At 40.1% G+C, this 229,172-nt stretch overlaps 1 protein-coding gene across 2 annotated transcripts; it reads left to right on the top strand.

The window, feature by feature from the left end:
• The first annotated feature begins 36,905 nt into the window (after window positions 1-36,905).
• Window positions 36,906-221,777, top strand: STXBP5L (syntaxin binding protein 5L). Of its 2 annotated transcripts, XM_005143026.3 has the most exons (27): window positions 36,906-37,103; window positions 56,200-56,297; window positions 102,251-102,332; window positions 104,387-104,487; window positions 126,161-126,295; window positions 135,001-135,064; window positions 140,805-140,888; window positions 147,028-147,151; window positions 148,691-148,769; window positions 148,949-149,103; window positions 150,282-150,354; window positions 151,669-151,816; window positions 153,439-153,506; window positions 154,174-154,214; window positions 155,062-155,279; window positions 158,320-158,492; window positions 164,895-165,020; window positions 170,744-170,895; window positions 172,516-172,587; window positions 179,214-179,279; window positions 199,276-199,446; window positions 214,678-214,917; window positions 215,882-216,242; window positions 217,112-217,277; window positions 219,548-219,659; window positions 220,243-220,463; window positions 221,440-221,777. In XM_005143026.3, exons 1-27 carry the CDS (start codon window positions 36,906-36,908, stop codon window positions 221,479-221,481), a joined length of 3,570 nt encoding a protein of 1,189 aa, XP_005143083.2. In that variant the 3' UTR covers window positions 221,482-221,777. The 2 variants fall into 2 exon arrangements, with proteins under 2 accessions (XP_005143083.2, XP_012982912.2); XM_013127458.3 differs by lacking the exon at window positions 172,516-172,587.
• Window positions 221,778-229,172: the final 7,395 nt, after the last annotated feature.

The raw sequence follows: 229,172 nt of genomic DNA, 5'->3' as shown, positions 1-229,172 counted from the left end.
CCAGCCAAAAAATGAGGGTAGGTCAAATACACAAGCACTAATGTCTGTGCACTCACGTGGCAAGGAGGAGCAATCACATCTCATACAGATGTAGTCAGAGCCCTGACATACTGCTTCTGCTGTTTCTTTTCTACCTGAATCCATCTCTCTAGTCTCTGCCATCCCATGACTTGCTGAAAGGAGAGTGAGCAGTGGTAATTTTCAGTGCTTAGAGCTGAGGAGCCTGGCTCAGTGCCACCCAGTAAAGGGATCCTCCTGATCCTAATGCCAAACTTGCCAGGCACTGGTAGCAGAGTCCATGTTTTTCCTATGTTCTCTTAACATAGATACAGTAGGGGGAAAAAGCATGCCAAACACCATTTAATGGTTGCAACCAGCTGACCTGGGTACTCTTGGGTTGCAGTGTCTGACCCAGCCTGGTCCCATCTGGGAGACTGACAGGTTGGGTCCTTTTGGTTGGATTCTCCATAGCTGCACTTTCCAAAGGTTGCTGCTCTCTGTCTCCCAGTCTGTGTTGATGGGATCTCATAGACTCAGTCCCTCTGTGATCACACACAGGTCTCAATTTAAGATGACATTTCAGCCCCTTCACCACCACCAAGCAGCTCTGGCTTGTGCCGTGTTCTCTCTGGGCGCATGTGGCACTGTCATGCTGAGGTCTACCAGGTCAGGTCTTGGCTATGACTGCCTTGGACCATACCATGTTCTTGCAAAGAAGTTTAATACCTGGTAAGTCTGTGCCTTCTCCAGATGTGAGGCTTTGGCTGGGCTTGGGGCTTCCTAATTCCCTACAGCAGGAAGGGAAGCAGCATCAGCCCCAGCCTGGTCACTCACAGTCCTTTTGCTTTGAGCTTGGTGTGATTTGGTAGGACTGGATTTGATCATTTGTATTATTTTAACCCTTGTTCTTTTGTCCCTTGTGTCATATGAAAGGGGGGCAGGTATTCTTGACTCCTTGTGTTTGATCTGTCTATCAGCACCCCAGGAAAGCCGAGACCTTTGTGCCCAACCAGTCTGTCAGCATCCCATTACAGGGACCCTTCAGTGAACAGTCCTGCTGGATCAGAGGGTGATTCCACTGAGTGGTTCAGGGAAACATGCCAATAGCATCAGGGGACCCCTCAGTGGCTGTGCCCACTTTATGTTGCTCACTACCAGCTGTTGCTGGCACCCACGAAGGACCAACACGAACAGTTTATGGAATAACACTACTAATATAAAACAGTGACATATTCAGGGTCCTGATTGCTGGTGATAAGCTGCAAAAACAAGCTTGAAGCTATAAACAACAACAGAGGCATGAGTTAGTTACTGAGCACTCATGAGAGAAAGTTCTTACCCGATGGGTGTCCCTGTGGGGGAGAAGATGGGTTCAACCCACTGACTGATCCCAGAAGTTACCGTGGAGTCTTCCCTATCTCACCCCTCATTCACTTTTATGCTGTTCTTTCTTCTCATGTGGAGCTGGAGTGATTCTGGTCACACATTATTATTTTATTATTTATTATTTTATTAGTGTAAAATTCTCTCACCTCTCATTTAAAGATAGAGCCAATACAAAATATAAGGCACTGGATGAGGAGGGGTCATTCCATGGAGGTGGGAGCTTTGGGATGTAGGAGTGTGTTAGGATTATAATGAGCGAGGTTCACCCAAGGGGAGTGATTTCACCACTGGCTCAGCAATGGACATCTCTTCCATGTCCCATTCGACAGCTGCTGCGTGGCTCATCAGCTGCAGGGTACCATCAAGATCCCAGTCTTCAGGGAGTACAGCAGGGACTGGCCACAGTGTGTCTGCTCCACTCTCCCCTCCATCACTCCTGCAGGTTGTGTTACCCAAGGAACCACAATGGAGTGGATTCCATGCATCCCAACTGTATTTTACCTTAAAAAGGCTTCTATAATAACACAACTTGTGTTAGACCCCAGTTTTCTCTAATTTCCCCTCAAACAGTGACTTCCCACACCAAGGGAATATAGTGAGTTGCTGAATTTCTCATGTTTCCCTGCCGTTCCTAACAGAAACCATGCTTTCTTATGAATATGAGGCCTGTAAAGTGCTTTTTAGGGAGGCATCTCTGCTCCCCCTGTGCCTTCATCACAGTGTTCTTCCTTTGCCATGCAATGCTTTCTTCCAAGAAGCAGTGCTTTCAGCATCTCTCAGCCCTTCTGGTGATGTCAGAAGATGAAAAGCATCCCCATTGCAACAGGGAGGAGGAGGAAATGGTGATAAAGGGAAATTTGGCCTTTAGAAAATGATGTGTCTTGAGAGAAATTCCACTTGTGCTCACTCTCCCAGGCCACATGGGTGCTGTATCCAAGCAAAGAAACATACAATGTGCTGAAGAGGGACTTGGCTCATGGAGCGTTTATCCTGGCGTATTCCCTTGCCTCAGAGCCCATTAGGAAGGGTAATATTCTCGGAGTGAGCCAGCCTCTTGGAAGTTATCCAAAGGCATCAGGAAGGTCTCAAGCCAGCAAGTTCAGCAGGAGCCTGCAGATCCATTGGAATGATCTTGGCTCCTGCTTCCACCATGTTGGAAGGTTTGGTGCAAGAACACATCACAGTGATGAACTGCTGAAATGTGTTTGGTGTCACAGCAAAAACTATCTCTTTCTTTAAAGGTTTCATCTGAGCATGTTCTGTTTGTGTCTGAGAAACAAGCAAAGTCATGTAGGGGGCTGCCCACCCCTCCTGAAACATATCTCCCTTTGGAAATGTTAACAGATAAAGGATTTCCTGTGGTTTAGGTAGGAAATACAGCCAAGAGCAGCAAATAATAGTCAAAGTTTTTGTTCTCTAGACATCACCGCAGCCTGTCTAAAGAACAGAAGAGCTTATCTTCATAGATGGCATTCATGGGTTCTTTCACGTGGCCAAAACACCATGTTTTCAGCTCTTTTAATGTGGGTTTGGGGTTTCTAACTCTCTGCATTCCTTTGCTCCTCATGCAGCAGGCAGCACCACCTTTGATGCATCAGCAACCGGGTGCTACTAAAGGCCTCCACCTTGGCACTGTACTAATGAGCTGCCTGTGGGATTGCAGTGCTCATGTCAGTGGAGTGTGCCCCAGGAAAGGTGGGAATCAGCCACCAGAAATCCCCAAAAGAAGCCCAAGGAATCCTGTGTGTGGAAGAACATTTGTTCACGTGGTCAAAACCAATGGGCACAGCAGGAGATGAACGGCTCCCTGCTTGCAGGATGTGTCCAGTGCACTTCAAGTCCACAGTGGCCATCAAACCAGCTTCATATCTAGCTCAGTAATAAATAGGACAATTCCCACTGGAGAGCCATGTTGGAAGGGAAATCAGTGAGGCATTACTAAGGCTTTATTTATGATTCTTTTGAGTAGAAAGGGGCAGTGAACCGGAACCTTCCCCTGTCCCCTATGAAACCCCCTTTGGTGAAGCAGGAATGAACCACTCTGACCAATGGATTGCTCTGAACGGGAAACCCAGCATTGTTTAGGGCTAGAAAGGAGCCAAACCTTCAGTGAGACAACAGCTGCAGGAGCCCAGCGAGAGCTGCTCCGATTGAGTCACGCTCATCCTCTCCAGCTTGTACAGGAGCCACGGCCACACTGCAGATGTCATTGAGCACATCAGCAGAGCTGTGTATGGAGCATGGCCTGCTGCAGATGGGTGTTCGCATTCCCTCCTGGCCTGGCACTTCCTCCTCTCCTCTCCCAGCCCTCTCCTTTTATTCTGAAGGGGGGAAAGATGAAAAACACCAAATGTAAACCAGGAGAATGGAGCAGGCGATTCCCAAACCTGGTGGTGAATCCATGCTGGCCACTCCTGATGACACAGATGTCTGCTCAGAGGTATGGATGCCTGGAGCCAGGGTTTTGCTCCCACATCTGCTCCCTTTACTGCCTAGCAGTGCTGCCTGTGAAGCTTCTCTCTCTATGACAAGTGGAGCATCCTCTTCAACCCATGCCAAGGAGACAGAGCAGGGGGAGTCCCATACATGCTTCTGAAGCACTGCAAGGTTATGGGGCAAAAACTGCCCTTGGAAGCAGAAAGGAAAGTGGAAAACCATCAGGAGAGCAATAAACAGGGCACTTACCTCCTCCTTAATCACAGCCCAGCACTCAGGAGGCCTGCAGGGAGAGCTAATGGATTAAACACAGATGTTAAATGAAACCTTGGAAACATTCCTCTCACCTGGCAGAACCAAGAAGCTGGGGATATAAGGAAGTGTTCCCAGTGTATCTGGGCTATAAGAGGCAGCCAAAGGAGCAAGGTGCATGGTTGCTTTTAGCCAGCCATGGGATTTAATAACATGGTTTTGTCCTGTTAGTGCCAAGGCAAATCCTGAAATTCCCTGAGTGTCCCTCAGCAATTCCAGATGGACTCAGCAGGATGCTCCTTCTGGAGTCACTTTAGCCTGAGGGTGTCAGTCTGTGTTGTATTTCACTATGGTACTTGCTGCAGCTCTTGACCATCTCCAGGGCATATGCACAAAGCACACGAGCAAAGAACCACAGCTCTTCTGCAGCCAAAGACAGTCAAGGAGGTGGCTTGACCAGTTACTGACATGACCTGCACAAAACCCTGCAGGGGTGTCCTTAAAGTGTGTGTTTGGGTCTCTGGGTGCCTTTTTATCAGAAGGAAGGCTCCAAAATACATGGCTGAAGACAAGAGGTGATCTCTGTCCTGGTGCCATGAGCAGCTGAGCACAGATGGGCGCCCACCAGGAAGGTTTTGGTGAGTAAAGCACTGTTTACAAGTGGGAAGTGGAGATGGAACAACATATATGATATAATGTTATACCTTAATGGAATGGGTTTTAATGCTGGCTACGTTCCTGGGCCATAGGATCTCACTTTGGTGGTCCTTTCAGCAAGGATGCAATAAGGAAACCACCTGGAAAAGCAGTGATTTTCATTGTGTCAGGAGTTTATCCAGGATGCCTGAGCTGCCCTGTCCCAGGTGACTGCAGTACAGGTGGGTATAATGGGTTTTCTGCTTTCTCTGTCACTAAGGGGAGGGGATGGCTGCACCCCTTCAGTACCAGCTGGTTTGTAGGTGTTAATGAAGGGGGCAGCTCTGCCACAGCTGGAACTAACAGTGTGAACTCAGCTCCAAGCCCTGAGCTTCAGGTGCTGTGGGCAAAGCTAGCGTGTCTGTTGGGAGAAAGCAAATGCCATCCAGAGGGACCTGGATGTGCTTGAGAGGTGGCCAGTGCCAAACTCATGGAGTTCAACCAAGCCAAGTGCAAGGTCCTACACCTGGGTCAGGGCAATCCCAGGCACAGCTACAGGCTGGGCAGAGAAGAGATTCAGAGCAGCCCTATGGGGAAGGACTTGGGGGTGTTGGTTGATGAGGAACTGAGGTCCCTGTTCCTCTTTTTCCTACTAACTCCTGCATTCCCCTGTTCCCTGTGAGCACCACACAGCACAGCTCCCAGGACAGGAAGCTCTTGAGCTGCAGAAGTGCCATTGCACCTGATGCCTCTCGAGTGCACCTGGCTTTATGCGGAGAATTGTATCACAGAGCATCCTCATGTGCATCCTGCAGAGAGCTCACTGTCTCCATGGGTTGATCACTGTGGCTCCATGGCAGGCAAAAGCTGCCAAAGTACTTAGTAATAGCAGCAATGGCTGGGCTTATGAAGTAGGGCATCCAAGCCATAACACCATCATTGAGATGACAGTACAAGAGCCAGCTTCCATGTGTCAATCTGCGGCTCAGCAAACCCACAGCCTGGACAAACGACCTGTGAGAAGCTGAGATTTTGTGCTATTTCCAAGTACATGTGTCTCCATCACAGCAACCTGCTGCCCTGCTTGGGTGAGAGGCACCATGGCACACTCGGTCACCCATCAGGCACTGTCAGTGGAGGAGAAGGCTGCTGCAGGCTGCTCCAAGGGTATGGTGGTGCTGTGAGTGCAGGGGAGAAGCAGGTCCTTAGGGAAGAATGGGAAATCATCACTCAAAGGGATCGCATGAGCTCTGCTATCAATTGAGCCAAACACCTTTCACAGACCTTCTGCATGCAGACACCAGAGGGTCTCAGCTGTGGTTCTTCTAACAGCCTGTGCTGGTGACAGATGCCTGCGGGGAGGCTTTGGACAGAAGGGTTCAGCTGCACCAGTGCGAAATCCCTGCTGCACACAGGGCTGATGTCTGCATCTGCCTTCCATTCCTACAGCATCTCTTTCCCCTCTCTGCCTTCTCCTCTCTAACAAAGACATCCTGGCAAGCACCACGTTTCTCAGTGCTGCACTTGCCCTGGTTCTGGCTTCACACTGGCCTTTTCCTCTGCCCCCATTAATCTGCCTGTAAATCGGATCACAGTGAAAGGGAAGCAGCAGTGTAATTGAATTGTCCTCTGGGCACAGTGAGGTGCAGGGGGATGCTGGCTGGGGGGAGTCCAGCTCATTGAGACGCCTTCTTTATTCCCCTGTACTTTACTTGAGGGGGTGTCTCAGCATCAGCTTCCTCTCTCCAGGTCCCTGCTCATGCTGATCAGGAGTGAATCACTGAAGTTTATTGTGCTGCATCTTCCCCCATCAGGAGAAGGAGAAGATGAGGAGGTCCTCTCTCTGTCCTGCCTGCAGGGGTAGGGAATAGGGATGAATGAGGTGATCACTGTACAGAGCTCTGAGATATGAAGTGTTCCCTCATGGTGGCGAGAGGCTGAGGCACACACAGCAGCCACCTTGGGCAGGAAGGCACCTCTGTGTCACTGTGCTCTTTCCCCCACAGTAACAGGGATTATGGAGCAGTTCTTCCATCAGCAGCTCTGCTGTGTTACCTGCTGTCCTGCACAGAGCAGTAGCAGGCAGATGGACAATTGCTACTCTGCTCTGGCTGATGCAAGGTCATGGGTTTGGCTGTCTCCTTTTTCCTTGAGGTTTTCCTCAAGGTTGACTCTTTTCTTCCCCCTCTTTGCATTCCACTAAATCCTTCTCCAGTTTCTAATCCTCCAGGCAATAGTCACTAACAACTGGGAGATCCCATTAAAACTGCACTTCACAGGGAGCTACAGGCTGGTACGAAGCTCAAGGAAGGTGTTGCGCTGGAGTTAAGGGACATTGGCACTTTTCTGCTTTGATCTCAGGTGAATTTATCCTCAGAGGCTCTGACACATGTGAGCTCATACATGAGAGATCAGAAGCAGGGGCCTCCTGCATGGAGGTGGAGGACACTGCTCAGCTTCCCCTTGCCCAGATGGCTGGGACAAGGTAAGGGGGGGAGTGGAGCAACCTCAACCTTCTCTGCAGGAGGTGGGAAAGGGGGGCTCAGCTCTGTGCTCAGCAATGATCCACTGGGAATGAAGGAAAGGCAGCAGCTGGGGAACAGGGTTGGCAGAGGGAGCCATGGACAATATACTGGAGATCCTGCATGGGTAGATGGGACCAACCCATGTGATGAGCTGGGAGGGAAGGGAGGATAAGCAGTGGTGGTCTGCCATAATGCTGTCAGCCTGCCACTGAGATACAAAAGCCTCCTTCCACTCAGTGTTGGTCTGACTCAAGGGGCTGCTGCTCCATCCTCAGCTCCTGGGGAGATGCCGGGTGAAGAGCAGTGGCAGCTTACCTGGCACAGGAGGGAGGCTTGAGTACATGCCAGCACTGAGAAACTGCTGTGGCAGCTCTGCAGGGAAGGATTGCTGTGCCTGGATGTCTCCTGAAGGAAATCCCAAGCTGCATTCCCCATCTTCCCCCTACTCCCAGCCCCTCTGCATGAGCAGGTATTTATTCCCCTCTTGTTACTTGTCCAGTATCTATGTCCCATCATCTTGCTCAGTCTTCTTGCACTTTAAGTCCTAGCCTTCCTTCCAACACCTCTCAGTGCAGTGGCACAGGGTGGAAGGTGCAGCCTAGGTACTTGTAATGAACTGTGTCTCCTCAGCAGCCACGTGCTCATGGCCTCCAGGTCCCCTGCTCCTTGCCAGCCCTTCTGGAGCAGTTTGTCCAAGTTTGGAGCTGAATATTCGTCTTGCAGCCGGTTCTGCTAATGGGTTAATACCCAACCTGGGTCTGAATCAGATCCCAAGTTCAAACACAGCCATCACCAAGGACACAGCTGCCGAACAGACAGAATAAGAAAGAGGTGCAAACCAGAATGGCAGGCAAAACCACTCAGACTTTGACACCCGAGATATTTATAACCCAGACTGTTTACAGTGAGATGTCAAACATCATTCAAAGATGAACAAATAGTCTTGCAACTAAACAGGCAGGAGAAATAATGTCAGCTGAGAGCATGTGTGAGATGCCTCTGAGCTCGGGCACTTGAAGGGTGGCTTAGAAAGGCTGACATAAGTCTGACGAACCCAGTACCTTCAATTCCCATGTCGCATGATGCATTTACTGGCATTTGATGCTAAAAATGCATGGTGTTGCTCATACTTGCTGGTGGTTCATCTGCTCCACATTGAAATAGGGACATTGTCATTTCTTCTCTTCATTGTTGATTAACAGGCAGCCTCAGAGGGTGGTCAGAGCAGTTCTGCTTGGTGCAGCTCCCTGCCTGCAAAGTCTGATGGTGGAGAAGCAGAAACAAACCTGCAACCATGCTCTTGGCAACAGACTCACAGCCTGGGTACTAGAGCAGCAGCAGGAGCAAAAGTGTGTCTGATTTCTTTACAGGATGTGATTTCCATGCTTATCACACAGTGGAAACTGGAATAAATAGAATTAATGAGCTCTTGGGACCATTGCAAACAGCATCACTAGAAGTTCTTAGCAGGAGCTGCACTTTCCTACTCAAAGTGCTATTAAAGGGGTCACCAAGCATGCAAAGAAGGGAAATCCTGCTGGTATCCCACACTTTCTCCAACCCATTAAATGCTCACAAACAAACTAAGGATGAGATTGGAAGCAAAGGTGGGAAGAAAAGTTCAGCTCTCCCACTGGAGAGAGGATGCTCTGGAAAATATCACTGCTGCCTCTGGAAGACTGAACATAAAGGGACACGGAAGTCTGGCAACTACCCAGAGAGGAGCAAGGTCAGAGCAGAACCATGCCCATATCTTGGAGTACAGGCTGCTGTCCTCCATGTTATATCGTTCTCAAAGGGGATGATAAATCCCACAGGTTTACTGTCACTTCAGTGTCTGATTTCCATGATTCTTACACAGGGACCTGCCTGGTCTGTTTTCAGCCTCTAATACCAGCACATTTTAAGGGAGCGGAATGTGCTGAGGAGCAGTGATGGAGTTGGGAGGACCCAGACCTGAGAGCCCAGCAGCACTGCCAGGTCCTGGTGTTAGACAGAAGGGAGATAGAGAACGGTCCCTCTAGGAGGAGAAGCTAAATTAAGGCAGTTACCCAGCAAAGAAAGCTGGCAAAGCCCCCAGAGGAAGCATTATTCACTTGCTTATGGGATTTCACTGGATGTCTCTAGTTCTTGGTCATGTTGCTGGTCTCAGGATAAGAAGTTTCCATTTCTCTCGCTGGCCCATAACCAGACTGGGGATTTTGCAGGAATTTTGTAAGGAAAAAAAGAGTTTAAGCAGATTGATTAAAAATAAGACCAAGTGCAGGCATCAGATCAACCATGAGTCCAAACTGCACAGACCCAGGCTTTGAATAGCCTTCAAAATGCAAGTGTTTGTGCACACCACAGCAAAGGCAGCAGTTAGGTGTGAGGTTTGAGTGCAGCCTGGTTGTGAGCAGTGATCCCAATCCCTTCCCATGGGATGACCCATGGTGGCAGCAAATCACAGGGTGGGGGAAAAAACAAGGAACAGACTTCACAACAAACCTCAATGCAGGAGGGGGCTGTGGAGGTAAAGCTACCTGGGGAAATGACATCAAATAGGAGCCTAAAGACTATAAACGCACAACCTTTGATGCTCCATGGCTCTTGCAGATGGAGGAGGAAAGTTGGGGATGGACAACCTGGGAGCCATGGGGCAGCCTTTTGTCTCTCTGGGCTGGTCTTTTTCTTGGCATTATGGAAGTTCAGCAGATCCTTTCCCTGGCACAGAATGGGTGGGCAGCAGGGGAAGGAATGATGGAGCTGACATGATGGGGGTTCAGAAGCATCTGCTGAGCAGACCAGCTTTGAGGCAGGCAGGAAGAGAAGGAGAAGTGAGGGACTGCAGAGCCCTCCCTCCCTGTGTGTGCTGCTGGTATTGGCAGGCAGCATGGTAATGTCTGCAGTGGCTTGTTAAATAGCGATAATGGCTTAAAGTTATCAGGGTGATTTGGATTCAAGTACAGACTTGCAGTACTTTCATCATTTCTATTTGAGACTGATGGGTTCCCCCCCTCTGTTATAAGGCTGCGACTTTCTGTGTATTCCTATGATAAATCACTCACCTTAATTATTGTGCCATTTAGAAGCAAGGGGCTGGCAGAAAGTGAGACAAGGGTTTGCTGTATTATGCATATATACATATATATATGTATAATTCTATTTATTCCACTGCAGTGTGAGAGACCCAGGCCACCTGGAGGCAGACTTCAACACAGAAAATGTGTTTTAAAACCAAACCTTGTTGTTAAAGCCAAGCCTCCATGTCCAGAAGGCTGAATTATCAGGAGCAATTCCCATCCCACTGCTCACAACACGTGCACAAGGGATGCTTCTCTTCATAACCACCTCTCATCCTCCAGCATTCACTCACTCAGAGTTACAGCTCTGCCATTCTGGAGCATCAGCAAAGCTGTTTTCAATGCGTATGAGTGGTTTTTAACTGAGCATTTGTTTTCAGAAGCGAACAGGCGGCTGCCTCAAAAGAGGCGGATGAATGAACCTCACACAACTCACACTGGCCTCCCATAACTCATTAATGTTAAAGCCTTTCCACACTGTGGTGTAAATGTCACCTGTTATTTATGCCACCGCAGCCAAACGTTTCATTTTGGACTGCAAATGAGCAGCAAGCTCAAAGAACAAATGAGGATGCTGAGTCCCACTCTGTGTAACCCCTGTCTGCTGCTGCCCCTTGGCACTGTGCTGCCGGCTGCAGCCAAGGATGGGGACACCAGGGCTGGGTTGGCTGCAGGGCTGTGCCTCATGGAAGCCTTCACACTGCTGCCGCAGGCTCCGTTTCATGAAGCTCAGCACTGATTGAAAAGTGCTTACTCCTGGTTAACTCCAGGCTTCGTGGCGCCTGTGTGGTTTCCATAGGAAGGAACAGCCAAGAACCCCAGTGCTAATGAAGCAATGAAGTTCAGGCATAAAGCAGCAATATTCTGCAGGTTGTGTATGAAAAACACCTTTGCCTGCCTGGAGCTGTTGCATTTCTTCAGCACACAGGGGTTTCTCTGACGCTCCTGAAGCTAAGCCATCAGCAGATTATAAACCGAAAACAATTCCATTCAAGCCTGTGTATTCTTCATCAGGGGTGCCTGGGCTTCCTTGCCATGCAAGCCATGCATCATACTCTGTACAGCCAGAAGGTCTGTGCTGCTCTACCTAAAACTGATGAAAAGATCCCTGGGAGCCATTCCCCGGTGAGGAATGATGCATCTGCATACCTTGCCTCACCTTCCAGCACTTCCAGGCTGGGATGCAGCTGGGACGCAGCAGTCCCAGGCTGTTAGACCTGGCAGCTCACCCGCGTAGCTTGGGTGAATGACAAAGTCTCAGCAGAGGAGCTGGATGCTTTGGGTTTGGAGCTGGCACAATCTTGTACTTGCTGGGGGTGACACTTTCTGCTAGAAAGGGTAAAACTGAGTCACTCAGAGAGATAGAAACTGGTGGCTCCCTCCATGGCAATGCTGTGTGCAGCCAGACTACTTCAAGCCTGCAATAGTCCTCTTGGTACTTCCTAAGACAGAGGTCAGCTACAGTCAAGTAATGGTTATGAGGAAAAGTGTTAGCATTAAAATAAGAATATTGGTCTTGAAGAAACCGAATTAGATTCCCACAAACCACAACCTGTCATTCTAGGAGAGGTTCCTTGGTCTCCAATCCATCTTAGGAGAGACAAGAAGTGAAAGTGGCAACCAATGATGATCATTAAAACCCTTATTATACATAACAAATGTGAGGAACAGAAAGGCTGAGAGCTGTGCAAACAAGTCAGCAGCGAGGAAAGAGACAGCTGATGGAGGAAGATAAACCATTAAGGAAAAAAATCCTGGGTTTAAAGATTAAGGGCAAGAAAGCATTATTTAAGTGTACTAAGGACCTAATGAAATCCTTGCTGTCATACAGGAGAATAGGATTCAAAGGGACCTCTCAGATCATCAAATCATCATGCTATTTGCAGTGCCATACCAAATAATCCTCTTCATGGAAATAGCGGTATTATCTTAAAGCAGTTGTTTCTGTCCTGAGATCCCAAGCGTGGAGGGAAGTGCAGAAGCATATTAGAACCTGGTAATTTGGTTGGTTATAACCTCCTTGTGATTTCCTACCTGAATTTGTTTGTCAGCATTCCACACCAGTTTTCTCTGACAAAAACATCACTTATCAAGTTAAGTAACGTCTCTTCCCTTTGTTAGTCCCTGCAGGTCCAGTGTTAAGGAAGGCAAAGTTGCCAACTGTGATACATGAACATGTGAAATAACCATTGAATATTTATTTTCTGCATTTGGAAAGAAATGGGATGTGATATTTCACAGGAAGAAAGAATTACTTTAATCTCATCAGTAGCAATGGAAGATGTCATATAGCAACCATTATAGCAATGTACAGTAGCAGTACTGGAAAACCTGTGTCTGACAGGCTTCCTGAACCACTGGCAGTGATTTGTAACAAAGACTGAAAGACAAGGGAAGCTACAAAGGACCTGAGAAGTGCTGAAGTTACACTATTGATTAAACAGTGTGAACCAAGGCTCTCCTCAGAAATCAGGATGTCCTGGGCACTGCTCCTCTGCGTGTACAGGAGACCTGGGTTTATGTCTATCTGGTCTCTCCTGCAGAGAGACTGAGCACCTATGCAGCTGGTAGAGCCTGTCTGTGGCATGCTAAGCACATGCTAGCCAGCAGCACACCAACCCCTTCAAACCTAGAGTCCACACTTAAAGATGCTATTGAGGTGATCTGGATTTCCCAAGCCAAAGTGGTCTGACACTAGTCCTAGTCAAAACTAGAGCTAAGCAGGTATGGGAGGCAAATAAAGCATTAATGAATGGTAACACAGTCAGTGCCAGCCAATGCCAAAACCTATTTTCTTAAAAGCAATCAATGAAACCTCTTATAAAAATGAGATTTCATATTTAACTGATTAAAGTTACCTTTATAGATCGCTGGAAATCGGAGATGACTATTTGACAGCTTCATGTGCCCTTCTGACTTTAAAAAAAGCAATAAAAAAAATCAGTGCAGCCTCTATTGCACTGATGAGATTAAAGACTGGATCATAGATGTCCAAGTAATTGTCAAAGAGAAAGAGCTCAGTAAGTAGTTTTCATGACAGCCTCAGGTTCAGTCCAGAGAAGATCAAGAACTGACTTTGGTTGTGATCTATAAATACACGCAAGGGCAACAATTCCTGGCAGTAGACACTTCTATCATCTGCCTAAGATAGATGTGTACAGTGGTGTAGCTAAGACCAATGCTACTGGTCCATACAAGTGCCAGGTAGGAAGAAGAAGAGATTTCAAGCAGGGAGCAGCTGACCTTTAGACCAGCTCATTAGGCCAACAGTGGATTCATCACTATTCAAAACCCTGGACTGCTGTTTGCCCAGACAAGCTCTATGCTGGTAGCCCCTGTGAGAGCTGGTGGCCATCACCAGGCAGCAAGTCCGACTCAGGGGCTTGGCCATTTCAGAAAGGGGCATGGGTGTCTTTCCATCTTAACTGCTTGGGTTTAATTCCATAGGGAGCACCAGTGATGCCAGCTCACACCACAGGACATGTATTGGTACGAGCTCCCTAGGTGGTGAGGCCCCTCGGTTCCCAGAGCACCACAGAGCACCAGCAAGAGCTCTGCATCACAGGCTGGTATTTCAGCAACTTCTATGAAGTTACCTCAGGAAGGGACAAATCTGCATAACCTGCTCCTTAAGGATCTCATCTCAAAAGACTGAGAAGCACAAAATGATGGGACAAGGGGAATAAACTAACAGGCAGACGCAGCTGACCAGCAATGCCCACAGGACTTCCGAACAAGAACAAATGCTTTCCTGATAAGATCATCTTGGCCCTGCCAAAACCACCAATGCAACCTGGCATCTCACTGTGCTGCATGGTTGCTGCTTAGTGGATAAGCAGGTTTCTGCTTTTAAAACAAAGAGATGCACAAAGGAGTAGTCATGGTAATGGTATCCCGGCCACTATTTCACCAAGAAGTAGCATCAGAGCAGACCTATGGAGTGAAACAGTTGATGTTTGGGGTGGAGAGGCTGGCTCAGACTACCTTTTGGTTAGGAGTGTTTCTAAAGCATGTCTTTGGCTTCCATTTCACATGAAGGGAATCTGCTTGTGTGCTCCAAGGCTGCTGCACTCTGCCAGCCAAAGCAGGAGATGGAAGGCAACCAGAAAGTCCTCACCACGAGTGCCCACCTAAACTAAATTACTGATGCTGAGACACCCACTGATGCTCACCCTGCAGTGTGCAGGGGACTAATGGAGATGAATATTTAGGGTTATCAAGCTGTGACAAAAATTGCTATCACCATTTTTTCCTTATGGAGAGGTTGCTTAACAGGAAAAAGCTTTTTTTTTCCTTCAAGGCATCACAGACGGTCATTGACTTTGTAAGGGTTGCCAGACTCTTACATCTGCTGTTAAAGTGATGGAGCTTCTGTTCCTAATCACACCATGGCTGATAAGGAAGGATAATCTTGCTCATTCCCTTTTTTTTCTCTTCACTTAAATGGGTAGCTTGAACAAAATGCATATATATACTCCATGGTGTCTTCATGTTGCCACTGGAAGGAAATATAAATGCCAGGAATACATTCTTCCTGTGGAACTGGCCCTCTCTGAAAATGCTGAATCTTAGTGTATAGAAGTATCTGGTTTTAATGCAGAATCAGTGTTGGGTATGTGCTCGCAGAATCTGATCCAAAACTGTGGAAGTTTATGGAAATGTCTTTCATCTGATGGTGCTCTGAACAGACTCACAGAGCTGTTTCCCACTGTGTGAAGCAAACCTGACTTAAATGTACCACGATGATATGTTCTCCTAAAAATGACCACAAAATTAAGGCACACAGAGTGGGAGACTCTGTATGAGCAGTGGGAAGAGAGATCCACGTATCTGTCCCACATAGCTCAGCAAACAAATCACAACATCCCTCAAGGATACAGGGCTCAGTCTACAAAGCTCTAAGCTCTTTGAGGTGATGAAAGCTCCTACCTCTCATTGACCGCTTGGAGAATCAAGCACCATGAAGTGTTAAAATCCCAAGGTTTAGTGAGGCAAGGTCTTTATTCTACTCTTTATCCCTCTGGTCATCAATGGCTTCTTTTTTGCTTTCCTCTATTCTGGTTTTTCTGCAGGCAGGGAAGGAGAATTGACTGCAGTAGCCATGCCCAGACAATTTCAGTTGGCTTATGACATGGCATGAATATGCTGTAATGGCAGGAGTTTGCATTTAACTGCAGAATTTCATTTCAATTCTTGTTCTTTATCTCCCCATCTCTTCTAATATTCACTGGGTGCCAGGAAATGACATGGCATAAGCACTGATATATTAGGGAGGCATGGTTACTGGCAAGGTAGTGATGATAAAAGGATGACATACTTCTCTTTGGCATTTATAAAAAGTCATTTTAGTTATGCAGAAGCAGCACTGAAAACTCTACATCCCCACTAAGGTGCAAACCTTGGGGGCTTACAAGGTGCATGGAAACCTGCAGAGACTGCTTGTGAAATGGCAGCAATGGGTGCTGCAACAGTAGCAGAGGGAGAAAACATCACAAATGTGATGAGAGTAAGTGATACCATCATCACCCATCTGTGTGAGCTTGTCCTGTGGCTGTACTAGTGGCAATAGTAAAAGATCTTAGCTTTTCTGATGCCTTGTGGGCTAACACTCCGTGTGTGCACACCAGGTAGCATGACTATGTCCCCTTGCTGTAACTGGCTCCCCATCTGCTGTGGGGATTTGATCCCCTTCTCGCACTAGAGGGTTTTTTAGCTTACCTAACCCTGGCCAGCAGCTTCATTGGCCTACTCTTCTAGTGGGTCAGTCACAAATGCCCATCTCCACCTCCACCTTTTTCTAATCTTAGCTGAAAACATCACTGGTTTTCCTTTCCTGCAGTCTCTTAACATCCTTTCTTTGTACACTACTATGTAATATTGAAAGCAGTGCCTGTATTATTTACCTTGCTGAGCATTTTGGGGGTTTGTTTTCCATGTGAAAGGGGGTATGCAGCATCACTGTGCTGAACTGTGAAATACCACCACCAAGATGCACCTCTCTTCTCTGCTGGAACAGCCTTCTACTGCCAAACTGTTCACAGGTTATTCTCAGGTGGTTTTGAAGTACCATAAACACACACATATATGCATATGTGTACTTCCATGTGTCCTATGGTATGTGTCAGGAGGATGCAATAACCTGTCCAGATAATCTGAAGAGCCTTTGCTCAGCTGCAGTTTTCTGCCCCCTGTGCTGTTTACCATGCATCCCTGGCTGCTCCATCAGCACACCAGACATCAACACACCCAAAGAGCTTTTGTCTGTAGTGCTGCCTCTCAGACCCCAGCCATGGCTCTTCCCCCCTCCACAGCCAAACTGGCCTCTTTGTCCTGCAGATTAAGCTACAGGTTCTGAGATAGTGCACCTAAGTCCAAAGGATGAAACAAACTGGTTACTTCCTTTCACAAACCCTCACTTTCCCCTTCAGCCCAAAAGACGTTTGGTTTTCTTTATTTTGGGGGGAAGAATGCCTTGTATTTCCACATGATTACCTACTCTTTCTACTCATCCACCACGGACTGCAGAGTGACTCCAGGTGAATTTTAGGTCTCAGGATCAAGGGCTGCTGTATCATTTATTTATTCTTTCGCCTGTGATTTGTTCAGGTCTTTCTCTGAATTCTCCCCATGCCACTCCTCTTCCTCTCATTCAGCCATAGGTTTGCAGAGCCTTGGGCTATGAACTGCTCTGCTGGGATCTGTTTTAGTTCCCTTGTCAATTATTCCTCCTTGTTTACAGTAACAGCTCATATCACATTTTATTACTGGGGCTCGTGTGCCTTTCACATCATTGCTTTCAAAGCACTGAATTTATTCTGCAAGGCACCTGGTTTTCAGTCTAGCTCCTCACTGTTTCCTAAACCCAGGGCATTTGGCTGTTGGTTTTGTGTCTTTTCTCCTGGCTGCAGCAGTGTCCGTGTTCCGGGATCATTGCTCAAGTTTCTGTGAGAAACATAGAATCAGAGAATAGTTAAGGTTGGAAAGGATCTTAAGATCATCCAGCTCCAAGCCCCCTGCAAATGTTTTTCCTTCTCTTCTCTGACTTCCAAGCTTTTTAGCTGCCTCTGCCCCTACGTCCTCCCCTTCCTGAGCTTTAAGTGCTGTGCTCCCTTGCTGGCCATTGTGTTGAACACAAAGATGTAATGACTTGGGGTGTGTGCAAGCACTTGCAACACTTCAGCATTATCTTCCTGTAGGATATCACAGTTAACCCTGCAGTCTCCACTGCCCTTTACAGCCATCTCAGTTTCATTCTGAGAGAACTCAGTGCTTGCAGCAGCACGGGGTAATATCTCAGCTGCTGTTATGTGCAGGCAGAGAGAGCTAGCTTCCCCTGCTATCACATCCCTGAAATGTCTAGCACTTGACCACCTGTATCACTGCATGACTGGGGGCAGCTCCGAGGTGTTTTATCCCTCTTGCAGCTCCTCCATGTCAGTATTCCCTTCTGTGAGGCCTGATTTCATCTGTGCAGCTCAGTTTCTAGAGGATATATGTGGTGATTTTAGAGGCACTCCTGCTACCCCCTCACCAGAAGGAGGGAAAGCTCATGTTCATGATGGGTACTTTTTAAAGACCCACCACAGCTGATCTGTGGGGAGAAGTGGGGAATAGGAGCAATGTACTCCGTTTATAATGTAAACAGGATTTAAGACTTCCCCAGATGCTTATACTTTTGCCAACTCCGAATGATAAAGAAGCATGCGTCAGTTCTCAAAATACAAATGTCTTTAAAATCCATGACATTTGAGAAGATAAAGTTTGAATGTTTATTCACCCTCTGCATTCTGGGCCTGGAAGCGTATTTAATAGAACCTTCTTTTCTCTTTAAGAATAGAAGCTATCACCTCAGATGCTGGAGCATGGAAAATGTGAGCTATCCACACTGGTTATAGCTCAGGAATGGCTCAGTGCTGCAGGGACTTGGGCAAAACTGTATTTTACCATTCCAGGGTTTAGAGTCTTGGGAAAAGGATAGAGGAAAAAGGAGAGGTCTGGGAGGCAGAAGTAGGATAAGCCCCCTGAGAGACGTGTTGCTTGTTGCTAAGAACAGAGGGTGCCTATTTCTACCTCCAAGACTTGCTGTTCCCCACCAGTTCCAAAGACTCAGGCTCTTCTTTCATCAGCACCATGTAACTTGGCTTTCCATGGCTTAGGCAAAGCAGACTGAAAACATGGTTTTGCTACCTCCATTAGTCCCCTGTCCAAGGTGACGTCTTCTCAGTGTCTTCTCTGCAAGTGTGTATCTTCCCCACTCAGGAAAGTGGGAGTTCCATTGAGTGGGATCACAAGCCACAAGATTGGGAAAGATGCTTCAAAACCTCCTTTGTGTTCCTGAAGTTGGAGGGCAGATCTTCATACTCCTATGTTGTGTAAAATGGACAACTAGACACAGACATGGAAAACTAGACACAAGTGCCAACACTCAGGTGGTCTTAAGAAGGGACAAATAAAAACTCTGGGTAACTTGTAAATGTGATGTATCCTCTGCACAACAGCAGGTTAATAGATGCTATCAGCTAACAGCAGATAAGAGACCTCAAAAGGAAGGATCTGTAACACTGAGGAACAGATCTGTGGACCATCCTCAGCTATACTGAAACAACTGATGGCCACAGAACAACCAACGTTTCCCACTTTAATTGATGTAAGGCAACTCTTGTGTAATTTCTGCTGCTGTATAGCTCCACCAAAAGCATGATGCTGGCCTGCAGCCTGGGTTGGAGGGATTTGTAGCACTCCACAGGACCTCACCAGTTGTCAGTGTCTCACAGAACTGAAGAAGCTGACTCTGAACTGCTTTTGTACTATATATGCCAGTGTGGCCACTCTGAGGCAGATACTAGAGGTTTTAATGGCAGCCTGCTGCTCTTAATGCACTTGGAACAATTCTACACCCTTTCTGTGCCACAGTTTGCCTTTTCTAAGAGATAACAATAATGATGCTCACTTATTACATAGGGGCTGTTGAGGACATATTAGTTCATAGCAATAAAGTGGTTTAAGCCCAGTCGGCAACTCAGCCACGCAGCTGCTTGCTCACTCCCCCCACCCCTTCTGCCCCCCTGCTCCTGGAGGGATGGGGAGGAGAATGAAAGAATGTAACTCCCACAGGTTGAGATAAGAGCAGTCCAGTAACTCATGTATAACACAAAACCACCGCTGCTACCACTAATAATGATAATGATAAGGGAAATAACAAGGGAAGAGAATACAACCGCTCACCACCTGCCAACCGATAACCAGCCCGATCCAAGCAGTGATCTAACCCTTCCAGATAACTGCCCCAGTTTATATAGTGGGCATGATGTGCTGTGGTATGGAATACCCCTTTAGCTAGTTTGGGTCAGGTGTCCTGTCTCTGCTTCCTCCTGGCTTCCCCTCCTCCCTGGCAGAGCACGAGACTCAGGAGGTCTGTGGTCAATGTAAGCATTGCTGAGCAGCAACTAAAACCATGGGTGTTATCAGCACTGCTCCCAGGCTGAAAGTCAAAACCACAGCACTGCACCAGCTACTAAGAAGGAGAAAAATGACTGCTACTGCTGAACCCAGGACAGATACCCTTCAGTTACTAAAGGAAAGACAGGCAGAGTATTGTATTTTACTGTGGTCATATGAAGATGAAAGCACATAACTGTTTTCCACCCGAGAGCACAACACCTTGAGAAAGTCTTATCTAGTAGCAGGTAGGAAGCAATGAAACGAGTCACAGAACAAAACTATGAAGCAACCACTTGAACATGAAGACACAGAAAGCTTGAACATAGACCACTACTCAGTGTGGCACAACAGACTGTAAGCTGTGTAGCCAGCTGAATCATGACAACTGCTGACTATTACTTACGAGCATTCCTGAAATACAAGTATGACCCTCAATGTTTTCTGTCAGGAAAGTGTATAAAATAACTTTTCCTTCCAAGAAAAGAGATGTCTTCCTCTCTATACAGGTAATGGAGGACAGGGAACTAGAATGCAAAGGACACTACATCAATAACTAACAAATGGGAATTAATGAAATAGTTGTTGTGTAATCAGCTACGGCAAAATAGGGTGATAAATAGCAAGCAACCGGGGCTTATAATGAACATGGCAAACTGACTTAATTATATTCCTTGACAGGATAACAAGCCTAGTGGACATAAAATACTTCACAGTAGCTTTTTGTATAGTTCCCTGAGATGTCTTTATATGAGGATTACTGAAACCTGAATGGTACTTCTCAAGCTCTTGCTCTTCCCGTGTGTGCTAAATGCAGTGTTTTGCAGCCAACACACAGTCATTTTAAACTACACAACTGTTTTAAGGATGTTTTCTCAATCTACAAGTTTACTAAAGCCACTGAATGAAAAGTGGATTACACCATATCCTTTTTCATAAGAAGGATTTGAATCTTAAATGTCAGTGTTCCAGAGGGGCTCAAAACCACAGCTATGCATGTTTTGCTATTAGAGCAGCCAGTAGAGGTGTGTGCATACTCTTGGGTTATTTTGCCCTTGGATGGTAGTTGGCAGTTTGTGGAAGGTGGAAAAATTGTTGGAGCTGTGAACAGATGCCCTATTCCAAATTCATCAAGAGGCTATTGCCCAAAGGTTCACCCTCCTTGCTTCCTTCCTCCTTGCTGCCCAGAACACCACTTGCCTGCCTGATCGCTCATGCTGGGATGTGACATTGGCCATGCACCCTTACTTCTTTGAGCCAGCATGGGAGGGGATCTTTCCCTGGCCTTCTTTGTAATACACCTTCAAAGAGCTAGCAAGGGGCAGTGTATAGAGAATGGTGTAAATCTAAGTAATGCCATGCCATGTCAGACGGTCTCTGAAGAGGTTACAGAGCTCTGTTTGAAACACTAGTCATGGTCAGTACATTGGCATTACTACAGTAACAGGTAATGTGTTCTGGTTTGAGGTCTATAAACACCATGGGTTTATAGCACAAGGACTTTGCTAGTATCACTGCTAGGAGCTAAAAGCATGAGCCAAGTGTGGCACAGCATGGATCAGATACATGTTAACACAGAGGTACTAGAAAATTCATGAGCCTCACTGTTGCTTGCTACTGGAGGAGGACAAAAAGCCATGGTCTCAGGAGAAGTCACACAAGAACAGTTTGGTCCATTTCACCTGAGAAGGCATGGAGCAAGTAATTGAACTCTATCTCCTACTAGTTTCTGCTTTCAGTTTCATTCTGTATGACTTTGTACTCTGTGAGTCCTCTCTTATCTTTAGGTTGAACAATAAGGAAACAAGCAAAGCTACTCCTACAGGAGATGACAACAGAGAGTCTACTACAAGAATGCCAAGTGGGGGGGCAAAACAGTTGGTACAGCTGCTTTGTATAAAGCCTTGTGAAAAGTAGCCAAACACCCAGGAGAAGTGTTAGAGGTGGAGGATTAAACAAGGTCTCTTGTCATGCCCAGGTAACCCCCCTCAGCTTGAGAACAGACTGTGCAGAGCCTAACCATAGGCATACCATAACCATAGGATAGCAAGATCCTGCAGGTATGTGAGGATAGCAGGATAGTGAGATGGAAGCACGTACATAACTCCAGAGGGTGAGAATACACAAAGTGCAAGCTAGCGGGATGAACTGGAATCGATAAATTGAAGTTCAACCCCAATAAGTATAAAGGAAGAGATGAATAAACATGAATACAGAGAAATAGATCACAGAAAAGAGTCATAGGGTTAGTGAGTACATAGTCAAGGGGGAATTGGTAGATGTGGCTGGCACAGCTGCACAAAATGCTTTATCAAATGGGTATTTATATGACTTCAAGCAAGTGATGTAGCTGGAGAGTATTGAAGCATGTTGTGGTCAGCACAATTCAAAAAATACGTAAGCTAAACAGATAGAAATGCAAGAATCAGCAAATCTGAGCCCATTTTGTTTGTAAAACACTCCCACCCAACACTTAATGTGAGGTATTCTCAGTTCTGCACTGCATCCCCACCTGTGTACATGCCATAAAGGCTGGTGGAGGCATTTTCATTCCCCAGTCCCAGCTCTGCTGGGCCCAGAGAGTGACTCACCTCACATGTTTCATATCAGCTTCTTTTGAGGAGAGAAGGTGTGTCCCACAGCTCTGCAGACAGATGAATCTGTTCTGCTTGCAAGGCAGGCCTTAATTACTAAGTGCAAACTGTTATTTGGTGTTAAAGTGCTGGGAGAAGACAAATGAAAGAGGAAATATTCAGCAACTGCTGAAAAGTACCCAGACACAAGGAGGTATCTCATTAATTACTTGCTTCAGTCCCCTTTGGGCTCAGAAGACAGCAGCAATAGAATTACTTTTGCTTACAGCTGTGGGTTCTGGTTTGACCGAGAGATGTGTTTTCTATTTATACCTTAATGTTTCTTGATGCATTTCTTTTTGGAGTGAGAATTAACTGCCTACAATTTACCTAGGAGCCTTTACTTCGATCCATGTGTCAATCACTCTCATTTCGCAGTGTCTCAAATACAGCAGCAGAAATAAGACTACTAAGAACAGAGCAATCCTTCCAGCATAGATTGAGCCATTCAGGACTACAGCTGTTAAAAGCCAGCACAAGGAGGTATGTGACATTCAGCGTCTGAATTCTACCCTAAAAAGTACACTGAAGTAGCAGTAGCTGTCACTGGACTGAATTCCACAGAAAGATCTCTCCTCCTCAAGAGCAGCTTTGTCATTCTTTGTCATTCACTTGGCCATTATTTTCTATTCTAAATCTTGAAGAAATTGCAGAGAAAAATAATAGAAAATAGTGAGGGTTTAATTTGCTAAGAAGCAAACCAGTATTTTTCCACAGGTAGGTACTTAAGTCTGGCAAGGGGCTGCAATTTGTGCTATCACCTCCTAACCCCAGGTAAAATGCATGACCAGAGCTGTCAGGTGGTGCCTTGTGAGAGAACAGGACTGAAGTCTTAACTTAGGTCTGAACTTTGAAGGATTCTATGAGCCTCGGGACTTGTTTCAGAACTGCTCCTTCTTGGACAGAGTTTGTTATTCTCTTAAAAATAGCTTAGCTCATAGATCCACTTCCATACCTGGAGGGAGGGTCAGGAGGCATCATCGGTAACTGTAGCCTCTGGGTCCTCTTGAGCCAGGACCCAGGATGCAGATCTACCTGTGCTCCTTCCCACATCATCCCCCAGAACAATGGAACACGTGACAGAGTATTTGGTCACCTCTCCATCGTGCTTTGTCACCACTACCCATGATCCTGGCAGTTTATATTTATCCAGGGAGAGAGGAGGCGAAACAATACAACCAGAAGGAAAGATGGAGGAGTGGATGAGAAACAGGCAATTTCTATAACTGTAAAGCCTGGCAGGCTTTGGTTTTATGGCCTCGTGGTGGATGGCTGCATAATGAAGAGCTGGCTTCTGTTGTTAGCAATGCTATCAGCAATTTCCCATCCAGCTGGGAAAGATTTTCTTGTTAATACACATCCTGATTTTAATAGCATGTGTGTAGGTGGTGAAGAATTGGGTTTTTTTAAACTTTATAATCAAGGTGAGAGGAGGCAGGCACAGTACATGAGAGAAACATGCAGTGTCAAAATACTCTCATCTATTATCCCCCAGGTCACACTGGCAGATCCTTCCCACCTCCCACCTACTGACTGGTCTTAAAGTTGAAAACTGCACCCTGCTCTGAGCACTTTGCTTTCCTGGTTTATTTAGTGTACAAATGGAGCTAAAGCTGGAGAGGAAATACTGCTGAGTGCATCTGTTCATCTCGGAGCTTGAACGTGATCGTGCACACTTTGTAGACAAAAAATATCTACAGGCAGACCTCTGTGTAAACTGTGCCTACAGAAGAGAATATAAACAGTGTTTGCTTCATACAAAATGAAGAGGAATGTGCAGAAAAGCACATCAAAGACAAGGCAATTAGTAGTTTTACTGTGAATACATGTTAATAGAAAACTGGAGCTTTGCACTTTAGTAACTTGGGTTTAAAACACAGCCTGTGTCATCCCCTCAAGCACGATTTTACTCTACCCTAATGACAGGGAGCACAGCTCCAGTGCTGCTCTTTGCACTTTGCCCAGTGGCTGCTCCCCTTTCCCTGCTGTGCGCTTCTGCAGCTTTCCTTGAGTTAGCTCTAAGCTCTAGAGGCAACTGTGGAATGAGCTGAGTGAAGAAGCTGATCTGTCAGAAAACTGACACAGCCAAGGAAGCAGATAGTTTCAACATGCTGATCTGATGCCCCTGACCTTGCAAGATCTTATACAAGGGATGGAGCAAAGGCAAGGGAGAGATGGCTGGTATAAAGTAAGATTGGGTCAGGCAAGGACTGTCCTGAGTGGTCATACATGACTCAACTTAGAGACGCTCAGAGCAGCAGTCTTGTGGTGGTGGTTCCATAGCTTTGGCCCTAAAACTCTTTTTCTCTCTGCAGGCTCACTGAGGGTAAGTTCAGCTACAACCAACCACCACTATACTGACAAACACAGCACTGCCTGGTGTCAGTCACCTGTCCAAAATAAGCTATCATCTCAGCTTTTGTCTAACATAGTTCTGGGACTAGCTGGCTGCCAGTATGGCCAAACCAGAAAGCTGATTTGGGGGTTTTCCCCTTCTCCTTCTGTTGTTTGGTTGTTGTTTTTTTTTACCTTCTCCTTCTCTATTACTCCCTTTTTCCCAACACATTGAAAACCTACACCCTCCTCCTAAGGTCTATTGCCAGTCAGCTTTCTCCCAAGTCTCTCACCCCAGTTCTGTTTAAGTTCTGCTGGCTCCCATTATGTATTATTCTAAAATCCACCCTGTCCTGTTCTTTGACCCAACAACATAGAATAGTTAGGGTTGGAAAGGACCTTACAATCATCTAGTTCCAACCCCCAGCATCCCTCATATGCTATCAGTTTCTCAGCTCCTGGTTGCCATAAGGCAGTGAGAACAGAGATTTTACTACATTCTTACCACATTAGTATCTCCCTACTTACCAGCCAGAGCAGGCTGCATGGCAAAAGCAGAAAGTGAGGCCCAAACAAGATGTTTCAAAGAATATCTGTGGTGCAGCCAGACAAAAAGCATGAGAGCATCCAGCTTCAGGACTACTGTACCTGTGAGTAATGCCAGGCAAAACCTACCACTCAGTATGGTTTTTGCTTTTATGTTGTCAAAGCTTATTTAAAATTAATACAAGTAATATTTTTATCTCAGCATGACAGCAAGGGATTGTAAATAGGGTATTCTGTACTTAAAAGTGATTTTAATGTAGTATCAGGAAGAGTGTGATAAAGCGCCTTACCTATCTCCCAGTATTTTATGTGTAATTGTTCCTCGAAGTTGGAGGAACTTCAAAAGCACATTGGGGTGAGCTTAATTCAGCCATTGTTCCTGAGGTAAATGAGCACCTCTTCCAGGAACAATTCTGTGAGGCAGGATTCTCCCAGAGCTCAGTGAACAGTCTTAGGGGAATTCCTTGCTGGATGAGCCTAGTGTGGAGGCTGTGAGCAAATGCCTTAGAGGAAGCTAGAACAGACTAGCTGCTTAAGAAGATTAATGACTGGATTCTTTAAAAGCTGCTTATAAGAGAGGTGATCTCTTATGTGTGAGTTAAAGACAATTAATTTAAGTGGGTCAATTAGCCTGTCAAATACAACATGCATCTAGAGTTCAAGCTTTTATGTATTTACATCAGAAAGAGTAAAATCAAGGGAGAGGGAAAACTTACTTGAATCATACAGGGCAGATGAAAAGTATGAGTGAGTGAAGAGGTAGAATACTCCCTTCTGCTTCCATGAGTCCCACACATGTGAACAGGTAAATACTGAAGTGTTGGGTCCTGTCATGGGTGTACATCACAGCAATCATCTGCATCTGCAGTGTCCTTTGGTGTAATAGAGCAAACTCCAGAGCCAGCAAAATGTGCAACCCAACACTGAGACAAAAACATTTCTTGAGTGGAGGAGTCGAATCCCAACTATGTGAGCAAAGAGTTGCATGAGAATAGAAAAACCTTAAGACACTGAGGTTTTTCCTAAGGATGCAGCACAGATTGAATTCTAACACAAATCCCTGGAAAGGAAAGACAAATCCACGCTGATGGAATCAGTTTTGGTGAGCCTAAACTGAATGCAGTGATCAAAATACCAAGTGAGTCAGTTATGTTATAAAGAATAGACTGATGAGAAGTAGAAACCTTTGTTCTATCAGTCACTCGAAATGCATTTCATTCCTAATGTGTCTAGAATCTGCACAAGCATCAGTGTATGTAAATTCAGAGATGAAAGCAATAATTCATACTGGTAGGAAAGCATAATGCATTCATAGTATGAATGCCAATCATCTTCCATAGGTTATATTGCTGAGCAACGAATGGGAAGTGTATGTGCACCTGATCAAAACTGAACAATTCAGAAGCCACACAAGCCATAAAATGTCTGGGGAACTTCATGTTCAGAATGAGAGAGAAGTTGTGGTTTACACCTTGTCTGTAAGCCCACAGCAGAAGCAAGGTAGAGCTGGGATGCTGTGTTTGTGTTAACCAAGAATGGAATGTTTAGACATGCTTCCCCCCGAGTTGTCAAGAAATGCTGGGCTCATAAGGTCAGAATCTGTTCTGTCTGGGGGACAAAAGCAAGGAGCCTTTGATGAATCACCCAGACTCCTACAGTCCGGGCACCACGATGCAAACTTAAATACCTGATAGATTAGTATTTGCATCTGTTAATACCCATTCACCTTCAAACCTGCCGAGAGGTGAAACAAATGACTAAAATACATGACAAATGAGTGAAAGGGAGTGTACTTTGGTCTGGGTGCGTGTTATTTAATAACTGACAGATTTTTAGTGTTAGCCTTTAGACCAGGATTTATTGTTTGAGTTACTTTACAGAAATGAGAAAATAATTCTCAGAAATACAGAAACATGAATTCTATCATGAAGAAGCCATCAAAATGTTCCATATGATTTATCAGCCTGAAAACTTTCCTAGCGCTGGAGCCACAGATAAAACATGATCTTCCTTGTGGATAGAGATGAGCACGATGTGACGTATGTGAGTGGGCTATGCAGTTATTTGCTACTCACTTAGCAGAACAATAAGAGAAAGATTCTTAAAGTCTTTTCCTGGATTTGGGCAATAAAGCATGGCTTTATGACACAGATAGGATAAGCACATCCATCTGGTTTATCCCACCTTGAAGGCAGATTTGGATTTGCAATATGGGAGCATGGTCTCTACCAGATAATTCCTCCTGCAGCATCTTGAGAAATTCATTTGGTTCAGTGGTCATCACACAAAGCTTGACACATAGGACAGCTGTGTTTAATTCTGCACTGACAAAGGCATCAAACTGGCCAAGGTTAGGATAGACTTTCACTGGCAGTCTGGTCAATATTAAGCTCTCCCTCACACATAGACTTGCTAACTCACTAACTTAATCTCTTAGCCCAACCAAGTGGTCCATAGCTCCTGTCCAAGCTTGAGAACCTCATGTGAATTAGGTTCAGAAGGGGAGCTTGGTGGCCACCTTGTCCCCTTCTTGCTAAGGTCATGGGACTTTCCCTATGCTTCAGTTCTGCAGGGCAGTTGCCTATCCTAGGACCTGTGCCACAGCCTCCTGCTTCTCCTTTCTAGGTTCTGCACCTCCCTTCTGTCACTGAGATTGAAAGGTTCTCATGCTCATCCCTAAATGTCAGTTCAAACAGACCCTTCTTATATTTAGATTCAGTCCTGCATCAGAACAGATGGATCACATTTTCTTCACTCCCACCACTTCAGCGTGGTCTGGAGATACGTGGCATAAGTGACAGGTTGGTCAGACTTTGGGGAACAGAAACAGACCACCTAAGAAGGTAAGGTGAGGGGAACAGATATCTTTTCCTACAGCAGAAATGAGAAACCTTGCTCAGTAGGAAGAAATGGAAACAGCCACCAGTGTGATGAGATGAGGAATCAGCACATCCTGGCTCTTACTTCAGTTTTCCTTAGAAGAGAATATTCTCTGGTCAGCTTTTGCTTGAGATCCCTTATTGTGGGAGTACAGTGGAAGAGGGAGCCTGGCACAACCGAGCTGTAAACTGTCCCTCAAAATGGAATAAACCTGAATTCTCTGGGGTTTCTTAAATGAAAGAAGTGAAGCTGGAGTGGAACAGACCCTAGTCACTGGCAAATCCCTTATAAAGGACAGGAGTGGAGACAGGTATTTTGGCCTGGTTTGAGTCAATGGGAAAACTTGAGTAAGTATGTCAGGTTTAGAATATAGTTCTTGTGCAAATAGAGTGCAAGCAACAGTCTGAAAAAATAACTTTTATCATTTCAAAGCAGACATCTCCTCTCTTAATTTACACTTAGACATTTATTATAATACAGTTAGAAATATTTTAACATTTATTACAATACATTTACAAATATTTTAACACTGGTTTGAGCTTCTGAACTGGAAAACAAATGATTCCTGTCACCCTAATTAAAATATTGTTCTGATTATACACTGCAGAGTTAAGCTCAAATCCGGGCTGTGGTGGACAGTGGGCATTTCATTTCCTTCAGTGCTTGGAGAAATAGCCATTTATAGAATTACACTCAGCATACGGACTGCAAAGGGACAGGCTTTACATTCAGCATTGTATTGTAGATCAGCACTGCACTAACTTGGCTGGAAAAGCACTTTGCGAATATCCACTACATGAAGGATGCGGATGGGATAGCTCCTGAGACAACTCAACCCAATCCAAGCCAATAGAGGCACTATATACTGTATCCCTGTTTGATATATCACACTGGCATAAAGAAAATCCCTTCCCGAAAGACAGAGCAATTATACAGCTGTCATTCCTGGCATGAAGAAACATTTCTTTTAACTTCCAGGACTGATTGGATTTTCCCTGCTAACATTTTTGCCAGAACTCCTTTCAATGAAGCATTGAGACTAGGATGGAATATTTCATAGGATACTTGCAGAGGAGACATAACAGTCCAATCTGCCTTCAACTTGTTCTTAGATTAAAATTAAACAGGGGAGAAAAACCATGATGAATGGAGGGTGGGAAGGAAGGCATAAGAGCCATTGCAGTGATCAAATTCACCCATGGACTAGCTCAGCCTGATGCAGTCCTTAGACAGCTGATGTGATGGTTTCCAGTCCTGTGATAAAGAATCTGGCTGTGGTCACTGTGTGGTCTGGGGGATGGCTTAGGGGAGTGATGCTACAGAGCATTGGCTAGCTTCTTGTCAGAGACTTCAAAAAGACTGCAGGTAGCATTCCTTCACTGGAGTCTCCTGTTGAGGCTGTTTGTTTTGAAGTGTTGCTTAGGCTACAAGAGACAAGGGTATTGGTCTTGTAGGTCAACAGTAATGTATTTACAGAACATCTCAATTGTTAAAAATGAAAGCCGCAGACATAAATCTGAAAGCTTTTAATGACAGAAGGACTGAAATACTGAAATGTGTGCCCCATTTTCCCTCTGCTCTTCTCCTTTTCTCTCGTTGCTTTCATCCTACCAACTCTTTTATGCAAATATCTACCCTAAATTTAAGGCTATCTATATGAAATGTCAGTCACCTGCTCTTGAACCAAGGTTACAGCAGGTCTAGACTTTTCTATGAAGATTTTTTTGCACAGAGACCAAGGATGTGATATCTGATGTTTTGTGAACTGACACATTATATTTTTGGTTCCTATGATTCATCAGACTAGTTTGAGTGAATGAACCTTTTTACCCTATAATTTAAACTGAAGGATATTGAAGGGCAGCTGAAATTTTCCCCAGCTAAAAGTCAGTCTCTTTTTCTGCGCCTATTGGAAGAACTCCCCACAAATGCAAACTGTGCTGATAGCTTTTCTATAAAGCAAGTATAGACTCATTGAATTTATTCTTTTCTCCTTTTTTTTCTAACTCTTTATGCTTTTATTTTATACTCGTAAGTGGAATATGAATTCCAAGATTATGTTTCAAACTTTCAAGACTGTGTGGGTTTGAAAGCGACCAAGACAAGTAGCCCGGTCCTAACTGAGACCTTTGTTAGTACAGAATCTAGTGAAATGAACTAACAATTCGGAATACATTAGCTGTCATTTCAAATGCCAGTGATAATTTGCAAAACACTCCGAGCAGTAATGGGAAACGTCAAATTTGTAGCAAAGCTGACAACAAAAAGAATATTCACTGTGAATTACAGTCTTCCTGACTTGCTAAAGCTCTTACTGATTCTGCTTTAATAAAGGATCTTCTTCTCTCAAAGGATTTAAATACAGTAGATTATCTAACATGCTCAACTAATGCTTTAACTTCTTTATCTGAAAACTTACCCTTGATGACTTGGAAATCTGGGATCTTTTGCTAATGTGTCTGGGAGGGTGACTGGTCAGCTTGGTATTCTGGCTATGCATTACCTGTGTAGGTACATATTTGGCCTAGGACCACTAGGCTTTCTTTCTGTGGGAAGGCTAGTGGCTATTCCATGTTCATAGCTGTCTGTTTTCTGAAAGCTGTTCTGAGAAGTCATAACAGCTGACTGAAAAGGCATCGGTTCCTGCTGTTCTGCAGCCTCTAGAGAAGATGAAAACGTTCCAAATGGAAACAGCATCAATGAAAATATGTTGAAAAAACTTCAGAAAAGGTGTGTATTGATCAAAAGTCAGACCTAAGCTTGGTGGAAATTAAAAGAGTAAGAAAATAACAACACTCCTTTTTGACAGTCAGTGCCAGTTACTAAAAATGTTTTAATGAACTATTACATCCTTAGATATATTTGATGTGCACAGGCTGGATTGCAAACCTGGGTCATTAGAAGTTCAAATAGCCTGACTCACAGCAGGACCTGGGAAAACCAGACTGCTTTGTCTAATCCTCTCTGAAGGAGAAAGAGGTGAAATGGGTAACTAAGCTATGTGACAGACAGTGATCTATAAAGTGAGGTGTAAAGAAAAAGGCTCAAGAGGAAAAACTAGAAAACTGTGCATGGAATACAATGCAACCTGGCTGCAGAGAGAAGACCAGAATGTCAGCCTGAGAACTACAATGAAGGCTGACAAGAAATCTGTGGTGACATGGTATGTGGCATATATTAACTACCCTAGTATTCGCTGAGCATCTTAGACTGGTTTCGTGTCCCAGGTAAGGCCCCACATTGTCATGACTAGAACTCAAGTTATCTCAATTAGATGTCCAGAGCTTTCCATATTTGCCTATAGTAAAGATACAGCAAGCAACTGCTGTGCAAATAATAATCACTGAGGCTTTAACTCTTCTGTGCCTGATGTTACAGCCTGTGTCCCACAGTCTGTTAGAAAAGGACCCCTGCCTCCAGAGCAAACATAACTAGATTGAGTCTTACCTTAGCTTTAGGAGAACCCTCTGCAAGAAATACATTGTTCTACTGCAACAGGACAGTCTAAGACTAAATTCTATGCCCCTGACTGCTGTTTAGGTGGCTTGTGATAGTTCTTCACTGATATGCAGCCCTTCCTAGGTAGGGCATGTATTTAGAATATAACCCAATAAGCCAGCATTGTGATGAAGTTATACTGCATGCCTGAGCTGAATTAACAAAAGGGAGCCTACCCTCATCTTTCCTTTCAAGGCTTACAGCTCTGCCTTTTTTTGCACTGTTTTGCACTGACTTTGCACAGCCTGACCCTGTGCAGAGCTAATCCAGATCACTAATCCAAGCAAAAACTATTGACTTTCCTGGGAAATTCTTTTACTGCTGAAGGGCCAAGGGGCAAAACCCCCCAGGGCTTAAGCGGATGCCGGACCTTCCTTTTCAACAGCATCAAGAACAGATCACTTCACACTGTAACAGGTAACTTATACATGGACTAAATTATATGTGTACTTGGCCCACTGTGCAAAATGGAGTTCTTATCACAAAATTACATTCTCAGATTTGTACAGACACATCCCACCTCATCACAGCTTCTTCATTACGAAATCTGGTCTCCAAGCATGCAAAAAAGATCTAACTTTTATGGTAAATATTTCTATCCTGTACTCATGAGAGAGAAAAAAAAAGTATTAATATTACATGAGGATGCTGAATTATTTTTCTAGCCATTGACACCTATGGAGGATGAAAATGGCACTGCTGTTTTTCAATCAGCAGTCTCTGTGGCACCTGAGTATCCAAAGAGCCTAAAACAGTAGGAGACTGACAGCCTTCTAATGTTAATTTTTAACAGCTCTCTGTATAGCTACAAATGTGAAAGGACAAAGGAAACCTCATGTTATTCCAAGAATCAAGCAGAATGACCGAGGTAATAACAGACCTGGCATCCTAAGCAAAGCTAGACAAAACAGTGATGTTATGTGAATTAAAGCAGTCATGCTATGTGATACAATCAATAAGGAGTTAAAGGGTAGGAATACAATGAAAACAAGTCCACATGGCTTTATGGAAACAAGTCTTGACAAGCAGGCCTGACTTCAATTTTTGATGAGATTACAGGTTTGTTTGATCAAGGTAACCACATGGATGTGATAGACTTAGACCTTCCTAATGAATTTGATTTGGTACTGCTTGACATTTTGATTAAAACATTAGGATTATACAGCCTTAATAAAACACATTAAATAGATTAAGATCTGGCTAATTGATAGAGTTCAGCAAGCTGTTCTAACCAGATACTCAGCACTGACTGGGGATATTTTTAGTGGGGCTCTGCAGGCAGGAACACTATGCTTGCTGCCATTTGATGTTCTGGAATTAGACAGAAACATGGATAGTATTGGCGAATGTCCCAAAGTCTAATGAGATGGGAAGCTATGGTAAGTCACAGTTTTGCCTGCATTGGCATATATGTGTTGCTGGTATTTGATTGTGTCCTTTCTCTTCAGTTCTGCACAAGCAGAGGTTCTCCTGCAGGGTACAGCTGCAAGGCTGTGGTCTAGTCAGCTGCTGGTGAGCATACAATGATTTCTCTCAGGGGTCATCAATCTTGACTACTGATTCATGTATTATCAAAAGGAATAGTATGAATCATTTAAAAAGCATGAACTGTGAAACCACCATTTATTGCACACCTCTGCATGCCTTTATTTAAACAACCAAGAATATGAGCCTGAGATTAAAGTATGTTTGCTGCTTTACAAAGTCAGGATATTCTAGCCCATTGAGCAGAAATTGCTACAAAAAAAAGCCAAAAACCAACCAACCAAACAAGAAAGCCAGATGAGGTAAGCAAAAACACCCAAGACAGAACTGACCAGAACACTAATGATCAGCCATATACAAAGCATATACAATCTACTACTATCACTTTCTGGTCAGGTGATATAAGCACATCTTTCCTGATTCTCCATTTTCTTGGTCAGCTCTTGAATCAGACTGAGATTAGACAATGATGAATTATTGTTAGTCTCCTTTGCTAGGTTTGATTCTGACCAATCCTTTTATGTTACTATACATAGTAACAAGCTTACCTAAGCAAAAATCAAAATAAGAGTTCATACTGGTTTTTACAATGTAAACTGTTAAAGATGCTCTCTTTCTCAGAAAATTCTTGCTAGCAAACTGTTACCCTAAAAGGATAACATTTGGTTTCTGTTTGACTCTGAAGACTAAGATTACTGTTAAATACAAAAGATTAAAACACTGAAGAGTATACTCTCTCCTTACTGGATAGTAAAGATAACTGGGTGATCTTAAGATCCTTTCCAACGCTAACTATTCTATGATTCTGTATTGGATAAAATACAGATTCAGATACCTATATCCCACAGGACATTGGGATGCCTTATTTCATCTGTTATACATCAATTTAACATCTAAAAATCTTTCCACATCATCATTTTACAAACCCTTTAAAACTCTTGGTGTCAAAACTCTGCAGCCTCAGAGGTGTCCTACTAAACATCAATAATGTCAATAGCATCCCAAACAGTGTAAAACAGCAACTGAATGCATCACCTGTTTAGTGGGGTTTTTTCTCCACTAAACAAAAAGCAAGTGTCTTTTTATGCCAAAACCAAAACGTTCCTTTTTCTTTTTTCCTTTTTCTTTTTTCCTAACAAAACTCCTCACCAGCTATATCATTCAATGGACCCCTTTCTGTGCATGCCATCACTGTTACTGAGTTTTCCTACACCCCCCACTGTCCTGTCTCCCATTCCACCACTCATTTCCATCGCTCTCCCTCTGCTCTGGACTTGTGTCCATCTTGGAGCAAACTTTTCAGAAGGGACCTCCATGCTTCACATGCACAAGTACTTTTATCCAAGTATTTTTCTGCACTGATGTTTTTAAATAGGACTGTTCAATGTTTGGTTGAGGGTTTGTATTTGCCCTTTTGGATGCTCTGGCTCTAATCGCCAATACCCAGCTCCTCATACTGATTGTCAGAAAGATGAATGCTGGTGATATTCCACAAATGTATGCATTTTATTCCACTTCCAAAGGCTTTTTATCATTCTTCTAACTTTGGTCTTTCTTTCAGTTAAAACTAACCATCCTATCTCTGTCCTCCCTAGAACTGTCTTTCTCTAGAACCTCTGACTCCTACTCTAATCTCTTTTTCTCCACGTCTGTCCATGACATTTTCATCTTAATTACTTCATTTTTAACCTTACACCATTTTAGTCAGTTCCAACCCTCCAACTACGTTGACAGCGCTGTGCCATGAGTCACTTTCAATAACCAACTCATTTGTTTCTGACCTGAACAGCCTTCTTTATGTATAGAGTCTTGCGCACAGTTTAATGCTCCTTGTGCAGCACCGCACTTCGGAGGCCGGAGCGCCGTCCCACGCCAACTTCCATCACTTTGGAGCCTGGAGGGGGGGCAGCTGCTTGTTTTACTCCCCTCGGCATGGAAAAGGGGATTTGTACGCGGTATGAGAGGCCGGGCTGGTCACCGACAGCACACACTGCTCTGCCCCCGGCAGGGAACGGAGGCTCCCCCTCGCCAGGGCCGCTACCTCCCGTAACATTTGGGGCTGTTTGGGTCTGCGCTCGCCGCAGGGGCAGAGAAACCAACTTCAGCTGTGCCCATTGCCCCGAACCACAGCGGCCCCGAGCCCCTTCCCCACACAGCTCCCTGCCATCCGCCGTGGGGAGCTCTTCCCCCTCACAGCGCCCGCAGCGCACCCGCCGCAGTGGGGAGTGGCCCAAGGTGAGAAGCCCCGCCCCTCACACACCTCACACCCTCCTCGGCTAAGGGGCGGGGCGTCGCGGAGGGAAGGCACCTCACAGGCTCCCGGTGGGCGGGAAACCGGCAGTGCCCCTTTCCCATTGGTTGGAGAGCCTGTCCATCTTTGAAGAGCCCTCCAATCAGGTGCCGCGGATCACAACGGCTTTGAAGCTGCGCTGCCTCTCACCATCGCAAGCGTCGGGCTGAGGCTCCGCCCACCTCCCCTCTCCGCCAGTCACATCCACCCAGCTTGAGCTCAGCAACCAATCGGAACTTGCCGCTGCTGTCAATCACCATCCTTAGTCCCGCCTTCCCCCCCCCTCACGCCCCACAGTGATGCTGATGGGAGCGCTCGGTGCCCGGTTCCGCGCTGCTGCGGCGGGCGGGGCCTGGGGGACGGAGGCGGGGAAGAAGGGAACAGGGGGAGGAGCTGCGGCTGCTGCTGCCGCTGGCGGAGGTTTCAGTACCGCGGAGAGCGGCCGCGAGTGCTGCCGCCGCAGCCGGCGGGCACCGCCGCCCTCCGCTCACCCTCTTTTCTGCCCCAATCCCCTCAGCCCCTCTCCCACAGGCGCCCCCGGGGACCTTTAGGAGCCGTTGCCTTTAGAGCGAGTGGTCGCCCAGGTTACCTCCCCTGTCGCCGAGGGAGTCCGGTCCCCCTGGAGCGGCCCCTGGGGGCACGGCGACGGCACAGGCTCGGTGACCGGCAGGGGAGCTGGGAGCTGGGACCGGGCGGGTTTGAAGGGGTCCGTCACCTTAGGGACGGGACCAGTGCTCAGCCCAGGACCGGCCGGCCTGGCTTAGGGCTCCTTACCGCCGGTCGGTCCTCATAGGGCGGGTGGGTGGCAGGGAAGTGCGGGGCTCGCAGCCCTCCGTGGGGCCGCCGCGCACCCTCCCGACGGGAACACGAGGGGGAAAGAGGAGGATCCAGCGCGGCAGCGGCTGCCGGTAGCGGCGGGGCGGGCACATCGCTGGGGAGCGAAGTCGCGGCTGCGGGCAGGGAGAGGGAGCTCGCTCCTCCGGAGCCCTGGAGGCAGAGGTACCCTGGCTGCAAGGGGCTTGAGGGGAGGAGGAAGTCGAACGTAGCCAAAGCTTTGTAGTTCTGCTAAATAATCAAGTACTGAAGGCAAAGCTTAGGCAGGAAAGGGAGAGAGATGGAGCCTACTCTTTCGGATGCCGGCTTGAATTTTTTGTTTACTTTTCGGTTTTAGCCACTGCTAAATGTGGATTTTGGGAGAGAACCCGATGGCGGTTGTTCCCTCGCTCCTTATTTGAATTAAATCTTAGTTCTGCTGCTTGTGGATTATTTTTTTTATTTATTTATTTTTCTGAAAGGACCTTTCCAGGTAGCTGACAAAATGAAGCCTTTGTATTTTTCAATCAATCATACCTAATACTGACGTTGTGGTGGGTACCAGACTCTTGTACGAGAGTGCTGCCTCACTCAGAGGACCATTAAAGACTTTCCTTTCTGCTCCATGTAGCTGAATGTGTTACGACACATCCTTTCTCTCCCCCCCAATCTTCCGAGAGATTTTTCCAAAATGAAGAAATTTAATTTTCGCAAAGTTTTGGATGGTTTAACTGCCTCATCCCCCGGAGGAAGCAGTGGTGGTGGCAGTGGTGGTGGAAGCGGGGCTGGTGGAGGCTCCATGCACCCAGGAGGGACTGCAGGAGCTGCAGGGACACCCAGAGATGAGATCCAGGAGACGCTCACTTCAGATTATTTCCAGATTTGTAAGGTAAGGGCTGTAATTTGTTCTATTTTTCTTTTACTATGGAAATAAGGAAAGCTGTGTGGTGTGTGGGGGCAGTAATATGATGCCAATAAGCCTTTTACTTGAGAACTGCAGTGGTTGTATAAGGACTTCGGGATGAAAAGGCAGAGGTCTCGTTGATGCTTTTTTTCCTTCCTGCTGCAGAGTTGGGGTGGTCAGTAAATTAATAACAGTCTTGATTTCAGCATTCAGGGCCAAATCCTGAGTCTGTGCTTGGACCCCAAACTAGTAAGTAGATTGTGGGCAGGAAAGCAAATCAATTGGTGCTAGTACAGATAACATTTACAAGTCATTAGAGATTCAAAATTGTGTACAGCTGCTTCCCCTCCTCACTCTTCTCATTCTCTTGTCCTTCTTAAGGAAAAGGCACCAACTAGAAATAAAACTTGAAATAAAAAACAACGCAGTGATTACTGAATGTGCACCTCAATGATTTGTGAGGGACTGGATATAGGTTCAGGGTGGGTTTTTTTAGCGTTAGTACTGAAGATTATATGACAACAAACTTAGTGGGGCAGCATAAATATCAGAAGTTGCCAAATCTGTTTGGCATTGGGTTTTATGTACTGCTTAGGTCCTTAAGTGGGAATTTTCTTTGAGTAGAAAACATAATATCCCTGTGTATTCTATGTTCTGTGTCACTTTTCTGCAACAAAGTTTTCACTGGTGTTCCTTAATTGCACAAGTAAAATCAGCACAAACTATTTGGTACTTCTGACCCACTCTGGAATATGAAAATTACACTTTTGGAATGATGATCAAAAACGAAAGGAGAGATTATATTACAGTCCTCTGCTGTGATATTTAACTTTGATGTTATTCAGTAGACTTTACTAGAAGTTTTGTTTGCTTATTTGTTTTGCTTAAAAGGTTCAAATGCAGAATTTGTGACTAGTGCAGTTTACCTTACTGAGGGTAAATGAGCTTCACTTATTCAGTATACTTTCCTTTTATTAGCTAGGAAATAGCTAATAAAATTAGCTATTAGCTAGATACCAATTGGTTTCAAATTTAGGTTATGGCAAACTCGAGTGCATTCTCATTTCTTTTTGTGTTTTGGGGAGAAGGAAGAAATATAAACAATAAGACAAGCCCGTAAGATTGTGTGCAGATCTGATCCTTGTGAAACACAGCTTCTCTCATCTTGGATATCATGATTTCAGTTCTGTTTGATTTCCAGCTATAGCTGGTGTCAAAACTCTTGCAGAGTTCAGGGGAAGAAGGGTGAGCCACTATGACTTAACAGTTGGAGACCTTTGAAATAGGTTCTACATAATTCTAATTTCTGAAGGTTTTATACTTCTTTGCCATCCTGAACCAAAACAGGTTCAGGCCTTCTAAGTCAAATTATTCAGTAGTTTAATAGAGTGTCAGTGATCAGTGCATTAGAGTCATATCTGTTTCCCAGGGTTGAATTTGACTCCTTTTGCTTCTGTTCACAGTAATTTAGCATTTTGTGAGACTCCAGGTATTCAGTACAGCAATTTCTCATTGTTGCCACTTCAGTGAAAATTCAATAAAACAATAATGCAGATAATTAAGACACATTAAAATATCCTTATAAGGTCTGACATTCTGGGACTTTTAAGTAAGGCTGAAAACATAGTTTTCTGCATTCAAGTCATTTGATAGGGCCAAAGGTCTGTATTTAACATGATGTTTTTTGGTTTGTATGATATATTTGCAAAAATAGGTAATGTAAGATTAAAAGAAATTAGTTTTCTGCCTAATCTGCTAGATTCACTTGGAAATGGATCTGGTAGATCTACTTGGTGTATAGGTATATGTCATTTTTGAGAAGATTTCAGTGGGCAGTATTTGTTTGTCTTAGCTCTCAGGTTAAAATGTTCTCAGCAAAGTAAGTATTTGCATATAGGAAGGCTTTTGATTGCTTGCAGCAGCACTTGCTTATGAATGCATGGCACTGCAGAAGTCTACTCTATAGTATGCAAACCACCAGCTTCCTTTTTTTCAAGGTACAAGAGTATGCTAAAAGCAAACTTCCAAAATACTTGGTGATTATGTGCTCATAAAATACTGCAATGTTTATTCAACAGGCCCTTCTAAATCAGCTGTACTGCAGTTTAATAATGTTTCAAGCATGTTTGAGTGAACCAGCAAAGCCCTACAGGCCCCCATCCTGCATTATGTACTATGCAAGTGTACTAAAGGCAGTGGGACTTGACGCAGGCGCAGCTTTCATCCTGCGTGCTTCAGGGTGCAGGATCCAAGCCAGAATTCATACCTCATTCAATTTGAATTAAATCAAAAATACAGCAAGGCACATACAATCCAAGCATTGCCTTCCCTGAGCTTTTGTTGTGTAGAATGTCTGGTGTTTTGATTGTGTATTTTCATGTTAAGTTACATAAGTTATATAGGCTGCATATTTCAGGATCCATGATCTGTGATCCTGCTGCACACAGAACTGAGTAAAGCTAATGGCAGTTTTGGTTTGTTATGATCTGCAGGATCAAGGCAGATGGGCTCGCAGTCTAAGTAGCACCTCAAACTTGTTTTTCTTTCTTTGCTGATTATAAAATCTTTATTTAAATATGAAACACAAAAGCTGACTCATACTTGAGAATTAAAGAGCATTACCCTGCAGTTTGTATTTAAATAAATGGCCTTTCTGAAGTTTCTGGGAGGTCTGCTTGGCTAAAATCACAGATCCAGCCCTCTTCCAAAACTCTTTCTATTGGTAACGCACCTGATTTCATTAGTAACACATCTGAAAGCTGTCTCTCTGTTTTGTGATGTTTTTAGAATGCTTATTATCACAGTGTCTTTCTGAGATACAGGTTCAGAACTTAATAAAAGTAAACTGAATATCTCATTTTACACTGAGATGTATACAATAACTTACTTTGGGCATTTATATTTCAATCATTCATCTTCTGTATTGAAAGTAAAAAAATGAAATATTGTTGAAATTATTACATATGAGCGAACTGGCCTCTTTTAAGCATGATAAATTTCAAGGTTGGTAACTGTACTAAGGAATCAGTGGCACCCTTTCAAAGTATTCACGTAATGTCAAATTTGGTCAAAATTGTATTTTGTGATAACAGGAAGCTGAGGTATAGATTCTTATTTCTAGGGCTGGGATTTGAGTATCAAAGTGGAAATCATGAAAGTATTGATTATAGTTCACATTAAGTTCAACATGTCAGATAGGAGCATCATGCCAAAAACTAGGCATGATCCAGTAGAATATGTTAGTGAAGCATATGTTAATTTTAACAAGGATAGATCTAGTTTCCTCGGGTTTGCTCCTTTATATTTTCCCACTGTATATATGTTGGCAATGATTTTTTTAGGTTCACCTGTGTTTGTCCATAGCATTTGGAAACTAAAATACAGCACTGGGGAGAGATCTGCTATTAATATAGGAAGTGGGAAGATCACAATTAGGATGTTGTAAATTATTTGAATAGAACTTCAAACAGAAAGAAGATAAAAGGTGAAAGCAGTGTTCTTATTACTTTTGCAGAAGCTTCATTGTTAGGGGATGGTGCAGTTGGGAAAAACTGAGTAAGAATGAAGATGTACATTTTTTAAAAAGAAAGTGCATATTTTTCATGAAAATAAGTCTCCCACAGAAAACTCTTTGAGCTTTTCTTGAAGAACAATCATGGGGATTTAATTTGCAGAGCATGTTAATAACTGTGCAGAAAGTGCTTGAAATCAAGACCTCAGTTTAGAGCACAGTAACAGTTGCACTTTAGTAGATGTACCGTTAATGTAGAATGTTTTCTTCACCAACCTGATACCCTAGAAAAGGTATAAGAACAGCTGAACTTATCTTCCCACAGAGTTATTCCCCAAAAGCTGATTGTTATAGACTGCCTTTAAACCCTGAAGCACAAGATTTGCGTTCTGTCCAAAACTGGTCTTTAGTGTCAATTACTGAATAATCTTGTAATAAACATCCCTTTGAATCTTGCTGTATCATTCACATTGGTAGTATTGTCACAGTTTCAGTAGGCACATTACTGAATCTTTGTACAAAATCCATGCAGGCCAGAATAGTGCTAGGTTTTTGTTGAAACTGGTATGGAAGCTCATAGCCCATTGCAACTGTGCTTTCCTAACCCTCCTTATCTCTGACAAAAGAAGACCCTCAGTAGCCAATTTAAGTAACTTAAGTAGGCCTGCATGGATGAACAAGCAAGTTGTGGCTGCCTAGTCCTTGGCAGTGTTTAAGGCCAGTGTTCAAGGGCTTGGAGCAACTTGCTCTAGTGGAAGGTACCCTTGCTTATGGGAGGGGGTTGGAACTGGATAAGCTTTAAGGTCCCTTGCAGCCTGAACCATTCTATGATTCTATCTGGATTTCCTGTAAGGTGGTCTTAAATTTTAATTCCCACTGTTTATAGATGGTAATACTGTGTTTTGTTGACCAGTGAAGATGAACATTTCGTCACTTGTAGTTGACAACAGTCAAGGAGGTACTTTAACTGCAGATGCAACATGACATTATAGTTCAATGATAATGGAGAGAAGATGAATTTTGGAATGACAGTTTAAGAACAATTCCATAATAACACATAGTTCTATGTTTTGCTATGAATAATAATAATTCTTTGTTATAAACTATACATAGTGTTTTAGTTGGCTTGAGTTGTTTAGTTGATCTGCGTTGCTTCCTTAATAAGGGTATTCAGGGGAAAGAGAAGTGTGTGAAGTGCCACATTTCAGAGAAAACCCATATTAAAAAGAGTATTAACCCTTACTTGCAAGTGCTCAGAGTTCATTTAATGGTAAATGAACATAGTTACTTTAATGGTAAATAAGATAATTTCAGAAGGATTTTTCCTATATACTGCAGTTCAGATCCAATGCTAGGTGCAAACCCCTATTCTGTTTAAAACTAGAGAGGCATAAATGACACTTCTGTAATTAGATGATAGTAATTTTATGAAATGTGTGATAAGCATAACATACTTTTCTTTTTTAAATGTTTGCATTAATTACAACCCAGACTCTTTAGTGCTGAAGAGCACAACACATTAAAAGCTTCTTTAAGAACTTAGAAGATTTGAAGCAACCTATAGTAGTATAAGTGGACTCATTTGTTCTGTTTTTTTGCGAATACTTATCTTTTTGCATCACTATGCTCATTAATCAAATATTAATCCTAAATGCATTAACGTAGACACGTCATGGCCAACACATGCAATTACAGCTTCAAAACAATTTTAAGACTTTTAAGGTTGCAAAACAAGGCACTCAGAACTTCCAGATTTCTTAAGTTTGTTTGTGCATACAACCTTTAATTACATGATCAATATTTCTTCTATAGGTCTAATTGAGTAAAATGAATAGTGTTTTTTGCTCAGTGGAAAGCACTTCAGTATTTCTTGCATAATGAGAACTCAGAGCATGCCTGAATATAAGTTCCTCATAGACTTTTGTAACAGAAGTGCTCACCACTGTAGTTTTACAAGCTTTATGAACATTAGTGAATTGACCTTCATAATATTTTTGTGAGATGGAGGTATTATTGTTCCTGCAGTATAGATGAAAATCCCAAATGCTAGATTGTTTAGTGCCCACTGTTTTGAGCTTCAGCTGAACCTGATTTGAATCAGATTTGTTTAATTTTTAGGATATTTAATGTTTTTATACCACTTATGTCTTCCCATTATGCCTCCCATTGTTTTCACATTTTGTTGCAAGAATTGTTGCAAGAATAGACAGTCTTTGGGCTTGTTAGTCACATCTCAATTTATGTGTCCACCTTGGAATGGTTCTGAATTTCCTTCCTGTCTCAAATAACTACAGATGGAATTCTGGCTCCGTCCTGGACCTGTGAATTGTACTGAAGATGTCTGAATATCATCAACCTCAATTATCCCAAATTGGTCAATCACAGAATGGAAACATGATTAGCAGCCACATGTTAAAAGCTTAATTCATGGTCCTTGGCTTGCTCATTTACAAAACTAAATGATAAGAGCATTGATAGAGAATTGCAGAGAGGAAATTCTATCTGAATTGTACCTTTCACCTTCCTGGTTTGTGCCAACTACACAGATTTGGCAGACAACAGTTCTTCGATGGATCACTTTTGGTTTGTCCGTGCAACAGACTAGACTGTACTATGCATGGAGTGAGGCAGAAGTTCTATGGCAGAAAAAGAGAATTTGATTCCTATAAGAGGGAAAGAAATTCAAGTTGCATAGATTATCTTAGTGCATGTTCTAAATTTTCTGCTTCTTTAGGGTTGACCTTGCATTTTTTAGCAATATAAGAATCATAGAATATCCTGAGTTGGAACAGACACATGAAGATCAGAGGTCAACTCCTGACTCCACACAGAGTAATCTAAAAGTTAGACTATTTGAGGTACTTTTGTGTGCCATTTCAAGTGGGGTTATTTTGTTTTTGGTTTGTGGATTTGTTTGTTTGGGGTGGTTTTGTTTGTTTTATTCCAAGGGTTCATTCATTTCAATCATGTAGAGTCCTTGGATAAAAAATTGGAATCAGGGTATGTGTTTTCCTCATGAGAAAGAATGTCCCTCCTCACTGAAAGTGCATGTTAGGCATAGGTTAATACTCTCTTGGTTCAGGGGTCACTTTTTCACAGGCAGTTGTTCAGAGATCAGATCATCATAGCAGAACTCCAGTCTTCCTTCCCTGAGCTAATTATTGGACTGGGAAATCTATGGATATCCTGGAAATGGTGAAAAAACCCATAAAACATACTGAGAAATGCAGTGTCTTCATGTCTACATAGCTTAGGCCTGCTGTGTGGTATTGTTGTCTCTGCTTTATTCTATATTCCATGATTTTTATCCTCTTAACTGTTACTCCCTGGTAGTGGGAATTGGACACACTGGATATACCTCACCTTACCTGTGAGACACTGGTTAGTTAATGAGACATTTTCTCACTCTTTTAGTGGGAAAAGTGGTTTTGAATCTCTTCTGGGAGGATGGAGGAAATTCAGCGTGGTTGGCCCATATCAGAATGTTCTGATTGTAGAGCTGTTGTGCAAAACATTGACTGTATAAGCAACCTTTCCTACTTTTTTTATGAAAGAAAAAGTTGTACCTCATTAATTTAAAGAGATGACTGATAAATTATTTAGAAGTTCCTGAATAAAACTATGAAGTAATAGGAGATTTTTCTGGTTTTCCAAATAGAAATATGTATGCTACGTAAAACATGCAGTTGTCCTCAGTGCAATCTAAAACAGAGCATGTTCTCACTTGGTTATTTCAGATGAATCTCCATTCATATCTGATTCTTATTCTGAGACACGTGACACTGCCTGGTGCATAGTATATGCCCAGATCCCTTTGCAAGGTCTGTGTGAAAATACTGTGAAAAGTTAGTACATTCACTTTGGAAACAAAGAAGCAGTAGAGAAGTGAACTAAAATACTTGTGAGGTGTCCCTGCCCATGGCAGGGGGGTTAGAACTAGATGATCTTAAGGTCCTTTCCAACCCTAACTATTCTATGATTCTATGAACGTACTGGTCTATTGGCTATTCTAAGAAAAAGTGTTTAGAAAAGCAGGTTATAGGGATGTATTAATTTGTCACAATATATGTTAGAGTCATTATAGTGCAAAGTTAGAGGATTTTATGATTGGAAGTAAAAGTAATGTGCATCTGTGGAGAAGAGAGAAAGCAATATTGTTAGGTACAGATGGCTAGTAAATATGCTCAAATGTAATAAGATGTTATCTTTGTGCAGTGCTGTGTCCATTCCTAGCAGATCACCAGCATAGACTATGTATAGTAAAAAATGCTAGAGACAATCTGTCGCCTGTAGCTAGGGTCAAAGTCTGCTGAGGTACACTTTTTATGGTTCCTTTGAAGTTAAGTTGTATACAGTACTGGAAAACAATTGACCCTTAATATTTAAGGCTTTGAACTGATGAATGCATGTACTCAAAAGTAACCTTACTGAGTTCAGTGGTATATGTGCAGATGCAGGTGTATATGGTAGCATGTCTTCTTGCAGAATTTGAATCTAATCAATCAAAACCAATTGTTTTTATTACATTAAATAAATGCTATTGAAGAGTGCCATGAGGTTAACACTCAGAAGTCAGGTTTCTTATTCAGCTGGTATGCAGTTAACTCTGAATGTGTGGCAGTCTAGTCTTTATAGCATCTTTTTATTTTCTTGAAGTGTCTGCTTATATTTTGTTCCTGTCCACCACCACATTTGGTTTGAAGAGTACGCAGCATGTGGGAAGGATGGATGTTACTCACCGTGTGTTCCTGTGAGATAAAGTCTCTGCATTATCCACTGGACGTCAACAAAGATTCATTCTAAATAAATTATGAATGCTCCTCTTGGCTTGGTTCATCACATTCTATCTATTGCATCCCTTAAGGGTGGATATGTGCTTTCAGTTGTATTACAGATACATTCCACTGTAGCTGTGGATAAAAGTTAATTGTTGTGGATCCAAAGAATCCTAGTTTATTCCTCATTTGTCCCTACATATGTTTTTAAATGCTCCCTGAATGAGGCAAAGGCAGGAAAACTGGCATGTGGTTATGTAAACAGAGATCTGATTCTTGCCATCTTTAGATATATTGCCTTCATTTGTGTCTGTGAGCTGTGATCTTGGTAGCATCATGGGCAATGCAGCAGGGGATAGTAATGTGCAAGATCTGCTGGATTTCAGTTCTTTAGAGGGCAAAACCTGCCACAACATATCCCAAGTTAATCTGGAATATATCTTCACCATATGTGAGATGGGATGCTGGCCAGCATCTTCTGATTAAATTCTCCATTCAACATCAGAAAAAAGTCCACTTTGCATACAATATGCATACAGAAAGAAGGTAGGAGAATGTTAACTATGAGCTAGTAATAAGTAGTAAATGTGTTGTAGATGCTAGGAATGAAATCTTAGCATGTAGAATGCCAAATTTTGTTGCAAAATGAAAGATTTCCATGGAAATACATCAAGAATATAGATTATAGCAAAGTAGGGGGTTAGCACTGTGTTTCTATAGATTAAAAATAATAATAATAGAAAAATCAACCTTCCAGAACTTTAGTGGAGTAGCAGAGTTTTCTTGGATCACAGCAGCAGGGCATTTGTGTGCAAAAGTTTTTATGGCTCTTTTGGGGTTTTTGAAATTTTATGTTTTGTGTGGGTGGGTTTTTTTGTGATTTTTCTTTTTTTAATTGAAATATTCTGAAAGCAGCAAACAAAACATCTGCTTCAGAACAGGAACCACAATCAGCCAGAATAGAACAGGACATGATCAGCCTAAAGTAGCAAAGTCCCAGAAAATCAAGAAGTGAGACGACATGCAAAATGAATTAGTTATTGCTATGTTGTTCTGGTAGAACTTTAATAAAAATAGATGATTTTTTTTCTCCATTAAAGTTATGAAATTATGTTATTTTCTGCATCCACAGTCATAATGACGACAAAAATATTTTCTTTCAAGGCTCTTGGCTATGTTGAATGATTTTACAATTCTTGTAAATCCCTATAAGCCAGATCTCCATCAGACAGATGATATTCTGAACCAAACTATTTCAAGTTATAGAGTAATATGGTTAAATGAGACAACAACAACAACAAAATCAATATGAACTATTATTTGAGTTACTTTGGCTATAATGATTCCCATTTGGACAGAAGCCTTACTTAAGTAGGTAGGACAAATTAGGGTTTAAAATCAGTGGTTTAGGGTTGGATTTTTTTATTGTTAGTATTTTACATTAAAGCCAAGGCAAAAAATAATCCTATTAAAGTCCATGGCATTTTCTATAGATTGATGCCTCATTTCTTCTTGCTAGTTTAAATGGTAAGAGTGAGGAGTCTGCTGTAACATACTTACTGAAAATGGATGCAATTCCTTCATTGTTGTATTTTCCATTTTCTTCCCTTTTTGTAAATTTTTTTTAAAACTTGTTATTTTTTAGAAAGGATGGGAATGAAAAATGTGAAAACAGTTGCATACAATGTTTCTCTTGAATTTAGGTTTTCTCCAAAGGGGGTAATACCTACTTTGGGATGATCATATTCATGTATTATCCTGTAACTTACTGTATTAACTGACTATAAAGCTGTGACTCAGCGCTGTGGTAGATGTGGCAACATGGTGTAGTTGTCAAGTGGTTGCTTGGCCACAGCAAGACTGATTTAAATAGATCAATCAAATTAAAATCCAAACACTGCTTTGGGCAGGGGGGATTGGACTAGACAGTCAGCAGAATTCCCCTCCAACCTCATCTCTGCTGTGAACTGGGAATAATGCAGTTCATAGTATCATAGGGAAGAAATTTTTTCCTGTTAGGGTGCTGAGGTACTGGAATGGGTTGCCCAGGGAGGTAGTGAATGCTCCATCCCTGGCAGTGTTCAAGACCAGGTTGGATGAAGTCTTGGGTGATATGGTCTAGTGTGAGGTGTCCCTGCCCATGGCAGGGGGGTTAGAACTAGATGATCTTAAGGTCCTTTCCAACCCTAACTATTCTATGATTCTATGGTTCTATAGGATATTTTGGGTTGAAAAGGACCTGAAGGTCATCCAGTTCCAACCCCCTGCCATGAGCAGGGATGCCTCATACTAGATGATGTCAACCAAGGCCCTGTCCAGCTCTGAACACTGCCAGGGATGGAGCATTTACCACTTCTCTGGGCAACCTGTGCCAGCGCCTTACCACCCTCACAGCGAAGAATTTCTTCCTTATATCTAACCTGAACTTCCTCAGTTTAAATTTAAACCCATCACCCCTTATCTTATTGCTCCAGGCTCTGATGAAGAGTCCCTTTCCAGCATCCTTCTTTGAGGATCAATGTCATTTTATTTATTTGTAGGTTTTTGTCTGAATTATTAGTTGTGTATTTTTGATATGCTACAGTATATTTCAAAGAATGAAAATGCTTTTTGAAATTCAGAAGACCTTATTTTTCCCCCATGGTTCACTTAACTTGGCTATTTGTATCAATATGAATCCTGTGTGAATAGGACCATTCTTATTTGATGACAGTTCTTAACATCCAGTTTGCTGAAGTGAAACTGACAGTGGAAAAAAAACCATCTCTGAAGTTGCTGCAGAGATTTTGGTCATGAAAAGAGGAATTTTAGGAAGGACTGCAAGGTTTCTTCTACATTTTAGCTATTTATTTCTTAAGGTTGTTGTCTGGAAGATGCCTTTTTGATGTACTTTCATTTTCAGGGCCGATCTGCATGAGGAAACTGAAAAGTTATATAATGTGTGGTAGAACTAGCATGTTTCAAAACCCAGTCATGTGGTCTGCATACAGGCTTTTGAAAACTAGTAGAGTGAAAACAATACATATTAAAATGTAGACTTGATGCTGCTTTTTGCAGCATTATGTTTTATGTCTTCTAAGTACATTAAGCTGTTTGCAAAGGGAAAAATATTTCATGTGTTCATAGTACAAAAATATCTGTTGTCCAGGTCAGTTAATTTTAAATACTCCAGCACTGAATTTTCCATATAATTGTCAGTGTATGATATTTGTGGAACAAAACTGTAAAAATTCAGGTTGTGTTTGAAGTCTGCTTTTTGTCCAGGACAGAGATTCTTAAAAATCTACTGTAGCTTATTGAGGGACCTCTTACAGCAAAGTAAGCTCTGTAAAACTTGTAAATTTTCAGAAGGAAAAGACAACCCAAATTTGCCTATTGCTGAAAGTATCATTCCTCTATTCCAAAAGTTGTGTATGTAAATGTTAGGAACATTATTGACTAATCCTATTGTTCCCTGTGCATAGTTTTTCTTCCTGTCTCTGTATTACCTAATTCAGCAACATTTCTTTTTCCTTCCTGAACCCACATTTTCCTTTCTTTTTTTCTCTTCTGTGTCTTTCTTCACCAAGGCTGCTCTCCTTTCCCTCCCTCTCTCAGATGCTCTGCTGCTGGTGAAGATAATAAGCTTATGAGAAATACCCTGGTGAGACAAACCAATGGTCCATATCACCCAGCAGTCAGTCTCTGATAGTGGCAATAGATTATGTCATTGAGGAAGAGTAATAAGTTAGATCACTTTCTATAGATCATCCCCTTTCTAATGTCCCATCATCCACCATCACTTGATTGGAGACATCAGAGAGTGTATCCCTAGCCAGTCCTTTTATAATCCATTTCAGTAATGTCCATGAATTTGTCCAATGCCTTTTTGAACTTCCTGGTACTGTCAGCCTTCACAGTGGCCAGTTTCATAGCCTGTTGTGTAAGGAAGTTTTGGTTTTTTGGGTTTTTTGTTTTTATTTTTTTCCTGTTTTAAACTTTCATTTGTTTTGAATTGCTCTCTGGTTTAGCTGAAAAAACAGTTCCATGTTTAGCTTACCCACTCTTTTGATGATGAAAATCTCAGTCATATCCCCTCACAGCCTTCTCCTCTCCAAACTGAAGTTTTGGCAGTTTTAGTCTTTCCTGATGAGGTTTGTGTCTGACACCCTGAGCGTTGGTTGCCTTCTCTGTATCAGCTTTGACTTGACTACTTCAGATGTGGAGACTAGAGCTTCATAGTACTCAAGTAATGGTCTCACAGAGGTTTTATATAGCAGCAAAACAGTGCCCTCTGTTTTTCTTTGTGCTCTTCCTGATGAAATATGTTCAATATTACTTGGCTTTTTGGGTTGCTGCTGCACATTAAACCATAGATTTCAGAGGAATGCCAACCATGCCCATAAAATCACTTTCCTGACTTGTAAATGCCATTTCCAAATTCAGCATTGTGGAAATCTAGTGAAGAGTTGTGGGTTTTTTTCCTTTAGGTTCCTGATCTTACATTTGTCCACACTGAATCTCATTTATCACCTTCATGCACACTTACTCAGGCTGAGGAGGTCTTTCAGGAGTTGATAACCATCAGCAGTGAATTTCACTATGCAAAGGAGCTTGCTATCAGCTATGAACTTGGAGATTTCAGTGTTCACTACCTCTTACACATAATTAAAAATGATGAATGAAAGTGGTCCAAACACTTCTCCATGGAGTACCCTACGTTTTGAATGTTCTTCATGGTAATTGAATCTGTTAAAACCTATCCTTTATTTTCACTCCCATGACAACTTTATTTCTTTAATAATGTTGCTGTGGGATGTTACAGGAAGGCTTTGGAATAATTATCTGTATTCTCTTACATATGCATATTCTTTCTTACATAAATTGTTACATACAGTCATCCGCATCAAGGACTGTAGTAATAGGGCAAGGGGTAATGGGTTTAAACTGAAGCAGGGGAGGTTCGGATGAGATATAAGGAAAAGTTCTTTACTGTGAAGGTGGTGAGCACTGGCACAGGCTGCCCAAGGAAGTTGTGAATACTCTGTTGCTGCCACTGTTCAAGGTCAGGTTGGACAGAGCTTTCAGCAGCCTGGTCTAGTGGTAGTTGTCCCTGGGGGCTGGAACCAGATGTCCTTAAGGTCCTTTCCAGCCCAAGCCGTTCTGTGATTCTATTCATATTCTCTTTATTTACATGCATGCTGACTGCTTCATAGAACTGGAGAAAACAAGTTAGAGAGGATTTGCTATTGTAGAAGCTCTACTGGCTTCTGTAAAGGTCTTTATCCATGTGCTCCATTAGTCTTTATTATACAGTCTTGCAGGGGACAGCAATCAACCTTCCCAGTTTATAGCTCCAGAGTAGATGTTTTTTACTATATGACTGTTTCATAGAATCATAGAATAGTTAGGGTTGGAAAGGAGCATAAGATCATCTAAGCTTTACAGAGCGTAAAGAGCTGCCTATGGGTGTATTAACCTGGAGTTTTGGGGGTTGGTTGTTCTTTTTTCTTAGATAATTTTTAGGATATCCTGTGAAGATGCTCAAAAGCCTTGGTTCCTAATGTAGGTTAAGGTTATGTGGAATCTATGGCTTGGGTTTGAAGTTTTGGGAAGTTTCAGTGAAGCTATGTTTTGACAAAAAATTTTCCTTTAAAAAATGAAAATTTTATAAGAAAACAATACAGGAGGGACACTTCTTTTTTTTGGGTTGGAAGCTTACTGATATCTTGTCCTCTTTCCGTCCTTTGTGAGCAGGCAACAGTCTTAATAGAGATTCCAGGCACAAATGAGGGATGTCATTGTCTTAAAGCAATACAATACATGGCAGCTTATCTTTGTAAGCACCCATTTTCACCACTGCAACCTTGGTGAAAGCTATAATCATTGGCATTTCTAATTTCCTATATAGCTGAGTAAGAGGCTATATAGGTTTCAGTCAACATTCATCGTCTATCTGGTTAACCAATCAGTTCCTTGCTTCAATGAGGTTTTTGCATGTGACATGCTGGTCACAGTTTGGATGTAGATTTTACATCCAGAGTCACAGGCTTAGACTACAGAGGCCAGGTTTAGCAAATAGGCATCTAAGAAATATTTAGCTAAGTAAGTTTTGCTGTCTGATAAACAGGGTATCTGTAAAACACTGGTAGAAAAGTTACAAATTTTAAGTTTATGCAAATAGCAGGGACAGATTTTACTATAAACCATATTATTTAATTGATTAGGTTTAAGATTAAGTTTAGTTCTGTATTTTTGAAGCTATTTAGACAATAAAAAAAATCACTTTGAAAAAAATGGTCATTGCAGTCTAATATAAAACTGCCATAGGAAAAAAAAAGTTAAAAACTCTTCTGCTGGAAGATTGTATTGTAAACCATGTCAACAATTATAGTGGATAGTATATATTGTGCTACTGAGATTTTCTTTTTTCAGTTAATGACATATATCATGGTATAGAATCATAGAATGGTTTGGGTTGGAAAAGACCTGAAGATCATCCAGTTCCAACCCCCTCCCATGGGCAGGGATGCCTCACATTAGATCAGGTTGCCCAAGGCTCTGCCCAACCTGGCCTTGAACACTGCCAGGGATGGAGCATTTACCGCTCCTCTGGGTAACCTGTGCCAGTGCCTCACCACCCTTGCAGTAAAGAACTTCTTCCTTATATCTCACCTGAATTTGCCCTCGTTTAGTTTTAACCCATCACCCTTTTGTCCTATTGCTCAAGGCCCTAATGAAAAGTCCCTCTTCAGCACCCTCATAGGCCCCTTCAGACACTGGAAGCTGCACTGGGGTCTCCATACAGCTTCTCTTCTCCAGGCTGAACAGCCCCAACTTTCTCAGCCCGTCTCCATACAGGAGGTGCTCCAGCTCCTGATCATCTGGGTGGCCCTCCTTAATATCTGAGTAAGATAAGTATCTGGGAAAGATACTCTTATGTTCTGTACAGCATATTAAAGTGTCCTGTGGTAGAATACTAGTAAGCCCAAATAATCAATTTACTGTATTCATGTAGGTAAGCTGGTTGTGTGAAGATTACTTTAACGGTATATATGTATGTATATATATATATATGCAATTCACCGTAAGAATATTTGCTTACAATGCTTTAAAAGAAAATTTGAAAGAGAATAACGAAGCTGAACAAAAATTAGTGCTGAAATTGTTGCTGCATTTCTGACTGCTCTGTTTCAAAATTATTTCACATGCTGCACATAAACTGTTTGTCATAGGGAGCACAGACTGCCCCTAGAGACTGCATGCTAGCAGAGGAGACATAGAAGAAAGCTGGATAATGTGGAGAAAAGCAGCCCTGGCTCCATCTGCTGTCTGCTTTTTCTCTCCTTTTTTTCCTTCCTTAGGCCATCAGGGTAGGGAGGTCCTGTATTTCCTTGAACACAAACTGATGCTTTAGGATCCTTTTCCTCCTTTGACCTGTCATTGAGACGGTTTAATTTTGGAGAAAAAGATCTGCTTTGCCTTATGTTTTCTGCTCACTGTTGGTAGTTTCTGTCTACATTATTCTTACCAGACACTACTCAGATTAAGTAGGAACAAACTTTTTCTTGTCACCCTCGAATCAAGTTAATTTTGTGGCCTTCCCCTCTTCCTGATCTGTATTAGTGAATGCTCTAAGGAAGCACAGGTGCAGTTCTAGAATCATTCCTAATTCTTAGATGTATGCTCGTATCCACTTCAAGTGTTAGCTTGTCATGTCGTTTCCTCACAGTACTTGGAAATAGAAAGGATATTGGACCAAGGCTAAGGAGAAGAGTCTGAGGGCCTGAAGTGTTACAGCTTGTCCCTATTCTCTTTGATCTTCAGAACCATTTTGGAGGCTGCTCTCATTTGTGCCAAAGTCTCAATCATAAAGGCATCTTTTTCTGCCTTATTTGTGTACACTGTAGCTTGGCTCTCCAGCCAAACTGCATTTGTCCTTTATTTAGAGTCTTAATAAATTTAAATGTTTTGTTTGAAAATTGTCATTTACTTGGATGTTCAATAGTCTTCAACATTTTTTTTTTCCAATTCTACAAACAGAAGAATTTTGCATTCCCAAGAACTTCCCAACTGGAATTCCTGGAAATTCTCAAATTTGGAAGATGGCTGCAAAACAGAAATAACACTTTTGGGTCAATCCGAGAGTTCAGGAGGTTTGGCTCTACTTCTAAACCATTGCTTTGTTTCAGTAACAGGACTCAATTAAATTTCCAAATGAAAAGCCTGACTGAAGATTGCAAAAATACTGAAAATACAAACCTTTGCTAAATACATATGGGCAAGAATGCAAGCAAGACTTTAAACTCATTGATCTTTGCATTCTTAGCTGTAAAAAGTAGTACTGAAAGCTCAAGTCCTGGCTAAACATCAGAAACAAACACTGTCTGGGATTGCTAGAAATTCAAACTTTCTTAGAGAGGATTTCTAAAAATTACTAATGAAAAAGATCTTTTATGCAATATATGGGGTTTTTTGTTTGTTTTTTTGTTTGTTTTATTTGTGTGTATGTGTTTTTGTTTGGGCTTTTGGGTTTGTTTGGTTTTGGGTTTGGGTTTTTTTTCAGAAAAGGATGAAGATCTATTCCCAAGAATCCAGAAATCTCAAACATAATAGGAAGTTAGTAATGCAAGTTAGGCCAGACATTCAGCACACTAGAAAATACTACAGTTTGTATTTCCCAATGTGTTTGTGGCATGAGAGGCAAAACCATTTTTATAGTATATAAGTTAAGTTCCAGCTTAGATGTCAAATAAAATAATGTTGTATTTGGGTGATCTCACCACATGACAAGGTGGTAAAAAACCTCAAAGCAAACCAAGCCAGAAGCAGAATTGTGGAGATCTTTGACAAATGTCTCCATTGACATAAGAAGTGAATTACTTCTCTACAGCTTGCTGAAGTAGCACATTTCTGGATTTTTGCAGTCTAGAAACTAATAATTAGACATGCTTTTAAACAACATCCCCTATCAGCAATAATTAAGATGGGAGAACAGTAAGATCTCTTTTAAGGAGGTGGTTATGTGCTGAAAAACATACATTTGGTTGTTCCCAAGCTACTTAGGAATGTCGGTTCAAGTGTTTCCAGCTGGACTGGAAGAGTTGGAGTGATACAGCTGCAGGAATCATCAGCTGCCTTTTACTCAACAGGTCTGCAAATAAGGAATCCCTTTTATTGAATATGTTCCATAGAGACTGCTGAATGCTTTAGTGGACAGTTCATGAGCCAGATCCTTTCAAGGAAGAAAAAGATCTTAAAAAGTGGAATTTTATTCAGTTCAAAGTACTTCCTCTGCAATCCTAACCATGTACTAAAAAAAAAGTCAATCCTCAAGTTTAATATTCTATTAAATATTATAAATCATTAATATTATACAAAAAAGATATTATTTGTTAGGCAATTTTCAATAAGCAGTCACACACAAAACAGATCAATTTAATTTGGAGGTGTGTTTGTATATTCTACTCTAGTTATTTCCAATTTTTTTCTTATGTTAGTGTTCTCCCTCATCAGATTCTTCCTCATAAGAATCAGGCAGGTCACGTTGGTGAGAACCTCTGGGTTAAGGTAGATTAACATGTTATTTGAGGTGGTCTTCAAACTCAAGGATGTGTTGCATCATGCTCAATTCATTTATTCCCCAATATATCTATGCAAAAAATAGAATTAAAAGCATTGTATTACAAATAAATACTAAGAAAGGGTGAGTGGTTCAGTTGCTTATTTTGAGAGCATCTCTGGAGTCTTTGGTTTTTAAGTTTATATTGAGGATTTTTACCTCATAGACTCAATTCAGTTTATTGGTTTGTTTGATTTCTTCTCCTGAATGTTTTCTGTTTCTTTCTGCTGAAGCTCTTCTGTGGAGGATAAAGTTATTTGTGGCAGTGTTTTCAAAGCATATTACATGTCTTTCTTCAATTTCTAGTTCAGCTGCATTGCCTATTGAGGTTATCTTTTATTATACAATATAAACAATATGTATCAGTTGGATATTGGTATGTGCATTGCAATCTACTTTGTTACAACAAAACCATTTAAAATATCCCTAAGGACCATATCTAGAAATTGACATGAGTGAAACTCGCCCCTATTCAAAATACTATACAACTGTATCAAAAGAAGCGTGACCAGCAGGTTGAAGGGGGTGATCCTGCCCCTCTGTTCAGCTCTCGTGAGACTGCATTTGCAGCACTGTGTGTAGTTCTGGTGTTCTCAGCATAAGAAGGATAACAGACCTATTGGAGCAAGTCCAGAGGTGGCCATGAGGACGATAGGGGCTGGAGCACCTCCTGTATGAAGACAGGCTGAGGAAGTTGGGGCTGTTCAGCCTGGAGAAGGCTGCATGGAGACCTAAGAGCAGCTTCCAGTGTCTGCAGGGGGCCTATAAGGATGCTGGAGAAGGAACTCTTCATCAGGGACTGTAGCGACAGGACAAGGGGTGATGGGTTTAAACTGAAACCAAAGAAGTTCAGGTTAGACATAAAGAGGAAATTCTTTACTGTGATGGTGGTGAGCCACTGGGATGGGTTGGCCATGGAGGTGAATGTTCCACCCCTGGCAGTGTTCAAGGCCAGGTTGGACAGAGCCTTGGGTGACATGGTCTAGTGTGAGGTGTCTCTGCCCATGGCAGGGGGGTTGGAACTGGATGATCTTAAGGTAATTTCCAACCCAAACCATTCTGTGATTCTATTAACATTTTTCTTGAAATTCATTGTAAGTAGTACAACATATAACAAAGTATAAGTGCTGTTATGCATAGATGCTGTTATGTGTGGGTTCAGCTTAATCACTTTGCTCATTTGTTCTGTTTCAGACGGTTCGCCATGGCTTTCCTTACCTACCCACTGCCTTAGCTTTTGACCCAGTGCAGAAGATTCTGGCAATTGGAACAAGGACAGGAGCCATACGAATGTATCCTTTCTCATTCAGAGTTTGCACCATTTTTGTGTATTTGTAATACATTGACATGAATCATCTTCTACAAGCACTCAGGTAAGGTTACAGTTTATATTGTTATGTTCTATCTAAGTTTGCTTTACTAGATGGGCTGGTAAAGGAGGTGCTGTTGTCCTTCAGGTGTCCAAAGAAATGGTTTTGCTTGAATTTTTGGCATATGGTTTGGCATGTATTGCTAATATAAAGCAGAATTAATTTTGAGTTTCAGCATGAAAAGTAGCCACTCTTCAGTACATAGACTACAAAGTGGTGATGGGCAGGTTGTGAATGTTGTGCTAGCAATAAATAAATTGGCTAGCTGCATTGCAGCAATGAACTTGATATCTAGGTATGAGATATTGTTCAGACTCTTCCAAGTGAATGGTGGCAAATAAGTGATTTTAGGGCAGAATCACCATTAGAGGAGAAGTGAAACACTCTGAAAATGCCTGTTCCTTTTCATTAATTATAAAGATACATCAGTGCCAGCACTTCATGTATTTTTTTTTATATAGTAGGAGTTTTAAGTTGTAAGTCTACACAGAATGAATTGAATATAAATGTAATGAAAAATCTGAAAACTTTGATTAAAAAAAATCTGAGGGTATTTGTATGTGTATTTCAAAATGTTTCTCTGCATCATTTTCTTTGTCATGGTTCAAATGCATTCAAATTTAGTGAAAATACATACAAAGGGGAAAAAAAAGAAGAAAGAACATTAAGGAAGGTTTAAAAGTTACAGGATATGACAGTAATTAACCAATATTTTTTACAACTTTTTTGTAGCTAAATAAATTCTGTGTATAAAACATCAATGTAATATTTTCTGGTTCTTTTTGCTACCACTGTTCCCAAGGTAACTATAAACCTAATGAACCCAAAGGCAGGTTACAAAGTAAAGAAAATCTCCTCCTGGAGACGTGTGTGCTTCATGTAACGTGATTAATACTTAATTTCCTCTGGTTTTTGCTGCTCTTGTTCTTGCATTTTTCATAAGCTTTATTTTCTATTTGGTCCGGCACTTCTCACAGGACTCAACTAAACCTCTGGTTATGTGACAAGCTTTGCTTTGATAGTTCTACTATCAAAGCACAGTTCTACTAAATATTATTTACTTGTATCAATTAGATTGAATATATTCTGTTTGATTTCAAAGAGGAAAATCCCCTTGAATTTGTGCACTTCTGGGAAGGTGCAGGTCTAGTGGTCACGTTTCCTTCTCCTTGTAGCTTTGTCTCTGGAAACTTCACTGAGACTGCATATGAGAGAGAGGGTATTGCATAAAGAGAGGGGGTATTGGGAATTTCATGGTAATGTAGATGTAGAAAGAAGACCTTGCAGAAGGCTGACTTCCAAGCACACCTCTTCTTTCCATCTCAGCAACCTGGATTTTGTAGGGGCAGTACTGTTTCCGGCTAGGCATTCTATACCTTTATAAATTCCTCCTTTGAGAAAAATTCAGGTACAGAGCCTGAAATAATGTAGATTTGTGTAGAAGTAAGTTAAACCTGCATGTTCCCTGCCACCAGAATAGAACATGCAGTGGAAAATGAGCTATATGCCTAACCTTACATAAAACTATCTATCCATCTTCTATAGAAATAGATTATAAAGGTGAGAAAAAGAAGGGGGGGGGGGAAATGTTTTTTGAAGTACCCTTCCCTTTAATATATCCTCTACAGCAAACCCCTACCTCATTCACAGAAAATTTGCTACCAGTTCTAGCATCTGAATCAAAGAAGAGCATCAGAATTACCAGGGATTTTTTTGTTTTTAGGGAGTTGTCATCTCATAACATAAATATTTCTCAGCTTAGGCACACAGAACCTGGTTTCCTTAATTAAGCTGGAAGCTGTGCTTTGAAGACAGAGGGTGCCATAAAAGGGATTACTTATTCATTTTAACTAAGGCTTCTCTGCTTGGTTCTGAAAGCTTCACAGAGCTTCTTGCATTAAAAGCCTAGCTGCGGACTAATAACTGCATTTGTACACAAGGCTGAACAGTAATCAATGAAACAGGCCTAGGACCACAACCACAACACCATTTGTTTAAGCCAGTCTTGCTGCAACCATTTGTAATTGTTGAAATTGGGCAATAAAATTTAAGTCAAGATGGAACAGGTTAGTATTACACCTGAAAATATAATTAATAATTGATTTATTTTTTTAAGCAAACTGAAAAGAAGTTTGGTTTCAATGGCTCTGTGTCTTCCACAGTATCCTGTAAGATACAGAGCTGCATAATTTCATTCTGCTATCAATGTGTTAGGTAATGAAAAGAGAATTTGTTTCACACATACGTTCTCTTTGGCTGCTTCTGACCAGTAGCGTGGATGGAGTAAAAGGACAAACTACCTTTGCTGTCATCAGAGAAATACACTAAACTATTCAGTTGTTTGTTTATTGGTAGCACCAAACAGGTTTTTTTTTGGATCAGACTGTTTTGCTGGGGAACATAAAGGCATAGCAAGACAGAATTTATTCATGTAGTGATATAGACCAAGTTTTCCTGTGACCAGTGTAAGCAATATCATGGTATTGATGCTTCCCTGTCTTTCTAAAAGATTCACAAAGTATTGGTATTTCTATGGGTCACAAGTTAACAGTTCTCAAGAGATAAGGTGTTTCCAAAGAAAATGAAGCATGTACCTCTGTGTTGTGAGTTAATGGTTAACATCTCACCTTCAGGTGATCATTTCAAATGATCCTGTAGCAGTACTGAAGCTGACTATGCTGAATTGGTCTGAAATAGAGTATGTTATTCAAAAGTCACCATCAGAGTACAGAGATAAATGAAAGTTCATTTTGGTCTGACAGTGAATTTGTCTTCTCCTAGATTTCTTGTTCAGGCTGCTTTAGATGCAACTGCTATAGCTTTTATAGCAGTGGGAATTGCTGTTGCTGTGCTCTACTGATCCTAGCAGTCTCTGTGGGATTCTCAAGGAACTTCAAACAACAACATAGGTTTTACCTACACTGATGAGTGCTGAGTACTGGATCCTCATAGGAACAGTAATGCTCCAGCCCACAGAATGAGAGTGCACTGTAAATTGTTGATGGAAGAGTGTCTTCCTATTACCAACACAAGTTAACAAAATCTGCAAATAAAGGGCAAAAGAAGCCCTCTTGAGACAGTTGCTATGTCATCCGGTCATTCTTTTACCTTGTCCTAAACACAGCAGATTTCACTTCCCCTCCAATAACTTTTTTTCCTGTGTGAAGGCTGTTCTCAGCTCCCATACCTTTGATCACTGCTCATATCATTGCTTGATTCTACTCTACCTGCACTATCTTTGCTTTAGGCAAGCACATTTAGAAGAAGAGGAGCTATAAAATTGAATTCCTTTTCTTATCATCTCCATGTCCTTCTTCCATAGTCCCAGTTCAGAGAACCTTCTGACATTGCACACAATAAAATGAAGTGTGCAGTCTCTGGTTACTATCACAGAAGGTTCCGTATCACCATACAAGGAAATAAGAAATTAAGAGACTGTCAGACTTAAGTCTCTCTCTCATTTTAGAGGAAAAGGAGAAGTCTAGGGGTTTGTTACATTCTCAATCTGAACAGATTGAAATCAGTGTTGTTAGCAATCATAGAATGGTTTGGGTTGGAAAGGACCGTAAGAACATCTAGTTCCAACCCCCTAGACCATGTCACCAAGGCTCCATCCAACCTGACTTGAACACTGCCATGGATGGAGCAATGATTATTCCAGTATCAGATCTGAAGAAGTAGCATGTGGTTCTCATACTTCTATACTGTCATTTATTCAGCTCACAAACGCTTGTTAAAATTCATTATAGGTACTTTCTGAAGTCACTGAATCCTTTCCTTTGGAATTCCATCATTGCAAAGATGTACTTAGCCGGTACAGCCACCTACGTCAAATATATAGAATAGAACATCTACATATTTTTGTATTGAGGTGCTGACTAGTTGGTAGTCAGCTGCAGTAAGGAATTCTGAAAGAGACTCTTCTTCAGCTATTATGGTTTTTGCTTATTAAGAAATGAAAGTTTGTCTTATCCAGTGCAAAGAAAACAACTTACTGGGTGCAGAATGGACTCCACACCAGTGAAAGCTTATTTATCATCAATGGCTTAAATTGGTAATATGTATTTTGACATATTTTAGTGTTGTTTGTTGTCATTCATACATACTCTTTAAACTGATGGGCTTCGTGTTGTCATGGATGCAGGTTATGGGGCATGTAAATCCTCATTTTCACTCTTTGTTGCTTGAGCAAAAAAGTAAGCCACCCACAACTCATGCAACATAACAGGTTCCTGTTTTCCTGTGTTGTCAGGCAATACAGTAGCCATTTTACACTGAAACGAAATTATTCTCAGTAGCACATGGAAGTAGAATTGTTGCTCTGCCCCCACCTTTCGCTTAACTGCATGGCCCAGACACTTTCATTGCTCTGACTGTGGCGCTCATCACATATTTCTATAAGCAGTCCAGTTCACTAACCTAGCAAAATACTTGTTCTCCTTTGCTGTGTGTAGTTAGAACTGGACAGAGAGGGAGATAGAGGAGAAATAGAAGTGTTGGCAGTAAGAATTGGCTTGGTTTACTGTGTGAAATTGCATCACAGAATTCAGCTCTGGCACAATGCAGGTGTCCATGAAATTTGTTACAAAATGTAGAAATAGCCTTCCAGGTTTGTGTGGTATGGAAGACAGCCTAGCTTTTGCTTACATGTAAGAACTCTTCTTCTAAAGCTATCTGCACATCACAAGGCTCTGCTCAAGGAGATTCTGCTTTAGGATCATATTTGAAATAATTTTTCTGATGTGTTCTATGAATTTCTTTCATTGCTTTGGTAACAAGGGTGATTTATGAACTTCAAATACAGTACTTTAATAGGTACGTTTTGTGATAAACAAAATATGGCTTCAAGGTGGCCAAGAATGCTAACAGCACCCCCTGTACTTGGCACTGGTGAGGCTGCACCTCAGATCTTCTGTTCAGTTCTGGGCCCCTCACTACAAGAAAGATACCGAGTTGTGGAGAGGGTCCAGAGAAGAGTAATGAAGCTGGTGAAGGGCCTGGAGCACAAAACTTAGGAGGAGCAGCTGAGGGATCTGGGGAGTTTAGGCTGGACAAGAGAAGGCTCAGGGGACACCTTATCGCTCTCTACCATTACCTGACAGGAGGTTACAGTGCAGTGGAGTCAGTCACTTCTCCCAACTCACCTGTGATAGGACAGGACAAAACAGCCTCAAGTTGCATCAGGGGAGGTTTGGATTGGTTATTAGGAACAATTTCTTCCCCAAAAGGGTTGTCAGGTGCTGGTACAGGCTGTGCAGGGCAGTGAATAAGTCACTATCCTTGGAGGTATTTAAAAGACATGTAGATGTGGTGCTTAGGGACATAGTGTAGTGGTGGACTTGATAGTTAATGACTGTACTTGATCTTAAGGGTCTTTTCCAGCCTATATGATTCTATAAGATTATCTCAGCTCTTTCGATGAAACAGCCAATAATCATATATTTGATTCCAAAGTTACTATCTCAAGTAGAGGAGAAGGTGAAATTTAAACCTAAGATAGCTCTATTGAAGAGCATGGATCCTCAGTAGCTGATTTACACAGACAGACTATATTACTGGGAAGTAAAACTGAGGCTGTTTGTATGCTCTAGTAAAAAATCAGGCAGAAACCCCAAATACCACCAATTAAACCATTGCCTGCAGAGTTCTGAGGAGGCATGGAATTTTGCAGTAGTTAAAGGAAGTGAGGTAAAGAATGTTTGACATCAGATTGGATGTAATGGAAACCAAGAGAATATAACTTGAGGTTTTGGTCTGCGAGAAGGATGGCATAGCATATAAATATGAAGTGTGACAGATTTACTGTCCCTGGAACTGCTGTCTCTTGATCTAAACAAGGTTTCAGTAGATCTTTATCCTTAAAATAAGCCAACTGTGTTCCATGTTGTTTACTCTATGTGATTTATTGGGCAGATGGAATGGGGGAAGCACAGGCAAGATCATAAACCCAAAGTTCTGTTGTTTGACTTGGAAGAATCATTGATGCATTTCATCTTTATCTCCTTGTGGAATATATTTGGGATTTTTCCAGAGCACTTGCATGACTCAGGAACACAAACCTCACCAAGAGTCAGTACTCCTCACATCAGTTCTTTTAAAAATTCCCATGGGAATCAACACGTACATAGAAGTGTATAGATGTATGGATAGTCCAATAGGTTATTGCTGAAATGAATTTATTGTCAGTCTACAAGAATAAAAAACATTATAAAATATATGGAAAGAATAAACTATGCCTGTATGGTTAAATCTGACAGAACCAGAATCTGGGGAATTTAAGATCTATACTGAGATTACTGTGCATCTGGTTATATGTGCACTCACATATGTACACATATTGAGTCTCTGCCTATATGCATAAATTTGGGTCCATTGATCTCACAAGCCTCTTTGATGCTTTTGAATTAATCGGGATAAATATGTTACAGTGAAATGTACTGGGCTTCCTTCACTTTCAATTGGTGTTTATCCAGGTGGTAAAAAAGGAATCTGACATCTGCAGGCAAATTTACTAATTAAAAATAGATTTTCATATATTTGGAGATGCACATAAAAATGGCATAGAGCTGGATGGACCTGGCAGCATTTTAATTGGAGCTGATGGCTGCATTTGTGATCACTATCTGAAAAAATGCTTTCTGGATGTTTCTTGGAAGAATTTCATTGAATTTAATCAAAACCCCCAACTTACTGTGATATTGCAGTGATGACTAGTGGTGATAGTCAGCCATTTACAAAGAAGTGATGTGTCTTAATTAAACTTTGTGTGAGCTTTAGAGCTTTCCCTGCCTTTTTTATTCAAACCTCTGTCATCAACAGAAGTGTGTTGTGCATAGGAGATAAAGCACATCAACTTGCCCTCCTTTCCAGGCTGCTAATGATATCTTTTAGACAAATATCCGTGACCTAAATTTGGCAAACATCTTAAACCACAGAAATCTGTAGTCATACTCTGCACTTACCTATTTATTTTTACTCTTTTCTTCTTTTGCTTTTGTTTGACAAATACTGTTGATGGAGAGAAAATAGACATTTCTTCAAATAAGTTAGGAAAATTAATATCTAGCAAGGAGGAAAACCTGAAGTACATAAGCACATACTTACATGCACTGGGTGTCTTTTAGCATTGGGAAGAGAGACCTATTTCTGTCTAGCCTACAGGCACTGATTCCATTGTAAATTCTTGATTACTTCTTGAAGTCAAGTTCCTTTCTTGCCCACTTCTATATGGAGGGAGGGCATGGACAAAAGAGAGCTGTGGAGGGTTCAATGCCCATCATGACATAGAAAGGAAAGGCTATAATGACTGAATAATTTTCTCTATAGTGGGGATAGCAGTGTAGAAGATCTTCCAAAGTTTCTGGAACCAAAGAAATCTGGCTGTGAGGATCTTCTACAGCAAGGAACATGTACCACATGTTGGTGGTTCACTATGAGGTAGAATAGACATAATCACACACTGTTTCAGCCAAAAGCTTAGGTATAGGTATAGGACAAACGCATAACTTTTCCTGAGGTCTGAAAAACGGGGAGATAGGCAAAACAGAAGCTACTATGATCTCATTCAGGAGAGGGGAGAGAAAGGTTTCTTTGAGAAGGTTCTTTTCCCCCCATCCATAACCAGCTCAATCTCTCCTTCCCTAGCTGTGACCTAGTTTCACTCCAGTTCTCATAGTTCTTGGGTTTCTACTCCTCATCCCTGACCTGTCTTCTTTTTAGTGGCAACAAAAAAACAATATTCTTTCAATGTCCACCTTTCTCCTGACCTGTGCAAGGTGGGCTCTGAATGACATATCTTTCTAATGAATCTCTTCAAGTCAGGAAATGAGATTTTTCCTGGGTGCTTCAGATACAACATGCAAAGCTACACATGAGTACAGAAGGAAGAATCAAAAAAAGAGCATCACAGAAGAAACCAAGCTTGTCCAAAAGAGATTGTGGATCATTAGGTGGCATCAAAGAATGTAAGCATAACCTCAATTGCATCCAGAGGGAGCACAGGAAAGAGAAATGACCCAGAAATTTTGGGAGCCTGTTGCTTTTTAGTGTTGTTGTGGAGAACAAAGGTAGTTTAGAAATGTATGTGTAGAAGCCATCACCACTTAAGTATGTTTCTACCAATCCACTCAAGCCTGTTCTGGACATATAATAAGTTTATAGCCCTCCGCAATCATGTACATCAGTGCCTGCATCATCTGGAGAATGTGGAAGGTAGTACTTCAAAAAGAACTGATCCTTAGTATTCCTGTCTGAATGGAAAAGCAGCTCTGAGTCCTTACAGAGGTTTTACAGGAGACAGCAGGCTCCTAAGACTGGGAACTGTGAACATTAATCCCCAGTCTCTTACATAACTTCTTGCACTCAAGACAAGCACTTTTTACTTCTTGCGCACATGTCCTAAGGGCCAGTTTAACCAGAAGTGGGTTCCATCATTGTCAAGGCATATTATGAGCCACCATCATCTCTTCTGGTGTAGACAAGCACCCAAACAGTGTTAAAGATGTACCTGATGATAAATAACACATTAGTCTTCATCAGCTCTTAGGCCAAAGTTAGGTAAGGCACAAACATCATGCCTTCTAGTGAAGTTTGTTAAGATACTTTTAAGTCTGTACTGACAGCCCTTCAAGACTTGCATAGCATGAAGTGATAGTCATGAGGTTTAGGTAGTTATGGTAATACTGAAAAGTGGCTTCCCCTTCATAATTCAGGCACTCGCAGAGATCAAAGACTTGGAAGGTTTTATTGGTGTCTCCTGCTATTACTATTTGAAGGAAGATAGTTTGAAGGATAATGTCTGGGGCAGTCATCACCACTGGTGGACTAATTGCAAACTGGCTACTGAGTTGGAGTTCCAGGGCTTCACAGGGTGATTGACACTCTAGAAATCAGGCATGGACTTCCAAGGCTGCATGAAAGGGTGATGGTCATAGTAGTAGCTTACAGCAGAGGGACTCTACAACTGAAAATTTGCATCAACTACTGATGGTTTCCCATCTAGAGGATAATGCTGCCACAGAAATCCAAGCTTGTTTTGTGGAACCAGAGCCTCCAGTCAAACATATGTAAAGCAATCATGGTGGCAAGGATTACCAAAGAATCATTCTGAATATCTTCTTCCACAGAAGAGGTCCAGGAGGATGGGCTCTTTAAAATATGCTTCCAACACAGCTTCTGCAAATACAAGGTTAAATCACATTCTTCTTCTGAAGCACCTCACAGGAGGCAGGCCAGGAAGCAGGCACCATTGTTCCACTCAGAAATGGTACAAGCAGGCACAAGAGAGTTAGAAAAAAGAAAGACTTTCCTTGGGCAGTGGTGGCATGTGAAATCACATAAGCAGTACAGTGCTAATGTGATCTGTGGGAAGGCCAGTGTAGGGCTCCCTAGATAGCCTGTAATGAAGTAGGTAAACATTTATGGAATAAGTCCCTCTTCAGATAGAGACATTTAAATAAGTGAAGCAGAGCTGTGCCTGCAAGCAAAGCAAAATTCATTCACTGCTTCCCATCAGCATGTAGATGTCCAGCCCCATCTTGAAAACCAGGGCCTCAGCATGTGAAACAGTCACTTGGGAAAACAAATGCTGTATCCACAAATGTCCCAACATCCCGAGCATCATACTGAGCATGATGTATAAAATCAGATAACCCTTTGGTCATTTTGGCTGTGTCCACCCTCAAATTCTTATGTACCCCAGCCTTACTCACTGCAGGAGCAGAATGGGCTAAATAGAAAAACTCAATGCTGTGCAAGCACTGCTCCACAGCAGTAAAATCTGGGTATGTTCACAGCACTGTTTTAGTCACATATTGAAGCCACACCACTATGCAGGCTGCCAGGAAGCAAATCAGCTCCATCACAGCCAGACTCAGTTACACGTCTCAAAAATTCCACAGTACTGTTTGTTTGAAAAGTTGTGATTTTCAGACAGTGAGGACTGGGAATCCAGTGATCTTCATGTGCTTTCAGTGTCAAACTGCTGACTTGAGCAGAAACAAGATTTCACAATCTTCTCTCTAATTACTGATAACTGTGCTTAACAGTAAACTGTATCTGGGATGTTGGGTATATTTATGTGTTGCTGCTCAACATTAGCTATAAAATTGCTCACAGATAACATAAGAAGGAAATATTGGAATTTGTTTCTTTTGTAATATGGTTGATTTCTGGATTGTTTTATTTTGAATAGCTCAAAGCAAGCTAAAGCCCTTATCACCCATTACAGTGCTAGATTTTAAGCAGCTACAGCAGGTGCATTTTAAATGCTAAAGCTTTCAGAGGAGGTTGAGTTTCTGTTTTGTTATTTAGCTGTTACTTTGTACAATGCAAAATTGATACCTTCATGACATTATATTTGCATATTTCAATTGCATGAGTAAATAAGCAAAGATTGGCTAAATTATGCAGTCTGAGCTGAGACACACCAATTTGAAATTCACTGTGCTTTTATTATTAGATGACTCAATCATAGAATGGTTTGGGTTGGAAGGGACCTTTAAAGCTCATCCAGTTCCAAGCCTCTGCTGTGGGCAGGGACACCTTCCACTAGAGCAGGTTGCTCCAAGCCCCTGTGTCCAACCTGGCCTTGAACACAGCCAGGGATGGGGCAGCCACAGCTGCTCTGGGCACCCTGTGCCAGCGTCTCAGCACCCTCACAGGGAAGAATTTTTCTTACTATGTAATCTAAATCTACTCTCCTTACAGAGGGTACTCTGTTGGAGTTCTGAGTTGAATGTGGTTATTCCAGATAGATGTTGTACTTTCCACCTCTGCATAACTTGACTGCCTTTCCCCCCAGATTTTATTCTCCTCATTAAAATAAAATATTTGAAGAACATATATTTGCTTTTCATGATAATGAGCAAAGAGTTGTATTAAAATTGGTTGTGCATAAAGAAGGTTGGACTCTTAGCCCAGCTCCTGGTCTTGAAATCATAAAATCCCCACTGTAAATATTTTCTTCAAGTTTTTGCAGGAAAAATAGCATCCATGTTGGTGCTATTCTGTTTAATAGGTAGCATAACCTTTACTTGAAATTATTTGGGGCTCCCAGGGTCTTTTAAAACAAAGAAAAAGCTCTTATTTACCATTGCCTATGGGTGTAACACCAAGCAAAGTGCAGGGGATCATATAGTTCTCTTGGATCTCAGTCAGTTTTGTTTTAAAAGGAAGTCTAACAGAAGTATTGCATGTAAAGGAAGACAGAATTCCTTAGTTTTATAATGCTTCCATTTTGCCTTTGTACTGATTTTCAATCAGTATTTATTTGTCAAATAGAAAATTGCAATTATTCTAAATCAGTATTTTATCATATATGCTGACATGAATTAAAATTACAAAAAGCCACACTATAGAATGGGGGGGAAATAGTATCTCTTCAGAAGACCTCTAATCAACACGTATCAGAAAGATTAAAATGGGTATCCATCCCAGTTTTACTGCTGAGGAGACTGAAGCACTGAGTGGCAAAGTGTCTTGACTCCGTGTTTAATGAGAGATGGTTAAAAACAGATTCTCTGATTTCTGGCCTGGCACTTCAGCCTCAAGCTGTTTGATTCAGTGGCATTTAGCCTGAAAGTTTGTGTGCATGTTTCTGGTGATCTTTTTTGTGTTATCTTCCAGATTGTAAGGAATTCAGGATTGATTCCCTTACTCTTCTACATTGTGCTGCTTTAATAGTGGCATAACAATTTATGTGTTAAGGATAAATCAAGTACATCCTATATCTTATTTTCCCCATATACTTAACTTTTTATGAGGCTTGATCCATACATTTTAGGTAACATGTTACTATCATTGAATGGCATATGTAGCACACATGGAAATTGTTCTCAGGGTCAGGTTTTGAGCACTCTTGATGGCATACACAGGCATTTGTTTAATGTTCTGCTACATACAGAAATGCTATATAAAATCCCGTGATAAATAGATTCAGTGTGCACTTTCCTCACATGTAAGAAGAGGTTGTAAAAAATTCATTGCCCAAATGTGCGTCACTGTGTGTTATTTTAGCTCCTATCTGAAGTGAGGAAAAAGGAAACAGTATGCACACAAAGAGAAAAGATAGTCTTGGCAGTTGTATACTTCCAGATTGCATTTGCATTTGAGGGGAGAGAATCTGGGAAAATGCTGTGTAATGTGGCCACCTGTCAGGAAAATTACCACCTCTCTCCAGCCTTGACCTTAGCTGTTCAGAACATTAGCAGAATGAAGAAGAGTGATATCCCATGTATTAAAAGGCTGAATAAATTGTTTGCACTGTGTGTTAGAATATCAGAGCCTCAGGAGGACGGAACTGGCTCTTGGTATCTCTCTGTATGTTAGCTTTTAGGTTCTGTAAACCTACATATTAAAAACCTCATTTCAGAGCTCTCTTGCATCTCACTAACACTTCTTTCATTCTAGTCACAGTGGCAAATTTTAATCACTATTGCTTATGGGTTCAAGCAACCACCAAATTTACCATCCATACTGTAGAATACCGTTGCTGGTTTCTCTCATCACTGTTCTCCCAAGCAAGGAATAAGAAGCTTTCAGGTTCTAAATTGTCACCTCTTCCCTATCTTTTCTCTCTGAAGGATGAGGCAGGATTAAGCATTGAGCATGCATTGAAATGATGAATGCATATGTGAAGACCTCAGCTTCCAGCAGCACATTGATACTACTACTGTTGGCAGTCCAGAATCCTCAGTCCTCAGTGTGAATCACATCTTAAAGGAAAAGCCTTCATAGGCAAGACCTCTTTCTTAGTCTCCAACTACGTTTTCTTACTAATTTCAGTTACCTGGGCTGCATTCCCATTAAATCACAAAAAACTACCAGGTACTTCACATCTTAAAACCCTGAAATGCTGCTTGTATTCTGCTGCTCTTTCATGTTCTGCAAAACTTTAGGAAACCAGTAGGTGTTTTTCTGTAGTGCTGCACATGTTAGTAGCTCTGCACATGTAATGTCTGGCATACTTCCTAGACTGGAAGCCTGGTATTGCCCATCTGGCCATTCTGCTGAGATCTAACGAGAAGATAACCAGGAGAGAAGGAATCTGAAACAACATAATAATCTTAGGGTAAGGACAGTCCTCCCAAAGTCTTCTGCAGTAGAATACTGTCCTGCTATTGCAGGAAAATCTAATATTCCAACATCTTGAGACTACTTATTTTGCTGTTTTACAAATCTGCAACTATTCTCCTGCATCCTCTCAGTATCAGCAGTTACCCACATTAAAACTGTCTTAGCAAACCTAGGAGTCCTTTTCTCCTACCTGCCTAGTACTCCTCTGCATGTTACTATGCCACTGCGAGTTTTTGAGGTGTGATAGAATCATAGAATAGAATCATAGCATAGTTAGGGTTGGAAAGGACCTTAAGATCTACAGTCCCTAATGAAGAGTCCCTCTCCAGCATCCCTATAGGCTCCCTTCAGATACTGGAAGGTTGCTATGAGGTCTCCATGCAGCTTCTCTTCTCCAGGCTGAACAGCCCCAACTTTCTCAGCCTGTCTTCATACGGGAGGTGCTCCAGTCCCCTGATCATCCTCATGGCCTCCTCTGGACTTACTTCATCAGCTCCATGTCATTTTTATGTTGATGACACCAGAACTGCACACAACGCTCCAAGTGGGGTCTCACAAGAGCAGAGCAGAGGGGCAGGATCACCTCCTCTGACCTGCTGGTCACACTCCTTTTGATGCAGCCCAGAGTACGGTTGCTTTCTGGGCTGTAAGTGCACACTGAAGCTGCTCATGTTCATTTTCTCATCAACCAACACCCCCAAGTCCTTCTCCACAGGGCTGCACTGAATTTTCTTTTTGCCCAACCAGTAACTGTGCCTGGGATTGCTCCCACCCAGGTGTAGGACCTTGCACTTGGCATGGTTAAACTTCATGAGGTTGGCACCAGCTGCACCTCACAAGCGTGTCAAGGTCCCTCTGGATGGCATTCCTTCCCTCCAGTGTATCAACGGAGCCACACAGCTTGGTGTCATCGGCAAACTTGCTGAGGGCACACTCAATCCCACTGTCCATGTCAGCGACAAAGATGTTGAACAAGACCAGTCCCAACACCGATCCCTGAGGGACACCACTCGTTACTGGTCTCCAGCTCCACTGAGCCATTGACCACAACTCTTTGTGTGCGGCCATCCAGCCAGTTCTTTATCCACTGAGTGGTCCACCTATCAAATTGGTGTCTCTCCAATTTAGAGACAAGGATGTCGTGTGGGACAGTGTTGAACACTTATTGCCTTTCATTCTAAAGTGTCTCAGAATTTCTCAGTATATCCAGTGAGAATTACCCTCTTCGTTCATCTGTGAGAGTTGTCAAGTTTTGCAGAACTGTGATCTTCTTTTGCTACTGTTTGCAGCAGGATATATTGACCATATGCACTGATGCTTGGAGCTGAACACAAAGGATTTGCAAGTATACAAATAACTCCATAAATTATTTGTGTTAAATATAGAACTTGAAGAGTTGGTGGTCATAAAGTAAGGGAACAGTTTCTTCTGCTTGCAAATGAAGAATATTCCAGTGACAAAAATTTGCTAACAATGAAATATCGAAAAGAAAAACAAGTACTATTTTTAACTAACTTTAATGCAATTTGATCAGTTGAAAGGAGGAGGAGAATAAATATCAGTATTCCAAATTCATCAGCAAGTCTCCAGAGGTTGTTAAAATACTCTTGCAGTTTCAAGTGGGTTTTTTCCAGTCTTTATAAAAACTTTGAAATCTCTTGGGATGTAGCACCCCTGCAGGCTCCACCGGCTGTGGGCATACCTAAGTTAGGTGCCTGGAGCACAACTGGGGTAGGAAAGAACTCGGTGAATGGCCTCACATTCTACCTGAGAGTGTGAATCATGGAATCATAGAATATTTCAAATTGAAAGGGATTCGTAAGGATCATTGAGTTCAACTCTGCTCCTCACAGGACTACCTAAAACTAAACCATATGACTAAGAGTGTCATATAGACACTCCTTAAACTGTGACAGGTTGAGTGACACGACCACTTCCCTGGGGAGCCTGTTCCAGCAACTGGCACCCTCTTAGTGAAGGAGCTTTTCCCAGTGTCCCATCTGGGACGGCAGCTTCATTCTGTTTTCTTAACACATACTGTCCCCTGCCCCCTTTGAGCAAGGTGTAGAATGCAAGGAGGTCATTCCTCAACCTTCTCCAAGCTGGACAAGTGACCTCAGCCATTCCTTGCCCTTAAGAATTTTCCTTGGCAGCTTCTTTAAGTAGAAGTATTGAAGTTGTGAGATAGCAGCTAATGTGAAAGCAACGTGTAAAAAGCCAATAATTGGTATTTAACACAAACAACACTTTGGGAGGTCAGGCCATTTTTATGATCATGCTGCTGTAGATAGCATTATTACAGTACCTAAGCTTGGTGAGCTCATTGTGAATTACCTGCCTGAACTGTAGCCACATCTTTGCCGGCTCTACGATTGTCTTTTTGTAACTAGAGGCTGTGTTCTTTTCATACTTTACAGTAACTCATAAATGTTTAAGACAGTTTTTGAGCAATTAGTGCTGCTTCTGCTCTTGGAGTTATGAATTTGTTATGTGCAATGATTTTCATAATGTGTCACCTTAATTGATTTCAGTCAGTTTGGCAAAGAGAAGCAGTAAAACTGAAAACATGTAAGATTGCGGTTTTCTAGTTGCATGAGTAATATGCAGTATGAATTCCAATCTGTTTGCATGGGGAAAAAAATAATGAACTGCTTATTCCACTCTATTCTTAGCCTGGAAATATGCTGACACATCTAATGCATCATCAGAAGTACTTTACACGTGAGTTACCTTGGTTAGCAGCACACTGGGTCCCCACATTTGTGGTTCCTGTTTATGAAACGACTTTACACTTGAATGCATTTTGTTTCATAAGGCTTAAAGAAAAATGACCCTTCACAGCTACTCAAATGTGAAAAAATCTTGGGCTAGAATTCTCCTTCTCTACAGATGTGTTTGGGTTTTTTTTCCTTCACAGATGTAGACAGCATGTATTTCTTATTCATCCCTTGTCCGTGACCTATCAGACTGAAGTGGTTTCTGGAGAGGAAAAGCAGCCCCAAGATAAAATACTAGGAGCAGCACTAGAGAATTCTGGTGCAGTTTCATTTTTAAACATCCACATCAAAAACCCATCTAAGGCAGTGATTTCTTGACTTGTGACCTTGGACAAACAGTTTTTCAGAACCAGTTGGAAAATACATCATGTTTTTCTGTAAGCTTCTCTTCTCAGAATGGGATCGTATGTACTTGATGTAATTCCTGGGAATCTTGTGGATTCATGCCTTAATGAGTGCTTGGGTTAGTGAGGTTGGGTATTTGACCTTCCTAGAGAAGGTCACCCGGGTGACTGGAAATGGTGAGCTGTCCTATGTAACCAGTCTGCTAAGGAAGTACTAAGGAAGAGTGGTGCTGCAATTCCTGCAATTGTCCTTTACACCACCACTTTCTCTCATTAAATCTTCTCCATTTGCTTCTTTTCACCTTATTTTTTGCCATTGTGCTGGGGGAAGGCTTAAGAGGGGTCTTCTAGTACCTCCATGGGGAAGGTCAGATAAAAGTAGTGAAATCATGACATTGCTTCACTTTAGTAAGTTCCTAAGATTATGTGGATCCAGTTCTTTTGTCCTATAATAGTACTTCCCTTATAATGCCTCTTTCAGAATTCAGGGTCAAAATAGCTCAAGCAATTTTGAAATATGATCAGGACCATACTATGCCACAGTGAATATTCACATTTAGAAATGTTCTTCTATATATCTACCTGATACACTTAATACAAGAAAGGAAGGAAAGAAAACCTTGCAGCAAAAACATGTTCTCACTTTGCTGCTTTAATGTGTTCAGGAACAACTCATGCATTAAATAAAGTCACTTTTGATTTAAACACTTCAAGATATTTCTTCTTTTTTAAGATTCTTCAGCCATTAACATTTGTATGACAGGTTATATATATTTGCCTAAAGCTTAAGGTCTCTCTCCATCATCCCTGAGCTCACTGAAAGCTTCGCTTGAAGCTCTAATCACATTATTAGTTTTATTCTATTGGCAGGGTGAATGACTGGAAACCTCTTTGCTGGAACTGTTCTGTGCTGATGCAAATAGTGCAAGGAATAATAAAAAATAAAGGGTGGGTTATTTCTGTTTGCATACTCTCTCTTTAGACAAGGTATCGATTTCAAGTATTCTCCTTTGTAGAATATTATTAGAAATTGGAAGTAAGATTAATATAGAATCACTTGCTGGTTGCTTTTACTTGCTGACTTCTTGCTTTATAATATACACTGATATTAAGTATGATGGTTTCACTTTTGATTGTCACATTGTCATTCTGATTGTCACTACTGTAATACCAAAATCTACAGAAACAAATCTAAGTTAGAAACAACAATACCACAGAGAAGTTAAATATACTAAAGAAAGTCGTGGGAAAACCCACTGAAGTATTGTTATGATCTTTTAGAACCTGGGTATCTTGTGTTAGGTTTCTAGTCTATAGGCAGATAAGGATGTGGTGACTTTTTTCCAAAGTGACAATCCAACAAATCTGAGGTAATTTAATTTGGTAAGATCTTTTTTCATCGTGAACACTGAGAAAAATCAAGCGTTTTCCCCCTTTTAATCTTACTTTTAGATTTGAGGAGTTCAGGACTAAAAGGTGAAAATGTTGCAGTGGAATATTTAACATTGTGCCAAAGGCTGCAGCCACACAATTCTAATTTGTGTGTGTTCCTACTTTGAGGACTGGTTCTGTTCAGTACCCTTCGCCACCAACCAGCATTCCCATCCCTCCCTCTTGCTGCCTGGTGAGCCAGATCTGGGAAGTGGGGAGTGCAATCCTCAGGCAAGGAGCTGTTTTGTGTTATGTTATGGAGCTGCTTTCCGGTACAAATGGTTCCCTGTTTGTTTTTGTGTAGCAGTGGAATGAGACATTTTGTTAGCACAAGGAAGATTGGACTTCTTAGCCATGGACAGTAATGAGAAAGTCAGGAGCATCACTTTCATTAATAGTATGGACTTAAGTTTGTTTAGACCAAGCATGAAACCACACGATAGGATTTCCCCATTTGCTATCTGACATTTGATGCTATGGAGGTATTAACTAGGTTGATTTTCACTTTGTCAGGCATCTTGCAAACATGGTTTACCTTCAAAAAGACAGGGTAAAGCAGAAAGATTGGACAAACAAGAAGAACAATCACAGAGTTACCAATATAGTAAGTTCCTTATGATTGAGTGCAAATACGTAACTAACAGTCTAGATGTTGTTAAGGTGTGTTGATCACTCACTGCAAAATTCAATGAGGAACATTCCTGTTTTCAGCAGCTCCTCTTGGGATGCAGAATGGCTATTTTTTAGTCACAGTTTCCACATACAAGGCCTGTCTAGACAATTTTTTTTATTTATTTCTGAAGTATATATATACTAGTAGTACAAAATTCCAAATAGTTTGTTGCCATTGTCTTCAAGAGTGATGTCTGCATGAGTTACTTACTTAGTTTTAAATAATTCTGTAGTTGTAAGCTCTGACTTTCCAATTGAGATGTTTTGGAGAATGTGACTGTGCCCTTCCTACCTTTGACAGTTCTTTATATAAATACCTTTAACCACATTTTTGCTTTATATTGTTCTCACCCTATCAGATAATACAGATGATCCCGAAGCACAAATATGTATCTTAATATCTATGATTTTAATACTTGCCTGAGTCGCTAATTTTCATTCTCCTCCCCCTTTACCCTTTCATTTCCCAGTACTTTGAGGAATTGTCATGGGCATTGAACCATCAACATTTTGCAGTTTACTACCAGAAGTGGACTACTATTGACATCATTCCTGAATCAGTTAAAAGCAGATTCCCATAGGGCAAAGATTACATGTGTACAAATTGTTTACTGCTTCTGTGTGGTTGGTGATGACAATAATAGTAGAAAAAAGGTCCTGGGAAGTTAGCCATGAGAGATTTGGTCTTTAATTTTGACAGTACATTGGCAGCTGCATGATCTTCATAAAGGGTAGAAATATAAAGCACAGTTCTTTTTAAAACATCACCCTCAGTGCCTGAGGCAGATGCTCTTTAGAATGATATTTAATGATATGTGGCATTCACATAGTCAACACAATTTTTTACATGTCAACCTGTTCCTTATCTTATACTATTTAGCTAATTATGTCAGATCTTATTGTATTACTGATAGCTTGTGATGGAATCGTGAAGAGTGTTATGACTCTGTCTTTGCTCTGTCCCTTTTTCTCTTCTGTTGCTATTATCTAACTCCGAGTGAACATTTTCCTCTTGTGAGCGTAATTTTATGCATAACAATCTGTTCTTCATCTAGTGACTGAGTTTTAAGCTGTTTTATAACATCCAGATATCACTCTTTGAGCTTTTGTTCCTTTTATTTCTGTTTAGTTTCATTATTGTCAATGGCAATCTTTTGCATATAGGAAGAGCTCTCAATCAAAGTAGTTTTCTTGTATATAAAAGCAGGTGTGTTTCATCAGTCAGGCACAACTTTACAGTTTAACAAAGATTAGAAATCAAACACTATCCGCACAACAGTTGTATAATATACATGTACGCTATGGAAAACAGGATTCATGGAAAAATATATATGGAACAGAGCAAATACTCTGAGACCTTTCAAATCCAAACTGACTTCATTTCAAAAATGCAGTATGTTGAAGTAATATTCAAGTCGTGTTTCATAGTTTAAGTGCCAAAAGGTTGCTAAACTCAAATAGTCAAAAGGTATTAAATTACCTATGTTATATTTTGTGTTTCAAGTGACTGTGCCAGTGAGCTTGCTGAGTACATGCCCTTGCATCCTCAGAATGTAGGACGTGAGTAGCTAAGGCAGCAGTTTCCTGTTGTACAAGCAGAAAAGACCTCAGCCAATTTGTATGCTGGATGTTGCCCTCTAGACTGCAAATATAGAAGAAATACATGGAAATGAATCAGAAAACATTCCGAATAGCCATCTGCCATGCTTCAGGATTTTCCTGGAGCCAGGGAAATTTTTTACCATCTATACTTAGTTTTGAAAAGCTTAAGCAAACTGCATGTTCTCCTGACCTTTTGCAGTCCTGGAAAAGGATTCCACAGCCCTTAGGTTCTAAAACAATTCTTTCAACATTCATAGAAGCAAATCCTTTAGGATTCTTTTTTTTTCCTTTAACCTCTAGAGGCAGAGCCTTCTTAGCTTGCCTTTTTTCTTACCATGGTTCATCTTGCTTTTTGACACTCTACTAGCTTTAATATTAAAGCAAAGATTTTAGTTAGCAGGACTGATGTTCAGGGTTTGATGAACAAGATTCTGTTCTGCACCTGATCAGTTGTTGTCTGTTTTCCCAATCACTGTCAATGACAGAATCTCTTCCCCTGTTTCAAATTTCCCCCACCTAAATCCTTTTTTCACTTTTTTATTTTCCTTTTAGCTGTGAGTAATGGTGACTCAGAGGATTAATGGACAATGCAATGGTGCGTCCATCTGAGGGAATGCTTGTTGAACTCCAAGGAATGGAGTATCTGACCTCAAAACTACTCAGGTCTTTCTGTTTCCTGAGACGTCACCCAGTGTAACACTTGACTGAGGTCCACTGTGGGCCTGAGGTGTTTTTTCTTTTGTTTGCTCTTTTCACTTCAAAGCCTCTGAAATAATAGGAGGGCTGTGTTTCAGCCCTACAGCGCAGTATTTGTATAACACATGACAAAGGTGTGTCTTACAAGCTGTAGAACATATCAGGAATGCATGCAGTGGTATATGAGGACAAAAAAGCTTTCTGGATAGAGCTGAAAAACTGTATAGGGCAGAAGAAGCCAAACCAGTCACAGATTTTTCACATTGCCTATATCCCTCTGAACTGTTCCCTGTTTAGGTCTCAGAGTGAGCTAAATGCATCTCTTCCAAACAGAGCCTGGGAGCTAAGTAACAATTATGTCACATGGACAATCAGGGAATTTGCTCCTAGCTTTGCTCCTGGGTATTTACTTAGGAGAATGGATGCAGTACTCTGCCTTCCAAGTGCTCCTTACATTTTGAACTGCTTTCACTTTTATCTATTGCATTTATATTCCCTTGGATTTAAACCCTAGACACAAATGCATTTGATGGCAGCTGTCAGTATCAAGCAGTTTGGCTACTTAAAGGTACCTACCTAATTACCGAGGAGTAACATCAACTATGGCAAAGCCACTGAGGTCTTTCACTGGAACCAGGCACTTTGGTTAAAGACTGTGCTCCTCCAGCCTGTCAGCCAGCTGCTGTCCTGCATGGATTTTGTTATTTTACAGTCACTGAATTACCAAAGCCACCATGACATTAATTTTAAATGGCACACAAGATACCTCTTCTCTCTACATATCGTGATCTTTGAAACCCTTCCTGTCTTCCCATGTTGTCAATGAAATATCATATCAATAAATACAGATCTCATACTTTGTTATTTATTACCTTATCAGTAAGAGTAAGACTTGATGTGAAGACAGAAAATGCACAATTCACACTTTTTCACTAGTTTCCACTATTAAGACCATTAGTTAACAAAGAAACAACAAAAACTTTGTTCCATATTTCCAATTTACTTATTTTTCAAATTTAGCTTTCAGAAATTGCTTGTTAATAAAGATTAAAGTGCTCTTTAGTAGTATTTTTTTTCTTGAAGCAGATTTGTAGACAATAAGTGAACTATCTCAGTATTCTTTTTAATGAACTGTACTGATATCTTATATACTCATCTTGATTCTTTTCTGTCCATTTTCCCTTTTTTATCTGTGAATATCACAATATTCCATTAGCTCTTCTAACATTTTCTCTGATGTCATTGCACATATCCATGTCGCCATGGTAGCCTTTGTTTTTAGAAGTAGTTCAAAATGAATTCCTGGTGTGTTAAGATTCCTGAATCCTATTAATCACTACTTTTTAGGAGTCAGTGCTCCATATTGTTTCTTAGGCCACAGGCTCTGGAATTCAGCAGGAATTTTTCCTTGAACAAGAGCCTTTGTGTTACTTGCAGATTTTACCAGCCCTGGTAATTTTACCTTGACCTACTCAGTAACTCTGTGGAGCCTCACTAGAAGCATCATCTCTGATGACAGAAAGTACCTCATGAAATTATCTGATACCTTTGTTTCTGTTCCGTTAATAATGCATATGGATAAAGGCATTTAGGGACCACCCAATGACCTCTGAGGACTGGACTTTGGCAACCTTGCGTTGCATCTGTCTAGGAAGGTCATCCTCACTTGTTAAAAGAGTGCCATCTTAGTGATCTGGATTATGGTTTAGGTATCTTTCTCAAGACCTGCTGGTGATATGCAGTACATCCACTCTAAAGGAATGTATACATTTTATGGCATGTTCCACTTCTTGGTTTGAAAGTTTTATCCAGTAGTCATGAATTTTTAATTATATCTCCCAAAACACTATTTATCTGATGAAATACTGTTGCTTAGTTTCCCATAAGCAAAAATGCAGAGAAACCTCTAGAAGGAAGCAAATAATTTAATTGTAGGTGTTTTCTGTTTGAGAAAGTGACTTCATGTTGACAGAGTTATCCACCTTCCTAGTCACAGTTTTGCATGACCACAGGATGTGTGGTTTGGGAAGCGGAAAGAGACATCAAGAAGCATGTATTTCTCTGTATCAAGTAAGAGAATGAGACCATCTTCATGCGAGCCTCTTGTCTGAATATGGTTTTATAAGACAGTTCTGCAGCTCAGTGTAAGAAGGGAGGATGCATAGTCTGAACTGTTGAACAGCACTTACTGTTGGCATCTTTAAAGCAATACCAGTCTCTTTCTAACTTACATATGCCTGTTAAAACAGGATCACAATAATGCAAGAACCACATAACAAAACCCTATACCTGTATTATGTGAAAGATATAATTATCCCATTGTAATAATCCTCTTTTGGTTTAGAAGCTCATTATGTATCACTTTCTTTTTAATGTAATCATTAACAAATCATCACACACGAAATCAGGAAGGCTACTCCATTTTCCAATCATTTGTTCCTATGCCTTTTGAAGCTATTCCAAAGATCCTGCTATCAGATAATTTAATTAGGTGAAACTATTTCCTTTGCTGTTTCCGAGCAACATATTATCAAACTTAATAGCACCAAAAATGTACTTCATAACTTGATATTTCTAAATTGTCACAGTCCAAAGTGAAGCTGGGTTTTCTTTGCTCCTGGTTCCAGAATGGCTTTTTCAGATGCTGTTTAGACCTTTTCTTTTTCTGTAGGAAAAAGAAGTAGGAAGTTCAGAGTTTAAACTAGTATCATTTCTGGAGGTTCCTTAGATTTTAAGAGTGAAATCTGTTTCACAGTTGCTGAGTGCAAACTTGTAAGGAAGCCACAATAAATCAGTGCATCACTGGAATTATCCTTGCACAAGGACGGGTTTCAAGGTTCTCACAATGAGTTCATGCACAATGAATTGACCATTTTTCATGTATCTGTTACCTAATGGTGATATTAGATCCTGTAAAGTGTTTATTTTAATTTAGAGAGACTGGAAAAACAATTTTTCTTGTGGTAATAAGAACAAATGTAACTCGGGAAGCCATGTGTTTAAAATAGAAGACTGTCATGCTTATATCTGCCACTGTAATTTTAATTCTTTCTCTGGAAACACTCAAGAGGTGATCTTTAATAACCTGAACACACAGGGGGTTTTTCCACAGGATCCTTAACACCAGTAAAGTTAGCTGATGGATTAGTTTGGGATAAGCTATATATTCAGTAGTTTTATGAACATTCTGTGCATGCTTACCTCTATTGTAGTTATTCTCCTGTGCTCAAATGTTGCGAAGAATGGGTTTTGGGGTCTTCTTGCATTTCTTTTTAGAGTACTCTTCACTGTTAACACAAACTTGATGCTATAGTAATGCTGATATATGACTTTCAAGGCATGGATGTGGCGTGCATCTGGTCTATTTGCAGCCCCTCAAAAACTGGGTGAGTTTTACTGCCGTTTTCTGTCTGGGTAGACTTAACTAATCGGTTCAAGTGGAAATAATAGGAGAATAGAACAAGCAGAGCTATTTAGAAGTATCTTTACCTCATGGGAGTGTGAGGATAAATCATCGTTTTGGAAAGTTGTGAGCATGAAATTTAGAATGTATATTCTCTTTTACAAAACAGAGGTAGCACAGTATGTTTGTTTGCAAGGCATGAAACTGTTATCACTGGTCTTTCTCCTCGAGGTAACGAAATGAGGAAGAGCAATGACAGTTCCAAAGATAAGGCAATGTGACTAAAAAACACTGACTAATGCTTTATACAAATGCAAAAATGGCAAATGGGCGTTTTGACTGCAATGTGCTGCCTGAATTATTAAATAGCTGAGGAATGAAAATGAGCAGGATTTTGGCAGGCTTCTTAAAAAGCTGATGCAGTGTTTGCCTTTTCCTTAATTGCTGCTCTTTCGAGGAGAAAAAATGCATAGATTTTATTAGTTTGTTTCATCTATTTAGGTTACTCATTGATATTATTAGAATGAGCTCTCAAAACACAACGTTTCAGGAATCACTAAATCTGTAGAATGATCTGCTCTCTGCTTCTTTCCTTAATAAATTAGAAATCAGAAGGGCCTGAAAGCTCATCTCCTTTCTTTCTTTGATTTGTTCTCATCATTTCCTTATGCTTTAAAGTTCTAACCTTTGCTGACCAAATTTCATTACCCTGTCTCAAAGGTAGGATTGCTGAAGCTTAAAATGTCTGCCTACTGTAGTGTTGTAATGTTGAATCCTTTAATGCACCAGCAAGAGTAATGGGTCTGTAGACAGTGTTTCCACTTTAGATTCAGATATTCACCTCACCATGGTGAGTACACAGCAGGTACTCTCACCAGTGCTAACATCACACAAGTGAGATGCTGCAGTATTAGCAGGACAAAATAGGTAACATACTGCTGGAGAAAAAGACGTGGTAACACAGGAAAGGAAGACGCTTTTTAAGTTTCCAGAACCTTGAAAGTCCAGTAAATTAAGCTGATGTTTTTTAATAGTTTCTTTCTATCTTTACTGCTTCAAAAGGAAACAAAATGGAAAGTGGATGGATCTCCATAGAGAATAAGTGGCAGGAACTTACCTTTTTTATCATGTAAAGGTTTCGTAAGGAAGTTGAAGAAGTCCAATTAATGATTTTTGGACATCAGTTAGAGCAGTGCAGGAGAAGAAGATGGACTAGATGATTCTTTAAAGTCTTTTGATCTCTTTATTTCCAGTTCTACCTATTTTTGTCTACATTACGAGGAATACCTTGGCTGCATACAGTTCAAAAAAATTACATAAAATATGTTCTCCTACAACCTTACATATAAATATGCATTACTAGTCTATCCTGTGTTGCCATTTCTAATAGAAATCTTACTTCATCTATGTGTGTGGTTTTACTGCTTCAGACGGTGATGCACACTTTAATGTGTTTTTCTCTCCTACATGTATGCCACATGCAATTAGACATTAGAAATTTACATCTAGCATGAGTATAGTCAGCATTGTTTGTAATATCTTTGATTTCCAAGTTAAAACGTTCTTAAAAACCTTTCTATTTTACTATATTTTGGTCATTTTACTTGAATAAGATTTTACCACATTTTTTTGCTGTGTGCATCAATAGGACAACCAAATAATAAATGCAGATTAGGATTAAATCCAGGAAATGCCCAGGGAAGTTGTGAATGCTCCATCTGGCAGTGTTCAAGGCCAGATTGAACAGAGCCTTGGGTGACATGGTTTAGTGTGAGGTGCCCCTCTGCCCATGGCAGGGGGGTTGGAACTGGATGATCTTAAGATCCTTTCCAACCCTAACTATTCTATGATTCTAAAACTGGATTTCTGGTATCATACATCCACATGGGGTTTTAATTTTACAGACAATGAAAGTTATAACAATGTGGTGTTTAGAAATTATTTGGTCTGTAAACCATTGCTGCCAAAACTGAGTACACACACTTTCTGACCACAGAAATGTTGAGATCAGTATGCAGAGGAAATACTGAGTTGCTTGGCTCTAAAAAAATTGATTACTTTTAAAACTGTCTAAGCACAGAACTTCAGGTGTATCATCTTCAGCTTGTAATTTGAGAGTTGGGGTAATTTTGCTTTCTGGCTTAGCAAAGGACAAAGAAGAAAGAAATGCTTCAGCAAGGATTAGTTCATGTTGATACTATTGATCTGGTTCCTCTTGTGACCAAAGGTCATGCTGGCTGCTAAAAAGAGAAAGTGGTTGAGCAGAAGGCTACTGACTTAGAGCCATTTTGTTAAAAGAGGTGGATCAGGAAATATTGTTAAGACATGGATTCCTTAGAAGTCTTTTGACCTCCTTTGCCCCTACTTTAGGCTTTTCTAGTGTCTTCTGGTTTTACTTCCATCTTGTTTCCAAGGTCTCAAGGATGTAAATGGAAAGCTTTTTCACTGTAAAATTCTTCTCTGTGCTAGGAGTGTGTATGTACATGTCAATCTGACATGGAGATTCAGTAGTTCAGAAATAGAATTTCATAAAGGTGCATTTGTCCCTGACTGTTCTCCAGGTTGAGATATATTTTTTCCTCTTTTTTAGTTTCTCTGGAGTCACTCTGTTTTTAACTGGTTCAGGCAGCTGCAGCACATTGACCACATAGAGTGCTGCAGTTCACTTTTGTGTTATTCCTAATATTTCTGATTTTTGGCTTCCTTTTTTTTTAAAAGCAGTTTCTTGCATTTTCTCAGTATTTCGTGTAGTCCAGTTTTTACCAGCTTTTTACTGTTACCTTTTTGGTTTCTCCACTTGTTACTGTAGTAGTTTGTAGATCATAATGGGAGGTGACCATATCAGCACTGTAGAGTTAGTTTTGTAGTATGGATTGTGCTAGTTAAATACTGAGCCTACAGAACTTTGAAAGTTGTGTTTGAAAAATCCAGTGACTCCTGCATCTGAAGAATGGAGAAGCAGCACTGGAAACTTACTGCAGGGTGAGTCAGATGAAACACTATGAAAGAACATTTTAGGGATTTCTGCAGTTTCTGCAATCATTGGCAGTGACATTGATGTTTTCCAAAGTAAGCTTTGTGGCTCTGGAGATTGCCTATACAAGCATTATATTTGAAAGCTTTAAATACTCTGTGGTCTTCATTTGTCCTCTGCAAAAGTCTAAATCTCACTGTGACTGAGCAGGGTCTTCACTCATTGAGCAGACATTGACTATGTGCCAAATGCAGCAGTGAACAAGTTGAGTTTGGTTTGCTTACCTGGAGAATTGTTCCTAGGTTGGGTGGCTCTTAGTCTTGCTTTCTGGAACTGTAGAAGAAACACCTTCCGAACAGCACTCCATGAGAAAAAGAAGTGGGGAGGTTTAGGGTTCACTACCTGTTTTTGGAGCAGCAAAAGAGCATAAAAGGTTGCATCTTCTCACCTTCGTTTGCATGTGACTTATATAGGGAATCACAGTGCATGACAGCACGTCTGATCTGGTTTTAGGGAGGCTAGACTTAAAGTGAGACTAGACTATTGCCTGTTGCTTCTATCCACTCTACTACCTTACTCTGTTCTGTGGGCTGGGGATGTTTGAATACCCTGTTTTCTCTCTAGTGCAGTCTTTCCACTTCCCATCTAGTGATCCATGGGAATTTTCACACAGTGTAAGAATACCTTTTGTTTAATTATGAGGTTTTCATTCTGAAGAGATAAGAATAGTGAACTGTTGTACTGAAACGCTGAAACAAAAAGGAATTACAGGTTGATAGTGAAAGATAAATTACAGCCTTTGCTATTTTAATAAGTAGCATTTATTCAATTACAGAACCACATGAATACTTTCTATGATTGTATAAATTACAAGATAACCCACATTTAAAGTACATATAGCAATAGTAGGAAACATGTAAAACTTACAACGTATATTATTACTGTAGACCAAACTATAAGAGATCACAAGTGATATGCAGCGATAAACAGCCACTGTATTTTACTGATCTTGTATTTAAAGTCTTGAAATTTCCAAATATTTCTGGTTTTACTACCTGGTTTATGTACCGTATTGTGTGTAGTTTTCATATGTCAGATCCTGCTCTGCTGTTTTTGGGTACATCACCGACACCTCAAAGGTAATTACAGTTTAATTTTTCATAGGAATTTGGCCATGGATGATCTTAAGGTCCTTTCCAACCCAAACCATTCTGTGACTCTATGACTCAGGCTTGATATGATGAAAATATTCTTTACAATGAGATCAGGTTGCCCAGAGAGGTGGTGGATGCCCCATCCCTGAAGACATTCAAGGCCAGGCTGGATGTCGTTCTGGGCAACCTGATCTAGTTGAAGATGTCCTTATTGCAGGGGCTTGGACTAGATGAGCTTTGGTGGTCCCTTCCAACCCAAATTATTGTGTGATTTTGTGATTCTATATCTTAGTCTGCATCAGCGGGTCACAATTTAGAGCAGGTTTTTTGTCACAGAAGTGTCTTTTGCTTCTCTTTTATATCCTCATGAGGAAAATAGTGACTGACAGCAACACATCAGTTATGTTGAAGCAACAGGCAGGTGATATATCTGCACTAGAAACTGAAGTGCACATGGCCTTGCAGTACTTGGAACTGTACTATCCCCAAACTATTCAGCTTAAATTTTAGAGCATTGTGGGAGAACAGTTCCACTGAATCCTCTTGGAGTCAAGTAGCAGTGTCACAGCCCTTTAGTTGGTCCACTTACCTTCCCCAGCAGAATGCTCTTGTTTGCTTGTTCTTCTGATTCTGATGTACCAGCAATGTTGAAGAGACATCTCTTTTTCATTCTAAAGGCAACAGATATAATTTTAACAGGCTGCACCACTTTTACTTGCTTCATTGTGTTTTGATAAATGGTTGTATTGGACAGCTGAAAGAGATCTTCCATTTACCTTGTGTTGGTTCCATCTAGCTTCATTGCTGGCTGGATCCCTGGAGGGAAGGTTGTGTCCTGGTATGCTTCAGAGACCTTCCAGCCATGGGAAGTTTCCAGCTGTGGCAGGAAGGAGTAGGGAGTGGGAGACAGCCCTCCCAGGAACTTGGTACACATGTGGTTCGTGTGGAAGAGAAAGAAGAGATCTTTTGTCCATGCCCAAGAGGAACTGTGTAGTGACAGTGTGCCACTTTGCAGGTGTACCAGCATAGAAGTTTCTTCTTGTTAACTTGTATTTGGAGCTGCCTCACTCCCAATGGGTCCGAGTTTTCTCCTTCTCCCTTGTTCTGATTTGTGCTCTGAGAAGAGCTAATGTCAGCACTTCTGAGACTTTGGGGAGCTCCAGGAGTCACCTGCTTGGGAGGAAGGGACCAGGCAGTTCTGCTGTGATATGTGACTGTGGCGGAGCCATGGGGTAGTGCTTCTCCTGTGTTCATGACTGGAAAATTGCAGGAAGAACAGAGGCAAGGCTGTGTTGTGTTCCCTCTCTCCACCCTCGGGAAATGTTTGAAGCAGTGCTTTGTGCTTTCTACAAATGTAAGCCTTTCTCTTCTGCAGTATTGGGGTAGCTTTCCATAATTTGATAGATCTTCTCTTTCTACTCAGTGGCTACCTCCTTCTGTTCCCTTATCTTCTTCCTTAAGACAAATGTGGCCTGAAGGATGGGAAGAACTGCTCTTCCTTATCTCTCGTGATTACAAAATTGTATTCAGGCTTGTCCTGAGTTCCCTGTGGTTTCAGACTTTTAAACAAATTAGCCTTTTAGTCTCACAGTATTAGTCACCAAGCAGAGTCTTCACAGACTGTGTCCGTTTCTGCTTTAGTGACCTTTTACCACATGCACCTGGAACAGGCTCCGGATCAGGTCCTGTATCAGAGCTTGTAGGACAGATTTCAGTGTGAAGTTAGAAGCTTTCCTACCTGTGTCATTTCAAGTGAACTTTCAAAAGTTACTACAAGGACTAGTTATTGGGTTAAGAGTGTTTTAGTGTAACAAAGTGATCTTTCTTGATCACCATGCTCCTCTTTGAAAGACAATTGACATGTATACTGCGGAAAATGTTTCTCAGTCTTTTCTGGCTGCTGTGTTTGAGCTGGTTAATGATCAAACAGCATTGATTTGGAGAATACATACATGTTTTCATGCTATGTGAGGGGTGAGATAATTAGAAGAACTACAGAAAATACTCTGATTTCAAAATACCAGGCAGATCTCCTGTGCCATTGCTTACCTGCCATGATCTGTGTTACTTTTGTTCACCTGAAATTTTTAACAGATTTTTTTTAATAATGAATTTATATAGTTAGAGAGTCAAAGGTCCCAGGAAATGATGTCTTTGTTATTATGTCTTTTTTATTTTCTATGTTACCTTTATTTGTTAGTGAAAGGCATGGAATTAGCAGCACTAGGTGAGAACTGTGTGTCTAGTGAGAAATCAGTCACAGTGGTTAAGGGTGAGTAATGTCCCACTTCTTGAAAACTCCTGCTGTTGTGCTTGAGACTTCTTTTTTAGTGTATAGCAAAATGTTAATTTTTAAAGGCTTAGGTGCTTTCTCTGAAGCAAAAGGAATTTTTATGTAGCTCTCTAATGATACAATAATTGTGAGTTTTGTCTGTTTCTTTCTCACTAATAAGGGAAAAAAAAGGAGCTTCTAAACCACAATCACATTCACGAACTACATGAAGATTAATCCTCAAAATGAGAGGTACTATTAGAGACGAAGAAAACATTCCTCAACTTCTTGGTGCTTGACTACACTATAAGGCTGAAAGTGTTTCATTAATGAGCTTTCAGATTAGTCCAGCTTTATAGGTTGAATACAATACCTTGAATGATACCATCAAACAATTTATTTAATAGGGTAAATTTATAGCTAACAAACATACTCTGAAAACCTGCTTTAGGAAGGGGTAAATAGTCTCTATTACCATCAGTCTGGAGATGATACTGGGGTTAAGTAGAAGTCCAGTTTTGAATGTGATACAAGTCCAATAGCTGAGATAACTGCTATTTTGAGTCACAGACTGTGCAGGAGTAGTCTGTGATTTAGAAGGGTCTCCCTGTCTTATAAATCACTTGTTTTAGAGGCCAGGGGAGGGGAGACGAGGAAGAGACAGCAAAAGAATTAACACTGAGAAATCTATTACTTGTAAAGAAATGTTCCCAAAATGTCCTAAAAATTTATGTGTCAGTCTCTCTCTCTCCCTGCTGCACAATAGCAGAGGTTTTGATTATACCAGCTGGCTACTTTTTTGACAGCCTTCCTAGTTAGGAAGCACACAAGTCTGATTATAGGTGGCAGCCTAAACCACCCTGGAAACTCCAGTACTTTTGTGACTAACAGCAGCTGTGGTTTACAGACTGGAGACTTCATACCTGCCATACAAAATCAAAGCTCAGTCTAATCTCTACCTGAAAAGAGGGTGCAAAGAGAAAGAGTTTTTATTTCCTTTTTCTGATCTAGGGCATGCTTACTGCCCCTGGCCTTCATGATGACAGTATGGGGAGGTCTCTCTTAACAGACTGCACAAAAATGCCAGTAGATTACTTCATCTTGGGAGAAGTAGTTGATAATTTGAATAAAGATAAAATCAGTCCATTTATTTCCCATGAAGAAACAGAATGCATGCCTCATTTTCTTGAGAAGTGAATTCATCATATAGCTTTCCATGATGTTGTACCTTAATATAAGGGTTATTACTTGGAGAGCTGGTTAATTACCTTACCAACAGAAGTGTGTGTTAATGGCACTGAATTTTAACAGACAACTGCTCCATTGCTAGTTTAATTCTGGTTGAGGTCTTTCTTATGGTGGAGATATAAATTACCAGTCTGTGAAATCTAGGTAAGGGCTATGTAACCAGAAGGCAATGCTTGTTAGGGAAATTTTCACTGTTTTCTCTCTTGCTTGCTTGCCTTGTCTTCTTGTTTCTTTGAATGGGAAAGACAACTCTAGAAATCTTAGTTGATTTAGGGAAGAGAGAGAAAAATAATTTGGCTGGACAAAGTATGTTATAATGACAGACTTGCAGAGCTCAGTCTGATTTAGTTTGCTAAAAAGAAGACTGAATGACGGATTTACTTCTTTGTACATGTCCCTTCTCTGGAATAAAATGGCCATTTGAAAGTTTTCTAACAGAGAAATGCATTGGTGGCTTCAAATTCAAGTCTGACAAATTGCCTTAATAGTTTTAGCCCTATCTGTAGTTAGTCTTGGAAGTGAATTCCCAAGGAAAGTTGTAGGGTCTTAATTTCTTGAAATCTTAAATTTTATCACCTTTCTGGAAGACAGGCTTCTGTTTAAAAAACAGTATTGCATCATTGAGGTAATGCAAGTATTTCAACTGGTTGTTTTCATGCTCCAGCAACTGAGAATATTTGCCTTTTCTCCATTAACTATCAGAGAATATTGGTACTAAAATCTAATATCAGCCAGAGTAATCTCTTTTTTTAGTACTTTGTCTAGTACTTTTTTTTTCCTTATTATTATAGTTTGTGTTAATGCTGATCCAGCAATTCTCACATGCTCTGTAAAACTGGATCTGGAAACAGAAGAGAGCTTGTGATGAACAGATATTATAGTAAAAATTTTGGTTAGACAATCATGCCTATGAGAGCTTTGGCTCCTCATGCCTTTTATAACAACATGGTATGTTACACAGTGACCTGAAATAAGTTCAGCACTAGAGAAAGTAAGAGAATTCTGGCAAATTAAGTATGAATCTGGTTCAGGTTTCATAATCTGCCTTGCAAAAAAGAAATTGTCAGAACATACCTAAATTAACGCAGGACACTTTGACATGCAAAGCTCCTTGGTGCAGAACTTGGAATTTGTGGTGTATGTTTCAAATGAGGTTTGAAACAAAAGAGGAGTTGCCTTGATTTATGCTTTGTGACCTGCATGTCTACCAGGCCTTTGCTAGTAAACATTTCCAGTAGCTTTGCTCTTCACCATTTCCTTCATTTGAAGAATTTCTTCTATTCAGCAGGATGCAGAATGCTGAACGCAGGGTCCAGCTGTGGCACTTGCATTGTGCTAGAAGAACAGTATTGCTGGGGATATCATTGTGGACAAATACGGCCAGCAGCTGAGTACTTTGTATCCAAAGATAATGTCTGTTACAGGAAACGGTTTTAAAAACATTGAAGTAGAGTGCATTAAAGCTGGTGTCGTTGTCCCGGACTCTGTTAGGTAAATCAGGATGCATAATGGTCATCCACAAGCATGCATACCTTGAAGTAGACAGAAATTCAGGATATTGCCTGTATTACTTAAAACCCATCCCTTCCCAAACCTACAAGGAACAACGATTTTTTCCTTGAATTTCTAAGTATCAAAAGCTATTTTCTTTCTTCTGCTACTGTAGTAATGGTGCCAGAATAAGTAATAGTCAGAATAGAAGAAATAAGAGTAAATGTAGCAAGAAATTTCTTACCACATTTTTGTTTCTGGATCCTATTCATTAATGAACAAATGTGTCAGGGACATTATGTGCAATGTGAATAGAAGAGCTTGGACTTTCCAAATGAAACAAAATCACTGTAGTAATTATTGTAGAGTCAGCAGGTAGATTTTATGTACCCTCATTGCAGATTGTAATTCAGAAAGAAGTAAAAATACAAGTAGTTACTGTCATGACATAGTAAAGGAAAAGCATAGCTTGACTTGCAACCTTTGATTCTGACATGATGTACTTTGCCAATGCAAAACCTGATCTTCCTAAAGCTGGTAGACTACTCTTTCTGTTGCCTACAGTAAGTATAAGTTCAACTTTAACATAGGAGACTTTATTGTTTTACTGATTTGCAAAATAAAAATGTATGTAATCTATAGTATATATTTGAGTTATGAGGTAGATAAACCATTTGGAGACTTTAACATCTATTTGATGAATACTGTTGAATATATTCTTTTTTGATTAAGAGTGACCACTTAATTTTGATACTATCTCTATCATTTTACAGTACCATTATTACATCTGTCATATTATTATTGTACAGTGAATGTGAATGCTAAAGATTAGAATGGATGCAGACTGGAATCAGACTGGATTTCTCTCTGTTTTACTCCAGGTTTCTCTTCTCTTTTGCTCATGCTGTATGTATGATAGATTGCTCTTAGGATTCTGTTTAGGTTGTAAAAGCTGTCTCCCCTAGAGAAACCAAGCTTAAGAAAATTGATATGGGGAATTCTTCAGTAGGCAGTATGGATGGCCTATACCATGTCTTGCTTCCTCTGCACAGTTAGCTCCCCTGCAGGATTCCTCCCTCACATCACACTGCAGAAGCACAAATTAGATAGGTTTAAGGTATTTTTCTCTTCGGCTTGAGCAGAGATGAGGGCCCTGGTGGTGTTTCCTGTTGATCTATGCTGGATTTACAGCTGTTACTGCAGATCTACTTCCTGAAGAAGATCTTTGTGTAGATCTTCTGCAAAACCTGTGGATCTTGCCAGAGATTATAGCAGTGGTAAAGCAGGGCTGGATTGGTGGCCATCCAGCCTCAACAGTCTCTGCTGGCTCTCTTCTCTCTGTAGCAAGGGATTTGGATTATTGGTAGTCACTGCCCTCAGGGGCACCTGGCAGAGCTTCAGCATGAGAACTATGCTTCATCTATGGCAGTATTTCAGTTCTCTCAAATTCTGCAAAGAATAATCCCTTGGAGGGAGGCAGAGCTCTCTGTCTTTTTGATTTGGATTGCTAAGGAAGTCTAAAAGTGGTTTTGATCCCTTTTGATTCTTGTCCAACAAGGTCTAGAATTGGGTTATTCTGAGATAATACTGTATTAGTATAGTAAGTTCTGAAACAGCATCCCGCTTCACTGAAACATGCAGGCTTCAGTAATTGGCATGGAAAAACTGGGATCCTTAGAGATTTCTGCTACATCCTGTTTTATTCCCAGAAGTAGTCAGTCTTTTCTTAAACTGAAAATGATCTTTGAACATTACTTAGTATTCACCAACTAGGCTTTCAAACCTTCACTCATGTTTTAACCCATGTTAACTAATGTAATTATAAATTCTAATTCAAATAAAGTATAAATGCTTAACACAGCTGGTAACAAACGAGCGTAGTTTATATAACACAATCTACAAGTATCTGTTTATAGTGGTAAATCATAGTTCATACTCATTTACACCAAAAGGGCTTCCTGAAATACATTATAACCAGCTGCTGGTTACCTGTTTCATACAAATTGGATGTACTTTATTTCAAAATCTGATACCATAAATATGTGGCTCAGGAGGATTATACGAGTGATGAAATGTAGGTAACATTTAACCTTTGTCTTACACTAGGAAGAAAACACTGCCTCTTCCATGTCATCTGTTGCTGAAAACTTTCCTTAAAAACCCATGAGTTTTACAGTAACAGAAGGCAAATAGACTGTTAAATAGCTTCATTGCCAGTTTTGACTCCTGTTGATAGCACGTGAGTTCACATGTTTTACCTGTCAATTCTTGTTTAATAAATGAAATTCTTTATTAATATTTTTCCTTATTGTCAAAATAAGGATATTGATTGGCAAAAGTGCTGAGTATTAATGAAGTGTAACTGAAATGTATAGAAATGTCTTTCATCTGTTTTTCTGAGGCAGGAATGAAATTACTGCCTAATTTAACATATTTAACCTCCTCTTAATAAGGTTTTGAATGTGAAGTACTTTCTGTGTTGTACCAGAAACAACCTGGAACCATCCAATACTAAAGAGATGATAATAGAGCTGATGCAGCTGATGAATGTGAGGGATTGCTCATAAACTGACAAGCTACAAGCAGCTTCCTGTTAAGTAATAAAATTATTTAATATTTCAGGCAGCCCTGCTCTGCCTAAGAAGACCATGGTGAATGAGCTCAGCATCTGCATCATCTTGTAGTGGGGTAAACACTGAAATCATAGAATAGTTAGGGTTGAAAAGGACCTTAAAATCATCTAGTTCTAAGCCCCCTGCCATGGGCAGGGACACCTCACACTAAACCATATCACCAAGGCTCTGTCCAACCTGGCCTTGAACACTGCCAGGGATGGAGCATTCACAACCTCCCTGGGCAACCCATTCCAGTGCCTCACCACCCTAACAGTAAAGAATTTCTTCCTTATGTCCAATCTAAACCTCCGCTTGTTTAAGTTTGAACCCATTACCCCTTGTCCTATCACTACAGTCCCACCTCACAAGCGTGTCAAGGTCCCTCTGGATGGCATTCCTTCCCTCCAGCGTATCAACCGAACCACACAGCTTGGTGTCATCGGCAAACTTGCTGAGGGCACACTCAATCCCACTGTCCATGTCAGTGACAAAGATGTTGAACAAGACCGGTCCCAACACCAATCCCTGAGGACCTCCATCAGGGAGCACCGAGTGCAGCCCTGCCCATTCTGCACCTTTCCCTCACCAGACCAGTGCAGGAACTCTACACTCCAAGCTCTGCACCACAGCCTCCCCTCTTACCGGCTCTGTCTGGGTGCCTACGCTGGCCACCGTTGGGGCAGCCAGGCAGAGCTTCGAGATCAGGGCCTGGTCATACAGCGAGTGCTCACCATCCTGCTCGCTGCCCGCGCAAACTGCCTTGACCCACTCTGTTTGCCCGCTCTGTTCACCTCTCTCCTGGTCACCTCACTCCTGGTCACCTCACTCCTGGTCGCCATGTTATCTGGGCAGGTTTTTAACCCCTCAGGGCAGGTGCTGCTCCTCCTGGCCCCGCCCCCAGTGAGTCAGCTCTCGAGTGAGCTGAGCTGTGGCTCCTGGGTAAGTTTTGGCGGGAACTTGAGGCTCTCACCTCAGCGGCTCTTGTCGCTCTGAGGTGAGGCTCCTGGGCGCTGATTTCCCGCCGCTCCGCTCTGGTGTTGCAGGTGTCCTCTCTCCAGCCACTCACCTCAGCAACTCATAGAAATGTCTGAACAAAAGGCTTTTAAAGTAAGTAATTTTTTTGGCATATTGATGTTATAGGGCACATTCCTTGAAACAATGGAAATGTTCAATCAAGGGAATGAACCTCTAAACCACTTACCTCTTACAAAGCCTGAGCCAAGATCAGGTACTGGCTGTCTCAATGCATTAGTACCTTTGTGTTAGTGCATTATTTCTGACTAAAGTGCCCTTGCATAATATAGCTCTCTAAGGATATACATAATTATACTCAGATCCCTCAGTCAAACACCAGTGTCATGTGTGTTTATACATGGAAATTTTCTGACATACTACTGGATAAGACTGAAAATGTATTCTCATTGAGCATCATCAAATAGTCCACTTTGACTTCAGTGCCTCAGGGTTATATTTCCACAGTATACCTTGCTGTTTATTCCAGCATAATCAGAAAATTTAACAGAATGATAATATAATCTGATTTGTGAAGTTGAGTTCTTACAGTAGATATGTGAACCAGAATACAAGTTCTGCTAATGATCTATTGCTGGACAATTGCTCCACTTGCATAACTGATAACAGTCTTCACAGCTGGTGGTCTGGAGACTTTCAGGAACTAAATTTCTTAAAATTAATTCTGGGATTTTTTTTGTTTGCTTGTATATGAAGGGGGCCTACAAGGATCCTGCAAAGGGAGTGACCTTGTCCTGTCAGAACAAGGGGTGATGGGTTCAAACTGAAACAGGGGAAGTTCAGGTTAGATGTAAGGAAGAAGTTCTTTATTGTGAGGATGGTGAGGCACTGGCACAGGGTGCCCAGGGAAGTTGTGAATGCTCCATCCCTGGCCGTGTTCAAGGCCAGATTGGACAGAGCCTTGGGTGACATGGTTTAGTGTGAGGCGTCCCTGCACATGGAAGGAGGTTGGAACTGGTTGATCTTAAGGTCCTTTCCTATGCTAACTATTCTATGTATCTATGATTCTATGATTTATTACGCAGTACATGTAATTGTGAATTTAACTTTGAAAAAAAGGTATCTGTGCTCCTGATTGCTTCTGCTTTGACCAGATCGAGGGTAAAACAGTTCACAGAGCAGAACTCATCCTAGAACTCCATAACTGCACATGAAACACAGAACTGTAGTTGTCAGGGACTCAGTGCTGTGAAGTACCTGGTACGAAGAATTAGCAAGTAAGCAGAGCAACTGTTTATTTTTCTAACACCCCTGAAAAAGACCTTTTCACTCTCTGTATCATCTAAAATAGATCGTAAACCAGTTTCAGATAAGAGGGAACACTATTTAATCATCTATTCTCATCTCCTGTGGACTACAGAATTTGCCTTAGGACCTTCATTACCTAATTCCTAGTCCAGTGGTTGGAGCTGGAAGTAGAATTTGGGAACACAGGCAGCCTTGTTTTAAAGATTTTCCAGTAACGGCTAATTGCTGTCTTTGTTTAAAAGAGAAAGTCTAGTGTGTATTTTCAAGCTATGTCATGACATGAAGGTTTAATGTATTTTTTTAGTAGTATAACTTTTCCATAGCAGCTACAGGAAGAATTAATGTTTGGAAAAATGTCTTTCTTTTTAGAAACAAGGAGTTTGACAGATCTTTTAACCTTTTTTGGAAAGACTTACTAAGTGATCACTTTGCATTTCGTGTTCTTTTGTCACCAGTCATTCTTCATTACTGGCAGCTATGAGTAAAAGCGGCACCTTGTGATCACTGTTACAAATGGCTAAAAATTCTGTGACCTTCTCTAAACATGTTATCAACAAATTCAGTGACACAGTGGACAAGCAGGGGTAACGTGAATACTAACACACATTAACTTTTACATGCACTGAGGTTTAGTATGAAAGCATTGTAGATGGTTGCATTTGTCAGTGACCGCATATGTGGTAATCTGCATCTGTTATGTGTGTTCTGGGTGCTCAGATACACATGGAGCAAATACTGTGTTAAATATTAATATCTGAAGGCTGAGTTAAAGCTACCTGCTAGGTTTCTTTTGTAAGGGAGAGTATTTTAGTCTACTCTCTATGCCCAGTGCATACAAATGGCCAGCAAATGGTATCATTTGCAGAGTCCTCTTAAAAAGCAATAAATTAAATAAATGCAGTTGTTACCAGTTTTTTAGACCTATACCTCTGTATGTTGTTGTGCAGACTTTTGGTTATGTTAAAGTGACTTTCTGGCTTTTGGATGTTCCAAGATATGCAGCCCTCATTTTGTGGCTCAGTTTAGTTTTCTATAACCTCCAGTGTACATTAAGACAAGAGTACTATTCTATCCCAGCTTATCCTGTCTGTATTTTTTTACCAGATGTGCTTGTAAACCAGCTTAATAGATAGGCTTTGGCTTCTATTCCTTATTTGTCATGCCTTTGACTAAACTTGTGTCAGCATTTGTAAACTTCTTTGAAACAATAACCCATGTGAGTACAGTCAATACGCTCTTCCCTCACTTCTATGATTTCAGTTTTCACTTCCTGTTGCCTTTCTTGTTTATATGTGTCAGGGAGCTTGCTGAGGTTTATGTCTACATGCAAAAAAGTAGAGGACACCCACTGTAAGTGCAAGCTCTTACAGTTGTTTGTTACTACCACAAGAAATACAACATCAATACAGATTTTTCAGGCCTGGCAATGTGAAGCTTTTACAGACTGGTAACTAAATGGCTCCTTTTTTGGAGGTGACTTTAGAGCTGGGTGGTTTCTGTTAATGGCTATAGATGTATGTATATACACATATACAAATGGAAATTGAAAATCATTGATACTCCTCAAATGGGATATGAACTTATTTGTCTCTGTGTGTTCTTTGCGAAACAGTGCTAGAGTCATTACCTCTGCTTTTCACAATTTGCTATTTCGGGTTTAGGGTTGATTGGGTTCAGTCACATGGTGATTGTATTCATATTCTGTTTCCAGAGCAGATGATTCCCAAAATGACAAAGATCTGAAAGGCGGTCTCACAAAGCGATGAAAATATATAGCCCTATAAGTGCTGGTAATTCTTGTGGTATCTGCAGATATTTTGGGAATTAAAATAGCTTCTAAAATCATAGGAATCAAAAAAACTGTGAATAGTGTTGATGTGAATTTGCATGTTACTTGAATAAATGGTCATATTTTTCACAGCATTCATTCAGCTATCCAACTGTAGTCTATATATATAGACTTGCCATTAAATGCAAGCTACCCATGAGGGCTTTAACCTGGAAGAAATCAAACTTGCTGAAAGCATTTTTTTCTGCCTATATATATCATAATGGATATTTAGCTGTTCCTGAGATGAATGCGTACTTCATTTGTATGCACGAACAGAGAAATCTATGTCAAGAGAAATAAATAAGGCAAAGTTTATTGTAGACCAAAAGCTTGCTTTTACCAGTGCCAAAAAGGTCTGTATTTATAAAATACATCACACTTAGCATCCTGAGAGATTCCATCTTTCCACAGTGAAGGGGAAAAAAAGAAGAGATCTTTATTATCAGATGAATGAACTCAAGTTACAGTGAAGCTCATTGTAAAACTGAATCCTTCTATATTTTAAACAAAACCCACTAAAAGTTGTTTAATGAAGCACTGTCCAGTGAATGCACAGCAAATAGAAGGCCATAAAGCTAGGATTAAATTGCATATTCTTTTTAAGGAATTCAGTGAGCTCAGCTACATGTATTTAACAGAATGAAGCTTCGTAAGTGGGTGCTTATTTTTGGAAAAGCAATGGGGACATCTCAAAAACCATACAAATGTAATTTCCCAATTTGTTAAGATAATTAAGAGGTGTCAAACACATGAAGACTGTATTGAATTTAACAAATCATAAAATGCCATATACATTTTTACATTATCTTAAAGAAACCATTTCCAAATGATGCGTAGCTCTTTTTGTACTGGAAGTTGAGCACATATTCTAAAATCTGTATTAAAAAACCCCATGAGAGCCATTCAAGAGCTAACAAAATTGCTGTGACATGAAAATAAAGGAGCTCAGGGTATTTTGGTTTTATTTATGCGGAAGATGGATAAGATACAGCTTGATCACAGTTTCAAAGCAGGAAATTTCTGCTGGGAGGAAGTTATTTAATTTAGCACATAAAGGCATAATGAGATCCAAAGGCTTGAAACTGAAGCTAAATGTATTGATTCTACATATAGCATGACATTCTTAATAGTGAGGAGAAGTGAACGCTGGAGCAATATGCTTCAGAAATCACAAAGATAGAGTATTTCATGAAAAGAGAGAAAAACTCCATTTGAAGACCATTTGAGGTACAAAACCTAGGGCCACGCCATTTATTTGACCCAATATATACGCTTTCCTTATTAGACAGAAAATAAATGTATGTGAGATTTACAGAAATTCCACAAAGGAACTGTAAAACTATATTCCAGGAACTGAAAGTAGCTATGTTCCGAATTACAAATCTAGTTGATAAAGATGATGTTCTCATAATGGTGATGTTTTGACAAAATGCATCCTGTGACCCAGATACAACTGACTAACCCCGTGGTTATAGTTGGCTAGTGGTATGTTTGAATTCTTCAACCATTCTAGTAATTATTTGGCTAAATAATTAGTGGGTTTCCAACAGAGAAATCACGCAGTGGCATAGGTCTTCTGCAAGAAGAAGCTGTTCTGTATTCCAGTTACACACTAAATCAATTTTACAGTTGGTTTATGTAATGGAGTAACACCAGCCCACAAGCATCTGCTTTTAGGGTGCTGCATATTCCTACTCAAACATGTACCAGTCAGTGCAGATCAGATGACAGGACTTCTTCAAGCAGCACCCCACAATTCCCAAATGTTTTAAAGGAGAGGCTATAAATAGGTATTGCCTGATTTAAGTGTGTCTTTTAATAAATCAGTGGATGTGAGACCCTGATTTCTGCATAATAATTATAACCCCTTAATTTAGTGCTCATTGCCTTACATAGATTAGTTTTAGTCATGGAAGAAGTTAAGTGGTTGAAAAATACATAGCTTGGTATCATTTTCTTCTACGGGAGAATTTTGGTTTTGAAAAGGATGCCATATGTAATTTAGCAGTTTTTATTCAGCACAGGATGTTTGTTAGCTGCTTGGCATGCTTTGGCAGGAGGTCCTTTATGATATGGCTTCAGTTCCTCTGCCTTGCAAGGAGGAACGAATCAGACTGCAGTCCTTGTTCCTGGAGAAAGATTTAATCTGACACTAGTAAAGAATTGCCATCTTAATGAAGAAAAACATGTCTTACCCTTATGGTCCTAAGAATATCTACTGCAGGTAACACTGGTCTCAACTCCAGTCAGTTCTGACGTATCTGCACTTTTGGTTCTCAGCTAACACTTAAGACTTTCAAGTCTTCAGATGCCATTAGTACTAACCACTGAGAAGAATGAGAGGCATCAGATCTGTATGTACCATGTAGTAAAAACGAGTCACGGAAGCTGTGGCATGCTGTGGAAAGTTTGGTCATGGATCAGGCTTATGAGAAGCATTGCCCATTGATACCTCTCCTATGTATGCAGTCATTCACTGGTAACTTTGGTTTCTAGTAAAAAATACCCATATATGCATGTACTTTGATATCAGGCATTCAAGATGAGTATGAATATGACATGGGAATATCAGATATATACTGTGACCAAAAGGACTTGTAGGAAAGATCTGAATTGGTTTGTAATGTTTGGAAGTGGAAATTAACTTGTGATGAAATGGCTCAAGACATGAGACTGTGAACTCTTTATTAATAATGTATTATGCTGTCATAGATGTCTTCATCTGGGAAGCTGAATTCAATTTTTTTCCCCCATAAAATAATGATAAGGTTTTGAATAACAAGACGTTGAAATACTCTGTAAAAAACTGCTGCATACCAAAGGATACAGAGCAAAATACCCTACTTCACATATATAGATATTAAACCTAGGATTAAACGTTTTTTTTTCAGGAAGATCATTTTTCCATTAGACTGTTACTGCTGTCACAGTTTCACTTCTCGATGCATGTAATTCTGATTTTACTTGTTTCACTCTAGATCTCCACAGATATCCAGACTTAGTTTTCATCTTTTTCCTTCTTATGTATAAGTTAGGATAATCTGGCATGTCTGTGAAAGCCTCTGGGAGATCCAACACACTGATGAGAGAGAAGATGGTGACGGGTTTTTATCCTTGAAACCCACGATGTCTGCTTCAAGGTATTCAGATGCTTCTGTGTTAGTCCCCCCTTTTAATATCCTCAGAGATATTCCACTCTGCCTGATAGCAGCATCATTATTTAACAAAAAAAGCAAAAGTAAAAGAATAAATTCAGTCAGAAGCCTGTACTGTAGCTACTTCTGCTCTGTGTCCTGCTGGAGTTCGCTGGTATGAAAAGATTTAATAAGGTAAGGTTGCAGTCCTCCATGCTTGGCAGCAAAGCACAGAATTTCAGAAGATGAACTAAAGTGCAAGAGCATGTGCCAAGTCATAATATCTCTCCAGCTACTTCTACTGAAAGGACCTCACTGCAGCTCCCAGAATGTTTGAAAACCACCATCAGTCAGTAAGAAAGCTGCTATTTAAGCACCAGTCCTTACTTCAGGGCAATTGGCCAGACTGACTCAGACGGCACAATTTCTCTCTTATTCTAGTAATTTGTGAAGTATTTCAGTCTGAACACTTATGCAAATAAATGTGAATTACTGGAGAGTGCTTTCTTTGTGACACACTGAATGAAATCATCTACTCTGTTAGGATATTTCCTAGAGAACTGACTTAGCATGATACTTACGCTGAAGGGCGACAGCAGCTTAATCAGGGCAATACTAGTGTAATTTTCATTAAGAACAGTCATTAGCTAGTACCATGTATTTATACTGAATGTAAAGCTTAAGTTAAAGGGAGATCACTTACCTCTTAAAACTTCCACTTGGTTTGAAATCCCTTTTGGGTTTAGTGCCAGTTTTGCTTCCTCTCACTTTACAACAAGTAGTGGGGAACGATATAAAAAAAGAGTGCCACAGAGCACTCATTCAGAATGGGCCAGAGAATTACCGTCAACCCTTAAAAAGTATCCTCGACATTTGTCTTTATTGTCCATTTTAAACAGGTTGTTTAAATGATGCACAGGTTTCTATTATTTGATTGGTTATGGTTGTATTCAGGACCACATTTTGGGGACAAGTTGCAAATAGAGCTACTTCCAGTACTTTTTCACCTTGTTGTCCTGTAATGATGTTTCATACACAGCTTTTCATCTGGAAATACCAGTGCACTGAGATCACTCTCAAAGGAGATATTGTATTCTTATGTAAAATACTATCTCCACCTTACAAATAGGGAAACGAAAGCACAGGGAAGAAAAGGTACTTTTTTTTCACCCTGAAGTTATGCAGTAGAGCGTTGACAACATCAGGAGTAGAGTTCAGGTCTGTTAAGGTCAATGGTCTCCATTGAACTGCTTTTTTAACAACTGGAAAAACAATTGTTTAATATTTTAAAGTTTTCACCCTCGCATTTGCCAATCTATGGATTCTACTTTCCTGAGGCCAATTTTAGAATAGTTTACTGCAAGTATCTTCACCTGTGAAAGGGGAAGTAAAGTTTCTGACACTTGCCTGCAGTATGGGTGCTCAGTTGGCACTTCTGTGTTCAGGAATTTACAATATGCTGTGTTCAGTTCTGGGTCCCTCACTACAAGAGAAACATGGTGGTGCTGGAGCGGGGCCAGAGAAGGGCAATGGAGCTGGTGCAGGGCCTGGAGCACAGTGTGATGGCTGAGGGACCTGGGGGAGTTTAGGCTGGAGAAGAGAAGGCTCAGGGGGGACCTCATCGCTCCTTACAACAGCCCGACAGGAGGATGGAGTGAGGTGGGGTTGGTCTCTTCTCCCAAGGAGCAAGGGACAGGACAAGGGGAAATGGCCTCAAGCTGCCCCAAGGGAGGATTAGTCTGGAGCTTAGGAATAGTTTCTTCACCCAAAGGGTGCTCAAGCATTGGAACAGGCTGCCCAGGGCAGCAGTGGTGTCACTGTCCCTGGAGGTACTTAAAAGATGTGCAGACGTGGCTCTTAGAGAGCCATGGCTTAGTGGTGGTTTATGGGTCAATGCAATGATCTTAAATCTCTTTTCTAACCTAAGGAATTCTATGGTTCCATGATTAAATATAACAAGTAGATAGGTTTTATGTTGTAAAATCTTGTTTCTGATCATAATCTTGATGTTTGAATGCGTAAGGTTTCATACAACATGTTTGTTAATAACATATTTCATATTCCTCTCTTGTTTTACTTTTTATCTTTGATAATTTCCTGCAACAGCATTTTCTTGTTAAAGTCTCTGATCCAGGTGGGAATAGTCCCATTTGAGTTAGGGAGATGGCAATTCAGCATGCAGAGAAAAAGACCCAAAGGGAACAGGGAGAAAGCTACATTCATGATATATCTGGACAAGAAGATACTGCTGCAAAGCAGTGTGTCTACATTGATTCCAAGTGAACTATCTGGGTTGCCAGAAGCAGTGTTAAGTAGTTTGACTCAAACTGTGGATTGGATTAGGTAATGTAGTTCATAGCTAGACTTGGGTAACTCTGCATTTCACTGCATTGTGCTTCTGTTGATGAGACAGAGCAATAGTAACATGTGAGCTTGAAGTGTGAAATGATGCACTCTAAAAAGCATTCTCTCAGATTAAAAAAAGAAAGGCTGCTACAGAACTGTTATTATTAATTTTATAACGTCTTGATAAGTACATAAATGTGATATATTTATGTGTATATGAATCAGTAATGTGTAAAAAGATATTTAAGATGTATCCTGCTGAATTTTTGTGTTAATTCATATACCTTTTTTCACAGGCAGAAAAAATACAGGGAAGAAGAGATCACTCACAGCTGCATATGTTTCAGCCTGCTGATGTTGGTGCTTTCATTAGAGCAGTGACAAGTCAGCATGACTCCTTTTGTTTTACAGAAAGCAAGAAGAATTGAGGTTAATTAGAGGTTAATTAGAATTTAATTGGTAGTTATTTCCTTCCCCCCCCACTCCTGGTGATAACAGGAATCTTAGAGTCCTTGACTGTGATACCAACAGATTGGGCAGGCCTGGTGTTGATTGCTACTGCCAGCATGAAAGTGGTGCTGCAGTTCTGCAGCTCCAGTTCTTAATCAATGAGGTAAGGACATACTTATTCAGATTCTTCTATATGAATTTAGTTCAATAAGTCAATTCATGTCTTGTAATTGAGTGATATAACTTTCACATTGACAAATTGTGCCAACAAATAAGTGGCATACCTCCAGAGGACATTCACCATACAGCCTTTTAGAAGATTATTTATGGGACTGCATGTAGGGGAAAGTATTGCCTTCATATACATCAGTATGAAGTACTGAACAAAAGGCAATTAATATATGAATGTGTTCATGTAGATGTAAAATCCATTAAATTACGAAATATGCTGCACAGTTTTGATTCAAATAGAAATTAATAAATGAGGTAAATCTTTCTATGGAAATATATTGATGGTTATTGGCTGAAAACTCAATATTTGGGAATATGCTTCTACTTGAAACAAGGAAAAGCAATTGCAGGGGTCATCAATCAAATCAGCATGCTTAATTTTTGCAAATGGTTTGTCAAAATCAAGTTCAGACAACATGAAGAAACAGTGACAGATTATAGCATCCTCTGTGCAGAATATCTCTAGAGATGGTAACAGTCAAGAGACTTTCTGGAGCATATAGACCTGTTTTGTTTGTTTTTCCTAGAACCTCTTAACTTGTCCAAATGATAAGCTAGTCATAGTTCAGTTTTAACTCATTTTTCTCCCATGATTTAAGGGAACACTTTTGATAGTTTCAAGTCCTCTTTCTAAGCATGAACATCTTAGAGCTTCTCAGTAAAAAAGTTTTAGTTTTGCAGTTTTTTAAATCTGAGAAAATTTTTTTTTTTCATACCTTTGTTTGGAGAAACTGCCTGAACCACAGAAACTGAGGAGGTGGGACTGAAACTTCAGAAACAGTCCAGTGGAATTCTTTAGAGGAAGGCAGGGATGAAAACAGGGAGGCCAAGGTTTACATCATTGTTCTTTCTTTTTATTAGGTGATCCCTAGAACCCCTAATACATAAGATTAATTTGATTTCTGTGGTGCAGATTCCCTCTGACACTGGTCCAAACTCTTTGGGAGATGAGAACTAAAGCATGGATTATACTGAGTTAGAGAAGTCTCACCTGCATATGTCAACATTGAAAAGAACAGTTGCTAGGATTAGGAAGGAAATCTAAGCTGCAAAAAGAGAAGTTTATCATAGTTGGTATGAACTGATCTTTTCAGTTACATCCTCACATTTCCTCAGAATACAGCATTGTCTTTTGTTTGGGCAATATCTAATTCCTCTCTGCCATAATAATACACAGGGATGGATCTTTTGTATTAGAACTGATCTGAGGTGTAAATGTAGTAAATCACTGCAGCAGCAGTAGGGAGCTTCCTCTGCAGTCCATTTTCACATGGCATCACTGTCCCATGGTGAGGAGAAAGTAGACAGGAGGTAGAGTAACTTCACATCAAGCTGCCCAGGCAGGTAGAAGTCTGGACTTTGGAAGATGCCCATTTTGGGGGCACCAGAAGCAGAACCAGTCTTCAGAGTATTTATCTGTGATAAAGACTCTCCTTTTGTCTACATCTCTTACTCTTTCCTGGGTCTTCTCCCCCTTCTACCTGACCCTGTGTTCTTGCCTGCATTTTCTGTTTGCAGTTCCACTTCTGAATTTCATGTTGTCTTGATAAGATTGCTGAACTGTGCTTGGCACCATCACTTGTGTGACAGTGTGTGCACTAATCCCTTTATCCTTTAGATACCCTTCACACCCCCCTTTTAAGTAAATGTTGTCTGTTCTCCATTTCATTATCTCTATGCTTATGTGGAAATACATGAAAGTTCACATGTACCTTCACATGTAACCTTACTATAAAGTTTTAAATTGATGGAGTTTTGATTTAACTTTGGCTGATCTTGAACTCATTTGAAATATTTACATTTACCAGATCAATTCAAATTGACTATTATTTACAGTAGAATATATTTTTTTTCCTAGAAGAGAGCAAATATTTTCCATAAACTGTATCATTTTCTATAGGTAAATCATTATGAGTCAGGATCACTGAAAAATAAGACAGGATTTGCAGAAAAGTAATATGTTGTGCTGTATTTTGTCTGTTCTAGGGTGCTTTGGTCAGTGCAAGTGCAGATGATGCACTTCATTTGTGGAATCTCCGACAGAAGCGACCAGCTATCCTACATTCTCTGAAATTTAACAGGGAAAGGTAAGACTATCTGACAGAATAAATGTATTATTTTTTTCAAAAACCAAGCTTACTTTCTGGATTTCTGATAATAGATGCTTATTAGTTTGTCTTTCTAAAGGTAGATATAGTTTTCCATTGTCTGAGTCTTGTTTCCATAGAACAAAACCTCACTTCCTGCAGCCTTCTCAGAACAAGACAAATTTTGTCTGCTTTTTGTCAAAATGTTTTTCATTTTACCTTCTTTTTGCATTAAGTGCTGTGACACTAGCGTATTTATTTTCCTTATGACTAGACACAAGCACTGTGGTCCTTTCAGCTGACCTGTTGTTCAGTTCTAGCCAGAGTACCTCAGCTGCCTGTATTGGGGAAATAATTATTTTCTTTACCTTGAAAGGGTTTTAAATCGTAAAATACTGGAAGTTGGGCAGAAATAAGTTGTGGATCTGAGAAACTGGCAAATGACAAATGAATCAGAGACTGCTTCTCTAATTTCTGTTTTGTCAGTATCTAATTGTAGAAATCCCTACTGATAATAAGTCAAATGAGTGGTTATGATTTTCAGACTCAAACAGAAGCTGAGCACCTCAGTCTGTATCTGGTTACCCAAGTAAAACCTGGTGCAATATTACGGAGTTTGAATGCTACCTTTCTACTAATAATACAAACAAGTTCTGTGTTTCTATTAAGGAATTAGGTCAGCAGAGCAAAATTCAGTGCAGAAATGCAGCAGTTGAGAGTCCTTGGGCAATACAGTTATTCTGTAGTTTGTCTTTGGCATGGACGCTTTTGAAGTTTGAATACATAGATAAAATACATAGATATAATACATAGTATGGTTTAGAGTGGAGGTTTCAGAGATATTGTCATTTTCTTAAGATGTACATTCAGTGTTTATTAAGGCACAGCAACTTCTTTTAGATATTTATGCTATATATATATATACGCTTGTGTAGTGGTGAAAGATACCAGTACTTTACCAGAGCTGTGAAGTAAACAGGGTCATCAAAACTTTAACTGCAGCAAGTCTGAAAATTATTATGGAAATAGACATTTTCCTTGTTTATTACATGTCATGCTTGCACTTAAATGCCACCAAGTTGCAGGTTTTGGTGTGGGAAGAACTACATAATAATCTAGAAAATATACATAGAATCATAGAATAGTTAGGGTTGGAAAGGACCTTAAGATCATCCAGTTCCAACCCCCTGCCATGGGCAGGGACACCTCACACTAAACCATATCACCCAAGGCTTCGTCCAACCTGGTCTTGAACACTGCCAGGGACGGAGCATTCACAACCTCCCTGCGCAACCCATTCCAGTACCTCACCACCCTAACAGTAAAGAATTTCTTCCTTATATCCAGTCTAAACCCCTGCTGCATCCTGATTCCAAATTAATAGAACCTATAGCAAAAGTATATGCAGTGTTTTGGGACTGCGTGGGGGAAGATGAAAAGCTAAAATGCCATGTCCATATGCTAGCTGCTTCTGAACAGTAAGTTATCATTTTACACACGTTGAAATATTTTAATCTTGGTATTCTCACCATGCAGGTACATTATCCACAGTTTGTCATTGATAAATCTGACTTGTAGAATTTATTCCAGTACATTCTGGTCTAGCTCTCCCAGCCAGCAACCTGCCATACAACCTAAGGGATCAATACTTATAAGAATGCAGTGTCTGTTCAGCAGTTTGCCTGTCATTTCTCTTCAGAGACACTAGCGTGGTATCTTGGTCCAAATGCTATCAGAATTTCTTGATAAATTAGAGTCACACACATTTAGGCATTGCTGAGAGCAACATTTGTGTCATCACATTTGTCTAAATCTTCTTTTGCTTCTGACAGCCTAAAGCATTGGGGAAAATATTTGGAAGCAAGTTATTTTGGAATACTGGAAACTGCATAAAGCCAAATTTAGTGCAATGACATTTTTGGACTGAGGTTTTTAATCAGATATGAGGCTGTAATTATTTGGAGCAAATGCATAGCTAGCTATATGGCCTTTTATCAAAGTTTCAGTATAAGTAAATATAACTCTTAGTAAGTTGTGAGTAAAAAAACAAATATTGTTTCATGCATATTTTCAGTAACTGTTGCAATTGCTGCCACTTAATTTTTATTAGCGTATCAAAGGCTATGAGGCAAATACCCTGATACAACTCTGTATAATATTGTCAAAGCAGAGAGTCCAGTTTTAAATTAAAAAGGAGTTTTCAAAAAGTATGAAGAAATAACTTTGTAGGCAGTTCCGTTCTTCTCATTATTGACTAGCACTACCCTGAGTTTCTGGGGTTTTGTATTCAGGCACTTGGCTCCAGAATGAGATCTTGTAATTTTTCATAGTATCACAGAATGCTTAGGGTTGGAAAGGACCTTAAGATCATCCAGTTCCAACTCCACTGCCATGGGCAGGGACACCTCACACTAGACCATGTCACCCAAGGCTCTGTCCAATCTGGCCTTGAACACCACCAGGGATGGAGCATTTTTTGCAGCTTCCTTGGGCAACCCATTCCAGTGCCTCACCACCCTCACACTAAAGAACTTCTTCCTTTTATCTATCCTGAACTTCTTTGGTTTCATTTTAAACCCATCACCCCCCGGTCTATTGCTACAGTCTCTGATGAAGAGTCCCTTCTTCAGTATCTTTATAGGCCCCCTTCAGACACTGGAAGCTGCTATGAGGTCTCCACGCAGCCTTCTCTTCTCCAGGCTGAACAGCCCCAGTTTTCTCAGCCTCTCTTCATATGGGAGGTGCTCCAGTCCCTGATCATCCTCATGGCCTCCTCTGGACTTGCTCCAACAGCTCCATGTCCTTTTTACGTTGAGGACCCCAGAACTGCACACAGTGCGGCAAGTGGGGTCTCACGAGAGCAGAGTAGAGGGGCAGGGTCACTTCCATCCACCCACTGCCCATGCTTCTTTTGATATTTATTATCTTTTCTTTTAATGTACATACCAATTAATTTCAATTAATCTAACTCAATTTTCTAAGCTTGATTACATATTTAGGATATAAAACTCAACATAAGCCTTTGGGCAAGTAGCAAAAAAGTAGGGCTAAAATCCTAATTCACCCTCTCATTAATTTGGAACATTTCTCTCTATATATGCTTAACAGAACTAGGTCTGAAAGAGAGTTTCCTCTTTTTTTCTGAATATGTTTTGTGCTAGAGCACAGAAGTTATAAATTATGTGATGCTCAGAGAAATAGCTAATAATGGTTGCCTTAACTATAAGAAATTTGGAGCAAAATGGGTGTAAGGGAATTGGGGAGGCTGTAAGATAAAAAATTAATTTTCTTCAAGAAATTCCAAGGTTTGTTCTTCCAAAACTTAAGTTTTCTTCAGAGTTGGAACTGTTAATATTTTATTTTATTTTAATCCTCTTGCAGGGGGAGATTAAGGGGAGGCAAGATTTATACTGAGGAGAGATGGTCTTTGGTCTTAAGTTTGTGACACAGTGAATGGGTTGGTTTTGATGTTTCTTAAGTAGGGAGAAATGCTTAGTGGCAGAGAAGAGGTTTTAAAATCCTGGTGCATGTTTTCAGAAAGCAGCTATTGAAGAGGGCCGTACAGTTTAGACTGTCAAAGGTTGTATTAGTCCAAACTCTTGATTAATTTGACCTAAGTTAATCAGCTTTCATGTAGAATCATTTTATTCAGGGGTTTAAAATATTTGATGTGTGAACCATGCAACTTTTAGATTCTGTTAGATGGATGACTGCTGCTTAAGGCTTTGGCTATTACTCACTGCACCAGTCTTCATATGGTTGAACTGTTTAAATTGCAACTTGCTTCTGCTTCTTGACATTTAAGATTGCAGGATGATGGACTAAAATCTGCTCTTAGCAGTGTTTCTGTGTATGTTTATTCAACTACTTGGGTCAAATTTTGCCAGGTGTATACAATATATATATTTCTCCTTGTTTTCAACAAAACTGATAACCATATCTGTATTTTTCTTTAAGTCTTGGTAACAACATTAGTGTAAAGACTAAAGAACTCTTTAATGCAGCACAGTGGTTATATTTCACTTATCATGTAGCATCCAGTATTAAAACACTGAATGGTTTAGGAATAATAATTCACTCAGAAAATGCACCTCTGTAGCCATTAAATCATACTTTGCAACCTCTCCAGGTATTTTTTTTCTTCTTGTGACCTAGTGTTAAACTAATGATGGTGCAAAATAAGCATTAACTTGTCTCTCCTTTACAAAGTGCCTCTTTGGATCATGCATAGAAGGAGCCCTGAAGAATGAGGCATAATGGCAAACGTATTTTTGTTCTACGGTGTAAAGCTCTGGACTTTTTGCAAATTATATGGTTTTGCCTGATATCAAAATACAAGGTTGTAATATTTCATTTTTATTGCTACAATTGGAACGGAATACAATGCATTAAGAACCTTAAAGAAAATCTAAATGTAAGCAATGTGTCTCAGTGCTCAGCCCTGTGCCAAAAGCTGTAATGATAACACAGTTACTCAAAGAGATGCTTGACAGTAGCATATGACTGATAATATACGATTTACCTTTCCATATACAAATGGAATGGACAGGTAAATTTTTTTAACCTCTGGAAAGACTGTACAAGAATCACTTCAGTATTTCTGAAGGTTAACATTATGGTGATATTCTTTATGTTAATCCCTGCTTTCCTGATGTCATAGGAGATGACATATTCATCTTCAGTAGACATTTTAGGCAAAATAAGTAACTCAGTTACTGGAACTGTCTCTGTCTGATGCAAAGAACCGCTGGAAACTATTATAGGCCTTAGTTATTTTTAATATAGTGACAGCAGACTTCAGCAAGTATAGATTTAATTATACACCAGTTTACATAGCTTTCCCATATAAGATTAGTGCAACTGGGATAGGAAAAACCAGCAAAGATTAGTGAGAAATCCAGGCCCTTTAGGCCTGCATGCACTTGTTTCACTTAGGAACATAGCTCATCTCTTGTCATTCAAAAGCTGAGCTAGCTTCAGTTGTGTTGACTGACATAGGAAATAGCCGTCCTCTTTTTCTTCTTCTAGCCAGTGCTGATTGTTGTGTTACAAGTGAGCAAGGAGCACTACAGCAGTTTATCCACTAACTTATACTCAGCATACATTAAGATAGTTATTTCGGATCTTTAAATCCAGCTGCACATACTGTGCACTAATGCCGTGACAGTATAAGTGACCTTCTGCAGGGGTATCACAGGGTGACAGAATCTATAACCGGCTTTGAAGTTCTGATCTGTAACACATTCTTTGGTGTTGAGGGTATCTTGGCACAGAGGAAGAGGAGCCCTTTAAGTGGGTGACTTTTAAAGCAATTCTCAGTTAGCTGTAACTTACTGTTAATTAGAAAGCTGACTATTACATCTGAGATTTTGCAGTATTTGAACAAGATAATAGAAAGTATTACTGCAATGCTTGGAATCAAAGAATAAAGACAGGTGGGTTTTGATCTGGTGACTTTTCTGTGTTATTCCATATTCATTCTTGCTGTATCTTTGCAGGATTTTGTGTTCTGTTTTATTAAGAGCTCACCTCATCAAAATGACAGCAAGAGGCTATTGAGTGAATGACAGTGACTGGTTGCGCAGTCTCAGCATACCTGTATCTGTTTGCGTGTGTCTTAGGGACTTGTGAGTTACTAAACTTAGATGATCTGTCTCATTGGCTGCTCAAGGAACTGAATTCCTGTGATACCTTGCCTGCTCATAAATGAGCCTCCTGGTTCATACTGTATAACTGTGAACTCTGTTTATGTACTTTCTGACTTGCAGTCAGAGATCTGTCATCAAGCGTGAAAGTAGTTGTTAGGTTCAGTGCAGTTGCACAGCCACAAAACAGTCTGATTACATGGTGTGGTGCAGCATTTAGCTATTCCAAAGAACCACAGAATTCAAATATAAAGCAATATTTCACCATGCAGTCCTGCCACAGCTTATGGAAAGGATTTAAACTTTCTTGGTTTGATAATGGCAAAACCTGAGGAAAGCAAAAGAAGCCATGCTGCTGTTTGACATTCGCTTCCACATCTTGAGGAAGTTCTCACAGAACTTGCTTGTGCAGGTGTATTAATTTTTTATTGCCTTATGAAGTGTGTGTTGAAGTGTGAAGACAGCACGGACCTGAGATGCATAAATACATATTAAATATGTGTGGCATGGTCTTGCATCGGTGCTTGTCACTTTTTGAAAGTATGATGCTCAGGCATTTCAATAGCTGGTGGGTTTTGTTGGCATGGAGTTATTTTCTTCATATTAGCTAGGCTGGGGCTGTGTTTTGGATTTGTGCTGGTAACAGTGTTGATAAAACAGTGATGTTTTAATAACTGCTGAGGCCACCTCTGCCTCTCACCCCACCCCACCAGCAAGTGGCTGGGGGTGCACAAAGAGTTGGGAGGGGACACAACAGGGACAGTTGATCCCAACTGACCAAAGGGATATTCCAAACCACATGGTGCTGTGCTCAGCATATAAAGCTGGGAGAAGAATAAGGAAAGGGCGGGGACAGGACAGGGGACATTTGGGATGATGGTATGTGTCTTCCCAAGAAACTGTTGTATGCTGGAGCCCTGCTGTCTTGCAGATGGCTGAACACCCCCCTGCCCATGGAAAGCAGTGAATGAATTCCTTGGTTTGCTTTGCTTACGTGCATGGCTTTTGCTTTACCTGTTAAACTGTCTTTATCTCAACCCAGGAGTTTTCTCGTGTTTACCCTTCTGATTCTCTCCCCCATCCTGTCAGGGGCAGGGAGCAAGTGGCTAGGTGGTGCTTAGTTGCCAGCAGGGGTTAAACCACAACACCAGTTAATGTTGTTCATGTGCAATTATTGAGCTTGGAAAGATTCCTGAAGCTCACAAAGAACATGTCTGCTCTATAGGGCTGTGCCTTAACACTGCAGGGAAGGAAAGTGAACTTTGTCAAATGTCACTTCAGAAAGACCATAAACTAGATAAAAAGTTTGTCCAGTGAGACTGACCCAAATCACGTTCATGTCATTACCACACACCTCTGACTTCTCTGTTAAAAAACCAAAATCATATTTAAAAAATTACATTACATTCTTATTTAGGTCTTACTTCATGTTATAGAAAATTTCATTGGACATACGACATGTAGGATTGATGAGGGCCATAAGCTCATCCTGGTAAGGTCGTATGCAACCTAGTTGAAATGATGAACATCTTGGACATAAAAGGAAGCCCAGGGCAAGCTTTTTTGGTTTTTGTTCTTCAACACACATTAGCTAAACACTCAACAAAGAGCAAAATTATAAGCCAAGATTAGCTTGTTGGTGGCAAGAATCAGCAGGTTTGATTTGATGGATTGCTGAGAATATGCAATTCCACTAAAGGAGAATAAAAACTCACATGATGCCTAAGGTTTTCTTTTTAATGGATCTTAAATCTGAGGGCCTCATTTGGAGTGGAGCTGAAGGGTCCTCCTTGTTGTAGTTCCCTGCAGTTGCAGACTGGACAACTCATATACCTCCCTTTGTATAATGAAGACGCAGAGAATGTTTTGCATCAAGAGATATTGGTCCCTTATGATGCCAGTAAGAAAGGCACTTGTTCTCTGTAAGTTATTGTTCAAAATGCTGTTTATTAAAGCAAGCACTATAAAAAAATGAGAGGATAATATATAGCCTTACATTTCTGTAGATGCTGGGAATCCTGAGTTGTGCTTCATCAAACAGGCCTCCTCCGATCAGCCAGTTGTGCAGATCCCATCCATAGTTCTGCTTACCCTATTTCAGTCATTCAGGTTATTCATTATTTCTACTACCAAGCAGAGCAGAAAAGCCATTCACACTGGAACTTCTTTCTGCACTGTTAGAGAAAGGCAAGGCCATGCAGGTGGTGCAGTCACCAAGTAGGAACTGCCTGCATGCTTCTCTGTTGCGGCAAACTGATGCATTTATCCTGTGATCAAGGGGTATGTGCAGCACAGCCCAGCCTAAATGCCACAAAGTATATGCAGCACAGCGCCACACAGGCTTGTGCCCACTCAGGTTAGCTCCTGGGTAGATCACTAACTCCACACACAGTGGTCTTCCAGCCAGCATTGTGGCACTATTAAATAACTATTCAAGCTTAAGTCTACTCATCCTGTTAGGGAAAATTGCTCCATGCTAATTTCACCCTTCTGATGGCAAGAAACCTTCCAGCTTCAAGACTAGATTTATCTTTATGGCTCTGTTATTCCCACTTGCAATGATATTCTGGTATCTAATTGTCATGCATTTTAAATATCTTGTCTCTCCTTTGCAGTTAAACAGCTCATTCATATCCATTCACAACCTGCTGTTTTCTTTCCTTCTTTTTTTTAGTATTTTCACTACAAAAATCAAGATTACATGTTTTGCTTTCTAAATTTGTGTCTTCATCCCCTTTTCTTTGCCCTTTCTTCTCACATCAATACTCTGTGACCTAATGATTAGACAAGGAACATACTCTATATAGGGTCCCATCTGTGCTGCGGAGATTGCCATTGTTACCATTTTCTTTTTTAATTTCTGCAGGAATATGTTTACTGATGCTTACCGTAATAACACCTTACTTTTACATGGTTTCATCTTATCACTGCTTGTGGTCTTGCTGAGATTGACTAATACACCCATTACACTTCTTCACAGATGTATATCTAGCTGGCAGGGAGTGCTGCTTTTCAGTGTAAGCCTGTAAGAGCAGAAGCAAAGCAAGACAAGTGAAACTGGAATTATCTTTTCCCATCACTTCTGTATCATGAATTCCAAGTAGAAGTCCTTACTCTCTGAAGTTTGAGGCCTTGCCCTTTGCGTTTTAAATTTCATTCTATTTCATCCACTCTACTTGTGCAGATTGTCCTTCCTTTGTCATACTGTGTCCCTAAGATGTTCCCTTAGTCTTAGTACCAAGATCATTAAAGAAATTACAAGATGAGCTGTAAAACTAATAATTGAGAATCCCTCAAATATGCAGCAAAATATTCCCTTTTCCAGTAAAATCATGTGGAAAATAGACATTAAAAATAGAATTTTATAGCAGCATTTTTTATAAATGCTGTATTTAATGTTGACATACGCTAGATATCCTACCAACGGAATATTCTGGAATAGCCTACCTTTGGTAGACCTAGCTTCCCTATTTTACTGTAACTTTTTAAAATGTGTCCTTTGGAAACTCAAAACCTTGGATAGTGTGTGAGTTTAAGTATATTTGAGCAAGTAGTAATCATATTACGGTCACAACCTCAGAGATGACAACATGGCTTAACTTTATTTCTCTTGGGTTTAATTTTTTTATGCTTACCTTCTTGGGTAATTGTAATTCAGTCTGGGTTGGTGCCACTGCAGAGAAAGTGCTGCGAGAACTTAAGCTGACTGGTTTAAAACTAGGTTGATTTCTCTATGATTAAATTACCACAGGGTAGATGTCACCTTTTATTGATCCATTGACTGTTTAGAAGAGAAATCAGTTGGTTGCCATTTCCAGGAATATCGAGACCCTTCAGTTGCGAGCAATACTTTTCTAATCTGTACATGATGCTCTCTTTTAGTGACAGAAATTCTGGTCATATTTTTCATTCTAGAATATTAAAAATATCTCTGTTTATATCCAGGTCCAGCCTTGAATTTAAGACTCTCTAATCTCTTTTTAATGGTGACTTTCACAGTTCTCCAAAGTAATTTTTAGTCCACCAGGATTCTGCCTATATTATTATTTATAGCTTCATTTCAATTAAAAATGTCCTAAAATGCATTATGCCACAGTATCTGCTTTTATACCTGTCTGCAAAACAACTTCTCTGAAGGCAAATAGAGCTGTTTGAGATAGTTAAGGTCTATTTTTACACTGCTCTGTACATAAAGGTTATATTTCCATAATGGGACTTTAAAATAGACAATAATAACAATGCACAGTAGATAGTAATTTTATTTTTATAACCACTCAGAAAAGTCTTAAAACAGCAAATACAGTTGCCATGTTACATAGGTTACATATATACCTTCATTTAAAAAGCATGCGTACAGGACTTAAGATGTTACAAAGTATTATGAATAATTTGGCAAGTGTTTTTCTGTTTTGATGGTTATCAATAAATAGCAAATCAATTCATGTTTTCCTCACAGCAGTGCATTAAAAGCCCATTAACAGAAAATGGCTTATGTGCTATGAGCCATTGTTATACTCTCAGACATAGCAGCTGTATTTAATAGCACAGGGACCTAAAAAACTGAAAGATCACTCACAACCCATCACTTCTACTTTTCACTATAGCTAAAACTGTACTGGATAGCCTCTATTCCCCTCATCCCATCCCTGAGCTATTAATTTGATTTTATATAGTGTTTTACATGAAATATTTTGGCAAGTACGTAAAAGAGTCTGAGATTTGATCTAAGGCTGTGAAAAGTGATGAAGTGAAGGATTTTAAACAAGAACTCCCTCAACTCTAAAGCACCAAAACACTGGTTCTAGCTGGTAGTAGGCCAAATGTGATTAGAAATACAGCAGTTAAAATGTTTAAAAAGTGAAATTTACTCATAGCAGCTAATGAAATAACTTCATGAATTTGCTTTATGTATATGAATGTGTGTCAATGGACATATGTGTGTGCATGTATGTACGTGTGCATAGACACACACATGAAATCATCATGACCCATAGAACTACTGGAGAAAATGCATAACTAGCACATTTAACCTGAGGACTTAACAAAACTACAAGGAGTAGAGGGCTCTCTGACCTGACAAACCCACTTTCCCAATTTACCTCTCTCTCTGTTGTCACCCTGGCTGTAGTGTAGCTCCTTCTATTATTTCTATGAGAAAACAGGTATCTCTTCAAAATTCCATTTTGCAAAAGAAATTTGTGAAGTTTTGTTTTTAGTTCAATAGGCAAGAAAAGCATGTTCTGATTGATTTAATTTTTATGTCACCTGGCCGCTTCTCATTGCCTGCCTGAGTAACTTAATCAGCTCTTAGCAGTAGACCTAATGCTGGTATATGCTGGAAAACATTAGATCATGTGCTGAGCAGTGGGCTTGTTGTTTCTAATGCTTTGTAGAAAATAAAGCATGTTTGTCAGTAGCTTTATGCTTTTTTGAGAAAACACAGGATAACATGTTATGTTGTTTTCACATAGCAGCTGTGTTGCCAGATTGCTCTAAAGCCAGGTTTGGATAACAAACTTTAAAATGTATACATCCACACAGCCATACTTCAAACAGCCGTGTTTAGCGGCCTTAGTCATTGCAAATGAGAAGTCTAATATTGTGATCCAAAAATGCATCCAAAACTTAATCTCATACATAGCCATATTAGATAATAGCAAGCAAAGATGTCTTTTAAAATGGAAACAGGTTCAGACAGTGTAAACAGTCTATCTTATCATTTGGAATTTTCAGCTTTCATGTTAGTTACAGGAAATCAGTGGGTTTATTTTTTGAAGCTTTCAAATCTGAGTTTGGAGACATTTTTCATAGTCCAGTTCAGATCTATCCTTTGCCCTTTGTTACATTAGATTTCCAATCATATATTAAAGCAGCGAAGAACATGCACCCATCCTATTGCACTAAGTCATTCGGTTCTTGGAAACCACACCACCCCTTTCCTGCCCATGGCACATGTCAGCTTTAAGCAGAATCCAATGCAATGATGTAGGATACTTTTCCTTCTGTCACAATAAACTCCAGGCATTATTCCAGTAAATCAGAAATAGAGCTAGTAATGTCAGTGTTGAGATTATCTCATTAAACAGTACATGAGCAGGAAGAGAAGAGAGACTACAGATTGCAGCAAAACAAGGACCATTAATCACAGAGTCCCTGTCTACTGAAGCATAACAAATGAGAGCAGCTGGTCTCCAATAAGTCTACATGATTTTAATTGATGGAAGCTGGTAAGAAGTGTATATACATAGAAAAAGTAGACACATGAAAAAATACATTTCAGTATTTCAGTCTTACCCTGATTGTAGAGAGCTGTTCAAAAGAACTTGATCAGTACTGATGTAAAATAAGGTTTAAACTATGTTATATTATAAATTTATATTATAAATTTATATTTGTTTATATTATATTCTTTATATTTATATTATAAAATAGTTTATATTTCTATAAAATCACATTATTATAGTAAGAATGCATGACAAACACAGATTTATGTGTGTTGCAGCAAGCAGGGTATGAAATGGTACCATGTATTTGGTTTGCATTTCTGACAGATCTGTGAAGTCAAGCTGCTTAGCAGAAGACAGGTTTCAACCTTCCATCTTTAAGCTAAGTCCCATTTTCCTTTTTTGAAACTATGGGACTGGGAAGCAAAAACTGCATTTTTGATTTATAGCTTACGGATGTGAGAAAATCCACCTTTAGGTGGTTTTTATTTGTTTGGTTTAGTTTTTAATGCAGCTGCCACAAAATCAATGAAAGAAAAGAATCAAAAACTTTCTCTTTGGAGAGCATCCTCTCCCTCTTTCATCCTTTGGTTTTTTTGCTTTCTTTTGTTACTAAAAATCTCAGTGGCTCTTGTTGTGGTCTGTATTGCCCATCATTGTCACTATGCTTTGGTATTACAGCTCCATTTTTATTTAACCTTCATAGAACTTAATGGAGAACAAATGAAGTACTACAAATAAGAAATGGTGATTTCACAAGCCAGTAGACAAGAGGAAAATCATATACATTGTCTTTCCCCTAAAAGTGAAAGCAAGAGTCTATTTACCAACCCTGTTTCATTAATTTGCTTGCTATACTGATTCTGTCAAACTTCTATTCTTCTTGTTGTCTAGTGACCTTGAGTTGACACCAGAAAGCCAATGAAACGTATGCTGGTTTCTTCCAGCATCTTTTGCTATTTAAGGAAGTAAGATTCCGTGTAATTTTCCTACCTTTTTTCTTGGATCCAAGTCTGCATGTTATATCTGTTCAATCCACTGAAGTACCATTGTGTAATGATCTAGCCAGGGAGAATATGCCACTGTCATTGTCAGTGATCCTGCTCCCACATGTAAGATGTCCCTATGCATTTATAGTAAAAACCATAAGATAGAGTTGACAAAAGTGTGTGTCTCTTTGCTGTGCTTTTGTCTAAGAGGAAGGAAGGTAATTTTCTGTCATCCTGAAGATTAAACAAATTATAGTAGTGCGGCTACAAAAGTTGTCATCCCCTGGCACACTGGGATTTCAAGAGTGACTCTGAAGTTGTTCTGGGGCCCCAGTAATGCCAGGTAGCATGATGCAATGCTGCTGCAAAGGCAGATAGCCTTTGAGTCACAGAAGGTGTCAGTTTAGATGCCTGAATCTTGTATTATAGGAAGTTATAGTGTAGCTCTATGTTATGGCAGGCCAGGATGATCTTCCATGGAGTTGTAAGGTTAGCTGTAAGAGATAAAACAAGGGACCTGTTGCATGCTGTGTAGCTTGACTATCCTTGTAAACGTTCATGATGACCTCATAAGGTTTTATCTAAATACCTAAGTTCAGTCTTTATTCAAGGGAGTTCTCTGGGTTTACTAATCTAGTAAAATGTAATACATCTAATACAAAAACATCCTTTTCCCTCATTTATTCTTTTAAGTTTCAGTTAAGTGTTTGTAAATTATGTTAAGACCTGTTATAAATGCTCCCATAGTTGCAACAGTAACCTTTTGTGTAGCTAAGATAAGCATTTGTATCTTAACCCACATGTTTATGGAATGTTGTAAAATGTTAATGACACTTGTATTTGCAAATTCATCCAAAACAGTAAGGTCACAAATCAAGAATAGACCTAACTTTAAGCTTATAGGGTTTCTTCACCTGTCCAGAGGTTTTGCACAGGAAATTCTAGCTCTTGAGGAAACAGGAACAGACTCATTTTACTCTTGATTGTTTTAATAGGAAAGAAGGAAAACAAGGAGCTGAGTATCCTATTGATATTGCTTGCCTTCCCTCTATAGTTTAATTTTTAACACTTCAAAGGATTAAGAATCAACCCCAGTTTCTAAAAATCAGAATATATCAGAATGTGCCAGTAGATCCAGATTAAGCAAAAGAAACTCAGACACAAAATAGCTTGAGATGTGCATTTCTTAACATTGGACCACTTTTTTCTGCTTCTCATATTCCTCTTTCTTATTCTTATAGATTGTTTCTGTATAATATTTCAGGTAAGGGGCAACATGAAAGCATATATATGTCTTAAGCACTTTGAGAACAGCAGTGTACCACCAGCCAGGTGACATGTCTAAGAAGTTTGCATGGGAATGACTGCATAAGCCTTTTTGCTTTGTCACAACACAATAGCTGCATAAAGTATCAAGCAGCAGTATTCAAGCCTATTTGCCTAAAAACAAACCTAGAAAGTCAAAATATTTTCTTATCATTTTTTGCAAGTACAATTTATAGAACTGGGGAGGCGTGTGTGTCTGTTCATATATACAGCCCACTCACAAACAGCTAGAATACTTTGCTTTGGATATATTTATATTGACATTATAGTTTAGAGATGGAATCCTGATTTGTTGTACCTCAGCATTTGGAAGGCATCTTCCATTATGGATGTTATTGAAATCAAGACAGGTATCTTAGTAAATTGTTCTAGTTCAAGCAGTGATTAATTTGCAGGAAACTGATGGACTGTGTAAAGCAAAAGAGAGGAGCACCAAATGTGTATTTCCTGTATTACTATTACCACTGTTGTGCAAATAATGACTGTAATGAATACTTGTAGCTAAAGCAATATAAAGTAAAGACAAATAAAACTGTTTTATGGACCAGTTACATAAACTGAATGTGAGATACCAGACTTGAAGGGGACATTTCAAACAGATGGGTAATACTAGAAAGTAACTGCTGCCACTGATTTGACCCAGTATTCATTAATGTTCCTTCATAAGGAACATGTATTGAATTGCCTAATGTAAAGCAATTCATTTACTGTTTCTTTCTTTACATCACTGATCTCTACAGACTACTTAAGAGGACTAAGCTTAAGTAATGTGTTCAAGTAGTCCTGTTTGCAAGTATTGATAGTTCAGCCAGGAAATAGAAACAGCAGCATATGAGCTAAATGATGGCTTGTTTCGCAGTGTTTAATTGTAAATACTTTGTGACTTTCATTTTTAAACTAGAATTTATTATTAAATATGATTCACTGAGTAGTTATAAACAGAACAGTCACATTCAGCTCCTGACTAATTTGATGGAAAAATAGAACTAAGTTCTAATTATTACACTCTTCATTAGATATTCTTCACCTACGCAGGCCTGTCATAAACTTTAATGGCAGTGTATGCAATTAAGCACAACTAAGAACATTTGAGCAGTCTGTATAATGCCCAACTGGAAAAAATCCAGAGATGGAAATGTTCTTGCAATTTTGAGAACATAATTTACTCTTGTGTTCAGATACCCTTAAATAACAATGGACTTTAATACTCCAATGCCTTTGTTATGCTGTCATCATGACTGATGATGCTAGCAGAAAATATATGTGAAACAGAAGGGTTTTCTTAATGTAAATTGAAACTAAATAGCACTGTTAAAAGCCAGGTGGACCACAAGAGTCAGTCTCAAAGGCATTCGCTATCTGCTGGGATCTGTGTGTGTGGTTACTGTAAATGTTTTAATGATCTAGTGTGGTATGTGGAGAAACTCATTTGAATAGGAAAAGACTTCATGTGGTGATATAGTATCACCAAGATCCTGAAAGGAAAAGCTGCCCAGATGTGCTGAACTGCTATATACTTTGTTTTTTCCATGGTGTTCGAAGCCAGGTTGGACAGAGCCTTGGGTGACATGGTTTAGTGTGAGGTGTCCCTACTGATGGCAGGGGGGTTGGAACTGGATGATCTTAAGGTCCTTTCCAACCCTAACTGTTCTATGATTCTATGACTCTCAGTCCTGCCAGTTAATAATTTAAAATACTTCCTGTACTCTGATGTCAGCCCTAGAGACTGCACATACCCTTCAAGTAAATGAAACTAAAACTTTAACACTGGAAATCCTAATAAAGGAGTTCATCTTAGATTTCTGCCTTCCTACCACTTCCTGGTATATCATCACTCAAACAGGCCATTTTGGGGGGAAACACTGTTATCATTACTATGCACAGACCCAGCTCATGTCTGTCTGAGGAACTGTACAGTCAACTGCTGCAAAAACATCACATGATATGGATGTCAGACTGCATGGATTGCTGCTATTGTACATGTCTTTTACATGTCCTAGAGAGCTGGCAAGCTCCAAATTTATACATAGTCCAGGAAGAAGAGTAAATGCCTCCAAAGGCTAAATAGCTCATAATTTACATGTTTGCTTGATCTACATGAGACAGCTCCTTTGCTTCATTGTCTGTAGCTTTACCCTTTGCTTCTGTGTAGGCACTTCAGATCAGCTACAAATTATTTTGCTTGAATATCTGTCTAAATCTTCTTGTGTGTATTTCATGGCTCAAAGCAATAATCTCAGCTGTAACATTTCCTTGTTAATGGACAACCCCATGCTTTCTGAGAGTACGGGAGCCAGAAGCTCTTTCAAATAGGCCAGTCTGCTTTCAACCTCTGGAGAAGGAAGGGCATTTGATGAGTCTGCTCTTCTCTGTCAGTAAGGACTTTACATAGTAATTTTGTTTAAAAATACCAAAAGGTTAAGGGACTAGTGAGGAATAAATAAGTTGGGTTGAAATAATTTGTGCTTGCTACTGGAGGGAGAAGGACACTGCATACAGAGTTAGGAGGCACCCTCGGCAGCTATAGTTTTCATTGCTGGGGAGAATAAATCCTGCAGAAGTCAAGAAGGAAGGCAAAGGCTTATCTAGTGTTTTCCCTCTGTGGGGAATTTTTGTTGAGGGCTACCCAGGCCACAGATTCCTCTCTATAAAGAGCTGCTTTGAAAGAGGACCTGACAGAGCATCAGCTAGTTGTTGGCTAGTACTGGGAGGATGGTCAGTCTATCAGGTGGCAGTGCCAAGTAAACAGCTTGTGGTGATGACCAGCTGAGGTAAGTAACATAGATTAGTGGAGAGTACTGAAAGTATCAGGGGATGCTGGAGGAGTTTCCTTAAGCTGGGAGGGAGCTGTAAGCACTGTAATGAAAGGGTAGATTTTTTATATATATAATCTTCTTAAGAAGGTGATTAACTTTCTCAGCAGCTGAACTTATCCATGGTGGGATGATGCACTGTAACTTGGATGTAAGACAGTGCCTGTAACTTAGTACTCATGGAGAGAAGGCATCTGGGCCAGGACCATGGCTGGTGTGCCTTGCAGCTACTGGGTTTGCTTTCTGTCAGCTACTCATGTTCCAAGTTCACCCTCCATGTTTGTCTTCCTCATCTGTAAAGTTGTGAGATTCTCATCTTTTCTGAGCATGTGGATGGTGCAGTTTATCCAGGTAGGATTCTGAGTGGAATTCAAAATGATGGGGTTTTTTTTAGGCACTTACAGAAATCCAACCCTCCTGCCAGTCAATGCTGGAGATAAGGGCTATACATACTCTACAGCTGTCCTTACTTAAGATTATCTGTACAAGGGGAAGAAGCATAGTATAAATTTAGTTGCAATTTTTATATCAAGGAATGAGCAGTTAAATAATTAAATTGGAAAACCTGTCCATCGTTTGGGCAAAAATGCGGTTTCTTCTCCCTGCTTCCACAGCTCTCTCCAATCTCCAGCAGGAGTAGTGTCCCAGGGAAATTCTTCATACTAAAAATAGACAAAGAATAAAACCAAAGGAGAGGCAGAAGGAAGAGTTCTCAACATTATCTCCTCTTTTTCTTAGAGCAACAAGATTAGTGTAATAAAGATGATTTCAGGCCACTTGAGAATCTTTACTAATGTTTCAGTGAACGCAGCAGTCTCAGTTATTATAACATTGCAATATTCTGCTCACATGCAGTGAGGTTTTCTGGTCAGAGCTGTGAGACTGTAGAGTGCTGTGATTTTCTGAGAAATGTACCTTATCAAGATCTGCTGGTCAGAATATGTTCCTTTTGACAAAGCCTCTTTAAGTTATTTTGTTTTCCTTCTTTTTGCTTACATAAATTCAGCAATGTTTTCAGGATTTCTGCTAAAGAATCTTTGCTTAAAAAAATCAGATTTGGATGTTTTGTTTGTCAACTATTGCTTAATTTACATTAAATTTTATGATTCAGTTTTGTGCTTTGAATACCTTGGAAAACTGATACAATATTCCAGACTATTTTGGCAGCATAGGAACACTTTTTTTGGTCTCAGTCCATGGTTTTTACTATTTCTTATAATGATCAATGACACTCATATTGTGGTTTGCTGATAAAAATGTGTATTATCCACATTTCTGGCTGACTTTCTGTTAAGTGCTTAATGTTAAGCAAATTCTCAGGTCTCCATTTAGTTGGGGTCTATGTTATCTCAATCAGATTGACAATCTGATTAAATTTTGGCAGAAACACTTCATACTGGCATAAATCACCACATCCCCTATCTTCTTAAAGAGGAAAATAGCCTTTCTTTCTGGCTGATTGACTAGATGTTGTAAAGGCATCAAAGGACATCTTAATTTGCTTGTGGGATAGATGACTAATAGAGGGATACCTTTTATCCACCATGAAAACTACAGTATGAGACTTCATTGTTTTCTCTGGAAAAAATCATAATGTAATTTAAGTACTTACTGAAATGGAAGATGTTCATTAAAAATCTGAGTCTTGTTTCAAATCTTTCAAAACTCAGTCAAGTTAATATTTTCTGTTTACACTGAAGAGCCAATAATGCATAAAGCAGTTTGTATTTAGTTTCTGAAATGTAAAAGAAAGCTACTTCAGAGCAATACATAGTTTTCTGAGAACATAAGAGTCATATGGCTTTGGTGAAGCCTAACAACATATATTAAAATGCCTAGCAATCCTTTTTACAGAACTTTATTGTCTTTAAGGGAATAGCATTATAAGCTCCAATATTGTAAAAGATGGTATTTGATAATGTCTCGTAGCTGTTTGGGTAAACAATGAAGACTCATAGGGTAGTTTTCATTGTGGGAGAAGGAAGATGCAGAATACTTCCTGCATATTCATGGCTGTCCCATGAATCTCTTGAAACAAAATAGAATTACTTAAGAGGAAGCAGATGAGCTCAAGAAAACAGGAAAATTCATGATCATTTTCTTCATTCTTTAGCAATGCCTAATTCTCTTCTGGTCCTTCAGACCATATAATTAGACTTAACTACCTACTGGTGCCTGCAATTCCAGATAGGCCAGTAGGAAAATAGGTCTAGTAACTGATGGGCAGTAGTTAGTACTTTTGCTCTTACTGTAAGCCCTTGCTCTTGAAATACTATGTTCTTGAAATTTTCAACCTAAGGCAGACAAAAGGAGGACATGCAGGAGCTGGGAAATGGGACTTCCATTTAGTCTGATGGTTGCTGTTGCAGTACATGCTAGAGATCATAACCTCAAAGCAGATTTCAAAAAGGGAAACAAGCAGACCAAAGCAGCCTCATATAGGATCTGAAGTGATTTTGAATTGGATTCAGTCTTGCAGTCTGAAGACCAGGTTTTCCACAGTACAACCTACTGGCTTGTGGATGGATTTATCAGAAGACTGAAATTAATATGGTCCTGGATGCACTTGAACCTGCTTATGTCTGATGACATAACTGCAGGAATTTGGAATAGCAGCATTCAAGTCAACCAGGGTTCACTTTGTAACTCATGAGTTGTCAGTCACTCGACAGATGCGTTTGCAGCACTTCCAAAGTCACAAATATTTTCTCTTCCTGTAATTTAACAGTTTGCTGCAAACAAGTGCTGAATGAGCATCAGTGTGAAGTGGCTAAGAGGATTTATCTGAGGGAGCAGGGAAGTTTTTGCATGAGCTGAGACCTAACAGAGCATGCATTTGCTTTGGAGTGCAAGAGAAAAAAAGCAGCAAAGCAAACAGAGATATGCAAGAAACAAAATATATTTGGATTAAATATCAAACTAAGCAGAAGTGTAGCAAGTGATGTGTCTGGAGAAAAAGTGAAAGAAGTTGTTTAATGAGAAGGCTGAGGAAAGATGTGCAAATTGGCTTCACATTTGTAAAACTACAAAGCACCAAAGGGCAAATTGTTCTTTGCAACTGGGAAGAACATTACAATAAAGCTAACAGCTTTAACTCCAGCCAGGAATATGTAGGTAGCATATACATTGTGCAGCTCTTCCTGTCAGTCATTTGTCGATCTGACTGCACCCACAATGTAAGTACTAAGTTGCTGTTGAAGGCATTTCATTTATGCATACTAAACTGTACCATCATCAAAGCAATTCTCTTAACAGAACTTGGTTCTCTTTCCACTAAGAGCACTGGAATTATTGCCAAATTTAGACAACTAATGATAAAACATAGCCCTGTATGGATAGATAGAACGAAGTCTATATGATACTTAAGTCTCACTTTAATCAACAGAACAAGATTTCTGTGAAGGGTAAAGCCATATTCTGGAGTCATGAGTCAGTAATAGTTTTCCCATAAATTGGGATGTGAGGTCTGTACATTTCAACTGTGTGATACATGTGGCAAAAGTAATAATTTCTCACTTGGATTAATTCAATGGTAAATGTTCTGACACATGATTAGATACTTCAAAAGATGCAGAACTATCAAAATCCTGTGTAAAATCTGTTTGGAATCTTAATGTTTGTTGAGAGTACCTTCCAGGGAACAATTACAGAAAGTATGTGAAATGTATATAAATAGTGAACAATTCCTTTAATTCAAAGCGTGGCAGATGTTCTACTCAGAGGACTTTTATGTGACTGATAGAGCCACATCACTGGAAGGCAGCCAGCACCCCTCTCACTCCTTTCTCATTAGTTCAGAAAGATCACTGTACCATGAGAATAAAAGCTTTGAAATACCTGTGTTCTTAAATAATGTTTGTGCATTTGTGGGGGAAGAAGGTGTTGAGGAAAAATCAGGTTTGTATAGAAAAGCTAGAAATAGACTGCTTGGGGAACTGAATGATACATATCATAATGTATGGCATATCAAGCAAAATACCTGTGTGAATGTACATAATATCTATATAATAACTAGAATATCAAACCTGAACCTACTCATTCATCATCTGTGAAAACTTCCATGTCTTATAATGAGAAAATGTCATATCTTTCTGAGCTAATACAGCACTGGTTCATCACCCTGTAAGATGATATGAGTCTAGGATTCAGTATGTGTATGATAAAATACTTAACTGCTTTGATACTGCTGTTATCTTGTGCTCTATTCTCCCAGAGAGCAAATAAATTGAATGTTTTCTTGTGTGAATGATGGTGTTACACTTCTGATGTACAAAACGTTCATCCTGCTGATGTCCATTAACTTCTGTTTGTTGAACTACAGAAACTACTTGCTCTAAAAAAGGAAATAAGAAAGCCTAACTTCAGTGGTGGATACCAACATAGTGCAAATTACGTGCTCTTGGAGATAACATGACTTACTTCAGTTCTCAAGACATAGAGGTTTTTTTTCTCCTGCCCTTTATATAGGCAGGCAGGATTGACCCTGTTTTGTTTCATGTTCTGTTCTATTTTTTTTCCTGGAGATGACCTCCGAAACCTGCACATTTTTCAGAACACCGTGTCTGCTGGGCAGGCTTTTCTCAGGTTATGGACTAGAACAATTATTTCATCTGCAGAAATGATAAAAAATACTGTTAATACAATGTTCTGTCACTTCTTTTGTTTCTCTTTTCCAGAATTACTTACTGCCATCTACCTTTCCAGAGTAAATGGCTCTATGTTGGAACAGAGAGGGGAAATACACACATTGTAAATATCGAGTCCTTCATTCTTTCTGGATATGTTATCATGTGGAACAAGGCAATAGAACTGTAAGTGAAGACTTTTTTGCATCTGTGTCCTTGGTCATTTTCATAGCTGTCTTAAGATCTGCTTTTAGGAATAATTTCTTTTTACAAATATTAACAAATCCTTTGAAAGCTTTTTTTAATGATGCACAGGTGGTATTAACTACTTTTTTACAGGACATTGGGAATTCAGGTTTGTGGTAGAGACCGCATAATTATATATTATAGAAAAGAAAAAGTTATTTGGCAATCTGTTTAACTATGAAGTTCCTTGAAATACAGATATTCCTTAATCTCACACATTCAGATTTTGCTATTTTTATAAGGGTAGTTGGACCACCATCTCCTCCAAACATCCTATAAAGAGAATAATGGAGTATATTGGCCCCTAAGACTCTATGGAGAACTTTTCTTCAATGAAACGTAGAACCATGTAGGTGAAGCTAAACTGGAGGTCTCTAGGCCAAGCCTCCTGCTCAACACAGGACTAATTTCAAAGTTAAATCAGGCTCATCAAAACCTGATGAATGATAGGAAAGTGGCTGTTAAATGACAGTTCTCTGACAGCCTAACACCCAGGCGCCTGTGTCGTGGGTATGAAGGAATGAGACATAAAAATCTGAGCTGGATAAATCTCCACTTCTTGCAAGTAAAAGCCTCAGCAGAAACAAAACATTCTTTCTGGGCTGTTTCCTCTGTGAAGTTCCAGCAAGAGGAACTGCTGTGGGCAAACTCGTATTTCATATATCTTCTGAGACATCTTCTTCATGTTGTAAGGTACCTGTAAGCTCTAGTAGTAAACTGAAATTCACCAAGCTCAATAAACAGTAGGACAGTATCTACAAATAGGATTACAGGCCTACAGTGGTGGATCTAATTCTCTGCCCCAAGCAGACATCACAGTGATAGCAGCTTCTTTTCTCCAAAATTCTCCCCTTCCCCCCGACCCCCCACCACTATTATGACTTTCACTAATCACTGTGTCCCCCAGGTTGACAAAACTCATGCCTTGTTTTCCTTCCTCCTCTCTGCCCCCACCAGACTTCATAGACACAGTCATAAGAACCAGCTTCCATCTTCAAAAGAGATAAAAACCAAGGTTTCAAATGGTGATCAGGATCCAGTCTGCTAGGAAATCTTTTATCCAGTTCTTGATTTTGGAATGTTTGTTTGTGCTGCCTTTGTAAGACTTTGCTTGGGAGTTTTGGCTGAAAAATTACTGTTGGAAAATGTGGTTTAATCAAAAGCAGAATGAATATGTTCACTTTGAGTTCTTCAGGTGAGAGGTATCTCAATTATTTTCTCTTTCCCACTCTGTTTGGTGATGTTGACATCTTGAGAGCTATTTTGATTCCTATATTTTAAAACTATTATATATGATATTGAGTAGATAATGCCTTTGAAGCTTTGAGAATATTTTGTGCTCACTTGGATTTTTTTTTCCTTCAGACATTAGGGTATTTTTATTGTGTAACTTCCACCAAGTTTCACTTCCTACTTCCTAATTCTTTCAAAATTCTTTCTGATAATTTTTTATTTTAATGGCCACAACAACCTTTTACTGAGAACAGAACAGGAAATGTATGTGGGACAGAAGGGCTGCTTCAAACAACCTGCTCGCAGTAAGATCAGCTGTGAGACCAGATTCCTCAGGGTTTTACAAGTTCAGGGGACTTGATGTTAGGTACTTTCAAAGATGAAAGAAAATAGGAAAACATGTATGTAAAACTTCATGTTTGTATGGAACACCTTCAGTCTTAGCATGAACAATGGTAATAATGCTCATAACATTGTTTTTCATTCTGAGATAGTTTATATCATTTCAGAGTATAGGATTAGTTTGAAGATATCGCTATTCTCTATCAAGCTTGGAAGAAGCGTTTACCTTTTGTCCAAGCATATTTATGTCAAACTTACTGGCAAGGAAAGACCAGTAAAACTGATTGTTCTGCTGCTGTATTGAAGTCCTCAGTTTAGATGGGGTATATAGAAATAGAATTTTGAGTGTGTCAGGTTTGTGTGTCATCTGCACAAAGCAGCTCTTCCCTTTTCAGTGCAATTCTCATCCAGTTTGTAAAATTGCAGACTAAATCTGCCAACACAACTTGACTTTCTTTCAAAATTCCTCCTCATTTTCTTCACTGACTCACCCCTACTTCTAATGAAAGCTCCATGAATTGTCATAACTTGAATTTAACTCAGTTGTCACTAAGATTTCAAGGCTTTACAGTAAAAACCAATAGGAGATTCAACTGGTTCATTTTTTTTTTTAAACCTGGAATGTTTCGACTTTGGAATGTTAAACTGAATATTGAAGTCACTGTAAATCCAGATTACAGATCATTTTGTGAGTAAAATGTGGTTGAAGAGGGCTTCCATATACATTGCTAAAACGCTATGGCCAAGGTCAGAATACCTGTGTTATAAAGGACCTGTGTCCTTTATAAATCATGTGCACTCTGTAAGTTTCAGTGAACCTGGCCTTGTCCAGAGCTGAGAGAAACCATTAGAACATGGGGAGGTTTAGAAACATTTTGTCTCTCAATTCTTGTTGCAGCCACTTCTGCCATCTCATGCATTGTCACTACCTCAGATCACACTGAAGCATCTCGTCAGCTAAGAATGAACCATAACTCCAAACCTTTTCACTTGTCATATCTCTGTCATGTAGCAGAGCTAGTCCTTTGCCAGCCATGTTTGAAGCTCATAATATGGGTTGGTTTTCTTACTGTCTAAGAAGCAAAGTTTCTCTCTTTCCCTTAAAAATGTTTGGAAACAGGTCTGGAGGAGAAAACTAGTCAGTAGGGCCAGCACGTCTCCATTTATTCCAACTACAGTGAGATTAATTTTCTCAGCCTGCAGGATCATACATTTTGGAAGGTCATCTGGTGTTGGGAAGTAAAGGAAGATCTTGCTATGTATGAGTCTTCTGAACTCCAAAAATGTGAAATATGCATTGTAAGCCCTCTTCACAAGTATGTAGATTCCAGTGTTTGAACACCCCACTGAATAATGAATGAATAATTGAATCTTGACAAAATGTATGGGATTTGGAGTATCAAAGAATTGGGGAAATTGGAACTCAGTTATGATAGCACCATAACTGGGTCTTTCCTTTCTTAGCTCTTTCCTTGCCCATTCCTGTTTCCTGGATGTGTATCAGAGCCAACAGTTCCACAGCAGTGAGGGAAAGCAGTACACAGGAGAAGCAGCAGTCTAGGAGCAACTGCTACCCTCTCTGTGTGTGGACCTAACTGGAAAAATATGCAGGTATAAAGCAAGGCATCCTTCTAGACATTCTAGAAGTTGCATCTTGAGGTTGTACTTATTCTTACTTACTCTAGTTCCCAGCTTTGATCCACAGCCTGTGCATGATGTATCTAACTTACTCATTTTAATTTCTCTGTGATTATACCAATAGAAAGAAAGTCTTAAAATCTCTGGTGCACTGCACCTTTACGGAAAGCAGAACTGTGGAAGATGTCTGACTGCTGGCACTACGGGAAGTATCAGCTTATGCACATGATTTTCTCAGTACTGTCACATTCAGTCACCTCCAATTCTGTAACAGTGTCTAAGATAGATGGGTTTGGGGTCTGGTTTTTTTTCCCCTCTCTCCTAACTCCTTCTGCCACTTTCTACCACCAGGCTTTCATTCTGCTCAGAAATCATTACAGTGCTTCTGGAACTGGGCAGGGTACTTTTTTCAAAAGGAAGATCTTTTCTCTTTATTTGATTCCATTTTGTCGTACATTACTTTTACCTGCTTTAAGATTGTCTTGGTATTTGAAGGTCTTACAACAGTGTGTAAGTCACTCTGTTTGTTAGAGTGCAAGAAACATTCCCAGAATGAGGGAGGAATCCACCATCTATGTTTTTTCCACATTTTATGGGGTCCGAATTCTAACATTGCTAAAGACTACTTTTTGAGTTTTCTGGGTTTAGAATAAAATAATTACATACAATTTTCTGTCCTTGCAAGTGTTTTGAAGGCTGCTGTGTTACTGTGAATGGTTTCTTCTTCTCAATCCTGTTCTTCTGAGTAGAAGTCAAGGATTACAGCAAATCAACTCTCTCATCTCCCAGAAACAAACATTCCCAAATGAATGAATGCCTGCTGCTGTCAGGAATAACTTCTGAAGAAGTTCAAAACAGCTTCAAGTATCCCTAATTTCACAACAAACTTCTAGTTCTGTACAGCTGCCATGGGAACCTTTTGTTCCATTTTTCAGTGTTTCAATCTGGTTTTGTGGGCTTAAAGGTCAGTGAAAGCTATGAAATTTTGCAATCTTTTGTATCATTAGCTCATACTTTCTTCTTGCTCAGTTCAGGGTAGCTTCTGCTGCAGGAATTTTTTACTCTGAATCATTGCTGGTATTCTTTTGACTTGACCTTCATTGTTGTATCATTTCTGCTGTGTTTATACTTGGCTTTGTGTCTTATCCTTTGCGTGTCTCTTCAGAGCTTCTATTTTCTCATTCTGAGCTGTACCTCAGCTAGGATTTGGGAATAAAGAATTCTCTGCTCAACTGTTTCATTTATGCCTTATTTTTGCCTACTAATTCTTCCTTATTTTTCCCTTTCTCGAGGGATAGGGTCTAGCTAGCTTTCACACAGCTTGAAGGAATGCCTGTACGCAAGTGTCTGTCATCAACAGTAGTGTGTTTTATTCATGATAGCTTCAAGTGTGGTTGGTTTCCCAGCACCTCTTTGTCCTTTCCAGGAGCTATTGGATCTCTGCTTTTGCTTCTAATGTAATTCAGCTGTGCTCTTCTTTCTTTGTAGGCTGTTCCAAAATGACAGCATATAACTTTCCATTCTCCTGGACTACTCTACTGTAATAGTAATAAGGAGAAACAGAACAGTTTATATACGCTAAAACTACATGAGGCAAAATGTTTTTGCTTGCAGACATTTCCACATGCAGTATAATTTTCTGTATGAAAGTAGTAATTACTGTATCAGTAGCTCTGATAGAGTTTCATTAGAGTAAACTAATATTATCAATATAATATAGTTAACTAAATTGCTTCATTTAATCCTACTTCTAGTGCAGTCATGGTGTCTACCCTTTGGAGAAATTGACGTAAAGCCTAATGCCTGGCATACTTTTTACAAGCAACACTTCTCTAGGGATCCAAAAAAATACTGGTATTCCTTCTGTTTTTATACATACTTTCCTTGAGGAGATAAGGAGATGCAAGAAGTAAGGCACTGATCTGCTTTGACAGACTATTCCTGGTCTTACTGTGGTGTGAAGGATTATCTTTGGGTTCCTAGACAGTCCTGCACTAGGAAAGAGATGACATCTTTTCAGGAGAAGCAAGATAGATGTATTGTCAGAGATTTATCATGTCTCTCGTGGATACAGCCATAGGACAGGTTGAGAACAACAAGCAAAAGACCATGGAGGATGGAGAAAGTTGCAACCCTTTCACACAGAGTTTTCTCCCCTGCTCCCTGTGAACTGGTATTATTTTGTATCAGTATATGCTCTCCGAGACATCTCTCCCAAGATGGGGCATGTTCTGTCCTAAACCTAACCAAAAGCTTTGTGCTGCCACTCATGAGTATTCCTTGTTGTTTAGTCCATAAAGGAATTAGTTTTGATTCAAATACTTTTTTTTTTTTGTATGTCTAAAAGCTAATATTTCTTGGAGCCCTGGAAAGGCAGTGCAGGACAATGGCCAGGGAGTAGGACCTACAAGTCCAAAAAGCTTCAGGAACATCTGTTGTCATCACCCTAGAAACTCTGTAGGTGATCTTATCTGTAATGACACATCTGAAATGATTTCCAGGATATACAGCTGTTTGAAGAAGATCCTTTCTCATTTCCCAACAGAATTAGTGTTATGTCTGCCAAACTTAATAGACTCTGTTTCCTTTTGCCTGTATATAATAAAAGCTGTCAGCTGTTAAGCAATCAAGGTATTTGTGGTGGGTAGACCCTAGCTGGTTGCAGGACCCTCACCCAGCTGCTTACTAGGAACAACTAGTTTTGTGATAATGAAAATATGTTTAAACTAAAGTTCAATGTAATGTAGAGTAATTACAGCTCACATAAGAGTTGGATGCTCCCCAAAGATAAATGGACGCATTCTTTGGTAAGCAATCATGTATGCATCTTAAGAAGAAAACTGGTTGCACAGATTTATCTGAATTGTTCTTGACTTTTAATACTGGTAGGTACAAAGGGCAGACTAGGTGGGATCGACCTTTACGTTAGACAGTATATGCTTTCCCCTTCTCCCTTCATTTGCCCCTATTTTGCCAATATTCCTGGTGAAGTACTAATACTGGTAAGGCCAAGCAACCCAGCCTGCATACTGGATAGCTTAATGGGCTGGGATAACCGCCCAAACCAGTATGCCTTGTCAGCCTGTGTGTGCTCCTTCCACCGCTGTGGCTGTTGCCAGCTCAGTCGTGCCTGCTGTTTACTTGGCTCTGCTCCCTTTTCTGTCATCTGTCAGTGGTTCTCATCTGGCTAAACAGTAACATTTATTATGCTGCCTCTTCTCTTCCTGGTTTTGATTTCCCCTCTTATTCTTATCCTTCCTGCTTTGCCTGTCATGCCATAAGCAGCACGTACCCCAAACAGACCTAGTTCTTTCCATCACCATACTCTTGATCAGTTCAGGTAGGTGAACCAATGTCAGAAATGAAGTTCAAAGCAGCCTAGAATGTCCCAGAATGTCATATTCACTCTCTTAAGGACAGATGTGCAAGTCTTGTTTACAAATGCCCTCATCTTACCCCTTATTTACCCCTCACTGTCTACCTACCTGGCCTGCTCCAAAGTCTGGTGGTGTGGAAATGACTTTTTTATTCCAGTACAGGTTACTCACAAACAGAAGCTCAGCCCCAACTGGTCACTTGTCTTGGATAGGAATGACAGCCAGATCTCCTGCTAACTGCATCTCTGCAAAAATGGTTGAGTGCCAAGTCTCAAGCCAAATGGGTAGCTGCTGCTGGCACCAGTAAAGACTGTGTGTATAGAATATTACTGTATAAATTGGCTGTCTGCTGCTTTCCTGCTCATCTCACTTCTGTGCTGTGATATGTTGCAAAATGCTTTTGCAGAAACCTTGCTCATGGAAATCTTACATGGAAAAGTAACATACTGCAGGTATCTGTGGAAATAGGATCTGCCAAAGCTGAAGATGGTGGCATGGGACCATCTTGTGGAGAAGGTTCACCAAGGAAAAGGGTTTGCCACACTGTGGCTATCTTTGTGTATTCAGATAGAAATAATGGTAAAATATAAGCAAAAGGGTGGAGTTGTCTGGTCTTTAGGTGATCTGAAGTTTTCTATACCTTTGGCCTGGAATAAACATAGTTTGGAAGGTCGAAGGATGTCTGGAGTAATTTTTCACTGTCTTTAGTTGAGGAATAAATATCCAACAAGATCTTTACTACTCTGCTTTGGCCAAGTTTTAGTGCATAACCCAATAGTTGAAATATTTAAAACATTCTGCAGGCAAAAAAACAGAGGCCAGAGGATAGTGTGCATGCTTTCAAGGGTGTTGGAACATACTGTTTAGGGAAGGATGAATCTATGAGGATATGGATTACTCCACAGTATTTTAATGTTTGAGTTCCCTGTGAATTTTTGCATAACACTCTCAATATTGATTTGAAGTCTGACCTGGTAGAAGAGAGGCCAGTTTGGCTATAGTGTAGTATTTGAGTCAAAGGAAGAGGGACATTGTTAATCTAAGAGAAACCTTTGAGCATCTTGGCTGAAGAACCTTGTTTTGGTTTGCTTCTTTAATTTTCTTGCAACTTGTTTTAAAGCTTAGAGCTGAGGTTTGGCTTCCAGGTAAATTCTTAGCTTTATGGGTACTGTCAATCTCTGCCATATTTTTTTTCCTGGTGACCTTTGGTGAACCAAGACCATGCAAGTCTAGATCCTAAGCTGAACTCCAACAACTCTGCTCTGACCCCAGAGCCTAAATGGAAGAAAGGTCCTGTTCTGTTCAAGCATTCGCATAGCCTGAAGTTCTATGGACTGGTGCTTGTCTTCTTGCTCTGTATGACTGCCAGGGCCTAAAGGTTTGGTCAGAAAAGATGAAAGTTGAAAAATCTTCATCTGTCCATTCAGTTATGATTTGCATTTGCTCTCAGATGCTGGACATCAATGACTTAAGCAACAGTCCCTGTACTAAGTTGCATGCTTCACTGTTGGTACAGGTTACAAAACAAGATGGAACAGCAAGAACAAGAAGTAGTCTTTATGGAGGCTTACAAAGACTCATGGCCCTGTCATTATACAATTGGCGAGTCTTGTTAGCAGTATTTGAGATTAATACAGTGAAGACTTTGCAAATACTTGTTAGATTAGCCTTGACATTGGGCAAATGAGGAGGGAGGGCAGAAAGAGAGGGAGTGGATACTAGGAAAGGCAAAAACACCTTGGAAATGAGAGGAGGAAAGTACTGTAATAGGAGGAACTGTGAGATTTCAAACAAGTAAACAAACAAAACCCCAAAAACAGAAGAAAGGATTAATCAGCAAAGAAGAAAATTGCCTATAATGGCAAAATGGGAGATAGAAGAGCACAGGAAAAGATATCAGTAACTTTCAGGTAATTATCTTCCCCTGTTGGGAATTTTAGAATGACTTTTGAACTGTTGGAGTTACATGTTGGTAACACACCTAGGAATCAAGGTAAGCATCTAACTCTTCATACAAAAAACATTCACAGATTTAAATTGATTTCTGTCTTGCAGATCCACAAAGACTCACCCTGGGCCAGTTGTACATTTAAGTGACAGCCCAAGAGATGAAGGAAAAGTGAGTACAACCAATGGTATAAAGCATTTCATAGGCTTTATTTGCCTTGATAGCTCACTCTTCTTGTGTACTCAGTAATTTTGCCATCTGCTTTCTTTCTATATTTGCAAGGTCACTTTTACTATTTTACAGGTTTTAAGAAACAAATTCTCCTTGTGCAATTTTAATGCGTCAAATTGTGTGATACAAACAACATACTGTTCTTCAAAACCTATAGCCAACCAACATCTTTCCTGATTAAATAAACTTGACTTTGCTTAAGTAAGAATTGACTAAAAGCTGTATCGCGACTTAAGTACTTGGATAAATGTGCTATTATGAAGGCATTATTGTGTGTTTTCAGAAGACAGGAAGTATTTTCTTATACAAGAATAATAAGAAATGTAACCCACATTTGGAACTTGCTACTGTTTGTGAGCAAAGTTGAGAATAGCGAAGAGCTGTCAACAAGTGGAAGCAAAACATACAGAGTTGTGACTGGTAACATCAGGAGGCAAAGTCAGAGTTGGCTTTGTTTGTATGGCAGCTTTTTCAAAATGAATCTTGGTTGCCAGAATAGCAGTTTTTATGAAAGCTTTTTGATTTATGTGTTGTTATTGGATTTTGGAGCATTTTGCTTGTGTGGAAGCGACATCTAATTATCTCATTGGTTTTGATTGCGTTCACCAATTGCATTTTATTGTGCATTTATACAGGACTGCATCTTATAAAATGGTGTATGTATTTGACAGTGTGTCCCACATACAGCTGACAGTTATTGGAAGCTAGCAGCAGTTTGAATTTCTGATACTGATACGAAGCACATTATACTGAAATTAATATGGGTACCTAAAAGAGCACTGATGACTACATCTGAATTTCATTTGCATTATCCATCCTTAGATTTACTCATATTGTAAGGAGGCCTATGTGCAAAAAATGCACTTGCCAGCTAGCCCCTCAACAAGTGAGATTGGATGTCTAAGCTTTTTTGGAAGTATCACAATAGATCATGCAATTTATAATACAGCAAATAAAGTAATTGAACACTATAAAGTGTAGTGATTTAGCCTCAAACCAGAAACCATCAAGAAATGCTATTTAACTATCTATGGCAAAATACCTGATAAAAAAAAAGGTTTATTGATGAGACATAACTCTTGTTTGCTGACTACAACAGAAATTGCTGCTGACCTATCTAAAGCACATGGTGTAGGTAGAAAGGATGTGATACTAAAAGAAAAATGGTCTTGTGCATGAACATCTCTTACAGGAATGTCGTGCACCACAGCCAAAGAGGAGCCTAAAATATTCTTACTTCAACAGAAATAAATTCCATTTTCTTGTAGTAAGAAAATTAGTTAGGCTGCAAGAATATGTGAAAATACAAAAAGCAATTTCCCTCTTCCTGTATTGTTCTTCATTATTTGCTCTTGGCTGTTTCAGTACAAGATACTGCAATAGGTAGACCTTTTGTTTAATATAGCAGAGTTGTTCTTAGGTGATAGAGCTGTTTCAATATAATACTACATATTCTGCTTAGCTCTTCAGGTTCTAGTCAACTAAAGAGCACCAAGTGGTGTTAGTGGGAGAAATTAGACTCCCCGTATCACTTCATGAGCTGCATTAGATAAAAATGTTTTTTACATATGCTTTAGGACTTAAAGAATGGGTACAAATCAATCATCATCATACAGATATTGTTGTACCCTACAAATATGAGGATATACCTTGCAAGGGTCCAGTGGTATATCCTTCCTGGTGTATCACAAAGTTGTTTACAGATCTGGGTATGTTTCGCTGAAGTAGGTAGCATTTTCCTGTGGGCAGTGAGTTGTTGAGTTCTAAACCAGACAAACCTTTCCAAATGTAAGACAATTCTAAGATCTCTTTTTGAAAGCCTGAGGAATTTGTGTGCTGTCTGTATATTCGTCTTTTTAAAATACTTAAAATTGCTAACATTTCCAGTTTCTATCAGTGACCCATGACCACTTTGTCTGCAGCAAAACACTGGATATCATTCCAGAAGACTTGCCATTCACATTTTTTCCGGAGTGCCCTCCAGGCAAACTGTCAAAGCAGACTTTGGAGACAGTCTCTTTTATGAATCTAGTAAACCATGGCTGGAAGACAGACAACAAAGAGATTTTGGGCATTTAATGGGGCACTGAAGAACACTTTGGGGTCCTAGTGATTAAGTTAATGAAATATAACTATGCCTGCCAAATCAATGGGTAAGGGCACATTAAGAACAGACTGAAGTGCACATCCAATTTTAAGTGGCACATCTGTAGCAAACATGATTTCTCTTGCTGACACAGGAGAAGACATTAACTCCAGTGATCTGCAGTTTCCCAGCAAGTGAAGAAAACTTAATAGGAAGCAGTTTAATGTTATTAACTATTAGCTGGTGGACTAAACTTTCTATCTCTGAGCCTGTGTTCTGAGATGTAATAACACCTAATACAGTGTATTTGGAAGGCTTGGGGTTTTTTTTCTCTCAGCTGTTTTGTGCTACCAGGACAAGGAAGGGGCTGGCTGGCATGTACTGAGATGCAATTAGTTCACTGTAAAAGAGAAGTCTCCCTAAAACTCCATCATCAAAAGCATTTCAGGAAGCAGGATTTAAGGCAAAATGCAGAACGGCTCCATGAGACAAGGAAGATCTTGCCAGAGCTCCTCCCTCCTTCAATTTCTGTTCAGCTTTCTGCATATTTCTTGGCCTAATTAAGCATAAGTAATTAAACAAGGTGCCAGGAACCACCAGCTGAAGAGAAATCTTTGGGTTGTTTCCTTCTTTGACTCTTTTTACACATATTTACATATATTTTTATTCTTTGTTTTCCTCTCCAACTGTGTTCATGAATGTTTTATTTTTTTACTTCTGTTACAAACATAAAGGTTGTCTTACAGATCTCTCAGGTGCTCACCATAGCCAAGAGGAGTGTGAATGTTTGAGTTTCTTATGGTTCAGACAGGTCAGAATTTGGATCATCAGAAACATACTGGCAATGAGACTAATCACAGTTATCCAGTACTAGTAGTTAGGCAGCATGGCTACCATCAGAGCAAAGAGAAAGAGAGGCACAGCTATGCAGCAAATCACAGCATCACAGAATGGTTTGGGTTGGAAAGGACCTTAAGATTATCCAGTTCCAGCCCCCTGCCTCAAGCAAAGACACCTCACACTAGACCATGTCGCCCAAGGCTCTGTCCAACCTGGCCTTGAACACTGCCAGGGGTGGAGCATTCATGGCTTCCTTTTCCAGTGCCTCACCACCCTCACAGGGAAGAACTTTTGCCTTATATCTAACCTAAACTTCCCCTCTTTCAGTTTAAACCCATTCCTCATTGTACTGTCTCTACAGTCCCTAATGAAGAGACCCTCTCTGGCATCCCTGTAGTCCCCCTTCTTCCCTGAAATCACAGGACTTTGTGTCTTGCAGTTCTGTAATGCTGTTGTGCATTAAGCATTTCAGTAATACATCACATGAAGTGCAGTCTCTAACAGGAGGTATTTAACCTTTTAGGAATCACCTGTAATGTGATATCTTTGCAAAAGAGAGTGATAAAAAGCCCTGCTTTACCAGGGAGAAAAGCTTGTTAAGGTACAGGGTCACAGACTAAATGACTTTCTGTTCTTTTGGTTTCCTGAATATATTTGTACGAAAGCTGAGGTGAAAAGAATGCTGGTAGATAGGAACTGAGCTCAACTGGTTTGGTACCCAGCTGTATTGTACTAGTGCAAGTGTCTGTTATGGTGACAGTAAGGAAGGCACTCAGATTCCATGACATATTGATTAAAATACTGTTTTTTGAAATTATAGAAAAAAGATGATGGGAACCCAAAGTTGTGTAGCATTGGATGAACCTTTTATAAGGGCACAACACACTGCGCTGGTCCCATGTGTGAGGAGTTTGCCAGCATTTTGATCTTTGGAGAGCTCAAAAGATAAAAGGTTTTTTAATATCTGTTTCTACTATAAAGAAAAAGGGTGTCCACATGAGACATACTGCTTTGTATTAAGATAAAGGCAAAGACACAAGAGTACTGTAATTGCCCTTATCAAGTGGGGGCTGCCTACAGGCTTCTTTAGAATTAGCCAGTTAAGTTTATCTTGTGGCCAAGGAATATGTACAGCACAAAGTAGCACAGAACAGGCCTCACCTACTCAGGTTAACTGCTATGTAAATCACTAGCTCTTGCATAAAATAAGTCTTCCATTTAGGATCACTTCACTAACAGTGAAAGCACTCACAGTCAGACACTTCTTTGTTCACTCTCAGTGGCAATCTATTATCTCAGATTACCATATGGCATCCTGATACAAGTGCTATCCAGTTAGTTGCATGCTTTCTGAACAGGATGACTTTCCATATTTACTCTGCTCCAGGATCCCATATGAACCCATCCAGAGCAAAAATGATAAATACTGTGGAATTTCTCCAGGACAGTTTGAATTTTTCTCAGGAGCAGAATTCTTAAATAATCAAGTATTTTTCATATTCAGGTATTAAATATAGTAACTGTAAATCATTCCCAAATTGGGTAATGCATCCTCACAAAATTGTTATTCTCCTGTCAATACAAAGAATCACATTTAGTAGGACTGAGAGTATTCCCAGACTCTTTTATAGCAGTATTGATGTATCAGTTATACTTAACTTGGGAACAGTGATATTTTGTTTAGCAGTCCAGCCAAGTTTCATTTTTATGAGTTATGCAAGCTAAAATGGGTGATGGCAAAGATGCTGGTAAGGTTTCACAGAGAGATAATCTTGTCTTTCTTCTGCTCAAATTCTTAATATAGAAACTAAATTCTTGCCTGCGTTCTGTGATTCATGTGTTTATGGATAAAGAACAACTGCAGTTATCACTGACACTTGTATGAAATATTCTATAGCAGAAATGTGTGAGTCTGCCAGTTTGGCCATTCCCAGTCTTCATGTTTGGGATAGATTCTTAGGAAGACAGGCTCTGTGGGGAGCAATTTCCAGGACACCTAAGTAGGCTAGACCTCATGTCTTCCATAAGACTTGAAATTAATTGTGTTCAGATGAAGAGAGCTGAATACCGTGCCAGATCAAGGATTCAGTTCTTTTCAGCAGAGCCAGGGTGAAGGGATTGTGCTCATCCTTTTTTTTTTATCCTGGGCATTGTTTTTCTTCTCTTTTCATAAACCTTCTTCCCCAGTATTTTTTAGGTGTGCATGGTGATGCAACATCCCAGTTCTAGAAGGAAAAACTGGCATGCCAGTTAAATTCTTTTCAGTTTCTAAGAAAGCAAGTAGTTTATTCTCTGCAAGGGGAGGTCTTAAGAATGTTTTTAAGCAATAAAAAGCAGAAACCAAAGGAATGCAAGCAGCTGGATAAGAGTTTAAGCTGGTGACTCTCTGGTTTGAAGTTGTTCAAATGATCCCTTCGGTGTCAGTTTTCCCTCTAACCAGGGGCAAAGAAGGTAAGAGTGGACAGGAACATGCTATGGTCTTATTTTCTTAGTAAATGTATGTTTGTGAAGTCTACCCAGACACATCATCTTGCAGAGAAGTTAACTTGTCAAGAATGAGAATTTCTATTGAAAGGTAATTTGAAAGCAGGGTGTTACAAAAAGAGCAAGTTACAGTCCTGCACATCAGCTTGGCATTTCTTTATATAGTGCTTATTTGTTTTCTTTAAAATCTCTTAAACCCATGAAGTTCTTCAGCATTTGTTAATACCTTTTGAATCAGAAGCTATAACTATGTTTGTTTCTCTCCTCCAGCTATTGATAGGCTATGAAAATGGGACTATCGTATTCTGGGACTTACGATCTAAAAGAGCTGATTTAAGAGCTTATTATGATGAGGTAAGCAATTTCCATTAATTCAGAAAAGCTGTTACTCGGCAGTTTTCTGTGTGTTGTGTCAAGCAGTTGAATATTTATCTGAAGGCATTGCTTGTTTTGGAAATACTGTTTGTGCTGTGCTTTTGCCAGTAGAAATCAAAACCTGAAATCTCTACTTCTAATGCATTAGCTATTGTGAGTGTGTTCTATGGCATAGTCTCTTCCCCTTGATTCTGGCTAGTTCATCAGTTTCTGTATGGAGATCTGTTGGACAGAGTGTAGTAATGAGCTGACCTGAGATATAGTTACATTAGGAATTATATAATTATCAGTAGTTTACTAGAACATTAATGACAGTGAAAGGCAAATTACTTTGTAGGGCTGTTGGTATTGCCTGGTACTGAAGGTGTGAATAAAAGGTTTCCAAAATTACATTCTGATAGTTTTACCAGACAGTGGTCTCTTGCCATTTGTATGCAGGTTATATCAGTCATGGACCCTGTTCTTGTGTCGATAAACAGGCTGCTTCAGAAAAGGATATCTACTTAGTTATTATCATTTTAGTACTAGCCCTGGGGAAAAACATGCTTTGTTCTTCCAGCCCTTCTGTGAACTTCACACATAGATGAATGAATATTTCCAGCTGAGGCTAGAAAAGGACATTTTCTTTAAAGTGAGCCAGGCAGTAATTGGCTTCCTGTAGTTCCCTTCTTCATCTTGCTGCCTTATTGCATGTACAAAGTATACACATTTATTTTCACACTAAGAAGTCATCAGAACATATTTGAGTCCTGCACTCTTTCAGGACCATTTTCACAGACCCATTAACACTACACTGAGCTTCAAGGTCATGATTCTGAGCATCCACCTAGCAAATGTTCTAAAGGATAGGGTTATTCAGAGTTTAAACAGGCCAGCATTTAAGCCTCAAGATATCCCCACTAAATTGCCTCAAAGTGACAGTCCACCTCCGCATCCACTTGTGAAATTGCACCTGTGCTATTATTTAAGGCAGGACAACTTTTTCATTTCATAGGTCTCCTGCAGAGGGGAATCTGTTCACTCATTTTCCTCTCTCCGTGATCAGAATGAGACTTACATAAAACAGGATCTTCATAATATTGATTTTTTTTTGGGGGGGGGTGGGTGAACATTTCTCTGTACAATTCAGTTGTTCCACAGTTTTCGGTACTGTCCTCAGGAACAGTTTTTGGTGTTTTTATCAGTCATGTGCTTTCCTCCTCAGTGGTTACTCGCTGTGTCATTATTCCGCTTTGTGCAACTTGTGATGGCTTGCTGTGGTCTACTGAAACGGTTGCAAGATTCTTATTTTGTCTTTAAAAGGGTTGTGTGACTAGCCATTGTGCTTTATCCCAGACTTCCAGGCTCCAGATTGGTAATGTTCCAGATCTGCTAAGGTTCCCCTAGGGAACCCCTAAAAGGGCTCCTTTTTAAATCCTGGGTTACATGGCTTTTGAGAGTCACAAATCATTAGGTTGGCATGTGCCACTTGGTATGTGGCACAAACCCAAGTTTTCAAACCTAAGCTTCTTCTTACAGATTGGTCACCGAAGGTTGCAGTCCAGAAAATATTGTTCCTGTTCCCCTTCCCTTTTCTATCTGGACTGATGCAAGGTCTCTGTGCTTCATGACAGCTGTCTGATCTTCCAGTATCATTGTTGTGGCACTGAGCTAGCAAGTTGCAATTACTGGGTATCTGCAAGGTCTCAGATAAGATATTATAAATGTTTTGTACTTTCATTGAATAGCAAAGTGCCTCTATGAATGGGGTCTGAGCAAAATTAATCCAGCTGCATTTCTCTAATTGTCATTATGCTTTCTTTAGCACCGGTTTTAATACTAATGCGGTTGCCCTATTTCATGGTGAAAGAATTGCAAATCTCCTCTTACCTCTCTGCTTTCTCTTCTGGCATCTTTAAGGATAGTCTGATGGCACAATCTTTTTGTGGCTTATCAGTGGAGCAGATACTTCTGCTTAGTATCAGAAATTCCCCTGGCACCAGGTTTCTCTGTTAACACTTGGTGTCTACTTTGAGAAACAGCTAATTTTCTTGTCTTTGATGGACTGTCAGTGCTCATCACTGAGGCAAGTTCTTTATTCTCTGTAGTCTTCAGATAATTGACCATCTTGGTAATATCACTCAAACTAAATGTCAGCACCCTAAAGATTCCATCCAAATACTCATCCTTTCACAGGATCAAGTCATAACTGGATTTCTCCTCTGTTACCCTTGACAGCATTGGACTTCAGTCTCCCCAGACCAGCTGTTGAGAAGGAGGCCTTCTGTTGTTATTTAGGTCTGCTGTTGTTACTTAGGTCTGTTGAACCTGTCACTGTGCAGCACAGAAACAAGAGCTTACAGCAGATACTTTTGGACACAGAAATGGAAAGGAGTCTGGTTACTGTCTATCTACAAATCTTGCCTATCCTTTCCAGGCTGCATGTTACTGTCATACTAGTGTGATGCTCTGCATCACTTAAAGCTTGCATACTTCAGTGCAAGACACATTGCGGGCACCTCCTCAGATTATGGGTAATCTTAAGACAGAGAGGGGAATTGTTTCCTACAGTATTAGCAGGATCTTTCCAATATTTGCAGACATGCCTTTCGCTATCCTTGTCATCCAGATTAATGTCATGGACACATTGCTTCTAGAATAAACAGCTTACTCAGACAACCTAATAGCTCATAAGTGTTGGAGCTGAAGACTCTGCCCCTGTTCACAGACCTGCAATTATAGCTTTTGCAGCTGCACTCCTTACTTCATGCCTTGAAGGCTAGGAACCTTTAGTAGATAAAATATATCTGCTCATTTCAAATGAGAGAGCTTCTCACCAAGGACAAAAAAGGCTGTACAAGTTACATCATCTGCAACTTTTTTGCTTGGTGTTCTTGTAAGCCTGTATCTGTCCTTTAAAGCTTATCCCTGATACTTGTGGTTTACTCACTGGAGCTAAAAGTAGCTGTGTCTCTCTTTTAGCCCTGCTGATACCAGTTAGAGCCTGCCTCAGTTCATCAGTTCCTGACACAAGGAATTTCTGTGTTTTCTTCCCTACTGTGTCAAAGCTTCTCTAGAGACTAAACTGCTCTCGCTTGTGAAACACCTGGTCCCAGAGCTTGAACCTGCTGCTGAGGAATCTTGTGTCTGTTCAAGATGTCACCTGCAAGTTTGTTTCTTTGTATGATGATGGTCATTTTCTCAGTGGTGATATGTATGACATACCGAGAACTGTTCAATCGATGCTCTCTATGCTGCCCTCTGTAAAAGGCAGCAAGCCTCCTTGCAAGCCCCTTTCTGAATTCCTGCAAAAGTTTATTTTGATCAATTGGCATAAAATAGAATACATAAACAAGGCAGATCCTTGAAGGATTCTCAAGTTATTATTGATAGTTGGCAGATCCCAAAAAACAGCCGTCTTCATATACAGGCTGTTTAAAAGTTTGACAGTTTGTGTCAATGTGCAGTCAGAGCTTCCTGAAGCATAGTCATCATCTTTCATTAGAACACATCTCCAAAATGAAGCCGCAGAGTTTGTAAACTAATATTTGCCAAATGACATCCGCCTACCTTTATCAGGAGCTATGCCATTATGGAAGTATCAAATTGGGTGTAGCTCTTGTTATGGTCTGTAATGAGTACTACTAACATGAAGGATTCTTAAGATTCAAGCAGTACAATGAGATGAGTATGGTGCTTTTTCAAGAGATAGTTAAAAATGGTCTTAGAGTTCCCATGAGCTCTTTTCAGTGGAGGAGGTTTGTGGTTGGGAAGGAACTGAAATGGTGTTGGGCATGATTAATTTTAGTACATGCTGAGTATGAGAGAAGATGGAATACATGTGCAACCACTGTGGGTATTGCAGAAGGAGAAATGTACCCAATCTGGAGTGATATGCTTTATGTGCATACACTGTGTGAACATTCACATGAGTCACCCACCATGATGAACTCCTGTTCTAAGAAAATAACTGCTCCTTTTCTGTGTGTATGCTGAAGAAGTGGATTAGAATGCTAGACACATTCTAGCAGAGAGAAAACCACCTTTCAGTATTAGTCGTGACTCCCAGCTGAGACCTCCAAAAGCCATTCCAAGTATTTCTTGCCTGTTTCAGGGTAAAGTCTAACAGGTGAGATGAGCTGCTGCTATGCCAACTGTCTGTGACAGGAGCATCCCACCTCAGCTCCACTCAGCAGGAGGTTTATGCTGGCAGGTGGTACCAAGTAGCTGAGAGGCAGCTTAACAAGCAGCTTGGTATAATTTTCAGCTACTAGTTACTAGCTCCTGCTCAGACACAGTTAGCGACTGTAACCATGTGAAATGTTTCTATGTGTGATAACACATCAAAAGCAGATTCAAATTTGGCATGGGAGCAAGCATGAATAAGCTCATGTCAGGATTAATTTGTGTGAGGAGAGACAGTGTAAGTGAAGCAGCGCTCCCCACAGATCTAAGGTTTGTACTACCTGGGGACAGTGGGCCCTGTATGAAGCATCTTTCTGCATTGGCTTTTGCTGCTTCAGTTATAGTTTTGTATCTTCTGGATCTGTAGGAGGAATTGCGTGTCAAGCCCCCTTTGGAAGGCAGAAGTTTGAGTGACACCCATTATGTCACTCAAAGATAAATATTTAGAGTGTACTTTGCTCAGCTCTGTTTGTTGAGTTTGGCATGACTAGCTTCCTAGTGCATTAGCAAAGTATTCATACACAAGGGATGTCAGATTTCCATTAAAACATCTGGGTCATCTTAATGCAAATGCTCATTTGTGCTGTCCAGCCTCAGCAGATGAGCAAAGTTATTGGTAAAGGGTCTCGGCTTCTTCATTGATGTATTCTGATATTCCCTCCAGATCATGAGTTGTTACCAACCATAACAATCAATATACTGATTAAAAGAGAAGATCAACAGGGAGTTCTGAATAGTGAGCAGGAGCACTTAGGTTTATTTCTTGTCAGCTTAAGCAAAATTGATATGAACAGCTCCAGTGCTGACTTATGAATACCCAGGCATGATTTTAAAGTGATTAGAATAAATCAGGTAAATGCCCATATGCAATTGTAAGTGCATGCAATGCCTTAGCATTTACTGGCTTGCAAAAAAAAAAATGGAAATATATTAAACTGCATTCAAAAATAGGTCTCTTATTTACATTTACATACAAATATATTATGGGTTTTGCTATTTGGCAGCTAACATCTCTGGAAGGGAAATGGATTCAAGGGAAAATCCTGTCAGTTTGTGCTTCTGAGGGGAATGTGTGAGAAACTGTGGTATACAATGAACCAATACTTTGTTTTGACAGAAGAGGGCTTTACATTTCTGTCACCACATGCCCTTGTTTTGTTAGTTTCCAGCACATACCAGTGAAAAGGAAGGACTTGCACCATTATCCTTTCAGCTAGTCTGATGTAATTATGGATATTTCCAGTCAGTTCCACTAATTATGCACAAAATGAATTTTTGAAGTGTTGCTTTTTGGCATAGATAACATTCAGCATGTGGTACTTACATTGAGTACATTGGAGTGTGATATCCCTCTTCTCTGAAGCACTATCTGTTCCAGAAGTATCTTACATCATTGTTTTGGTAATTTCCTATATGAATTAAATAATCCTGGTCTCTCTAGTGGTTTTGGGTTTATATTCAACATCCTAGATTTCTGTGTATCTGCTCTGAAACTTAGGGGGAAGAAGGCGGAAATATTCAAGACCAGAGTACTGTTTCTACAGTCATGTGGGGAAGACTGCATGTGTTGCATGTTACCTGTAAAACTTGTTGCACAGTTTCCTGTACATTTGCCAACTGAAATGAGATCAGACATACTACTACTGCAGTGTATGTCCCTTGTTCTTATAATTTTCCCTTAACAGCCTGTTCCTTCAAGTTTGCTCTGATTCAGTACAGGCTTTCTTCCGTTCTTGTGTCATGTTAGCATTTATAATTAATTGTTTTGCTTGACTAGCAGTAGGTTGCAGCCACTGTTTACTAAAACATGCTGGTACTGGACTTTAGACAAACAAGACCTGCCCAAGTGTTGATATACCATTAGATTAACGTAATCCAAAGTCATATGTTAAAATACCATTAGTGGAAATACTGTATTTCATTTCAGTCTCAAGTTCTTCTTTCATTTCTGTAGGCTATTCATTCTGTTGCTTGGCATCATGAAGGAAAGCAGTTCATGTGCAGTCACTCTGATGGCAGCTTGACCCTATGGAATCTGAAAAGTCCTAACAGACCATTCCAGACCACAATTCCACATGGTAATTTTGATAGTTAAAATGTATAACTAAGAAACAATACAATATTCTCCATGCTGTTTGCCAGTAACTGTGTTTATTTCATTTTTTATTGAAGCCTAGATCCAGAGTTGCTTCTTGCATAAGTATTTTAATTTGCAAAGCAGCTTCAAAATATAAAAGTCAGAGAAGAGTTTTGATCAAACTTTGTTTTAATTGTTGTCACAAATACCTCTTACTGGATAATATTGCTTGAAAGTCTTCTTTTATCCAATTCCTCTTAAGAGCCTACCACTGGTCTTTGGGGTTTGCTGGGCAATGGGATTGTCACATTCCTTTCTTTTATATTTTGTACTTACATACTTGTATGTGCAATTTTCATAAGTAGTAATACATTTTGTACCAGGCACTGGGTGGCTTGTTAGAGAGATGGTACAAGGCTTCCCAAGTCATTGCAAAGAAGAATTTAAAGGAGTCGTATTTAGAAATGGCTGTGTCTTTTATGGCTGGGATTTTATATATCAGTGCTTTCTATAAATGAGGTTAAAAGGTATTGAATCTATTGCAAATGAGTACATTACCAAGAAGCCAGACTTGGGGAGAGAGAGGAAGAAAAAGAAAGCAAGGTCTATGTAACCCAGGAAAGTTTTAACATTTTCTTGAATTCCTAATTCCTTTTATCCTTTTTAGCTGTAAAATTGTACTTTATGTCAGAAGGGATCTCTCAGAGGTCCCCCAGCTGAAAACAAGCCTGATTAGATCCATTAGCTCAGGGAAGTGTCCAGTTGACGCTGGATACTTGAAGACTTCTAATGACAAATTGTCTCTGGGAAACATCTTCTACCGTTTAGTGACTCTCATGGTACAAATGCTAACATCAAAGGAGATTTTTCCAGTTCACAACTTGAGTCCTTTGCCTTCTGTCATGTCACTGTGCACCTCTGGGAACAGTCTGGCTCCATCTACGCTTTATCCTTCAGTCAGGTTGTTGTTGAAGACAAGTACAGACTTTCCAAACTAAACAAACAAACAAACAAAAACCAAACTAAATTGTTGGGGTTTTGGCTTACAAGTGACTTTTCTCTTGATGAGAAGTACTGAGCCATAATTAACAAAGTACCCATGAATCTCAATTGTACGTATCACTCAACGAATTACACTCCAGAGAATGCAACATTTCCTCAACAAAAGGAATTGTGTCAATCCAAGAGTGGCTTAGGAAAAAAAATAAGGTGTTTATGCTCATAATGTGCTCAGAAAAAAACATGTGCATTTGGTGTAATTCATTAATTATTAGTTCAGTGTCATCCTCAGTAATCTGCATGGGGTTTAGATGTCTCTGAAATGAGGTCTGTGGCAGTAAAACCAAAAAAGTCATAACAAATATAATTAACTTAGACAAATGCATACTTTATGGAAGTAGGAGCTAGTGCCCATTATCTTCTGTGGCTTTGAAGTACATTTTCTTCCTGTTTATACAGTTGCTTCAATGCATATGTTTTAGTTTGCTAGTTCTGTTATCATGATGTTTTAATACAGCTTTCATCTTCTTTTTTGCCTCAGGAAAAATTCAAAGAGATGGAAAAAAACCTGAATCTTGCAAACCGATTCTGAAAGTAGAGTACAAGACCTGTAAAAACAGGTATGGTTTTCCTTCTGTGATTAACTCCATGTTACATTCCTAAGTTAAAGTCCTTTTAGAATCTTTCACACTCTCTTTTCACAAAGAAATTTATTATTGTTTAAAGGTATTAAACCCGTAATGTAAATTTACATGTACTGTGTAAACTTATAAGAATTATGTTGATTTTTTTAATACAGTGAACCATTCGTGATATTTTCTGGTGGATTGTCATATGATAAGGCGTGTCGAAGACCAAGCTTAACAATCATGCATGGGAAAGCAATTACAGTTCTTGAAATGGATCATCCCATAGTTGATTTTTTAACTCTTTGTGAAACCCCATATCCAAATGGTGAGTTTATTAAGCAAAATGCTGTTATGGAGGATATAAATGAATTTATTTTCTCTCATACCTTAATTCCATTCCAGGGACTTCCATTCTCACAGCTGTCTCCACCTCAGGAAAACCAGAGCACTGAAAGTAACTGGAACCTGTTTGCATTCTCAATATAGGAAGCAAGTAATGAGTGGGCGATAAAGCATGCATGTATCTCTAGATATAAGCTTGAAACACATGGGCTAGTGTGAGAAAATACTGCTATTAATCAAATATGTGCTTATATTTCTGTCATTTTCCACAAGGCTTAAAATCTACAGGTTGCTAAATTATAGAACATTGAAATATCGCTTATCTGCAAAAAAAAGTTCTTGGACTTCAGCCTGAATTAAACTGCTAAAATGTGTCAAATAAAGTGGCACTACTAAGATTTTGTAGCTCCTTTCTCTGCTTATACAGTAATATTTAAAAATGGGGGATTAACCTGTGTTATTCACAGTCTTGTATAAAGAGGCCACAAAGAAGGAGTCATAATTTCACATACTTTTTAAAATCACTTTTCTCCTCTGTAAACTAACACACCCTATGCACCAAGGGAAGCATTCATTTGTCATTTTAATTGTTTATTTTTGATAAATGAAAATAAAAAAACAAACAGTATAATCTACTTAAGAGTGTATGGGAGGAAGGAACATGTCAGTATCTGAATTGAATATAGCAGACTTACAGGATTCCTTCGGAATTGCTTTAGAAGCGAAGGCATTGTGTATCATCAAGTGGACTGGACCAGCTGTTCACCATCTGGTTTCGAAGAGCAGTTAGAAGTGTTACTACTGGACAGCAAAAATACATTTTCTGTATAGTAATTGGATTCAGCAATGCAGTGATACACACAACTTATTCATATTCTGTTTCTTTACTTTCAATATACCATCATGCTGGCGTTTTAGAATATCCCAATTCTGTTTCTGCTGCATGTGTTGATCAGCAGTATTGCCCAAAAGTCATTTCCCAGTTCCTGTCTGGGCCTAGTTTGCAGTATGTTTAGTTTATAGATATGTGTAGGATTTGTACCTTAAAACTTTTGTTTAATACACTGTGACTGTTTAAAGAGCATAAATATTACTTACTTCCTTAAAATTGCTAATACATAGGAGAACTCCATGTCTTTACACTTGATTCCTTACTTACAGAATTTCAAGAACCCTATGCTGTAGTTGTGCTTTTGGAAAAAGATCTCATTGTTGTGGACCTGACACAAAGCAAGTAAGTATAAATTCTTATATGAAGTTATTTGTGTATCTTAACTGTCCAGGAAATAGTAATAAAAATCCAAGTATTATTATGCAGTGTCATTTACTGTCCAAGATCATTCACTCCTGGTAATAATTCACTCTATATGTTTACCTCCATCTTAAGGGGTAAGGTCAGCTAATCAACAAACAATATTTGTTCTGAATTTGGGGCATAAATTTGAATGTACTGTCCCTTCAGGATAACCCTCAAGCCTTCACTCAACATTGAAGTTAAGTAACATTTGGTCACATGCTGACTTATGACATGAATGTATGTTTTGGGAACCAGATAGATACACTTACTACTTATATGCACACCTGACTTCATTGGGCTTCACAGGAACTACCACTGAAGTATTTATTTAAGTATCTTAATAAAAAATGGCATTGATTTATAGTGAATCTACAGGATTATTTCATGATCCAGTTAGTGGTTTAAATGCCAACTAGTTCTTTCACATCAGAATCAATATTCATATCAAAAAGAAACTGTACATCATGTAATGCAGAATCTAATTCTTATTTATTTTGTTCTACCTCCAACACTACCAGTAATGTACATCCACATTCACAATGGTGTGACTAGGAACAGATTTTGCCCTTAATGTCTTGGAACATTTTAAGTGACTCATATTGTGATCTCACTTTCAAGAATACTTCAAATTATCCTAGCATACAAAATGGATGGAACTGAAATCAGAATTTCCCACATTTTTGAATTGTGAATAACATTGTGTGATATGCCAGAAGTGAGGCCTCCCTTCTTATCAGACTGTCCAAACTGATGGAAGTAGAAAATAAACTGAGATCATCTGTTATTGCAATTGTTTATTGTAGAATCATTAGTTTACCAACTTAATGAGCTAAGCCTCGCAGTATAAAATCTGTGCTTGTATAAGTTGTTCTTAGGTCATAGTCTACATCACATGCATCGACCTGAATCTTCTAAAAATGTGTCAGTTCTGTATAAATAAGATTTTTGAGATGTTGGGAAAAATAAGTTCCTAATTAGCTCATTCACACAAGGAGTCCTATTCACATCAATGGGTATTTATGTTACAAGACAATTCTTGTCACAGTAATGAAATTTTTATATCTTTCTTTAAGTAACTACACCTCATTATTGACATTAAAAACAACACATATGTTTCAATAAATAAGGGGAAATGTACTTTATTAGTAATGATTTTACTTAGATTCTGTTACACACTTTAATATAAGAAGATGTTTTATTCTATGGCTCAGTGTGTCACAGTGCTTCTAATAAATTGTCTCCCTCAACTAGTTTTCCAATCTTTGAAAATCCATATCCTATTGACATTCATGAGTCACCTGTTACCTGCACAGAATATTTTGCGGACTGTCCTCCAGATTTGATTCCTGTGCTCTATTCTGTAGGAGCAAAACATAAAAAGCAAGGATACAGCAATAAGGTAAGCAAAGCCCATCTTTCTATAAGGAAAAACAAGTGGAAGCACTGCCTATGGTTTTTGGAACATCTTACCACATAATTTTCATTTTACTTCTTTAATGACTACTTTCAAGTTGGTGCAACAAGCTGCTTAGCAGCATGCTTATAGCCTGGTATATATACCTCAAAAACATCATCTGTTAAGCACAACTGTTAATGACCGTTACATAGGATTTAATCGTTAGGGTGCTGGAATTATGCCCCATTGACTTAAAGGAAAGCTATCAGTAGACAATTCAAATATGTATGGATAAGTTATCTCTATCAAAGAAAAAACTAAAAACACTGTAACTGGAAGAAGTCAGCAGAAGATCTTCAGTGAAAGTTGAGGATTGGCAGCAGGTCTGTGAGAGTTTTGTTAAATGGGGATATTAATAATTATTCTACTGGGCTACCAAAGTCTTTACATAAGGCTTTTAGAAATGGGACAAGCTGAAGAAATATAAAAAGGAAATGCAATTATTTTATAAATTCCAAGCCTTAATCTGGTTTATGCTTGGACTAGAACTAATCCATCATAATAAATAAATTAGAAAGTATATTGGGTAAACAAATCGGACATCATCAGTTTTCTGTTCATGCTAACAGAATTATTCTCCTTGGAGCTGCCTTGTTTTCTCTGAACTGAGAAACTGGTCCCTATCTGCTTCTTTTTGGATCTTGATCCAGCAGAGTACTTCAGAAAAGACTTTTTTTCTCTTTTACTTGAGTTTGTCTGCTTTCCTATCCTTACCTCATGCATAGTTTCTGAAACTTTCACCACCTAACTGTGTTCAATTGCACACCTTCTTGTCCCCTTGCTTTATTTGTGCACATACAAATATGTGCACACTGATACCTCTGAATGTAGGTATCCTCTCATTTGCCACCCACCCATTTCTGTACCCACAAGCATCCACTCCGTGTATCCACACAACCAGTTTGTGCTCCCAGGATTTTTCCTCCTATTCACACTCTGCACACATCCTCCCTAACTCTACACGTGTCATCCTCCACATCCTGTATCTAGTGTCCATACACGACAAGCTTTAGGCACAGACCAGCATTTCAACCTACCAGCCTAGACCAAGGAAGAGAATGGCGGTCTTCCCACAAGTAAACAAAAGGCAGAGAGGAGATGATGATTTCATATGTTTTGTAAAAGTTGCATTCCCTTTTCTCCTATTTCGTGGCAGCATGCTCAGATACTTGTTTCTGGGCCAGTTTCTTCAGTAATCTTCATCCTCAAAATAGATTCTCAGTCTATTCAGTGTTCTGTAGAAACTCCAAGAGTCAAGCCACCTGAAGAGAGTAGCAGAACTGTTTGATACTCCTTCCTCCAGTTCCTATTTTGGGGTTTTGAGTGTTAGCTGTGCAGAAATACTTTTAAAGCCTAGAACTTTAACTGATAACATAAAAATGTTATTGTTTCAAAAGCCTTTATTGATAATATAAGAATGTAAATAAGTTTTAAAAGCCTTGAATACCTTTTATGAGTTCTATTGCTTTTTGGAGAAAGATGTTGTCTACTTCTCAGTTTAAAAATTAACCAACGAAGACTGATCAGAATTAGCTGTGATCTCTGTACTCTTGTTGTTTGCTCAGGAGTGGCCTGTCAGTGGTGGAGCATGGAACCTTGGAGCTCAGACATATCCTGAAATCATTATTACAGGGTGAGAATGAAACTGAGGATTGCTTCTTTTAAAATGTTAGTGTCTACAACTTTTGATTGTGGGTTAGCTATAGATAAGAGTTGACCCTTCACAAAGTATGCATAGCGTGGCCTTTTCATTTGAGGTACATAGTTTTTTCCTTGTGTTGAGTCATCACAGACATTGTATTGAGACATCCCATTTGTTGGAGAAAATAAACTTTGTCTTTAGGGATGAACTACCATTAACAATTAGCATTTGAGGCCCCAGGGTTAGGCAGACAGTTTATATACTTGTGAAGGTGGAGTCTTTGGAAATGAGAATCCTTTGCAAGAGAGTATTTTGGCCTTGAAGGGCATAAAGAATAGCATCGAAAATGGGAGCAGCTGCTCTTCTATAGCTGTTGTCCTTTGGCCTTCTGGGGACTTTGTATCTGGAGACAGTTTAGGAATTCTTTTTAATATCCTGGCATTAGTGAGAGTGTGGTGAACTGGGATGAATTTCACCTTGTGAGTGGAGACATAATCCATAGCAGAAAGGCATAGAAGGCTCAGATTGCAATAGAAGCCCCATGAGCAATGCCTGATGGATTTTCAAGGAGCCATCCTTTAAAACAAAAGTTATTCAGCTATGGTGCATGCTGTTTCCTTCTTGTTTTAACACATTTAATTTTCATCTTTTCTTTAAGCCATGCAGATGGATCAGTAAAGTTTTGGGATGCTTCTGCCAGTAAGTTTCTAAAGTTCACTTCTATATAATGCTGACAAATAACACACACACACATATATAAAACATGATATTTAACAATAGGAGTAGTAATACCTGGGAATTATACCATTAGGAATAATGAGGTGAAATTAAGCAAATTTTTATTAAATTAAGGAGAAAAAACACTTTTCCAACCTTACTCAGTTATTAAATAATGCCACTGATAAATGAATGTAAAAGTAGTAAAAAATAAGGAGGAATCTCAATAATACAAAATAGAGTTACTTAAAATCCTACTTTTATCTCCAGAAATCAAGGCACTCAAGTTCGAGTCTTGGCAAAGGCTTCTAGATAGTAAGGTTTTTTACACAAGTAGAAAGGCTATACTTATTAGTCAGGAAATTCAAAACGTTATAGAACTCAGAAGGAACTCCTGTTTGTTGTGTTGTCCAGGCCATCAGAATACTTCCCTAATGGTTGCTTTTGAAGTGCCACATAGTCTTTACATTTTAGCAAAATCTTAGTTTCACAGCTCATTAGGAAAATAGCAGCTTTATCACAGCCTCCCTATAACATTGAGAATAAGACTAATAATCATGGACATGATGGGTAACATACACCATGGACATCCTGTCCCAGAAAGTACTAAGTATTTCAGAGACAAATACCCATTATAAAGTATTAAATACATATCCTACCAGTACTGCATACCAGAGTAATATCCATATTGTATAATGCCCATCTTCTCCTTTAGGCCTTCATAAGACTTTTTGATATGCCAGAACTGAATAGAAAATGAGAACCAAGGAATTTTGTAGCTTACTTGTTTCATGTTAGTCAATATTTTTTATGTTTTAATATATTCCAGTTACTCTACAGATGTTGTACAAATTAAAAACATCAAAGGTCTTTGAAAAACAGAAAGTGGGAGAAGGCAAAGCAACAGCTGAGATTGTGGAAGAAGACCCATTTGCTGTTCAGATGATGTACTGGTGTCCTGAAAGCCGAATTTTCTGTGTGGCAGGAGTTTCTGCCTATGTGGTTGTTTACAGGTTCAGCAAACATGAAGTAAATACTGAAATTGCAGTAAGTCCTTCAGAATTTCACTCTCTTATAAAAGAACATCATTTCTAAAGCAAATTGCCTGGCTGTGTCTGTGATCATATAGCTCAATAAAATTAATGTTAAGCTGTTTAAATATATAGGTTGAGAAACATTCCATTTTAAACCTTCTGAGTGAAATTGTGATCCTACTGAAGTTAGTGACAAACATCTGAGTTTTTGGGAGCAAACTTTCTACTTTTTTTGCTTTAATAGTAGCATACAATAAAGATTTCAGACATAATTTGCTTCTAAGACTTTATGACATAGTAAAAGTCTGTTGTACTTAACCGCTCTAAAAATACTGGCTGCTGTATGTTTTTATCAGATTACATTATGATTGTACATAATAATCATCTTTTTAACTCCAGTATTTCGTCTATCTAATTTATGTTCATAGTGTTTATACTACAAGGGGACTGAAAATCATTCCTGGTTTTCTGTTGCTTTATCCTGCTCAAATACTCCTTTTTCAGTCTGCACATCTTAAGTAGTCCCCTTATTTCAGGTAGCATCATACAGTTCATGTTCTCCTAACTGCTCTGTAGTCACCTTCTACTTATTGTTGTACAGCAAGTCTGACTTTGGTTTAAACCTTGGTATTTTGCACAGGAGCCACAGTTGCTGCTAATGGTATGGCTGAACAGGATTTATAATTCAATGCGTTCTTTCTTAAGTCTAAGAGGAGATATAAGTTTTAGTCTTTCTTAAGTCTGCAGGAGACTAATCTTTAGGCAAAGACAAACTAAACATGACTGCCCCTACTTCATGCTTGCCATTCTCTGGTGCTGGAGAACGGTTTGCAGCTCCAGTCACTCTCTTGCCAGAAAGGTTTTTTTTGTGTCTGCCAGCTCATAACAAACCCCAGAAGTTGACCCAAAATGTTGCTTTCATTTTCCACCTTCCCTGACTACAGTTCCTTCCCATTTCACACTATTCTAATGTACTTTAGAAAGTCTGTCAGTTTTGGACTGTAGCCATGTGCCATCTGGTAAGGAAATTCATTACCTGTAGCTGTTCCATTGTTCTCCTCTTATTTTTCCCCTTAGAGGCAATTATGAAGCTAGCTGAATGTACCCTTTCAGAAAAGTTTTAAAACTAATGAACAGTAATATCAGTGACCAGCTCATGTATAATGCTGCTAAAATTACTACATTTCAGTATTCTTACATTGTTCCATAGCAAATGCACCTTATCTTTTATTACCTATAATTTAATTTCTTTATTTTGCTGTCTTTTACTTTTGTGGCTGAATTGCATCAGAACGGGTGTTTTCTAAAGTGTTAATATGTGCAATTCAACAGTTTCTCAGGTTTCAGCTGTAATTAAGAAGCATTTATATGAGGAATTATTCTCTGAAGAGTTGCTTTAGTATTATCTAATCTTGGTGGCATAGTCACTGAGTTCCCCTGGATCCCTGAGATAGGCCTTATCTCTTTTTTTCCCCACATTTTTACTGCAGGCATTCAAATCTTCACTATTAAATGGGGGTGGGGGGATGTTAAGAAAAAGTATGGGAGGCTTTGTTTGAATATGTACCTGAATTTAGGCTGTGTGCCTTTATCTACACTGAATCTGAGCTGGTTGGTCTCCAGAATTTCTTTGCTGCCTTTAGCAGCCAGCCTGAAGTCACCTTGAATTCGACCTACAAATCCCAGCATTTTAACGAATCCATGTTGGTGTGACTGCCTCATGTCAGTCTTGTTATGTTACTGATGTAGTAAATGGGAAGCATGGAGGCTATTCAAAGGTTTCTGCGTGTAGCAGGGAAGTCTGCTGCTGAATATGCCTTAGGAAGCATAGGCTGTGCTTGGGATTTTCCCAATAGAAATATTATTTGCATCATTCCATATCAGATTTCGGAGGCAAGTAATGTGCCTGAGACCAATTCTACTTTATATCCAACCTCAGAGTCATTGCTATGGTTGAGCAGAATAAGTTCTTTCTGAAATCTTCTGTGTTTTAACACAGTGGTTACAAAATAGGGGAGCTTTCAGAGCTCATCTTTACCTCCTGATTCTCATTGAAAGCAGGTATTTTCTTAAGCTCCATTCTGTTACTGATGGTTACTCAGTGAGAGATCAATTGCTTCTGATCACTTCAGGATGTCAGCACTGAAATCACTGTTCCAACTGGCAATGCCAAGACCCTCTTTGAGGACTATATCTTGCTTTTTTATTCTTTACAAAATGAGGATCTCCTTGGGCAATTCATGAGGTAGAATTGCCCAGTATTTACTGTGATTCTTTGAGGTGGTTACTTCTATGGGTTTGAGCACTGTGTCCTGTTTCCTTTTGTTTTGGAGTCCTTTGGAGTTAAGGTTTCCTGAACTAGTGGAAAGAATTGAAAGGTGTTTCAGCTGGGCTGGTCTCCTTGTCTCTATCTAGAGGGCCCCAAAGGAAAGCAAAAGGTAACTGGTTTGAACTTCATTTTCTGCCAAACTGATGTTCAATCTGAGGAATTGTCCTCTAAAGAGTTGAACTCTCATTGCTCTTATCACTGATTTCCTGACCCCTACCATGGACAAATATTCATTCATCAGTACTACCCACACTGTCAGACTTCTGAACACTGGCTAAACCCTGTCTTGTAGAGACTTTGTTGTACAAGCAATAAGGAGACAGTGTTAGGTGCTTGGGAAAAAGAGAACAGACAATAGGCAGAAAATTTTCCTAAATGATGCCTTCTTATGCCAAAATATTATTGGGAGAGGGAGTGTGTGTGTGTAGGAATGATCAACTTCTCTTTTCATAATAAGTTCTGGAAAGCTGTATTCTTGCCTTTCACATACAGGAAAAGGCTTGCATCAAAGTCAGCATTGGAAGAAATCAGCACAAAACTTCTCCATCAGCATAGGGTAGATGACTGCTTCCTCTCTGATGCTGACAGTTCTTTGCCTGCAAATGATAAATGGGGGGAGTGTATATTACTTTTTACAAAGGCCGACTGATATTGATTGGAAAGTGACCCAAACTTTCAGCAGTTTTCTCTGTTAAATTGTAACTGAGCTTTTTCTTTATTTCAGTCATTAGAGGTACGACTTCAGTCTGAAGTAGAAGATATCATTACTCCTGAACCGGAAATGATTCCTTCATTTCCAGATGCCTCCTCCCAGCTTCCTTCTTTAAAGAGCCTTTCAGGCAGTACCAACACTGTCACATGTGAAGGAACAATGAAGGATAGTATCCCATGTCTTAGGTAAGTCTGTGCTGTTGTTCAAAGATTTATCTTTCTAAAAAGCATTCCTATCCATTGTATTAACAATCCATCAACTATCAAGCAAGTGATGAATCGTATGTATGCAAAACAAAATCAGAAGAAATCAGAATATGGAACAAAAAAATGATTGAGGCAAAATAATCAACAAGGGATTTTGAAAGGCCAAAAGTAACTGTGGAGAAGATAAACTGTTACAGTAAAGGCTTGGCTGTAATCTTCCAGTATTATCTAGGAGTATATCTTCACCTCATACCCACGATTTGGAATGGAATACAAGCACTGCAGCACACGTCAACACATTTCTGAGCAACTTTTTTTTCAAGGCCACAAAGAGACTTCCATAAAGCTGACACATGCAGAGCTTCTTGTCCTTGGCTACTCAGCATAACGCTAAAATCTTTCTTTGTGAAATAAGTGTATGTGGTTTATGGTGCATAAGGGATAGAAACTTTGTTCATAGTCATGAAAAAATCTACTAACTATACAATTCTGAAAAAGATGCACTGTGTAGAAGTGTATATGTATGTTTAATGTTTCATAGAAGCATAGAATCACAGAATAGTTTGGGTTGGAAAGAGCCTCAAGATCATCCAGTTCCAACCCTTTGCCATGGGCAGGGACACCTCACACTTGACCAAGTTGCCCAAGGCTCTGTTCAACCTGGCCTTGAACACTGCCAGGGATGGAGAATTTACCACTTCTCTGGGTGACCTGTGCCAGCACCTCACCATCCTCACAGTAAAGAAGTTCTTCCTTAGCTCTAACCTGAACTTCCCCAGTTTAAGTTTGAACCCATCACCCCTTGTCCTATCGCTACAGTCCCTGATGAAGAGTCCCTCTCCAGCATCCTTGTAGCCCCCTTCAGACACTGGAAGCTGCTCTGAGGTCTCGACACAGCTTCTCCAGGCTGAGCAGCCCCAGCTTTCTCAGTCTGTCTTCATAGAGAGAGGTCCTCCAGCCCCTGATCATCCTCATGGCCACCTCTAGACTTGTTCCAACACCTCCACATCCTTCTTATGGTGAGGACAACAGAACAGCACACAGTGCTGCAAGTGGGTCTCACAAGTTCAGAAAGAAGCAAATTGTTGTCTGCTAGAGTACATTTGGAGTAGATTGATTTGTTCTTACTAATAAGGCAGATAAATTATAGGTTTGAATAGACTCAAAACAGAATTCTGTACAGAACTCCATAAACTGTAATTTTGCAGCAATTATAGTGCATTGCTGATAACAATTGCTCTCATTTTAATGAATTCATTATTATTTCAGTCAAATTATTATTAAATATTTTAAATGCCTCAATTATTTCAAAGGCAGTTTAAATGAACATTGCCTGACTTTGCAGATACTTTGGGCTGTTGAGCTCCTGAAAACAGCATTAGTGTTGAAAAGCAATAACATGACATTATTTTTGTAAAATTAACAATACTTTCTGGCTTCCTGTTTATGTTTCCCCCTCATTCAGTCAAACAGTTGAACCACAGACCTCAGTTGAATCCTAATGGAAACCATGAAAATCATTAGAAAAGGCAAAGAGAAGTTATTAAAAAAAACCCAATGTGAAATCCATTTATGACATCGAAATCAGCAAGAATGTAATTGATTTTCAGTGGCTAAGATTTTCCTTTAAGGGTTTCTTAGTTGATTTTGTCTGGGGAGGAGAGAAATTGTTTATCTTTGGGGCAGATGATCTGTAATGAAACAGTAGAGGTTCCTCTGGTTTGTTTGCTTATCTCCACATAACCTCACCTTAAGCTGCCAGCTGATTTTTGTCCCATTTTACTCAAAGTAAATGAAAACTTATTTTGACAGAGAAGTGATTTGTTCAAAGTAGAAATAATTCTATTCCTAGAACTGCTGGCATGATCCTTCTTACAGCTTATATAAAATACAGTTTTATACAAAATGTGTATACGCTCATCCTTTCCAATGGGGAAAGGTATATAAATATCCATACTTTTCTCCCAAACCCTAATTGGGTCAACATTCCTCGTGTGTCAAAAAACTTCTGTTTTAAGCAGAATTCTGATGATAAAATGGAAGTAGTGCTGGAAACACAGAAACCCCAGTAGAAACCTGGATGATGCTGTTGACTTTATATGCAAGTCATTCAGGTGGGCAGCAGTACAGCATCTAAGATACAGCAATAATAACTTAAAGCTGCAGCCACCTACACGTGCAGGGTGAGTGCATAACTTGAACTGTGTTTATAATCCACATAAAATTTTATATACAGACTAGCTTTTAATCTTGGCTCCATTGTGTTTATTTCCATATCTGCTTCTCAACCTTGTTAGAGGAAATGGGTGGCACTCGACAGAATGACTGAACATGTTTGTGTCTGCAAATAGGTACTAGAAAGAAAGTGATTGAAGGGGCTGAAGTATTGAAAACTTGGCATTCTTCTGAACTCAAAAGTAAATGTTTCCAAGAAAGGCATGCAGCAGTGTTGAATAAATACTGTCCTTGCTTATTTCAGAAGATTTTAGAATGAGATATGCAGCTATAATAACCTAAGAAATTGATGTATTTGTGATTATGCAGATAAATATTTTGATGTAAATATTCTCATCACAAGGTTGTATCCAGAATGTAAGTCTTTGTTCACAGACATTAAGTGTATCATCCCAAAAGTAATTCAATCAAGGGTTTTGACAGTAGCTCCAAAATTATAGAGGCCTGTGATTATCCTGTGAAGAAAACTAAAACCGAAGGCTGTGCAACAACCAGAATCAGTGTAGCATAACAAGAACAAGATCATTTTACCAATTCCTGTCATAGACAAAGCATACTCCACTTGGGGAGAAGGATCATTTATTGACAATTAAAATAGAGTGAGAAACAAAACAGCAACTGAAACACTTGCCTTTCACCCTCCTTTATCCCCACCTTCACTCCTTCTTTTCTAACTCCTCTACCTTCTCTACCCCAAGCTCTGCAGAGGGTATAGTGGATGGTGGCTGTGGTCAGGATGTAGCAGTTCCTCTCCTCTCTGCCATTCCTTCCTTATCACTCTTTTCCCTGCTCTGGTGTGGGGTCCTTCCCACAGGGTATACAGTCCTTCAGGATAAAACTGCTCCAGCATAGGCTCTCTGAAAGCAACAGTTCCCTCAGGAAATATCCACTTGCTCCACCATAGGGTCCTCAAGGGCTGCAGTGTGGGTATCTTCTCCACTGTGATCCTCTCCACAGGCTCCAGGGGAATCTCTGCTCCTGTACTTGGAGCACTTCCTCTCCTAGTTCTTTCACCTTGGTACTTGCACTGCTGTTTCTCACATTTCTTTTTCCCTCACTTCTTGCTCCCAGCCAACATTTTCTGCCCTTTCTTACACTGATTTTCCCAGAGATGCCACTAGCTTGGTTGACAGGCTCAGGTGCATCCTGCTATGGGTCTGTGACAGACAGTTGGAACCAGCTAGAATGAGGCTGTGTCATGCATGGAGCAGCCCCAGCTTCTTCTCGCAGTGTTTCCCTCTGCCCTCCACTTTCAAAACCTTGCCAACTTCTGTACTTCTGCAGTCTGAAAGGGGAAGAGGTAGGAGCTGCACAGGGTCATGAAGGGGGGAGATGTTCATGTCTTGGAAATCCAAGTGAAGGTCTCATTCCTCATCCTGAAATCCTGCATATGTTCTTCTGTGGTATCCAGATAATGTGATACCCAAAGGTGTGACCCCATATTCTCAGTAGAATAGATATACTCTGATAGGGCTATGGAGTTTGTGGAGGCTGCAGGACATGAGAAAGTTGCAGATGACTGTGAAAGATATCACACATCTAACAGTAAACTGGCTCCTTCACCAGCTGCATCAGTTGGTCCTTCACTTGCACTCTTGTTTCTCTTGCTTGACCCAACCATGTATTAGCTCTAACAAGGTGTCTTGTGCGACGCTACTACACCATGTGCTTACTCTGGCTTTGTCAACCAGCACTTCAGAAAGTCTTACCTCACTACTGCTATAACTGCCTTTTGGCTCCCATAACTTTTTTGGCATGCTAACGTTTTATGTTACTGTGTCTGTTGCAGTCTGTCACCAGCTGTGGATAACAAGGCTCCTTATGCAAGACAATGAAAGCAGTTACTTTATTGTCTATAACTAGGCAAATAAAGTACACATTTACACATTGTCACAATGAGATTCCCTTCAAGATTGGGTCAAGACTGTGGCTGTTAGTTGTTTCCTTTTGCTTGTGTGACTGCAGCAGTCCTAAGTGGGGAAGGGAGGAATGGTAGTCCAGACAGGGCCACTGGTCCTGGACAGTCAGGAGACAGGAAGAGGAGGAGAGGAGAAAGCATCCTGCTTGCTGAACTGTGACAAGATCTGAGCTAAGTGGCTGATTGCTGCTCCAGATAAATGGATGTGTAAGGTCTGAACTGTACAACAAGCAAAAGAAATAGAATAGTGTGCCAAGCCGCTGTTAAGGTAAAGCATTTAGAAAGATAGATGAGGAATGACTTTCTCATTAAATAATAAATAAGGGAAAGTTTTGGCAGGGAGAGTGAAGCCTCTACAATAAAAATACAAGCAGTACAAACTGTATTCTGGAAATGGTTAAACAATTTGAGACAGGGTGTGTTTCTATTTTGAAACGCAGTTATCAAAGATGTTGTATCAGGTGCAGGTGCCCAGTTGCTGGGGGGGGGGAAGGGGCTGCTACCTTGGTGTTATTCTATTATTACATTTTGCTTCGTTTTATTTTCTTTTTCTGCATCTATCTTCAATTTTCCAAGGTTTCCAATAGCCTTATTTGTTACCATAGCCTCCATCCCAAAAGATGCAGTAAGTGTAGCTACAAAAAACTTAATAGCCCTTGTTATTTTAATGAGGAGTTTGAATATCCTCTCTTAAAAGAAGTGCTTACTTATCTGCTTTGGACTAGAAGTTACGTGGATTTTTTTTCCAGTCTGATCCATCATCTTTTCAGGTGTACAGGCCAGGGCTGCTTGGGAAGCTTGCTGAGTCACATCGAATTCACATTCAGGAAATAGTCTGCATCATCAGTCATCAAAGATCTGTTCTTTAAGATCCAGTACATAGGATAATGCAGCTTCAACTATTTATGATAGAGATATATGAGTATAGCAGCACTAACAGCAGAAATACTATGTGCCAAAAATTGCAGTTCTTCAGAATGTGTTGTCCAGGTGTAGATTAACCAATTACTCCTCTTCTTCTCCAAGTTCTTAGTTTTTCTTTTGGCACTGTTTTTCACAGGGGTAGGGGATTATATGTGATAGACTGCCATATTGTGACTGTGTGCAGAAGGGTGCAACATAAGTACTCTCAGCATTTACAGCTACAGCAAAAATGCACTGGCCAGTTTGCATTATATATAAATTACTACCTACAGTGGGAGTGTACTAATGAATATCTTGAATACCTCAAGTATTGCTGGTTTTGCATGTATCTTCTTTCAGTGTATCATCATGTTATGTTCTACCAGTCAAGAACATGCATAAAGCACCCATATGGAAATGGTCAGTTCTCAAAATCCCCCTGAATATGTACACCTTCACTACCTGCTTTGCAAGTCACTGAACCTGCCATAACAGAATATGAAGCAGTGTTAATAATTATATCAGATTTGTGTAGGAAGCATTCATTCATTAAGACTACATCACATATTAGGTGATCATACTGTGAAGAAGAAAACAGCATTTTTTTGCACTAGATGGACAAACAGAATTGCCAAGTGCATAAGTTTTGTATGTACAGTGGTGAGGACCACTACAGAAAGATACATTGCTCTGATTTTTTTCTTGCCTCTTTCCATTTAGAATAGAATCATAGAATGGTTTGGGTTGGAAAGGACCTTAAGATCAAGTTCCAAACCCCTGCCATTGGCAGAGACACCTCACCCTAGACCTTGTCACCCAAGGCTTTGTCCAACCTGGTCTTGAATGCTTTACTTCAGAGCAAGGAAGTTCCAAAAATACAGAAATGTCCTGTGTCAAAGTTTCAGAAGGAAGTATTTTAGGTTTTCCATTCCAGTTGATTATTCATTGTGATTTTAAAAGTGTGTATTATAGGGCTTGAGAAAATATTCTGAAAATGGAACATAAGCAAAATGATTAAGCAAAAAAGATTTTTATTAACCCCCCACCTACAATTTCTCCAGAGTTTCTCTTGTAGGGAGCATAGAAGATTTGTTTCCATAACAGAATTGAAAGTCAAAACCTGGAATTCCTCCAAAATATCCCTGTTCTCATGAGAATGCCTCATTTCAATGTATGAGTATATGCATAGTATGCTGCAAGTGTTGGTACTGCTTTGTACTTATCAAGGGACTGTGCTTCACTAGTATTTTCTCAAGAGAAGCAGTTGTTAATCATTCCTCAGTTTGTTTGTTTGTTTGTTCTTATTTTGTACCTCTTGTTTTTAGCGTGAAGACTCGTCCTGTGCGAATGCCTCCTGGATACCAAGCAGATCTTGTTATTCAGTTGGTGTGGGTGGATGGTGAGCCTCCACAGCAGATAACCAGTCTTGCTGTAAACTCTGCTTATGGACTGTAAGTAACTCAAAATTAGGGTTGCATTTTTTCTTTATTGCACTAGATAATGTCTTTTCCAATTATACTTTTAAGTTTCCCACTGACAATGAAAGTAAAAATAATCAAAAGGTGCTAGAAGCAAGACTCTTGGAGGAAAATTATTTGAACTCACATAAAGATTGGAACATGTGCTGTTAATCTGCCATTTTTGCCAGTATCTTTACTGTTGCTATCTAAAAGACTGAATCTTTTCACGTTATTCTGTCTACCCTTTAAAATAAAAACTGGTTTTAAATCTGTAGATTTTAAGGTTAGTTTGAAAGGATCACCAACATGAAATACGTTTCATTACAGTGATGTGTTTAAGTGTTTAATGTCATTTATCATGACATTATGTCTTAGGTAGAAATTGTCTTCTAAGAATAGCATTTTTCTGACTGTGCTAATTTCTGTTTGCAAGAGAACCAATGACCAGAAATTGAAAGTGGAATAAGGAACATTCAGATGCTAAATCCTGTATGGAAATGCAAGTGAGCGTATCTGGGTATATTTTTCCCTTGGGTTCAATTTATTTGCCAATTGTTAATGTTTTCCCTCACTGAGAAATGCCCAGATATATTAAAATGGTTTTCTCTGTGAAAGGTGTTACCCCAGTAAAGACTATAGGCTGTAATGGGTATTAAGTATCTGACTCCCACTGATTTTCAGTAAATCACTTGACTCTCTTCAGAGACTTTGGAAATTTTATGCGCAGCCTTTACAGTTGTGCAAAAATACTGTAATTGGAGGGTTGTTTTGTCAAGTCTTTGCCTTCAATTTCCAGACAATTTCCTGTTCATGAACTCTAAAAGATTCATAGAATCATAGACTGGTTTGGGTTGGAAAGAACCCTAAAGCTCATCCAGTTCCAACCCCCTCCCATGGTCAGGAACACCTTCCACTAGACCAGTTGTTCCAGGCCCCATCCAACCTGGCCTTGAACACTGCCAGGGATGGAATTTCTTTTGTTTTACCATATCTAGATGCATTTGTCAATTGTTAGGGTTTGCTCAGTTTGCTCCCTTACAGGTGTCAGGTTTTAAGACAGCATCTAACTTCAAGAATAATCACACTATTCCCTTACCTGTGAACTACTGATAGGTTCCAGTTCTCATGGCATTCATAGTGGTTTCCTAAACATACCTGATTCAATCAAATATTTTCAATTGTGTGCTTTGCTAGGAGCAGTGATAGTTTATAGGATATCCTTCTTTAAAACACGATATAATAACTGTAGTTATTTGTTGGGGTTTAAACTCAGCCATGCAGTCTCTCTCTCTCTCCCCACCTTCCTCCCTCCCCGCTCCCAGAGGGATGGGGGAGGAGAATTGAAAGAATGTACCTCCCATGGGTTGAGATAAGAGCAGTCCAATAAATAAGATATGACACAAACCACTTCTGCTACCACCAATAATAATAATAGTAAGGGAAATAACAAGAGAAGAGAATACAACTGCTCACCACCCACCCAGTACCCAGCCCAACCCTGGCAATGATCTCAGCCTTCCAGGTAACCACCCCCAGTTTACATCCTGGGCATGACATGCTGTGGTATGGAATACCTCTTTGGCTAGTTTGGGTCAGGTGTCCTGTTTCTGCTTCCTCACGGCTTCCCCTCCTCCCTGGAAGAGCATGAGACTCAGAAAGTCCTTGATTAGACTAAGCATGACTTAGCAACAACTAAAAAACATTGGTGTTATCAGTGCTGTTCCTAGGCTGAAAGTCAAAACCACAGCACTGCACCAGCTACTAAGAAGGAGAAAAATGACTGCTACTGTCGAACACAGGACATTATTACACTAGAGTGCTATGTTACACTTGAGTGTTTCAGCAGTAAATGCATTTATTAATAAAATAGCCCAATAGCTTAAATTTAACTTTCCCACAAAACTACCAAAGAAAGGCCTATTTCTTGAAATTTCTTGTGCAGAATCTCTTTTCTCTCCCTCTCTCTTGCCCCTCTCAACTTTTTCCTTAGGTCTACAACAAGATACAATCCTACCTTTTATCTAGCAGTGAAAACAGTGCAAAAACTGTGCCACTTCAGCGTGAAGCTTAAGACTGTATAATTTTTGCTGTGCTAGCTGTAGGGTTATTTGGCTCATCTTTTGCATACCAGGTTTTTTTCCTGTACTAATCAGTTTAACCAGTAAGAAGGCATAAGATAGTGTGTTTTGGAGTGTTTGCTTCCAGTATTCTTTTAATTACTTTAATGTCTCTAACTGTTACTGATGTTACTGCAGCCATGACAGAACTAAAGTGAGATATAACAAAAATTTACCCCCAGCAAAGATAAAAGTCTTCAGGCATTGTAAAACTTTATTTAAGATATTTTCCTTACTTTTAAAAGGACTGAGCTATAAACTAAAAGTATGAACACCCATTCTATTGCTTTTGAAGTGAATCACCAAAATCTTCTTTTTGTTATGAAAGGAGAAAAGAAACAATTACAAATCACATCAGTTAGCACTGAAGATCTACAAGGTTAGATACAAATAATCAATTTGGTTTAAAGTATGTGCAGTAGAACTGAAAGCAGTCCCTTGAAATGTATTACCAGCTCATGTGATGAAAATCTTTTGGCCAATTTACATAATAACTGTCAAGAATGATGAGAATTTTATGACATTTCTGTGAAAGATACCCAGATACAGATAGACAGACAGAGAGACAGAGATAGAGAGAGACAGAGAGATACCACAAAGATACCAGAATAGAACATATCCTAGCAGGTAATTCTGTTCATCACTCAGAATTAAGAAATTCATGATGCTTATTGTATATTTCATAAAGACTTAGATTTTAGCACTTTTTCTTAAGCCTCGTTAATAGTAGTGTCATGTCTAGAATTTCTTATTGTTCCTCAGAAGTGTTATAAAATTAAGAAGCAATTTCTTATTTTTCTTGGGAAAGTATTTCTTTTCAGGTGTAAGAAATACCATACCCATGCTTGTGTGTGTGAACTTAAGAGGAGAAAAATGCAGACCAGGAAGTGATGCTCCACTTCAGTTAATTTGCTGCCCACAGTGAATGATCACTAGCTCTTCTTGTGACTCATGTTCTCCAAAATTAATAAACCTCAGGTTAATCATTTCCAAAATGCATATGGCTGTAAGTTTTGTTCCCTCAAGTATTAACAGATCAGATTGACACTCGTCATTTTTAGTCCTTTATTTCTCTTGTCTGCCTAGAACACAGCGACTTATGAACACAGGAATTGCTGTCACAGTTTGCATTAGTAATGTCTTTTACTTCAATATCCTTTCCCTGGCAATGCCTATTAAAATATGCTTTAAAGCAAAATACAAGAATGCCTAAAACAGATAGCAAAAGATTTTTTTTTTACTATTCTTTATTAGTCAATTTGTGTCGAGAAGCATGAAGACAAAACCTTGCACAGAATGATCTTCTGGCAAATGTGACAGTGCCAGGGAAATTCTGTTCTGCTATGAAGCAAAATTAATAAATTAAGTAAAAGAGGCTTTAGTAATTTCTGAAACAGATGTTACTCTACATTCATAAAACATGAAGTTTATTCCTTAGTTCACCTTCGGATCTTTTCACGTAAGCATTAAATACTGCCAAATAAAAGTGTATTTGTACACACTTAAAGCTGGTGTGTATTAATAGCTCCTTAAGCTGCTGATCAGTGAAAAGTCAATGGGGAAAAAAGGAGTATGTTTGTGATATTGCTATAGGTGTTGTACTAAAGTCAGGGTTCAGTCAAGAGTAGAAAACGTGGTGTAGTAACAACCAACAGAATTTGAGCTACTGTTGTAGATGATGCCTTAACTTCCAAGTTTGATAAATGAGAAAAACTCACCTCATTTCCACTCTTTACCTTTTCTATTTGTCATATGGAACCCTCTTTTTTATAAAGGAAGCAGAGAAAGAACAGGTACAGCAGATGAAAATGTTCTATCTACCCTGCTTCCCCTTCCTCCATCTTGTTACTTCTCTCTTTCCTTACTGTTTTTCCACATACAAATTCATATATCTCTTTTAAGATATTTTGGAGCTATATTAAGAAGTCAGGTAGAGTTCAGTGCAGAGCTCACTTTTAGTGTGAAAACTAAGTGTTTATTATTTTGCAGGACTTGGAACTGTCCATCCTCATTGCTTTTTACATAAAATCATGAAACTTGATCACAGATTATTCCTAATCTGATTGAAACTGGCACAGGCTTTCAAGTTTCCTGTGACTGTACCCAGTTCTCTCTATCTAGAAGTTAAATTGCAGTCTGATAGAAAAAGAAAGACATCTGTATAATAATTGTTAGAATTTAATATTCCTGTTTAAATCAAGTCTCCAAAAAATGCAATGTCAGGAGTTGGCATATGGATCCTTTCAATAGTCATATGATGTCTGGATTTATTTGTCAGTATTTAAAAAAGAAAGAAATAAGTCAGTTTTGCTTGTCTGTTTTAATATTAAATCTTAACTAGGTTTAATGCTTTAGTGAGAATATGAATCATGAAAGATTTTGGGTTGGAAGGGATGTTAAAGCTCATCCAGTTCCAGCCCCCTGCCGTGGGCAGAGACACCTTCCACTAGACCAGGTTGCTCCAAGCCCTGTCCATCCTGGCACTGAATGCTGTAGGGATGGAACAGCCACAGCTTCTCTGGGGACCCTGTGCCAGTGCCTCAGCACCCTCACAGGGAAGAGCTTCCTCATATTAAAGAATGAATGAAGCAAAGATATTATCTGCTGAGATTATGTGGGTTTTGATATGCTATGGTTAACTTTAGTCTTTCTCCCTGGTCTTCCATATAGGCATGTTTAGCACCTTTTTTCTTTTCCTTAGACAGATGCATTGTCTGCTTCCTTTCCCCCCCCCTCATTCTTCATCCCTTCCAAGCTGGGGAAAAAGCAAGACCAGAAAACATTTTTATGGGAGAGAAGGAGAAACTGCTGCTGGCCAATACAACTTCTTCTCTCTTAATGAAACTGTTGTCAGAAGCAAGTCAGTAGAAGCAATAGAGAAAAACTGGCAGAATGCTTCAGAAGGGACTTTCTAGGCAGCAAAAGAAGTAAATTGCTCCGAGTCTTTATCCTTATGACTGTACTGCAGTCAGGATCTCAGGCAATCTCACACCAGTTGAAGTATCTTGCCCATGAATCAAACCACCATCAAAATGCCATTTGTAGAAGCACGTTAAAGGGGTCGAGCCTGTTTTAGCAATAATCTATACTTTAGCCACACTGACAGAGTTGAAAGAAAATTTTATAAATACTTTTCAGATTTGGGTGTCTCCACAGTACAGCTTAATATATTTAATTATCATTTACATTTAGATTAAAATCAATATTTATACATGTATTTGTTTTATATCTTATTTTCATATTTCATATAGATGTAAACACTTTTCCAGTTCTACATCCAGATTTGTAGGCTTAATTTACATCATTATTACTAGAATTGTACCGTTCAGTAAAGCAACATTTAGACATTATTGCAGTGCATTTGGCACAGAAACTTGATTAAAGTGGGAAGTCTGCTTTCTGAAAAATCCCCTCCTGTGTTTCATGACACAGTCTTATGAATTGAGGACTGCAAATCTGGAAGAATGATGAAATGTAGGCTTTGAGTAATTTCTGAAGGAAATGTTTGTGGAGTGTCCATCATAATAAATAATAATTATTGCTTGCACCACTTAATTACATATTACTAATACCTTTGAGAAACATTTCTTTTCTCAGAGTGGCATTTGGAAACTGCAATGGTTTGGCTGTTGTGGACTTTATGCAGAAGACAGTACTACTGAGCATGGGAACTCTTGACCTATATGGATCAAGTGATCCATACCAACGTCAACCCCGTTCACCTCGCAAAAACAGGCAATTTGCTGCAGGTAGGAAATAAATTATCGTGGCTATAAGCCTGTTATGTTCTTTGATTTTATTTTTTCTTTTTTGCCTGTGGCTTTCTATAGTGCTTTTGAAATGCATGACTATTTGCTGGCCAGTGGAATTTCTGTAACTTGATGAAAGAAACCTGACACGTTCTCAGAAACAAAATGTTTTATGAAGTTTATTCTTTGGGGATGGAGGTCAGCAAGTAATTCTCTTAGCTGAGCCTGTAGCAAATCATAATGAGCAGAGCAGTCAATTATTTCTCTGGCAGGCACTTGAAGAGTAGTCTATATGCTGTTTTCTTTCTGGTTTGAATAAGTTCATACTGGTAGGTAAGAATTCAATTTAAATTTAATTGTATCTTCTGCCAAGTGCTTTTCATTGGTATTTGAATAAGCAGTTGTGTCTGGAGAAGGGTAGCACCTGAGAGACATGCACATTAGCTCAGAATAGCCACTTTGTTAATGAATTGAAACTTTAACACATTTCAAAATTTAATGCCAAGAGGATCACATTTGTGCTCCTTTATGTAAGTTACAGCTATTCTTATGCATTGTGTGTTAGAGATACTAGTCCATCACTGCAGATAGAATATACCATATCCTTTTGGTTATCTAAAAAATTTTCTATGAGAACAAAATCAGGTCTTTTATGTTTCAAGTCATTTTACTCTACATATTCCATAGAACATCCTAGATGGAGCCAGACACAATTATGACATGTGTTTTATGTAGCTGTGGAGTTTAGAATTCAATTCAAAAATCTGTTTGTAAATGTTTTTTTAAATCTAACCATAAAATTCTAAAAGCAGCAGATTATAGTGGTCTTGTGACATCAGCATTTTCATCAGCAGACTGTGCACTACTACATCATCAAATCCTATTTCTCCATAGAGTGAATGGAAACTTTTACACATTGGGAACATGTTTGTACTTCAAACAGAAAGTAAAATACAGAGAATAAAATTTAAGTCTTCAGTCCTGCTTCAGTTCCTGAAAGTCTGTTTATCTCACTTTCTAGGCATTTAATCACGGCAAGCTTATTTCTCATCTGTGCCAAGCCTTAAAAGATGTAAATTTGGCACAGCTGAGGAGAGAAGAGACAAGCAGCTTTAAGCTACCTTCAACTTCTCTCTCTGGTTCAGCCAGCCTCACAGCAGCTCCCAAAGTAATTTAAGCAGCTAGCCACAGGCAACATGCTGCAGAGCTCCCTACATAAAGCAGAGGGTATCTAGTGTAGAAAAAAACTGTTATCAGCACTGTGCCACATAGGGTTTCTCTCTGTCAGTCTTGGTCAGTCCTTTAAGGCAACATTCTGGCTATTAAGCACTGCTAGAATGGAGCCCACTGGGGATAAGGAATACACACTTCTAGATTGCTCATAGAAACTATGCACCTAAAAAAAGCCTCAGCTGCTTTCTCACCATCCATCCTACATCCTTTACTTTTTTGATTATTTTTCTTGTTATATCTCCCAACTGGAAGGTAAGCATCTGCTGAAATTTCTTCACCTTGGCTGTTCTAGATGCTGGTTATAATATCACTTCCTTTCACTTTAGACTGTTTTTTCTCTCTTTCCTCTGCCTGCTGCTGATGCTGGTGTACTGGCATGTTCCAAAGACAACTTTTGCATGCGTGGCCTGTCTAACTTTTATCCAGATTTAACGAAACGGATCCGTACTTCCTATCAGAGTAAGTTCTATGAAGGTTAGGCAAATAGCTTTATCATGATTGGACTATGCCTGACTTAAATCCGTGTGTTTGTGCTTTGTAATGTGTTTTATTTAAACACATTCAGCATGCATGCAAATTTACTGTATTTTGTGATGTTAACCATGCTTGATATTGACAATTATCTTTATTATACAGATATTTCAAATCTTGGTTGTTTTTTTTTTCCAAATGAGTCAATGAGAAAACCTCAATGTCTTACATGGGCTTTAGAAATGATTTTTCAACAATATTACGTTCTTAATGACAGTATTTTTCTTCGGGTTTATATTTGTTTTGGTGTACATCTACTTACATGAAGCATTTCTTGTTTTGCAATGGCACTGTCTGGTTCTAGCTATTAATTCATTCTTGCCTATTTTCAGAAGAACAATGTGGCTTAAAAGAGAACTGATTGGATTGTGTACTATGAAATTTACCATTTTAATCTTGTTTTGGTACTTGCAAATTTGGCTTTGAGGAGCCATCCCATGCCTCTGATCTTTAATAAAGAAAGTAAAATGGGCATAGAAATATGGACATCAAAGAGAGCTATGAAAATTAATGTTTTTATTATCTTTAAATTTTGAATTCTAGTGATAGGCAAATTAAATATTAGTATTCATCACTGTGGCATTCAATGAACAAAGCTATAATTAATTCTGCAAAAATGACTTTTCAACAGATGAGCTGTATGTATCTTAATTAACTGCAGTGCTTATATGTAATTAGGTCTCCAGGATGCCTCTTATTAATCTCTTTTTAAAGTCGTTTTCACAGACCAACTGGTTAGGCCATTTTACATTAAATACTCAGTATAGGCAAGATAAAGGGGTGGCAGTTGTTTTATCATCTCACATAAGTATGGAGTTGTGGAGCTATTGAAATGCATTTGTACACTTGTGCAAGAAATTCTATTCCTTCTGTCTAGACCTATTGCTCAACAGCTGATTGCTATGATTTTGTTTCATAGTGCTTCATAAAAAGTGGCCTGTTTAGTTAAAAGACAAGTCTACTTAGAAATCCAACAGTCCATAAAAACGTTTGGTACATAATGTCTTAAAGTATACTAGTCTGGTCTTAACTGCTTTCAAGTCTGCAACAAGAGAACCTGAGGGTAAACAGCAGTCAAATAGTTAGGGTTTTAGAAAAAATTAATTCTAAGACCAAAATCACCAACATTTTCATGAAAATTTACAAATACAGACCATAAAGTTCCTCATAGCTGAAAATATAGGATCTTGTGTACATCTTCAAGCCCAAAATCAGAAAAGTCCACAAAATCTGTCTGTATACATTGTAATTGAAGAGTATGAGTCTGACTCGTGTGCAAGATCATTGACAGCTCCATTTCTTCCTTCAAAAAGCATTTGGTTATTGCTTTTGCCATTCAGTACTTCTACAGGAGTAAGTACTGTATGATCTGAAAGATGCACCAGGCAGTAAAGAACAGGTCAAGAATATGTCATAGACTAAAAATCTCATGCTAAATCATTCTCAAGTTATGCTTTGTTATGTGACTTACCTGAGATAGGAGTTTTAAGAGGGGTTCTGAGAATGGATTTTGTTTCTCCCTTCCCATAAGTGATGATGATGGGAAAAGAAAAACACCTTATTTTTTGAAACTGTGCAGTTGAAGCTGATATTATTAAGGCAGAAGCAGGAGCAGTCATGCACTAACATAAGCATTAGGACTGAAGTTTTGAGGATTATATAAATGAAAATGGAAGTTAACGGGAAGACATATCAGGGGTTGATTCAATTAAGAAAGGAATCAGGAAGATAATTTCACGAGGATCAGTTTGAGAGACTAAGACTTGCAGGCAATGAAGCCAAGGAAGAGTTTATCAATGCACAAGGTACTTAGACTTTTGTTGTCATTTTGGAGGTGATTTACAGGAAGAAACAGACTACTTTAATTCTCAGATTCAGGGTGGATACTAAAGTGTGACATTCCACATGATATTACAAATTAGATTATCAGGGAAGAGAGTGTTGCTGTTAACTGTGCTGTAGTAGCAAAGAGAAGACTTCAGCAGAAAGATAAAAATCAAGAGTTCATCTTGACAATGTTCATGTTTGGACATTTTTGAGTCAATTTTAGAAAGATGGGAGTGCTACTCTAACTTGGATGGAAGGAATCCAAGTTAGAGATGTGTAGTTATGAATCATTAGCATCAACAAAAGATATTTATTGCCTTGTTAATAGTTGAGTGTCTCCTCAAATACTGGAATAGAGAGATAAAGGAAGTGTTGATGTTCTGCAACTGAAGAAGGAAGGTGAGGGGGATCAAACTGGGAAAAGAAGCAAAATGTTGGAGAAGAGAGGTTTGCCGAAGGAAAGACATAATCAAGAGTGTCAAGGGCAGCATCCAGTATGCAGAACACACTGGTGGAATAATTGTTTTGAATTTTAGCAATAAATCTATAAAAAGCTTTATAAGAGTTACAAACACATATATAAGCTAGACTCAAAAGCATCTAGGATGGACTTAGAACATTAAGACAGCACATTCTCTGATCTGAGAAGTGAAAGTGAGAAGGGAGAAACAAGAAGAATAGAAATTAGAAGGAGAAATGTGGGAGAAAACAGTTCTAGACATACCTAATATGAGAGATGGAAGCAATTGTCTTATCAGGGGAATTAATTTGGGGAAAGCAAGAGGCTCAGATTAGGGTAAGTGCAGAGCTTGGAGGTAGCTTCCTGGTGTTGATGACCTGTTCCATTTGATGTAACATCTGCTGGCAGCCACCTTCTTTTGTAGCAAGAATAAATGCCGAGCCAAAACAAATAAGCTCTCTCTGCAGTAGTGCACAACAATATTGTTGTTTGGTTATTATTTATTTTCTCTGATTAAAATCAAGTTGTACATGTGGTATCTAGTGGTAGATAACATATTCAAACAAGTACATTTACAGCATCTAGAAAAATAGTGCAGTAGAATGTAAAAATACCAACTTGCAAAAGCAATTTGCATCTCCTACTAGAAATTCATACCATCTGTTGGTAAAACAAGAAAATAAATGGGCTTTATGAAGCATCAAAAGAGTTGGCAAGTTCAAAGGGTGTTGATCCATTGGTAAATAGTTTTCAAAATGGAGACTTTTCTGGGAGAACTCCTTGTTCCTAATCCAGGCCAGTCCCTAGAGGGGATGTGAGCAAAAGCAACCTTGGTCTGACAGGAGGACACAGAAAACGGTGTGCTATGAGTCATTACATAGCGTCGGTAAGTGATGCTTTAAATCCCTCCTGACAACACAGTAGAAGCTAATATAGGTTAAGTTTTAAATTGACAGCTATATTCTGAACTGTCATTCCCAAAGAATGCATCACACTTAAAGAAAACAGTATGGTAATTCAGTGTGAAGAGGCGTCCCTGCCCATGGCAGAGGGGTTGGAACTAGATGATCTTAAGGTCTTTTCCAACTCTAACTGTTCTATGATTCTATGATCAAGATAATACCAGTCTTACTTATTGGCTTGTGAATATTTATGATGATTTATTTATAATTCATTTACTTATAAGCAAAGACTTTGGGTGGTTTTAATTCAATGATCAGTCTGAACCATTTAGTCAGAGATAGGAACTTAACATTTCAAAAACCGTTTTAAATTGAGAGCTCATGGAAGTTGTTACCCCATACTAGGCAGTATATTTTTCTATCCTGTGATAAAAAGGAAATGGGAATCAGAGTAAAACTTTAAAAGTATCCATAATGCCTTATGTTATATTTATATCTTGCATTATTTTCACATGCCTATAATTTGTTCAAATCATAACCAGTTTGTTTGGTTTTGGTTCTTTGGTCAATGGGTGTATCTTCTCACAGGTGGTCCTTTACATTGCCGATCTCAGTTATTTGTGCTCAGCTTTGCTGCTATGCTCTTGCTCTACCTGGACTCAAAATTTACTGTCATGGGGGCTCCTGGGGCTGAAAAAAGCTACAATCTTTTGGGGCACATATTGGGCCTACAGAGCTCTAAAATCAAAAAGTGAAAATAGTTTTGTAATCCAACTTCAGGAGCTGTTTTAGTCTCTCACATGTTCAAGGGAAGCTGAGTTGTGTGGAAATACTTATACATGAGGAATTATTGCAAAGATTTAGCTTGGTTCCCTTGAAAAGAAAGCGACAGTAGAAAATAAGCAGTGCAAAGAAAAGCATGAGGGCTTTGAAAGGGAAACAAAAGACAACATTTAATGGAATGAAAGGTAACACGAAATTTGACAAGTGTATGTTTATTCCTTTTAGTGAATGACGATTGTGCACTTCATTGCATGTAACACCTTTGGGATTTAGAATTCATAAGATTAAAAGATACTTTGGATATATAGATGGATGATTCGAAGAACTCATATCTGAGCAAGAAAGATTTATGGCAGGAGAAAATCTGCAAGTGGCAGTGCTTAAGCAAATCTAAGTGTCTAATATTAACGCACTTGTGCAGGGCACATATTACCACTTAGGCTTAACATGGGGACTTACTGCACTTCTTGGGTTGGTTTTGGGTTTGTTTGGGGGCTTGGTCATTGTTAGAGGTGATAGAGCTTGACCACAAGTCCAGACTTGTAGAGAAGTTCACATGTTTACCATTCTTAAATACCACAGCATAAAACCTTTACTGTTGCATATTGTACAGCTGTTGCCAAACAGAGTTATTCTCCCAGTGGTTGCTCTTGGGTTTTTAGAGCAGTGATTTAGCATCTTTCCTACTTACGTAAGTCAGTGGCATCATAACAGAAAGGAAAAAAGAAACTATTTAGAAGCAAAATAAGAGCTGGCAATTGACGTTGTAAATAGCATCTACAGTAACCATGCAAAGCTTAGAAGAATTTCATTAATCAGAACATCATAGCCAGAGTGTTAAAACTTTAATATTTCCAATACCACATTTACAAAAGAAACGGTTCAATAATTCATTTTGTTTCTCCAAGGCCTCTGATGCTATGCAGATGTGCCAGACTCACTCCCACTGTACCTTGCAGACAGTTCTGCAGCAAAAAGCAATTATGTTCCAAACCTCTAGGTACATACAGCAAATTGTACTTCTGCCTGACTCCGGGCTCTGGTAAGAAAGCTATGCATAGAGAGGCTCCCTGAATGCTTGCAGTTCCTGAATTCTCTTGTAACATCAAAAGTGACTGGACTCACAATTGATTGAAATATAAAATTCTCTCACAAATTCAGAGTTGAATTTAAGAAAGATTCAAATATGTTTCTCAAAAACAACGTTTTCAGTGTGCAACATTAATGTCTAGACTGATCTTTCACTGTTTAAAAGTCAGGAGCAAACATCATTGCTACTGACTTAACAAGCCAAATCAATGCTGGTTTTCCAGTGCTCAAAGTTGTTCTAGCACTCATGTAGCTTTGTTCATGGTAGAGACTTTTAATTCTGCTGGTTGGGGCCCTAGATTCTCCCCATTTCTCAGAGCAGTTCAAAATTACAATATAAGAAAAATATCAGTACTTACACTAGGATCCCACTGTTTTAATACAAAAAGAACAGCACTGGTGACCAAAAACATGAGTTTATATGAGTTTTAGAGATGAGGGTCTCTGAGGGTCCAGAAGCCATAAAAATTAACCCATGTCACATTGCAGGAGGCATGGTGCCAGATTAAAGCATATTGAAAGGTCGTGATAGATGTTTGACTTCTAGTACACAACATATGCAAAGTGTCTGTAAAAACAGTATCAATATGACAGTAATGCACATGAGTGTGGACTAATGTTCACTAGGCTGTATGACCTGAGTGATGAGTCCCACTGCTAGCAGATGGATGTCTGGTGCTGGGCTGTCTGCCAGTCCCAAGTAGCCTAACAGCATGAAGTGTCAGAGCTCCATATAACAAGTGTGAAGCACTTGATACAAACCGTAGGGCACCTTCGGATACATAAGAAGGGTACATCTGGAAAGGTGTGGCCATGCCCAGTTCATCCACGGTTAGTCCATGGCAGAGGGTAGCATGAGCTCAGGCTTTTTCTCCCTAGCATGCCAAAAGGCATGTTAAACTTGGACGTGCAACTTGAGCAAGGATGGATCTTAGTTTGATCACAGTAACAAGCCCAAGCTTAAGCAGTGTAAATTAAGGTTACCTGTTGCTGTCTTCTGTGGGAGACTGCTGCAAATGCGTTCCTCACAAATACTTCTAAGCAATATATCAGGATCTTGCACAAAAATTCTTCTATTCAGACAGCATCTGTCCCCCTGTTTTAAGGTTTTCTTCCTGTATTCTGCAGCAGTTAAAAGCATAGAGTTGCTTCCACATCAGTTTGACAGAGATGAATTAGTTTGATTCACATCACAGACATTTAAATTTTAAGCTCTATTTGCTTGTTTTCTCTAGTTAGATACAGCCACTATTTGTTTACCCTGAGGGGCTTGGAAAACAAATCTGAGTTGGCAAAAGGTGTGATTTTAAAATCAGACCTAAATTCCTGCAGCGCCAGCCTGATAACTGCTGTTATCTGAAGTATCTATTTTCCTCACGTTTCACACCAGTCCTTTCTCCAAATTGACTTTGAAGTGCAGAATATCATCAACCAAGAAAGTTGAAGCATGCCCTGTTAGATTGTAACTTAACTTTTTAACTCCATTTTTTCAGGCCTGACTGAACTCAGTGACAGTCCAGTTTCCCTGGAGCTAGAGCGTTGCAAGTCTCCCACTTCAGGTAAAGGTGATTGGCTTCTCTTCCTGCAGTCTGTATAAGCCATTCATGTCATGCATCACTGTGTTTCATAGTCCCTAAGAAGTGAAGTGCATAGTTACAAGTCCAGCAAGAAGAATTTACTGCAGAAGTGCTTATTACATAGCACAATTAAAGCCTAAGTCTGTTTACTTAAAGGAAAATTAAATGTACGTGGTGCATCTCAAGGTGAAGAGCATGAAAACATTTAACAAATATATCGTGCAGATATATCATGCAGATATATTCCTATATTCTCCTACTAGAGGTTTTTTTCTCTGCTTTGTTAAAAGGCTTTCTGATTTTTTTAGTAGAGAGTCTTTATCTATATGTATTATGCATACGTGCACATAGAGAAATTAGTTTTAAAAAACAGCAATATGGAGATGATGAATTTGAACCATTAAAACACAGTGCCTAAGTAATGTCATTTGCAATAGAAACATAAGCACAAATCAAAATATTTGCTTATCAACTACTTTGACCCAGCAGTGAAATTTTGGCCATTTGAAAATGAATAACTGTTTCCCATTTTACCCATAGTCCTTCAGAAGGTGGAGTTCATCTCATTTTGAGAGACTTTTTCTTCAAGTGCCTAATCTGCATTAATCTCTTTAATGTGAGTTCACTGTCTTAAAGGTAGTTGCTTACAGCTGTTTTCTAATAGCTGGCTTTTAAATGTGATGGATAATAAGGATATGTAACTTGAACAGGACAGATGGTGGAGCAGGTTGCCCAAGAATGTTGTGAATGCTCCATCCCTGGCAGTGCTCAAGGCCAGGTTGGACAGAGACTTGGGTGACATGGCTTAGTGTGTGGTGTCCCTGCCATGGCAGGGGGGTTGGAACTGGATGATGTTAAGGTCCTTTCCAACCCAAACCATTCTGTGATTCTATGATACATTCATTTTGCTCGTGGTATGTGTATCACACTACTTTTCCTTATAGTTTGGTAAGTATTTTCCTTAGTTATGTTAACAAGTTCCCACAAATATGCTTTTCAAGTCCTCTCTTATTTTACACATTTTACTTTATTGCAACAGAACACATTCATCTTGAATGAAGGCCACTAATCAGTAATCCACAAAAACCTTAAAGCTAATGAAAGTATTTCCATGAAACATCTAAAAGAAAATAGCTGTTTTGAAAGATGTATTTCCTTCCACTATTGTCAACCCAAACTCTGTAGACATGGGAATAGCAAAGTGAAATAGTCCGTAATAATAGTGGTATAACACTAGGAGCTCAAACTCTTGAGCTGGGCCTCAGAAAGTTGTGATATGGGCTTTAAAATAAAACATTTGATAGATAACTCAGTATAATCAGGCTATTTATTTGGAGGCACACTGGGGTTCATTTTTTCAGTCTTCTTTCCAGAAATGAGCTGTGTTCTCTCTTTTTCCTTTTACTGAAAACTAGGAGATCGCTGACTTGCTATACATGTGTGTATGTGCTTAGTTTTATAATGATGGATGACAACTATGACAATTTACTTTTTCTGCAGTTCAATTTTTCATTCTGCTGTTGATCAAAAATACCAATTTTAGATAAATTTAAGATCATCTGCTCCAAAATTTATTCTGCTTTTCTGTTTTGGAGATTATTCAGCATGGAAAACATGGCATATTTATGAATGTTTCCTATTTTAGCCCTTTCCTGTGGTTTTCCGAGCTATTTTTGAATCTTTAAAATGTGAAATCAGGTGCGATGTTGTCGGTAAACAACTATTATTAGAACTAGCTGCTTTTTTAAAAATAGAACTTACTTTTACCATGAGAGATTTGTTATTTTATTTTTTAATGGAAAATTAAAACAGTTTTGCTTTGGCATACCTGCTCTTAAACTGAGCAAAACCCAGCCTAAGCATCTGCAACAAAAGACCTCAAAATTGTGACCCCAAACAACTTGGGAGTGGAACTACCTTGTGCTTCTCAGCATAGCCTCCCAGCTGCATCAGCCTCTGCATTGGCTAATATTTCTTTCTTGTAGCACACAGCTGATGAATCTGCATAGTTATGGATACAATAGTCAGGATCCTTTTAATTCCAGCCTTGCCTTTGGTATAAAGTGCAGGGCACACAAGCTCTGTTATGGAAGCGTGCTGTACTCTGGAGAGATTCCTGTTCTGAAGGTCTTTCAACTAGAACATGAAATGAAACCATTTGATGAAAATGTTTCTAAAATGCACAGAACTGGCCACACAGGGGGTAGCAGCAAGTGGAGAAATGCCAGCCTTGCTTTGTGAGAATGGCAGCCAAAGAGGAACAAGCCTCTTTAACCACTAGTATTTTTATTTTCATTAAATTAGTAATTAAATACAATAGTGATGCATTTTTCAATGCTGTACAGCAAGGCAAAAAGTTCCTAAAGCCATTTGAAAGATTTCTGCTTCCTTATGAATATCTGAGTGGTGGCAGTTTCCGTTGCAAATAAAAAGTATCGCAGGAATAGCGATATTCATGGAATAACATTGCTAAAATTTGTGGAACAGAAAACTTAAAAAACCACCAAAATACTTATCTACGTAAAGTACATTTTGTGAGAACAGTGATGCAGCATGGCGTGCCATCTAATGGTATTTGACTGGCTTAAAAACACCCCTCAGATCAATCAGAACAGTGGAGATCAGGATTTTTCAATACCATCAGAATATCTTTGTCATGCAGGCCATGTTCTTTCAATAGAGAAAATCAAACTGCGTTTTGATTGTTGTGATTTGGAGATTGTAGGTTAGGGCTTTGTACTACATTCGCTCTGAAGTGGCATGTGAGAACTCAGTAGCCCTAAAACAGCATGAAGAACTCTGAGGCCTTGTGAGCACTCATAGTGTAAATGGTGCTACATCCAGTGCTGAAGTTAATTACCATATAATGTATTAAAACCAGTACCCATTCAAAAAAAGTTTACCTTTATTTTTATCACCTCAATAGGAAAATTTATTCAGGGGATCTTAGGAATATAATATACATAATTGTATAATATGTGTCCCTTATTGTTTTAGCTATATATTTGTAGCTTTATATTGAAGTGTGTAGTTGCAAATACACTGTGAGCACAAGAAAGTGCATCTTTGAGAGGTCATTTAATTTTGGTGTGTAAGATGCATTGGGCAGTTTAGACCGTCAGTCTGTGTACAGGAGAGTGACCTCTCAAATGTGTGTTCTCAAATGAAAGTGCATTTGTGTTTTTCTTTATGGAATCACCTTCATACTGGGGGTTCACATCCAAAATGCCTTTAAGACTATAGATCTCAGAGAAGGCTATGTAATTATTTCCACAATTGATTCCCATGAGCTTTAGAACAGGTCCCTAATGGCAACATTATGAGTATTTATATGTGCTGTGATTTCCAAGTGTTGTTACCCTGATGCATTTCACTGGTTATATCTGATGGGATTAGGCCCATGCCGAACTCCAACTTCCCTTCAGGAAATGTGTTTAAATAGCTTTGTTTCAAAAAGAGTATTATTAAGTTTCTAACACTGTCACTCGTGGGTAACTTGTCCAATTGAGAAGCTAAACATTAGGCTCTTAAATCCATGTTTTAGCAGTGGGGAACTAGGACTGACATTCAAAAGTGTTACACAGGCAGAAGCTCCCTAAGAGAAAGAGCTGTGTGAAGAGCTGTATTCATTTTGACTAAGTTCTCTGAATACAGTCCTGCTGTAATAGCTGAGAGGAACACAGCACTGAATGTCATAGCTGCGAGCACACATTTGTTTGTTTCTTGGTTGTGCCTTCTTGTTTTCACTGAAAGACTGATGGAAACCATATGGCTACAAGATACCATGCTGTCAGGTGAGGAAACCATTAGGGTTTTCAGCTTAGCTAGCTGCCAGACCATACCTATTAACTCTGTCTGTGCCTCCTTCTCACCCCACAGTTGGATAACTTGACTGTTGACACATTAATCTCTTTGGGGAGGGTCTGTCTTGTCTTTCACTGTGGCATCATAATTTAAACCGGCTGCTTCCAGCATGAATGCAAACAAATCATGGTAACAAACAACTCTGCTAGCGTCCTGAACCTGTGTACTCTGCTTCATACTTACACTGGATTTCAAAAGCTCTTTCTCAGCAAGAGAGGTTATATGCATGATCCTCCTTTATAATAAATGTAGAGATAGTAAAACACACATGATTTAAGTACTAAAAATAGGTTATATGATGATAGCTATATGATAATATCCACTCTGATCAGTTTAATAGTGAAGTTAGTTTTACTCCCCAAATATATTAGGCACAGCTTTAATCACAGTAAAGCATGAAAGCAACCAGCTACTCCTTTTGTTTTTACACTTGTGTCTTGACAATGGTCCATGCTTTCCCTAGCACAATCATGTCTTACACCAAAAAGTTCCAAATATGGTGGAGGAGGTGGTTGTAGGAGTAACTGGCTAACCCTTCCTCAACTGCACCTCCTTCATTTCCTCATCCTGTGTGTCTCCTTTGTCTTTTAGCCCCCTACTCCCCATGTCCTCTACTCACGTACCTGTAAACCAACTGATCAACTGCATACTCCTTTCTGATTCTCAGTCTTTTCAGCATCCTGAGACTGTATTAGATTGCAGCCTTCAGTATGGTGTGCCTATTTTGGCTGTGCACAGCTGTGGCAGCTCCCAAATCAAGCCTGTTTCCAGTCCTCCAGAGGAATCAGAAAGTGCATACTTTGCACGTGCTGTATGAGACTGCACACAAATAGCTGGGAGCTATTTCTGCAGTCTTGCAGTCAGACATATATACCATAAGTTGGGAACATCTGTGGCATATAACACAAGGCATAATTCCTGTTATACAGAAACACCTTGTAACAGAAGAGGTTAAACCACCAACTTGCAAAGCTCAAAGGCTCTATGGTGACAGCACTGTTGTTAAATGCAGCTAGGTTTTGTAGCTCTGAAATACCCTAATCTAGATCCTCACCTGCAAGTAAAGTTGTCCTACTGTCTTCCTTAGGAATTGGTAACCCTTTTTCAGAGGGTTGTTTGGGCCAGATGTTGTCCTTTCCTTTAAAGGAAATTATCTCACAAGTGATGTTTCTTTCTGTATAGCAAAGCACTGATTTTCTGGAGTAGTATTCACAGCCTATGTATGACAGCTGCTCAGATAAATGGATTGTTTTTAAGAGGCTGTTCTGAAAATCAAGCTGCCCTTTGTGAGAGTGCCTAAAATGGGTGTAGGAGGTGAACACTTGCTATCCAAATTTGAGAAATTTCATGTAGTAGTGTTAGTGATGTATATTTTGATTTTGGGTTGACCTGAAGAGATCTCTTTGCTTTGTCCCAAAGTTAAAGTGACAGCTAGAAATGGGTTACTGGGAAGGCTCTGCTGGTTCTACTGGTACCAAAATGTTGCTCAAGAGCCTAAATGGCTCCCCTTCTCTTCTCTGAAGAAAGAAAACCATCTAACATAGATGCCAGCTGGTATTTTCTTCTGCCACATTGCAGGCTTTGTAGTTTATGACACTACAAAAGAGTGCAGCAGAAATTCTATTTAGGAGCTTTGTGACGTGACTTTAAATGGTAAGTGGCTGTTTTGGGCATCCTTCTGACCTAAAAGCTTATTAAATAGAAATTACAAAGGACTTGTTCCTTGTATTCATATGTTCCAGTGTTCCTGTGACTTACCAAGTGGGACTTTCTTCAGAAGTATAATAGCTAGCTGACAACTACTGCATTGTTTGCTTCCAGTAACAGACAATATGGGTAAGGGGTAAAAGCCAGAAAACAATATGGAAAAGTACTGACTGAGTGCAAAATGAAAGAACCATATTGGAAATTAAATCTTTTGAATAATTAGTTAAAGATTTCTTAAGGAATTCTTTTAATAAATGTAATGCCACTTTGACTGCTACAAGACATGCTTCATTTCAGTCCTTTGGTGTTCATTGTTGAAAATGTGCTCTTGTGTAAGGAAATGAAAACATTTTTGAACAGAAGCAAAATCGTAGTTTTGAGGGCATAATTGGAACACAACAGATAATTAAATCTGAAGTAAATTCAGAGCCGTATTTGGATGTCTAGATAACACCACATTGTACGCTGAAGCTCTTGTATTTCGTTTCTGTGCAATCTGTCTTCCTTTCCGTAATATTACAATAGTGTGTTCTGTCTCCATCATCTGTACAATATGCCGTCTCTTGTTCAAAAGGTATCTTGAGGTATGATGTCGTCAGAGCTCATCATTTCATTGCACCCTGTTATTAGATTGGTTTCCAGGTGTTTAACTATTTGTGACGTGCTGCATTAGCAGCATTTGCAATATTTGCCTTCAGCTCGTTTGGGATTTTTTAATCATTCCTGTCACCACAAGGTAAGATATTGCAGCACACAGCCAAAGCTGTGCTAAACACCATTCACTTCTGGAGTAAGGTTTTTTCCAGTGCTTTTTTGTTCAGTTACATTTCTGTTGCTGAATGGTGGACATGAAAATATTGAAACCAGAATTCTGCCTCTAGATGCTGATTGAAAAAATAACCAAAACAACATCCTACACATTTGCAATATGGTGTTAACCAGAAGATGGCATGTTGTTTTCCCTCGCTCTTTTTTCTTTCTTACTGATTAACAACTGCCTTTCTCCTTTTTCTGTTGTTTCAGTTAAAGGATCAAGAAAGTTAAGTCTGCCAACAGATCTTAAGACTGATCTTGGTACGGTAGGCGAAAGCCAACAGCTTTAAACTTCCTTACATTCATTGGCAAAACATTTTACCGATTCATGAGATAACACAATAACCTTCGGAGGCTTTGTCTGAAAAGGCTTTCTAAAAACCACCTATTAACCCATACAGTTCTGTTGGCAGCTCTCAGCATTTTGCTTGGTTAATATTCATGTATTTCATGTAGACATATTTTGCCAATCATTACACACTGGGTGTGTAGCATTTTATGATGAAAAGGCTCCAGAACTTTTTACATGCTTGAGCCATTATAACTGGTTGTCAGTGATGTTTATCTCTGCCTCTAACACCCAATGCATGCGCTAGTCTGTTTGATGTACAAATTCTGTGCCACAGTTGAATATCTATATTTTATGGTGTGTCTTGGTCCTCTCCTTGAGACTTACCTCCACCAGTTTGCTGTAATCTCTTCCTCAATTCTTCTTTTATATTTCAGTGGAAATGCATAGTGAGAGCAGAGCTTTCACCTCCAAAAACCTCAAATGAAAATTCAACATCTTGCATAACCTAAAAAATGCCCTCTTAAGTATCCAAGTAAAGGGGATTGCTCCTGGCATTTGTGTTGGAATGTGTTGTTCCCATCGTTACTTTTATGATTGTCTTTAAATATTCTCACTCTCAATGAGTCCTTTCTGGTTTTGCTCTCATGGGAAATTTCTTATGTCAGATGACTGAAAAAGCCATGTAGCTTTTTCACATTACTTTGAGTCTCTTTTTAGAGATAGAAATTATAGTTAGAACACATCCTTGCATAATGCAGCCAAACTTAATTTCTGTCACTAGGAATCATGTGCATATATTAAGCAATGCAGCACTGTTCCCCAAGGCAAAAGTCGAGAATAAATATGTCTTCCACATTATAAATGACTGATGAACTTGGAAAACTGCTAATAGCTCCTGGTAAAGATTAAGGAAATAAACATTGAAAAATCGTTGGGAAATTCAATCCATGCTGTGCAGATTTCAGTGATTTTGTTGAAATAGCTCCATCATTAACAGTGATGTTTCAGAAAGTAGGAAAGGAGGAATGCACACACAAAAAATCAGAGAGGAAAATTCTAATACTCTTAATACACCAAAAAGGTAAAAGGAGTGATATAGGCCACTGTAGACCTGTAGAATTAATATTTATCACTAAATAAATTGGCAGCTATTAAGAGGAAAGGTACTTGATACTTAGGGTATTAAAATAGCCATAGGGTAGGATCTAAGGCTAAACATGCATGAAATAGATTTATATCCTGAATCATAACACAAGAAAAAGATAAGTTTGCTGTGTCAAAGACTGGGTTTATCAGTTTTTGGAAAAGCAAGATACAGACCAATGTAACTTCAAGTGCTGAAGGTTTTGTAGTGTAATATAAAAAAGTTGCATAACAAAGGAAAACAAACCTGCCTTACTGTCAGCTTTCCTGTAATCCGTCTGGGAGCTGGACAACACACACACAAAACCCCCCAGACTGAAAGCCACAACACACAGAAATACCCACAAAACCCCAGGGACTAGGGAGCAGGATGACTGTGTCAAAAAGGAAGGCTGTAAGAGTTAAAGAAATTCAGCCTACAAGAGTAGGAGGCATGATGATCCATCAGAAATATACGACATATGCAGGGAAGTTTGGAGTGCATAACCCTGTCTGTGCTTTTGATTTCATCACAGTCATGTTTCTGCCATGCCATGATTTACTTGTACTAGTGGTTTATGTTAATAACGTAGAACATAGAACTCCATTAACATCAAATTACAAAATTATCAAATTATCACTTAAACATTCTGTTTGTTGCCACTTCCACAGTACTCTGTCCTAGTATCACCAAGCAGCCTGCTGGATTGCTAAGGATAAAGCATGTGGCAGTAGCATGCAGTGTATAAGCTGGCACATACGGCTGATCAACTACAGAGGAAGGCTGAAACCCTCCCCATGAAACAAAACAAAAACCTTATTTCAGTTTTCCTTCATGACTGTCTTAGAAGGACAGATTCCTTTTCATTATTCAAGCCGTTAAAACTGTGCTGAATTACAGGTTGCTTAGTTTACAACAGGCTGGGAAAAGCATCTCTTTCTCAATGTAAGGAGCTAAATTTAAATGAGAGTTCCTGGAAAAGGTGAATAATGCATGCATTTCATTTATATCTGCTCCAAAATGTCTTGGCTACACTGGCAGAGCACTTAGAGATTATTTATCCATTGGTTGTTTCCTGAGATTATACCCATAGTCTGAATATACAAGGAATAACAGTTCTCTCTGGCCCATGCTTCTTGTAAAGATGTTCAGGTCACCACTTTCAAATGAGAAGATACTGTGCAACCATCCCATCGGCTCTGGCTCATAGCTTTTTACAGAGTGCTGCTCCATCACTTACTCTCAGTACCAACTGCAGCTAATTGGGAAATACATTAGCATTTGGCAGCTCACAGGTCTGCTCCTGTCTTAGGATCTGGCTCATGTAGCGTCCTTGCTTCCACTTTGCTTTGAACTGTAATATTAGAGGTTAAGTAGAAGTTAAATCTATTTCTGGTGGAGGTGCTGCCTGTACTGAGAATTACTTAGGGAATAGTTTGCCAGGATTGGAGGTAATAATGTGTGATCTGATGACTCAGGGTGTTCTAGTTAAACCTTGTCAGGATTTTTGTGACTTAAAGGTACTTTGGGACTCCATTTTGATCCTTGTATGACTAGTAAAGCTGACCTCAGCATCTTCTTATTTTGATGTAATGATTATTATGTATCCTTGCTGAAGAACTTGTTGCCCTGGATGCCATATCTTCACACAGAAATGTGAGAATTGCCCTACATACATTGGGGGCATACATTGGAACTTCCTGATAGTTTCACCTACTGCAGATCTGAGTAACTCAGTATTTATCTGAGTTTTCCAAAAGGAAGATCATAGAATCCTAAAACAACAGGTTGGAAGGGACCTCAAGGATCATCTGGTCCAAGTTTTCTTGTATGATTTACTAAATGTCTCAGCACTCTGTCCAGCTGAATCTTAAAAGTTTCCAATGTTGGGGAATCCACCATTTCCCCAGCAAGATTATACCAATGACTCATTGGAAAATCTTTCTCTTGTGTCCAACCAGAATCTCTCTGGGAGTATCTTCTACCCATTACCCCTTGTCTTGTTCACGTGACTCATTGTAGAAAAGGAGTCTCCATCTTCTTTGCAGCCACTCATTAGGTACTGGAACATGGTGGTAAGGTCCCCCCTGAGCCTTCTTTTCTCAAGGCTGAACAAACCCAGTTCGCTCAGCGTTCTCTTATGTGGCAGGCTTCCCAGTCCTCTGATCATACTTGTGGCTCTTTTGGACCCTCTCCAACCTGTCCACAACCTTTTTTGAGTAGCAGGGATGTGACATTGATGTTGCATGTACTGTACAGCTTCCTTATTATCCTTCAGAAGCAGCTCTGAAAAATCGTATCTTTATTTATGAAGCTAATACTGTTTCCCAGAGTTTGCTGAAAAGATCATCTACCTTCCATGCACTGCTGCAGTGAAATGCGTTATGGGGATAATCCTCATCTAATTTAATCAAGCAGAGAATCTGGGACATACCGTGGCATATACAGCTGCTTTTATATGAGAGGTTTCTCACTTTGCTTCACTACCCACTTAAGCATCAGCTTGTGTTTTTCTTTTAGGAAGTACTTCTGCTGATTTCATTAAAAGCTTTCAAAGTTTCCAGGTAATCACAGGGAGCTGGACAGAAGTCCTGACTAAAGATGGAGATACTGGGTAACTGCTGATTTTTATTTCATTCCTATGAACAGTTGGTTTCACTGCAGGGATTTCTGTTATCACCTAGACTTCATTAGCCAAAGAATGCAAGAAAATGCAAATAGAGACAGTCATCATTGCTTCCTCTTGCAAGCTGTGATCTTCAAAGGATGAATATGATTCCCCATTCTTTCTTCAGATATTTACAAGCAGTGAATGAATTCTTTACCAAGTCAGAGTTAATATATCCCATTCTACACAGTAGTGAAAAACTAGACAAAGTATCAAATAGTCTCAGTTTTCTCAAGGATCTGAGAAATGTCTTCTGATGCTGATGCCACCATTTGATGCCCTCATATTTGATTCCAAGGGAATGCTCCCAAGCCTATGAAACAGGATGTGGATATTGTAAACAAGACCTCATTTTGATTTTACAAGTGAACAGTGGGGTCACAGTAGTTCTTGCTTTCCATTTCAAACTGTTTTACAGCAGAGTTTAGACACTGGCAAAGTTTTGAATCTTTTAATGTGCCTTTGTTTTACTGCTGCATTGGCTAAGCTGGGAGCTTGTGAGAGGTGCATCCTGCACTGGTTTGTCTGGCCCTGGTGTGTAATGCTGTTTACAATGCTAAACAACAGTTCAGAAGTTTTGAACTGGCATATGCTGCTTTTCTTCTTGGTCTGACTTTTCTAGAAAAGGCAGTTCAGACATCCAGCTATAACAATGCTTTTCTTGAATGACATGGCAATATATATTGGCTGTTATATGTATTTCTACATGCAGAGGATTTTATGGACTGTTCAGAAGGAAAGAGTAATTTCCGTTCACTTTTCAGTCTGAAAATACCAGCTGAATTGAAGAGTCAACTAAACTCTGCTTGTAGTTAGAATTACAGCACAATAAGGTTGGAAGGGACCTCTAGAGGTTGTCTAGGCCCTCACCATACTCAAAGCAGGTTTAGTTAGACCAGCTAGGTGAGGGCAGCATCCAATTGAATCTCGAATGCCTCCAATGACAGAGGGTCCACAACCTCTCTGAGCAGTCTCTTACAATTTTGCATCATCCATAGGGGAAAAAAGGTTTTTCCTAATATTTAACCTGAACTACCCATCTTCCAAGATGTGTCCTTTGCCTCTCACCTGGCCAATGGGCACCTCTGAGAAGCATCTGCCTCGATCTTCTCCATATGCTCAGGTCAGGTAGTTGCAGATAGCAATAAGGTCTCCCCTCAGTCTTCTCTTCTTAAGGCTGAAAAAATACCCAGGTCTCAAATTCTCCTCTTACATGATGTGTGATAACTCCCTTGCTGGCTTGGTGGATCCCTGCTGAACTCAAGCCTGTATGTATCTTACATACAGTAAGTATCTTACATGTAATGGGGAGCCCAAAACTGGCTGCAGAACTTGAGATGTAGTCTAAAAATGACAAATAGAGGGGAAAGATGACATCCCTCAAACTCCTGGCTATGCTCCTGCTGATTCAATGAAGGATGCTCTTTGCCTTTTTTGCTGCAAGTTTGATCACTATTAGGATGAAAAACATTAAGGGTTGAACTAAAGTCTTTCACTTTTACAGAAATGCTTTCAAATGGTTGGTCCCTCTGCAATTTCACATTTTCAGGCTTTGATTTTGATATTCTATAGCTGGGACCTTCCTAGACAAAAGTTTCTTTCACCTGTAAAAGGTCAGGTAGGTATATGACAACATCAATTTCTTCTTTAATTAAGTAACAGAAGGTTTATGGTCAAACAGGTTTAAAAGAGAACCTATATCAACAGATACATTAGCACTCTGCCAGTTCAAATAACTGGAATAGAAAAAGGCAACAAGAGCTGACCAGCAGGTTAACTCTGTGAACTATGGCAGCAGATTAGGCACATGCTGTGTGGTTATATTTCAAAAGGAGAAAGGGGCTGCTATATGGGAGATTTAACAAGCAAATAGTCTAAAGGAAAGGTAAGTGATTAGGGTTAAAGGTAAAAGTTAAAGGTAAAGTGAAAGGTAATTACTAAGATGATACCCTAACTAAAATAATTATTACTGATACAGTGATATTTAGTCACAAAGGAAAGACAGTAAAATTTCTTAGCTGAAAAAACACAAGCAGTATATATCATTATACATTTAAGAGTTAATAATAACAAAATGAGAGGCAACTGTTAGGCTCACAGTGTAATAGATTTTTACTGTTCCTATGCTCTCTGGTTTTACTTAAAGCAGATTTCCTTACTAAGAATTCTCAAAGGTAAGTAATTCTCCACTCCTTTCAAGCACTGTAAACACATGTGTAGCATTCTTCCAATCTGTGATCTCTGTACACTCCCCAGGTTGTAGTACTTCACAGCAGTCAAAATCTGGGGCTACACATAGATTTAGTAGACTTGCTTGGACCAAGAGGTCTTCTATAGTATGTAATTCAGATTCGGACTGAGCTCTCACACAACCAGTCATCTGTAGGCAGAGATTCAGGCATGAGACAGATTGTCCTGTCACCTTGTTTGGACTTAAGGCAGTATCCAGTTTTAGTAACTGACTTGTGGTATGTGTAAGCAGAAGAATATTTAGAAAGTAATAATTTTCCATGAATAATTATTTTGACAACAAAGTCGTAACAAAAGAAGGATAAATTAAAACCCTAAATCACAAGATGTTAACTATAAAATCTGGTTTTGCAACATTAAAATAAGAATGAATAATTGTTGCTAGTTTATTTATTACAATAATGTGGGCTGAAGCCTCAAAAATCTACAATGTATAATGGTAAGTTTGGAAAAACTTGCATTTTTATTTTTTTTAGAATTTTTTAATTACTGCATAAAAAATTGTGTGTAAATTGAATTCTATTTGGAATGCTTTATTTGACCTTGTCTGTGCCTTTTCCTCTTGAGTACTTGCAAGCAACTTAGCATCTATGGAGTCATACTAGATCAATTATTTCAGATATGCTTAACTCTAGTGAAAAACAAGAATTTGCAGAAAAATTAGAGGAAGAATCTCTGGGAGAATCTGGTTAGAATAGACTACAAACACTTTAGTTGTAATATCTTCCATTTTATTCATTTGTGATTCCAGCTGGAATGGTGGAGTTTTGTTTAGAAAGACTCCAGGTCATACGTGTCAGACTTTATTTGTGTTACATTCAAGTTGAAAAGATGCTTCCAGTCCAGCCTCTTGGAAGAATGAATTTTTCACTTTCAAAACCAGGGAATTAAACTCAGATTTCTTTTTCCTCTTAAAAAGGCAGGTGCAGTGCTTCTAATGAGGGTGCTCAGGACCCTTGTTGAAATCCTAGGTCATACTGTGGTTCATCCACCTTAATTGCATGTTTCAGTGTTGTCCTCTGTGCAGCTCAGGGTGTATCACGTCCCATGCTTATTTCATAGTGAAATCGAGTTTTCTGTCTGTGTTTTGCTGTTTATTGCTCAAAGCATAGCAACCATTTATGTTATGTTATTCTGTTGAGGCACACTGAGGCATTCTTTGTCAGACAGACCGGCCAAAATATGTTGTTTTATACTCGAAACTCAGCAGAGTTTACATCCGAGCAGTCCAAAGTTTTCCCACTGCTCTCAGGGAACAAAGCTGGATTTGTTTTCAGATTTGCAATGCTAGGTTTGTTTTTTGGGAGTATGGTGATGTCGAGGTGATGGTAGGACATACGTTCTTAGTGATCTTCATTTGGATAATGCTTATTTTCTATTTTGGTGTCATTGTTCATAACTGCAGGCAAAAATACTAGTTTTAAAAGGGGCTCTGTCAGTGACAACACACTGAACATTCCAAACCACTTCACAGTATTTTGCTTCTTTGACATATGTATCTGCTGACCCTGTTTGAAAAGAAAAATTACATTATAGGATCAAGCATGTGATGAAAGTTGTTTACCATAGTAAGAATATCATTATATTACACAGGCAGTATATTACAATGATAGCCTGTTACACTCTTAATGCGGACCTAAATGTACTAGCAGTATGGCAACAAAGCAAGTCATCCTTCCTCTTCAAACTGCTGAAGACATAATGATAAATCTACTCTTTGGCTGGCAGTCATACCTATACTAACCTCTTCTGCTACGACTCACACCTCCTCTCCTGCCTGCTTAACAGAACTGCACCAAGAGAAAATGGTGATCCTGACTTTGTGAGGGATTTCTTTTTAAGGGTAATTTATGGTGTCAGTTTATATTCTCAGTAATGAATGGTTACACTAATTTTACAAACATTTTTGTTATTTTACTTGCAAACCTGAGACTGCTCTTCAGGCCATTTGTGCAGTTTTTTCCCTTGATTTAAATGTGTATCTCTGCTGTGTAAAGAAAAAGAGGCTGTTCATACCCATAATTATTAAGCAGGGCTTAATTTACTGATCGTACACAAAAAATCACAGAATCACAGAATAGTTTGAGTTGAAAGGGGACTTCAAAGGTCATCAAGTCCAACATCTGCAACTAGATGAGGTTGCCCAAAACCACATCCAGCCTGGACTTGAATGTGTGTACGGATGGGGCATCCACCACCTCTCTGGGCAACCTGTGCCAGTGTTTTATCACCATCACTGTAAAGAATTTTTCCCTCACATCCAGCCTGAATCTCCCCTCTTTTAGTTTAAAACCATCACCGCTCATCCTGTCACAACAGGCCCTGCTACAAAGTCTCTCCCCATCTTTCTCATAGACCCCTTTTAAGGCTGCAATAAGGTCTCCCCAGAGTCTTCTCCAGCTGAACAACCCCAACTCTCAGCCTTCCCTCACAGCAGAGCTGCTCCATCCCTCTGATCATTTTTGTGTCCCTCCTCTGGACCCTCTCCAACAGGTCCATGTCTTTCCTGTGCTAAGGACACCAGCGGGGTCTCAGCAGAGATGAGATCTGAATTAGACAGATTTAAATTCCTTTGTTCTCAGCCCCTCTCAGATCATTAGTGACAACTGGTTTTTGGCTAGTTTTTCCCTGTGAATTTATCCCTTTGTAAGAACATAAAAAAAATGGCTGGTATTAGTGGTTTTGTTGTTACATTTGGTGTAACACAATTTGCTGGGCAGCAACTGCAAATGCTTATTTCTCCTTTCTTGTTGACATTTTTTAGCACATTTGGTTCAGCTTTTCCCTTGAAAATAGTGGGTTCCTTTTCCTTTATACAAGGGGAACCAAGTAGTTTAAAATAGTTGTATGACAAGGCAAGTTGTGACACATACATGTTACTGTGTCTAAACTAAAATCAGAGTGTGTGTATAATACTTTCCCTATCTATGTAACACCTAAAAAAAGATTAATCTGAGGCTTTCCAGCAGGCTTGCTGCTCTCATGTTGCACATTGCAGCTTTCATAAGGGATCTCACTAGTTTCACCAAGTTCATGTAGGTAAGGTTAATTCTTCTTCTCCTTTTAATCTCATCATCTTACTGATAGTTGGTGTGACACATTGGGCTTCCATTCAGCACAATTCTGTTTCTTTTCTTACGCAGCTTTTGTGCTGCAAACTGCACTGAATGGTCCAATTGTTTGCTAACAGGTATAGCTAAGTTCATATGGGTAACACCATAAGCCACGACAAAGGCAACCAACCAGGACCTGTGCTGTAGAAGCAGCTCAATGAGAACATTAGAGAATTTTGTCATGATCTTCTCTTTTATATATTTTAATACATTTTAGATACAATGTATTACTCGCTGCTTCGTTAAATCAGCATAAGATGGACTAATATAGCACGGGGTAATCTGCTATGATTAATTCAAATGGCTTGCATGAGCCTTACATTTTTACATTAACAAACAGAATGGCTGCAAACTGAGCCCTGACTTTTTAGTTCACTCTCCACAAACAGGAGAAAAGGCTGCTGCCCTGGCGTGGCAGAATGGCTGTTACGCAGTCTGGTGACTGCTTCAAGGATAAGTTCTGCTGCGCCAGGATGCCTGTTTGTAGTGCATTAGTAACTCTGGTACTTGCTGCTGGAATCTGGGAGTACTAGAGAGTATAATGCAAATCCCCTTGACTTCATGGGCAGCAGCACCCATGGGAAGCAATGGGAGGCAAGGTAAATGCAGTGATGGAAGAGTGTAGAAAAGAGAAAGGGGCTTTTTGTGCAGAGCTTTCTCCACAAGCAACTACGCTCTGACTTCTCAAGAGGGAGAGTTAGGAGCTGTTGCACTATTAAATCAACAGCACAGAACAATCCATGCACTACTTCTTAAATACCAATGCTACTGTCTGCAATATCAGCTGGTGCTTAGTATCTACTGTTTCCGATATGAGAAAAGCTCCAGAGACCACAGGACAAAAGCAGTAAGACAGCAAGAAAAAAACCAAACTAAAATGCTGGTTTTCCTTACAAATGAAACAAGCTGGGAAAAAGCCAGGTTTTTACAAGTCTCCTGTATCATCTGTTCTTTGGGTGACTGGAAGACATCTGTCATGGCAAAGGAGGATCAGGTGATTCACTTATCAGAGAGCTGGTAAGTCTTAGAATCCCAGACTGGTTTGGGTTGGAAGTGACCTTGAACCTCATCCAGTTCCAAGCCCCTGCCATGAGCAGGGACACCTTCCACTAGAGCAGCTTGCTCCAAGCCCTGTTCAGCCTGACCTTGAGCACTGCCAGGGATGGGACAGCCACAGCCTCTGTGGGCACCCAGTGCCAGGGCCTCAGCACCCTCACAGGGAGAACTTTGTCCTAATATCTAATCTAGATATACCCTCTTGCAATTCATAGCTGTCATTGCTTTATCACTGTAGTCATTTTGGAAAGGTGTAATAGCTCGAGCATTCTCACAGTCTCCCTTAGAAAGCACACTGGAGGAAACAAGTAATGGTTTTTAATTAGCACTTTTCTTGCACACTTCATTTTAGAGCCAAAGCAGTAAGGAACCCTTTCTTAAATAGCACGTAACCTTTCTTTAGAAATGCTTTGTATCACTGAGCTTATATCATAAAAAACATGAGAAATTAATTTTTAAATACACACAGAAGATTTTCTCATAGATTTGGATGGTCTTTATCTGCATGATTCTTATCAGCTCCTCAGCAAAAATGTTGCAGTCATACTTCCATAATGATATTACTCTTTCTACAGCATCTTTTTGGGTCTACTAAGATTTGAAGAGCTGCATTTCTCCTTGTTGTATACCTTTGAAAGATAATCATATCTAATCAGAAGAACAGAATAGTATTAAAATATAGAAAAGTGTGTAGCTGATCACTAAAATCCCTCTTCCACTCATTGTAGCACTCACTAACATTTCATCAATGTCAGTACTTGAAGGGCTATCTCTGCAGCTTCTAGGATGAGCCCTGATTTTTTTTACTACACAGGAAGTGGCTTTGCTCATTTGGAAAGGCATTATCAAAACAACTGAAGGGATTTTAGGTGCCCAGACCTCACTTACCATTTTTGTTTCATTTGGGCCTTTGATGGTAACTAAGACAAGTAAGCATACTAAGAAACATAGCAGTATTTCTCTTCACATTTGATGTGGCGTGTAAGGATTTAGATGAATTGTGCCCATTCTGTACAATGTTCAGGGAAAGGGACTCACAAATGTTGTTGATGTTTCTGTAGAATATGATTCTTTTTTACTCTGTTATGTTCCTCACCACTTCCTAGGATCCCCCTGGAGATAATTAGATATCATGCTGAAACTCCTTCATACAAACTGAATTGTGAAGAAAGGAAGCAGCTGGATGACGATGTGTCTGTTGCTGAGGCTGAGCAGGCAGCCTGTGCCCTTGAACAAAGCCCCTGATCTCAAAGGATTTTCTACTGAAATATATGAATAGCTCCAGCCTGTTTTGGAAAATTCCCCACCTATAAGTTGAATGAATCACCCACACCAGTTTTATATCTGCTGTTAGCTCAGTTAATAGCCATGTATTAAGAAACATGATAAGAATCACGAAAGTTGTGTCTCCTGCAGAGCCGTCTCATTATGCAGTACAGATACTAAATTGCTTTTTAAACTATAATTCTTTCCAATTTTGTTCATTAAGACTGAACTGCTTTCATATGGGAAGGACATGACTTACACAATGAAAGACTAGTATAATAGCACACTATATGCTGTATTAAATACCAACTATGTTTTTTATCATCTTAGTATAGAAATAGCTTTTCATCATGTACAGTGGATCTATCATGGTATGGTAACCAAGAAATAAATTTTCTTGGCTTATTAACATTCATCTTTTCCTTAGATACAATATAAATCAAAGAGAGTTAACTGAATGTGATACTTCTGTACAGAATCATAAAGACTAATCTAATTCTCAGACATTTAAAATGAAGTCAGAAACTCCAAGCTTGTTCTTACCTATAGTATTGAGCTTCCATAGTTTTAGAAATACTCAATAGTGCTTGCATAGATCTGTTATGCTTATTACCTGCTGTTTACTTAAATAAGTATGAATGACCTGCTGAACAAAACTAACTCTGGTATACCTGCGTGTGTATCCTTTCATAGACTGAGCGGAAAATGGTGTTCAGTAATTATTCTCTTACTACATTATCAACATGAGCAGAATGTTGTATGAATGTTTTCTAGTCCAGTACAACCCACTCTGATCTAACCCCTGATCAGTGGGTTGTCGTGTTTTAAAGACCTGTTGCCAGTGAGGAAGTGAGGAAGAACAGACAAATGTAGGCAAAGTTTAAAGCATGTGCGTTTTGTTTCTCACCCCATCAGACAGCAGCATGTGCTGTGCTGATTGACCATGGCCTCTAGCAGGGGTCCAAGGACTTAGCCTCATATCTTTAGATCTGTAGCAAACAAGTCATTGTTCAGCAGTCAGTTTCCTTAGCAGTAAAATAAATCTATGCAGTATATGAAGAATAATGGGTTGAAACTTAAACAGCAGAGGTTTAGATTGGGTATAAGAAAGAAATTCTTTACTGTTAGGGTGGAGAGGTACTGGAATGGGTTGCCCAGGGAGGTTGTGAATGCTCCATCCCTGGCAGTGTTCAAGGCCAGGTTGGATGAAGCCTTGGGTGATCTGGTTTATTGTGAGGAGTCCCTGCCCATGGCAGGGGGGTTGGAACTGGATGGTCTTGAGGTCCTTTCCAACCCTAACTGTTCTATGATTCTATGAATGAAATACTTAGCAATATTATGGCTAGTTTTACAACTATACTGACTAGTGGCACTTCAGTGCCTCCTATTTCATGAAGCTTTGAGTCACATAGGGAAGATGTCTGGCTCTAAATTCCATCTTGTAATTACACTTGCAGTTCTTTATGAGAACAAAAAGGAAAGATAGTTTTCAGATGTGTTTGGTATCTGTGAGGAGACACAACATCAGGGATGACATTGTTACCAGCAGTATCTTGATAGATTTCCAACAAGCATAGGTCAACAAAACGCTGGGGAATCTGCAGCTGTAAGAACCAGTTCTATTGACCCTTGGTTTTGGTGCTTTTTTCAAGTATAGCTTAAAGATATGGTGAGTTATTCTTACATATGCTTGCTGGGTTGATAAATAAGTAGTTAGTCTCAGATTTGATTTAACCCATTCTTAAATATCAGAACATACATCCCCTTTCCATTCTGAACTGTCGGAGCTGGCCCTTTACCTGGCACTTGTTGCATTCACCTTCCAGATCACGTGAATGGTCACTGTACAAGTCCAACATCCCAGAGCTGCAGCTCAGGAAAACGACTTTCCAGCGCAGACGTCTCCAAAGCAAACCGCCGTGGGCCGGGGCGGCCCCCCTTCAGGAAAGCACAGTCTGCAGCCTGCATGGAGATCTCTCTCCCCGTCACCACAGAAGGTGGGTGGCAGTGAATATTCTGCTAGGTATTTGTGGATCTCTCGCTGGGTGCGAAAGCAAATAAGTTTAGCATGATCCTTTGTCCTTGCCCTGAACTGCTGTGTTCATCTGACTGTTTAGAATTAGAACAACCCCTGTGTGTTAGTGTTGTTACTAACAAGCCTGCTCCTGAGCTCTGTGCTGCCTAGGGATGCAGTATGCTGAACCTCGCCAAACTCTCACAGCCGTCCCCTCGCCTGGATGGATCGGGTGCGATTGTTCATAGCAGCTTATGTACAGTGATTGTGAGAGCTGGTAGTACTAACGTTTTAAACTCTCATTGTCTCTACTTACCAAGTCTGAAAATGAGTAAGATATTTTTAGAATGTAAGTTCAGGCTTTGTGCACTTTTATTTATTTCTTTATTGGTGCTGAAGACTCGAAAATTCCACAATTCCTGACAACTGTTTCTGGTGAATTTATAGCCCATTATCTGATCAGTTTCTTTTATTTATAATAAGTTAATTCTTTTAATGTTTGAAAAACAGTCTTCAAACCTTGATCTACCCACATGCAGAGACTGGATGAAGCTGGGATACACAACGTGGCAATGCATTGAACTTCAAACTTAGCAGAAGCCCGTTTTAATTTTAGCAGTGGCAGCTGTTTCATTGCAAATCGTTTAAATAGAAGCATTCAGCTGATGTGTTTTTCTTCAACCTTTATAGTGTTCCAGCTCTCCTGGTCGTATCCTTGACCCTTGTCTCCCATGCTTCCAGTTCCCCCGCATTCTTGCAACAGAACAATGCATTGTCTGTGCAGAAAAGCTTCAGTCTATCAGAAACTGAAAGAGCATAGCATCAAAATAAATGGTGTAGGACAGAAGTGTTGATTGTATTCCATTTTAATAATAGGTAAAAATTCAGTATTTAAACAACAGGAGTTACAATTTATTCTTTTAATAATAAAATAATTAGTTTTAACAATTAAGCCTTTTAAAAATCCAGCTTTTTAATCAAGTTGCAGAATAATTTCTTAAGTGCCTAGGAGATAATAATCTCCTGTGGCTGTTGTCTGGGCTGTAGCATGGCCTGTGGTTCTACAAGTGTCACTTGGACTCCCTGTGATGCTACAAGTGATAGTCAATTGACAACACCATGACCCTACAAGCCCTCTGTCTTTTAAGAGGCATTTGTATCCTAAGCTGCCTGCCTGCAAAGGTGTCTGCACCACAGAAGTTCTGTACAGCTGGAGCCAGTACTTCCTAATTTTGCTGGTTCTTAATGTTACAGAGCAAAAGAAATTGTACCACTCAGCATCTAATTTTGTATCTTTAAATGCAGTTGTTGCAAATACCTTTGTTACTAGTGGAAAACTGCTCAAATCTGTGATTTTATTTTTTTATTTATAATAATATAAAATAGCAAATACTTTTTTGGCCCTTCTGACTTATGTAGTGTGCATACAACAAAACAGTGTCTGTGTGTGTGTGACCCTATAAGAAAACATCCTTATTTGGCATAGAGAGTTCCAAGATTATGTTCTTGGCTGGAAGGGAGCTGATATCCTAAGTTGGTTGCAGTGTCCTCTAGCAGCTCCTTCAGTTTTATTTAAGAACAGCATTTACCTATATTCATTTGTGAGATACAGAGCAATGCATGGTTAGAGGCTCTCTGCAAAATGGCTCTGCTCACTGAAGGTGTTACTACCTTCTAGCTATCATTAGGTCTCTGTTAGAAGTGACCTCCCATCACCAGAGGTTATCACAGCAGGACAGATACTGGTGAAAGATAAATCCTTTGAGTTGTTAATTTCTGCTTAAATACAGAAACATTTTGCTTAAACAGTTTTCTATACTGGATTACATTTTCCAACTCCTTTAGCACTAAAGCAAATGAGAAGTGCCCACATGATCTGTCTGACTTTACTAGTTTAGTATTAACCTTATGCAGAGAAACAGGGTCAGAAGCTTGGGTAAGTAGTGACATTGCAACTGACATGGCTGTTTCTTCAGTGATCATCCAACAGTCTCTTTAAGAGAACATTACAGTGTTATGAACTCTTCAAAGATTCATGGGGTAAACATCAGAAATGTTAAATTGCAGTGTAGGCTGCATATAACTAAGAGTAATCCTCAGCAATCAGTTATAAGAAGTAATCCTGTTTAAATACCAAGCCTACTATAAATTTCAGGTTTCACTTGGATTATTTAATGGCTCCTGTGTGAACATTGCACTAAAGCAGATTTACAGAGCTCTGAGGTGTTTGTAAATTCCTGTGCTTAAAGGCAGTTTTCATCTGCATAATCACAATTTTTTCCTCCACATTAGTTATTGATGATGTTCATAGCATAACCCTTTCATCTATCTCTCTTCATGCACCCCACAGATATGGTAAGTACCACTGTCATATGATAGCTCATGATGGAAAATACATCACTGCCACAGTGATTTCTATTGCTGTGTGTTTTATTTCATCCTATGTAGTACCAAAGTCTTTTGGAATTCTTGTATGCAGATACTGCTACAACATCAGCACTACCTGCACATAACCAGGCCGTGATACTACCTAATTCTTATATGCTGCTTCCTTTCTTTTCCCTCCCACCTGCTGAGAGTAAATAGGATCACTGAGAAGCAGAACCTTAATCCCTTAAGGTCCCAGTGACCCTTGTGTGCAAAACATTTATTAAGACAGTGATAGTTTTGATGGTATGATGATGATTTCTGTGTCATGAAAGATACCTGTCAGGTTTGCTATTAAAGTATATCTCTTTCTAGAGATAATCATATAACTTTCTTTCAGGGATGAGGATTAAATTAATTGACATAAAAAATTCCTATTTAGATGTATGAGTGATGTTATTTAAATGATATTACAACCCTTATTAAGTTCAGTGAAATGAGTGTTGCAAGAAAGAGCCAGACAGTCTTTAGAATAATTGATACTAGCATGTAATAAGATGGAACATGGTTTGAGTTTGTCATTGAATGGGGGAGTTTGTGTACAAGTCACCTTCCAGCCAGCCTATAGACTAAAATAATTGTCTGATTATTTATATTCTCTCATTAAAACAAAACCATCTGTCCAACTTGTCTACAATTATTTATTAGATGCCCACTGTATTTGTATTCTGTGGTATTCTATCTCTACTAACTGAGCTGGCTGTAATGACTTGACATTCCCCTGTTCTTCATGCATCTTGAATTTCCAGACATGCTGCTTTGGCAAGTGGTTTGATTTATTTCTGAAGGTGTTTATACTAAATAATATGGTGGAAGGAAGGTGGCATGATCCTTGAAAGAGTCTTTACTTGGGGATAAAGAGGAGGGGGGAGGGAGAAGGAAGATGAGGAGTTAAAAGGTTTGAGAAAGAATATATTGAGAATAAGCATTTTCTCCAAAATGTGCAACTGGCTTTAATCTAAACCTTCTGGTTGGGCTGTTTCAAAAGCAAATCAAACAATCCTCTCTGTGCTAGGAGTATATTGATTACTTCAGAGCATATGCTGCAATAAACAATAGATGAATTCCTATGAAATTCTTTTTCTATATATATAGATATTCTCCTGTGGTGAATCAAGATACACATTTTATGTCCTTGCTCGAGAGATAGTATTTCAGGTTAGGATTTGGTAGGGTTTTATTGTTGTACTTGAGTAGAATTTTGATGAGAGACATAGTGTTAAGCACTTTCTTTTACATTAAAACTAAAATGTGCCTTTGTGTGTGGGTAAAAGGTAAACGGTAAAACCTTCCTTTGAGTCTGTCCCTGAGGCACTGAAAACACCTGGAGATTTTTTAATAATGCATGCTTCCAGTTCCTGCTATTTACATCCTCTCCTAATTATTTGATTACAAAGATAATACATTTTGGTGGCTAATCATAAGATACCTTTTAGATGAATAAATCAGTCTTCACCTGTCACACGGGATTTCAAAATCTGCTTATTTAAATCTGATCTTTTTGGTGCAACAGGAACTGCATTTCCAGCATTTTCATCAAGTGTTTTCAAGCAATTTTCACACAATAAATTCTTCTGACTTCATTCCTGTTAGCTGATTGTCAAGGTTTTGCTGACTCTTACCTCTTCATATGTGCAGAAGGTTTCCTGATATAGAAAAGCGTTTTTGAAGAACATATTTGCAATGATGAATCATAGGAAGGGAATTGAGGGAGGGAAAATGTCTAGTTTTCTGCTGGTCCAAATATTGCAAACTGTTCAGTTTCATAAAGTGCTGATACTTCTTTCACGCTCATAGAAGAATAATTCAAAAGCCAAGTAGCAGCAGCAGAGATGTATCTTTCAATCATGGTTACTCTTACTGCTTAAACCTATGACTTTACTGGTATCCTCATCTAACATGTTAAAACCTGAAAAGCTGTACAACTTTTTAAACTCAAGTAAATTTTCTTCCAAGCTAGGGATTACTGCTATTTCAGGTTCAAAGCCTGGGTTTATCCCAGAACACTGGTATCAAGATCAAATAGCTTGTTAGGGTTACATCTCTGTTGGTAATTAGCCAGACATTCAATACAGCACTTCTCAAGTACCATTTATGCTATTTAAAATGTTACCTGTTGTTCTGTAGCATCTGCTGGTTTTATAAATGCAGTATCCTTATGCTTTACTAGTGAATTCTGTAGTTGCTCAATATTCTGTGCAATTCTCAAAATTCATTAATTTTAGCAAGAAATTAGAACTTTACAAGATCTTAATAACACATTCTCGATTCTAAACAATCTTGTTTTCACTTACTTTTGATTAAGCTGTTTCTTCCTTGCAATGAGAATTTGTTTGCATTGTAAACAAACCCACGAATACGGGAAATTCCATTGCTGAACTTCTAAGTTCTCCACTTCTTCTAGTCCTTTTTGACCAGGCATTTTAGAGATTTTAGGAGTTAGTGATGGCTGTGGCCATTTGCACTGATCATGTTGTGGCCTGTCCAGCTCTGACCTCTGACTAGCACCCTATTTTGTCTGCAGGTATCCTGACAGAAACATTGGAATACAGATTACATTAACCTTTTGTTCAGCTTCTTTGGAGGAATTGTGTCCCCCTACCTGGCTTGCCTTCTGTCCTGTGACATAGACCTAAAACACTGCATCTCAATCTGAGAGCTAATACTACATAGTCGTTAAACCTGTTAAAGTCCCCTTTCCATCTAGAGCAGCAGAGATCTCGGCCTGATCAAGAATTTCAGTGTAGATGAATAGGCCCAAAACATCTGTTCTTTTTCTGTATAGGCAAACAAAAGCTATATTTCAGTCAGCTTTTTAACTGTAATTTTAGATTAAGGAAAACACTGACATTAAAGAATAAAAATGAAACTGTTGTGGGAAGGAGGGAACTCAGTGTGGTTACACTTGTATAGCTGGAGGGCACATAGATGTGTGCACAGATACAGATGCTAGCACACTGTCCTCTTTGCTTTTATAACTGAGAACCACCTCTGAGAAGTCTCTCAGGTTTGGTACTTCTTGGTTATTGCTTCTTTTATAAATGTTCTTTTTTCTACCAAGTTTGCATTCTCTAAACAGTTCTCTCTGCCGTGACTTGCTTGTTGCCATCAAAAGCTCACGCTGGCAGACTCTGCCCTTTGTAACTCCTTACCTGCATTCACACAGAAATTGGGGCATTCTGTATATGTAGTCCATCTGCAGCTATATCATCCCTCTAGGGAAGACAATAGAAACAGAGTGCAGCTTTTCCTTTGAAATGTTGTGTTTGGAAATCTATTTTCTCTCGGAGAAAACTGTCTTCCTTTTTTTTCTTATTGTTTTTAATTCCCATTATGTAGTTTTTAATTAGTCCAGCTTAATCTCCCTTGATTAGAAAGGCCATTTAGGTCTTAGTGCTACAAACTTGCCTCCCAACAAGGAATCCTAACAAGGATTTGCTGTGCATTTTGCTAGGAATGCTAAGGGTAGAGTCTTTGAATGTGCTTCACCTTGTCTTTAAAATAATTCCGTTTCAGCATTTTGGATTAACTCTTGATTATATGTAGTTAAAATTTGATATAGAGCACTTGAAACGTCACTGTGAGCTGGCAAAACAAACCGCTCAGGAATATTTAGTCATTATCTTTAATAACCTTATCAAAAATTCTATGGCAAGTACAATACAATTTCCACTTTAATTGAATAGACCCAGTATACTTTTTATACTTGAAGATTTTCTTTTGTATCTCATAGGGGACTAAAAGTGTTTGGGGGATAAGTTGTCTTGCGTGATTTTGTCCAATTTGTCTTGGAAATGGATAGTATTTGGTGTATAGAATAAACTTTGTTATTAGTCAGAAGTGTTTGTGAGGATCATCATAAGAAGCCTCATAGACAGCTTGGCAGGGGCTTCCAGATATTTTTCCTCATAGATTTTGGTCTAGGTTTTTGGTGCTGAGGTTTTTGAGGCTTTTGGTTTGGTTTTTAGATTCAGCACATTTTCTGTGTATGTATTGCAGCCTGTGCCTTTGGTCTGTTGTTTCTGTAACAAGGTTTCCAAAGTCTTAGGATTGATCTACCTAAGTAGTATTAGCCTGTAAATCTGTGTGTGAAGCCATAGAAAAGGGCTGAAAATTGCTCTCGCAAGTCCAATGTGCTGACTTGGAAAAGTGATACTGCATGGTTACCTTATAAAATGTCTGCAGCCTGAGAAACCAGCCCTAGCTAATGTCATGCTGCATATTGCAGGATTTTCTTGCTGTGGTATAACCCCAACCAGCAGCTAAGCCCCACACAGCTGCTCACTCACTCCCCTGCAGCAGAATGGTGGGGAGAATGAGAAGGGTACAAAGTGAGAAAACTCATGGATTGAGACAAAAAAGACAATAGGTAAAGCAGAAGCTGTGCACACAAAGCAAACCAAGGAGTTCATCCACTCATTCTCACCAGCAGGCAGATGTTTAGCCATCTGCAGGAAGGCAGGGTTCCATCAGGCATAGTGGCTACTTGGGAAGCCAGAACTTTGAATGTCCCCCCAGCTCCCTGCTTCTTCCCCCAGCTTTATTTGCTGATCACGATGTCCTCTGTCAGAGAACATTCCTGGTTTTATCATTAGCTCCTTTTTTCTTGGATTTCTTGGCTCTGAAGCCCACATGTGGGTCTGAATTAAGGGGCCTATAAGATGATTACTGCAGTTCTCAAAGGCAGCAGTTCCTGGGCCTCCAAGGAAAGAGAGAAACAAGCCGGTGGTTTGATCTAAAAAAATACTGAAGAAAAAGGACAAAATTATTCAAATGCCTGGCAGGGTACTGCAGAGAGGGAGGGAATAATCTGCTGTCCCTGGCTGCTGAGGAAAGGACAGGATGCAATGGACATAAATTACTAAGGCGGAGACGTGACTTCAGGGAGACAATCAGAGACGAATTTTTATCACAAGGGCAGTTAACCACAGAAATGGATCCCCTGAGGAGGTTATTGCATCTCAAGCAAGTTTTGAGAACAGCTCCTATTCCCTGCTCTCACTGCATGCCTTTTGCTGTGCCTTGCCATACTGCAGAGTGGATGATTTTGGTAAACTTCTTTGCCCAAGCAGCCAGCCAAACTGACACCTGAGTAAAACCAAACTGACACTTACTGACACATACTAACTGGGAGCACATTGCAGGAGGCCCCTAGGTGCCATGGCTTTTCCCAGCTAGGTTTTCAGAGCAGATGGAAATCCCTTGATGTGAAATTTCCCTTTCTTACAGTAAGGGGTGTATGGTGTTGGTTTTCCTTCTGAATCATTTCATTTGAAGTTACTTTACATTGTTGTAACTAGTATGGTAAGAATATTATAATAGGAAATAACTTAAGAGACACTATAGTAAACCATGGTCTCCACTAACTGCTCAGTTTGCCACCACATTTCTTGTCTGTACAGAGAAGCAGATAAAAATGTTGCATAGACCACATTTTGTTGTTGCATAGATGACCTGATCTATCTGCAGACAGTCTGTTCCTTACTGCACAAAGCAGTATCCAAATAAAGAAAGAAGTTATTAGGAAGCTGAATTTATCTTTTTCCAGTATTTAGCAAAATCCCAGCACTTCTGCTCTAATGGGCACTGCAAACTCCAGGTTTTCAGAACAGCAGATTCTGCATGGCTGTAATAAAACATTTGGCACCAAAAAAGCAAGTGTTCCATGGAAGGATATTAGAACATCTTCTGTAAGGTTTTATATCTATTTCCAAGTATTCCATTTGAACACTGAACTATAAAATCCATAGGTTATTCTTGAGATAATACCATTGTTTCCAGAAGTGGCTTGTCCATAGTGTTAATTTCTTTTTCAGTTATGATGGAGAATGTGTGTGCTTGTATACTACTGTAGATAAAATCCTCCAGTGCAAAAAGCCAGTGGTGCTGTTGTCATTTAGATTGAATCTTTATGGGATTTAACCACTGGCTTAAGGTTAGATCAGATGTTTAAGTGGCATTTAAGTGTGTATCCACCTCACTGTGGTCACAATAGAGCTTTCAATACCTTCTGTCCCTGGAAAAAGTAGTAGAAAGGTTGTCTGTAGACTGTGGTGCCTTGTGAAAGAGCATGGCCCAGAAAAGGCCTGGGAGGAAATGAAGAGCCTTGCGTAGATGCATGTGAGCTGCTGGTGTCTAAAATCCAACCCTGTTGGGCTAGATAAGAGTTAATGTTTGATTTTTCTTGGAGCATGTTTTCTGTCAGGTTCTATGGGATGTTAGGATCCACTTGTTTTCTCACAGGACTCTGCAGTTTTTACTTGTTTTTAAAACCACCAACTAATGAAAATTGACTTGTTCTTATTGCACTGAAAGGCTTTCAGTTTTGTTTCAAATGAGGAGTTGATTCCAAGTTAAGCTTTTTCACACTGTACTCCCGGCATGTAGAGTTTGCACTGCATGCTCAGCTTTAACATTTCTGTGCTTGCTGGCAATCACTTTAGATCAACATAAGCCACTTTTTTACATCTGAAATAATATTGGAAACATTTTTGGAAGTGGGACACACCATTGGGTGGTTCCTGGTACTTCTGTGGCAGAAGGGAATAGGTGGTGAGCTGTTCTGTATAGGAAACTAGGGAAGAGTATGGGAATATTCTGAGATTGTTCATTATCTGATAATAGCTGCTCCAAAGGGTTTTTTAAAGCCTTCTCTAACTGCAGTTGCACAAGCAGATCTATGGGGCAGAGGTGGGGTGGGGGGATTAAGAAGAGTCCTTTAAAATGCTTTCATTTGCTTCATTATAACATTAACAATATTGACTTTGTTATTGAATGAACTCGAGGTTTTTCTTCTATAATGCCTTTTGTGTCCACCTTATTCTTGGGTACTTCCACGTATGAAAGTTATACAACATCCTGTTATTTCCCAAACTATCAATGCTACAAAAGTCGCTTCAGCAGAATGGGTATTTTTAGGTTGAGATTTAAGTTTTAGAGAGTTCTGATATCTTATATTGAAAAATACGTTTCCAAGCTTATAACCTATACCAAATTGAGCTTGCTCTTAGTGATCTGAATGTGAAGACAGTTTGCTTGTGTAAGTCAAGGGAAGTGATTCATACAATTGAATATGGAAGTTTGAGAGACTGCTTACTGTAAAGATCTCCTGCATTTTTATCTTTCCATTAAAAATGCTTATTTCTACTTCACTTTCAATGTAAAGAATAGTTCTGCCTTAACAGTTCCCTTCTGGTTTTTAAAACGTGTTGAACTAAAACCTAAGCCTGAACTTTACCATATTCTGGAAATATCAAAATAAAGATTCAAGTCTGGTGACTTGGATCTGTTTTCTCTTTCAGGCCTTTATTTGCCATCATTTACATCAGTCTTGTATCATTCATGATTCCATGAAGCCATTCAGATTACATTGCTATAACTTCAGGGCAATACATGGCAGAACTTTTTCCAGGGAGGGTTGAGCATCCCACAGCTGTGAGCTTGTGTAAGAGCAGACATAACCACCTTGGTTTGAATGCTCTGCAAGCCATGTATACACAGACTATTCAACATAGTTTTAGTGAAACTTACTTGATTTGCTCCAGTAGGAAATCATTCACAGGATAATTCCAGATTATTACTGTGCTCTTTGTGCTTTAAGGCAACTTCTGCTGCTTTTTAGCGAGTTGCTTTATGTGGAATGCAGCTTTAGAGTGGTGCTATTAAAGTGTGCTCAGAGATGTTTGTAGCCAAGTAAACGTGCAGTGTTTCAGTGTGTGAAAGCCCTGCAGCCTTACTTCCTGCCCCTGTCTCCTCTGTGTTGCTGAAGCATTGCCATCAGTAATCTGGGTCAGTCTCTGTGTCTCTCTGATGTTAATGTCTGCAAATTCGTGTTTGAAGTATAATTCCTTTACTGTATGTCCACACTGGCATTCAGAGCTTTGCATGCTTTCCTGACTGTATCGTTCTAAAAGTGACAGATTTCTCTTAAAGTTTTCAGATTATTACCCTTGAAGTGGCAAATGTTTTAATAGCTCCATTGGCTTCTCTTAGCTCTAATATTTGGGCTTAAAACTTCTAGAAATCTCAAACTGAGGAGAACAGCAACCATTTAATTTGGTTTCCAGAAAGTATCAGTTTCCATATTATAAAAGGTCAATTTTTGTCTGTGTTTTGTAAGCAGATCAATTACTTGGTATGTTAAAACTGGGAAAGTACCTATAAATAGCATCTGACTCAATTGCAAAACCCTTCAGTAATGAATTTAAACATTTGCTGTGAAAATATTGATCTTGGTCACTGGCAGGTTTTTAGGGTTTTTTTCATTCCTCATAACAACTGATACTTTTCCTTTCATAAGGCCTAACTTCCAAAGGAAAATCAGTTTATGCTTCTGTGTTAGAGCTAACTCCACTACTTTAGTATAGTCACAGTGGAAATTTCTTGGAAAAGATGATAGGTGAGGATGTGTTGCCTTTACAAAGCCTTTGCTGCAGCTGAGAATAGAGAAGGCAGAATATTCTCCTCAAGACACATCCATGTTTTTTGTTAATATTCCCCTTCCTTTATTTCTTTTTTTTAAATCCTATGGAAAGTAATGAAATTCCAGTTTTATTCCCACTAAACAAAAGGAAGTTTAATAAAAAAAATCTCTGCAATCTCAAAACATATGGAATTATTTACTCACAGAATCCCAGGCTGGTTTGGGTTGGAAGTGACCTTAAACCTCATCCAGTCCCAGCTCCCTGCCACAGGCAGGGACCCCTTCCACCAGAGCAGGTTGCTCCAAGCCCCTGTGTCCAACCTGGCCTTGAACACTGCCAGGGATGGGGCAGCCACAGCTTCTCTGGGCACCCTGTGCCAGTGCCTCAGCACCCTCACAGGGAAGAGCTTCTTTTAAATTCTCAGAGAAGCCCCAGCCCCCTGCATTACATCTCCTGGACACCAGGGCTCTGCAGTGGGACAGCTCTGCCATGCAAGGAGAGCGCTAGGGCAATAACTGCTCAGGGCTGCTTTCGTATGAATGTCATGATGACGGTTGGCTCAACTGTTCTTGTCCTTTTGCAATGCATGCATTTTGTGGCAGTAGGTCACATTTCCAGACGGGCAATGCTTCAGCAATTACATCGAATCAGTAAATTCTCACACGACGAGCGTCACTATACTGCTCACACATGGATGAACAAAGGTAAGACCCAAAACCACTGACTTCGTTTTTATCCTAGCATGTGAGTTGAAGTGTCCTGTGTGTTTTTGTCAGTGAGGTTGCTAGCAGAGGGTTCGAAGTTGCTTTTAAGTCAGAAGCCTTCTGTTTGTGTGCTGCTGCTCATGGCTGGAGTTTAACAATCAGTCTGGTGTTACCAAGGAAGTTGGATCCTGAGTTTCCATCTGCATCTCACTAACCCAAACCATGCACAGGACAGGGCTGAATGAAAACACCTTGAAGAAAGCAAGAGTACTAGTGCTGATAGTGATGTTGTATGCTTTGACCCATGGAATGCAGCTCTCTAAAATGCACTGGCTACAGAAGAGAAGGCTTTTGCTCAGAGCTGCTCATAGTCTTAGCAGCATGAATAGCAGCATCTCCCAGATGAGACTTGTGTTAGCTCCAAGGGGATGCAGAACTAGTCGGATGGTGCTCTTAGCCCCTCTGTTGCTAGCTGCAGGAGCAGCTTAGAGACCTATTTGGAATCCAGGTCTGCAAGTATAAGAGGAGGAAAAAGGACATAGTCATCTGAGAGAGATGGCTGGGAGGGAGCAGAGGGATCCTGGGAATTGGATATGTGCCTCCCGGAGAAAAGGAATCCTGGACTCCCTCAAAGCAGGAGACAATTCAGAGGCAGGAGCACATTTATGAGGAAGTGTCAGTTAGCAGGATGTTCTGCAGAGGAGGAGAAGAGGGAAAGAGCTGGGGAGCAGAAAAGTGCCTGCTTTTCACATACATCATCCTATCCCCTTACTGAAGCAGGGAGTCCAAATTAACTTGGTTTGACCTAGGTTGCAGGGAGTACCTAGATGTGATCCTGGTTCAGACTCCTGTAGAAAGATGCTGTAGCTGACATTGTTGCTACAGTCAGCATGCACTGAGAGGAAAGGAAAATGTAAGAGAAAACCTGGAATATGGCAGTTGGGTTAAGGATTGCTACAGATTGGCAGTGTTCATACAGGTCAACCTTTAAACAATGAGACATCATTTTAATCATGCTAGGGAAGGATACAGCAAGTTCTAAAATTTCCCAAAGAAAGTGGTTTTCTGTTTCTCCAGGACACAATTGGATGGTTTCTAAATAGAGAATTTGGGGTAGAATCTCTTTGAGAAAGGATCCCCAGGGTAAATTGTATCCTGAAAGAGGAAGAGATTTCTGCCTTGCTTTAGAGCTAGCCAATAAAGCCACACAGTGATTGCAGCCTTTCATGGGGTTTGGGTCGCTGTTCACATATGTTTAATGACATCAAAATTTGACATTTATCATGCTGGTGTTCAGAATTTCAGTTTGAGTAGTGCATTTAATACAAAATGGCACAGTGTGTTCTCAGAAGTGTCCTGAAGATTCTGCCTGTTAGAGGCAGCTCTGCAAAGATGCATTGGTTAACTGAGCACAGGAGTGAGGAACATTTCTTGTTAATTTAGGGAGGGAGAAAGCTTGATGACACATGCAAATGGCACATCATATATTTTAAGTTCTGTGTATGTCGCCCACACTAACTGCATTTGTCCTTTCAACATCTTTCTCAGTTTGAGCACCACCATAGTTGAATTCTGTGTGACTGTGATATTAATACACCTGTTAAAGGGAAAATGGATAACATAATAACATTTTCTTTATATTAGATACCCTTTGGGGAGGGAAAAAGTCTACATGAATATATATATATATGTGTGGATCCGTGATCTCTGCCTTGAAATTACTGTCTTCCCCTTCTTTACCTGGCAGCTGTCACTGTGCTTAGGAAGGACCTGGGCCAATCAGTCCACTGCAGGAGACAAAGTCCAAAGTGCTAGGGGTTATGTGAGACATTAGTTCTCAAGGTATTCGAAGCCATGTTTGCACATGAATAAACAATCCCAGTTTTATGCAGATATATTTAGCAATACTGAGCCACAGCTAGAGAGCTACAACAGTGCCTACATGAAGGTGAAACAGGGTGAGGGCAACGTTTGGAAGGTCAAGTACATGTAAGTTTCTCTTCCATGAGCGCCAGGGGTGGCTATTCCTGTGGAGCTCCTGTTTGATGAGTTACAGGTGCCCTCAAAGAACAGAAGCTGGCCCAAGTATGAAAGAGCAGCAGGAGAATCTGCCCCCCCCCTCCATCCCTGAGTGCCACCTTTTAAGGTAGCAAATGTGGTAACACTTGGTGTGGTTCCAGCAGTGCTTTGTCATGGTTGTCTTCAGTCTTTCCCAGGTAGTTTCTGTGAAGAGGATAATTTCAAAGCAGTTTACACTGAGTCATCTGAGTACAGGAATGTAGTGCTGCAATGCATGATGTGAGGAAAAGATCCACCAGCAGAACTGCTGCTTCTGGGGGAGAACTGGAACCATATACACAGTATAAGGCTTAGCCCAGTTTTCAACTGGAGTATGTGAGAAAGTCCTTTTCTAATTCTATTCTTCAGCCATGGCAGAAAGTGTTCCTCATTTTAGACATTTCTACTGGCTCTGAAGAGACAGCTCTCTCTCTCTTCTGAGCTATAACAAGGATCATTTCATACCAGACACAGATCTACTTCATAATGATAGGTTCAGAAGCGAGCCTTTTATCTGAAGTCCAATAGCTTCAGCTATTTCTTCATCTCCAGAGCCTCCTGGTCCTCTAGTTATTGTTGCAGAAGAGCATGTGAGGTTTCCAATGATCTAGCCGTATGTTTGACTGCAGGCTAGTTGACAGCACAGATTGTTTTGCAAAGGCTGTGCTAGCAGCCAGCTCTGTTCTCTTCATCCCTCTGGCTCCTCTACTCTTCAGTAACCTTTTGGCCTCAGTCTGCTTTATAGCCTTCAGTGCATGGCCACCGACAGTTCCTGTTAATGCCAGGAGCTCCCTTGCACAGCTTTGTACTTCCTTCCTGGCACTAGGCAAAGCAGAGCAGCGATCCTTAGACCCTGTTTGTTGCTATTCCTCTCTGAGAAGCTCAGAGAGAGTCTCCAAACCTATGTATTTGCAGTGAGGACAATACGACTCTGCCACCAGCTGGCTCCTGCTGTTGCCTGCTGAAGCTTAGGCAGAAAGATGAAGCAGTCAGCCCAGGCTCACCATGCAGTTGTTGCCAGCGGCACAGAGCAGGTTTCTCTCTTTGCTCCCTGGGAGCACAGAGTTGATTTCTACCCCAGGATGTTTTGGATGCTGGGATCAGTTTAGCAGTCTTTTCCCCAGGGAGCAGTTATTAACAGCTTGACGATAAACGATAGCTATGAACACAGTGCTAGAACATCCTAGCAATGGAAACAAGGGCAGAGCAAAGGACACATGCTCTGAAGTTGGTAATGGTGTCCCCCTTCGTGTCCTACAGCAGTGAGATACATGGATTAATTTAAAATGCATTGGTAACATATGGGTCTAAAATTATTCCATGCTCTTTAGAGCAAGTCCTTTGAGCTAGGGCTGTTGTAAATTCTAATTAGTCTATGCTAATCTCCATAATAAGCAGCTATTTCTAATGCAGATCTAACTGATGAGGTCTGACAGCATTTTTCACACTTATACTCTGGCAGCAAGCTGGTATCAGAATGTTTGCTCAGGTTACAGAAACTCTCTATTTTCTGTACTCTACAGGGAGTTTGTATTTGCTGCAGGCTTGTGCCTCTTCAAGGATTGCCCATTTATGCCTGTTTGCTTACATTTATTTATGCAGAAAATAGGGAAAACTCCTTCAGCCGTTCCCGAAGCTCCAGCGTGTCCAGTATCGACAGGGACTCCAAGGAGGCAATTACTGCTTTGTATTTCATGGAGTCCTTTGCCCGAAAGAACGACTCTGCTGTCTCTTCATGTCTCTGGGTTGGAACGGGCCTTGGTATGGTCTTAATCCTGTCCCTTAATCTACCTGCTAGTGATGAGCTACGGCAGTCAGAGCCAGTCATGGTGTCACCAAGCGGTAAGAGTGCAACTCTTTTCCTGGCTATTACCTGCCTTGGTACAAGGGGGGAATAACTGCATGATTTTATATGGCCTTTGCAGCAGGAATTTCTCAATGCATGTATAAGTCAATGGTTACTCACTACACTAAAGGTACACAGGTAAATAAAGATGCTGTGGGAGACCTGCAGCTTCATGAACTGAGATACTTCAGTTGTGCTGCTTCTGAAGAGTACTGTGTGTCATGGGCAAAGTTACACGTTTCTTGTGAGGACAGGGAAATTAGGAGAGTTCCTTCACATTGTGAAATTACAGTCCTGTGTAACAGCTCTGATCCTATAACAATCCTATCTGGAATGCTGGGAAGTGTTTCGCTGTCTATGTGTTAAAAAGCTGCAGAGAGGCAGAAGGGAGTTCAGGAAAGGAAACACAAATGTTGGCAGGTTGAGGTACCTGGAGAGATACTTGGCTGAGTGAGTGACAGATGGTGCAGCAGAGAGAACAGAGGGCTGGGAGAGGTCAGGTCCGAGGAGAGGCTGTATGCACTTAGTACCTTTAAAGTAAAATCATGACAAAAATCAGGGAATGTGCTGGAATAGAGGGTTTCCTACCCACCAGCTTCTTTAAAAGAGCAATTCTGAAGGTCACCGAAGGACGAAGAGCAGCAATTTTACTGCTAGGGAACAAATATCCTATGAGTGTAATATAAAGACAACAGCCTATCTTTATGGTATTCAATAGCATGTATTATATAGATTATTTACTATCTCTTGCCTAAGACTTTTTCAGTACTGGCAGCCTGTTTGTTCACCTTGTTGTGTGATCAGGAAGAGCAGAGCACGCAAGACTTGTCACCTTAGCTAGATGAATATGTTTGCTCTGTTTACAAGAGCTGAACATCAGCCGTGCCACACGTGTTCACAGTGCTGACAACCAGCTTCATCATGGGGCCAGCATCAGTGAGAGCAAATTATGTTTTGCAGGCACAGTTCTGACACTGAAAGGAGCTGTGCTGACCTTCGCGTGCTTGGACTGCATGGGGACATTGACACATCCACCGTATGAAGTATGGAGGGACCCACACAGTGCTGATGATGGCGAAAAGACAAGGAGAAGGAAGCTTGTCATGCACTCCCCTTCCTCCTCCCAGGACATGGGTGATCATCAATTTGCGGTCATTTGTTCAGAAAAACAAGCCAAAGTCTTCTCATTGCCTTCCCAAACATGTCTTTATGTCCACAACATCACCGAAACGTCCTTTTTATTGCGAGCAGATGTGGTCACCCTCTGTAACAGCGTCTGTCTGGCGTGCTTTTGTGCCAATGGGCACATCATGACACTGAGGTACTTATCTAACTAATCTTGGGGCAAAACTAAGCAAAGAGGAGGCACAGTGCTGTCACATTCCACTTGTGTTTGCTCCAGAGTGCCTGATGCTTTGCATTAACTCCCTGGGGTGTATTTAATGCCCTGCCTTGCCACTGCCATATGTGCTCCTTGGCCTGTCTCCACACAGGGAGTTAAGGGAGTTGTGTAGCAAAGCAAACTGTTCTTTCGTAGTCATTCCCCCCCCCCAGTGATGACTGATGGCTGATGATTTTTAACTATCATAAAAGAAAACCCATATAATTTTGCTCAGTTATGGTAGGTCAGGTATGGAGGAGGACAGGAAAACTTGAGCACAAAGGTTCCTGCTCATCCAGTGTGAAGCAGCAAGTCCCACTCTTGCCATTTCAGAAGATTTCCTGCTTAGAGCACCTGGTTTCCCTTCCTTGTCACCTCCACCAGTGAGCTGGCTGCACAGTAGCCCTCTAGCTGTGCCCTCACTTTCCACACTCACTTTTCCAAGCCAGGCCATTTACACTTTGGAAGTGGTTTGCCAAAATGGCAAGCCAGGGGAAGCTGGAGGACAGCAAAGGTTAGACCTTACCCTGCAAACTGCCCAGCCCCATGCCACAAGTCATACACATCCCAGACCCAGACAGCAGCGGCAGATTAAGGGTTATTGAGGCAGCTGAAACTTCTTCAGCCAAGGAAGCGAAGTATGGTGGGAAGGCAGTGTGCTGATAGCAGAGCTTTAAGCTTGGAGCTGCACTTTAACTATTCCAGTTATGGAAAGCATGAACTGAAATGTTGGTTTAAAATGCAGCCCCATAGCAGGTGTACCAGGAGTGGCAACCGATGAACTAACATGGGTATCTGCTTCCCTGCAGCTTGCCCAGCCTTCGCCCACTGCTGGACGTCAACTACTTGCCAGTAACAGACATGAGGATAGCACGGACCTTTTGTTTCACTAACGAAGGGCAAGCTTTGTATCTCAGCTCTCCCACAGAGATCCAGCGCCTGACTTACAGCCAGGAGATGTGTGACAATCTGCAGGTAAGGCTCAAGCTCTTGCTGTGGTGCCTCGGTGCTCTTGTGGGAGGGCTGCTGGCCTGACGTGTCAGGTGTAAATTGCCACGTGTTCCCTGGTGGATTTCAGTATCTAAAGTGCAGGCTGTGCTGCAGGAGCAGGACAGACATGTTCCTCTCCACTTAGCCTGGCTGAATGACACCAAAGCAGCTCTGTTGCTGTTTGGACCTTTTTATGGCACTGTCACCTTGCTCCTGTGCCTGAGCCTATATCTTGCCCACATTTAGCTGCAGTCTCTGCTGGCTCCATACAGAGGCAGATTTGTGCTCATGTGGGACTCTTCACAGCCCAGTTCTCTAAGTCCTACCGTATGAAAGCCCAACTGTTAGAAATGACTGAAGGGAAAGAAGGGAAAGCTACACATGGATAGCAGCTACAACAGTTGGTAGCAGCATGTGTCCAACCACAGCAACTGCCTCAGTAACAATATGAATTCCTTCCTGTATTTTTAATCATTTTTGATTTTAACTGTTAAAAATACCTGAATACCTGCAGCTTGCAGAAGATTGGTGCGAGCAGGAGACAAACCAGTGTGGTTAGCAGCAAAAACTATGCCCTGTTTTAATCTGTTCTTTAATTATTTACCATTGTTTTTACTCCAATAATTGGTACTCCCCTTCCTGCACACGAGGAAAGCGTCTCCCATTGTACATTAAAATACAGAAGCTATAGAAAAGATCTAATTAAAAGAATTAATTTGAGCAAAAGGTCTTTACGATGGGAGGTTTCAGTTGGGGGTTTGGATTTGGGTTTTTTTTTTACAATGAAAATGCAAATTAAAATTTCATTTACTGAAGAGGAGGAATTGTGAGAGGTTACAGGGAGAAAAGCAGTAATAAAAGGGGAAGAAAAGGAGGGGGTAAGCTCTAGGTTATATAATTAGCAATGCACTAAGATAGAAATATGAAAGAAATGGTCCTGCCAGCACTCATTGTGCCCCATGGAATAACATGTGCTGAGCTGCTCAGCTCCCATCACAGCACTGCCTGTCCAATGTGAACAGCGAGCATTGCACTCGGGCTTTTGTGCATTGGAGAAGAGGCTGTTTTGTACAGAACCAACCGTAAAATGATCAGAAGGTTTGATCCAGGTACCTTAGAATATGGACCTACAGTGAGAGGCTCTTACAAGCTACATCATTTTGTTTATTAACCTTAATAGCATCATATGACAAACAACCAAAGGGAAGCTCAGTCCTTGCTTCTCTGTGCTGCCAGACTGTGGCTGCTGATACCTTGGCCATATGTGAAGAGGACAGTAGAAGGCTTGCCCAGTCCTGCGTGTACCCAGAGCAGATGACCCGGTGTCACCTCCTGCCTGGGAAAACAGATCCAGGCTCACGAGTGCCTCCACTTGGGCTCTAAGGGCTGCAGTGATTTTTCTCCCAGAGCAGGTGTGTGTGCAGAGGAGCGGAAGCACTGCTGCCCTCAGCACTCACCCTCCCGAGAGCACAACAGCGTGTTGGGGCTTGGGTGAGCAAACAGAGCTCAGCGACAGGGCAGTGAGTGTTCCTGGTGCACGCAGTCGTGCCGGTTCCAACCACGGGTAGGACTGCATGCTTTCTAACCCAGTCTGGTTCTGGAGAGCTCCCTTTTCCCAGTACTGCTGCAAATCAGTCTGAGAATCAGAGTTGGTTGGGCCAACAGCTCCAAGGTCTACCACCATTACAGTGCCTTCAGCTTATTTAGCATTCCTGATGGCATTGCCACCATGCACACCACAGGAGGAGTACATGGGGAAGTTGTATGGAAGGTGGTGGGATTTTGCTTAAATAGCCCCCAGAAACCAACCAAACAAGAAACCAAACTGTGAGCTGCTCGGAAGCACTGACCTCAGGTAAGCTCTAAAAGGAAAACAAGGAGTGACTGCCCTGCTTGTTTATTCAATTATAGTGTCACCTCTGCTGTTTCTAAGCAAAATGTGATCTTATCACTGGTATTTACACTCTGTAGTGCATATGGATTTTTTTTCTCTGTGGTAATGAACATAAGGCTGGGCAATGACAAACCAAGTCCCTCTGAAAGCATGAGTGAATCTGGTTAGTCTATTAGTCTGGTTAGTCTGCCTGTCACGAAGCACAAATGCTAAGTACTCAATAGTGTTTGCACAACAGAACCTTTTAAAACGAGCTGATTAAATGCAATGCATGTGGACTCGTTAATGCGAATAAAGAAAACACACAGAACTGCTCCCATCTCACTAATTTTTCACGTGGGCTTTTGTCTGACTTTGCTAGGACATGCTTGGGGATTTGTTTACTCCTGTGGAAACACCAGAAGCCCAAAACAGAGGCTTTCTCAAAGGACTTTTTGGAGGAAGCGGACAAGCTTTTGACAGAGAGGAGCTTTGTAAGTAATTTACTGGGGTTGGGTTGGTTTCCTTTCAGAAATTAATTCATGGGATCCTCTGCCCTTGTCATAGAGGAATCATAGACTGATGTGGGTTGGAAGGGACCTTAAAACTCATCCAGTTCCAATCCCCTGCCACAGGTAGGGACACCTTCCACTCGAGCAGGTTGTTCCAAGCCCCATCCAGCCTAGCCTTGAGCACTGCCAGGGATAGGGCATCTCACATGGTGAGAACCCTGTGCCAGGGCCTCACCACCCTTCCATTGTTTCAATGTCTCAGCATCCATCCATTGTTAACCATGTTCAGATCATAGGTGACAAAGTAAAGATGACACCATGAACAAGGGGGAGGGTCCTCAGCTGCCTCTCACCATTCTTTCACCTTGGCAGCTTCTCTCAAGCCATTGAGGATTTGGTGTGGCATGACTGTGCTGTAGCGGTGCACAGAGCAACATCTTCCACATGTGCCATCTGTGCATCAAATGGCATCACTCCTGTGAGGCTGCAGCTCGAGGGTGAGAAGCACTGACAGAGCCACGGCCAGGGACTCATTCCTCTCTATTTGTCCATTTCTCTTTTGCAGTTGGGGAGGCCACGGCAGGAAAAGCCTCCCGCAGTCTTGCCCAGCACATCCCTGGATCAGGTGGGATTGAAGGCGTGAGAGGTGCTGCAGGAGGCGTCATTGGGGACTTGACTCGTGCACGCATTGCCCTTGATGAGAGAGGACAGAAGCTGGGAGAGCTGGACGAAAGGACTGCGAGCATGATGGCCAGCGCCGAGGCGTTTTCCAAGCATGCACATGAGGTAGGAGTCTGGCACCACTCACCCAGAGCTAGGAACTGCCACTCTGCAACCAAGCTTTTGCTTCCCTTTGGGAAAGTCATTATGGTTCTCCCAGTTCACCCAGTCGAGTTGGTTTATGTGTACTCATGTTAACTGGCACAGCATCTTTCCTGCTCCCAAACAATGAGAACACCCAAAATAAACTTCCATTGCACAACTCTTCATGTTTTCTTAAATGAGCATCCATTGCTAACCTCTGAATTTAGAACATGGCACTTCTCATCTCTCGCCTTTCTTATTCTGTTGGGGTGGTTTTTTAAGCCTCTCAGTGCAGCACATCTATGCAGTAGGGCAGAAAACAGGTAGGTGGATGTGTATACAGGAACCTTTACAGATCCGACTGGGAAGAGGAGGAGAACATTTCTTGTACAACCCTGTGGTATGGTTCTATAGAATAGGGCTTGCCTGGAACAGACACTTCTGTGCTTAGAGCTGGAAATGGAAAGTTCTTCCATCCCACGCTGTTAAGGCTGGGAATCAACTACAGCAATTTTCCTTGCAGATAAATCATTAAAGACTGCTTCTCAAAATGCATGGGTTTAACATCCATCACATCTCTGGACAAGACCTTCACATTTTCATTGGTTTTATAAGTCTGATAAAAAAAAAACCCAACCATAAAACCAACCATTAAAAAACCCCAAACTCCCCCAAACTAACAGAAAGAATCTGTCCTGGAATGCAAAAAGTTTCTATATTCAGGGCATATCTACTGTGCTCCATTGGCAAGGTTCTTTCTATAAGGAATAAAAAGAAAGTTCCTGGTTATTCCCATAGCTCTGTACTTTTTGCAGTAGACCTTCCACTAGAGCAGCTTGCTCCAAGCCCCTGTGTCCAACCTGGCCTTGAACACTGCCAGGGATGGAGCAGCCATCACAGGGCAGAATCTTTGCAGAGCAGTGGTTTATATCACTTTGTCTGTTTCCTGTTTCTGCAGGTGATGCTGAAATACAAGGACAAAAAGTGGTACCAGTTTTAGACTTTCACAGAAGCTACTCATGGCTTTAAGAACACTGTTCAGGGAAGCGGCAGTCATTCCCAAATCTACCAGTCACTGGCCAGAGACAGGTTTTTTTTTCTCCTAGAAGATGTTTTCCTGTTACTATTATTGGATTCATCGCAGTGGGAGTCAAGGAGAAACGTTACAGACCAGGAGATGGAAGCTGTAATGACGTGGGTCTTACTCCAGCAGCTGGCTCATGCGGTAGACAATTTTTTCCCGAAAGCATCACTGTGGCATGTAGTTTCTCAGAGGTATGAACTGTGGGGAGTGCATCTGGTTGAAAATACTCTGTACAAACTCCAATGTTAATGCACTTACTTATAAACCTTTGCATGAGTGACATCTTAAAAAACAAAACAAAAAAAAGAGAAAAAGAAAGCATGTTGTGACCGAAGACAAATGGGATTTATTTCTATTCTGAGACAAAAAAACCCAAACCAAACACTTAAATGGCAAAAATCTTTATTTTTTAAAAGTGACATTACGAAAAGCCAGTACATGTCAAGCATGTTTGCTGTTGTTTTCACCATAAAAGTGAGTTGAGCTGCATTTTCTTACCTGCTATTTATTTCCCTTGAAAGCCCCTGTTTGAAATCAGTGCTCTCTAACTCCTACCAGAAAAAAAAACTAAAATTCAAAACCCTATACCCCAAATTTACAGATTTCTACAAGTAGTGAGACAGGCACTATCTAAAATGTCAAGAAAACCTGAGCATAGAAGGGTTATTTGCACTTCAGAGCACAACGTGTCATCCTTAGCTGTACTTTCTAACATGTGCTCTAGATTCATCTCAGTTGTCTTTCAAGGGGGCTATGGCAGTTGTCATCCCCATGGCATCTGTGTCGCTTGGTTGCCTTATTTCCCAATCACAGGAATAGCAAACCAGCTTAGGAAATGGCATATTCCAAGTGAGGAAAAGCAAGATGGGTAAGCACAGCCCTGTCAAGTTCTCCTGGCAGAAGCTGCTTAGCAGCTTGTGCACCAGTGGTCAGTTGAAATTATGCTAAGGAAACTGCATGGTAACCCCCCTAAAGCTGTGGCAAAGATCACAGCAGCAAGACTAAATGATGGGCCAGGGAAAGAGCATGGAAAACAATCGGCAACATGCACATATAACACATCTAGAAATGAGACCATGGGTGAGCAGCACTTCAGATTCTGCTCATGCTGCTAAATATCATTTGCTTCTGCTTCAAAGTGGCTTGTTTGGTTTCTGTAATGAGCTCTGCAGAATAGTCCCCAACCTGCAGCTAGAGAAGAGAACAGCATGTAGAACCTATTACCTGTCTACACCACTACAGCCAGAGTCCATGAGCATGCTACAAGAGCCTCTGTGCTGCACAGGTCAACTGTTAAGTTAGAAGTCTTTCCAAGACTGGCTTGGAGACAAGGCACTGAAGGCTTGGTTGCGTGTGCCTGGACACAGGTTCAAATCAGGTGGAGAAGCAGCACTTAAACATTTTTTCTATAGGAGAAAGAAGAATGAGGACCTCTCTCCCTTCATAGCGTCCTCACGGACACTGGTGCAGAGGAGCAGCATCACCCTCCTAACTAGACCTTGACTTCACTCATGTCTCTGTCACCCTAGTGTTTAGATGATGCCCTTCCCATATCCTTCCTTTTGTTACAATAAAACGGAGCCTGGGAAGGTGTACAGTCCAGAAGCCTGGCTTCACCATCAGACCAGCTGCACATGTTAAAGGGCTGGAGCACATCAGAGGTGTTAAGTTTTAAATCCACATTGTAGCACCACAGCAATGTCATGCTTTGCAGGACTTTCACATTGCTCTGTGGGCAGAACCAAAACAATGGCCCTGCCAGGTCTAGCTCAGCTGGGACTGAGCCTCAACAAGTTCTTCTCTGTCATGGAGGAAACTGCTCTACAATTGTCAGAACCTTTGAAACTTGCAGGGAAAAAGGTCAAAGCCTGGGTTTCTGCCAAGGGTAAAGGAATTGGAATTATCTATGAGCTGAGAGCATGTCTCTGAGTGTTTGAGGAAACAGCAAACTCACCCACCTGATGGCAACAGGAACTGGGGAACTACTGGCAGCAACTGGGTCACAGAACTGGGCACTTGCATGTGTGAGGAAGCACATTCATTCCTCACTGCTTTCTCAATCTCTAGAATGAGAAATAAATAACAACATTATAGGAATTCTATCTTCTGTTCAAATGTACATTCCCCCTTCCTGCACTCTGGCCTTTGCTCCAAACCTGGGCAACAAAAATCATTTAGGGCAGCGTTCAAACCCTCCAACCAGCTTTCAAGCCCTTATTCTTCCTGCCTTCTCCACTTTTACAGAGAAGTGAAGCAGTCTTCACTGACACCAGACCAAGGCCATCCCACCAGCATTTGGTCTGTCTGCTGCTGCAGACTGAAAGGCCATCACCTTGTACCCCTGGTTTCCACCATGAGCTGGTGTTCAGGAGGCAGCCCCATGAGTGCTGGCATGTGGCTCACTTCAGTGACAAGGAAGCTGCCGGTTCTGTGTCAGTTCTCAGCTGTACCTCCCGTGTGTGGTTAACACCGAGTCCAGTGGGAACGGCTCCAGGCTTGGAGCCTGAGCTGGTCACTGCTTTGAGCATCACAGCTCCAAATGCAAGAACAACTTCTAATTGCTGATCACTGCAGCACATCCAGAGAGAACTGACCTCAGCGAGTCTTTCACACAAAGCCTGACTGCCTCTGGCTGCCAGCAGGCTCAAGTTTAACACCAGGGAGGGTGGGAGGGAACCTGCCAGTAGATTTCCACTTTTTATGCAACAGAGAAGTGAGAATTTAGCATCCCTCAGACTGACACTTTTTAACAATAAACCTGGAAGCAGCCTTCCTTCCCCTAGCACTGCCCAGCAGGGCCCAGCTGCATCTTGCTTTCCACTCTTCCATATTTTACATCTTTCCAGACAGGTACAAATTGCTATTTCTGTTAAGTTCACCACTTGTGACTATAATTATCGATTTTCTTGTAGTCTGTAGAGATCTAAAACGTTGTATATGTTTGTATATAGAACATTCTATATATATAAATATATATATGTAATGTATATGTTGTATTAAGTTTGTTAGTGCACACTGTTAAATGCTTTCTATCCAGATTTACCATGTATGTGGAAAGAAACAAACAGCCTTCACTTAAAAACGTCAGTGAGGGAGGAGGAAGTCCTCTGGCCTGGTTGGTTTATTGTGAAATGAGGGGGAGTGTGGGATTGTTGAGGCCTGACCCTACCACTACTAAAGGCACAAAGATGCAGCATTCCAAGCAACAAGCTCAGCATCTGACCTGACTTGCCATTAGAAAACTGAGGACACTGGCTGTCAAAATCATGTGCTTTCACCTTCTCCCTTAAGACAGCTCCACCTCAGGCAAAAGCCTAACCATAGCCGTATCGTCAGCATTGCAAACCCCTGTTACAATAGACCACATTGGCTGGGAATATTAGCTGGATTTCAAATGCATTTGGATAGCCTGTTCCCTGAGCTCTCTATGCCACCTACACCCAGATACACAAACACACATCTGGGATCAACCAGATGTTTTTAAACTTAGGCCTAGAGCTGTAGGTAGACAGAATGCAGAGCAAACCCCTGAGGTTATTTATAAGGTTTGAGAGTTGACAAGTCTTCAATGAATTGCAAGCTATTGTATGAAAAAAAGAATAAAATCCATTTCCTAGAGCCTTAAATTCCATTTCAAATCCTGAATTCAAAACCGTGATTAAGGAAAATTTGAGAGTCAGGCTTTGCTTTGTATCATTAACTGTTTCCTAAATTCTTTTTACAGTTCTGCATTTCAACTATTTGTATCAATTAGACATTTCCTCTATTGCCAAAATACAGCTTGTTATACAAATATTTAACAGAAACACTCTATTTACGACACATAAAATTAGCACATATAGAAGTTCCTTTGGAGAAGCCCTTTTGCACCACAGTGTGTGCATTGTAATGAAGATAAACATACAAAAATGGTTTTATCAATATACAGTTTAAGGAGAAAGCACCACAGCTCAAAGTGCAGCTGTGTCAGCCTCAGGACTCCATATATAAACTGTGTGTATTGTAACACTGGCAAAACCCCCAGATTTCAGATACTTATGCCCCTTAAATGCCCACCCTGTGCTCCCCATACATCCTTCTCCATAGCCTAAAGGTGAATTCAAGCACAGCATGTCTGATCTACAGTGTTCTTCTGCCTTGGCATGGTCTCAGTAAGAACACACTCTCTCTCATTAAGGAACTATGTGTGGCCATTTGTAGTCAACCCTTCATCTTAGGTGTATAAGCAATAGTCACGTAAATGAGTGTTTTCATCCATGTGTTTTGTTTTGTGATTAAATCAACAAATCAAACACTGTACTTTTTTAAATAGCAACCAATATTCAGATTCAGTGACAAGGAGACGTGGACAGAATATGTGTGGGGTTTGTTACCGAGGCGTTACCTGTATTTGGGACTGAAGGCTGAACACTCCTGCACTAACCATGGCCTGTTTGCACAGGTATCCTCAGTCAGCATCACAAAAGTTAAAACAAGGCATCTTTAACTGAGGCTGTTTTGAATCCCCAGTGACAACCAAAAAAGTAAGAAGAGGGAAGGAAAATAAAGGCAAGAATTGATATTGGCTGCTGTAGATTTTTTTTCTTTCAACTCCTGGATTCCTTATAGTATTTCAAAGGTGCGTGATTCATGGAAAGCCTTAGGATGGAGTTCACACTACTCAGACACACAGAAATGCAGCCACAGCTGCTGCTGGAGCAGGGATGGACACCACCCTCCCTCTAGCAGCTCACACAGGAACAAAACCTGGACCCCAGCTCATGTTCCTGTGCTTTACTGCAGGGAGCTCATAACTGCAGCACCAGCCCCAGCAACATCAGCCTTGTACCTGGGCTTCCCCACAAACTGCCAGCACCCTTCCTGCCACTTCCACTTGGGGTTCAAAGCCATCACCTACCAGCTGCACCCTCAGACGGGCAGGAGTGAGAACACTGAAGGGCACTTACCAACACCTTTGCGTTGCTCTGCCAGGAGAGGCTCAAAAACGTCAGCCAAAGCTTCCAGCTCCCTCTTTTCAGCTATGGATCTGAAGGAAAAGCTCCATGGCTCTCGTCCTGATGAAACACAAACAACACAGGCAGAAAGCAAAAGGACCAGAACACATGCAATTACAAGCGTCATCCTTTGTCACCGGCCTTTCTCCCACCACTGCCCAGCTATGAGACAGCACACAAAGCACTTGCGGTGGGAAGGGATAAAAGGAAAGCTGCAGCAGAAGGACCAAGGCAAAACAAGCTTCTGGTCCACATGTGAGGGAACGGACAGAGTAAGTGTACCAGACATCAATGGCAGGAGTCCCTGCCGCTGAGTGTGGGGAAGCTCTGCCCCACACCAGCAGGCTGAACTGAAATCACAGCCATTCTGATGAGACGGTGGAGAGAAGCCGAACAGCACAAGACTGCTCAGCAGTCCCAGAGGCTGGGTTCTCACTGCAAGGTGCTGGGTTACACAGGTTCACATGATGTGAAGACAAGGTGCTCCTGGTGATCCTGGCCATTTGGGGGGGGGCAGAATCCAGACACCCACCTGCTGGTGGAGCCAGGCAAGGGCAGCACAAGGCAGGACTGGGCTGCAGCAGCCATTCTGTGCACACAAGGGGCAGGGCTGCCATCACAAATACAACTCTTGCCCCTTCCACAGCATCCATCTGTTGCCTTCTCGGGCTGCGGGACCACGCGTGTTACTGCTCGTGCTGTGCAGCACCAACCAGCAGGAGGCTGGAGCAGACTGCAGAGAGAGAAAGACACCAACCAGCTGAGGAACAGAACAGACACAACCTGATGCATCCCATCCTGGCTGCAAGAAGATGAAGAGTAACCTGCACTCAGGTTATCAGATCCTGAACTAAAACAAAGCTCAGTCTCCAGCTACACCACAGGCCCCAGCCCACCCAAAGCTGGGGAAGAGGAGCCCACAGGCAAAGGTAAGCAAGTGAAAGCAGCCAATCTCCTGCCACCTTCAGAAAACAACAGGTATTCTCTTGTGCACAGTTCTGCTCTCCTGACCTAAACCCTCCCCTGCTTGTCCTGATCAGTCTCATTAATAGTTAAAGTCTAATCAGAACTAAGGTACGTAAATAGCAGCAGTCAGGCAACAGCTCAGAACCAGTTCTAATATCATGACTCAAATGCCACTGCTGGCTCTTTCACAGAGCAGTAGCTACCTTTTATCTTTCTCATTTGCTCCAAATTAGTGCTTAATTAAAATGAACTCATCGAGTTTGGTGAACAAAATGACTTCAGGTCTGTGTCAATCCCTTATTGATGAGCATCACTGTGTCTGGAGAGCTTGTTGGGAAATACATCCTCCTGAAATGCCACAGACGGGAGGCGGGAGGAACATGCTGTAATGTGCCAAAGAACAAGCACATTCCAGCAGCTCCATTGAGGCCTGAAATACAGCACAGGTGTGTCACTGCATGACACCCAGGGACAGGAAATCGTGGGGCCATGTGAACCGATAATGAGTCCAACCCAGCAGCATCACAGGCAGAGCACACAAATGGTCAGACACCAGGGTGCCGGAGCTCAGCTCTGTTAATAGCTTTAATAAGCTAAGCAAAGAAACAACTGTCCATCAACCGAGGGCTACGTATAAAGAGCTCATCCATCCAGTGACAGATGTGGTACAAAACCACAGCACAGAGGAGGCAGGAGGGAAACAAAACATCCCAATGTGCAGTGAAACACGAAATGGGGAAAGCAGGCCAGGCCTCTCAAGGCTGAGGACTGTCAAAGCATCCTCGCCTGGGGCTTTGGCTCGATACCACAAGTCTGTTTTGCTGCACAATGGGCAGGTGGTGGATCAGAGTCCACGATGTGGCCTTTTGTACACAGGCCCCATTAAGATCCCTTAAAACTCACCATGATCTTGAAGCCTCGGTGCCAGGTACTTCTGATGTTGGGACGACGGCCGCACCAACAGCTCCGCTTTGAAGTGAACAAGCTCAAGCACGCTCTCAGGCTGTTGAAAGCTGCATCCCCTCAGATCAGGCTGGAAAAGGCAGCTTCAAAAGTACACTTCTGAAAAAGGAGCCAGCAGAGGTTCAGAAATGAAAGAGTAATGAGGGGCTTGGCAATTCCACACAGGAGACAAGAATGGGAAGAAGGAGATTGCTTCTGTAACGGAGGAGCCGCAGAAGAAAGATGGGATAATATCATTAGAGGTATCAAGAAGCTGACGGGAGGCACCTGTCCTCCTTTTCTGGGAACATACAAGAGCTAACAAGATTCAAGGTCAGGCATTGTATGGAATTAACAAAAGCAGCTGGACTTGTATAACCATTGCCACCATGTGGAAGGGAAACAAAACCATGTGATGTGAGGTTCAGCCAGACCAGAAGGCGTTAGTGAGGAGAGTAACACTGAATAGCAGCAGACAAATTCCCTGCAAGCTCCCTCCTTGCCCCCTCGTTTGAAGCACTTGACCCCAGCAGTCAGACTCAGCACCAAGCTCAGCTTGACCAGCCCTGTCTCCCAGGAAAAATTCCTGCCTGGTCACAGGGATGGAGTCAAAGGTGCTGAAGCAAAGCACAGTGGAAACCTGAGCACTTGTCAGCAAGGCTGCCAGCAGGCAGGGTAGGAGGCTTCACCAGGAAGCTCTGTGAA

This window comes from Melopsittacus undulatus, chromosome 2 (assembly GCF_012275295.1).
Source record: "Melopsittacus undulatus isolate bMelUnd1 chromosome 2, bMelUnd1.mat.Z, whole genome shotgun sequence".
In the NCBI taxonomy this organism is placed as follows: domain Eukaryota; kingdom Metazoa; phylum Chordata; class Aves; order Psittaciformes; family Psittaculidae; genus Melopsittacus; species Melopsittacus undulatus.
The sequence above is the reverse complement of the archived record's forward strand: the minus strand, read 5'-3'. Positions and strand labels throughout refer to the sequence as shown.

Coding starts and splice junctions, on each gene's coding strand:
- STXBP5L (XM_005143026.3), top strand. CDS start 36,906: ATGAAGAAATTTAATTTTCGCAAAGTTTTGGATGGTTTAACTGCCTCA. Junction 158,493..164,894: donor GATAGTATCCCATGTCTTAG/GTAAGTCTGTGC, acceptor TCTTGTTTTTAG/CGTGAAGACTCGTCCTGTGC. Junction 179,280..199,275: donor TTGCAAGTCTCCCACTTCAG/GTAAAGGTGATT, acceptor TTCACCTTCCAG/ATCACGTGAATGGTCACTGT.